The sequence below is a fragment of the Pongo abelii genome, chromosome Y, assembly GCF_028885655.2.
Source record: "Pongo abelii isolate AG06213 chromosome Y, NHGRI_mPonAbe1-v2.0_pri, whole genome shotgun sequence".
Lineage (NCBI taxonomy): Eukaryota > Metazoa > Chordata > Mammalia > Primates > Hominidae > Pongo > Pongo abelii.
In genome coordinates this window covers 3,829,969-4,118,326 of record NC_072009.2, presented here as the reverse complement: position 1 = coordinate 4,118,326, position 288,358 = coordinate 3,829,969, and the positions used below count along the sequence as shown (strand labels likewise).

The 288,358-nt window shown below is 38.1% G+C and overlaps 2 protein-coding genes and 1 long non-coding RNA gene across 14 annotated transcripts in view; 1 reads left to right on the top strand and 2 right to left on the bottom strand.

The window, feature by feature from the left end:
• The window catches only part of DDX3Y (DEAD-box helicase 3 Y-linked), a 16,600-nt gene extending 12,363 nt beyond the window's left edge, over nucleotides 1-4,237 (bottom strand). The window contains exons 1-3 of one of the 2 annotated variants that reach the window (XM_054545291.1): nucleotides 3,771-4,237; nucleotides 3,199-3,245; nucleotides 573-630 (exon numbers count right to left, since the gene is read on the bottom strand). In XM_054545291.1, coding sequence (XP_054401266.1) covers nucleotides 573-630; nucleotides 3,199-3,243 — 103 coding nt within the window. In that variant the 5' untranslated portion in view covers nucleotides 3,244-3,245; nucleotides 3,771-4,237. 2 annotated transcript variants of the gene reach the window in all.
• Nucleotides 4,238-45,985: 41,748 nt separating this feature from the next.
• USP9Y (ubiquitin specific peptidase 9 Y-linked) lies at nucleotides 45,986-245,578 on the bottom strand. Of its 11 annotated transcripts, XM_063721463.1 has the most exons (50): nucleotides 245,075-245,563; nucleotides 243,112-243,159; nucleotides 222,202-222,295; nucleotides 212,949-213,102; nucleotides 210,772-210,817; nucleotides 204,150-204,209; nucleotides 203,299-203,455; nucleotides 192,124-192,272; nucleotides 190,661-190,740; nucleotides 187,748-187,860; nucleotides 186,188-186,406; nucleotides 180,881-180,996; nucleotides 180,415-180,666; nucleotides 180,115-180,253; nucleotides 178,351-178,503; nucleotides 177,025-177,129; nucleotides 152,864-153,070; nucleotides 147,978-148,114; nucleotides 146,024-146,157; nucleotides 135,496-135,583; nucleotides 132,738-133,080; nucleotides 131,113-131,208; nucleotides 129,800-130,011; nucleotides 128,387-128,627; nucleotides 127,916-128,065; nucleotides 127,024-127,144; nucleotides 120,375-120,505; nucleotides 119,905-120,183; nucleotides 116,225-116,350; nucleotides 115,133-115,258; nucleotides 113,546-113,715; nucleotides 96,460-96,568; nucleotides 95,868-96,014; nucleotides 94,894-95,040; nucleotides 93,639-93,861; nucleotides 90,676-90,896; nucleotides 88,411-88,601; nucleotides 73,143-73,316; nucleotides 68,957-69,098; nucleotides 66,396-67,146; nucleotides 65,871-65,994; nucleotides 64,547-64,769; nucleotides 63,828-63,957; nucleotides 60,528-60,713; nucleotides 59,899-60,119; nucleotides 59,725-59,813; nucleotides 50,360-50,516; nucleotides 50,012-50,224; nucleotides 49,161-49,256; nucleotides 45,986-47,549 (listed from the first exon to the last, which is right to left on the bottom strand). In XM_063721463.1, the coding sequence occupies exons 7-50, from the start codon at nucleotides 203,392-203,394 to the stop codon at nucleotides 47,412-47,414; spliced, it is 7,665 nt and encodes a 2,554-aa protein (XP_063577533.1). In that variant the 5' UTR covers nucleotides 203,395-203,455; nucleotides 204,150-204,209; nucleotides 210,772-210,817; nucleotides 212,949-213,102; nucleotides 222,202-222,295; nucleotides 243,112-243,159; nucleotides 245,075-245,563; the 3' UTR covers nucleotides 45,986-47,411. The 11 variants fall into 11 exon arrangements, with proteins under 11 accessions (XP_063577533.1, XP_063577531.1, XP_054401299.1 ...); XM_063721461.1 differs by having other exon boundaries at nucleotides 210,772-213,102; nucleotides 222,202-222,360; XM_054545324.1 differs by lacking the exon at nucleotides 212,949-213,102.
• Nucleotides 244,007-246,574, top strand: LOC129053160 (uncharacterized). The gene is made up of 3 exons (XR_008518245.1): nucleotides 244,007-244,317; nucleotides 244,419-244,475; nucleotides 245,676-246,574. It is a non-coding gene; the product is annotated as an uncharacterized LOC129053160 (long non-coding RNA).
• The last annotated feature ends 41,784 nt before the right edge of the window (nucleotides 246,575-288,358 follow it).

Genomic DNA, 288,358 nt, shown 5'->3' with positions numbered 1-288,358 from the left:
GCTAACCCATCACCTTAAAATCAGATGAGCTTGGTTTTATCACTGAATGTTAGGTTCTTCATGGGCAACAGCAGTAGGTGTAGCACATAAACGCACAGTTTAAAGTTCTTTCATTAGGTTTAACACAATGCAGGTCAATTCACAGGATGGGCTTATATTCCATGCTGGGCCAGAAATGAATGGCAATGCTTTTCTAAAAATAATGTGTATTACATTAAGGTTCTTGATTTTGTTTTGTTTTTTGAGTCAAGGTCTCTGTCGCCCATGCTGGAGTGCAGTGGCCTGATAGCTCACTGAAGCTTCCAGCCTCCCAGGCTCAAGCAAATTCTCCCATCTCAGCCGCATGAGTAGCTGGGACTACAAGCAGGTACCACAGCGCCAGGATAATTTTTTGTATTTTCAGTAGACATACGTAAACAGTGTATTTTATTACCCAGACATACCAAAATATCTCTTATTTTTATATAGTCAAATTGAAAAGAAAAAAATGTAAATTTAAAATTAACAAGTCCAGTAAGATATTAACATTAAGCTCTAATAAACACTTCATTTTTAAAAAAAGTTTTACTTACTGCTCGCTGTACTTGCTCCTCCACTCTGTTTTTCAGAGTTCAGGTCCAGGTTAGCAAGCTAAAAGAGATATCGATAGTTCACATGTTGATACACAAGAACAGATAACATCACAAAAGACAAATGAGACCTAGATTCCAATCTTATCCTGTACCACAAACTTAGCTGCCATGTCGGCCTGGCATTACCTGCTAAGGTTTTAAAGATGCCCAGGTCTACCAACCATGACAAATGCAAATGGCATCAGCTGAATACCAGCAGTTTCACAGTAATGAGTTCGAATTCATTAATTCAAAACAAATTTTCCTTCACAATTATCCATAGTGAAAACTTTCCTAACTAAAAACATTTACCATCAATTTCTCAGTAACTTCAACATCCAATTTAGCTAGTCATGATAGTGAAATGTTCCCAATGACAGTGGTTTTCTTGATATTCTAACCCTAAAAATAAATGGACATTAGAAGCATTTGAAGATTCCTTAATTTCTCTTTGCCCTGAAGACGGTACAACTATTTTTAATGCAGATAAATTCCTAAACATCAAAAGCTAAAATAAAAACCAACTTCACTACGTTTTGAGTACTATACGGCTTTACACAGCTGTCATTTAATGTTTGATACTTTATGAAGATGGTAGCACTTATCTCTCCCATACTAAACATCAAATTCGGAGGTCTTTGGTTACAAAGTTAATAAGCAACACATCTCGTGTTTAATGCTTCTAAAATGACATATCCAATCTCAATTCCTGCCTCCTTATACTGATGGATTTTAAAAAAAGAAAAAAGGTTATTTCGCTCTAAGGACTTTCAGCATAATACCCTACCGAGAACTACTCTTAAGCAGTGACGGAAAAAAAAAAAAAGTTACGTCAAAACAGATTTTTTTCAAAAAACACGTTAAAACCAATGCCAAGAGCAACTTCGTCACCTTTTTGCACAACCTTCCTATGCCGTAGCATGCTTACATATATATTAAAAGTTCAAGCTACTATCACATTACATGAATCATTAAGATACTACTGTACTTAAAAATTTTGCCATTTGAATTTGTTTACTACTTAATTCTAGTGAACTAGAGAGCACGGTTTATCAAGAGTTAAACGGATGCCAATTACATAGAAAACATAAATTCGTATTGCCCAGGCTCTTCATTTTCTATTTCTGTGGTCTATTTAATATTTCACACATCAAGTCTCAGTAAATTGCAGGCGTTAATACGCCGTCAGTGGAAAAATAACCTTCAAAGGCAGACCATTAAATCCCTCAAACGACACCTAACAGCAAAATTTAAAATTACTTAGCATCACTAAGCTTTAATCACAACTAAGAAGTTCGGATGGTATCCTTTTTTGGTTAAAAAAAACAAGTATGCTCTTTATTTATTCTCTCCCCTAGACTTGGGAGGCAGAAATGCAGGGATGGATAAGCTTGCAAACGACTGGAGTGCCAAATGCAAAAGCGCGGTGGGTTCCTGACACAGAAAAAGAGTCTGATCTAACACGTTGACCACATATCTTCTCCCTCATCGCCCAGACTTTCAAAGTAAAGGATCTCTCCTTAATGGAAAGAGTTAAACCCATATCAACATTCCTTCAACGGTAATAAGAAAGTAAACCACAAGTAACCTATCCCGCTAATCAACATTCGAGGTTAATTTTCTAGCGGACGACTTCTGCATGTATCGCTTAACGTAAATGTACAATACTACACCAAAACCGCACAGGTCTCGGCTAGGCGGCTGTCCAGTGACTGAATTAACAAAGGAGTGTAGCGCAATGCGGGATCCCTAAGCTTCCAGGTGTCTTTCCGCGGGCGTCCAATTTCCATTATTTCTATAGGGTCAAGAGAAACACACGGCAGCCATCCTTCCCTACCCTCCCCACCATCCCTTTCCGGTCCTTCTGCGTCACAAAACTTTCCATACCGGAAGCCCAGTTTCGGCACGCTCAGCACCCGGGCAACGGTTGCTCCGTGACCACGGGACCCCGCCAAAAACAAGATACAGGATACTTGTCTCGCTATGCTTTATAGTCACCCGTCTTCAAGAATTCCACAGGCCTGGCCCCTCTGCTCAAGGAACACAGCGCTGCCCACTCACACAATAGTATACAAAGACTGTCGCCATTTGCCCGAGCAAAGACCATACTCTTTCTTCTCGCTACACACACTGGGTGGCCTGAATACACTTTCTTCTTAACAATGACACTACTGCAAATACGTCAGAGGTGCCTAGTGAGGACCTTATCCCTGGACATTAAAATGGTCCCCTTTTGCGAACCGCCTCCCTCCCCGCCCCTTCTCACTAACGGGTCCGTGGTCGCACATGCGCGTCTCCACGGGACCGCTCAGGCAAACACAAAAGCCGCCATTGCGTGAGGCCCGGTACTACACCAGAATACCAGCGTAACCACTACTGTTAAGGTTACTGCCATCGTCCGGTCTCTTCCGTACGTGGTCTTGTCATGGTCTCATGCAGTTTCTTTCCCCATTTCCGTAGCGTCTCAGTCACATAACACACGAACCCACAAGAAGTGAAACTGAAAAACTAATTAGCAGTGCGCCACAAACCGTTAGGCCAAGTAAAGGGTCCCGTAGAAAGCCTCGGGAGGCTTACTTTGACTCACCTGCTGGTCCAGTTCAGGGTCATTTTTCACCACCACATGACTCATCCCTGAAGAGAAGCGAAAAATACGGGAGCCGAACGTAGGTGTGAGACCGAATAACGGAGCTCTCACACAGGCCCTACACCTCTTAAGTACACTGGTTAGCCTACGCGGTAATATGGCCCCTCCCGCAGCTATACTACGTCAGCACGCACGACGTGCGTCCTCGTTGGCTCCACCCCTCCACCACCACCACCACCCAATCCCTTTATCGCTACCGTTACTTCTGCCTAAATCGCGTTCGTTTAGTCATAAGATCGCGGGATTACGTAGTCCCAATGCCTCTCAAAATTCGCGAAATCTTTGCTATCCCCGCCCTCTCCCAGTGTCTTCGAATTCGAGGGATTTAGCAAGGTGTCTTTCGCCTTTTTCGCCTTGAGGATATCTTAAAGTGACAATCTACCGCTAACTCCCGCTCCCTCCTCCTTACCCACCCTCAACTTCCCTTCTTCCTTAAGCACTCTCTCTTCCCATTTACTTCCGAGAATAAGAAGTTTTGTAAAATTTTTCCGTTCCAACTAGCCGTCGCCTACCTTTGACAAGCTTCAGGAAAGTGGGAACTAGTCAAAAAACGCTCTGAAGCCAAGACAGATCAGGGTTACGGGATCCCAGGTGTTAGGCGCAGTGACCATTTTACGTGAGCGATCCACGGTGGTTTGAATACAATCCTCGGGTTAGGGAGGTGAAAGAACAGGTCCACAGAAGGTCCCTCTGCAGGATGGACCTGACTGCACCTGAGGAAAGTTGAGTGGATTCCGCAGCACGTGTGACCAGCCAGAGGCTCGACGGGCTTGACTGGGTTAGGCTGCTGGGGTTCACCCAGGAACCCAAGACCCCTCTAGTTTTTCTAGCGGTGCTCCTGCGCTTTATGAGCAAACGGCTTTAGCATCACAGGGTGAGCAAACAATGGAACAATTACATACTGAATGACGTTGATGATAACACACCTACCGGGGGACCTAGGCCCTTAACGCACCCTGGCATAGGTCCCTTGTTTTGACGAAACAATGAAACAATTATATACTGAATGACCCTGGTGATAACACACCTACCCGGGGACCTAGGCCCTGAACACATACTGGCATAGGTCTCTTGTTTTTCCGGGCGCCCTGCAACCTAGGTTAACCAATGCTATATACTATGTCCCCAAAGCCAGCCTAGCCATGGGATTATGAAAGACTCTTTTGGTTGCCCAAAAGAATTAGGGTTGAGGGGGATCGGCCTGCTGAAGGAACTACTACACCAAAGTTGTCCTACGTTCGTAACAACTTACAGGCGGCTGCAGTGCGTAGGAAATAGTCTTTTGCCCTAGAAGGAGTTACCTTTTTTGGCCAAATTCTCAGTCCTCTCTCTAGTCCAGATTCACAGACAGATAGAAAAAAAAAAGCGTAGTACTAGATCCCTGGCTTTAACTAACAGCCATATACGTGGTTTTACAAACACTTCTTCCCTCTGAACTCTCAGCGAAACCAGATTAAATATCCAGATTTTACACCGTCCTTCAAAGGGTTTCCTAGTGCTAAAATTCAAATACTTCCATACTCAACACATTATCACAAATATTTCTGCTTTTCCGAATTTAAAATTAAAACATTCAAAGTGATTGGAACTTACACATTCTATTCAGTGTTCCCAGAGTGAAGTTGCTTTACTGCTTTGGCAAGTTGAAGTTGTCAGCTAGATTTCCTTTTTTATAACATATTTTCTGTCGACACCTTTACCATTCTCAAGTTAAATTCATACATGATATATAAAATAAATTTACTGGCCTTCTCCATTTTTGACCTTCCTTTCCTCTCTCCTTGCCTCCCAAAGAAATAAACTCAAATGATGCACAATGACACCCCTCTGGCCCCTAACAAACCTAATTATTATATAATTAAAAGAATATTTATAATAAAATATGTATTTTGCCATGTAAATGACCGCCACTGCTACACTGACAAATATACAAGTGGTTGCCTAATTTAGCTGCAAATACAAACAGAATGTATTCACAACTCACTGTATTATGAACATAGTTGCAAATGGTAATATTTCTAAAATGGTAAAAACAATATAAATTTATACCGTCGTTGCCTTCTTGGGGGAAAAAAAACAACAATCCCTGTAGGTTTAAAGTATTCAACAATCCTTTTGGTTGGTTTGTTTGTTTGTTTTTGTTTTTGTGACAGGATCTCACTTCCTCATCCAGGCTGGAGTGCAGTGGTGGGATCTTGGCTCACTGCAGCATCCAACTCCTAGGTTCAGTGATTCACCTCAGCCTCCCGGTAGCTGGGACCGCAGTTGCACACCACCCACCATGCCAGGCTAATTTTTTTTTTTTTTAATTGAGAAGGGGTTTTGTCATGTTGCCCAAGCTGGGCTCAAACTCCTGAGCTCAAGGGATCTGCCTGCTTTGGCCTCCCAAAGTGCTGGGATTGCAGACACAAGCCACTGCAACCAGCCTAAAAATACTTTTGAGTTTATGTTTAAAGCAATTTTGTAGGTTTAAATTCTATCAAAAGTATTTTCTACTGTGAATGTCCCTGAATTACAGGACATCTAACACCCTGAGCCCTGCCTGCTAAAATGTCAGCAGCCCATGCCAATCATTGTGATAGTCAAAACTGTTAGCACAAGTTTACAAAATATGATCTTGAGAAACTAGGCTTGAAGACCTCAGGGTCTATTCCAGCTCCTTTATGAGATTCATATTATGGAGCACTGTTACAGTACATTTTTGGCCTCACTTATTTCCTTTCTGTATAGACCAGGGTAAACACGCTTCTGATATTCAGAAGCTGTGAATTCTGACAGCTCTCATTTGTATATGAAAATTAGCAATAAATAGGACATAATGACTAACCTGGCTCCAGGACTTATTTTACTTTTGAATAGTGCTGAAATGCAGGTATTGCAATAGGAGTACCTAAAAAAAGGTTATATATATTATACATACATATATATATAGCAGTTTCCTATTTTCAGTTATTCTAGACTACTCAAGTCCAAACAGCTAGTGTGGTTTGTTAATTAGTATATTATGACAAGAGTATCAAAGTAGGAAGAAAAAAGATAAACTTTTGTCTTAGAATGTATACAGGCTAAAAAAGCTAAAGCTACATACTTAAGATAGGTAGGTAAGTGAACAAACTTTCACAGCACCTCAAATGACTTTTATTAAGTAATCATTCCTACTCTATATTTTCCTATATTGTATTATATTTGTCTTTTTTCACTACTCTGTGGTTCCAAGTCTCTTACTATCCATGTGATATTGAGATATGTAAGAAGCTGAAATAATAGTAATCATTATTATAGATATTACTGGGATAAACTGAAATGATGAAAATAAATGATGTGCTTAGGTAAACAAAATCATGCTGAAAAAAGGTCATAGCAAAAGGCAGAGTAAAAGTAATTTTTGGTGGGGCACAGTGGTTCATGACAGTAATAGCACTGTGGGAAGCTTAGGTGCTTGGTGAGTTCGAGATCAGCCTGAGCTACAGGACAAAAGGAGCAACAGTACTTGATTCTCACTTACATAAAATATCTAGAATGCACAAATTAATAAAGACAGAAAGTAGATTAGAGATTTGCCAGGGTCTGAGATGAGAAGGTAATAGTTATTGCTTACTAGTTACAGAGTTTCTGATTAGGGTGATAGAAAAAGTTTTGAAAATTGATAGTGGTGACAGTTATACAACATTATGTCTGTAATTAATGCCACTAAATTGCACACTTAGAAGTTATTACAATGGCCGGGTGCGGTGGCTCACTACTGTAATCCCAGCACCTTGGGAGGCTGAGGCAGGCAGATCACCTGAGGTCAGGAGTGAGACCAGCCTGACCAACATTGTGAAACCCTATCTCCACTAAAACTATTTAAAAATTAGCCGGGCATGGGCCGGGCGCGGTGGCTCAAGCTTGTAATCCCAGCACTTTGGGAGACAGAGGCGGGCGGATCACAAGGTCAGGAGATAGAAACCAACCTGGCGAACACGGTTAAACCTCATCTCTAGTAAAAATACAAAAAATTAGCCGGGCGTGGTGGCAGGCGCCTGTAGTCCCAGCTGCTCAGGAAGCTGAGGCAGGAGAATGGCGTGAATCTGAGAGGCGGAGATTGCAGTGAGCGGAGATTGCGCCACTGCCCTCCAGCCTGGGCGACAGAGAGAGACTCCGTCTCAAAATAAAAAAATTAGCCGGGCGTAGTGGTGGGCACCTGTAATCCCAGCTACTCGGGAGGCTGAGGCAGGAGAATTGCTTGAACCCAGGAAACAGAGGTTGCAGTGAGCCGATACGGTCCCACTGCACTCCAGCCTGGGCGACAGAGCGAGACTCTGTCTCAAAAAAAAAAAAAGTTATTACAATGGCAGATTTATGTTTTCTATGTGTACTACAATTTAAATTAGTAATTTAATAAATTTTGGTATACTATGTTAATAATAATATATATTCTTTATACTGTATTAATAATATTTAATTATATAGTATACCAAAAGTTATTAAATTTAAAACTTTAAATAGGTGAATTGTATGTATACTTCAAATAAATATAATTGTACTTGAATATATCTCAGTATTGCAGTTTTATAAAAGTTAATTGCAGACCTAAGATCGCCTAGATTTTCTCCTTTGTCATTTTTGGTTTTGCTTTTTTTTTTCTTTTTGAGACAGGGCCTCCCTCTCTTGCCCAGGCTTGAGTGCAGGCACACAGCTATGGTTCATTGCAGCCCTGATCTCCTGGGCTCAGATGATCCTCCTACCTCAGCCTCCAGGTGGTTGGGGTTACAAGCATGCACAAACACACCTGCCTAATTTTTGTACTTTTTGTAGAGATGGGGTTTCACCATGTTGCCCAGGCTGCCTAATTTTTGTATTTTTTGTAGAGATGGAGTTTCACCATGTTGCCCAGGCTGGTCTTGAACTCCAGTGCTCAAGCGATCCTCCCACCTCAGCCTCCCCAAAGTGCTGTGATTACAAGCCGGAGCTACTGCTCTCAGTCTCCTATGTCTTTTTTACTAAGTTTTATAGTTATTGGGTTTATAATTAGGTCTGTGATTCATTTTGAGTTAATTCTGTAAAAGGTGTAAAGTCTGTGTCTTGATCTTTTTTCTCATGGACAATTGTTTCACTATCATTTGTTGAAAAGAGAATCTCTTTTTTTCTTTTTATCTTTGCTTCTATGTCAAAGATGAATTGACTATACTTATGTAGGTCTATTTCTGAGCTCTCTCTCCTCTATCCCATTCATCTGTGTGGCTATTCCTTAGTATGCTCAGCAAGACAATATGATTCCTATAGCTTTGTAGCATACTTTGAAGCAAGAAAGTGTCAGTCATCCAATTTTGTTTTTCACTATTGTGTGGAATTATTATTATTATTATTATTATTATTATTATTATTATTATTTTGAGACAGAGTCTCACTCTGTTGCCCAGGCTGAAGTGCAGTGGAGCAATCTTGGCTCACTGCAACCTCTGCCTCCCGAGTTCAAATGATTCTCCTACCTCAGCCTCCTGAATAGCTTGGATTACAGACACCTGCCACCATGCCTAATTAGTTTTTGTATTTTTAGTAGAGATGGGGTTTCACCATATTGGTCAGGGTGGTCTCGAACCTCTGGGCTCAAGTGATTCGCCAACCTTGGTCCCCCAGAGTGCTGGGATTACAGCTGTAATATTAAGTGTTCTTGAGTAATTCTTAGAAAATTGGCCCATTTATCATTATTTAACTGAAACCAGTTACTGGTATCATTGTTTCGCATGTTATCCTAGGTTTTTGTTTCACAACTGAGAAAATTAAGGAGCATGGACGCAAAGGGTGAGGTTGGAGTGAAAGTTTACTAAGCAAAAGTAGAAAGCTCTCCACAGTGCAGAAGTGATCCCAAGTGGGTTGCAGTTTTACTGTTGAGTGCAAAAGCTTTTATAAGAAACTCTTCTCACCTCTGTAGCTGTTTGAATAACTATTCTTATCTATAAAGCCATTTGCAGAACTCCCTGTCTATTAAGCTGTGAAATGTCTTTAGGTAAGCACAAAGCACAGCTTTTCTTGTTTATATAATTGTGGGTTTGTTTTAGGTAAGTCCTTCTCCTGCCAGTGCAAGTTCCCGTAGAGCTCTCCACGTATATGCCTGAAAAGAAGAGGAAACTTCTTCCTGAGAACCCACTAATCACTTAAAGAACAAAAAGTTTTCTATGCTGAACCTTGCCTATCTTGTCTCCTTATCTCTGTGCATATGCAGCCTGAGTTTACCCCAGGCTGCTCTATTTTTGCAAGTACCTGTGATTTTTCAGGCAGGCAGCTTCTCTGATGACTAGTCTTAGTTCACCCAATTGATTCTTCCTTTTCTTCTCCTTCATTTACCCCTCAGGAGTGGAGACCCTAACTGCTATTAGGGAAGTTGGGCGATGGTCTTTCTAGCTGCTTCCTGCTGGAGAGGGGCATTGTGTGGGGAATAGAAGCTAGGGTTTTTCTTGGGGCTGGTCCAAGGGTCCTTGGAAGAATGCATGTCCATGTGGGGTTCCATTTGCACCACCATTTGGAGTTTAATAGCCTCAGGCAAGAGGAAACAATTTGGGTTATAGCATTGACTATACAGGCTCCAAACATTAATGCGAGACATTAAAAAAAAAAAAAGATCCCAGTAAAAGAGCTAATCAGGTTCAAAAAGAAGATTGAGATCCTTCACGAAGGGATTGTAGCCACCTCAGACTAAAGCCCACTCATTCTCTGTTAATATGGCAATGATTCTGATTTGATTCTTAAGCACCTGTAAATTTTCTTCCACTTGATTAGAGGTGTTGATCCAAAAGCAACATGTTTTATTTAAGAGTGCATAAGTGCCCCTACTTCAGCTGTAAGGACATCTAGGGCTCTCCTATTTTGCATTACCACTGAGGCTAGAGAGTTTATGGATTGTTGTTATGCCTCTGTGGCTCCTACTCTTGCCTTCTACCTTCACCGCATCATAATAGAGCTATTAAGCCCTGATTTCTCAAGGAGAGGAATGTTGGCAAATGAAAATGGCCTTTAGCTCTAGCATGTCTCATTCCTGGTCTTTTCAATTCAGTATTGTCCTGTGCATGTCCTCCCCAGTCCTCTCTCAGTTAGATCTCCGTACAATGGCATGGAAATGATAGATCTCTTTGTTTGCTGTGCCCAAGGTAGGGCACTTTCTAGAATGCCAGATTAGGAATTCCACCAGATGATGTTGCCATGTTGGAGGAGTTTAAAAATAATAGGTCAGGAACCACTGCCACTATAGTGCATATTCCCATCCAGTACCTAGGGAGGATTAGGTATAACCAGGAACCAAGAAGTAAATAAAGCTCTGTTCCTTGAAGAGAGGGTTCTAGGTTATAATGTGTAATAGATGCAGCTTGTCTTTGCCCAGGCCTCATAAAGAGGTTTCCCATACCTTTAATGGGAGCATCTTTGGTATAGGGATAATCATAAAAAGTATAGTCATGTATGGTGCCATTTACACAGTAGGTGGGAAGGATCCTTCTGACAGACAGAGTTTTGGAAGATTATGGACATAATATGTCCTGGCCAGTATCTCAGCTGATTCTTCCTGCTGTGGCTCTGTCTAGACATTTCCTGTCCATGAACAAATGTGTCATTATTAGTCATTATTAGGTCATTATTAGTATCAAATAACATACGGAGGTCCAGGATTCCCTGAGGTGGCATGTTTGAGAAGCACCATGTGTTACTTGTTATTGTGACATAATAGTGGTAAGAGGAGTTATTCAGGGACTTCCACTCAGACTTGGAATTCCAGTTAGGAGGTATGGATAGGATTTTAAGGGTTTTCCAGCAGTTTATCTTGTGTGTTAGTTTAGCTTTGTCCTTTTTTACCCTCCAGACCTCCTCATTTTCAGAGATTGTAAATGTAATGTTGCGATATTTGAGATCCCGCCAGGTATAGTCCTTTTCCTCTGCTTTAAAGCAGAGGGAGGTGTTTGTTATTATTCTGTCAAATGTGCCTGGTCTAAGATTCACAACGATGTGAGTCTTAGATATGTCTTCCCACGTGGAGTTTTAACTGGTATGGGGTGCTCCCATGCCAGGTTCCATTTATATCTGACAAGTCCTTGATGTTTAGGGGCAAAGCTATCAAAGGGAACCCCAGGATGGTCAGTTCAGGATCATCATGAAGGCCCCTAGTTTTAGTGTTATTAAGATGAGCAATCGTTTAGGGCAAGGCAGGCAATTAGTTTTGTTGTATATATGCACAATGGCTGACACTGTAGGGGCAAAAGGATGAGAAGCGTTGCTGCCTCTAACAGCCTGATAGCAATAAAGTCTTCACATTTGCCTCTTATCTCTTACTACTGTCCATGCAATAAGGAGAATAACTCAATAAAATATTCCAGCAGTGAGACTCTCTGTTTGATATTCCACTCAGGAAGTACCACAGTGTATAACCCCAGCACAAAAAGCAAAATAAGCAAGACAATTCCTGCAATTATGAAGTAGTAGATGGTTTCCATCTGAACTCCTATTACTCAAAATATTGGATTTCCCTATGGGCATCTATGAAGTCACAAATTTGGTCTCACAGATAATTAAAGTTTCTCTGTAAATATGCATCAAAAAGAAGCTGCAATACCTGACAGTGGATCTCAAAATTAAAAGTGGAAATAGCTGAAAGAATCTGTTAAATGTGGTAAAGGTGAGAGTGAAGACAGGTAGTCCTCAATCATTTACTTATCTTTTGTAATTCTCAGTTTGAAGTTCCCAAGTTCTTTACCTTGCTATCCAGGATGTTCTTCTGGACTGTCAGGGGTTGCTCCTTCTACATTCCAGGCCTTGACTTGAGTGTGATGAATCCAAGAGTGGAGTCCCACAACCTTTACCACCAAGGGGGTGGAAAGGAAGATGATGTAAGTTCTCTGGAGTCTAGTGGGGAGGAAGAAGAAGGGAAAGCCTTCACCACTACGAAGTCTTCTGGGTTGAATAAAGGTAGTCCTATTTCTTGGGGTTGGGCTTCTGATAGTTGTTTTAAATCTTGTTGGAAGTGGGCCACAGAGGTTATATGTTTACCCAATTTAGAAGTTTACTGGTTTAAACTATGGTAAGGAAAGGCCAACCATATATTATTTCAAAAGAGCTTACACCCAATTAGAAGGGATGTTCCTCACTGTAGTAAGGCCATGGGAAGAAGAGTAACCCAAGGGAGGTGAGTTTCTTGAGACAGCTTTCTGAGGTTCCTCTTAATGACATTGTTTTTTCTACTTTTCCTGAAGTCTATGGTCTCTAGGCCCAATGTAGACGGTATTGTATGCCCCAGTGGTTTTGTTGCTTAGAACCTCCAAGTAACAACTGCCTTGAATGAGGGGCCGCTGTCACTTTAGAGTTACTTGTGGAGTCCAGATAGATTTATCTCATTAATTAGCATGCTCATCACCCCAGAGAACTTTTCTGTTTGGCATGGAAATGCCTCCTCCCTGTTAGTGAAGGTATCTAGCCAAACTAAAAGACATTTAATGCCTTTTACTTTGGTATATGAGTCAAGTCTACCTGCCAGTTTTCCCACAGGAACTCCCTATCCATTGAATTCAGGGTTTGAGGGAGGAGCTGCCTACTGAGTTTTTTTGTTGTTTTTTTTTAAGATGGAGTCCCGCTATATCACCCAGGCTGGAGTGCAGTGGCGCAATCTCGGCTCACTGCAAGCTCTGCCTCCCGGGTTCACGCCATTCTCTGCCTCAGCCTCCTGAGTAGCTGGGACTACAGGTGCCCCCCACCACGCCTGGCTAATTTTTTGTATTTTTAGGGCTAAAAAGTGTGTCCTTGAGAGGGGCCCATTCTATCTTTGCAGGAGAATACTGAGGTCTTATTTTTCTTATGGAGCTATCCCAGATTAGAGGGGTGTCAAGTGTGTCAGACCTCTTGGTCTTTTTGCCGCTGATTTGCCTGCTTGATCTCCTAGTCTGTGTCCCTAGGCCATGTCATCAATCCCCTTCTGGTGTCCTCTGAAATGCATTACTGTCACTTCCCATGGAAAGAAAACTGAAGATAACAGTCTACCTATTTCCTTATGGTATTTAATGGGATATCCATTGGCCATGAGGAAGTGTTTTTTCTTCCAGATAGCACCATGGGCATGAAGACCCACGAAAGCACATTTAGAATCAGTATAAATGTTAACTGACTTTCCTTAAGGGCTTAATTCAAGTATTTTGTGAGAGTGACAAGCTCAGCTAGTTGAGAACTGGTGCTCGGTGAGAGGGGCATGCTCTCAACAATGTCATCCTAGGTGACTACTGCATACACTGCCATGTTCTGCAAAGGAACTTCAGTCTGTAAAGAGAGTCCAGTCTGAGTTTTCTAGGGGACTTTCTCCAAGGTTCTCTCTGACTGCATAGGTGTGCACTACTATCTGTTTACAATCATGTTCAGGTACTTCAGTTTCCTTTGGAAGGAAAGTGGCAGGGTTTAGGCAAGGTCAGGTATTTAACTGGATGGCAGATCCTTCTATCAGCAAAGCTTGATATTTGAGGAGGCAATTTGTCTATTAGCCAGAGACTCCCTTTAAAAGATAATCAGTCCTGCTATATTATGTGGAGTGTAAACAGTCAAGTTATTCTCCATGGTTAACTTGATGGCTTCTGGCACAAAGCATCCACAGCAACTGCTCAGAGGCGGGCTGGCCATCCTTTAGCCACCAGGTCAAGCTCCTTGCTTGGTAACCAACTGGCTGCTGGGCTTGACCTCAGGCCTGAGTTAAAACTTCCAAAGCTAGTCTTTTTCTTTCTGAGACATAAAGATTGAATGTGTTTCCCGTGGGAAGATGTAGGACAGGTGCTTTAAGCAAAGCTTGCTTTAGCTAGTTAAAGGCTTTTTGGGTTTCGGGTTCCCAGGTCAAAGAATGAGTTTAGCTACTTGAGTTTTTTTTATAAGGTGATATAAATGGTGAGCTATTTCACCATACCCAGGTATCCACAATTTGAAAAAGCCTGTATTACCCAAAAATCCCCTTAGCTGTTTGAGAGTTTTGGGAAGGGGGAAAGAAGGACTGGGCTTAATCCTCTCTTCACCCAACATTCTTATTCCCTCTGACTAGACAAAGCCTAGGTATTTCACTGAGGTTTGACAAAGCTGGGCCTTAGATTTTGAAACTTTATACCCTCTGTCAGATGGAAAATTAAGAAGAGGTTAAGTGCCTTCCTGAGAAGCCCCCTCAGTTGAGGCACTAAGGAGAATGTCATCAGCATATTGTAAAATTTTAACTTAAGGATGAGAGAACTCAGAGATGTCTCATGACAATGCACAATAAAAAAAAGTGAGGGCTGCCTCAGAATCTCTGAGGTAGTACCATCAAGGTTAACTGGGTGGTCTGTTGAGTGGTGGTCCTTGAAGACAAACAAGTATTGGGAGTCAGGGTACAATGATATGCAGAAAAAGGCATCTTTCAAGTTTAGAACTGTGAAAAATTGTGTTCCCTCAGGAATTTGAATTAGCAATGTATAAGGATTATGAACCACTGGATGAATTGGTTAATGAGACAGAGGTCCCGAACAAGCCTCCATTCCCTATTGGGTTTCTGTACCCCTCACATTGGGGTATCATAAGGGCTGCTGCAGGGCATAAGGAGGCCTTGCACATTTAGATGATCACTGATGGCTTCCAGCAATTTTCTAGCTTCTGGCTTTAGGTACATTACTTCTGGCTAGGAAAAGAAGTGGGATCCTTAAGGTGAATCTGAACTGGTATAACTGTTGTAGCCTGGCCATCCTTTCCCTGAATTGCCCATACATCTGGGTTAATATTGGTTTCCATTAAGGGAAGGCAAAGAGTTTATTCTGGAGCCATTAGGATGGTGGCTCCCAAACAAGCAAAAATATCCCTGCCTAGCAAAGGAGTGGGACTTTCAGGAATAATTTAAAATGCGTGGGTACACAGCAGGTCTAATTGTTGGATAGTATTAAAATTAACACTTCCCTAAAGAGGCTAGGCTATTCTTCCCTAAAGAGGCCAGGCTGCACTCCAGCCTGGGCGACAGAGCAAGACTCCTCAAAAAAAATAAATAAATGAAAATAAAATAACTTTCACCCAACTTGTTGGTTCAATTTAACTAACAGTGCATTCATTTGCATTCTCTTCTGTATTAGGTTGGACAGATTGTAATACTTGCAGACTAAATGAAAGTTTGTTTCTATAAACCTTAATTTAAATAATGTTTACTTATGTGTTACTTTATGCTATAAATAGAAAAAGTAAGCAGAGCCTTGTTTCTTGTAATAATTGCTTACCCTGGCACTGGTAAGAAGGCCATGCCCTTATACAAAAGAATATGAGTTACTTTTTCTTCACGGTGTGAGGGTCAAAGGAGTCCCAGTGTCTCAGGACGTATGTAAGAGGAGTGCAGGCTGAAGAGGATTTGTTATACATTTAGAAAAGAGAAGGAGAAGGCATTTGTTAGTTTCTTCCTTCTTCTTGGAGTGACCCAGGATGGACAGAAAAGGCCAAAATGGCATCCCCCTTCACCCCTTTCCTCCCAGACTCTGGGTCCTGGCGACCATTATAGGTGCCACCCATGGATGCACGCATGACCTTCACTCATGGATTTGGAAGAGTTAGTCAACAGGAATAGTTATGGTTATCTGTACAACACCCTAGTCACCTACTGGTGCTTCCCCTTTAATTACCTAATTTTGCATGAATGGTATGGTCCCCAGGTCCCACAGGTAGAGGGATCATGGAAAAAAAACATATAATAGTTGTGCCTGGGCCAGGCCCCTTAATGAAGGGAAGGTTCTGTCTCGTAACATATTAATTATTCTTATTTTAAATTCCAGGTCTCATAGTTCCAAAAATCTTGAGTTTTATCTAAGTCTAGTTTTAATGCTTACTTGCTCTCCTCAGACTGTTTTTTCTTGCTTCTTGTCATGCTTTGTAATTTTTGGTTGAAAGCCAAACATGATATATGTGATAATAAGTTCTGAATTAATTAGACCTTTAAGTATAAGGTTTTATTTGGTTTTGTTTTTTAGACAGAGTCTTGATCTGTTGCCCAGGCTGGAGTGCAGTCATGCAACCTTAGCTCACTGCCACCTCCACCTCCCAGGTTCAAGCAATTTCCCTCCTCACTCTCTCAAGTAACTAGGAGAGTTTAACCTTACAGTGTTAAAAGAATTGTGCGTGTGTGATTAGATTAAGGACCTTAAAATGGAGAGGTATCTTGGTAGGTCCATAGCCAATGTACTTAAATACAAGAATTTTTTTTTTTTTTTTGAGGTGGAGTCTTGCTGTCACCCAGGCTGGAGTGTGATGGCACAATCTCGGCTCATTGCATCACTCTGATCCAAGATCAAAGTGTTAAGATCAAGCTATTCTCCTGCCTTAGCCTCCCAAGTAGCTGGGACTACAGGTGCATGCCACTATGCCTGGCTAATTTTGGTATTTTAGTAGAGATGGGATTTTGCCATGTTGACCAGGCTGGTCTCAAACTCTTGGCCTCAAGCAATCTGCCTCCCTCAGCCTCTAAAAGTACTGAGGCCCAAACCTGGGCCAAGTATAAGGTTTTATGTTAAACTGGGTAAGGATTGGGCTATGTTTAATGTTTATTGTAGCTCTAGATATCAGGAGCTTCTTCTGGTATCCTGTTTTTCTGTGCCTTTTTATATTTGCATGTCCCCCGTAGCTCCTTCTTCATTAGACTATACAAGTGCTGATTCTTCTTTTTCTTTCTTTCTCCATCTTTAGATAAAACAGAACAGCTAAAGGATGATTGAGCATGGTGGCTCAGGCCTGTAATCCCTGTCACTTTGGGAAGCTGAGGAGTTTTGAGATAGCCTTCCTAGCAGACCCTGTCTCTCAGGAAAAAAAAAAGTAAAACCAAAAAACCAAAAACAAAACAAATAAAACCACTAACCAGGCATGATGTCATGCACCTGTAGTCCCAGTTACTCAGGAGGCTAAGGCAGGAGGGTCACTTGGAAACCAGGAGGTCAAGGCTGCAGTGAGTTATATGATCACATCACTGCACTCCAGCCTGGGTAACAGAGCAATTCCATGACTCAAAAACCCAAACAGGAAAACTAAAGGCTACTGGATTTTGGTAATTGGCCTCTGCGTAAGTAGAATAAGTTTCTGTTAGTTTTTTCACAAGACAGATCTCTGTAATGGAAAATGTACTAGGTATTTTTCCATTTTTCTTGACAAAACCAAGAGGTCATTTTTCTGGGCTATTAAATTTTAAAAGTTGATGGGATTTCTGTGGCCAAAATCCGTGAAATTAAAGCCACTTTCCCCCACCCCATTCACTGTAAGACAACAGTTCCAAGAGGTTTCCCACTCTTAAGCTAGTCTAAACATAGTCTCCAAAAATTCATTAAAATTTTTATTTAATTGTTTCTACAATTTTATAGCTCTAGTAGCTTCTGCTTCAAGTAAATTGAACTCAGTCACATTTTCCTGCATTTGCCTATTGTTCCAGATTTTAGGATCACAGTTTGCCCTGCAACCTTAGTTTTCTAAATTAAGAACAGTCATTTATTTTCAGGTTTTGGGGGAGTTTTTCTTGTTGAAAGGATGGAGTGACAACTTCCAAGCTTTTTACATGCTGAGGTGAAACAGTAAATTCTTGAAATCCATTTTATATGTCCTTTATAGCGCACAGACTAACCTGTCTCAAATTAATGTGTAATAGTACACAACTGTTTCTGCCAGTTAAGTATTGACTGAGAGCGGAAACTATTTTTACTTTGGGATGCCGAGGCGGGCGGATCACGAGGTCAGGAGATGAGACCACGGTGAAACCCCGTCTCTACTAAAAATACAAAAAAATTAGCTGGGCGCGGTGGCAGGCGCCTGTAGTCCCAGCTGTTCGGGAGGCCGAGGCAAGAGAATGCCGTTAACTCGGGAGGCGGAGCTTGCAGTGAGCCGAGATCGCGCTACTGCACTCCAGCCTGGGCGACAGAGCAAGACTCCGTCTCAAAAAATATATAAATAAATAAAAATAAAATAACTTTCACCCAACTTGTTGGTTCAGTTTAACTAACAGCGCATTCATTTGCATTCTTTTCTGTATTAGGTTGGACAGATTGTAATACTTGCAGACTAAATGAAAGTTTGTTTCTATAAACCTTAATTTAAATAATGTTTACTTATGTGTTACTTTATGCTTTAAATAGAAAAAGTAAGCAGAGCCTCGTTTCTTGTAATAATTGCTTTAGAAAAGGGAAAATGTGGCCATTCACAAATTGGTACTCCATTCTTTCTTCTTAAAATATTTCAAATCATATTTTTTCACACAACTTAATCTATAATACAACAGGAAGTGTTTAAAAAATGTAACTTTTTAGTAATTTTGATAAAATTTGAATGTAAGTAATAATAAGACATAATTTTATCACAGCACCTAAGAGTGATATGTAAACATGACACCATATAATTATGTCTATCTTTCATGTATGAAGCTGGAAATCATCATTCTCAGCAAACTAACACAGAAACATGAAACCAAACACTGCATGTTCTCACTCATAAGTGGGATTTGAACAATGAGAACACATGGACACCTGGAGGGGAACATCACACACTGGGGACTGTCAGAGTGTGGGGACAGGGGAGGGAGAGCATTAGGAGAAATACCTAATGCGGATGAAGGTTGATAGGTGCAGCAAAAGACCATAGCACATGTATACCTGTGTAACAAACCTGCGTGTTCTGCACATGTATCCCAGAACTTAAAATATAATTTAAAAAAAGAAAAAAAAATTATGTCTATCTTTATTTCCAAAACCATTCAATCTACATTTTAAATAAGATTAAAAATAAAGTACGTTTGCATGAAGAAAAGCATCAATGATTCACTAATAGTCTGTAACAATTTACTGCACCATTCCTTCCCCCTTTATACACTAAGGATAATGAGAACTATTTCGTGACATAATGAGAAATTTGTTTATCTTTGTGGTAGAAAAATCAATTCAGATTACTGTTGCACGCAACAAAAAGATTTTTATAAACATTATGATAGAGAAGAAACCAATAACTTTAAAACGTTGCTTTTCCATCATAAAACTGACAAAACAAGATGTATAAGCATAAATAATATTTAAAATAATATGAGGATATATGTGGTAAATGTCATGTAGACTGCAACAGTTTTATAGTGAAATCTGCATCTTATTTACCTTTGTAAATGTAAGAAATGTATAGTAGAAATTACAGCTCTTCAAAGGAGAAGGATATATAAATTCACTGAGAAGTTAGAAAAGTCTTTCCTTGTTAAGATTTTAGTCAAACCTAAAAACTCTAAAAGGATTCAGGTTATCAAGGAGAATGAGAAAGATTGTTTTAAAATGGTGGCAATGGAGAGGAAGGAGAAGACACTGAGATGTGCAGAAATTTGACAAGAATGGTCAAGGCATTCTGGAAACAGTTTTGAAAACAATGGCCAGGGCCGTGTGCGGTGGCTCACACCTGTAATCCCAGCACTTTGGGCAAGCGGAGATGGGTGGATCACTTGAGGTCAGGAGTTCGAGACTAGCCTGGCCAACATGGTGAAACCCCATCTCTACTAAAAATACAAAAATTAGCTGGGCATGGTGGCACATGCCTGTAGTCCCAGCTACTCACTCAGCAGGCTGAGGCACGAGAATCGCTGGAACCTGGGAGGTGGAGATCGCAGTGAGCTGAGATTGTGCCACTACACTCCAGTCTAGGCAACAGAGTTAGAAATAAGTAAATAAATAAATAAGAAAACAATGGACATGGAGTTTAGAAGGATAGTTGATTTTATCAACTTAACATGCAATCATTAAAAATCCACAACACACCTGGGTCCTGTGGCTCCGACCTGTAAGCCGAGCTACTCAGAAGACTGAAATGAAAGGATTGCTTAAGGCCAGAAGTTTTAGATCAACATAGCAAGTTCCATTTCTTAAAAGAAAAACAAAAGAAAATTAGCAGGGCTTGTTGACACACACCTGAAGTCTCAGCTGCTCAGGAGGCTGAGACTGCAGCATCCCTTAAGCTCAGGAATTTGAGGCTACATTGAACTATGATTCCATTACTGTACTCCAGCCTTGGCAGCAAAGCAGAACTGTGTCAAAAGGAAGAGAGAAAGAGACACAGAAAAAAAGAAAAGAGAGAAAAAGGAAGGAAGGAAGGGAGAGAACAAAGGAGGGAGAAAGAAAGGGAGGAATGAGGGAAAAGGGAAGGAGACAGGGAGAAAGGGAGGGAGGAAGGGAGGGAAGAAAGGGAGGGAGGGAGGAAGGAAGGAAGGAAATGGAGAATCCACAACACATTCCTAGGGGCTGGAAATATAATGTGATAGACAAGACATTGAGTCCTTGACCTAATGAAGACATTTTTAATGTTTTACTTGGAAGAATGTCTAAAAAGCTAGTGGAAAACAAAACCTGGAATGTTCGGCTTATGCTTGTAATGTAGTATAGTGTGTAAGAACTTAATATTGTAAGCAGTGAGAAGTATGTGAAGAATTCTGAGCAAAGGACTGACAGGAGGAAATGCTGCATTTAGATTATCTACCAGTATTGTATACAGGGTTAATTAGGGCAGGGAGAAGCTAAGGCTAGGACTTAGCTGGATATTTGATGTCTCGGGTGAAAATGCAATAGGTAAAAGAAGGATGAGAATATAAGCAAGCACATCACACAGAACTGACAAAATGGGAAACGGGTTACTCATTTGGTGGGAGACAAAAAAGCATTATCAAGTTACAAGCCTCAAGTATCTGTTATAATGATAATTCAATTTCTTGCTGTTAGTTTTCTCCAATATTTTATTGTAGTGAAGACAAAAGAGTTAAGAAAAGTGAACAGGGCCTAAGGAGCCTGTGGGATGCAAATTAAGCATAAAAACATAAACATGGTGAGAGTGTCCAAAAAAAGAATGGATAGAAAAGGGAACTAAATGAATATTTGAAGAAATAATGATTGAAACTTCCTAAATTTCATGAGAAACACGAGTATAAATATCCAAGGAACTCAAACATTTCAAAAAAGATTAATTTAAAGAAAACTTCACCAAAACACATTACAATCAAATTTTGAAACTCAAAGACAAAAAAAAGAACCTTGGAGGCAGCAAGAGAGAAGTGATTCATCACACGGAAGTGATCTTCAGTAATATTATTAGCAGATTTCTCATCAGAAATTTTGGAGGCAAGAAGGCAGTGGATTTAAATACTCAAAGTGCTAAAAGAAAGACAACGTCAGCCAAGAAGCCCACATCTGGAAAACTGCCCTCTAAAAGTGAGAAGGAGATTGGGCATCGTGGCTCACACCTGTAATCCTGGCACTTTGGGAATATGAGGCAGGTGGATCATTTGAGTCCAGGAGTTTGAGACTGTCCCTGGCAACGCAGTGAAATCCTGTTTCTACAAAATAGAAAAAAATTAGCCAGGCATGGTGGCATGCCCCTGTAGTCCCAGCTACTCAGGATGCTGAAGTGGGAGGATTACTTGAGCCTCGGAGGTCAAGGTTGCAGTGAGACATGATTGTGCCACCGCACAACAGTCTGGGTAACATGGGAGTCAGGCAGAGCAAAAAGAAAGGATGCTAGACAACAACTTGAAGCCGTATGAAGAAATAAAGAGCTCACTAAAGGTAAATACATGTCTAATTATAACAGCTATTATTATTGCAACAACCATGTGTAACTCCACTTTTAATTTATATTTTACATTTTTTAAAAAGCAATTGTAAGTATAAGTGCTAGTATTTTTGTAACTTTTGCTAGTAACTTTGTGTTTTGTTTTCTACATAATTTAAGACACTAATAAATTTTTAAAAATTGTTAGGTTTACATTTTGAGGCAAAAAGCATATAAAGATGTGATTTTATGACATCAATGAAAATGGGTGGGACCGTGGGACACATTGTAAAGAGGCAGTTTTTGTATGTTTTTCATGTGAAGCTGGTATAAATTTAAATGAGTATTATAACTTTGGAACATTACCATACTTTAGGATGTTAACCACAAAGAAAATAGTTAAGGAATATGTACGAGAATAAATTAGAATGGAATTTAAACATTTTATTATGAAAAATAACTCAACATAAAAGTAGACACTAATGTAGAAAATCAGGGCCAAAAAAAGCTATAATGCATATATGAAACAAGTAGCAAAATGACAGAGGTAAATCTTTCTTATTAGTAATTACTTTAAACATAAACAGATTAAACTCTCCAATTATAAGTGAGAGATTGCTGAATGGACAAAAAATATGGTTCAACCAGGTGCTATCTACAGAAACTCACTTTAGATCCAAAAACACACATAGATTGAAATATATTAAAAGGAAGAAAAAAATGTTCCAAGCAATAGTAACCTTCATGCCTGAGAAGTTTGAGGAGAAAAAAAGAAATAAGTAATCAAGTAAGAGCAGAGATGCAGTTAGACCAGAAAGCAATGTACTAATATCAGACAAAACACATTTTAAATAAAAAGGCTATCAAAGATAAAGAAGGACATCATATTTTAAGGAAAGACTCAATACAGGAAGAAGATATAACAATTATAAATGTTAATAAATATTTTTTTACCGAATGACATATATTCAGAATACATGAGGCAGAAACACAAAATTGAAGGAGAAATAGATAATTCTGCAATAATAGTTGGAGACTTTAATACTACACTTTCAATAAGTTATAGAACCAGAGAAAAGATAAATAAGAAAATAGAGAACTTAACACAATAAACAAGTAAATCCAAAAGACACACAGAATACTCTACCCAACAATAGAGGAAAATCAAGGAAACCAAAAGCTGGTTCTCTGAAAAGATGAAAGAAATGGACAAATCTTTAGATAATAAGAGTAAGTAAAAAACAGAAAAGTCCCAAATGCCTAAAATTAGAAATCAAAATAAGGACTTTAATACTAATTTTACAGAAAATAAAATGATTATAAGTGAGTATTATAAACAACCTTTGCCAACAAATTGGATAACCTAAATCAAATAAAAAATTTCTAGAAACAAAATTTCCCAAAACTAAATCACAAAGAAATAGAAAGTCTGGATAGATCTATAATGAGGTAAGAAGATCAAATCAGTAATCAAAAATATTTTGACAAAGAAACTCCAGAACTGATGGCTTCCTGCACAAATCCTAGGAAACATTGAAAGAATAATTCCAATATGTTTCAAGCTTTTCCCAAAAACTGAAGGGAAAGAAACTTTCTAGTTCATTCTATGAGGTCGACACTACCCTGATATCAAAACCAGGTTATAAAGACACTACCAGAAAGGAAAACTACACATTAATATCTTATAAACACTGATGCAAAAATCCTTAAGAGAATACTAGCAAATCAAAATCAGCATTTTAACAGGGTTATACACTATATCTGTAACCAAAAGGGATTCATTTTTAGAATGCAAGGATGTTTCAACACGTGAAAACTAGGGTAGCAATCCCATTACTGGTATATATCCCAATGAAAATAAATCATTCTACCAAAAAGACACATGCACTTGTACATTCATCACAGCACTATTCACAATGGCAAAGACACGGAATCAACCTAGGTGCCCATCCACAGTGAACTGGATAAAGAAAATGTGATACATTTACAGCATAGAATACTATGCAGCTGTCAAAAAAGACTGAAATTGTGTTTTTTGCAGCAAATGGTTGGAGCTGGAGGCCATAATCATAAGTGAATTAATGCAAAAACAGAAAGCCAGAAGCCACAAGTTCTCACTTACAAGTGAGAGCTAAACAGGGACACAAAGGAGGGAACAACAGACACCAAGACCTACTTGGGGGTGGAAGGTGAGTGGAGAGTCAGCATCAAGAAACTACCTATCAACTACTATGCTTATTAATTGAGTGACAAAATAATGTATACAACAAACCCCAATGACAGGCAATTTACCCATGCAACAAACATCCACATGTACCCCCTTGAGCCTAAAATGAAAGTTGAAAAGATAAAAGGAATTTAAGGTATTTCACCAGATTAACAGAACAAGGTGGGGAAATCCATGATCATTTCAATGGATGCACAAAAAAGCATTGTAAAGAATTCATTTCCCTTTCATGATAAAAACACTCAACCACTGAGGAAGAGAAGAAAACCACCTCAACATAATAAAAGCCCTATATGAAAAACCCACAGCAAACATAATATTCAATGGTGAAGGAGTGAAAGTGTTTCCTCTAATACGTGAATCAAGGCAAGTATGCCCTCTTAAGTCACTTAGTCCTAGTTACAGCGGTTAGTTCAATAATAATAATAATAAATAGGTTCGGTGCAGTGGCTCATGCCTGTAATCCCAGTACTTAGGGGAGGCTGAGGAAGGAGGATTGCTTGAGCCCAGGATTTTGAGACCAGCCCAGGCAACGTGGTAAAAATATCATCTCTACAAAAAGTACAAAATCCTCAGATGGGAGGATCACCTGAGCTGGGGGAGGCTGGGGCTGCAGTGAGGCATAATCACATCACTACACTCCAGCCTGGGCAACAGAGTGAGAACCTGCCTCAAAAAAATAATTAAATAAATAAACATAAAGAAATAAATAATAAGGCATCCAATTTGGGAGAAAAAAGTAAAATAATCTCTATTTTCCAGATGATATCTTATATGTAAAAAAAAAGACCTAATGACTCCACAAAAGCACTGTTAGATCTAATAATTAAATTCAGCAAAGCAACACACACAAAGTTCATACCAAAAATTAGTTGGATTTCTATATAGTAACAATGAAGAATTTGGAAAGGAAATTACAAAAACAATTCCACAAATATTAGAATAAAATAAAATACTATTATTTCATTAATTTTAATAGCTAAATAAAATACTTAGGTATTTAAGATACTTAGGTATTTTGATATTTAATACTAAATACTTAGGTATTTAAAATACTTAGGTATTTTATATACTAACTACTTAGGTATTTAAAATACTTAGGTATTTTATATACTAACAACTTAGGTATTTAAAATGCTTAGGTATTTTGTATATTAATTACTCACATATTTAAAATATTTAAGTATTTTATTTAGGTAGTAACTTAACCAAGAAGATGAAAGACTTATTTGGTGGAAACTATGAAACATTGATGAAAAACGTTAAAGCAGACATAAATGAATGGGAACATATCTTACATTCATAAATTGTAAGACTTAGTTCTATTAAGATGTCAATACTACCCAAAGATCTATAGATTCAGTGTGATCCACGTCAAAATCTCAATAACTTTCTTTTGTAGATATGTAAAAACTAATATTAAAATTCATATAAAACGCGAGGGATGCTGAATAGTAGCCAACACAATCTGGAAAAAGAACAAAGCTGTAGGATTCACACTTCCTGATTTCAAAACTTTCTACAAATCTTTAGTAATCAAAACAACATGGTACTGGCATAAGACAGACATATGAGCCAATGGAATAGAAAGCCTAGAAATAAACCTTCACATAAATAGTTAGATAATTTTTGACAACATTATTCAATGGGAAATAATGCATTTTCAAAAAAAAAGGCACTGCAGAAACTGGAAATCTGCAAAAAAACGAAGTTGGAACTTAACTAATGTTGCATGCAGAAATTAACTGAAAATGAATCAAAGATCTAAACATAAGATCTAAGTATAAAACTTTTAGAAGAAAACATAAGGCAGAGCTTCATGACATTGGATGTGGCAATGATTTCGTGGTTATGACACTATAGGCACAGGCAATGGTGTCTCATGCCTGTAATCCCAGTGCTTTGGGAGGTTGAGGCTGGAGATTGCTTGAGTTCAGGAGTTCAAGAGCAGACTGAGTAACATGGTGAGACCCTATCCCTATAAAAAATTTAAAAAGTAGCTGGGTGTGTTGGCACATGGCTATAGTCTCAGCTACTGGGGAGGCTGAGGCAAGAGAATCACTTGAGCCCAAGAGTCTGAGGCTGCAGTGAGCCATGATCATGCCACTGCACTCCAGCCTCAGCAACAGAGCAAAACCCAATCTCCAAAAAAGAAAAAATAAAAATAAGGCAACCCCCAGAATGAAGGGCTTGAATAGAGTTTTCTTCAAAAAGATATAAAAATGGCCAATAGGCACATAAACAGATACTCAGCATCACTATTAATGAAATGCAAATAAAACTACAATGAGCTATTTCTTCACATGTATTACAATAGCTACTATAATATAAAATAAAAACAGAAAATAAGAGTTGGTGAGAATGTGGAGAAATTGAAACTTTGTGCCTTGTTGGGTAAAATGATAAAGCCATTATGGAAAACAATATAGTGATTCCTCAAAAAAATAAAAATAAAATTACAATTTGCTCCAGCAGTTCCTCTTCTGGGTATATACTTAAATAATTACAAGCAGAGTCTTGATGAAATAGTTGTATACACTAATGTTCACAGCAGCATTATTCACAATAACTAAAATGTGGAAGCAATCCAAATGTTTATTGATGAATAGATAGCAAAATATAGTATATACACGATAGAACTAGACTTAACTTAGCCTTAAAAAGGAGGGAAATTCTGCACTATGCTACAGTACAGATGAACCTTGATGATATTACGCTAAGTGAAATAAGCCAGTCACAAACACACAGTGTATTATTCCACGTGTAGGCAAATATATGATTCCACTTACAGGAGATGTAGTCATGCACCGCACAGTGACATTTTGGTCAACAGTGGACCCCACATCATATTATAATATGATATTTTTACTGTATCTTTTCCTTTTTTTTTTTTTTTAAGACAGAGTCTCACTCTGTCACCCAGACTGGAGTACAGTGGTTCAATCTCAGCTCACTGCAACCTCCTCCTCTTGGGTTCAAGCGATTCTCCTGCTTCAGCCTCCTGAGCAGCTAGAATTACAAGCGCACACCACCACACCCAGCAAATTTTTTTGTATTTTTAATAGCACAGGGTTTCACCATGTTGGCCAGGATGGTCTCGATCTCCTGACCTTGTGATCCGCCAGCCTCGGCCTCCCAAATTGCTGGGATTACAGGTGTGAGCCACTGTGCCCAGCATGCTGTATCTTTTCTATGTTTAGATACACAAATACTTACTATTGTGTTACAGTTGCCTACAGTAAAGTACAGTTACTTTTCTGTATTAGGCCATTTCTGCATTGCTATAAAAGAATGCCTGAGGCTCAGTAATTTGTGAAGAAAAGAGATGTGTGTGTGTATGTGTGTGTGTGTTTGTGACGGAGTCTTGCTGTGTCACCCAGGCTGGAGTGCAGTGGCACGATCTCAGCTCACTGCAACCTCCGCCTCCCAGGTTTAAGCCATTCTCCTGCTTCAGCCTCCCAAGTAGCTGGAATTACAGGCACACACCACCACGCCTGGCTAATTTTTGTATTTTTAGTGGAGACGGGTTTCACCATGTTGGTCAAGCTGGTCTCCAACTCCTGACCTCGTGATCCACCCACCTAGGCCTCCCAAAGTGCTGGGATTATAGGATTACAGGCATTAGCCACCAAGAAAAGATATTTAATTGGCTCAGAGTTCTGCAGCTGTACAATTATGACAATGGTATTTACTCACTCTAGTTTGAACCTCAGGGAACTTTTACTCATGGTAGAAGGTGAAGCGGAAGTAGGCACATCACATGGTGAGAGTGGGAGTAAAAGAAGTTGAGAGAGGGTGCCACAAACTTTTACACAACCAGATCTCATGAGAAATCATTATCATGAGGACATCACCAAGAGGATGGTGCTAAATCATTCATGAATCAATCACTTCCCATCAGGCCCCACCTCTAACATTGTGGATTACATCTCAAAATGAGATTTGGCAGGAACAAATATCCAAACTATATTCAGGAATACTGTCAGGTTATATTCATATCAGATTGTTTCAGCAGTAGTTGAGACAAAAAAAAGTAGGCTTAAAATGAGTACACACATACAACAGATCACTTGGAGAGTCCTGAAATGTGATTCTTGCAGTTTGGAGTTTCAGGAGACTGGTATCAGAGTCTGAGAAAGCTAAAGTGGACAGGAGGATCACTTGAACCCGGAGCTGGGGACAGAGATTGCAGTGAGCTGAGATGGTGCCAATGCACTCCAGCCTGGCAACAGAGTGAGACTCCGACTCAGAAAGAAAAAATCATGAGAAAATTTGTGGCAAATAAATGACAAAGGAATTCCTGACACTTTTTGCAAGAGGTTCTGTTCTCCCTTAAATTCTTGCGGGTAACTATCCATTGCACAGCAAGTAGTGGAGACATACGACTAGGACCCTAAAGGAAGGTTTCTCAAAGAAACTTGGAGGCTGTTATGTGAGCCTGAGACTTAACGATTTAGTTTTCTGATTTACTAAGTGATAATTAATCTGAAGTCAAACAGCAAATGCAGAATGAGGGCCCAGGAGTACTTTAGCCTGAAAGAATAGTTCATATCAGCCAGGACAAAATATCTGCAGAGCTTTTATTGTCTCCCTCTATGGTGAACCACACGCAGAGTTCTTTCAGCCATATTTGTCTCTTGTTCTTGACAAGCTGGACATTCCCAAATTTTTGCCGTCTGAATGTGTGATATCTAGACCTGAGCTTCCCAATGAGAATGTCATCACTATGTGCTGGGAATATATTGAAGTTGTGTCATAAAATACTGATCATTATATGTTTGTTAAGTGGTGGTAAAACATGCATAAAATTGACCATTTGAACCATTTTAGATGTATAATTCAGTGGCATTAAAGACATTCACATTCTTATGCAATGATCACCACCATCTATTTCCAGAAATTTTTCATCACCCAAACTGAAACTCTGTACACATTAAATACTAACTCTGTACAATATTAACCTCTCACTTAGTCCTTGGCATTCTCTCTCCTACTTTCTATCTCTTATGATTTTGACTCCCCTATGTAGTTCACACAGGTGAAAACCTGCAGTATTTGTCTTTTTGTGACTGGCTTGTTTTACTTAGCCTAGTGTTACCAAGGCTGTTCATGATGTAGTATATGTCAGGTTTTCCTTCCTTGTTAAGGCTGAATAATGTTCTAATGTATGCTGTACCATATTTTGTTTATCCATTCTTCTGACATGGCCACTCGGATTGCTTCTACATTTAAGCTACTGTGACATAATGCACTATGAAGTATATCTTCAAGTGCCTGCTTTCAATTCTTTGGGGTATATATCCAGAAGTGAAATTGCTGGATCATATGGTAATTGTATTTTTAATTTTTCTGAGACATTATCATGCTGTTTTCCATAGTACCTGCACCAGTTTACATTTTTCACCAATAGTACATGACTCTTTCTTATTTCTCTATATCCTTCCCACTACTTATTTTTTATTGTTTTGATAATAGCTGTCTTAATGGAGATGTAAACTGGTGTATTATCGTGGTTTTATTAGCATTTCTGTCTTTTTTTTTTAGACAGATTTTTGTTCTCGTTGCCCAGGCTGGAGTGCAGCAGCATGATCCTGGCTCACTGCAACCTCCACCTCCTGGGTTAGAGCAATTCTGCCTCGGCTTCTCTGGGATTACAGCTGTGTGCCACCACACCTGGCTAACATTCTTTTCTTTTTTGTAAGACAGAGTCTTGCTCTGTCACCCAGGCTGCAGTGCAGTGGCACAATCTCAACTCACTGCAACCTCCACCTCCCAGGTTCAAGTGATTCTCCCGCCTCAGCCTCCCGAGTAGCTGGGACTACAGGCACGTGCCACCACACCTAGCTAATTTTTTGTACTTTTAGCAGAGACTGAGTTTCACCATGTTAGCCTGGATGCTCTCGATCTCCTCACCTCATGACCTGCCCACCTTGGCCTCCCAAAGTGCTGAGTGATTTTTGTATTTTTAGTAGGGACAGGGTTTCATGATGTTGTCCAAGCTGGTCTCGAACTCCTGACCTCAGGTTATCCAGCTGCCTCAGCCCTGCAAAGTGCTGTGATTACAAGCGTGAGCCACCACACCTGGCTATTTGCATTTCTCTACTGATGAGTTATGTTGAGCAGTTTTTGAAAAGCTGATGATTCTATATTTTATAATAGCTTCTTTTGCAAGTTTTATACCAGTTTGATACTTAATATCTTTTCCAACATTTTATTAGCATAACTACATAACATAAATAAAACTGTATCATTCACTTTATTTTAGGCAGTCCTTCATAGACCCTGACATATCCTTTGCAGTTTACTCCAGTGAGATGTACAAATATTACCATTTCCTGAGTGTGCTGCAACGTGAAAAAGTTTGTGGAGTGATGATCTAGACTCTTTGCTGATCTTCTATGCTATATTCTTTCTTTGAATAGGATCAGAAAATAATTACTGAGGGAACAGCTTTCTTTGACTCTCATGTTTCCCTGAGACTACCACTGAAAGTGAACTGGGCTGCAGTTCCAATTTCTTACCTGAAAGCTCAAACCACCACCTCTTGAGCAGAATGAAGAGTGAAATGGATCTCCAGAGTAATACGTGAGCTATTGCCAGCCTCACAATTCAAAATTTACTAATTTCCTTTGCACTATTCTTGCTACAACCAAGGGATTGGTTCTGTTTCTCAGCCTATATTACTTAGTTGAGGGGCATCAGCCTGCTGGAACTTGGGGCAGGTTCCAAAGGACAAGAATTTCTAATCAGAAATGACAAACAATTTGCTTCATCTCTTCTAATTTTTGAAGGCAATACAGTGATTGTTCTCAAAGTGTGGCACTATATAGCATCACTGGGAATTTAGAAATGCAAATTCTTATTTTCTATCCTAGATATACAATATCATAGAAAATATGGGAGGAGAGCAGGCAGCACTTAGTTCTTCATCAGACTTTTCAGGTGATCCTCATGTAGCTAAAGTGTGAAAACTACTGTGTTAAAATTTTAAGGCTCTTTAAAGTACATATCAGTTTAGTTTTAACTCGTCAAATGCTGTTTCCCTAGATTTTTAATAGATTGCTGCTTTCCCCACCATGAAGTTTTTGAGGCAGACAAAGCTATTGACCGGAGTAGCCAGTGTTAAGACAGGGCAGACTACCTCATGGTCTTGTGCACTTCTAAGCAATCACTAGGGTTCTTCCTGGAATTTGTAGGTGGGGGAATCACTAATCTCTCAGTAAATTCAATCTCAAAAAAAAAAAAAAGCACAAATAAAGTTCTACAGTGAGTCTGAGAGGGAAAAGCAGAGTTTAGCTTTTCTCTTTCTTCCTTCCTTTCCTCCTCGCTCTATTTCTTTTTCTTTTGTTATCAGGTGCAGAGATTCTTAATAATACTCTCCTGTTAATGAAATATTATCATGACTTGTGCACACCTGGCACCTTGTGGGTTTGTTTTCTCTTATCTCCATTTGCCACTTCCACTTCCGTCTCCCATATAGGTAAGCAATCATTTACATATATTTTATTTTCGTAGGTACTTCCAAAACAGCCATTATTTTGTATGTATGCATTTTTATTTTAATGTAAATTTTGTAGACCTAATACTCTCAATTCAAAAAAGTGAACAAATCACAAGCACATAGCTCTACAAATTTTCAGAGTAAACCCCTCTTTGAAACCAGCACCCATAAGCCAGAAATGTGACACAACCAGAACTCCAAAAAGCCCCCTCTGGCTACTCTTCCAGTTATTAATCCCAGGGATCCTAGCATTTTGACCTATAACAGCATAATTATTCTTTTTCAAATTTATAAAATTTCTTTTCTTTCTTCTTTTTCTTTCTTTTTTTAAAAAATAGATATAGGGTCTCGGTGTGTTGCCCAAGCTGGTCTCAAACTCCTGGGGCTCAAGTGAGCCTTTTAAAGTGCTGGGATTACCAGCATTAACCACTGAACCTTGTTCTATAATTGAAGTTTCTATAGGCGTGTGTGTGTGTGTGCACGTGCATGTGTGTGTGTCTGTGTGAGAGAGAGAAAGAGAGAGCGTGGGAGAGTGACCAAGAGAGAGAAAGAGAGAGAGAGAGAAAGAGAAAGAGAAAGAGAAAGAGAAAGAGAAAGAGAAAGAGAAAGAGAGATTGGATCTGTGTTTACTCCCCAAATCTCATGTCGAATTGTAACCCCCAATGTTGGAGGTGGGATGTGGTGGGAGGTGACTGGATCATGAGGGCAGTTTCTCTTATGAGATCTCTGTTTTTTTGGTTTTGTTTTGTTTGTTTGTTTCTTTTTTTTTTTTAGATGAAGTTTCACTCTGTTGCCCAACCTGAAATGCAGTGGCGCAATCTTGGCTCACTGCAACCTCCGCCTCCTGGGTTCAAGCAATTCTCCTGCCTCAGCCTCCCAAGTAGCTGGGACTACAGGCACGCGCCACCACGCCTGGCTAATTTTTGTATTTTTAGTACAGACAGGTTTTCACCATGTTGGCCAGGCTGGTCTCAAACTCCTGACCTCGTGATCCGCCTAGCTCAGCCTCCCAAAGTGCTGGGATTACAGGTGTGAGCCACTGCACCTGGCTGTGGGATCTGCTTTTGAAAAGAGTGTGGCAACTCCCCAGTCTCTTGCTCCTGGTCCAGACATGTAAGATGCACCTGTTTCTCTTTGCCTTCTGCCATGATTTTAAGTTTCCAGAGGCAGAAGTCACTATGCTTCCTGTACATCCTGTGGAATTGTGGACCAATTAAGCTTCCTTTCTTTATGAATTACCCAGTTGCAGTTATACTTTATAGCAGTGTGAGAACAAACTAATACAGTATGTGTATTCCTGAGAATAAGAAAGTATTAGTTTGCAAAGAGAGTTTTAACTGCTCTTTTCCTTGTAATCCTCCCTAGCATAGGGAACCATGCTACTCAATTGCTTTGAATAGGGACTTCAAAAAGAAGCTGAACTCTGTTCTACAAAAAGATTTATGAGGAGGCTATGATACAAGATAACAATATACATCAGCAGTACTCAGTTATTCTCTTTGTAGTTTTATTAGAAAATAATTTCTTGGCTGGTAAAGTTCCTGCTGGTATACCTTGTTTCTCTGTGATTAGATTTGCCCACTCAAGTGTCTGCCCAGCAATCTGTAACAGTCTGGGGCTCAGAGAAAAACACAACAAGGTTCTTTGCAGTCAATTTACCATTTGTCCCACTCTTCTCACACCTTTGTAGCAAAAAAGGAATTTATTTGACATCTGAGGAGGTTTAAAATCCTGGCTTATCAGGTATCTTTCTTTTGTTATTATTTTTTTCATTGTGGTAATATATGCATTAAAAAATTTACCTGTTTAACCTGTTTGAACTGTAGAATTCAGTGGCATTATGTACATTCACAACATGGTATGGACATATATTTTTAATATACATAAATAGTACTGGATTACATGTTTTATCTTATTTCTTACTGTATTTATAAGAACAAAGTTTTTTTTGTTGTTTTTTGTTTGTTTGTTTGTTTTTGAGACAGAGTTTTGCTCTTGTCACCCAGGCTGGAGTGCAGTGGTGTGATCTCAGCTCACTGCAACATCCACCTCCCAGCTTTAAGCAATTCTCCTGCCTTGGCCTCCCAAGTAGCTGGGATTACAGGCACCTGCCAAAATGCCTCACTAATTTTTTGTATTTTTAGTAGAGACAGGGTTTCACTGTGGTAGGCAGGCTGGTCTCGAACTCCTTACCTCAGGTGATCTGCGCACCTTGGCCTCCCAAAGTGCTGGGATTACAGGCATGAGCCACCGGGACTGGTCAGAACTAAGTTTTAAAGATCAATTTCTTTTCCTATGTATATATCAAACCCATTTCTTCTAATTGTAGTATGATACTCTGTGGTGCACCACCCCCAACATTGAACCCAACCACAGCCTCTGAAGTGGACACAGAGACTGCCTCACAATCTCTGCTGCAACACACCACACATGAATAGGCCCCTTGTAAATGTCTCCATGGACCTGTGTAAATAGTTAGGTAGGATACACTCCAAAGAGACTGCTGGGTCATGCAGAATGCATGTGGTAAAAAATTAATAAGTGCTGGCCAGGCGCGATGGCTCATGCCTGTAATCCCAGTACTTTGGGTGGCCGCGGCATCAGATCACGAGGTCAGGAGATCAAGACCAGCCTGGCCAACATAGCAAATCACGTCTCTACTAAAAATACAAAAATTAGCTGGGCATGGTGGTGCACACCTGTAGTCCCAGCTACTTGGGAGGCCGAGGCAGGAGAATTGTCTGAACCCAGGAGGCAGGCGGAGGTTGCAGTGAGCTGAGATTGCATTACTGCACTCCAGCCTGGGCAACAGAGTGAGACTCTGTCTCAAAAAACTAAAAATAAAAAATTAATAAGTGCTGTTAATTACATTTCTTCCTTCACTTTAACCCTGTTATCTCCTTCTTTTCCAAATCTGTGGCTTTTTTCCTTTAAATTTTCTTATGCATCATCTCAATCCATTAAATAAGATTGATAATTTGCTTATTTTAATATGTTGATTATTTTAATATGATAAATAAAACCATGATTTCCCAAAGATGTCTATCTTCTAATCCTTAGAATGTATTAATATGTAACCTTACAGTGTTAAAAGAATTTTGCATGTGTCATTAAAGACCTTAAAATGGAGAGGTATCCTGGTAGATCCATAGTCAACGTACTTAGAGCGAAGAATTTTTTTTTGAGGCGGATTCTTGCTCTGTCGCCCAGACTCGAGTGCAATGGCACAATCTTGGCCCACTGCAACACTCTGATCCAAGATCAAGGTGTTAAGATCAAGCGATTCTCCTGCCTTAGCCTCCCAGGTAGCTGGAAATATAGGTACATGCCACTGTGCCCAGCTAATTTTGTATTTTTAGTAGAGATGGGATTTTACCATGTTGCCCGGGCTGGTTTCAAACTCCTGACCTCGTGATCCACCTGCCTCAGCCTCCCAAGGTGCTGGGATTACAGGCATAAGACACGGCACCCAGCCTCTTTTTTCTGCGTGATTATGAGCAAGTTTGCTAATATCTCTAAAATGAGCACAGCATCTACTTTGCAGTATTGTTTTCAGATAAAGTGAGTAAAGTGTTACTCAGGCTTCATAAGATACTTGTCTTACTCAGGCTTCATAAGATACTTGGACTGAGTGGCTTAAACAACCAAGAATTTATTTCTGACTCAGCCTTCATAAGATACTTGGACTGGGTGGCTTAAACAGCAAAGAATTTATTTCTTCCAGTTCTGAAGGCTGGGAAATCCAAGATCAAGGTGGTAAGATGAAGGCTGGTTAACTTTTTCTGGTGAGGGCTCTCTTCGTGGTTTACAGTCTGCCATTTTCTTACTATATTTACTCATGGTGTAGAGAAATCCAAGTTCAGTCTCTCTTCCTACTGAAGACAAGACATTAACTCTATTATGCAGGCCCCACCTGTACCTCATCTAAACCGAATTACCGCCTATAGGTATTCTCAAATGCTATTATTTTGGGGGCTAGGACTCCAACCTATGCATTTGTGGGAAGGGGAACACATTCAGTCCATAAGGAGTTATGACTGTAGTCCAAAAGTAGGTATCAATTACTGTTAAAACTAGATTAAATTTAAGTATGTTTTTTTCTATTACTTTATTGTCAATGAAAAATACTCGTGGAGCACTTACAACGATGTATAGTATAGGAAATTATCATTACCCTTACAGCACTCACAATCTAAATGAGGCTATCTTTTTCCATAGTACCTGCTAGAATGCATAAAGTAACAGTAACCAACATTTACACAAGGCTTTTTGTTTGTACCTCTGGGATATTTTTAGGTTTCCTTAAGGGCAACACCCTTCTTCTGTTTAGCCCCTTATTGCTTAGTAACAGTCCCTTTGTATTCATTAACCTGCATTGTGTAGACAGCTTTCTATGTTAAATTCTAGCACAACCTCTGCCTAGTTGTGGTAACTTGAGTGTGTAATAGCTTCTCTATGCTTCAGTTTCATTACTTATTAAATGAAGGAGAATAATAACAGTACTACTTCATGAGAGCTATGTGAGAATTAGATAGGTTGATACATATTATAACAGCACCTGAAATGTGGTAAGTGGCCAATACATAATGCCTTTATAATTTCACTTCTGTGAGTGGTGCTACTGCTAACAAAGGAAATGGACAGCATTAATGGGGAAAATACTAGTCAGTCATATATTCGGCATAAATCCTATAGTGGAAGCAGTAGTGATTGTGAGGCCAAAGATATCTACTACTCATGCTTCCTGAACCAGGTTATGAGGTATTGTAAACAATTACCTTTGCTTGTTCTTGGTCACAATTTGCAGCATTTCTGGCACAACATAGCCATTAGCTATAGGTGAATTTGATAGAGTTGGCTTGAAACATGAGTACCCCTAACATTACAGGAACAGCACATATTTTATACTTCTGCCTCAGCGAGTTTCCTGATACTTCATAGTTATTTGGATAGAATTTTGTATTCAGAAGGGGCTACTGGATAATCTCAAAATCATGGTGTTTGGAATAAAGCTATACAACGTTAGAAAATAAAATATTGGCTGAGTGTGGTGGCTCATGTCTATAATCCCAGCACTTTTGAGGGCCAAGGCAGGCAGATAGCTTGAGCTCAGGAGTTCAAGACCAGCCTAGGCACATAGGAAAACCCTGTCTCTAGTCAGGTTTAGTGGTATGTACCTGTAGCCCCAGCAAACTGGGAGGCTGAAGTGAGAGGACTGCTTGAGTCCAGGAGGTCGAGGCTGCATTGAGTCATAATTGTGTCACTGTACTCCAGCCTGGGTGACAGAGCAAGAAGCTGTCTCAAAAGAAAGAAAGAGATAAAGAAAGAAAGAAAGAGAGAGAGAGAGGGAGAAGGGAGGGAGAGAGGGAGGAAGGAAGGAAGGAAGGAATTAAATAAACACTGCAATGCCTGAGAATTTGAATTGTTATCGCTTTGTGTTTTTTTTTTTTTTTTGAGACAAGTCTCACTCTGTCGCCCAGGCTAGAGTACAGTGGTGCAATCTTGGCTCACTGCAACTTCCGTCTCTCAGGTTCAAGCGATTCTTCTATCTCAGCCTCCTTAGTAGCTGGGATTACAGATGCGTGTCACCATGCCTGGCTAATTTTTGTATTTTTAGTAGAGGTGGGGTTTCACCATATTGGCCAGGCTGGTTTCAAACTCCTGATCTCATGATCCACCTACCTTGGCTTCCCGAAGTGCTGGGATTATGGGCATCAGCCACCTCACCCAGCCGCTTCTGTTTAATCTTTAAATTATTTTTAAGGTAACATTTTTGATAATTCTCCCTTCAAACCATGAATTTCCCTCTCCTTCAATGTGGACTGGATTTAGTGCTTTCCTTCTGTATTCATCAGGGTTCTCCAGAAAAATAGAATCAATAAGACCATAAGGTGTGTGTATGTGTGATTTATTATGAAAAATAGGCTCATGAAATTATGAAAGCTGAGAATTTGCAAGATCTGCAGTCAGCAAGCAGAAGAGGAGGTGTAAGTTCCAATAGAATGACCATATGGCTCAAGCCCCAGAAGAGCCGATGTTTCAGGCTGAGTTCAAAGGTAGAGGAAAAAGATATCCCAGTTTGGCCTATATGCAGTGGCTCATGCCTGTAATCCTAGCACTTTGGACGCCAAGGTGGGCAAACTGCCTGAAATCAGGAGTTACAGGCCAGCCTGGGCAATATGGTGAGACCCCCACCTGTACTAACAATACAAAAAAATTATCTGGGCATCGTGGTGCAGTCCTGTAATCTGAGCTACTGGGGAGGCAGAGGTGGGAGGATTACTTGAACCCGGCAGGCAGAGGTTGCAGTATTGCAATCTTGGCTCACTGCAACCTCCACTTAGCAGGTTATCCCAGTTTGAAGGCAGTCAGACAGGAGAAATTTCTGTTAACTTAAAGGAGAGTTGTAATTTTTTGCTTAACTCAGGCCTTCAGCTGATTGCACAAGGCCCCTATCTTAGGCAAGCTGATCTGTTTTACTCAGTCTACCCACTTACATGTGAATTTCATCCAAAAGCACTCTCACAGACATACCCAGAATAATTGGCCAGATATCTTATGGCCCCGTCAAATTGACACAAAATTAATAATCACATCTCCTAAAAATTGAATGTGGCAAAAGTATCAGGTACCACACACTAAGGGCTTCCTCATAAATATTTAATCTGGAGTGAAGTTTGGAGTTGATCTTTTTGGAGGCTTTTGACAAAAGGAACCAGAAAAATAAATGCTTACATGTAAAAAGACAGATATCTACATTTCAGTTATTGTGGGTTTGCAAGCATCAGTTCACTGAAGTCAGCCCCTAATGATCAAAACTGAGAAATAAAGAACTCTGAGATCTCCTCAAACCCACTATGCCAAAGGGAAAAGTTAAGCTTGGAAAATGGGTCACACAGACACTCTTTTCTAAACAGAAAGCTACAAGACAGTAGGCCATATAATCTCCCCAGGCGGCCTCTGTCATCTCAACAATGCAAATGAACAACTTATCTTCCCAAGTCTAGGGCAAGAGGAGCCTAGAAATAATGGAATGCATGTTTGACTTTTTCTCTACTCCATGTTGACTTTATGTTGTGTAAAGTGCAGATTTACTGAGTGTGAGATCAATACAGAATTGCATGTTTTTCTACCCATTGCCTTTCACACGCAACATGTGGAATCAATGAGTGCTAAACAAAGCCTCAAGAGAATACAACCAATTGTCTTACTTATCTGCCTGCCCCATTTTTTCCTACCTCCCTTGCCTCTTGTCCCCCTTTTTTTCCTTTAAATACTGAAGCCCTCAAAACCCTCTTTGGAAAAAGTGTGAGCTACAGATCTTACTGTGGCCTGTGTTTCTTTTTCCCAAATCTGTCCTCAATCTAGGCAAAATAAACTGCTAAACTGATGGAGACTTGTGTCAGATACTTTTTTAGTTTTGTTCTTTGGAGATCTGTTCTTACTTTTGGAGATTTGTTCCTACTCTAGAATTCTAGAGTTTGCCTTGAATTCAGGCTTCTTGTTCAAATCCACAGTATATCGCTTATGGTTATGGGATCTCCACCCACTCCATGTCTAACATTTCTTACTTGCAAAGTGGGAATAGGAACCCTTATATCCATTTGAGAATGATGTATGCAAAATGTTTATAGCATATTAACATATAAATACTGAAAGAATGCTGGCTGTTTTTTTTTTCATCTAGATTAGTGTATTTATATACAAGATTTTAAAGTTGTTAAAGTAGTCTAAACACTGGACTCTTTCATTAATAGCTCTTTTATTTGTGAAATAAATTGTTTTAATATGGAGGTAGCTCACACGCAGCTAAAGAGTTAATATCACACATAGCTCAAAAGTTATTACCAAAAGCTATTATCACTTTTCCCACAATTAAGTAGGGGTGGATGGTAACATTAACAATGAAGACAAATGGCAGGCATGAAGACAAATTGGCTTAATGGAAGCCACTTCCTAAAGTGATTATTAAAAAAGCTGATTACAATTAAATATGGCTACGAAAAAAGATTAGGGAAATTTTAAAACTATGTTTTAAAAAAAGGGAATTAGCATTAAAGCACGTAGGCATAGGAAGTGGCTGGGATGTTTTTCTAAATGATTGTTTCAACATTGTTACCTCGTTGCATATTTGTACCTTGCTGCAGGAATAAATGAAGCGATTCCCATAACAATGGAAAATACTGTTATGGATTGCTCTGGGCTATATTAAAACAAAATGCAGTATGTGTGTGGTCTTCAATTTATCCTTGAAGTACAAAAAATGTCTAAACTAAACAGTAAGAATAATATAAAGATATGTGTTTATCATATGCCAAGTACTGTTTTTAGCTGTTTGCATACTTTAATCTTCATATATTTATCCTAATTTTACAGGAGGAAAATGAAGCACACAAAGGATCCACTAGCTGCTGAATCCAACAGAGCTCCTATTGCTAATAATAGAGCTCCTACTACTCTTAACACTTCACTGTATGCTAGCTGTAGAATAATGGCCACAAATTGTGGGTTTTCTTAATTGTCCTTAGTCATATTGATTTCAGATGAGGGTAAGAAGGAAAGTCAAAGAAAACCTATGGTATTTCTGCATACAATGGAAAAGCACTATTAACTAATTTAGTTACCTATGTTCTTGCTTCTAGTACAGAGGTACCAGAAAACAGGAGCAGTGAAGTTTGATTTAGTATGATGCTAAACACTGAGAATGTTTATAATGATATGGTTAAAAGATGAAGGAACACAAGAAGAAATAACATAGTTTTGGAACTGTTTCCAAACTTACTACCTTTAATCTGCAGCTTTCAGCAAGAAAGTTACTTCTTGCCATAAAAAGACTAATAGAAGCCAAACTAAAGCTGCTTGGCTTTAATTCTAAAATATATTTCATTTGAAAAAATGATGTTCTTGAACATGGAGTTAGAAAAGTATTTCAAATTTTTTCTGGGACCCATAGCAGTGCTAATCATAGCATTTAGTAGAATGATGAATAGACAATAAACCATGACAATTGTACTTCTCATTATTTTATTTTTAATTAATTAACTAATTTTGTTTTATTTTATTAATTTTTTGGAGACAGGGTTTTACTCTACTGTTGAAGATGGAATGCAGTAGTGCAATCATGGCTCACTGCAGCTGTGACCTCTAGGGCTCAAGTCAAGCTTCTGACTCAGTCTCCCAAAAGAGTAACTGGTACAACAGGCATGCGCTACCCTACCTGGCTATGTTTTATTTTTTGTAGAGATACGGTGTTGCTATGTTGTCGAGGCTGCTCTCAAATGCTTGGGCTCAGGTAATCTGCCCACCTCAGCCTCTCTTGATGCTGGGATTATATGAGAGTCAGTGTGCCAACCTCATTATTTTAAATGGACTAAAAATAGGCATGGCTTACCGGGTACATAAGGCAATACAAAATGACAAGTAAGCTAAATATACAACCCCTTGGTTATTGTTGTCTGTAATAGCTAAAAAAAAAAAAAAGTAAAAGAGTGTTGGGGCAAATTCTAATAATGGGCCAAGCTCAGATTTCAGCTATCTTTACATTTCAGTCTCAGCTTTCACTGATAGCCTGAGGACTAATATGAAAGGGGAAAATTGGGCCGGGCACAGTGGCTCATGCTGGTAACCCCAGCACTTTGGGAGGCGGAGGCAGGCAGATCACGAGGTCAGGAGTTCAAGACCAGCCTGACCAACATGGTAAAATTTTGTCTCTACTAAAAATACAAAACAAATTAGCTGGGCGTGGTGGCATGTGCCTGTAATCCCACCTACTCAGGAGGCTGAGGCAGGAGAATCATTTGAACCCAGGAGGTGGACGTTGCAGTGAGCTGAGATCATGCCACTGCACTCCAGCCTGGGCAACAGAGAGAGACTTCATCTCAAAAAAAAAAAAAAAAAAAGATAAAAGAAAGGGGAAAATTGTATCAACACGACAGCTAACATGTCTAGGACTACACATCACCAAACCAATTGTCTAGGTAATCACTTTTCAGCCTCTTGACTAAGATCAAGTGCAACACTCCAAGTAGAAGAAGGGTAGAACCAAGAAGCTACAAGAAGTAAGCAAGTATAGAGTGAAAAAGGGTTTTATTATTTTGTGGATTGGTATTGTCAGCTTTCTGAAGAATCTTTACTAAATGGATTGTAAGAGCAACAAACTGCTCCTAAGAGCAGTGCATTTGGTTTTGAATGCTATTAAATAGAAGATGTGTTTTGATTGATGTAAGATTCACAGCTTGGTACTGAACAACACAGAGGGCTGTATGTGATTTCCAAGAGAAAGCTAGCTTCTGGATAAAAGCCACTGTAAAGTTTGATTACCATGAGAAGTCGTTTTCCTCCCATCTATGACAAGTGATATACTCATGGGCATGCAATCCTGCATTGGCCTCAAGATGATCTGGATATTCATCTACTGAGTAAGAGCCCTTATCCAGCTCCCAGCAAATGATGTCTTATTGTGGGGGGTGGGGGGGCCTATTTATCAATATATCCTATAGCCTTACTGAATCAAAACTGAGAAACAGTCCTAGAAGTCATATTGGATATGTTGTCTTAGATTCCTTTTATAGGCCTTACAGGTACTCAGAAGATTCATAGGAAAGGGAAAAACGAAAAGCAGGGAAGCATTCATTCACAGACTGATTCACAGAAAAGAGATATTCACAGAAAAGGTAAGGAAAAGGGGCCCTAAATAAATCTGCATGATTTATCTCAGTTTCCACGTATTTAACAAGCCAGGAGTAAAAGATAACAATAAGAAACTTGCCTTTGAATTGTCTGGGTAGTTATCTGATGGACAGATGAATCAAGATGAAGATTGACATAGGGTCAGGACATACTGATTTGATTCCAGACTGGGGACCCAAAGCACATATATATAAATGAAATGTGCAGAGGATAAGTATTTTTCTGGGATTCAATGACATGGGAACACCATGCACTGTGATTCCAAGACCTAGTGGGGACTACAGTTGAGAGGATAGGTGGATCCAACAGTGATTAATTTAAGGTGAATATCTGCAAGAAAATTTGAGATGAACAAACTTTGTGATGTGGTTTGTCTGACTGTGATGGTACGGGCCTATCTAGCTTCTCCAACTTCTCTCCAGTCTGGCTCTGTCATCCAAGTTGGAGAGCAGTGGCGTGATAATGGGTCACTGTAGCCTTTACCTCCTGGGTTCAGATGATTCTGTCACTTCAGCCTCCAGGTAGCTGAGATGACAAGCACCTGTCACCACACCTGGTAATTGTGTTTTTTGTAGAAATGTGGTTTTGCCATGTTTCCCATACTAGTCTTCAACTTCTGGGCTCAAGCAATCCACCTGTCTTAGTCTCTTCAAGTGCTGGAATTATGGTCATGAGCCACTGCGCTCACCCTATGCTACTTCTTATAGTAAAACAGAAGGCATGAAATTTGCCCTCAGTCCAGTCTTGATTGAATTACATTAAAATGGGAACAACTAGAACTACCTATGCTCACAAAAATTGTTGAAACAGTGTAGGATACTTTGTGGACAACAACAATAAAACCCCAAACAAAAAACACTTTAATTAATTTAATTAGAAACCAAAGGACTAGTATTGACAAATTATGTAGAGTAAGCTTTTTGTGACCTAGAAGAGAAAGAGTTGGTTCATGGAAACACATCTAGAATAACATAGTGCTGCATATACCATCAATAGTGTTGACATTCCTTTCCACAGTAGAACAAAGAGACTATAGGATAGGGACATTCATTCATCTTGCAAATGTTTTTCTTTGTCTCAATCTTACAAGAGTCAACTGCATGTGGAAAAGATCCCAACTGACATTAACTATTAATATTTTGCCATAAGGTTACCATCATAACTTGGTTATGAGAGATTTGGGCTTGATGCAGTTCTTGAATGCAATACTACAACATACTGAAAATGACATGTTAAAATCTGAAACTGAAGAGCAATCTAACACAGACTTTATATATGTTGATTCACATGATCAAAAAGGAGAGATCATAAATCCAGAGATGCACCCAAATGGTGAAATTCTTAGAAAAACCTGGAAGGAGACATTGTGACATTTCATAGGTGACCTAGAATGAATTTGTCATTACCTACTCCTAAGCAAACAGGAAGCCCAGCATTTGGTTAAATAGGATTTTGGGGATTCATATTACACTTCTGAAAATATTTCTAGCTCCTTTCCAGAACACTACCCAAAATAAGTTTCATTTAAGGGACACTAAGTTAATTGAAAAAATCCAGGAAATATAAAGACCAAGTATTGCGTGTTTTCATTCATAGACGGGAAATAAAAAGTTGATCTCATGAAGGTAGAAAGTAGAAAGATTACCATAGGCTGGGAAGAACAATGGGCAAGGGAAGAGATGAGTTAGTTAATGGGTACAAATACCATTGGAAGGAATACGTTCTAATGTTTGATAGTATAGGAGGGAGACTATAGGTATGAATAATTGTATTTCCATATAACTGCAAGATTAGATTTGGAAATGTGCTCAACACAAATAAATGATACATGTATGAAAGTGACTAACATACCAATTACCAATACACCAATATACCAATTAGTGATTTGGTCATTACTCATTGTCTACATGTATCAAAATATCATTTGAACTTTGTAAATACGTACAATTATAATGCATCAACTTAAAAAAAGAATGTGGGGTCTATTTAATTAAGAAATTGCACTAAGGCAGGCCATGTCTGAATTTCAAAAAGTGCTCTCTCTCAATATTTTGGGGCATTATGATCCACACTCTGATTTTGGAAGTGCCTGCAGGTTCTTAGGCAGACTAAGGCTATGGTTAAACAAACAAACAAACAAACAAAAAAACAACTGCACATGCCACTCTGCAGCAATAGCTGGGAATTTTGGACCAGGAAATTCCTGGATGCCATGATATAATACGTGCTGTTTGAGAGATACTTACTAGCTTGCCTTGCATTGGTGTAGCTTGCCTTGACAAACTGATTACTAGCTTGACTTGCCTGCTTCTGAGACTGAAGACCATAAAGTAATCTTAAAACCTGAAATACCTATAATGTGTGAATTAAGAAAACATTCTAATAAGGAAGTGCTCAGAAGAGGTCCAAAATAACACAAAATGGATTTATAGATGAACATGTTACCAGGAAAGTGCAAGGAGGTGCTTATCATGTTAAAGAACAGGTAGTCTCTTTTTTCCTATGATCAAGTTTGGAACCACTTCAGGAACTACTGCATCCTACTGTTGCATGGGCAATACCCTTTGAATAGCTCCCTACTGACCAAGAAAGACCTGCGTGGTTTACAGATGGCAGTTTCAAGGTGGGTGAACAATGTCCTGTTGGCAGGCTTTCATAGAGACTAGAAATGAAAAGCCCGATTGAAGATAGAATAAACAAATTAGTTGAATGGTTGAACTTCATGTTGTTTTCTTATGAGTGTTAAAAAATTTACAATTTTTTTTAAACACTGCATTTGTTTGAATTCTTGCCAATTCATTAGTGACCAATGGCTTGGCCATGGGGACAATGGAAAACTGAACTATTAAGCAGATGCCAGTATGTGACACAGCCCTTTGGAAAGTACAAGGTGGAATTTAAGGGGTACGTTAAAGAAGGGTATGTTGACATCCACCCGAGGAACCCTCTCCAGGACGATGGGGAGGTGACTAGAACCAGCAAGTTAATATCCTGGTGGATTTGCTTTAGGTGGCCACCTTACGGAGATGCAGCAGTAATGCAGATGGGGTAAATCTAGACATATTCCTCTTGTACTCTGTGAGGAACAAAATCCCAAGATATATTTCTAGGCGAGAAGAGGGACACAGACTGCAAATAACTATGGCCCGAATAGGAAGGCCCTTAACATAGCTGGATTACAATGGACCAATGGCAGTAGCCCTCCCAGGGCATTAATGGGTCCTGACTACTGTATTCGCAGAGATAGTGATAATGCTTAAAATACTATATATAAAAAAAGATATAACCAATTTGGACAAATGAATTGCATTTCTTCATACTAAGCAACACATTCCAGGGTCTATTGTGTCCAACAATGGGCAAAGAGATATTACATCAAATGAACATATTACATAGGTTACAGAGTGGTAGTTTGGGAGAGTATGAGCATTTTCAATATTGATTGTATAAAATAGTTCAACATTTGCTAATTTGGTATTCATGGTGACTTTATAACTGTGAATAACAAGAATCAACTATGCAAAAATGTGCCAAAAGCACAAAAATGATTAAGCTAGAAAATTTTTTTACAAGGCCAGTATCTTAATGTTTTTTTCTTTTTCTAAGTACTTAATGAAAGGCCAAAGGCCAATTTTTTTATGCGTAAAAACTCAAATGTGTCTGAAATGCTGAATTCAGTGTCATGCCAAGGCATGCCATGCAAGTAATTTAAATGTGTAGTCCTTAAGAATACTGTAAGAGAGTACCAAGAAACAAAAACACACCACAGGACAAAAGTCTTCTTAAATTTTATTTGTGAATTCAGCAAAATAATTTCTATAAAACAAAACAGCCAAACATTTAAATAGTATAGGATAGGCTGTACCTATTTGCAGGTATATTTGGTTTTTAAACAGGTTCCAAAATATTACACACATTCAAAATTTACCAATTCTCTTTTAAATATAGTATTAACTCACAGGTTTCTTGGAATCTTAAAACAAATGTTTTTTCCCAAAATGGTACCTTAGGATTACATTAAATAAGCAGAAGCTTAGATCTTAATTAAATCTTGTGTCCAACAACAAGAGTTTTAGAACAATGAAAAAAAACTACAACAATTCTTTCTTTCAAGTAAAAGTGTGACTAAGAATTCAGTCAGACATCTTGGTGCAATGGTACTTCAAAGTACTATGGATTCTTATGATGTATACTTCACTGGGATCAGAAGCAGCAAAGTTTTAGAAACTTCACTTAATAAATTCTGCAGAAAAAAAATCCCAAGCACACCAAATACAATCTATTATGCTCTACCACATTCTGACATAGGAAAATTTTGCGTATTGGTTTTAATATTTTAAAATTCCTATTATCAATACTTTGATATTCTTTAGCTCAACAAGAAATTGAACTATCAAACATTAAATGTGAACAACATGTGTGCAATGAAAAACTGCTTATCTGTCACATTTTTCCCCCATTTTATATGTATTCTAGGTATAAGAAATAAAAGCTCTGAGCAATATACAGCTGTCACTCTGGGTAACTGCTGTCATTCATGTAATTCTGTCCTCTTGGCTACACAAACAGTGTGAAGCCATGCTAACTGTTACAGCATAAGAATAGCTTTAAAGTGATTAGCCTATATACCAGAATAAAGAGGTAATGAAAAATATCTAGAAATGTTACACTGCCAATTTTCCACATCAACCATACAATTCAAAAGTTACCACCAGCCTTATATATCCAGGAAAAAAGGATTAACAAGAAACTATTGGTGTAAACTGACAAAGATGAGCTCTTTTATGTTCCCTTTTTTGGGGGGAGGTCGGTAAGTTGATCAAACCGCACAAAGCAGGCAATATCAATTGCACAATGCAGTGAACACAACAAAAAATAATTGTGTGATTGTGTAGATCTTATTTTCATCAAAAAAAGTTTCTTGCTTAAGAATTAATAGTCAGACATTAATATAGTATATATACCTTTCTCATTTACAGATTAGGACCAGTCATTTATTACAAAACTCTGTATACTTCACCCTGCATGTGTCTTATACACTGACAAATTGCAAATTACTGCAAATGAGACAGTGAATATGCTCTCTACTCCATGTTGGTTTGGAACAGTTTACCTAGTTTTCAATACTAGCCAGGCACAGAGAAAGTTTGGACTGTAAGGCCTTAGTGCATGGTCATTAAGGAAGCAGTTAATTATTGCTTTTCACTGATCCTTCATGTGAGGTAAGGATACTTCTTCATTGCCTTCATAATTTTCTTGTGTTCGTTGACCAGTTTTTTGAGGGTTGTTCAAGTGATGTGCTGCTGGTCCTGTATATGGCTGTCCATGCACATGATTATTCTAAGAGGGTGAAAGAGACCACCATTGTAACACTTTTCAAATATTAACAATTAAAAATTTAAACCATGGGATAAGGTTGGTCAAAAAGTAGACATTTCTAAACCTGGATCTTTAAAAAAAAAAAAGAACTTATCATCTGATTTTTATATTTGAAGAAAAGAAGTACCATATGAATAAAGTGTTTTCAGAAAGTGCACACACATCAATGTGTCAGCTTCTGAAAAAAATTCATTTCACCACCCCTAGAGAATATACCAAAGAGTCTTGGCCAGGTGCGGTGGCTCACACCTGTAATCCCAGCACTTTGGGAGGCCAAGGTGGGTGGATCACAAGGTCAGGAGTTCAAGACTAGCCTGGCCAACATAGTGAAACCCTGTCTTTACTAAAAATACAAAACTTAGCTGGGCAAAGTGGTGCATGCCTGTAGTTCTAGCGACTTGGGAGGCTGAGGCAGGAGAATGGCTTGAACTTGGGAGGTGGAAGTTGCAGTGAGCTGAGATCATGCGACTGCACTCCAGCTTGGGCAACAGAGTCAGACTAGATCTTAAAAAAAAAGTCTTGGATGGCCAATTATTGTGCTAAGCAGGAAGGTTTTCCATGTGTTTTCCCCAGAGCAGCAACACTGGGAAATTTATAAGTGACAATTCTTGGCCAGGTGCGGTGGCTCACGTCTATAATCCCAGCATTTTGCGTGGCCAAGGCGGGCAGATCACAAGGTCAAGAGATTGAGTCCATCCCGGCCAACATGGTGAAACTCCACCTTTACTAAAAATACAAAAATTAGCTGGGCGTGATGGTGCGTTCCTGTAGCCCAGCTACTTGGGAGGCTGAGGCAGAACTGCCTGAACTCGAGAGGCGGAGGTTACAGTGAGCTGTGATTGCACCACTGCACTCTAGACTGGTGACAGGGCTCAAAAAAAGAAAAAAAAAAGCCAATTCTTGAGCCCCACAATAGCCCTGCAGAGTGACAATTTCTGGACCCTGCAATTGCTGTTCTCAATCAGTGCATTTACATGATTATGATGTACATTAAATTTAAGAACCACGGCCTTAAAATGACTGCATTAGCCACACTTGTGGCTAATCTTCCCAGAATCTTTTCCCAAATATACTTGTTTTGCAAAAGAAGTTATCAGAAAGTTTATTTATATTTTTTCCTAAGTTATATTTTTTCAGTTAACCATTTATTAAAGCCAGTCAAACTGAATTTTTACTGCCACTGAATCTCAGATACTTTTGCTTTCACATTTCTTCAACAATTACTGAAATATCACACAATTTTATTAACCATAGCAAATAGAAAAAGGGGGTAGTACCTGGTTACAAAGAAAATATCACAATGGCAAAATAAAACATGACCTCACTCCAACTAACACTCTACTGATCATCTTGTCAAAGCTGTTCTAGATAATTTATTACTTTACTACTTTACAGTCACAGTGGATCCATCTTCGCTCCATGTTGGTTTGGAACAGTTTATCTAGTTTTAAATACCAGCCGGGCACAGAGAAAGTTTGGACTTTCAAAATATTTAAGAAAATAATAATTGAAGACCTTTTAAGTAAAGTATCAAAATGGGTTTGGGGGATAAAAATGAAAAATCCTTTTTACCTGTTGATACTGAGAGGCAGGTGAATGAGGATATAATGGGGCATCTTCTGATGGAGAGGGCTCATGCTCATCTGGGGCATCCTGGTCATCTGGCTCCTAATTTTAAATATTTAAAGAGATTAAGCATTAGATTATAAAAGTAACTTTAAATTTATATTTAATTTCCTTCATTTAGAATAAACTTTTAAGAAATGCACAAAGCTGGCCTCTTTAACATCTTTGCATTTAGGGCAAATAATTTAAAATATAAGAAAACAGGCCAGGTGCACTGGCTCATGCTTATCATCTCAGCACTTTGGGAGGCCGAGGCAGGTGGATCACTTAAGGTCAAGATTTAAGACAAGCCTGGCCAACATGGCAAAATCCTGTCTCTACTAAACATATAAAAATTTGCCAGGCATGGTGGTGGTTGCCTGTAATCCCAGCTACTCGGGAGGCTGAGGCAGGAGAATTTCTTGAACCTGACAGGTGGAGGTTGCAGTGAGCTGAGATCGCGCCACTGCTTCAGCCTGGGCAATAGGGTGAGACTCTGTCTCAAAAAAAAAAAAAAAAAGAAAAAGAAAAAGAAAAAAGACAAACAAAGACAAAAAACAAACCAACAAACCAAAGAATATCTGAATTCTCTCAGGTATGTGATTTTTAGACAATTTCACAGAAGTTTTTTCCACAAGGAAACTCCTTTGTTAACTTAAGATCAAACAAATCAAGCTAACCATTAAAGTAAACAAAACTGCAACATGATTTTTTTAAGCACAATATAAATAAACATTGGCCTACACATTAAAAAAAATACTTTTCTTTTTCCCATTTCCATCTGCTGTCCATTGGTGGCTTTTTTTTTTTTTTTTTACCTCTTCTGGACAGAGTTCACAAGCTTTTGCAAGTGTCATCCTAGCACTATGTGATCTTTCTAAGAAATAACCATTTGATGTTTCATTGCTTTGTACTGGAGGAGACCAATTGTTGTAAGTATACTGAGGATTGCCAGTATATGGTCTTCTTTCAAGTTCATCTCCTAGCCATTCCACTGCCCAGGTCCATTTTCTTTTAAGATCTCCATTACCCTTTAGAAGAAAATAAAACTATTTAGAATTTAGAATGATTTTCAGTATCAGCTTAAAATGCTAATACAAAAATTTCACGATCATTTCCTTACTTGTGACAAAGGTTTCTACAAATTTATAAGAGAAAACCCTCACCTGTAAGATCTGGTAAGCAACAGGACAACTGCTAAATAGAGCTACCATACATTTTATGCACTGATATGCTCGTTTTTGATAGTGATTCTTTGAGCGCTGTATTGTATCGAACAGCCCATCTCTGTCATCTGGAATTCCTTTAAGTGCATTATGAATTCTAAAACAGAAGCAGATGTAAAACTTTGTAATATCCAATAGTAGCCAACATTTGAGTGCCTAATTATGTGCCATTTAGTACACGTTTTTGATGTAATCATATAATCTAATTAACATTAGAGTTACTTTCCTAAGTAGGTAGGAACAAATTAAAATTAGGAACATTTTAACAAATGAGAAAACAAGTACAGAGAACACAAATAGCTTGCCAAATATTACAGATCTGGCAACTTGAGCAGCTGGTTAGCAATCTGACTTAGTCAGACATAGGAATCTGACTTAGATTGCTAACCAGCTGCTCACAAAAATTACTAAGCGCGAATTAAGGACAATGATGCTACATAATTTTTCATATTTCTTTTCCTTTCTTTTTTTTTTTTTAAGAGAGAGAATTCTTGTTCTGTGTCCCAGGCTGTACTGCAGTGGCATGATCATAGTTTGTGGCTCACTGTAGCCTCAAAACCAGAATACAAGGAATACTTTCCTTTTTGAGACAGAGTCTCGCTGTCGCCCAGGTTGGAGTGCAGTGGTGCGACCTCGGCTCACTGCAGGCTCCGCCCCACAGGGTTCACGTCATTCTCCTGCCTCAGCCTCCCAAGTAGCTGGGACTACAGGCGCCTGCCACCTCGTCCGGCTAATTTTTTGTATTTTTAGTAGAGATGGGGTTTCACCGTGTTAGCCAGGATGTTCTCAATCTCCTGACCTCGTGATCCGCCCACCTCAGCCTCCCAAAAGGAATACTTTGACTTCAGCCTCCAAAGTAGTTGGGATTACAGAAACACACCACCATGTCCAGTTCACCACATTACTTTACTAAAGCTATTAGTCTTTTAAGACTACTTTAGTTGAAAAAAACTTACTGATTATAGAACAGTGATATAAATTGGCAATATAAAATTAACTTGAATTCTGATACTGTGAAAACACATACGTGATGCGTAAAGCAATTTTCACTGACAATGATAAAATCTGCGTGATTTGCTAATGATCAATTATTTTATTTCAGGACTGCCTAACTGCAACATATTTACACAGCCAACTATTCCATTCCCTGTTTCTCCTTAATAGTCAATTTAAAAAACTGCAAACAAAGGCTGGGCGTGGTGGCTCACACCTGCAATACCAGCACTTTGGGAGGCAAAGATGGGTGGATCACCTGAAGTCAGGAGCTTGAGACCAGCCTGACCAACACATGGTGAAACCCCGTCTCTACTAAAAATGCAAAAATTAGCCAGGCGTGATGGTGCATGTGTGTAATCCCAGCTACTTGGGAGGGTGAGGTTGCAGTGAGCGGAGATCACCCCACTGCAATCCAGCCTGGGCAACAAGAGCAAAACTCTGTCTCAAAAAAAATTTACAAACAAATATATGCTTTCTTTCTTTTGTGTCATTACCTACACAGAAAAAAACTTGAAAATTTTTTTTCTCTATACCATGTATCTTACTTAACAAAGTATTTTTATATTCCAGGTCACATGTCAAGTTTTTTTGTTTGCTTCAGAGATATTTATAATATATATTTTGTTTGGAAAGGGCAATTTTTGAAATCTAATCATTTCAGACAAAAAATAACATGGATATGCTTCCTGCAACACTTGTGATATATATATTCCATTTTCTTATTCTCTTACAGTTTATAATGAAGTGATAATAACACTGCTTGGCACACAGCAGATGTTGATATATATCTGTTGAATACTGTTTACTGAATAAACTCAATGTTCATTATACAAAACATTTCAAGCTTATGTTTGTAAGGACAATATTAATTTTGTACAAAAGTCTACTATTTTCCACATTAATCCAACATGTGTACCTTTACTATAATCACGTCCTTGGATAAGACAAGAAGGCTAAAAATGTGATTTAGCCTTATAGTAACTACAAGATGTACATAGCTGGCTAGGTGCAGTGGCTCATGCATGTAATTCCAGCACTATGGGAGGCCCAGGCAGGCGGATCACGAGGTCAGGAGATCAACACCACCCTGGCCAACATGGTGAAAGCCTGTCTCTACTAAAATACAAAAAAATTAGCTGGGCATGGTGGCACGCGCCTGTAGTCCCAGCTACTAGGGAGGCTGAGGCAGGAGAATCACTTGAATCTGGGAGACGGAGGTTGCAGTGAGCTGAGATTGTGCCACTGCAATCCAGCCAGGTGACAAAGCAAGAAGGACTCTCAAAAAAAAAAAAAAAAATCATATAGCAAACAGTATTTGTCTACAAATTATTTCAAACACAGTAAAAATTTTAAGAAACAAAAATTAGAACCCATTAAAACAAATTAGATCTAATATAAAACATTACTCATCTAATGCCGCTTTTACATTACTTGATCTGCTTGATGCTGGACTGAATCAAAACTTGAGAATTTTAATTGTTGACATCTAATATTTTCGGTTCTCTAAAATTCAAGATTACAATGATTTACCTTTAAGCACTGTATTCTGCAGCTTTATAATAAATTTGTTTATTCTTTTGCTTATTATCATGTCTTATGGGTGTGTTTGTGTGTGTGTGTGTGTATGTTTGTGTGTTCCTAAAACAAGCTATATTAAAATTCTCACGAGGAGAAAAGTTAGAATTTTCAGGCAGAGTTAGGCAACTAATTCTATGGTATGATTCTTAGACTGATTTTACTGAAGAGAATACAATTGAGAATTCTAGGGGTATGTTTATAGACCTGTTAGTAGCATAATCTCAGTTCTGAAAAATTACCACTCCAATTTCTTATATACTAATTAAACTACTTAGAGGTGATGGATTAAGTGTTACCTACTGTAACTAATTCTAGAAAAAGTACATCATAATCCTAAAATATTAACAGAACTTAGGGAGGTATCAAAAGCCTTACTGGGTTCCTTAAAAAAATAAAAACAGTAAATGGAAGACAAAACCTAATATTAAGTATGAAAGCGGAACATTAAAAGAATGCGATGGAGAAATAGGTCTGGTCTGCAGCTCCCACCGTGACTGAAGTAGAAGACGGGTGATTTCTGCATTTCCAAATGAAGTACCTGGTTCATCTCACTGGGACTGGTTGGACAGTGGGTGCAGCCCACGGAGGGCGTTCTGAAGCCGGGCAGGGCGTCACCTCACCTGGGAAGCTCAAGGTGTCTGGGGATTTCCCTTTCTTAGTCAAGGGAAGCTGTGACAGACTGTACCTGGAAAAAAGGGATACTTCCACCCAAATACTGTGCTCTTCCCAAGGTCTTAGCAACCAGGAGACAAGGGGAGTCTCTCCCATGCCTGGCTCGGTGGGTCCCACATCCACAGAGCCTTGCTCACTGCTAGCGCAGAAGTCTGAGATTGAACTGCAAGGCAGCAGCCTGGCTGGGGAACGGCCGTCCACCATTGCTGAGGCTTGAGTAGGTAAACAAAGCAGCTGGGAAGCCTGAACTGCTTCTGCCCACTGCAGCTCAGCAAGGTCTGCTGCCTCTAGACACCACCTCTGTGGGCAGGGCTTAGCTGAACAAAAGGCAGCAGACAACTTCTGGCAGACTTAAACATCCCTGTCTGACAGCTCTGAAAAGAGCTGTGGTTCTACCAACACAGTGTTTGAGCTCTGAGAATGGACAGATTGCCTCCTCAAGTGGGTCCCTGACCGCCAGGTAGCCTAACTGGGAGACACCTCCTAGTAGGGGCCGACAGACACCTCATATAGGCGGATGCCCCTCTGGGACGAAGCTTCCAGAGGAAGGATCAGGCAGCAATATTTGCTGTTCTGCAATATTTGCAATTCTGCAGCGCTGGTGATACCCAGGCAAACAGCATCTGGAGGGACCTCCAGCAAAGTCCAACTGACTTGCAGCTGAGGGACCTGACTATTAGACAGAAAACTAACAACAGAAAGGAATAGCAACAACATCAACATCAACAAAAACGACATCCACACCAAAACCCCATCTGTAGGTCACTAACATCAAAGACCAAAGGTAGATAAAACCACAAAGATGGGGAGTAACCAGGGCAGAAAAGCTGAACACTCTAAAAATCAAAGTGCCTCTTCTCCTCCAAAGGATTGCAGCTCCTTGCCAGCAACGGAACAAAGCTGGACAGAGAATGACTTTGACGAGTTGACAGAGGTAGGTTTCAGAAGGCTGGTAATAACAAACTTCTCTGAGCTAAGGGAGCGTGTTTGAAATCATTGCAAGGAAGCTAAAAACCTTGAAAAGGTTAGACGAATGGCTAACTAGAATAAACAGTGAAAACCTTAAATGAACTGATGAAGCTGAAAACCATGGCACGAGAACTTTGGGACATATGCACAAGCTTGAATAGCCACTTGGATCAAGTGGAAGAAAGAGTATCCGTGACTGAAGATCAAATGAATGAAATAAAGCAAGAAGAAAAGGTTAGAGAAAAAAGAGCAAAAAGAAACGAACAACGCCTCCAAGAAATATGGGCCTATGTGAAAAGACCAAATCTATGTTTGACTGGTGTACCTGAAAGTGATGGGGAGAATGGAACCACGTTGCAAAACACTCTTCAGGATATTATCCAGGAGAATTTCCCCAACCGAGCAAGTCTGGCCAACATTCAAATTCAGGAAATACAGAGACCACCACGAAGATACTCGTTGAGAACAGCAACTCCAAGAACATAATTGTCAGATTCACCAAGAGTAAAATGAAGGAAAAAAATGTTAAGGGAAGCCAGAGAGAAAGGTCGAGTTAACCACAAGGGGAAGCCCATCAGACTAACAACAATGGCTCTCTCAGCAGAAACCCTACAAGCCAGAAGACAGTGGGGCCAGTATTCAACATTCTTAAAGAAAAGAATTTTCAACCCAGAATTTCATATCCAGACAAACTAAGCTTCATAAGTGAAGGAGAAATAAAATCCTCTACAGACAAGCAAATGCTGAGATATTTTGTCATCACCAGGCCTGCCTTACAAGAGAAGGAAGCACTAAACATGGAAAGGAACAAGAGGTATCAGTCACCGCAAAAACATGCCAAATTGTAAAGATCATCAAGGCTATGAAGAAACTGCATCAAATAACGGGCAAAATAACCAGCTAACATCATAATGACAATATCAAATCCACACATAACAGTATTAACCTTAAATATAAATGGGCTAAATGCCCCAAGTAAAAGACACAGACTGGCAAATTGGATAAAGAGTCAAGACCCATCGGTGTGCTGCATTCAGGAGACCCATCTCACGTGCAAAGACAAACAGGTTCAAAATAAAGGGATGGATGAAGATCTACCAAGCAAATGGAAAGAAAAAAAAAAAAGCAGGGGTTGCAATCCTCGTCTCAGATAAAACAGACTTTAAATCAACAAAGATCAAAAGAGACAAAGAAGGCCACTACATAATGGTAAAGGGATCAATTCAACAAGAAGAGCTAACTATCCTAAATATATATGCACCCAATACAGGAGCACCCAGATTCATAAAACAAGTCCTTAGAGACCTACAAAGAGACTTAGACTCCCACACAATAATAATGGGAGACTTTAACACCCCACTGTCAATATTAGAAAGATCGAGACAGGTTAACAAAAAGATCCAGGACGTGAAATCAGCTCTGCAACAAGCAGACCTAGCAGACATCTACAGAACTCTCCACCGCAAATCAACAGAATATACATTCTTCTGAGCACCACATCACACTTATTCTAAAATTGACCACATGGTTGGAAGTAAAGCACTCCTGAGCAAATGTAAAAGAACAGAAATCACAACAAACCGTCTCTCAGAGTACAGTGCAATCAAATTAGAACTCGGGATGAAGAAAACCCACTCAAAACCGCAAAACTAAATGGAAACTGAACAACTTGCTCCTGAATGACCACTGTGTGATGAAATGAAGGCAGAAATAAAGATGTTTTTTAAACCAATGAGAATAAAGACACAATGTACCAGAATCTCTGGACACATTTAAAGCGTGTGTAGAGGGAAACTTATAGCACTAAATGCCCACAAGAGAAAGCAGGAAAGTTCTATAATCAACACCCTAACAACACAATTAAAAGAACTAGAGAAGCAAGAGCAAACACATTCAAAAGCTAGTGGAAGGCAAGAAATAACTAAGATCAGAGCAGAACTGAAAGAGAAACATAAAAAACCCTTCAAAAAAAAAAAAACCATGAATCCAGGAGCTGGTTTTTTGAAAAGATCAACAAAATAAATAGATCGCTAGCAAGACTAATGAAGAAGACAAGAGAGAAACATCGAACAGATGCAATAAAAAATGATAAAGGGGATATCACCACTGATCCCACAGAAATAAAAACTACCATCAGAGAATACTATAAACACCTCCATGCAAATAAACTAGAAAATCTAGAAGAAATGGATAAATTCCTGGACACATACATTCCCCCAAGACTAAACCAGCAAGAAGTTGAATCCCTGAATAGACCAATAACAGGCTCTAAAATTGAGGCACTAATTAATAGCCTATCAACCAAAAAAAGTCCAGGACCAGATGGATTCACACCTGAATTCTACCAGTGGTACAAAGAGCAGCTGATACCATTACTTCTGAAAACTATTCCAGTCAGTAGAAAAAGAGGGAATCCTCCCTAATTCATTTTATGAGGCCAGCATCGTCCTGATACCAAAGTCTGGCAGAGTCACAATAAAAAAAGAGAATTTTAGAACAATATCCCTGATGAACACTGATGCAGAAATCCTCAAGAAAATACCGGCAAACCAAATCCAGCAGCACATCCAAAAGCTTATCCATCACAATCAGGTAGGTTTCATCCCTGGGATGAAAACCTGGTTCAACATATGCAAATCAATAAACATAATCCATCACATAAACAAAACCAATGACAAAAACCACAAGATTATCTCAATAGATGCAGAAAAGGCCTTCAACAAAATTCAGTAGCCCTTCATGCTAAAAACTCTCAATAAACTAGGTATTGATGGAACGTATCTCAAAATAATAACAGCTATTTATAACAAACCCACAGCCAATATCATACTGAATGGGCAAAAACTGGAAGCATTCCCTTTGAAAACTGGTACAAGACAGGGATGCCCTGTCTCACCACTCCTATTCAATAGAGTGTTGGAAGTTCTGGCCAGGGCAATCAGGAAAGAGAAAGAAATAAAGGGTATTCAATTAGGAAATGAGGAAGTGAAATTGTCCCTGTTTGCAGATGACATGACTGTATATTTAGGAAACCCCATCGTCTCAGCCCAAAACCTCAAGCTGATAAGCAACTTCAGCAAAGTCTCAGGATAAAAAAATCAATGTGCAAAAAATCACAAGCATTCCTATCCACCAATAACAGACAGCCAAATCATGAGTGAATTCCCATTCACAATCACTTCAAAGAGAATAAAATACATAGGAATCCAATTTACAAGGGATCTGAGGGACCTCTTCAAGGAGAACTACAAACCACCGCTCAATTAAATAAAAGAGGACACAAACAAATGGAAGAACATTCCGTGCTCATGGATAGAAGAATCAATATCATGTAAATGGCCATACTGCCCAAGGTTATTTATAGATTCAATGCCATCCCCATCAAGCTACAATGACTTTCTTCACAGAATTGGAAAAAACTACTTTAAAGTTCATTTGGAACCAAAGAAGAGCCTGCATTGCCAAGACAATCCTAAGCAAAAAGAACAAAGCTGGAGGCATCACGTTACCTGACTTCAAACTATACTACAAGGCTACAGTAACCAAAACAGCATGGTACTGGTACCAAACCAGATATATAGAGCAATGGAACAGAATAGAGGCCTCAGAAATAACCCCACACATCTACAACTATCTGATCTTTGACAAACCTGACAAAAGCAAGAAATGGGGAAAGGATTCCCTATTTAATAAATCGTGCTGGGAAAACTGGCTAGCCATATGTAGAAAGCTGAAACTGGATCCTTTCCTTACACCTTATATAAAAATTACTTCAAGATGGATTAAAGACTTAAATGTTAGACCTAAAACCATGAAAACCCTAGAATAAAACCTAGGCAATACCATTCAGGAGATAGGCCTGGGCAAGGTCTTCATGACTAAAACACCAAAAACAATGGCAACAAAAGCCAAAATAGACAAATGTAAAGTAAAGAGGTTCTACATGGCAAAAGAAACTACCATCATAGTGAACAGGCAACCTACAGAATGGGAGAAAATTTTTGCAATCTACCCATCTGACAAAGGGCTAATATCCAGAATCTACAAAGAACTCAAAGAAATTTACAAGAAAAAAACAAATAACACCATCAAGAAGTGGGCAAAGGATATGAACAACGCTTCTCAAAAGAAGGCATCTATGCAGGCAACAGACACATGAAAAAATGCTCATCATCACTGGTCATCAGAGAAATGCAAATCAAAACCACAATGAGATACCATCTCACACCAGTCAGAATGGTGATTCTTAAAATGTCAATAAACAACAGATGCTGGTGAGGTTGTGGAGGAATAGGAACGCTTTTACACTGTTGTCGGGAGTGTAAATTAGTTCAACCATTGTGGAAGACTGCGGCAATTCCTCAAGGATCTAGAACTGGAAATACCATTTGACCAAGTGAACCCATTACTGCGTATATACCCAAAGGATTGTAAATCATGCTACTATAAAGACACATGCACACGATTTTGTTTACTGTGGCACTATTCACAATAGCAAAGATTTGGAACCAAGCCAAGTGTCCGTCAATGATAGGCTGGATAAAGAAAATGTGGCACATACACACCACGGAATATTATGCAGCCATAAAAAAGTATGAGTTCATGTCCTTTGCAGGCACATGGATGAAGCTGGAAACTATCATTCTAAGGAGACTGTCACAAGGACAGAAAACCAAACACCTCATGTTCTCACTCATAGGTGGGAATTGAACAATGAGATCACTTGGACACAGGATGGGGAACATCACACACCAGGGCCTGTCGGGGGGTGGGGGCAGGGGGTGGGATAGCATTAGGAGAAATATCTAATGTAAGTGTCAAGTTGATGGGTGCAGTAAACCAACATGGCACATTTTTACCTATGTATCAAACCTGCATGTTGTGCACATGTACCCTAGAACTTAAAGTATAATTAAAAAAAAAAAAAAAGAAAAGAATGCAAATAAGTGGCATTTTTCCTTCATATGTTTTTAAAGACAGAACATTAAGCGGAGCATCAAAAGATAAAAAATGTATATGGCAAATGACAATTCCAGTCATTTCAAGAACTTGGGAAATTGTAATTATTCTGGTGGCAAAAGGGTATTCACCTGTGAGTCTGCCAGGAGTCCTCAATCAGTAAAATTTGCAAAAGCAGATCTAAATATGGCCGAAGTTCATAGGTATATGAATATGCAACCTACAAATAGGTAAAAGATAGTGAATTATGTATTTAAAAAAAATGAATAAAATTACGGATATATAAATGTTTATTTTTCTTTCACCTGCCAGAGAAGTTCGCTGAGGACAGTAGACGAGAACTGAGGATTCTCCCAAGAGCAAAAGCAAAGTAATTTGATGGTATCCTCTGAGTTACTGCAGTCTTCAATAATTTTCTTCACATAACTTGTTCTCACAAATAAAATGTCTGCCACATTCTGCTGAATTGGCATTATAGGCTGTGATAAATTAGGGTCACCGAAAGGATTGGGGAGAGGGGGATTACCTACAACAGATTTGTTGTCAATGAAAAACCAATAGAATTCCTCACAAAATTATAATAATAAATTTATCTTAAAAAATAAAATCTGATTTTAAATTAAATTAAAAATTCACCTAAATGGTCAGGTATATACCAAGATGATAAAATGCAAAAATATAAATGCTGACACTAAAGACAAAGTTTATCATTTTTACACTAAGCATTTCATAAGTACAGTAACCTATGTTTTAAAAAAAACTCCCTATTAAACATATGAAAAAGCTAAACCTTAAGAAATATAATATTCTAGAACATAGGCCTTCAGACTAATTTCATTTTTATAAATCTTCAGAGTTACTTTTTATCAAGTGCTACATAAAGCTACCATTATTTTTAAACTGCTGTAAAAAAAAATGGAACGTGCTACTTTACCATTGATTGAAGACTGCATTGTTGATGACACATTGCAACAACGAATCAGCTGAGACACTACTGAATACAACTTGCCTAATTCAGCATACTGATATTTGATTGGAGGACCTGGTCCTTCGTCTAAAGACACAAGCATAAAGGTAGCAGGTACATTCAGTTTCAGAAGCTGTGTTTTTTCTGCCACACCTATAAAAAAGGACAGAAAAATAATATGTAAAAAAAAAATTAAGCTGGTAAGTACTGCAATAATTAAAAATTAATTATTATAGCTCTTTGTAAGTTATATTAAAAGCTCATTCTCTTTGCTTAGAATACAAACAATACAGGCAGAATGCTGACAGAACAGAAAATACGCTGATATAATTAAATAAGATACAGTATCATAACCGTGAAATAATGATCATGACTATGGCATTCCAGTTAGCCTAGGTACTAAGGGATAAGTATACTTTCTAGGGCCTAGAGAAGCTGGAAGGCCCTAGCTAAAGAATAACTTTCATCACAAGAAAGTAAGACAGAAACTAGCTGGGAATAGTGGCTTACACCTGCAATCCCAGCACTTTGCAAGGCGAAGGTGGGTGGATCACCTGAGGTCAGGAGTTCAAGACCAGCTTTTTCAACATGGTGAAACCCCATCTGTACTATAAATACAAAAATTAGCTGGATGTGGTGGTGGGTGCCTGTAATCCGAGCTTCCTGGGAGGCTGAGGCAGGAGAATTGCTTGAACCCAGGAGGCGGAGGTTGCAGTGAGAGGAGACTGCGCCACTGCACTCCAGCCTGGGTGACTGAGCGAGACTCCATCTCAGAAAAATAAAATAAGTAAATAAAAATAAAAGAAAGTAAGACAGAAACTAAATTAAATGAGCCATAAAAATTATTCTAGAAAAAGTTTCCATTCTAGGACGTTCCCTTACATGGCTTGTTTTTTGTAACTACATCTATAGTAATAGACGTATCCAAATGATTTTAGATGATTCCAAATTCTGGACATATGCATCCCACTACTGGATTTCTTTATATATGTATCCCATATGCTTTTAAAATGCAATCTGCTCACACAAGTCCTTTTTCCTTTATCAGAAAATGGCACTACTATTTTTTCAGTTCATCAAATCACACACTAGATGTAGGTCTTAACATCTCTTTCCTGCTCCACTTCAAGTATCAAAATACCAACTCCTGCTGATTCTGACTCATAAAGAGCTCCTGGATCTGTTCATATCTGTCTTCCATACTGCCAGTTTCCCTAATACAAAGCAGCCACAATCTTTTTCTATTGATAATTTTTAATACTTTCTTATCTTGGTCTATTGTAAGCCATTCTATGTTATAGACAGCGTGATGTTTTTAAGTTAAGCCTCTTGTGATCCTCTAGTGGTTCATTCATGCCCTCCTGATAATGTCCAGGCCACTTTACAAAATCAGAATAGCATAATTAGAGAATACTGGAAATCAGTCCTGCTATTCTGTATCCTTCACTGTATGAAGTCACACTGAATACCTCACACTGTGTCTAAGAAGCAAAGTTATGTCAATACTAAGCCTGCATGCACCATCCACTCTGTTTAAAAAATCCTAACCAACCCCTTTCTCCTGGCAAGCTGCTTCTTCCACCTTTAAAGGAAATATTCTTATTCATCATAGAAATATTAGCATGTTTGATTGTAGGGTAATGCCTGAGGCCTTACTGGGAATGTCACACAATGTGTTGCAAATGCATTGTCTCATTTTTCTGAAATCCAAAAACTTCTAAAACCTAAAACATACTGCCCTAATGACTTAAGAGTCATAAATTTATACTAATTCTTGGCAGGGAAAATTACCAGTAAGTTGTATTATAAACCATCAATGTGTTGTGTATGAGCAGCCAATATCTAAAATAAAATAGTTTAAAACAGGATTTTTGTGAGTGCATAAATTTAATACTTTTATATTTAAAATATAAAAGTGACTTCATTTATGTTTGTATAATATCTGCTTCTTACTCTATTACAAGTATCCCAGAATCTCATATGTAGTCAGGCAAGACAAAGAAAGAGAAAACATAGAGATGATCAGTGAAGGAAGAATAACTGATAAAATGTTCTTCCCGCTGAAGTCAAAGATTAATAACACAGATAACACTTTCATTAGAAGAATGCACGACTACCGAACTTAACTTTAGGTAGTAAGATATTTGACATTTTTAAGTTAGTTGAATAACTTTTAAAAATCACAAATAACACAGACATAAAAGTGTATATAGATACAGTTATCAAATTTAACTTTTAAAAATCGCAAATATCGTAGATATAAAAGTGTATCTGCTAATTGAGTCAATCCTTCAAAAAACGTGATCAAATACTTATCACTAACACTAAAAGTTTAGTCAATAAATTTTAATTATATCAATAAATTAGTAATTGTGAAATATTGTACTAACACCTGAATAGCTGATATTCAAATTGGACAACGACATCTGTAATAGATTTACTCTTTTTTCCACACAATAAAAACAACATAAAACAACACTGAAAACACTACAGTGATTTTTGATGTGTATTCCTGGCAATCTATCCATGCATTCAACAATGACTGAGTTCTACTATGCAATCCCTACTCATTGCAAGAATTCTGCTACCTAGTTGAGGAGTAAGGCAAATATTTTAAAAACCATCAAAACACAATAGAATAAGCCAAACAGAATTTTTTAGGTAAGCATTCCAGAGGCACTCAAAAGAAGAAATAAATCGGTTGATGTGAGAAAAAGCAGGCTACCCTAAGAAAGATATACTGAAAATCACATTTCTTAATTGATGTTAATATTAATATCAACAGAAGAAATAAAGTGGATTATATATTTGTATTATTACTAATTTCAATTTAGTTTATTTTAACAAAACATATGTACATGTCAAATTCTTTAAAGAAATAATTCTTAAACCTGACAAGCAATACAAGCACTTGGGGTCCTTTAGAAATATGGATTCCTTATCCAAGCCCTAGGAATTCTGATTCAGATGGTGTGGGATATGACCAGGAAGCCAGTATTTTTCAAAAAGCAATGTTAAGAGATAACATCAATCAGACAAAGTATATGATCTTAAAGATTACCAGAGAAATAAGTGCATAAATTACCATCTAATATGAGAAATGCCATTAAAGTTTCACAGAAAATTTGCAATGCCTTTTAAGAATATGAATATGGTATATTGCTTCTACTTCAGAACAAATTACATGTAATCACTTGATTAAAATGTGCTTTCCATTTAATATTTAAAATTGAAACAATCATTAATATAGTTATGAAAAATTCTTACCTAAATTGGCATACATTACAAACAAATTAAAATATTGCTGTAAATGACGTCCATGCTCTGAAACTTCCCTTCTCAAGAGATTTAGTGTGGCTCTTAGTAAGTGGTCACTCAAGCTCAAGTTATCACATGCCTGTGAAAAACGAAATATTATTTTATCAGCATCAAGATGCAGAAACAGTTTTATTTGCATACAAATGGTTATGTTCGTATACAGAGCAAATCTTTCTGGAAGAAAATTATTAAATATAGTTGCTCTTTGAGAGAATGAAGAGCTCAGGTAGACTTCATTGTAGATCTTGTATGTTACTATAATTATAAAACAAACAAACAAACAAAAACTCTGGCAACTTCAACAGAAGAATTTAAGTGGATTATTTATTTACATTATCACTAATTTCAATTTCATGTTACAGTGTTTCACTAAAAAGCTTTTAGCCATTATAAAAGTAAATCTTAAAAATGTAAAACTTAAGGATTTACTAAATAACTAAATAATTGAATACACAAAAGGAATGTATTTTCTTTTTCAGAATGCCCAGCAATCACTACTGCCATGAAATAATTTTACGAACTCACAAGTGTCATAATGTATGTATGAATTTGTTTATGGCGAATACATCAAAGAGAGGAACATAAATTTGCTGATATGAATTTGCAGAAACAGAATTTACTTCTAAGTATTTAATTGCTTTAAAAAAAAAAAAAAGCCGTGCAATTACCTGACTAGGTCCTGGAGATGCAAAAGGAGAAGGACAAGACCCATCTTGCAAGGAAAAGTGCGCAATAAACACTATAAGTTTTGCAAATGCACCCCTCACTTCTGCACTAGGGCACTCCAGAAGGTATTCAGAGAAGCGATTTGATACATTAAAAAGGACATTATGAGTAAACCAAAAACGTACATTCTTGCTGTGACGGAGGAGAATGCACAGTGCATCATACCTAAAACAGAAACATCTATGAACGTCAAATTTTAGTGATGTGTTTATTTTGCTTGCTATATTGAAGAAACAGATTTTTATGAACCAAACAACGATCTGAGATGTTCTCTCCAATTAACAGTCAGTTGGTTTTAGTACAAATATCAGATTGATAAAGCTGTGTGACTTTAGTCCCACAGAGTCAAAAAAAAAGAATGAAATACGAAACATATGTAGCTCTCTGCAAATCCATGATCAAACTCTCCCCAGTGCAGTAACATTTCTTTAATATCTTTCAATGTGAGCAATGCTAAGAGTTGTTAAATCAAGGTATTATATGTATTCCATACTTTTATAATTAATAGTAACTTAAAACTACACAGCCATTTTAAAATTGTCTTTTTTTAATTTTTAAAGAGGCAGAGTCTCTACTGACCAAGCTGAAATAAATGCAATGGTGCAATTATAGCTAACTTCAGCTTCAAACTCCTGGGCTCAAACGATACTGCCTCAGCCTCCCAAGTAGCTGGCTCTACATGAACAAGCTACTAGGTCTAGCTAATTATTTTAATTTTTTTTGTATAGATGAGATCTTGCTATGTTGCCTAGGCTAGCCTCAAACTCCAGGCCTAAAGTGATCCACCCATCCCAGCCTGTGGTGGATTAGGTGGATCCTAAAGTGCTAGGATTACAGGTGTGAGTCACCACACCGAGCACCGAGGTAATTTAACTTTTTGTTGAGATGAGGTTTCACTATGTTGCCCAAGCTGGTCTTAAATTCCTTGGCCTCTTGAAGTGTTGGGATTACAGGTATAAGCCACCACACCTGACCTAAAAATCATCTACCTTTTTAACTATAAGTGAGAATTTCATCTTGTAAAAATAAAATAATTAAATGATGAAATAGACTAACATGTGATACAAATTCACAGGAGGAGGAGCCAATTTTTAAATAAAGGCACATTTAATTTATCTCATGACTACTGCCAAGATTTTTATTCTATATTTTAAATTTGAAATGATATTTTCATGGTTAGGAAAAAATAAAACAGTTAGGAAAAAATAAAGAACCAAGCAACTGTAAGTTGCTTCAACTATAAGAATGAAATCCAAAACCATGTACCAGTCACTGGCAGGACCACGAACTATTTTCTTGGTGTGAAATCCAGTGGTAAAGAGGAATCTAGCAGCAAGCTGAATGCTAATCATAGTAATTTCTTCTGCTTCAGGCAACAAATAATCCTGCCCTTTAAATAAAAAGTACATATATGGTTAAAAACATTTTTATCTTCAAACTCTATGTTAAAAAACCTTAGTTAGTTAATTCTTAGTGATTATCTTACCACTTCCCTAACCCATATTTCAAACTGAATGCTTGAGTAAAAAATAGTAATTACTACAATAAATGCTTTTCTATATTTCCATATATTAAGAATCACTGTTCAAAGGTACAGATACCATAAATTTTTCATTTTAAAATAACTAAACCAAAAAAGCCGACACATTCATATAAAATGAGGTTAAAGATTCTATGAAAAAATAAAAGAAAACTGAAGAAAAAGATAAAACATATTTGATGCCTGTAAGAAATCCTAGAAGCCAAATAAAAACTGTTCTTTATTATTAAGAAGCTACTTCCAAAGCTTACCTGGAGCAAGGTTTAAATAAACACCATTACATGTAAGCAGTTTTTTCACAAACTGAAAATATTCTAAACTATATTGCATTCGGTTATGCATAAATTGCACATTTTGTTTCCGTACACTTCTCTCAATGGCTGGTGACATAATGATCTGATGGGGTCTTGCAATAGTTAGCTCTGATATATATCTTATCATCTCATCATCTTCATCTATCATATCCATTTGTTCATAAAAAAGTATGTAAGCATTCCACCACCTCTTCTGCCGCCTATATGACATGCGCTTCATCATGTGATCAAATACTTCTCCCATGTACTCTCCACCAAAACACTGATTTTTCATTTCTTCATCATCATCCATTTTGCATTCTGTTACATCTCCATCATCAAATTTATACCAGTGATCTCTCTGATCATCTTTACCATTCCTCTGAATGATGTAAGAATAATAATGCCCACCGCTTGCTTGACCACTGTGTACAAGCACTCCTACAAGTCTGTACTTTGTGCCTCCTGTAGTTTCATTGTCAGACTGCTCTTTCTGTTCAATCAACCGATTTTCTGAGTTTACATTATCCCTTTCCAGCTTTGTAACACCTGCTACTGTGTAAGGTCCCATATCCAGCTCTCGAGGAAATTCAAAATAATCATTGAATTTAATTGCACATTCTCTTTCCCAGTCATAGTCAAATCGTTTGAGTTGGATAGCAAGAACCCGAGGCAGTTTTTTAATTAGCAGGCGCTTTACTGTGTCAACCTATAATAAACAGAGAATATAAACAAATGTTCTCTTGTAACCAGAACAGAAACTAAAATAATTTCATGTTAAAGTTTATGATCTATTTAAATTTATTTATAAGCAGATGAGTAAATAATAATAAATACCATCAGGGTAATTATGTCATAACTGACTTAAACAATCCTTACTTACCAAAGCTAAAAATATATAAATATACTCATCCTTTGGTATCTGTAGGGCACTGGCTCTAGGACCCCCATAAATATCAAAATCTGTGTCTGCTCAAGTTTCTGATTTAAAACGGAGCAGTATTTACATATCATCTACAGACATCGTCCTGTATAGTTTAAACCATCTCTACATAACCTACTTAATACAATGTATTAAGTATGCTATGTAGATGGTTATTACACTGTAATGGCTTTTGAATTTATATTACTTTTTATTGTAGTACTGCTGTTTTTTGTTTTCAAATATTGTTAATACATGTTTAGAGGAATTGGTGTTTGCAGAAGCTGTGGATATGAAAGGTCCTTCTTTTCTTGCAAACTGGAAAACACTACTGATAAAGACACTGATGGCTATGTAGTTCCATATGGCCACTATTACTTGACTGTGTTACTCCTCTGATGTTTTCTTTTATGCTAATGAACAGAATTTGCTGTGAGTAAACTGAATACATATGATAAGCAATTTTAATAGCAGCTAATATTTATATCACTTAAAAACCAGGTAATACACTAAGTGCTGCACACATATGAATGAATTTAATCCTCACTGTCTTTTAAAAAGGTACTACCTATATATAATTATTTTAAAACATGTGGATTAAGAGTAGCAGAAAGGGTGAGAAGAAATTGTCCCAAGTGTCAGAAGGGTAACAGGCAGTATGGCTTTATAAACAAACCACAATCTAAGTGGTGCGTAAGTTCAAGACAATGCAGGCAGCTTGAAAGTGAGGGGATTTGAAGGTAAAGGAAAATATATACATTATTTAATATACAATACCTTAAAAGACATGTTATCATTCCATCTCCCAAACTAAGTGCCAGAGATAAAAATTAGCTGGCTAGGCCCAAAAAATGAAATCTGGGCTGGGTGCAGTGGCTCATGCCTGTATTCCCAGCACTTTGGGAGGCCAGGGCAGACAGATCCACGAGGTCAGGAGTTCAAGACAAGACTGGCCAACATAGTGAAACCCCGTCTCTACTAAAAATACAAAAAATTAGCCGGGCGTGCTGGCAGGTGCCTGTAATCTCAGTTAGTTGGGAGGCTGAGGTAGGAGAATCGCTTGAACCAGGAGGCAGAGGTTGCAGTGAGCCGAGATCACGCCATTGCACTCCAGCCTGGGTGACAGTGCAAGACTCCATCTCAATAAAAAAAAAAAAAAAAAAAAAAAAATTAAAAAAATGAGATCTGTTTGTGAAACTACACGTGGTTGTGAAAATCTGATGTAACCCAATAAAATTAGCAAACTTCCCTACTTCAAGAGAAAACTAGAGTAAGAAAATAATGTTTTCTCCTACCAACTCTTCAAGATTGAAGCATTCAATTGCAATTGATTTCAGGGCAGAGATGGAAAAACTTGTGAGATTCTATGACTTTCAAAATTATTCACCCAATAAAAATGTTTTCTTTTTCCTAGTCTGGCACTGTATTTTGTCAATATTATTTTGCTTTAAACCAGTTATCATCTTGACTACCTCTCTGCTACCACTGTAACAGCAGAGATAAAGCAGAAGTTAATTTTGAAGAGAAGCATAAACAACTCCAATGTTTTCCTATTCTGTTCAATGCAATCATTTTTCAAAAGTAAAAAAAAAAATACCTTCTTATCACATTTTTCACAACGATAAGCATTTGCTCCTTCCAATAAATCTCCTTTGATATACTGTTCCAAAGAATCAAGAAGATTTTGATGATTTCTAATATCCACATTCAAAGTTGTAAAAGATTCTTCACATTCATACCTAAAGATATTATTAACGAAACAAATTAAAAGAATGTATTCTATAGGTTTAGTTTTTTTTTTTTTTTAAATCTTTTAGAGACAGGGTCTTGCTCAGGCTGGAGCGCAGTGGCACAATCATAGCTCACTGTAGCCTTGAACTCCTGGGCTTATGCCAGGGATCCCCAGCCAGTACTGGTATGGGTCCTATTGGGAAATGGGCTGCACAGTAGCCAGTGAGTGGTGGGCAAGCTGGTGAAGCTTCATCTGTATTTAAACCACTCCCCGTGGCTTGCATTACCACCAGAGCTTCATCTCTTGTTAGACCAGGGACAGCATTCGATTCTCAAAAGAGCAAGAACCCTACTATGAACTACATGTGAGTGATGTAGGTTGCGCACTCCTTGTAAGAATCCAAAGCATGATAATCTGTTACTGTCTCCCACTGCCTCCAGATGGGACCATCTAGCTGCCAGAAAACAAGCTCAGGGCTCCCACTGATTCTACATTATGGTCATTATGGTGAGATGTATAATTATTTAATTATATATTATAATGTAATAATAACAGAAATAAAGGGCATAATAAATGTAAGACACCTGAATCACCCGAAAACTATCCCCCTATCCACAGTCTGTGAAAAAAATGATCTTCCATAAAACTGGTTCCTCGTGCTGGAAGGTTGGGGACTGCTGCCTTCGGTGATCCTCCCACTTCAGCCTCCCTAGTGGCTAGGCCTACAAGTGGGTATCAACATGCCCAGGCAAGTTTGTTTTTTTTTTTTTTTGTAGAGATGGGTTCTTGCTGTTGACTATGCTGGTCTTCAACCTCTGGGGTCAAGTGATCCTTCTGCCTCATCCTCCCCAAGTGCTAGGATTACATGTGTGAGCCATCATGCCCAGCCTGGTTTCTAAATCTTATCCTTCCGGGGGCCGTGGCTCATGCCTGTAATCTCAGCACTTTGGGAGGCCAAAGCAGGCGGATCACCACAAGTCAGGAGTTCATGACCAGCTTGGCCAACATGGTGAAATCCCATCTCTACTAAAAAAAATATATATAAAAATTAGCCAGGTGTGGTGGCACACGCCTGTAATCCCAGCTACTTGGGAGGCTGAGGCAGGTGAATCACTTGAACCCAGGAGGCAGAAGTTGCAGTGAGCTGAGATTGCACCACTGCACTCGAGTGCCTGGGAGACAGAACAAGACTCCGTTTCAAAAGTAATAATAAATACATCTTTTCCTTAATTGTGAACTTGATGAAAAATACATATGTAGTATTTAACACATGATGTCAAGTATATTAAGCATACAATGTTATTAATAGTAACATCTTTTATCAGTTGCTTATTTTGTACTGGACACTGCATTAGATTCCTTTTAGACACAGATTATAGCTCATCTTTACTTTCATAAAAGCTACGTTAGAGGTTATATCCATCCCTACTTTAAAGCTAAGACAATGGGGTTGAGTAGGGAAGTCAAAAAGAATAATTTGATACAGTTTATTGGTGGAGTGATGCTTTGAAAACCAGCTTGTCTGGCTTTACCTCTTAAGTTCTTTATGTTCTATCACACTATGACACATATTATCTGTTTAAATAGTAATTCATGACGAGGTAAAAATAAGAATCAAGCTCTAAAAAAAGCCTATTCTAAATATTAATGAACTTTATTTTTAAGTGTCCCTCAATTTCTGTCATAAACACTTTCCTAATGTGTAAGTTCAAACACTTATTATGCTTAAATGCCTCTGGTGTTCTTGTCTATAAAGTCATAAACATAAGCAGAGAGCCAAGTGTGGTGTGGCATTTGCCTGTAGTGCCAGCTACTCAAAAGGCTGATGTAGGAGAGGGTCACTTGAGGCCATGAGTTTAAAGCTGTTGTATGCAATGATCACACTTTTGAATAATCACTATACTTCAGCCAGGGAAACATAGTGAGACCCTGTCTTCAATAAATAAATAAATAAATAAGTGGAGTAGAGAGTAAATAATGCAGGACTGAGTCAGCATCACAGATTATGGTAATTTTCTACAAACTCAGAAAATGAGACGGGGAAGGCACGTCAACCATCAAATCCATTCATCTAACCAATATTTTCAAAATGTCTAAACAGTATCTCACTCTCTTGCACAGTCTAGAGTATAGTGGTGCGATCTCGGCTCACTGCAACTTCTGCCTCCCTGCTTCAAGCAATTTTACTGCCCCAGCCTCCTGAGTAGCTGGGATTTACAGAAGCCTGCCACCACGCCTAGATAATTTTTTTGTATTTTTAGTAGAAATGGGGTTTTACCACATTGGTTAGGCTGGTCTTGAACTCCTGACATCAAGTGATCTGCCAGTGCTCGTGTCCCAAAGTGCTGGGATTGTAGGTGTGAGCTACCACCCCTGCCCAGTTTCTCACAGTTGGAAACTTTTGATTTATTCAGGAAAAACAAGACAGTCATAAAAATAAAATTACATTTATAAATGACTTATGCAAGTTGCTTTTGATCAGGAACCACCCCACAGAGGAGAATAAGGCTATTTTAGAGAATAAAAATATTAAAAGATACTACAATTAAAAGTGATACTCTGGCAAGCTGTAGTGGCTCATGCCTGTAACAGGAGGCTGAGGTAGGAGGAAAGCTTGAGCCTGGCGTTTGAGTCCAGCCTGGGAAACATGGTGAAAACCTAATTCTACAAGAAATACAAAATTTAGCTGGGTGTTATGGCATGTGACTGTAGTGCTAGCTACTTAGGAAGCTGAGGTGAGAGGACTGCTTGAGCTTGGAAGGTTGAGGCTGCAGTGAGCTGTGATTGTGCCCATGCATTCCAACCTGGGTGACAGAGTGAGACTCTATCTCAAAAAACAAAACAAAACAAAACAAAACAACACCCAATGCCTTATAATATAGAAGTCTTGGGATGCTAATAACAAGTTTAGTTGGAATATATATTTTATTTATGCTACTGATATTTTTACTGTTTCCTGTCTTGTCAAATCTTGCTAAGTGTTTGATGTGCAAGCATATGTAACACTTCTCAAGAACAGTAAGAATTGAGAGTAATTTAAGTCATTTAAATGTTACTTCCTTGGGAGATATGTTTCAAAACCCAAGAGATGGCTAAAACCTCAGATAGCATTGAACTCTATATACTATGTATATTCTATGTTTTCTTCCTAAACATACATACTTAAGTTTGATTATGTTTAATTTATAAATGATGCACAGGAATAGATTAGTAGCCGCTCTTAGCCTTTTCTTTGGAGTATCTAAATTACCAGAATATTACTAACTAAAGTAAGAGGTATTTGAACTAAATTGTGTGATATCTTTGACAGTCAATCTGACAACTGAGACAGCAACTAAGTAGGTAACAGGCACAGAGACAGTATGGATATGCTGGAAAAAGGGATGATTCACATCCTGAGAAGGACAAAGCAGGACAGCCCCAGATTTGACCACACTATTTAGAATGGGGCACAGTTTAAAACTTATAAATTATTTATTTCTGGAGTCTTCCACTTAATTTTTTTTTTTTTTGAGAGTAGCTGGGATTACAGGCACATGCCACCACACTCAGCTAACTTTTGCATTTTTGTAGAGGTAGGGTTTCACCATGTTGGCCAGGATGGTCTCAATCTCCTGACCTCGTGATCCACCTGCCTCGGCCTCCCAAAGTGAACAATGATGTGGAAACTGAAACCATGAATAATGGGTTACTACTCCAGTCTTGCCAATTATCTTTGGAAGTTCCATCTAAATATTCTGATTGCTAGTTAGAACATAAAAAGAAAATGTCTATTTAAAGAATAAGTGTAGATTTATGGAAAATGCCATTTTAAGACATAGCGTAAGTAAGACAAAGCAAACAAGAATGAATTGAGGAAGTAATAAAGTACTAACCAAATGTTCCTGGGAAGAAAAAAATCAGAATAGTGTAGTATGCATATGAATGTAATTCATTCATAGTCCTAGGCTTTTGGTACACTCTGCTTTTATGTAACTACTAATGAAAGATTTACACTATTATTTAAAAAAAAAAACACGAAGCATACATTAAAAACATAATTAGCACCTACCTATGTGGGCAGCCTTGGCAGATCTTCTGATCAGCAAAGGAGCCTCCTAGGACTTTACTTAGTATAGCTGGGTGTCCTAAAGCTTTTAAAGCTTCATCTAAACTATCCACCAAAGAATTAAAAAACTCTAAGGCATCATGTTGTTCACGGAGATTAACAGGTTCACCCCAAAGCCTAAGAAGGAAATCAAACAAAATGAGTTATGTAATACGTGCCTAGAATATCCATATTTTATAACAACAAAAATAACAATGACAAACATAAGCTGAGATTTTAAGCCATATAGAAAGGAGAAATGTACATTATGTTTGCAGAGGCAACATAATCGAAGTGCTTACAGTAATAATGATACCACATTGTCAAAAAGTTATCATAAATGGTGTGACTAAGCTGGACAGTAGGTTTAGAATAATGTTTGCTTTGTAAAGCACAGTATATTCAAGCACTTTCAATTCAAGTAAAAAATGACATTTACATGAGAAAGAACCTAATGCTTATGTGGATTCTCTAACTACTGCCTTAAAAGTTTATTCTGCTTATTTTTGGTGATATAGTGAAAAGATCCTACCACTTAGTTACCATTGCTCATCAAAGCAATTTTTCCAAGTGAAAAGTGAAGGTTTCTCTGTTCTAGAGTAAACATATTTTCAGTAATCTAAATAGGCATAAAAGATGAACCAATCCTAAGAAAATACCAATGATGAGTATACAAAATGAGAACTAATTCTGCTGAAAGAGGTTATTCTGGAAGCTATCAAGAACATCTAACAATATTTTCATAATAATAAGCATCAGAAAATGTCATTTTTAGCAAAAGTTATGGCAATATTTTGAACCTGCTAAGGTGGTACACTGTGTTTTTCTTTGCGGTGAACTTTCACAATTAAAAAAATTGTTATAAATTTAAAAATAAATTTTAAATATTAATACATACAATAAAATTCACATACAATAGAAGGTACTCTGTTGAAGCCACAGGATGTGAGTTTTACAAATGGCAGCCAGCTGTGTAACCACCATAACTGGAGTATCAAACAATCTCTCAAGTACCTTCCTAAATTTCCTAATAGTAGCACTTTGTAAGCCAAATGAATCTCCTGCTATTAATTCTTGGCAACCACTGATCTGTTCTTCATAAATCTGGAGTAGCCTTTTCTAGAATATTATATACAGGAAAGCATATAGATTTAGTGTTTCCCTCCTTTTCATTATTGTGGTAGAGTTTACATAATTTACTTTTTATTCTTTTTAAAAAAGACATTAAATTTAATCAGGAAAAATGTAATCTGATAATTTAGAAGTATGATAGCAAATTAAAGAGAGAGGAGGACAGAACAAGTAGGATTCTTTATAAAACCAGGAGATTTTACTTTGTCAGTACAAATCAACAGGACAATGTAACTAATAAAGGGGTAAAATGCTAATGTGTTAGGCTTCACTAATACATAAAGAGAAATCTGGTACCACATCTGGAGTATTCATTCAACTTTAAGGCCACCCTTTAAGAATACTGATGAATGGGAATGTGGCTTTATTCTTTTGTTTTTAATTAATATTACTGTGGTAAAATAAATACAACACAGCATTTACTTTTTAAATCATTTAAGTGTAAAGTTTAGTGGAATTAAGAACATTCATGATGGCTGCTGTACAACCATCACCACCATCCATCTCAGACCTCTCTTCATCTTGCAAAACTGAAATTATACCTATTAAACAACTCCTAAAAACTTATTGACAACCTCTGAAAATCAGCATTCATTTGGTACTTATAAATACAATCTCACGTAAGTGGGATCATACAGAATTTGTGTTTTTATAATTGGATCATTTCACTTAGCATAATATCCTCCAGGCTCATCTATGTTGTAGCATATTACAGAATTTCCTTCAATGGTGAATAACGTTTCATAATATGTATATAGATTTATCAATTTATCAGATGATACAAACCAAAAATATTTTTACATTTATCAACTGTGAATGTCACGATGACTACTGAGTGTACACTAACTCTTTTGAGACCCTGCTTTCAATTCCTTTGGGTTTATACCCACCAGAGAAATAAGAGAAATTGCTGAAGCATATAGTAATTCCACTTTTATTGATTTATTTTTGAGACAGTCTTGCTCTGTCGTCAAAGCCAGAGAGCAGTGGTGCAATCTTGGCTCACTGCAACCTCTGCCTCCGAAGTTCAAGCGATTCTGCTGCCCCAGCCTCCTGAATAGCTGGGATTACAGGTGTGTGCCACCATGCCCAGCTAATTTTTGTATTTTTAGTAGAGATGGGGTTTCAGGCTGGTCTCGAACTCTTGACCTCAGGTAATTGCCCGCCTCCACCTCCCAAAGTGCTGAGATTACAAGTGTGAGCCACCACACCCAGCTATACTACTTTTAACTTTTTGAGGAACCACTATATTGTTTTCAACAGTGGCTGTACCATTTTACAATCCCACCAATAGTACACAAGGGTTTCAATTTTTTCACAGCCTCACCAGCAGTTACTATTTTTATAGTGGTCATTCTAACACATCTAAAATGGTATTTCAATATAGTTTTGTTGTGCATTGCCTTTATGATTAGTAATACTGAACATTTTTATATGTACCTCTTAGCCATTTGTATGTTTCTTCAAAAAACGTTTATTCAAATCTTTTGCTCATATTAGTCTGTTTTCACACTGCAGTTAAGTAGTGAAACTGGGTAGTTTATACAGAAAAGTTTAACTGACTGGGTTCCACATGGCTGTAAGGAAGCAAGATGGAGAGGCCTTAGGAAACTTAACAATCATGGTGGACAGGGAAAGGGAGGCAAGCACATCTTATATGGCAGAACAATATAAATCTTTCACCACCTTGGTTAAATTAACACCTAAGTATTTTATTTTTTGATGGCTATATAAATGTTTTCATTCTTTTTGGGACTGTTTACTGTTACTGTATAGAAACGCAACTGATTTTTGTGAGACTTTGCATTCTGCTACTTTGCCTAATTCAATTATTTACTCCAACAGTTTTCGTAGGAGTATCTTCAGAAATTTATACATGTAAGATAACAGCATGTGTAAATAGAGATAATTTTTCTGCTCCTTTTCCAGTGTGGATGCCTCTTCTTTTTTCTTGCCTAACTGTGCTGGGTAGGACTGCCAGTAGTATATTAAACATCAGTGGTATAAGTGGGCAGCTTTGCCTTGTTCGTTATCTTAGAGTAAAAGCTTTATATTACAAATATGCTTGCTCAGAGTTTTTTATATATGGCTTTTATTAAGCTGAGGCAGTTTCCTTCTGTTCTGTATTCACTGCATGTTTTTATCATGAAAGGCAGTTCTGTTAAATGCTTTCTCTAACATCTCAACTGAGATGACAATGTGCTATTTTTTGCTCATTTATTAAAGTGGTGTATTACAATGATTAGTTTCACATGTTGAATCATCCACATATTCTTAGAATAAACCCCATTTGGTCATGATATAATATTCTTTTAACATGCTGCTGAATTGGGTTTGCTAGTATTTTGTTGTGGAATTTTGCATCAATGTTCATAACGGATACTGGTCTATAAATTTTCTTGCAGCATCTTTGTCAGGCTTCTATATGTTAGATGTAGATTTGAGGCTTTCCTTTAGCATAATGAATGTGAACCTTTAACTCAGCTCAGTGTGTCAATAGTTTAATCCTTTTTCTTTGCTGTGTTGTATTTCACCATATGAATGTACCAGAGTTTACTTATCTATTAGCCATTCAAGGGACAAAAGTTGTTCCCAAAATTGCTGGGACACAAGCAATTTAGCACTGCTGATAAAGCTGCTATAAATACCTACGTACAGGCTATATCTTAGTCTTCAATTCATTTTGGTAAATATCCAGGAGTCAGCCTGCTTAGTTGTACATTAAGTTTATGAATAAGTTTGTAAGAAACTGGCAGTTTCCCAAAGGATCACAACTTTGGAAAATTTTATCAGTAATGGTTGAGTATCATGTACTTCTGATCCAAACCAGCACTAGAAAAAAACAGGGGTGTAGTTGTATCTGTTGTGGTTTTAACATAAAAACCCCTAATGAATAATGATGTTGAATACAGTTTTATACCATTTATCTTCTTTGGTTAAGTTTTCAAATATTTTAAGAATTTTAATTATGTACTTTTTAATACTGAGCTAGGAAAATTCTTTATTTTGTACGTATTTCCCAAATATTTTTCCCATGCTATGCCTTTTGATTTTCTTAATAATGTCTTTGGAAGAGTATATGGCTTTCCTTTTGATGAAGTCACACATATCAACATTTATGAATTATCATCTAAATATTGTTTGATAACAATTCAAAGTGACAAAAGGTTTTTCTTCAATATTCTCACATTCTAGGTCTGAGTTTCATTTTGTGTTAAATTTGTATAAGGCACAGGTTGAGGTTCACTTTAGGGGAAAGGGTATTAATGCCCAGTTGTCCCAGATCATTAAAAGCGAAGACTTTGTATTCTCCCCCTAAGATGGGGAAAAATGCAAAGTCTTTTCATTAAATGATCTGGGACATTAGCCATATTAGTATACATTATTTTCCAAAGCTACACATGGTATTAATCTTTGTGCCTATCCTTTTATTAATGCCATGTTTTAATTTTTGTGGCTTTAATGGCAGTCTTGAAATCATGCAGTGGGAGTTCTTCAGTTTGGATCATTTTCTTTCCCAAATTGTTTTAGCTTTCCTTGTCCTGTTTCCTTTCATGCTAATAATTGGTAAATTAATATGTAAATATTCTGATACAAAACACAGGTCTATAAATCAATTTGGGAAGAACTGACATGTTAGCAATATTTCATCTTTCATTAAAGGGATAGTATGGTACCTGCCATGTTCCTGTGGGGAAAAAAATAGTTGTGGGTTTTTTCCTATCAATTTTTACCTTCTTTGATCTCTGTAAGTTTTTTTTTTGAGTGTTCAGCATTCAGAAGCTGCAAATAGTTTTCGATGTTGTTGGGTATTTTGTTTGTTTTGGTAAAGAGTGTGCATATGCAGTAAACAGAAACATAAAGGATAAATTATAATAACACACATACACACACAGCCCCTTGTAAAATCACCTCAATCAAGATAATGAATGTATACTTACCTGGCAGGGGAGATACTATGATCACAAAAAGATGATGAATGTATCCAACACTCAAATAATTTTCCTTTTTAACCTCTCCATTTTGCCCCTGCCATCCCATTCTTCCTGTCTCAAGCAACCACTTTGTGCCTTCTGCTAGTTAGAGTATTTCCATTTTCTATAATTTTAATACTAATACAATCACACAATATCCACCATTTCTGTCTGTTTTTTTTTTCCATTCACCATAATGAATTTGCATTCAACATGATAGCTGTAGGCTGTTTGCAGATGCCTTTTATCAGGTTTTCTTTCATTATTAGTTTTGCTGATGTTTATCAGGAAAATCTATTTTGTCAAATGTTTTCTTACATTTACTGAAGTGATCATGTAAGTTTCCTTTTTAGTTTGTTTAATGTAAGTACATTAACTGATTTAAACCAACTAAGCTTTCCTAAAATATATTCCACTTTGTCATCAGGTATTGTCTTTAATATTGTTCATTTCAACTTCCAAAATTATTTTTAGAAACTGTGCATCTAACACCAGAAATGTGGTCTGTAGTTTCAGTATTTTTAAATGTTTGTCATATTTTGGTACGAAGCAAAGTAGTTCTTGAAGAATCTTAATAAAAACTTTTTTATTTAGTTTTAGGCCATCATATCTTCTAATGCCTTTTTTTTTTTTTTTAATTTCCCTCTCCTGTTTTGGGGAAATTAATTAGACCATCTAAGGTTGTCCCACGGCTCAGTGATACTCTTTTCTTTTAGAAAATCATTTTACCCTTGTGTTTTATAACGAATACATTTAATAGATTTTTTTCTTCTGCAGTGTGTTATCAGCTGTTAATCTCATTTAGCATCTTTTTCTTTTCTTTTTGAGACGGACTTTCACTCATTGCCTAAGCTGGAGTACAATGGCATGGTTTTGGCTCACTGCAACCTCCACCTCCCGGGTTCAAGCGATTGTCCTGCCTCAGCCTCCCAAGTAGCTGAGATTACAAGCATGTACCACCACACCTGGCTAGTTTTCTATTTTTTGTAGATACATGTTTAACCGTGTTGGCCAGGTTGGTCTCAAACTCCTGACCTCAGGTGATCCACCCACCTCAGCTTCCCAGGGTGCTGTGATTAAAGGCATAAGCTGCGACCACGCCCAGCCTTAGCATATTTTTCATCTAAGTCTTCGTCTGCAGAGCTTTGTAGTAATTTTGCTTATCTCTAACTTTTTGAACATATGAATATACATTACAAAAACTTTTAAAAGTTTTTATCATTTAACATCTGAGTCAGTTCTAGGTCAGGTCCACCTATTTGTTGATTCTTCGCATGGTGGGTCATATGTTCCTGCTTCTTTGCATGCCTGATAATCTTTGACTAGATGTAGATATTTTGAATTTTACCTTACTCAATGCTTGATATTCTGTACTCTTTTAAACTTTCTCTAGCTTGGTTTGAGATGTAGTTTGATTTTCCTGTTCACACTCTAAAGTAGTCAGAAACAATGCATAGTATAGGAATAAGTATTCCTTGGTACGGAACAAGGCTTTTCTAGATACTCTACACCCTGTGAACTAACAGTTTTTCTAATGTGGCTGGGAGGAACAGCTATTTTTCCTGTTCCTATGAGAATTTAGACTGTTCCCTCTAATTCTTTCATGTGTTTCTTTCCTTACCCCAAATTGTTTCCTGACTTACATGTAGTGCTTAGTTCTCTCTTGAATATTCAAGGATAAATAAAGATTACTAGAATTAATGCAGCTCTCCGATGCACTATTACAAACCTTACATGCTTTAGTCTCCCTGGATTCTCCACAGTGTTTCCTCAAGTCAGGAATTCCATTGGTCTGACTCAATGTCCCACCCTACATTGTACTCTAACTAAGGCTACTGCAGGGCTCTCATTTGTTTCCTATCTCAAATAGGAAATTATTTCCTAATGTGCCTTCAACACATTAGGCATCAGACAAAAAAGAATAATATTTCTTTTTTGTCTGATGCCTAATGTGTTGAAGCCATAATGTACTTTATCTGTATATTTTTAAAAAATTGTTTCACCAAAGAAGGCAAATTAAGTCCAAATTACTTCAAGCTGACAAGAAGTAAAAACATATTGTTTTCATTTTTTGGCACTACTCTAAAGTTTCTTTCTCTATCGCTTTTTTTTTTTTTCCAAGTTCATTGGTTTCTAGTACTTCTGTAAAATCTTTGCTTGTTTTGGGTTTAATTTACTATTTTCTCCACTGTATTTTTTTCTTTCCTTTTTTTTCATTTTTCTTTTTTTTAAGATAGGATCTTGCCCTCTTGTCCAGGCTGGAGTGCAGCGATGTAATCACAGCTCACCACAGCCTCAACCCATCGGGTTCAAGCGATCCTCTTCCTTCAGCTTCCTGAGTAGCTAATACTACGGGTGTGCACCACCATGCCCAGCTAATTTCTGTATTTTTAGGAGAGATGGAGGTTTCACCATGTTGGCCAGGCTAGTGTTGAACTCCTGGGCTCAAGTGATCCGCCCACCTTGGCCTCCCAAAGTGCTGGGATTACAGGCATAAGCCACCATACCTGGCTGCTCCCATAGTTTTAAGGTAGAAAACAGGTTAATAATTCCTACATGAAAATATACTGTTTACTGGCCTGGCATGGTGGCTCATGCCTGTAGTAATCCCATCGCTTTGGGAGGCTGAGGCTGGTGGATCACCCAAGGTCTGGAGTTCGAGACCAGCCTCACCAACATGGCAAAACCCCGTCTCTACTAAAAACACAAAAAATTAGCTGGGCGTGGTGGCAGACACCTATAATTCCAGCTACCTGGGAGGCTGAGGCAGGAGAATCACTTGTATCTGGGAAGTGGAGGTTGTGGTGAGTCGAGATCACATCATTGCACTTCAGCCTGGGCAACAAGAGTGAAACTCCATCTCAAAAAAAAGAAAAGAAAATATACTGTTTACCATTCAACTATTCCCCACTAATTTTGGTAATCAGTGAATCTTTCATGCATCAGTTATTACTGTGATGCTCTAATGGTGTTACTCTATTTCCTTCATTTATTTACTTATTCAGTTATTTCCTTGTATCAGTATGAGTATTTATTTTATGCTAAGTATTATAATCTAATACTATTATTATTTATATTTTTCCTAAAATTGTTTCAATATTAAACATGAGAGCTTTTCAGTTGGCTCCTATGCCTACTTGATATTATTTCTTTTCTTTTTTGACCATTTCCTTAATGGCTTGCATCTAGGCCAATATGCTCTTAGTATCTGCTCCTGCCTAGGAACAAACCAACTTTCCAAGCAGGTCTGGTTCCTTTTTATCAGAAAATGGTACTTACAAATTAAGCTCTAGATACCAACTGCTAGATACCTATGTACAAATTAAGCTCTAGAAACCAACTGCTAGATACTTATGTACAAATTTAAGCTCTAGATACCGATTGCTAGACACCTACGTTACTGGGGTCATTATTTTTAGACATTCTCAGGGTATAGAACTTGGAAATATATCTGTATATACCACATTAATGCTCACACACACATATCTCTATTGCTACACCTATCTGTATGTATGTGTCTAAACTTAAAAACATATATACAGGACAGCATGGTGGCTCAGCTCAAGCTGTAATCACAGCACTTTGGGGGGCTGATAGGAGCAGATCACTTGATGTCAGGAGTCCGAGACCAACTGGCCAACATGCTGAAATCCCATCTCTACTAAAAATAACAAAAAAAAATTAGCTGGGCATGCTGATGGGTGCCTGCGATCCCAGCTATTTGGGAGGCTGAGGCAGGAGAATCGCTTGAACCTGTGAGGTGGAGGTTGCAGTGAGATGAGATTGCACCACTGCATTCCAGCCTGGGCTACAGAGCAAGACTCTGTCTCAAAACAAACAAACAAAAACACAACCACCAAGACGCATACATACATATCACACCAAATACGTAGTTTAAAATAAACATGATTACAACTACATACCAGTGTTCGCTCAAGCCACCTACCTTCCCTTAGCTGTAACTTATCTTTACAAAAATTACCATCCTGCCTGTTATTATCTATACCAGATTGGTTCATCCCTAATAAACATCTAAAGTAGTTCCAGAATTGGTAACACTTGGAACTAGAATTGCAGAGATTAGTACTTTTGTACAGTTCTTTTTATTTAGCTTTACAGTACCTACTCAATACACTGTTTTCCAAAGTTACTTGGGACGGTTCTTTCAACTTTTCTTGGTTAGTGATTTCCTATTTTCTTTTTCCAAGCTTGGATTTTTCTTTTTAAAAAAGCTGAGATAATTGTAGAATCACATGGAGTTTTAAGAAATAACAGAGATACTGTTTTCTCTTTCTCTATTTTAATAAATAATAAAGATATCTTTTACCAAATTTCCACAGCAATGGCATCTTGCAAAACTATGTAATACAATATCACAATTGGGATACTATTATTGGTACAAGCCAAAATCTTAAATTAGATTTGTCTAGGTTTTACTTGTACTTATTTCTGTATATACGTTTAGCTATGTCTGTGTAATTTTACATACGCACACACATATATGTATGTAAATATATATATAGAATATATGTATAAATTATATACAGTTGCTTTATGAATTACATTATCACAGTGTTAATATTTTACCACTTCCATTAAGATACAGAAGCTTCACAGCCAGATAATAAGCATTTACTTTTCTCCATATATAATTGTCAAACATACTAAAACCATGCATAATTACCCCTTAATGTTATTTTTACTTTCAATACTTATAGAAATTTAAACAAACTAGGAAAGAAAAATAAGACTACTACATATACCATTTCCCGTTTGTATTCTTTCTTGCAATTCCATGTGTCCCTGTGTTTAACTACCTTTCTGCCAAAACTTTCGATAGAATTTAGAAATTTCTTCACAAGTTTCCTTTCTCATGAGAATAAATGTATATCCCAGTAACTACTAAGAGATATTTTCACTGGACATCAGAATATGACTTTTATCCTTTATCTACTTTTTCTTCTGCTGCCTGTACTTTTGATGTAATCAAACAAGTCACTGCCAAATCCAATGTCATAAATTTTCCTTTTAAACTTTAAAAATTTTATTTCTTATGTTTAGCTTTGATTCATACTGAGTCAATATTTAAATATGGTCTAAGGCAGGATTGTCCAAGGGAGAGAATACACTCATGGGTTCTGAGTTTCTATTTCTTGATGGGCCAGTGAAGTTCCTTCCTCACCCTCTTTTATCTTATCACTAGACACAGAAACTAAAAATCCATGGCTTCAGGCTGCTTTTAGCCTAAAACAAAACAAAACCTAACAATGAAATAAGGCAGGTTGGACAAGCTTGTCTAAGGCAAGGTTTTAATGATGAAAGACTAAGAGCTTTTCCTCTAAGACCAGGAACAACTCAAAGATACCCACTTTTACCACTTCTATTTGACATAGTAATTCTCCTAGACAATCATTAAAGAAATAAGAAACAAAAAGCATCCAAACTGAAATCCTAAGGATTACACACAAGTATACATCACTATGATAAAATAATTCAACAAAGTTTCCAAATCAGCACCCCAAAATCAATACGGGGATATGAGGGAGTTATTATTAATGAATATAAAGTTTCAATTTAAAAGAAGAAAAACTGGCAGGACACGGTGGCTCAGCCTGTAATCCCAGTGCTTTGGGAGGCAGAGTCAGGCAGATCACCTGAAGTTAGGAGTTTCAGACCACCCTGGCCAACAGGGTGAAACCCTGTCTCTACTAAAAATACAAAAATTAGCTGGGCATGGTGGCAGGAGCCTGTGATCCCAGCTACTTGGTAGGCTGAGGCAGGAAAATTGCTTGAACCCGGGAGGTGGAGGTTGCAGTGAACCAAGATAACACTACTGCACTGCAGGACGGTGACAGAACGAGACTGTCTCAAAAAAAAAAAAAAAAAAGATGAAAAATCTTCGGATATAGTGGTGTAAAGGTATATAATGCCAGTGACCTGGACAACTAAAATCTATTAAAAGGGTTAATTTTTATGTTATGCACATTTTGCCACGATAGAAATAGTAAATCACTGGAGGAGCCTGAAAATGAAAAGAAAAAAAGGTAAGTACGATTTCATCAAAATTTAAAACTCTTGGCTGGGTGCTGTGGCTCACGCCTGTAATCCCAGCACGTTGGGAGGCCAAGGCGCACGGATCACCTGAGGTCAAGAGTTCAAGACCAGCCTGGCCAATGTGGTAAAAACTCCGTCTCTACTAAAAATACAAAAATTAGGTGGGCGGGGTGGCACCGGCCAGTAGTCCTAGCCACCTGGGAGGCTGAGGCAGGAGAACTGCTTGAATCTGGGAGGCAGAGGTTGCAGTGAGCCAAGATTGCACCACTGTAATCTAGCCTGGGTGACAGAGTGACACTCTGGAAAAAAAAACAAAAAAACAAAAAAAACCTCTTAAGCATAAAGTGTACTATAAAGATACGGAGAGGATAATCCACAGATGGGAGAAAATATTTCTAAATAATTTATCTTTAAGGGCCTACTATCACAAATAAATAAAAAAGATACAAAGAAGTCTTACAATGCAACAGCAAAAGGCAATCAAAAAATGAGAAAAGTATTTGAACAGACATTTCCTCAAAAAAGTACAGAAACTGCTAATAAGTACATGAAAAATGCTCAACAGTACTAACAGTCATTAGGGAAATGCAAATCAAATTCAAAGTAAGATACACTTCACATATTTCAAGATGGATATACTAAAAGTAAGGAAATAGCAAGTGTTGACAGATGTAGAGAAACTGTAACCTTCATAATTTGCAGACAGAAAATGCAAATATCTGGGCCAGGCCCAGTGGCTCACACCTATAATACCAGCACTTTGGGAGGCCAAAGTCGGCGGATCATCTGAGATCTGGAGTTTGAGACCAGCCTGGCCAACATGGCCAAACCTCATATCTACTAAAAACCCTGTCTCTACTGAAAATACAAAAATTAGCTGTGGTGGAGTGCTGGTGGAGCATGCCTGTAGTCCCAGCTACTCAGGAGCTGAGGCAGGGAGGCTGAGGCAGGACAGTCGCTTGAACCTGGGATGTAAAGGCTGCCGTGAACTGAGATTGTGCCACTGTACTCCAGCATGGGTAACAGAGTGAGACTACTTCTCAAGGCAAAAAAAAAGAAAAGAAAATGTAAAATTCTACAGGGGCTTTGGAAACTAATTTGGTGGCTCCACAAAAAGTTAGACATAAAATTACCACAAGACCTAGTAACTGCATTTCTAGGTCTACTCCAAAAAGAAATGAAACATGCATCCACACACAAATTTGTTCATGAATTTTCACAGAGGCACTATTCACAATAGCCCAAAGACAGAAACCATCCAAAGTTAATCAGTGGATAAATAAACAAAACATGGTCTAGTCATACAATGAAATATAATTCAGCCATAGAATGAACAAAGTGCCGATACATGTTAAAAATGGACATACCTTAAACAAACCATGTTTAACACAAGAAGCTAGACAGAAAGGCCATATATTCTGAGATTAAATTACAAGAAATATAAAAAATATGCAAACCGATATAGAAAGAAAAGTAATTTTTTGTTGCCAGGGTAGGAAGAAGAAAAAAGTGGGCTGAATGACTATTTATTGAGCAGGGAACCTCTTTTTTCGGTGATGAAAATGTCCTGGAACCAAATGGTAGTGACACTTTCACAAAAATTCTGAATGTACCAAAAAGCACTGAATTGTACACTATTAAATGGTTACAATGGTGAATTTTATAACAACTTTACCACAAAAGAAAAAAATGTATTAGGAACATATGTGTCTAGAGTCTGTGTAATACAAATGTGTAAGGACAAATTGTGAGCTCCACACTTATTTGGAGAGAATCACTGAGAGGACAAAAACATATATAATTTAAGTACAAACACATTATAGCTTAATACATTTAAATACAGATTATAAAGAATCAAAACTATATATATCTATATACGTGTGTATGAAATTCCTCCATAATCATGTATATAATTATGTAACTGTGTATTCAATTATCACACATATATTATTAAGTAAAAGATTTGAAGACAAACTTAAAAGTGTTATAGTAAATTGGAAGAAAAAGAACAGAATTGTTGACTAGATTGCAGAAAAAGGTCTTGAGGTAAAGAAAGCATGAGCTAGGGAAAGAAAAAAATCGTTGAAACAGGTAAAAGGGAGAGCAAGGCACATGTGAAGTTACATAACTGAAAGAAGAAAAGAAGAATTATATATGCATATCATACTTATAATGTGGGCTTATAGCTCAGCTACAGAATACAGAAATTTATACTGAGAGATATAATGGAGAGTCAGTGTACTGTAAGTTTGTGACTTTCAAAAGGAATCAAAGTGATATACTAAATACATATAAGGGTGGCTGCCATAAGGGCAACAGAAAAAGCAGCTCAGAAATCAGAAGAGCCCTTTTTTTTCCTGTCTCTGAGCTATCTAGGAGGTACCTTGTTGAAAGAACTCTAAATTCTTATGAGGGGCAGCTGTATTTTTCTACACACTAGGAAGAGCATGTATGTATTACAGTATATAGTAAAAAGTTGTGCTACAGTGTTTAGTACCATGTACGACACAAAGTAGGCCTTGATAAAATAGGTGAAACAAACAAACAAACAAAAAAAGACAAGTTCAAGATGTAACTGAGCTCTTTTGTTTTTTTTGAGATAGGATCTCACTCTGTTGCTCAGGCTGGAGGGCAGTGGCTCCATCACGGTTGAGGTGATCCTCCTGCCTCAGCGTCCCAGGTAGCTGGGACTACTGGCACAGGCCACCACGCCCAGCTAAGTTTGTGCATTTTTAGTAGAGATGGGGTATTGCCATGTTGCCCAGGGTGGTCTTGAACTCATGGGCTCAAGTGATCTGTTTGCTTTGGCCCCCCAAAATGATGGGGCTACTAGTGTGAGCCACTGCAGCTGGCCTAATCGAGGTTTTCCAAACCTAAAGAGAGGCCAAATTTTACTGGTCACTTCTGGAGGATGTTAGGGAATCATCACTTTACAAATTTGTAAAGAAAAATATACCTATATATATAAAAATATAAAGTTATATTTATATATAATATACACAGTATATAATGATATATAATATACAGATATATTTTTTGTTGCCAGACTAGGAAGGGGGACTTCCTTTCTAGTGGTGAAAATGTTCATTTGTTTATGAGTAATGCTGGTCTTCAAGGTGATTACGATACATCACCTCGGGGATCAACACTGCTCCAGAGACCAAAAGATATCATTAATGCACTAATCTAACTTATAATGAAAGAAGTTGAAAGAAACCAAGAACAAACGTTAGTGAATGAAATGATATTCTACCCACTAAAGGAGCTGAGACTACAGGTTCATATTACCATGCTTAATTTTTGCATTTTTTTTGTAGAGACAGGGTTTTGCCATGTTTTCCAAGATTATAAAGTAATTTTTATTATATGTGATAACGTACCATGATCATCTTTTTAAATAAAAATGTTAGAGATATATAAAAAAACTATATAGATAAAACAATATATTTGACATTTGCTTCAGCAGAGAGCTGTTAAAGCAAGGGCATGACTATGTTTTAGTATTTTGCTTTTGTGTAATTTTTTATTAAGATTGAGTTTCCTCTTGTTGCTCAGGCTGGAGTGCAATGGTGCAATCTTGGCTCACTGCAACCTCTACTTCCTGGGTTCCAGTGATTCTCCTGCCTCAGCCTTCCGAGTAGCTGGGATTACAGGCATGTGCCACCACACCCAGCAAATTTTTTATTTTTGGTAGAGATGGGGTTTCTCCATGTTGGTCAGGCTGGTCTTGAATGCCTGACCTCAGGTGATCTGCCAGCGTTGGCCTCCAAAAGCGCTGGGATTATAGGTGTGAGCCACCGCACCTGGCTGCTTTTATATAATTGATAAGTCTTCCAAAATGAAGAAGTAAATTATATCTTAAGAGATTAAAGAACACAGTGCCTTTTTTTACTGTGACATATTTTACCTCTTTCTTATTGGGATAATAAAACTACGACCAAGAAGGATAGTTAGAATATTAGTACAGTTTAAATATTAAATATAAAACTAATTATGTATTCTAAGCTATATTTTAGAAGTTTACTGTATTGAGGTTTTTACGAAACTTAAATGATCACCCACCCATAATTTACCTGAACTGTTTCCAAAATCCTCTGGGTACATAGTATTGTAGTCGGGAAGCAGCTAAATGACCAAAGATGACCTGAAGGTGTCTTAGGACACCAATATTGTACTCTTTCCTATCTTCTGTCTTACTTAATGCTGGTTTGTCTTCAAATTGATGAGGATATCCAAATACATCATCTCGGGGATCAACATTACTCTAGAGACCAAAAGACATTATTGATGAGCTAATCTAACTTTAATAGTAAAATGAAAGAAGTTGAAACAAATACCAGAAGTTAGTAAATGAAACGCTATGCATTTTTTTCATATTTCTTACTTCCAAAGCACTTAATTTTTAATATTAGTGCTCATTTCACAGATGGGTTATGATAAAAGATTTCACAGATAAGTTACCATAAAAGCATAGTTAAAAAAACATACATTAGAGGTAATATAGTAAAGTTTGGTCAAGTAGACAGGAATAAAGACAAATGAGTGCTCTGCCATAAGTAACTTCAGGGGAGTAAGTTACTTGGTCGTCCTAGGACTCAGTATTTTCTTGTGAGGACAATGCATTTTCCCAGATTCATGAGGTAATTTATGTAATGTTATCACAAATATTAACAATAAATACAGTTATTAAGAGTAGTTGTGGAAGGTATGGGAGCATATACAGAAGCTCCAAAGGTCATAATCTCATTGTAGCTACAGAGCAAAATACAGCTGCTTTAAAAATATCTACATGTTTCTATATGCTTTGCTCTGTATCTGTATTTGTGACACAGAAATAAACAATACCCAGTTCCTGCCCTGGAGAAGCTCATTGCACAGAAAAAGTAGGCAGACACATGCACGCCATAGCACAGTGCTGAGACAACATAAAGCACAAGCAACCAAGCACAAAGGTGGGTGACGTAATCTGAAATTTTGTGTTCTGTTGGCCTTATTTCCTTCTTGTCAGTATGATTACCCATCCCTATCTGTTTTAAATTCAACACCCTATGGGTAACATGGGCTATAAAAATAGGACTTAATTTCCAATTTCCTTTCAGTAGTGGCCCTTAACCTGGTATTGCTGAACAACCCACATGGAGATTCTACTATAAGTATAGTTACCCAGATGGGAACGCCTGGATGGTATGATTTATTAGATCTTGAAAGGCAGAAGTAAGTGTCTCTAATCTCCATAAATGATATACTACAATCTGAAACTCAAACTATTTCTGACCACTGAAGGGAAGAAATGTAGAAACTGGAGAACCATTTCCTGCAGTTAAAATTTTTGATTTCTATATTTAGTTCCTATCAACATATATGCAAAAAAGTAAAAGATAAACAGTCTGAGTATAAACATAACCGAAACCTATTTTTTTTCTTTTCAGATGGAGTCTCACTCTGTCACCGAGGCTGGAGTACAGTGGCATGATCTCAGCTCACTGAAACTTCTGCCTCCCGAGTTCAAGCGATTCTCTGGCCTCAGCCTCCTGAGTAGCTGGGATTACAGGCATGTGCCACCATGCTGGCTAATTTTTGTATCTTTAGTAAAATCGGGGTTTCAATATGTTGGTCAGCATGGTCTCAAACTCCCCACCTCAGGTGATCTGCCCCGCCTTGACCTACCAAAGTGCTGGGATTATAGGCGTGAGCCACCGTGCCCAGCCAAAATATGACCAAAACTTTAAATTTTCCATATACATGTATTTAAGACCTGCATCTTAAATATGTGATCTGCCACTAGAACCTAACTTTTTTACTGCTTTATTTTCAACTGGATACATTTCACAGGCAGCCTGATTGCAATTGTTAACTAATATTGTTAACAGGTCCATGAAGCATTAGTTGAGAAACAAATTTGTTTCCTTTGCAGAAAGAGCTCTAATTTGAGAAAAATAGAGAATCCTAAAAATAAGTACAGCTTATGAAACACAGACAATATAAAAAGTGAAATTAAGTAACACATTTTAAAAAACAAGACAATGAAAATGTAATTATTAAAAATAAATAGATTCATCCTTTTTCAAATACCGAATTACATTTACCATGTCACACAAAATGTGATTATATTAACTGTGCTTTGGAGACAAACAAAAAAACTGTGTTTAATTATCAACTGGAGTTTCAAGTCTATTAGATAGTGAGTACTACAAGTATGCCAGACATAGTATCTCAGAGATTCTGTCTGTATCATCAAAATGTAGTCCCCATAACATCCCATGAAAGTATAGTAATCTGAGGGAGAACAACAGCATCTGCTATCAGACTCTTCAAAGAAAACAGTAATTAAAATTTACCTCACTGTCCTGCTTCTCATCCCCGAACATATCATCATCTAAATCACTACCTGTGCCTTCAATTGCAAGAATACTGTTCCTGATAGAAGGAATCATGTATAGCTGCTGGATCACAGAGTTCATGTAACACGTAGCACCAGCATTTTTGAGTCCCACAAATCCTTTTGGTGGGCGGGGTCCAACAGGGGGCAGATATTCCCACTCAGTAAGTGCTTCACAAGCTGAATTAAAAAAAGAAAAGATGCTTATACTATGAAAACAGTGATTCTGTTCATCGTTTTCAGGCTAACAAATTAATAATAGCAACACCTCCTTTACCACACAGCCACTTTGAAACAGTACTTTAAATTTTCACACCAACAACAAGAGCCACCATACAAATTTTAACTACAGACCTTGTTAAGTTGATGTTTTTAATGATACTGCTTCTGTAACAGTTTTAAGAGTCATATAAGATGGTATAATATTGGCCAGTGCAGTGCCTCACGCCTGTCATCCCAGCAGTTTGGGAAGCCAAGGCAGGCAGATCACCTGAGTTCAGGAGTTCAAGACCAGCCTGACAAACATGGTGAAACCCTGTCTCTAGTGAAAATACAAAAGTTAGCTGAACATGGTGGCACGTGCCTGTAATTCCAGCTACTTGGGAGGCTGAATTAGGAGACTCGCTTGAACCCACGAGACAAAGGTTGCAGTGACTCCAGCCTGGGTAACAGAGAGAGACTCTGTCTCAAAAAAACAAGATGGTATAGTATTAAATTTCCATGTGTTAAACACAGGCTTAGTGTTAACCATTATTATTTTACTAATTAAAAACTTCTGGCCAGGCATGGTGTCTCACGACTGTAATCCCAGCACTTTGGGAGGCCAAGGCGGGCAGATCAAAGGGTCAGCAGTTTGAGACCAGCCTGGCCAACATGGTGAAACCACGTCTGTACTAAAAATACAAAAATTAGCTGGGCATGGTGGCATGTGCCTGTATTCCCAGCTACTAGGAAGGCTGAGGCAGGAGAATCGCTTGAACCTGGGAGGCGGAGGTTGCAGTGAGCTGATATCGTGCCACTGCATTGCAGCCTGGCAACAGGGCAAGACTCCCTCTCAAAAACAAAAACAACAACAACAAAAAACTTCTGTACCTAAGTGTATTGAATTCACTGTGGTCAGAACTCTACATAAACAAAATACTATGGTTTTCTCACTTTTAATTGTATATAGGACCACTTTGTCTTATTTACAATGTAAGTATTGTATACAATACAAACTTGACTTTGTCAAGTCGTGGTTCTGATTCTTAAAAAAGTATGACCTTCATGTAAATATCTGTTTCCTTCCTTAGTAAATAGTGATAACCGCTTTGCCGATATCCAGTTTTATCGTGAGATAAAGTCAATGGGATGGTGTATCTCAAATCACTGTGAGAACTATAAATCCCTCTCTTCCTTGCATAAAACCAAAACAACTTAAACATCAATCACCATCAGAGATGAATTACATAAATTGAAGCACATTGAACTGCAAGTTATGTAGCTAAAAAACAGAATTATACAGACCTTCATGTGCAAACAAGTGTGTTACAAAGTACAAAACAAAATTAACAATATTGTATTTTGTACATTCTCATTTGTACAAAACAAAGAGCTATACATACATATAAATGCATAGACAGAGATAATCTCTGGACTGGAAACATAAAACCTGTAGGAAGTTAATAATTGTTAACATGTATCCTCTTTTATGTTTGAAAATACATATTTACCAGGTATAAACTTTAGTAAAATAAACAAGTGTTTCTAAAAAATAAACTCTTTTGAAACTACACACTTACCACATAAATACATTAGCTACATAAATTAACAAAAGAAGCATTTTTAAAAAAGAAACTCTTGGCCAGGCATGGCAGTGACCCAGACATATAAACTCAGCATGCTGGGAGGCCAAGGCAGCTGGATCACCTGAGGTCAGGAGTTCTAGACCAGCCTGGCCAACATGGTGAAAACCTGTCTCTCTAAAAATACAAAAATTAGCCGGGTGTGGTGACAGTCGCCTGTAATCCCAGCTACTTGGGTGGCTGAGGCAGGAGAACTGCTTGAACCCAGGAAGCAGAGGTTGCAGTGAGTTGAGATCATGACATCACACTCCAGAGTGGGGAACAAGAGTGAGACGTCGTCTCAAAAGAAGAAGAAACTCTTCTCTCTATGCAGATTCGAAGGGACAAAAAAAGATCTGACCCCCTGCAGATCTGCAGGGAGTTTAGCTAGAAACTCCCACAATGTGATTGAAAACATCCTCACCCAGAGAAAGACATAAGCAAAGATAAATTCATATTTATTAATTAAAGATTTATAATGAATGCTGTTATTAATTATATTTTTAAGCCTTGGTTTTTTTCCTTGAAATGAACGAAATTTTATATTATTATCTGTTATTTTACTTACACCACCTCCCACTCTGAGTTTCAGTTCCATGTAAGATCTGAACGTAGGTACTCACTTTGTGGGACTGATGTAGGCATTTAGAACTTAGTAAAATACACTCAAATGTTCTCTTCTCACATTGTGATCTTTAAAACCATACCTTCCTTAGATTTCAACTAAAATAACATTAAGCAACTTCAGTGTTAGGATTATGAAAATCTTTTCAATACATATATTTTAAATATAAACTTTTTATGGCATTAAATTTGCCTTCCTGCTATTCTGAAGTTTTGGTTTTATTTCACATATGATTAAATAAAACTCATCTAAACAAACTATAAAGGAGCATTGAAAAGACACATCTAAAAATTTTTCTGAATTAATGTTTTCTAACTAAAGTGGTTTTAATTATATATCTGACAGCTAAAAAATGTTAAACTCATTGGATCAAAAAAAATCCATCACAAGTTAATTTTTTCTAAAACATCAAATAAAAATTTAAACTGAAGTATTATTAATGAACAAAACAGCTTTATAATTTAAAATACTCACTAGTTATTGCTGTGCCCATGTAATACATTTCAGTCAAACAGTCTACTATCTGTTTGAGATTCCTTACACAGCCAATAGCTAATGCTACAAGTAGCTCAAAACCGGCATTGATGGTAACAGGTGAACTACAGACTGGAACAGCCTGCTCAGCTGGTAGTTCTCCACTTCTTAAATATTGCAGGTAAACTTTGGATGCGGGAAAGATGAAATCATCAATTAATTCCTAGTAAGTTAGAAAAAGACATTACATGTTATTAGTAGAAAATATAGGTTAGGAGCAACATGCCTCTTCAAAGGAAATACTTGAATAATTATTTGACATAATTAAATATCTCATTATATCTCAAAACAAAAGAAAACCCCACAAAAAACCCCCTGCGTACAATTAATAAATGTAATCAGTTTTCCACATTAGATTTTTTGAAGTGATTTAAAGTTTTATATCAAAGAAAAGTGACATTCTAAATAAATTTTTCTTTAATCAGATAATAAACAGAAACAAATCCATTTCAAATAGGAACAGAATGCATCAAAGTTATATTCTTTTTCTTGAACTGCATGACATATAAAGAAGCTCACCAAGAAATATTGTATAAAAAATGAAGTTTTGCAAGACGGAAATTTCTGTCATTTAGAAATCTAGTCAAGAAAAATTGAGATTTATTCAACATGAAAATCAATCAATGCTGCTTACTGACTTTTCATACCACTGTATCGTAACTCTGATTTGTAATTACTTTACAAAATCTCTTAAGAGGCATACGTTTTAAAGTTACTGTAACCTCTTCAGAGATCCTTTTTAAAAGAGAAGTGGGTCAAGAAAAAAGAAAAAACATCAAGATTATGTCTCAAAGACATTATACAGAGCTGAATCAGACAGCTTTGCTAACATTTATATGGTCATGATAGGAAGTTCAGTACCAAAATTCAGAACTTACCTTAAAGAGGCTGGGCGCAGCGGCTCACCCACTTTAGGAGGTGGAGGTGGACAGATCACTTGAGGTCAGGAGGTCAACACCAGCCTGGCCAACATGGTGAAACCAGGTCTCCACCAAAAATACAAAAATTATCCAGGTGTGGTGACACATGCCTGTAGTCTCAGCTATTTGGGAGGCTGAGGCAGGAGAATCGCTTGAACCCGGGAGGCGGAGCCTGCTGTGAGCTGAGATGGCACTACTGCGCTCCAGTCTGGGCCACAGAACGAGACTCCGTCTCAAAAAAAGAAAAAGAAAAAGAAAAAAAAGAAAGTACTTACTTTAACGAGATTAGCACCTCCTTTTTCACAACCAAAGTGATACTTTTTCTCAGAAGTTTGAAAGGCCAATAACTCTTTTGTTACCCCAAGGTGGCCTTCCAGTATCGGCTCTTCAACACCTGTTTCACCTGTGTTTTTAACATTATCCTGCAAAAGGAAAAATATTATAGGCCCAACTTACAACATGGAGATAGAAAAGGACAGGGAGTTAGGAGAACAGAGAGCTGGAGGGAAATGAGATGTTCTATACAACTTCCCCAAACCGTTCAAGTGGTTTCCTATTTCTTTTTGAGAACTCTCCAGAACAGTAAATGTAAGCAATTTTGCTACCACAAGACACAAACATATTTGGGATTTACAACCACGAGGAAAGGAGGTTACTACAGCACTGAGTGCAAGAGGCCCGAAATGCTGCTCGACACCCTACAATGCACAGCAAAGCTCCTCCCCAAAAGGAATTATCTGGGTACACAATGTCAATAGCCAGGGTTCAAAAACCGTGTTCCGTAAGTAAGCTTTATAATCTACTAGAAGAACGCTAACCTGAAGCCCAAAGCCATACACTTTAGAAATACACTCTCACAGAACTCTGTGAAAGTAAGGTATCAGATGGTTCAATGCAAATACCAATCTCTCAAATTTGATTTTTTAAAAAGTCTTCAAATGTGATAATTTCCCAAAAAAAGGCCAAGAAACACCAAAGTGAAAGAAACAGAATTATCAGCATTCCAAGTTCCAAGAAAAAGTAAAACACATTGAACAAAACTAGCTATGTTTGTTTCTACAAATCTAAGTTACCAATTCACTAGTGAAAAGTACACATTTTGTTTGTATTTATTCTCAGAGGCATTTTGAGAATTTATTTTCCTAAGTTGTCAAATAAAAATAGAGACTAAACAAAAGACTACAAACCTCCTTTTAATAAGACGGCTGATTTGATTGTGACATAATAAACTAAATACTATTCAACTTACCCTAATCCTTTTGAGCCAATCAATTTCACTGACAAGAAGAACTTCAGCATTGGGTATGTTAATATTGCCATTGTAAGCATAATTGAGAAGGTGCCGTAAAAGCGTGAAATAATCTCCTGAATATTTACCCCTCTCTCTTGCTGTGCTCTGAAATATTAAATTAAAACAACATGAATTCACAAGTCTACACTCAGAGTCCATATAATTTTTTTAAACTCAGAAAAATTAAAATTGGCAACATTTCATATTAATGACAAAGACGTGCTATATTTTTTCTATAGATGTACTATATATATAAAATAAATATATAGTACTATAAAATAAATAGTACTATATAAAATAAATATATAGTACTATAAAATAAATATATAGTACATCTATAGACGTGCTATATATTTTCCCAAGACGTACTGTATTTTTCCCCAAAACTGGAAAAAAACAAAAAGCCAATCTACAAATAGTAAAAAATTATAATAGTGCATTTATTAATTATGCCTGTTCTAAATATAATAAAAGCTATCGTAGTAACTTTCTGAATGTCTCTCATGTTAAGAATGCATTATATTGATAAGTTCATTTGAAAACGTCTCACCCCCAATATGGTAAAGAGTAAAGTAATGAAGAAAAGCAGAGGCCTGTGTCCCATGCAACACCTGGTGCACATTAAAAAGAACTGCTCCTGTGCCAACTGACGAACAGTTCTGAAATAAAAACATAATATATCTGATGAACAACAACAAAATAATTCCAACACTGATCTATCTTTAATAGGAGGTATACATCAATAGTAAAATACAAGGTAACCCCCATTTTAGCATTCGGCTAGCAACACAGAATAAATTAGTTTAAAATACTTGTCAGGGAGCTATTCCTCAAATTATTACCTAGTAGGCTGGGAATATTCCTACTTACTATTTATTGTTCAAGTCTGTTAATGTATGATTTCTCAGATCTTCTAATATTTACTGTGAATCAGGGGTTGGGGTGGATCATGTCAAAGGTAAGCATCAATCAACAAAATATAAGCCTCTTATTTTGCAGGACAAATTTTTAACAACCTCTCTTGGAAATGCCTGGAAACACCCTCTAGATACTATACAAAGGTGCTATGCATTAAGCTTCTGTATATCTTTTTTAGCCTCCCCAGAATCACTTTCAATGAACTGTGCATTGGAGCAAGCAACTCATGAAAATGCAACATAGCTAAAGATATGTCTGATTGTATAAATAATTCTCAAATGTGATTATCAGACCAATAGCATTAACATCATTTGAGAACCTTGAAGACATACAAATTCTCAGATTCCATTCCATACTTACTGAGTCACTAATTTTGGGAGACAAACCCAGAATCTCTTTTTCTCTCTCTCTTCTGTCTTCTCTTCTCTCTCCTCTCTCTCTCTCTCTCCTCCACCCCCCTCAAACTTTAATCAACTGAACTTTTCAAGGGCTTACAAAAGTCTCTCCTATTTATGAAACCCACAGGTTGGGCTCAGAAATCTTCAAACTATAGTATCAAAGAATTCCACATGTATGCCTTTTCTTCACAATTTTCTGGAGAGACGGTACAACTGTGTTAAATTCCTAAAGGTGTCTGAGACTCTAGATTTTAGGATATTTAGCAGATTTCCAGCCTCTCACCACTAGATGCCAGTAACAACCTTACCAATCCCACTTCCAGTTATGAACCAGGCTTAGAGTAAAATCTAAAGTAATATCTATTGACCTATATAAAACATGACCTATATAAAGCTATCACATGGACTGTCTGTTATCTCTATGAGCTCTTCATCTATAATTGTTCTCCTTTTTCATCCTGCCTCAGCCACACAGACCTTGCTATTTTTCTAACAAGCTAAGTAGGCTTATGCCAGGGATTTTCATACTTGTTGATCCTGCTGCATACTTACATGATTATTCCCTTATCTGTTCATTTAGACATCTGCTTGAAAGTCACCCTGGCAATGAAGTATTTTGTGATTGTCCTATATAAAACCAAACTGTACTTTATAACAAACAAATCCTGCCTCATGCATTTTATATGGAATCAATAATCTTACTTAAAAACAAAGCAAAGAAAAAGCTTCATACCATATCCACTAAAACAAAAACCTAACATTTAGGAACCCAAATTAGGAGGTTAATATACTATTTAATTATTTTAAGGAAAATGTTTAAGGCACAAAAACTAAATCTCCTAAATAAAAATGAACTCTGAAATCAGAAAACAATCAGTGCTTCAAAAATTACATTGAACGCAAAGCTACAGGACAGACACTTTCAAACCCTCCAAAGAAATAGCACACCAACCCAAAACTGACAGGACCCTGGAAATCAACAATTTATATCAACCAAGCAAACACTGAGCCAAGAGAGACAATTTTTTAAATGGTAGGAAAGTCTTGTGGTGTTGCCATACCACCTCCCAGGCATAGCTGAAACCTTTGAAACTGCAATCCACGTTCTCAATGTGAGGCCCTGATCCCTGATTCCAGAAGGAGTAAAGAAGACCTTATGTGCTAATTTATTGTGTTTTATTTCTAGTCTGTCTAGGAGTTTATGTACATAAAGAATTGGTGAAACACACGTATCTCTGTTTTGCCTAACTCAGAACTCACTCATGGTTGAAAATGCCAGGCATTGGTCACAAACATTTAAGTTTGGGAGCAAAGTATATGATTAACCCAAAAACAGACAACTTGAAAAAGGGGGCAAAAGCTGGAGAGATCTTTCTTTTGGAGAAATCAGAATATTCGAAAGCAGTTAAATATACTAAAGAATTTAGAAAATCATGCACATGCTCACGACACGGAACATTCTCAAAAAACATGTAAAACTCTTTAAGTATTAGCCCTCAGGCTTAACTATAGCTTCAATGTGAGAAAAAAACTGAAGGCTGAGGCAGAATTGTAAACAGTTTCCCTAAGTATTAAAGGGGTGTGTTAATACAGATCCAGTTGTAAAAACTGACAGTTTTTAAATTACACTCAGTCAAAACACTGGCGCAATGCAAGCTAAGCCTTCAATAACTAAGAGGACACCTTGGAGAAATGAAGAAGACTTCCAGAGTTAACACATTGCAACATTTCAAATATAGTTTTCTACAAAAAAACAAAAAACAAAACAAAACAGGAAAGTATGACCAATGTGAAGTGAAAAACAGAAAATGAAAATGTCCTGAACTTTATACACAAAGACTATTAAAAAAACAAGTTTTGGCTGGGCATGGTGGCTCATGCCTATAATCCCAGCACTTTGGGAGGCCGAGGCAGGTGGATCATGAGATCAGGAGATTGAGACCATCCTGGGTAACACGGTGAAACCCCTCTCTACAAAAAATACAAAAATTAGCAAGGTGTAGTAGTGTATGCCTGTAATCCCAGCTACTCAAGAGGCTAAGGCAGGAGAATCGCTTGAACACGGGAGGAATAGGTTGCAGTGAGCAGAGACTGCGCCCTTGCACTCCAGCCTGGCCTGGGTGACAGAGCGAGACTCCGTCTCAAAAAAAAAAAAAAAAAAAAAAAAAAGAATTAAGCCTAAAGAAAAAAACAACAGACAAATGACAAAACAGGAGTATTGATGAGAGAAATTATAGAAGAAAATATGGAATATCTAGAGATAAAAAAGCACTATGATGGAAATGAAAAGTTCATTAAAGGAGTATAACAGCAGGTAAAGATTAAGTCTGAAGAAATGAAAATTGAAATAACCCAGTGTGAGAACAGAAAAAAAGAAGAATTTTAAAAAGTGAGAAAAACCTAACAAGTACACAGAACACCATGAAGCAGACCAATGCATGCAATATGGGTGTCTCATAAGTGCAGAAGGAGAAGAGGCAGAAAGAATATCTGAAGACATAAATAGCTGAAAATTCCCAAACTTGATGAAATCTCTGAATGTCCAAATTCAAGAAGGGTAAAAATCTCCAACAAGAACATAGTCAAAGACAGCCAGCCACACCAAGAAAATTATAGTCAGTCAAGAACCAAGACAATTGTAAAAACAGAAAGGGAGAAGCAATTTGTCATGCAGAAGGGAGTCCTGACTGACAACAGACAGTTCAGAATGCACGGAAAATATGGAAGCCATTTGTTATGTAGAAGGGGTATTGATTAACAACAAACAGCTCAGAAAGCATGGAAAATCCAGAAGCCAGAAAGCAATAACAAAGTGTTAATAGAAAAAAGCTATCAAACAAGAAATCTGAATCTGGCAAAATGACACTTCAAGCAAAAATGCCTAGATACAGAAAAGCTAAGGGAATGTGTTACTACGCCTGCTCTACAAGGATTGCTAGAAGAAGCAATCAAGTTAAAATGAAAGGACATTGGACAGTAATTTTAAGCCACAGGAAGTATTAACATTGTAAAGAAAGCTGCTATTACTATTACAACACTGGCAAAATTAACTATTACTATTGTACTTCTGGTAGGCAACTATTACATAAAACAATTACAAATCCATTTTAATGGACACTGTGTACAGATATAATCTGAGACAATAACATAGATTAGGAAGGATGGAAAAGTACAAAAGCAGCATATTTATATACTGTTGAGACTAAACTTCATATTATTCAGACAAGTTAGTATTATTCAAAGTAGGCTATTTTAAGTTTAGAATATTAACTGAAGTCCCAAATATAATTAATAAAAAATATAAAAAACACAGAAAAGGCAATAAGCACATTTTCAAAAAACCAACCAAATTTTAAAAATCAGCATCAAGTAATATAGTGATGATCAAATATATAGTGAGGATCAAATATATAGTGAGACTCAAATATATAATGAGGATCAAATAATATAGAGAACATGCAGAAAATAAGTAGGTAAATGTCAGAATAAACCATTCCTTGCTTGTAATAACTTTAAATGTAAGCTCTGTGTGAAAAGGCACAGATTGGCAAAATGCACTTTTAAAAAATGGATTCACCTATATGAAATTTATGCAAGTCTCACTTTAGGTGTAAAGACACAGAGGTTAGAAGGAAGAGAAAACAGGATTCTGGGAAGAGGGCAACAATGAACTACAGAGCACCATGAATCAGTCTCTCCAACTAGACAACAGATGCAGTTGGCAGAATTGTGTGATATAATTATTTTGGAACCCTCCAGGCTATCTGAAGGTTTACAGCTTTCAAAAGAAGACTTGGATAGTAAACTAAAATTAAATTTGATCAATTTCATAGCTTAGTTCAACAGCAGCTACCTATGCTCCAACAACTACCACTGTGGTATGCTGCCTTGCAAACAGTTCTGGAGCAGCGTGCAAGAGCCAGGATGGACAGAAAGAACCCTGTCCTCCAAATCTCAGGAGGACTTGTGCACCGATTGCCACTTCTGATTAAGATGGTCCCGACAGAGGTAGGCAGTCATTGTTACATTCCCCAACCATTTTGCAGGAGCTTCCTCCTCCTGTTGAAGCAACTTTCCAGGGATTAAAAGGGCCAGAGCATTTTCCTCTCTCATTTTTCTATTCAGATTTGAGCAGATAGAAGGGGGGAAAAAGCACACTTAAAGAAAAGGCAGTTAAAATAATCGAGTCAGGAAGAGAAAGAAAAAATAATAAAGAAAAGTGAACACAGCCCAGGAACCTGTGGGACACCATCAAGCAGACCAACTTATACATTTTGGAAGTTCAAAGAGAAGACAGAAAGAAACAGAGTATCTAACGAAACAGTTGTCAAGAATGTCACAAATTTTAGGAAATAAATAAACACCAAGAAGCTCAAGAAACTCCAAGTAAGCTAAACTCAAACACATACAAAGATACACGCTAAATAAACTGTCTAAAACAAAGACAAAGAGAATCTTGAAAGCAGCAAGAGAAGTGACTAGTCATGAACTAAAGACCCACACTGATAATCAGAGGATTTCTTTTTTTTTTTTTTTTTTTTTTTTTTTTGAGATGGAGTTACGCTCTTTCTCTCAGGCTAGAGTGCAGTGGTGCGACCTTGGCTTACTGCAACCTCTGCCTTCCGGTTTCAAGCGATTCTCCTGCCTCAGCCTCCTGAGTAGCTGGGATCACAGGTGCCCGCCACCAAGCCTGGCAATTTTTGTATTCTTAGTAGAGACGGGGTATACCATGTTGGCCAGGCTGGCCTCGAACTCCTGACATTGTGATCCACTCGCCCCGGCCTCCCAATCATCAGCGCATTTCTTATCTGTCAGACACCTCAGAGGCCAGAAAGCAGTGGGCTAACATATTGCAAGTGCTGTAAGGATAAACTGTCAAACAGAAATCTTATGTCCAAACAAACTGCATCAAACGTGAGGGAGAAATTATGACATTCCCAGATAAAAGCTGGAGAAGTTTGTCACCACTAGATTGCCCTTCGAGAAATGCTTTATGGAGTACTTCAGGGTGAAATGAAAGGACACTATACAGCTGTTTGAAGAAATAAAGATTAAGGTAAAGATAAATATATGGCCAATTATGAAAGCTATCAAAGCTTTTAACAATGTGCAACTCCACTATTTGTTCTCTACATGATTTACAACACTAATATATTAAAAGACTATCACCAGCTTACGTTTTTGGACATAAAATGCATCAAGGTGTAATTCTGAGAACTTAATAACTGACATGACGGGGTCTGAGCTATTAAGGAGTAGGGCTTTTTTATGTTATTGAAGGTAAACTAGTCTGACTTTAAAAATGTTATAACTTTCTTAAATGTAATCATCATAGCAACCACAAAAGGGAATAGTAACAAGCAGGTAGGACGCTTTCTGCGTGACACCCGAGAGCAGGAGCCGGGGATCCAGCTGCTCTTACCTGAGGCATCTGCCCAGTTCTGCATCATGGGACCACGGCCCCAAGCCCGAGCTGGCCCACTAGGGAGTAAGTGTGGAGAGCCAAAGGCAGTTTCTCCACATAACTTCTTACCTATCAGTGGCCATGAAAGTGGGAGAGGCTCATATGTGCCCAGCACCCGGTGGAGCAGTGGAGGCAGAAGTGGTGGCTATGTGGGGACACAACTGAAACAAAGCGTTGGCCACTGGCACAGCACCTGCCCCAACCCTGTCCATCCATCCATGGTTTCCCAGGAGTTTGAGGTTGAAACGATTGTTGACAAGACAAGAAAGGGAAGACAGAGTATTTGGTTTGGTGGAAAGGCTATGACAACAAGGATGACACTTGGGAACCAGGGCCACAACTCGTGAACTGTGGGCAATATATTCGTGATATTAACACATCCCACACTGAAAAACAGAAAGAAAACACACTGGCCAGAATAGGTAGAACTTCTTCAAACAATGCCAGAAATCTCCAGCCCTACCAAAACCAACTTTTCTAAGAGCTCTTTTAAGATGCTAGCGATTAGCAAAGACCACAAGTCCAAAAACAGCCAGTTGTCTGCTGCCAGCCAGAACTTTGGGAGAAACACAGCTTCATTTCTCTCCAATCCAAAGAATATGAAGCAAGTAAATTCAACTATCAAGACACTTGCATCTCAGAGCCTCAGTAACACCAGGAACACAGTGGGTGGCTTTCAGGAACCTGAAAAACTGGACCCTGTTGAGCCACATCAGCAGGACACAGTGGTGCTCAAGGTAGCAGCAGAGAAGCCAGGCAGAGCTTTATCAGATCCCAGGGAAGAACAGGCCGGGATGGAGAAGAGGCCCCAGATCTACCCACTAATGCCTCAGATGTCTGGCCCGGTGACTGCTGCCAGGGCCACAGGCTCAGCTAACAAGGAAGAAAGTACATTGCTATTAATCGATCCATTAACAGCTCATGGAGCAACAAACATGCAAACATCTGTTCCAAGAGTGAGAGGTGGGAAAAGAAAGGTTGTTGATGACTGGCTGGGAGTGGTGGCTCTCTCCTGTAATCCCAGCATTTTGGGAGACTGAGACGGGTAAATCACCTGAGGTCGGGAGTTCAAGACCCTCCTGACCAACATGGAGAAACTCCGTCTCTACTAAAAATACAAAATTAGCTGGGCATGGTGGCACATGCCTGTAATCCTAACTACTTGGGAGGCTGAGGCAGAAGAATAGCTGGAACCCGTGAGGCAGAGATTGCAGTGAGCCAAGATTGCATCATTGCACTCCATCCTGGGAAACAAGAGTGAAATTCCAGAACTCCATCTCAAAAAAACAAAACAAAACAAAACAAAACTTATTGATGACAGAAGAAACCAGCCTTTTGTCAAGAGGGTGCATTTCAGCACAAAGCTAACGAAGTGCTGACAGATACAGAGATACTGTGGTGAGGAAGAAAGATGGCTTCACTCAGATCCTGCTATCAACTAGATCAACAGAGAATAACTCACTAAATACAGAAGTAATGAAAGAAATTCAGGGTGTTCTGAATAGGGCTGCTGCCAATGACAGCAAGCTCGTGCTACTCAGTGCAGCTGACAGCATCTTTTGCTGTGGCCTTGATTTCGTGTTCTTTGTGAAGCATTTAAGAAATGACAGAAAAAGGGCAAGCATTAAAGGAGTGGACACTAGCGAAAACTTTGTGAATACTTTCATTTAGGGTAAGAAGCCTATTATTTCACCAGTCAATGGCCCAGCCATTGGACTAGTCACATCCATACTGCGTTTTTTGTGATGTGGTTTGGGCTAATGAAAAGGCATGGCTTCCAACACCTTTGGTAATTGGAGGCGTGTACCAAATGCCTGGTCTCTCAGGCGTTTTGGACTGCACCTTTCACTCAGGTTATGGTTCGAATTAAGGAGCTTGTCTCCTACAATCCTGTTGTGCTTGGGGAATCCAAAGTCCTTGTGCACTGTAATGTGAAGATTGGGTTGGAACAGGCCAATGAGAGTGTGAACAGCTGAAGAAAATCCGGGGCTTGGCACAAGGGATAGAATCTGTGTTAAAGTATGTGCAGAAGAAAATCTATCAGTTTTGATTGTCAGTCTGTCTGCTCATGACACTAGTACTGGGCTGAGCAGAATACATCATTAGCTACAAGACGTCCTAATCCAGCCTCATAGCCTGAAACAAGTTCAACCACAGCTAACACTTGGAAGCAGGACTGGAAATATCCAAGCTCCTTATTTAATATTACAAGGCATTTTTAAGCACTGTAACTTTAAAATAAGTAACGACAAAGCTTCTTTGCCCAAATGTCATTATTTTATGCACATATACACCCAAATATAAAAGCCTACTGGTGAGCACTAGACTGTTCTTGGAAGCTCTAATTTTCATCTACAGCCATTGCTATATAAAAGACCAGAATTGTGTTTTATTACTTTTGGATGACAGAAAAGTCTGAAATGATGTTTGTTTTTCTTATTTCTTCCTCCTAGAATGCTGAGTCTAAAAGGGTATGAAGCAGCCTCCCTCAAATAGATACACAGAAACAACTGAGATACTGTCTTTGTCTTTATGAAGATACAAAATACCTCAGAGACAGAAAATTATAAATCAAAAGACTTATTTTTTAGAATAAATATTTCTGACAAAAATTCCACTGATGATCATTCCCCCAAACCAAACATACACTTAGGATTCATGCTGAGATATCAATTCATCTTCGTTTTTAAACATCTCGTTCTTACCCAGTTAACATGAAGAAACCATTATCACTCTAGAATAAAACTTGTTGTGCAGTTTTAATGAATCACGGAATCGTTTAGGTATTGTTGCGGGATTTTGTAAGGAATCAGACAGACCAATAGGGTTCAGGAGGATATTTATTATTTAGGTGCCCTGGCCCAGTCAGACTGACATCCAAAGGACTGAGCCATGAACTAAGAGTTAAGTTACCTTTTAAGCATTTCTTGGGGTGGGGGGGAGATCTGTGCATGGGGAAGCATTACAGAAGTGAGAAACAAAGGCAGTTATTCAATTAATTGAGACATGCATTACATCATTTCTTACTTTTCAAGGAAAAACATGTTTTGCAATTTATCTGTCTAGTGACCTTGCAGCTGCACAGCTAGAGAACCAGCGTCTTCACAATGCCTGGGAAAGGAGAAGAGATAAGGCTCACTAGCCACAGAAAAACAGGCAGTTACTTTTTAAAGGACTCCAGCTCTTTCTCTTCCTCAGGGGAAATTGGGTTTTCTTATATACAACTGAGCTTTTGCTTACACACTCTTTAAAATTTTTTAATTCCTGTTCCTGTATAAACATCTAAGTTATAATGTTTATAAAGTATAGTTTTTAGGTTCAGTTGGAGTATTTTTATTTAATACGTTAAAATCCTTGACACACTTAAATGCAGAAACTCCTTTGAAAACAAAACAAACTATCTTACATTTGGCATTAAAGTTTCTTGATGTCTGCTTTTATGTGCACACCACCCTCCAAGAAACTCTACATGTTCAGCTTTGCAGAAGCTCTCTGAAGCCTGTCTTCTTGGTTTTCTAAGGACACATCATTACATAGGCATGATTAAATAATATTCTGGTCACCGGTGGTCGACTTGACCTTCAGCCACTCTTCCCTCCTAGAAACTGCCCCGTGGGGCTGAGCGTCCCAACTCTCTAATTGTTAGTGGTGGATCTTTGTTCTTAGAGCTCCCAAGATAGTGACAGGCTGCTCCCAAGATGGCAGCAAGCCTTCCGTTCTCTGACCTGGGGTTCTTGGCTTCACAGATTCTAAGGAATGGAACCTTGGCCCACGCAGTGAGTGTTATAACTCTGTTAGAAGCCATGGGTCACAGAAAAGAACTGTGGAACCCAGCGACTAGTTTTCAGCTCGATTAGGACAAACCAGGCACTTAGCCACGCAGGAACAATCGCAAGCCTCTAGCCTGATCAGGAGTGGCAATGGGCGCCTCCCTGGATCAGAAGCACAGCAGATACCCTGCCAGATCTGGAGGGGTGGAAGTCAACGGTGGGTCTGCAATGGCGGCATTCAGCAGTGGTGGAAGGCGAGCGAAAGCTCAGCTCGAGCCAGAACAAACACAGACCAGAAAAATGTGCAGTTGTGAGATTATTTAATAGAGTGAAAACAGAGCTCCTATACAACGGAAGGGGACTCAAAGGAGTTTGCCACTGCTGGTTCAAATGCCTGAGTTTATATTCCGATCATTGTCCCTCCCCACTGTGCTCTCAGGTGATAGATGATTTGACTATTTCTTTACCTCCTGCTTTTAGCCTAATTGGTATTTTAGTGAGTTCTCTTTATTACCTGACTGGTCAGGTGTGAGCTGAGTTACAAGCCCCAATGTTTAAAGGGGGGTGCAGTCACCTTCCCCAGATAGACTTAGGAATTCTTAGTCTGCCTAGGAAATCCAGCTAGTCCTGTCTCTCATAATCATGCCTTCCTCTTTCCAGTCAACACTAGCATACAAACAGACAACACTTGGGCGATTCCAAAGATTTTAGAAGTTCTACTCCAAGAAAAAGGGACAAACACCAAACTCATTTCACAAGTTCACATCTACTAAAAAGAAAACCCCAGTAATACAGGAGTTAAGAAGAAATTACTCAGGCAGAGAGTAAGGGTGTGGGGGTCCTCCATAAGGCTCTTTTTCATGAATAGTAGCCCCAAATCATTTACCAACAAAGAGCGGCCTGTAAAGTTGAGTTGTAGACATAGACAAGCAAGCTGGGAGCTTGCACAGGTGAAGGACGGCAGGAACGAGGGACTAGACATGTTCAAGATGGCAGCTCCATCTTCCCTTCTCTGCCAGCCACGTGTACAGTAATGAGTAGACAAGATGGCTCTGATCAACTGGAACAGCCCAATATGCAAAATAACCTTAGGGTGAGGCCTCTGGATGTGGTGGCTCACCCCTGTAATCCCAGCAACTTTGGGAGGCGGGAGGATCACTAGGTCAGGAGTTCCATAACAGCCTGACCAACATGGTGAAACCCAGTTTCTACTAAAAATACAAAATTAGCTAGGTGTGGTGGCATGCGCCTGTATTCCCAGTTACTCAGGAGGCTGAGGTAGGAGAATTAACTGAACCTGAAAGGTGGAGGTTGCAGTGAACCAAGATCACGCCACTACACGCCAGACTGGGGGACAGGGCAAGATGCCCTCTCAAAAAAAAAAAAAAAAAAAAAAAAAAAAAATTAGGGTGGGGCAACCAACCTTCCTCGCACACTATGCAAATGTCATACCTGATCAAACCAATCTGTGAGCCCTATGTAAATCAGACACAGCATCCTCAAACTGGGCTAGAAAATCCAGCACATCAGCTGCCAGCCAGTGCTTTCCCCTCAGAGACCCCTCTCTCTATAGAGATAGCTGCTTCTCTTTTCTCTCCTCTTCTGTCTATTAAACCTCCGCTCCTGAACACCTTGGGTGTGTCCATGTCTTAAATCTTCCTGGTGCATGACCATGAGCTCCAGGGTGTATACACCAGACAATGTAGCTGTTTCACCAGGACTAGAGTGTTCAACTGCTGAAATCTACCAAATGTTCAAATTAAAACAAATTTTTCCCTTTTCCAAAATAATTTATTTTAAAACAAGACAGTACAGGTTGACCATCGCTAATATAAAAATCAGAAATGTTCTCTAATCCGAAACTTGAGGGCTGACATGACACAAGTGAAAAACTCCATCCCTCAGTCTTAACACAATCTTTGTTTCATGCACAAAACTATTAAATATACAAAATTACCTTCATGAAGATAGATGAAAAATAAATGAATTTCCTGTTTAGACTGGTTTCTCATCACCAAGATATGCAAACATTCTAAAATCCAAAACACTTCTAAGTCCCAAGCATTTCAAGTAAAGGATACTCAACCTGTACTTCTTAACTTGTAAGACCAATACGATTCACCTAACAAAGCTAGACAAATATTTTTTCCAAAAAAAGGAAGGAGGGAGGGAGAGAAGCAGGCGAAGGGGGAGGGAAGGGGAAGGGGGAGGGAAGGGGAAGGGGGAGGGAAGGGGAAGCGGGAGGGAAGGAGAAGGGAAGCAAAAGGGAAGGAGAAAGGAAGGGAAGGAGGGAAGGGGAAAGTAGGGACCAACACAATATCTTTTAACAATGAGGACTAAGATCTGATTTTTTTATGTTGCCCAAATTCCTGTCTAAGGGGTCTGGGGAGTCATTCCCTACAAATCACAAATCCTCATCAGATGGCTTTTATTTAACCCTATATATTGTGACTTTCTTTTCAGTCTGACTCTGGCATAACATTATGATACAAGGAAGAAAATCAAAATATTTTACCCCAAAACATGTTTCTTAGCCATATCTTCAAACAGCTCTACAAAGCTTTCCTTCGTGGGAGAAAATTTGCATCTGTAAAGAATCTCTATTAACATAGCTAAGTGTTTTTCTTCCAAGCCCTGTCAATCCTAAAGAGATTATTAACTGAAGGTCTAGCACCTTTTCAAGAACTGAATAGGAAACATTTGTCATTTATTGTCTCTAAGGGCAGTCACTATAAAAAGACTTCACAAGAACCTTGATCTCCACAATCTTTTATCTTAACCTGAACATGTGCTTTCTATGATCCCAGGTCTTTGAATAAAGCCAACTGTCAACCAGAAAATGTTTAAATTTACCGATAGCCTGGAAGCCCCCGTCACCCGCTTTTGAGTTGTCCCACATTTCTGGACCAACCAGTGTATTTTGTAAATGTATCTGACTGATGTCTCATGCCTGCCTAAAATGTATAAAACCAAGCTGCACCCCGACCACCTTGGGCACATGTTCTTAGGACCTCCTGAGGGCTGTGTCATGGGCCATGGGCACTCATATTTGGCTCAGAATAAATCTCTTCAAATATTCTACAGAGTTTGATTCTTTTCATTGACAACAATATACATGCAAAAATCCTCAATAAAATACTAGCAACAAATCCAGCAGCATATCAAAAGTACAAGGTACCACGATGAAGTGTGGGATTTATGAAGAATTTAAGTGTGTTTAAACATAAGAATTGATTTCTAATATATTGTCAGAAGCCTCTGAACCAGACCAATTCCATCTTGAATAGGGGCTAGGTAAAATAAGGCTGAGATCTACTGGGCTGCATTCCCAGAGGGTCAGGCATTCTAAGTCAAAGGACGAGACAGAGGTTGGCACAAGATACAGATCATAAAGATCTTGCTGATGAAACAGGTTGCAGTAAGAAAGCCAGCTAAACTTCACCAAAACCAAAACGGCAATGAGAGTGACTCCTGGTGTCCTCACTGCTGCAGTCTCACCAGCGCCATGACAGTTTACAAATGCCATGGCAATGTCAGGAAGTTTACCCTATATGGTATAAAAATGGAAAGCATGAATAACCCAACCCTTGTTTTGCATATAATCAACAAATAACCATATAAATGGGTAAACAGCAGCCCTCAGGGCTGCTCTGCTTATGGAGTAGCCATTTTTTTTCCTCTACTGTCTTTTCCCCTGCCCCTCCCCCACCCCTTCCTGATGGAGTCTCACTTAGCGGCCCAGGCTGGAGTGCAGTGGTGCAATCTCGGCTAACGGCAACCACCATTTCCCAGGTTTCCAGCAATCTCCCGTCTCAGCCTCCCAAGTAGCTGGGATTACAGGCACCTGCCATCATGCCTGGCTAATTTTTCTATTTTACTAGAGATGGGGTTTCACCAGGTGGGTCAAGCTGGTCTTGAACTCCTGACCTCAGGTGATCCACCTGCCTTGGCCTCCCACAGTGCTAGGATTACAGGTGTGAGCCACTGCGCCCAACCTATTCCTCTACTTTCTTAATAAACTTGCCTTTACTTTATGGGCTCGCCCTGAATTCTTTCTTACATGAGACCTAAGAGTCCTCTCTTTGGATCTGGATCAGGAACGTTTTCCAGTAACAATATCATCAGAAATACAATAAAGAAAATAACAAGGCTATCTCAATTGATTCAAAAAAATTATCCAAACTAGTGTAAACATCTTTTCATAATAAAACTGAAACTAGGAATACAGGAATAAAATTGAAAACTAGGAATACAGGAGAAGTTTCTCAACAGCATAAAGGCCATATATGAAAAACTAATAGCTAACACCGTCACAGGTATTAGAACCAGAGTGACTCCCACAGGAAGTCCACACAAAATGCAGGTCAGAAAGACCCTGCTAATAAAACAGGATGCAGTAAAGAAGCTGGCTCATCGTACACTAAATATAATGCATTAATTTGCGAAAAGACATTCCCACGAGCGTCATATCACTTTAAAAATACCGTGGGCACCATCCAGACTTTATCCTATATAGTTCAAAAAAGGGAGAAACCGTCAGGTGGGTTGGGAGTGGGGAGCAGCAGATTCCCACCCCTTTCCCAGAAAACCCATGAATAATCCCCTTGTTTAGCATAAATAAACCTTGTTTCACATGTAATCAAGAAATCACCACAAAAATAACCAACTAGCAACTCTCAGAGCTGCTCTGCCTATGGAGTAGCCATGCTTTTGGTTCCTTAATTCTCTATAAACTTGCTCTTACTTTACTCTGTGGACTTGATCCAGGTCCAGGAACCCCCTCTAGGGGTCTGGATCAGGAATAACAACATCACTAAATCGTGAAAGACTAAAAGCTTTTCCTAAATTAGGAACAAGATAAGTATGCCTGCTCTTACTACTACTAATCAAGTCAGTAGAGCATACAGGCAAAAAAGGGAAGAGATAGATTTGGTCCAAAAAGGAAAGAAAGAAGTAAAACTATGTTATTTGCAAGTGACATGATCTTACTGTAAAAAAACCTTTAATTCATAAAGGAATTTAACAAAATTGCAGGATGAATAAAATCAATATAAAAAAATTAGTTACATTTTGATATACTAGCAATGAATATCCCAAAAGGAAATTAAGAAAACAATTCCATCCACAAGAGCAGCAAAAAGACTTAGCACTACAGTATTTAGAAATAATTTAGCAGAGAAGAAATAAGAGTGTTGAAGAACTAAACAGAATCTAAGTAAATGAAAAGACATCTCATGTTCATGTCTTGGAAGACTTAATACTGTTAACAGGCAATCACTCTTTTGAGAGAGATTCAATGCAATCTCCAACTTAAAATTTATATGGATTTTTATAGAACCCAGAAGTTCCAAATACCCTCAAAAACAAATAAAAACCTATGCAAAACCAAAACACAAACAAACCAAAAACCCCAACAAAGTTGAAGGACTTATATTCCCTGATGTACTACAAAACTAAAGTAATCAGGAGTGTGGTATTGGCCCAAGGACAGGCATATAGACCAAAGGAATATAATTTAGAGCCTAGAAACAATTCGTTGTATTTTCAACAAGGTGCCAAGACCACTCAATGGGGTAAGACCACTCTGTTCATAATGATGGGAAAGCTGGATATCCACATTCAAAAGAATGGAGTTGGACACTTAGTTTCACACCATTCACAAAAATCAACTCCAATTGGATGAAAGATCTAAAATTAAGAACTATAAAAATAAAAAATTCTTAGAAAACAATGTAGGAGAAAATAGCTTTTGCTCTGGATTTGCCAATGATTTCTATATTGAGGATGATGGAACCACAGACAACCAAAAAAGAAATAAATTAAACTTCATGAAAATTAAAAACTTCTGTGCATAAAATAACATTATCAATAGAGTGGAAATAAATCCTGAAGAATAGGAGAAAATGTTTGTAAATCATTGGTCTGTTAAGGAATTAATATCCAGAATATATACAGAAACTCACTACAAAAAATAATCAAATTCAATAATGCTATAAAAACTGGAATATACATTTCTCTAAAGCAGATATACAAGTGGCCAGTAATATCACAAGAGCCGATACTCAATATCACTACATTAGTCACGAGGAAAATGTAAATACAAACCACAATGAGGTTACATCTTACATACATTAGGATGGTCATTAACAAAAGTGAAAATAGTGTGGGAGAGGATTTGGAGAAACTAAAGCCTGTGTAAGGTGAGGTTGGGAGGGTCAAGTGGTGAAGCCAATGTTAAAAAAGTTCAGCAGATCTTCAAAAAGTTAAACATGACTTACCCTATGACCCAGCATATCCATTTCTACAAATATACTCAATAGCTCTGAGAATAGAAACTCAGAGATCTGTGCTCATAGTAATATTCACAATAACAGTAATCAATAGCTAAATGGTAGAAATAACCCAGGTGTCTATCAACAGACCAATGTATAAACAACATCTAGTATACACATACAAGAGAGTATCCCCTGAAAATGAATCAAGTTCTGACCATGCTACAACATAGATGACCTTTAAAACATTATGCTAAGCTAACAAGCTAGACACAAAGGCACAAATTTATGTGATTTCACTTACATGAGGTACCTAAAATAGGAAATGCATAGAAACTAAATGAATATTTTAAGTTACCAGAGATTGGAGGGTAGAATTTGTTAAGGGTGATAAAATATTTTGAGGGTGATAAAATATTTTTGAGATAAAGCAGGAGTGACTGCACAATACTGCAATCATTCAATATACACCAGTCATAACTACACAATATTGTGCAATTAATGCCACTGAACAAAGCTAACTTAAAAAAGAGGTTAAAATGGCTAATTTTGTGTTATGTATATAATTACCTGTTATACCACAATAAAAAAATGTAAAAGAAAAAAAATCAATGCTGGCATCTTGCAGAGACAAAAGTTTAGGTTAACTGGAACACGTTTTTAAAAAAATTCTTCTACACTTCAAGGTATTACATGGGCAAGTAAAAGGATTCCTTCCTTCACTTCTGGAAAAAAATTTTCTTCACAAGTCATTCATTTCTGCTTGGAACGGTAAGGGAAGCCTCCCTTCAAATTACATATAAAAATCACATACTTGCTTGGACAGTGTAATAATAAGTCAATGATGAAGGTCTGCCAGGCTTTTTCTTTACTAAGTGCATCCAACGCTGTCGGAAGCAAAGCAAAACATAAGGTCATCACTTCCAGTGCTTCACAGCAAACTTGTTCATCTTCCACCTCAAGCTCATTGCTTCCATTGGTGGTCTGCAAAATTAGAATCAGGAGCAAGTTACCTAGAGACATATTCAAGAAGAAATTCACAAACCCTCTAGTTAACATTTACAATTGCCTACTTGGTAAAGACGATGCAGCCTCAGACTCTTCACTTGTAGCTAGAGAGGCTCTTTGGGATATACTCCAAGTGGGATTTAAGAAGCACATTCAGTGATAGGTACTCCTCACTTCTGATGTTCTTCTGGATGTGACTGATCTGCTTCAATCACAACTGCTACTACACAATCACTTTGGCACTGCAGTTTGGGTCATTGAGTAGTTCTATTGTACAGCCTACATACAAGTCATTTCATTCAAAAACTGATCATAATACAAATATTCAGGAAGCCTATGGAAGACTTCTGCAACCTAAAATATAACCAACTAGGTAGCTAATAATTTTTAATCTGCCACTATCCATCAAAATGTAACTAAGACTTGTATGTTTGGAACAGAATAACCATTCAGCTATTCCTAAAATGGAAGTTGTATAATGCCATGACACACTTTCTCATTTTAACTATACTAATGTATATTTAAATACACTAATGTATATTTTAATGGAGACCATCAGGGTTCTATATGGGTAGGTAAATAGCATAGACGTCAAAGAGCTAAACAGTCTTATTTCTATAAATAGCCTGCTTAATGTACCAGAAGGCTGGTAATAATACCTAAATGTTAGACACTCTTCCTGCTTTTGAGTGTTCTAAACGAACCAAGTAAAATTGATTGATTGATTGATCGAGACAGAGTCTTGTGCTGTCACCCAGGCTTGAGCGCAGAGGATTTCCACTCACTGCAACCTCTGCCTCCCGGGTTCAAGTGATTCTCATGCCTCAGCCACCCATGTAGTTGGGATTACAGGCATACGCCACTACGTGCAGCTAATTTGCCCCCTTCCTCCGCTGCCCACCTGCCGCAGAGATGTGGTTTCACCATGTTGACCAGGCTGGTTTCGAACTCCTGACCTCAGGCGATCCACCCACCTCAGCCTCCTAGAGTGCTGGGACTAACAGGCGTGAGCCACTGTGCCCGATGTCAGGTAAAATTTAAATGCCATAATTCCCAAAGAGACAATTACCAAAACTTTACCCAGGACAAAATTATGAAGAAAGAAGAACTAAAGAAAATAGGGAGAGGTGGATTCATTACGGTATAACTATATTTGAGTCAATGAGAAGTCTTTTTAAAAAAGTAGGAAAAGAAAGCTCCCTCATGGCAGGCTTCTAGAGTATTTTATTTCCAAAATAAAACTATATATTCTCATTTTATTTACAGGTAGCAATTAATTTTAAACCATTAGATACAAGCGACTTGGTCTATAAGGTGACAGAAATGATGTAAATTTAATAACGTACAATGATGCAACATTTTCTTAAAAATATATTTCTGTAATAATTCTTACCATCTGATAAATTTTAGTTATTTCTTCATTTGGGCTAAATACTAGTCCTAATGCCCCACATGCTGATGCCCAGATAATTTTCTGTATAGCTCTAATTACACAAATATCAGGCATATATCTTGAAGCCTGCAGAAAAGAAATAAATTATTAAAAGTGCTGACAGAACATTAAAGTGAATAATCAGGAAAACAAAATATTTCTCTTAGTGAAAGAAGTGGAAATGGAAGTAAAAGTAAACATGCATCAGACTTGCCTTTAAGGACCACAGTTCCCTTGTTCCCATTTTTTTAATATCTTAACACTAAGACAAAAAATATGGCTTCCCATATGAAGGGAAGATACAGCAATACGCACCAAGTATGCTTCAGGTTCAAGTCTGATATGGCTTTATCCTATTTTTCATAAAATTTTAAAAATAAAAACAGTCAAATTACTTAGCTATACTATGCAGAGGTGTTCACCCAAGAGATATAAAAACATATGTCCACAGAAGCATTATGACTTGATGAGTTTCCTAAAAATTTTATTCACAACAGTCAAAACTAGACTTTTGTGAATAATCCAAATGTCCATCAACACACGAATGAATTAGCAACATGTGGAGTAACCATACATGAACTACTACCCAAAGTGAAATAAACTACACACATATATAACAACATGAATAACTTTCAAAATTTTGCTGATAGATACAAGCCAGACCCAGAAGAGTACAATGTATATGATTCTATTTATGTAACATTTAAGAGAATAAACATCACAAGAAAACTTCTGGAGCCATTATAAACGTCCTATTCCTTGCTTGTGTGAGCAGTTTAAACATATACCAAAACTTATTTGATCTAGTTTGAGCAATGTAAATTATAACTCAAAAAGCTTACTTAAAAATTTCAAAATTTCTAAAGCTCTAATATTAATATTATCAGTAGCTATCAGGTCAAACATAACTTTATGAAATTTTAAATAAATTGAGATAGAGAGTAAAGTGTTTTGGGTCTATAATATTTAGCCTCAAATTCTCATAGCTTAATTTATTTATGTGTTAAGTACAGATCATTCAAGATCCCAGAACTGTCAAAGTTTCATACTAACCTCATTAGATATTTGCTGAGCAAGAAGTATGGACTCATTTCTAAGTATGCACTCAGATGAGGGATTAGGAATGCTCTGAAGGGCACTTTGTAGCACCACTACTTGATCATGAGTAACCTGGTTAATCTGAAAAAAGTGAATCATTTTACGTCAAATAAAAAACCGTATATTCCATAATCCCTAAAATTTTTACATTAAAAAAATTCGTACTACTCATCCACCACCACTTCCTCAGCATGTTATTCCTTCACTTATCCCCTGTAGAGTTTATGGGGGTTTGCATAAAAATTATTTCGCATTGCCAACATTATGGAGCTTTCTTTCAAAGTGATAGAGGTGCGGAGGTGTTTACCCTAGAGATATAAAACCATATATCCACAGAAGCTCTACGATATGTTGATGAGTTTCCTAACAGTTTTACTCCCATCAGCCAAAACTAGAAATAATCCAAATGCCCATCAACAAACGGATTAACAAAATGTGGAATTACCATACCTTGAATATTAAATATTACTCAAAGTGAAATAAACTACACACGTAGTAACACCCTGGAAACTCCAATTTGAGATGAATTCTATTATTATTTCTGCACTTGGGCTCATTTGCAGGGGATAAATGATACAACATGTCTCTGGGTAGAAACTTCTCCTGGTCCCCCTTTGCCACAGGTGACTAGGCCCACCATAATACAATGGAGAACTAGGGATACCAGTAAACAGTCCTTTAAAATCTACAAACTTAGTCTTTAGGATGCTCCTTATTTTGCCCAACGCTGATTATGCCACCTGCATTCTAATGCTCATTTCACAGACAGGCTAAAGTTTCTCACAGCTTAACCTATCATCTTCTCTACCGCTGTTATTTACACAGTAAAGTTTTATTTTATTTTTTTAAAATTTGAGACGGAGTCTCACTCTGTCGCCCAGGTTGGAGTGCAGTGGTGAAATCTTGACTCACTACAACCTCTCCCTCCTGGGTTCAAGCGATTCTCTTGCCTCAGCCTCCCTAGTAGCTGGGATTACAGGTACACATCACCACACTTGGCTAATTTTTGTATTTTTAGGAGAGACAGGGTTTTGCCATGCTGACCAGGCTAGTCTCGGACTCTTGACCTCAAGTGATCTTCCCCCCTAGGCCTCCCAAAATGCTGGGATTAAAGGCATGAGCCACCGCACCTGGCCTAAAGTTTAAAAAAGGTTTAAAATCATATTAAAATAGATATTTTAAGAGATTTGAGAGTCTGGGGGAGATGTTAACTGCAATTGTCAGGCGGTCAAAGCATTAAGACTGAACAAATCAAATACTTCCAGCCACTGTTTCCAACTTCAACCAATGAATTTTAAAACTTATGTTATGTACATATTATTTTCATTTTTCAATAAAGTTTTCACAAACGATTTGCCAAGTGATACTATACAAAATTTCACACACAAAAAAACTAGTATTGCAAAGGTGGTAAAAATATAATTTCCAAGTCAGCGGCCTCACGGAATTAAAAATTTCAGCTGGCCGGGCGTGGTGGCTCACGCCTATAATCCCAGCACTTTGGAAGGCCGAGGTGGGCGGATCACCTGAGGTTAGGAGTTTGAGACCAGCCTGCCCAACATGGTGAAACCCCTGTCTCTAGTGAAAATACAAAAATTAGCCAGGTTTGGTGGCACGCGCCGGTAGTACCAGCTACCTGGGAGGCTGAGGCAGGAGAATCACTTGAACCCAAGAGGCGGAGCTTGCAGTGAGCCAAGATGGCACCACTGCACTCCAGCCTGGGCGACAGAGCAAGACTCCGTCTCAAAAAAAAAAAAAAAAAAAAAAATCTCAGCTGACGGTTATCATTTTGGACCAAGCTACTTCATGGCTCCAGGTCTCAATTTTCACTTACTAAATAGAAAGTAATAGCAGAGGCTCAACAAATATAGCTATCTTCGTGATTAAAGGAGATGAAACAGTGACTGGCATACAAGAAACAGCTCAATATATTTTGACCATTATTATCCAATAAATTTACAAATTATGTGAGGTCTACATGCATCTCTAGCAATATCTGTTTTATACTAGATATTAAGCAGATACATAATATCAATTATTTGTTGAATAGAAAGTTACACAATGCTTTAAAACTGCAAATTGAATTTTGCTAATCTAGAGTTTTTCATGTCAGCAAAGCCTTGTGTCACTTGTTCTTACACCAAAATTGTCTTGTTACCATTACTGGTGGTATATTAACTCTCCAACTCAACTCAGTAGCAAAAGAAGGATTAGGAGTGCCCCAAAGTGCAAAAATAACTGTGTTTACTCAATACTGGCAGAACCAAATATTCTCTAGTCAAAACTTCTCCATGGAAAGTAATTATAGTAATTAAGGATTAATAAGCGTGCAATGTGCAGAAAGTACTACATCTTACTTAATAGTATAAAAAGCTTTTAAATCTACGAGAGGAACCCCCTCAGAATTTTCTTTGTGTTTTCCAGTTTCTCAAAATGTAACCCTCTTGTACGTATTGTAGACAGTTGTACATTAAACATATTTTAAAGACTAATTTTCCTTAAGCTCCTTACTAGAATATGATTAGAGATTATTATGTATCTCTGTGTCCTTTGGTAGCACACTTCTTAAACATGCATACAGAAAGAAATATGTAAAAAGATACAAAAAATATCTTGTTTCTATTTCAGTAAACTCCCATACAAGGACCATAATAAGAACCCTACCTCTTTTTATGTAAATATGCATGAAGCCCACAATATAAAGCAATAAAACTTACTCAGGATGCAGACAGAGCTTTGTAAATTAATATCTAAATTGACATGTACAAGACCACTTTCTTCTTTTTGTCCTTTTTTTGAATGAAACATTTCAAAAAATATATAAAAGCAGAGAAAAGAATATAATAAATCCTCAAATACCCATTATCTAGCTTCAATAATTATTAACAAAAGTTTAAACTTGTTTCACTGACTCCCCAAGAAACAAACCCAGAATTATACCACCCCAGAATTGTTTTGAAGCAAATCTCAGACATTTTATCTTAGGTCAATAATGACAGCATGACTCATACTCAAAATAAAATTAATCAATCTAGAATATACAGATAATCCAGTCACTATCCAAATTTCCTTAATTAACACCTCACACATATCTAAACATAATAATCTGTATCCCTGAACCATTTTATCTTCAAGCAGTGATTAGTAAAACCATCCTTCAAAACATAAGTAAGTGAACTCAATTTTAGTTAGAACTGAAGTCATATTTTGCATCCAATCTAAGCACTTCTTGAGAACTGTTGGTGATGCTGCTCAAGGCTAACAAGAAAGCAGAAAGACTCATAGTTGTGGTGGGAAGAGAGGTTTGCTGCATGGCAATTATATATTCTTTATGACGAACTGTCTTTATGTATCTTTCTGGTATGATTTAACAAAAGATTCAGGTGAAGTTTTCATTACACTCTAAACAACTGAAAGTAAAAAAGGATTTAAAGAGACTGGGAAGTTCACTCAAAGTAGGATAGGCAATAGTCAATCTTTACATTTTTAATACAAATACAACTTAATAGAAAAAAAACCCTAAGATAATATGCTATCTGTTGAATTAGTTCCATCATCTACTTAAAAGACACAGAGTTTATATTTATTAAATAGTAAGGACTAAATATTTTTAAAAGTTTCTTAACATTTATTACCGGTGTTATGGGGTCTGTACCATCTACAACTGGCTGACAAGCTTCCGCTACAGCTCGAACATGGCCATAGCCAATCGCAGTTAACAACAGTTTGGCTATTTTAAGAGCATTTAAATAAGCACCCCTTCGAGTTTCCGTATCTGTATTTGGCAAGAAGTTATTTCTTATTAGCATACTCAGTACAAGGCGTAAGCCACCACTTTTCAGGAAGTGAACTTGAAAGTCAGAGGACCCATCAGTTAGAGGCGCACCAGCAGGCATTAACAAGGCATAAACTACCTGGAATAAAAAAAAAAAAAAGGAGACTATATTAAAAGGGATTTAAAAAAATAACTTAGTAACATCTATTTCTCCTCTGATCATTGCTAAGAAATTCTTGACTATTTAAAAAACTTTCTTTACAGTCTTATCAGTGTTCTTCACATTACCGTATAATGTAAAAATTATATTTTTGCAAGGCAAAAACCAACCTCTGTTAGGTATAGAACTTGGGAGGCAGAAGGACCAAAGAAAAGAGAGTCAAGTGGTGGACTAAGTTTGCCTTCTCCAAGTTTTACATGGTCCAAACAAACAGCTCGTAATTTTTCTACAGCTGTTCTATCTGCAAAGGAAAAAGACACAGACTAAAATAAAATGTAACTCATGTGTTATTAATGTTTCACATTTGCCATTTTGAAGAGTATTATCTTAAATAAATAAAAATTATATCCACAAATCTCATTAAGCTGAGATCAAATGTTACAATATATAACTAGAACTGGACTGACTGATTAATGATCAATCAGGACTCCTTAACTGCCAACACAAAATATGAAGGGAAGGGTTTCCTATCCAGAGACTTCAAATCAATATATCCTCCTTCATCCACTGGAGACAGAAAGGAAAAAAAAAAACCAAAACCAAAAAATGGAAATACAAGCATTGACCACATATAATTGAACAATAAAATGACAAATTATGAATTAAAAATGAGCAAAGGATGTTAACAGACATTTCTTCAAAAATAGATAAATGGCTAGAAAGCAAATGAAAAATTACTCAGCATCATTAGCCATCAAAGAAATGCAAACAAAAGCCATATTAACATCCCACTTCAACATCAGTAGAATGGATAACCAAATAAAAAAAACATTTAAGTAGTATTGGTGAAGACGAGGAGAAACTGTAACACTCCTACCTTACTGGGAGGATTGTAAAGTGGTACAGCCACTTTGGAAAAACTTGGTAGCTTCCAATAAGTTAAACATAGACTTACTGTCATCCAGCCATTTGAGTCCCAGATATACAACCCAGAGAATGCAAACATAAGCCCCCAACAAAACTTCTACACAAATATTCAAAGAAGTATTGTTCATAGTAGTCAAAAGCTGAAAACAACCTAACTGTCCATCAACAGATGAGGGGATCAACAAAATCTAGTATACACAAACCGTACTATATTATTCAGCCTTGAAAACAAAATAATTCTGCCACATGCTAAAACATGATGAACTCTGAGGACGTTACTGCGTGAAACAAGCTGGTCACAAAAAGAAAAATACGTATTATTTCACTTGCATGGGCTATGGAGAGTAGTAAAACTCAGAAAGAGAAAGTAGAAAGATGACTGTGAGGGTACGGGAGCAGGAAGAAATACAAGAGTTGTTTTTAGTGGGTACTGAGTTTCAGCTTTGTAAGAAGAAAAAAATTCTGGAGATTGGTTGCAAAACAATGTGAAAACACTTATCACTAATGAACTATACAATTTAAAATGGTTAAGATGATAAACTGTATGGTAACTTTTCCAGTTTCTTTTAAAAAGTGAATTGCCCAATGGTAATAGTCAGAAGGCATGCAAGCCCAATTTGAGAAATACTGTACAAAACTGGTCTTTTTCAACAATGTCAACGTCATCAAAGGTGTTGTAATTCCTGATATTGATAAATTCTTCTGTGGTTATATAAGAGAATGTTCTTGTTCTAAGGAAACACACTGAGACAGTTAGGTAAAAAGACATAGGTCAAGTGTAACTTCCTCTCCAAATGTTAGAAGAATTATATGGAGAAAAGTGATACAGCAGGTGTAACAACATTTTAACAGTTGCTGAATCTGGAAGTGTATATGGAAGCACTCTGTATTATTCATGATGACTTTAAAACTATTACAATGTTAAAAGTTGGTTATATTTTAATAGAAGAAAAAAAGGATTCAGTGGACAGGGGCGACCATGCAGAACAGAAGAAACCAAGCAAAACTCAGTAACTGCACTGGACAAATAAGCTTGCTTGTTGTATAACAAAACATTTCTGTAACACCAATTAGCCCATTTCCAATTGGCAAAGAGGGTCACAATGTTAGTATGATGTGAAAGCTAAGCTTGGCAGATGGGATCCCTCCTAGGCAAGAAGAGCCAGAGAGTAGAAGTATAACTTTCAGATAGAAAGAAAGAAACCATTAGCTTGAGTGCTACACACATAAAAGCTTTCAGCTCTACCTTAAGAAATTAAAAGGGAACACCTATTCCCATCCTTGCAATGCTCTCAGCCCATATCACCTGCTGATGCTTTTTATGTTCCACCTATATGGCAGTCCCTCTGTTTCAGAATATTCTTTCAGTCACCTGCTTTATCTCAATGCTGTTAAGCCAACAATTTCTCTTTTCATTTTGTGCATACTTAATATCTTCCAAAACAGGAGCTAGTCACACTGAGGCATCTACCTGGGCCATCCAAATTATGCACAAAGTCAGTCACTCTTATTTCTAGTGGTACTCTGCTTAAATTGTATGTTGAATGGCAGCCTGGCATTAGAGGCTGAAGCCTGAGCTAAGTGAAGAGGAGGTTATCTAGGCAAGGAAAAGGTTGGTAGAGAAGATAAATAATTGGTAACTATAGGATTAATCAAACAAGTAAATATATTAAAGAATAATACTCGGCCAGGTTTCTCACTCCTGGAGACAAAACTTTCTTATAAGGAAAGAGAAAATAAACAAAAAGAAGGTTGTGGAACTGAACTAAAATTGGAGGTCATGGTGTGATCTCATTCATAGATAGATAGATAAATAGATAGATAGATAGATAGATAAGCCTGGCTTTATTGTGCTCTACTTCAGTATCTGCTCCTTTGCAGATATTGTGTTTTATACAAATTGAAGGCTTATGGTAACCCTGCGTCCAGCAAGTCTTATCAGCACTATTTTTTCAATAGTACGTGGTCATTTTGTGTCTTGTGTCACATTTTTGTAATTCTCACAGTATTTCAAAGTTTTTCATTATTATCATATCTGTTAGGTGATCTGTAACCAGCAGTCTTTGATGTTCCTATTGTAATTGTTTTGGGGCACAATAAATTGCACCAGTATTTCACTGCAAACTTAATCAATAAATGCTGTGTGCATTCTGACTGCTCCACTGACTGGTCTTTCCCCATCTATCCTCCTTCTCAGGCCTCCCTATCCCTGATATACAATAATGCTTAAATTAGGCCAATTAATAACCCTACAATGTTCTAAGTGTTCTGGTGAAAGGAAGTCACACATCTCTCACTTTAAATTAAAAGCTAGTGATTAAGCTTAGTAAGAAAGGCATGCCAAAAGCTGAAATGGGCTGACAGCTGGATCTCTTACACCAGTTAGCCAAGTTGTGAATGCAAAGGAAAAGTTCTTGAAGAAAATGAAGTGTTGCTCCACTACACATAGGAAAGATTAGAAAATGAAACAGCCGTATTGAAAAGAAGAAGAAAGCTTTAGCTGTCTGGATAGATCAATAACAGCCACGCCTTCCATTAAAAGCCAAAGCCTAAACCAGAGTGAAGCTCTAACTTTCTCCAATTCTATAAAGGCTGAGAGAAAAGAAAGCTGCAGAAGAAAAGCTTAAAACTAGCAGAGGTTAGTTCATGAGGTTTAAGGGAAGAAGTGATCTCTAAAACATAAAAGTACAAGTTGAAGCACCAAGTGAAGCTACACCAAGTTACCTAGAACATGGAGCTAAGATAATTGACGATGGTGTCTACAGTAAATGGAATTTCAGTACAGACAAAACAGCCTTGTAGTAGAAGAGGTTTCCATCTTGACCCTTCTTAACTGTAAAGAAGAGATTAATGCCTGGCTTCCAGGCTTTATAAAACAGGCTGACTCTGTTGTTAGGGGCTAATGTCACGGGTAAATTTAATTTGAAGCCAATATTTATTTACCATTCCCGAAAATCCTAGGGTCCTTAAGAATTATGCGAAATCTACTTCGTCTGTGCCCTACAAGCAAAATAACAAAGCCTGGATGATAGCACATCTGTTTACAGGATGGCCTATTGAATAGTATAAGCCACTGTTGAGACTTATGACTCAGAAAAAAAGATTTTTTGAATGTATTACTGCTGATTGACAATGCATCTGGCCACCCAAGAGCTCTCATGGAGATGTACGTGGAAATGAATGGTGTTTTCATTGTTTGCTGACACAATGTCCATTATGTAGCCCATAGAGTAATTGTGAGTTTCACCTTATCACTTAAGAATAGCTGGGTGTGGTAGCTTACACCCATAATCCCAGAACTTGGGTAGGCCAAGGCAGGCAGATCACTTGGGGCCAGGAGCTTAAGACCCAGCCCGGTCAAAACAGTGAAACCCCATTCCTAACTAATGATACAATAAATTACCTGCACGTGGTGGCATACACCTGTAATCCCAGCCACTCGGGAGGCTAAGGTAAGACAATCGCTTGAATCTAAAAGGCGGAGACTGCAGTGAGCCAAGAAGGTACCACTGCAATCCAGCCTGGGTGTCACAGTGAAACTGTCTCAAAAAAAAAAAAGGATTACATTTTGTATTGCTATTGCTGCCATAGACAGTGATTCTTCTGTTGAATCTGGGCAAAGTACATTGAAAGCCTTCTGGACAGGATTTTCCCTTCTAGATGCCACTAAGAACATTCACAATTCATGGGAAGAGGTCAATATAACAACGTTACCGGGAGTCTGAAAGAAGTTGGATGACTTTGAGACATCAGTGGGGGAAGGAACTACAGATACAGTGGAAACAGCAAGAGAACTAGAATTAGAAGTGAAGCCTGAAGATGTGACTGAATTGCTGCAATATCACAATAAAACTTTAACAGAGATGAACTTGCTTCATATGGCTGAGCAAACAACGTGGTTTCCTGAGATGAAATCTACTCCTGGAAAAGATGATATGAATACTGTTGAGATGACAACAAAGGATTTAGAATATTACAATACATAAGCTTAGTTGATAAAGCAGGAGCAGAGTTTGAAAGGACTGACTCAAGTTTTGAAATAAGTTTTACTTGGGGTCAGATGCTATCAAATACTATCCCAAGCTACAGGGGAATCTATCCAAAAAGGAGAGTCAATAGCAGAAAAGTTCACTGTTGTCTCCTTTTAAGAAATCAACACAGATGTCCCCAGCTTCAGCAACCACCACCCTGATTAGTTAGCAGCAGTTGATGCTGAAGCAAGACCCTTCACTGGCAAAAAGTTACAATTCACTGAAGGCTCACAAGATTGTTACTACTTTTTAGCAATAATGTATTTTTAATTGCTGTATACCTTTTAAAAAAGATATAATGCCACTGCACATTTATAGACTACAGTATAGTGTAAAAAACTTTTATGCGCACCAGGAAGCAATGAAACTTGTCCAACTTGATTTATTGAGAGGTACACTTTATTGTGGTGGTCTGGTAATGGAAACCACAGTATCTCCAAGGCACATCTATAGACATATACATATGGTAGATTTTATTTGTATGTTAGCACATATTTTATCTTCTATGTAACATTTTACACTAAAACAAATCAGTGATCAGGTAAATGGCCAATTTAGTCTTGGAGCTGGAAAACTGGCTCATTTGTAGGCCAAGAAATACAAGCCATTTAATGACAGTAAGTTCAAAATCAGATGCTATTTATACAAAAACACCAATTTCTCACAGCTGAAGAAACTACTCTTTCAACTAACAAGATCTGTTGATTACTTAGTACAAACAACAAACAACGAAAAAAATCAAAGTAAAACTACCATTCCAAGGCACTTCATCATTAGAGTTCAGAACTAAAGAGTTAAAAACAAAGCTTCTAGAGAGAAAGTTAAGATACAACAGGTTCAGTCCTCCCAGCAACCAATATTGCCATGAAACTGCAGATGTTCTACTTTCAACTCTATGTTCAACCTACTCCAAGTAAAAAAATAGAAAAAACAAAACAACCAAATAATAAACTACTGCATGTGGGAGAGTTTAGGTGCATTCAGAAAAGCAATGTCTTAACAAAAAGTCTTGTTTTCCATGTATCGATTTTTAGGAGGGTGTGCTTCAGCAAAATGAAGATTGACTCAAGAAAGATGCAAGACCAAGGAGCTCCAGAAGACCACCAAAGGAAAAGCTGTATACAGAAGTCCCAGAATGACAGCTGTGTCAAAGAGAACAAAGCACAAGGGAGCAGGAAGATGCAATGCTCCAAGAAAACATGATATAACACATTTGACCATGTGAACAATTGTTTTAGGAAGTTACTGAAAGGAATATGAGAAAATTTAGTAATTAACACCAAGAAAACCATGCAAATGATAAGGGCAATATTAAAAGCTAGTATAATCATGTATGAGTAACTTAGGAGATTGTAGTATTTTCACATTGTCTTAAAAATGTGAACAATACATATAGATTTAAACAAAAACTGTGACACGACCAGAGAGTAAGGATGTGGTAACATTTTCACAAGTCAATACTTGATGACTAAAACCTGACACACAAAAATAGCAAGGGCATAGTGCTTAGAAAAAAAGTGGTATATCCAGTAATGAAAGTTAAACCTCGAGGGTGAGTTTTCTTTGATAGACAGGTGAGGTAGGAGACTGTTGTTCGTCACTGGGAGCCTTTAAAGAACCCTGACTTTCTGAAGTATTAGTTTCTAGAAGTATTTCATTAAAATTACATGCTCCTAAATATTTTCCCATCCATGAAAACATCTTCATCAGCAATACTATGAAAGACACATGATCAACATTAGAGACTATTCCACAAGGTATATTAGATTTGCCAACAGAATTTGTTAGTATTTTCTTTTTCATCCATCATGTAGTTATGAGCATTCTTTCTTTAGAATAGGGGGATGGACCATTTTCTTACCTGGTGGCATAAGTTTCATAAGTACTCTTGCTCCATCTCTAAGAGGTGGCATTTTCAGGTTGCTACCTAAGTCTGCAACTTGCCAAAGGAAAGAGATGTATCTGGGATGCACTGACATTATCTAGAATACAGAATATACAAAATATTTACCTGCAAATTGTGCTGCAAAAAGTTTTTTGTTAATGAAAATTTATCTACTCTCTATCCTTCAAATAAGGTTTCTATTGGTCCATCACATTTTTGGATATACCATTTATACCACCCCAAATGACTATTTTCACACTGATATATCCATTGATTCATCATGCAAATTTATACATTACATATTAAGCTTTCTAATATACTTTGAGTAATTTCATTGCAACAGGTTTTCGATTTTTTTTGTAAACTATAGTTTCACATAGTACTCAGATGCTGATTATACAAAAGGCACCTCACTCCCTCAGGAATTAAATTCCTAATCCAATTTTTTCAGGGACTTAAATCTCCCTAATGCTGAAGTGACTGGTATAATTGTAGGCATAATTTTTAAGAGGCTGTGGGAAAGGCTAAGAAAGGTAGAAGCTGTTGTTCCTTTACATATGAGATGTATTTCTAAGAATCACAGAAAGATAATACATCCTATTTTTCTTTAAAACTATCCAAAAAACTGAAAATATAGTAGTGCCTTCTAGAGCTATATATTTAATACCATACGTAAGCTATAACAGATTAATTCTACCTATATAATTTTATTATAAATTCCTACAACTAAGAAATTCACTCAGAAGTTAATAGTTGACTATACCGTTGACATTTTGACCCATTTATGAATCTCTATAAATCTACGAAGCTCCTCAGAAAAAGAACTATTCTACATATTTCTTCATATTTTGCATAGAGAATTACTCACCACCCCAGGCAAACAACTTTCCACCTCTAGATTGGGACCATCATTGTAATGATTACGGTGGTTTCCAGGAGATGCAGTTGAGGAATCAGAAGAGCTATCAGGACTTGATGGCATGTTGGAATTTATTTGTGTAAGTTTGGCTGTAATTAGCTGAAAATAATAGTGTGTTTAGTAGCAAAGACAAGGCAAAACATTTCTACAAGTAATGAGAATTAGATACATCGAAAGGTTAAAATACACCTTATGCTTTAATTTTAGAAATACATTTAAAAATTACTGTCTAACATAACCATTTAATTGTATTTCCTTTAAGTTCTGTGACATCTGTCTTATTCAAGGTTATTATAATCTAGATACCAACACAGAAGTTTGTACATAATAGTTAGATGCCCAACAGACATTTACTAAATAATAAAATAATAGCCTCAACATTTAAGTTTCATGACTTATTTAAAAGTTGTATTTACTTACAGATTTGTCTTTTAAGTTTAATTGTCCAATTAGCTTTCTGTCATCTTCAGAATCTATCAGCTCACCACCCACAAAAAGTTCAATTTTTGTGTGGGTTACATTGGCTTTAATACGATTAACAATACATCGCCGTACTGAACCAATTGTGTCATTCGTATGAGACCATATATCCAACTCATCAACCTGTCTGCCCTGGTTTGGAAACCGAACTATAAGAGAGAGGTGTTTGCCACGAAATGCTCTGAAAAATAAATAAGTAAATAAAAAGAATTTTAAAAAGAGAAAAAATCACAATGATATTCAGCGGACTGCTAAAAAAAAAAACCCTGAAAATTTAATATTTTATTACTAAGTCAAAGGATGACAGTTAAAACAACTTATTTTGTATTTAGGATCTTTAGAACATCACGCTTCTTTTAAACAGTGAACAAACATCACAATCTTGGAAATGCAATCATCAAATTCTGTTGTTAATCTTGTGTCTATGGAGGCTGAAAAAAAGCGTCCTACTTATGATAGATCATAACAGACATGAGTAACGCTTCAGTTATTTTCATGCCACAAAACTCAACTCACTGAGACTATTTGCAAACACGGAATGAGTTTCGGCTTGAACATGTCAACAAAAATGCTAAAATGCACGTTTCTGTCAAAATATACCCCAATATACCAAGATTATCTTGATATAATCTTGCTTACTTTATTCTCTTCTGATAGGTAAGATGCAAAATAAAAAACAGCATTAAAAAGCAATTTTACATTTTTTCAGTTAAAAAAGTGGAATCAGACTTTTAAAAAACGTGATTGTGCTCATTCTGTAAACTTTCCCCAAAACTGGAATTGCCATTAAATTGTTAATAAGTAACTGACTTTAGTTATACTTATATGATTTAGTTATATGATTATTATTTGTATCACATGCTATAGAATTTGTATACAATTTATGATTATATTAATATGTGACTATTAGATCATCTAATTATTTTATGGTAATTAGTTTTTAAATTTAAAGGAATTTTAGCAAACACCATTTAAAAATATTCCTTCTCATACTGGCTGAATAAGCAGTTCTTAATTTTATTTTTAAGAACGTTCAAATAAAAAAACCATCAAATGCAAAATAACTCTATCACACTTAAGGAATGATAACAACTTGGAAAAATAAAAGAGATACTGTTAAATAATGGGTGAAATACCTTGCCAAAATATAAATCAAAATAAAAATGTACCCTATCAAAAAGCATCTATTTTTTTAAAAGTAAGATATAGCTGTTTTTAAAGGTGAGAATATTGGAATTCAGAAATAAGAACATCCCCCACTTTCCTTTTAACCTATTATCACTTTCCTAAGTAACTTTCTAGAAAAATATCAAGTAATTGTAAATTAACACTAGAGATCAACTTCACACAAACCTGGACATAGGTAGAATCATTCTTTCCTTGTGATAGTCACTGTCACATTCATTAATGTACTCTTTTATAACAGTTAATACTCTAACCATTCGAATGGCTTCTAGTCTTGCACAATTAATACTGTTTTTGTCACCATCCAAAACACACAATGTATCATATGATGCTTGTAAACGATCAAAGCAAGACTGAATGAAGTCTTCATGGATAACTACCTATAAATAATGGGCCAAATACAGATAATCCAAGTTGTTTACAAATGAAATGTGACATCAATCTAATCAAAAGCAGTAAAATGTCAATTTAAAGGTAACTCAATCATAGTCATATTTACCCAGTAATAAAACACAAGTTTCCTGAAAAGGAAACTGATTACATGAAACTAGCAAGTATAAACCAATTTTGTTTTTAAAAAGTGAATGTCGGCCAGATGTGGTGGCTCACACCTATAATCCCAGCTCTTTGGGAGGCCAAGGCAGGTGGATCACCTGAGGTCAGGTGTTCGAGATCAGCCTCACCAACACGGTGAAACCCTGTCTCTACTAAAAAAATACAAAATTAGCCGGGTGTTGTGGCAGGCGCCTGTAATCCCAGGTACTCGGAAAGCTGAGGCAGGAGAATCGCTTGAACCCGGGAGGCGGAGGTTCAGAGAGCCAAGATCCCGCCATTGCACTCTAACCTGGGCAACAAGAGCGAAACTCCATCTCAGAAAAAAAAAAAAAAAAAAAAAAAAAAGTGAATGTCCACTCAGGCACACGTGGCTCATGCCTGTAATCCCAGCACTTTGGGAGGCTGAAGAGGGAAGACAGCATGAGCCCAGGAGTTAGACACTAGCTCTGGCAACATAGTGAGGCCTCATCTCTAACAAGAACGAAAAAAAAAATTAGCTGGGTGTGGTGGTGTGCGCCTATAATCAGAGGCAGGAGGATGGCTTGAGCCTGGGAGTTCCAGGCTGTAGCTGAGCTGTGGCTGCACCACTGCATTCCAGCCTGGGTGATAGTGAGATCTTCTCTCAGAAAGACAAACAAACAAAAACAAATGCCTAGACAAAAGGCCAAACTAAGACAAAATTCTGGCCATCTCAACATATGATAATGAATAATTACATTTAAAATTATTTCAATCACCTAAGGATAATTATCAAAAGAACATTCCTTTAGTCAGCATTGGGTAAGGCAGAAAAGTGGATTAAACACTGAAAAAATATTTTTGACAAGAGTTAAAAATTATTTTCTAGTTATTTTCAGGTTAAAAAAGATACTACCCAACAACTTAACCCAATTGTTGTGGATCTTTTTAAGCACTTCAGTTCTCACCTGATTGACTTTTAATCTTGGGCCAAGGTTTGTGTATATCTCTTTAAGAAGATCTATAGCTCTGTTAGCAATCTCGTCACTACTCTGAATCACAACCTGGTTCCAAAAATATTACAGTATTAAAACCATTCAATATACAGTTTAATTTGTTATTTAAATGTAAATAATATCCTTAATTATTTTTAATATAATCTTCAATAACTTAAAGATAAGTTGATTTTGATACTCAATATAAAATAAGTGATCTTAAGAATTCAAAGATTAATAAATAATACAAGTTTTCTGAACAAAGCCACTTGCTTAAGAATGAAAGACACAAATACTTCAAGTGATATTATTTAACTCATCATCTTGGTAGTCAAGTTGTCAGGTTTTCAAAGGGTAATTCAAGTATGCTAAAAAAAAAGGTGCGAGAAATACTATTTAACATAGAGCTGTGCTGCTGGCCCCAGCAATTTTTGTAAATCTTTACCAATCATTTAATAAATCAGTGTTTTTCAAACTAAGTTTAGAATCCTTGCACCTTAGAGTATTTCAGGAATGAAAATTTGGGGAGTTTGAAGAGAGAAAGGAAATGAATAATGGGAAACTAAGCAAAGAAATGCAAGCTTTCTTCTCTTACTTCCACTACCTGTATGTAATTTTTTAATTGATAGGAGTTACTACTAGTTAAAATGCTTCAAAACCACTTGTTTTAATGGAACACCATAGCAACTTCTCAGTTTACATAAAGTTTGTCCACAGAATAAGTAAATAATAAAACCCAAAATATAAGCTGTGACACAACAGATTAGATATTTCAAGATGGCAACAAGATATATTACACTATTAATATGGGAAAGTTAGCATGCAACATTCATTCCAGCTATTTAAATATATACAAAGTGAACAGTATCAATAAAGGTATTGATTCATAATCATATCCTAGCAATAGTCTTCTGTCCATTGTTCATGTCAGCATCAAATATATATAAACTTCAAGACCTATCTTATATAAAAAAGAGAGAATAATTTCCACAAAGGAGGGGAGAATAGAAGATGTAGTTAGCATGTAGAGGGTTACTATAATTTTTTTTTTTTTTTGAGACTGAGTCTTGCTCTTTCCCCAGGCTGGAGTACAGTGGTGCGATCTCAACTCACTGCAAGCTCCACCTCTCAGGTTCACATCATTCTCCTGGCCTCAGCCTCTCAAGCAGCTGGGACTACAGGCACCCACCACCATGCCCAGCTAATTCTGTTTTTGTATGTTTAGTAGAGACAGGGTTTCACCATGTTAGCCAGGATGGTCTCGATCTCCTGACCTTGTAATCTGCCCGCCTCGGCCTCCCAAAATGGTGGGATTACAGGCATGAGACACCGCACCCAGCCTACTATAATTCTATACATCTGAAAAAGGTGACAGATTCTAAGTTAGTACAACAGGGTGAGAGAAAAAAAACCAGTAATAAATAAAATATAAGAAGGTAAAGAAGAGCAATTACCCTTGCACACCTAGATTTCTAGGACAAGCATCAAAACAGAATATATACATGAAATTCTCAGGCAAAATTATGACTCTTGAATTATTTTCAAAAAGTAACCTGAGGTAGAATGTTGGCAAATGAAAGTTCTTACTGCTCACTTACCCTCCAAAGGTAGTCTAGTCCAATTAATTCCAAATCATCCATCATATAGGATCTTCTTTTTGCTATTAGTTTCCCTTCTCGACAATTGACAGCTTTGAAAAATCTTTCAAAGCATTTCATTCCATTTTCAGTTAAAAGGGAAGGATCAAGCTGAAGCACATTACTTTCAAAGAAGTCCTTATTAATATCAGGATCTAAGTCTGGTTCATCCCCCATTAACTTGGAATACCACTTAAAACAGGCTTCACGATCACAAAGATAAACTGCATTTTCTGCTAAGCACTTCCATATTTGTTTTGCTTGAGGAGCACAGAGCCACAGTTGGCCATCCTTCAGTAAAAATCTTGGAGAAACATAAATCAGTAATTAGGGTCAACACAGTTTTTTCCTCCAAAGCAAGTTTTGACAGGCACAACATAATACTTCACCACAATTACATTTTAATTACAGCTTTAAAAATATTAATTCTTTCAAAATAATTTGTTTAACACATATCTGGAATTTAAAATGTGTCAGGTATTCATATGTTTAACAAATATATATGAGGCAGCTACAAAATGCCAGCAACTTTGCTGGGTGATGTGCCCTAAGTAAGAAGACCTTCTCATTTTCAGCTCACCTTCTGAAACCCCAATACTGATTTAGCTGTCTCTTAAATTACATCATTGCAAAATAAGATTATTACACTAAATGACTTTCAGAGATAACTAAATATCACCATGAATTTAAAGCTGCTTAAACTGCTTACATTTCTGAAAATATTGCACTCATAACTAGCCACATTAAATAAAAAATCTACCAGTAATTGAAAATTATGTCTATCTCTGTAATCATTAGTGCGTCCTCAGTGATGTCCTCGAGCTTTTTACTTGTTTCACTATTTATTAGTTCACTACAATAAAACAATGATTAGTCTGCTTTAAGCAGGCTCTTTATTTGGTTGGCTTCTACTTTCTCTTAGCACTCTTCCACCCACTCTGTCTACTATTTCTATGAATGAAGATGAAAGGAAAAATAAGTTTATTTTAATTTGAATAATAACTTCACAGTTAGTTAACAAAATGACAGTGGCTTTATTCTCAAAAAGAGTGTGGTGTTTTTATTTAATATCAGAAGGTTTCTTCTTCTGGATCTTAATTGTTTTTTTTTTTTGAGACAGACTCTCGCTCTGTCGGCCAGTCTGGAGTATAGTGGCACAATCTCGGCTCACTGCAACCTCTGCCTCCTGGGCTCAAGCAATTCTCCTGCCTCAGCCTCCTGAGTAGCTGGGATTACAGGCGTGTGCCACCACACCCAGCTAATTTTTGTATTTTCAGTAGAGACCCGGTTTCACCATGTTGGCCTGGCTGGTCTCGAACTCCTGACCTCAGGTAATCCACCCACCTCAGCCTCCCAAAGTGCTGGGATTACAGGTGTGAGCCAACGCGCCTGGTCTGGATCTTAATTTTAGGTTGTTAATATCTCTGTAAGAGTGCTGAGCATGAAGGGACCATCTAGATTAAATCTACCTAATCTCTCTCATCCTAATTTATAAATGAGCAACAAGAGATCCAGCAAGATGAAACACAGCAGTTTGTAAACTAAGGTTTCAGTGTAAATGTCTGAAAATTCACTGATGTCATAGGGCAGACGCTTTTAAAAACTTCTATATGGGTAATCCTCTCTCTATCATATACCAGCTGTGTGATTTCAAAGCACTTTGTTTTCCCCAAATGGAATCCCAGTGAGGAGTTAACACCTGCCTCACAAGGTTGTCATGATGACTAAAGTGATTAGCACAAGGCCAAATACACACAGCTGGCATTAGCTCTTATAGCTTCCCCCTTTGATTAACTGTAGTACTGTAATATGAACTCTGGAAGGTCATCTGATTCTAAACTTTACAATAGAATGAATAAATTCTAACTAATTTTTCCAATCCAATAAACCTAAGGAACACCTTTACCAAAAACAATGGCTCCCTTTGGAAGAGATACTCAATATTAAGAGGCAGATTGTTTTTCTATGTGGTTAAAAAAAAAGGTACAAGTGTCAGAAAACCTGACGCTGGAATATTTTGCAAACTGAAATCCTATAATAAAGATGTGATCAATCTGGCAGACCATAAAATCCTCAATAGTTATGAACTGACTGAATAAAAAAAAAAAGACTTTATGTCAAATAAATATTGTCCCATAAATTATCTGATTCATCAGCAAACAGAATTACATGCTCTGTAAAAAGAAAACTAATCCCAGAATTAATACAGAAAAATAATGAATTCAGTACATTTTATAAAACATGATAAATAGTTCTGGCAACTTTTCTTAGTATACTTATTCAAATACTTTTCTTGCAATGGTATGGTAAACTGCATTTCTAAGAGATCTCTCAATATTCAAGCTATACATACATAAAAAAATACACATCATTAAAAGCTATGTATTACTGAGTAAATTCAGTTTGGAATATAGGTTTGGCTTAAAGGACAGACAGTTTTCCTTGTCCCATCTAAAGTAATGTTACTATACATAGTTAGAGGTTGCTTTTGTCTCTATCATTGTTAAAATATTCACAAGCCACTTGGGAGGCTGAGGTGGGAAGATCACCAGAGCCTGGAGAGGTTGAGGCTTCAGTGAGCCTAGATTGCCCCACTGCACTTGAGCCTGAATGACAGAATGAGATCCTGTCTCAAAAAGAAAAAATAAATACAGAATAACCCTGCATTCCTTATCACTGCAGTGCCTTAAAAGAATAGCACCGATTGTTTAAAACAAACCTAAGGAAGTTTAGTCGTTCTTGAACTTCTTGAACATGACTGTACCGACTTCCAAGCCTCACTGTTTGTGGATCATAGTCTTCATGATCTGCAAATAAACCAAAATTATGCATTATACACATGTATATCCACAACATTATTGACTTAGGTAAAAAGAAATTATTAAGTTAATAATCATTCTCATTAACAGGTAACTTGTAATTATGGTATGTTCATTTAAACCCTTCACTCCCACAAAAATAGTCACTTTTAACACAGTCAAAAGAAAAATATAACCTGCTGAACACGTTATCAAAAATATTTTTTTTAGTCTAATTCCCCCTTCATTCATCACACACACTGGCGCAATTTGTGAGTACAGCCTATGATTTTTTTACCATCATGTTTCCATTTTCCTTCCTTCTTTGTAGGCAAAGTATTGCCTTCCTTCTTTGTATGCAAAGTATTTCAACATTAAAAATATCACTTCTTTATTCACTCAAAAAAATTAAGATGAGAGAAAATGCTGTTGTATTTTATAAAGTTATCATATGAGTATCTCAGTCACCAGGGTATGAACTGGCTCAAAGTCTCAGATACTCTGAAAAATCTACCTTGTCATTATGATTATAAATACTTGTGCTGGAAACTAGGCCTAGCCTATGTCAGAAATCTTTATTTTTTTAATATAAAATTGGTAAATGCTTTTTATTTACTTTATTAACATCATCTACTGGGTGAAAATCTCAGTGTTTGTAAAGAATTTTTTTTTTTTTTTGAGAGAGAGTCTCGCTCTGTTGCCAGGCTGGAGTGCAGTGGCACGATCTTGGCTCACTGCAACCTATGTCTCCCTGTTTCAAGTAATTCTCCTGCCTCAGCCTCTCAAGTAGCTGGGGCTACAGGCGCACACCACCATGACCAGATAATTTTTGTATTTTTAGTAAACATGGGGTTTCATCATGTTGGCCAGGATGGTCTTGATCTCTTGACCTCATGATCTCCCTGCCTTGGCCTCCCAAAGTGCTGGGATTACAGGCTTGAGACACCATGCCTGGCCTGTAAATACATTTTAAACAGCAAAGATTAAGTTCAAAGCTACTGTCCTGGCTGGGCACGGTGGCTCACACCTGTAATCCTAGCACTTTGCTAGGCCGAGGCAGGAGGATTACAAGGTCAGAAGATCGAGACCATCCTGGCCAACATGGTCTCTACTAAAATACATAAAATTAGCCAGGTGTGGTGGCACACGCCTGTAGTCCCAGCTACTCAGGAGGCTGAGGCAGGGAAATGACTTGAATGTGGGAGGCAGAGGTTGCAGTGAGCCGAGATCGCTCCACTGCACTCCAGCCTAGGTGACAGAGCAAGATTCCATCTCAAACACACACACACACAGACACACACACACACACACTTATTCAAAAGGTAACACTCAACTAAAATACGAATTTACTCCAACACAAAAGCCATGGTTTTAAAGAAAAATACCCTAAGGTGGCTTATCTCAATACCTAGCAAAATAAAAGTAACAAAAGCATTTGAAGAATATGGTAAAAACCATATGCCTGAAAACGACTCAGTTTGTGAGATTAAACAGAAGACAGCTGAAATACATGCCAATACCAAGTGTTGTCAGGAATGAAAGACCTTTATCCCAAAACTTTTAAACACAGTATGGGAGAAATATGTTGTTTTTCTTCTGCAACAGACACAGGTATTTCTCAGGTATACATCTTTTGGACCTTGTAACGTTCACACTTGGTGCCAAAAAAACGTTAATTGTGTTAGTTCCTATTTGAATTGGTAAAAGCTCCCAAATCCTCAAAATGGCAAGATTTGTTCTTTCTGTGAAACTTCAATTAGAAGCAAAATCTTGACTTGCAATAAAGATGTAATAGAATGTTTAGAATGTGCACTATCTAGTGAAGAAAGAAATCTCATATATTTTGACTCGTGGCTTTTTACTTCTATATACAGGAACACCTACCAACAGTTGTAGAAACGTACAGCTTACTTCCATGAGACCGATAGATTGCACCAAATCTCAGACCCCCAAGTTTTCTTTAAAAATCTGAGACAATAATATAAAAAGACTTTCAGTTGCATATATGTTTTCTTGTTTTTCCGACCACTGATATTGATTTCATCTGTTTAAACATCAGACTGGCACTTGAGGTACTTTTTCATCCCCTACAGCCTTTGAACTAAAAGCTATTTTTTTTTTTCTTGAGGGGGAGTGTGTGGCATGGGGGTGGTTTATGTGTATGACTTTACATTTTAATGTAATTTCAAATTTACAGACAAGGTGCAAAAATAATAGAATGAACTACTGTTTATCCAGATATATCAACTGTTTAGATGTTGCCTATTTGTTTTTACAGGTATCTCTGTTTATATGTATATGTCATTTTAATGAACTATTTGAAGGTAAGCTGGACACATCATCTAATTTTATTCCTTAAAGTTGTGTTTATTTCCCAGTAACAAGTACAGTTGACCCCTGAACAACATGGGTTCGAACTGCACTGGTCTACTCATTAATATATATGGATCTTTTTAAATAAATGATGAGTATTAGAACATTTTTAGAAAATTTGTGACAATTAGAGAAAACAGATGAACAACATAGCTTAGAAATACTGAAAAAAAAAAAATTAGAAAAGGCCAGGTATGGTGGCTCATGCCTGTAATCCCAGCGCTTTGCGAGGCCAAGGCAGGCAGATCACCTGAGGTTAGGAGTTCGAGACAACCCTGGTCAACATAGTGAAACCCCATGTCTATTAAAAATATAAAAATTAGCTGGGCATGGTGGTGGGCGCCTAATCCCAGCTACTCGGGAGGCTGAGGCAGGAGAACTGCTTGAACCCAGGAGACGAAGGTTGCAGTGAGCATGGTGCCACTGCACTCCAGCCTGGGCGACAGTGAGACTCAGTCTCAAAAAAAAAAAATTTTTAGAAAAAATGAAATGTCATGAATACTCAAAATATGTTTATTTCAGTGAGCTCCAGTGTTGCCGAGTATATTTAAAATGCTGTGTGATTCTAAATGCTGTGTGATTCTAAACTCCTGAGTGAGCAGTTAGTCTCTTCAGTAAATTATGTATCACAGTAAAAAGTAATCTCTTGGCTGGGCATGGTGGCTCACACCTGTAATCCCATAATCCCAGCACTTTGGGAGGCCGACAAGGGAAGGTCATGAGGTCAGGAGTTTGAGACCAGCCTGACCAACATGGTGAAACCCTGTCTGTACTAAAAATACAAAAATTAGCTGGCCATGGTGCAGTATGCCTGTAATCCCAGATCCATACTCAGACGGCTGACGCAGGAGAATCACTTGAACCCAGATGGTAGAGGTTGCAGTGAGCTGAGATTGTGCCACTGCACTCCAGCCTAAGCGACAGAGTGAGACTCTGTCTCAAAAAAAAAAAAAATCTCTTGTAGTTTTCATGTATTTTTTGTGTTTAGCGCAATAATGGAAACACTGAATGACACCAGAGGACCCAAATGATGTGCTCCCCCAAAAATAGTGAAAATCATGACATCACAAGAAAAAGCTGAATTGTTTGATATGCACTGCAGACTGAGGTCTGCAACCATGACTGCCCACCATTTCACAATAAATGACTTCAGCATAAAGACCATTGTAAACACACAACACACACACACACACTCTATTCATGAAGCTGTCATTGCATCTATGCCAATAGGAACAAACTTTGCATTTTAGTGAAATATCTTCAATTTTGTATTGACAATGCAAGTTTTTTGGAGCGACTGCTATAAAAAAGGCACACTTATAGACTAATATAATGGGAAAAATCAAAGTCACATGACAACTTAAAGCAAAAGGTGTAGGAGTTCGGTCAGGGTAGTGGGAGAAATTATAGGAAAAGATGCAAACCTTTTTGGAAGGCTGGGAGGTTTTGCAAAAGGTTTGAAAGATAATTTGGCTGAAGGCAGCCAAATTCTCTTATCCAGAGCCTGAGAGCAAAAGGTAGAAAACAAAGAAACGTAAAGGAATTGATCTAGGTAAGTTAAGTTTACTTAGGCCTTGGAACCTGGCCTTCAATCATCCGTGTGCAGGACTGCTCTCTCCGGGTAACTACCCACAAGTTGTGTTGACTCAAAGCCTTTGTCATTAAATCTGTATTAAATAAATGCCCACTTCTCAGGGCTGCAACTGCTGTGACTCTTTACAGCACCCTCCTGGGTGTCTGTGAGTGGCTCAGGCCCCTAGTCATGTGCCTAGGCAAAAAAACCTGTGTCTGCGTACATTTTCTCATCTGTCGCTTGGCCAGAGTCTGCGGGTCAGACCCAGCAAAAAGGAAGGTGAAGGATTTGAAATGAGAATTGCCAGCTTAGGATGATGTGATAATTTCAGAAAGCGGTTTGTCTTTAAAAATATCAAGATAACAGGATAAGCAGCTTTTGCCAACCAACAGGCAGCAGTTGAGTTCCCAGATGACATTCGTAAAATTATTGAGAAAAGATATTTGCCTCAACAGGCTTTTAATGCAGATGAAAGTGCCCTATTCTGGAAGAAAAAAAAATGGCACAGAGGACATTTGTTAGTAAGAAACAGGCAACTACTAAGATTTAAGGTAGGAAAGAGCACGCTAACCGTAAATGCAGTCAGGCTAATGATCAGGATGGCTCTTTTCCTGTGAAGTGTTAATCCTCCACCTTGAAAGGAAAAGATAAACACCAGCTGCCAGTCTTGTGGCTGCACAACAAGAAGGCTTGGCAACTAGAAGAACCCTTTCTCTGGGTTGGTTCCATCAAAGCTTTGTCCCTGAAGTCAGGAAGTACCTTGCCAGTAATGGGTTGCCATTTAATGTTCTTTTGAAATTAGACAATGCCTCTGGCCAAATGCATCAAGGTGGTCTGCTTGCCCCCAAACACGTCTCTAATTCAGCCTCTAGATCAGCAAGTCATAAGGAACTTCAAGGCTCATTACACATGGTACTCTCTAGAAAGGACTGTCAATACTGTGTAAAAGAACCCTAACAGAGAGAAGATCATGAAAATGTGGAAGGATTACACCACTGAAGATGCCATCATTGTAACAGAAAAGGTGATGAAAGCCATCAGGCTGGAAACATATTCAAAACTATGTCCAGATGTTGTGCATGACTTCAGGGTATTTACAACAGACCTCATTAAGGTAATCATGAAAGGGATCATGCAAACATCAAAAACCGGATGGGTTAATGGTTTCATGATATGAATCTTGGACAAACTCAAGAGCTAATAGACACTACACCAGAGAAATTAACAAAGGACAACTTAGTGGAAATGAATGCCTCTGAACCAGTGGCAGACAACAAGGAAGTAGTAGAAGCACTGACAGAAAACAAACTGACATTAAACAAGCTGGCAGAGGATTCTGATTACTAAAGGCTGCTTTTGCCTTCTTTTATGACATGGACTTCCATAATACAGGTACTGAAACTACAGCAAATGGTGCCGGATGGATTGGTACTATACCGCAGCAGTTCCCAACCTTTTTGGCACCAGGGACAAGTTTCTTGGAAGAAATTTTTTCACAGACGGGGTGGGGATGGTTTTTGGATGAAACTGTTCCACATGAGATCATCAGGCATCAGGTGCAATGCGCACTCAACCTAGATAGCTCGCGTGGGCAGTTTACAATAGGGTTCCTGCTCCTATCAGAATCTAACGCTACCACTGATCTGACAGTAAGCAAGACTCAGGAGCTAATGCTCCCTCACCTGCCGTTCACCTCCTGCTGTGTGGCCCGGTTCCTAACAGGCCAGGGACCAATCATGGTCCTTGGCCTAGGGGTTGGGGAACGCTTCTGTATAGAAACATTTTTTGAGACATGATAAAGCAAAAACATCAGACAGAAATAATATCTCCCTAAAGTTACACAGAGTGTGCCAGCATTTCTTGCCTCGCATTCCATTTCTTCCTCAACTGACACCCCTGAGACATCAAGACCAACCCTTCCTCTTCCTCCTTGTCTTCAGCCTGCTCAATGTGAAGACAACCAGGATGAAGGCCTTCAGGGTGATGCACTACCACTTAATGAACAGTAGAGGTATCTTCTTTCTTACAATATTCTCAGTGACATCTCTTTTTTCTAGCTTACTTAATTGTAATATAGTATATAATATGCATAAATATACAAAATATGTGTTAATCAGCTGTTTTGGGTATCATTAATACTTTCCAGTCAACGTATGCTATTAGTAATTAAATTCTGAGGGAGTCAAAAGTTACACATGGATTTTCTGACTTCGTGGGGTGTCTGACTTTGTAGGTTGGCCCTTAACACTGTGTTGTTCAAGGATCAACCACATCTTTCATAACCACAGTATATTTACCAGGTTATAAGACTGCCACAAGACTGCTATCAGATCCATGGTGTATTTAGAAACTTAATGAAGTGTACCAATAACGTCATCACTTTATGCTTTCTTTTCTGCAAGTCTAGAATAAAACTCTGGCTCATATACTACAAGTAGCTTTCTTTTACCTAAAGTTTCCTTTTATCTTTTCTGTGTTTATCTTGACCATTTTAAAGAATAAAGCCACTTATGCCACTCCACTTGCATTCTGTATTTTCTATAGATTCAAGTTTTGCATGATTTGAACAAAATATCCCAAAAATATCGTTATGTTCATTTCACCTACTATCAGAAGCCATGCCAGTGTATCCTTTATTAACTACGTTTTAACTTAGCCCACTTAATTAAGGTGTTTCTGCCACATTTCTCCACTGAAAAGTTAGTATTTTTCTCTTCGTAAAAACTTCTGGGAGGATACTTTGACACTACGTCAGTAATCTGTTTCTTACTAGACTTTCAGCTATTTCTTTTATCATCTGTTGTTTTTTCCCTATGTTTTCAGTTGGCATTGTTCTCCATTTATTTTTATCAACATAAAGGACTCATATCGTAAAGCAGTTATGTTGTAAGTATAATAATTTTGATGCCCAAATTGTCACAGATTTGACTGCTGAGAGGCAAATCCTATGTCTTTTTGATATGTCAATATGATTTTCTAAAAACGTCTTACAATTTCTGGCACAGTGGGATGTTTAAAGTTCCTCCTGTACTTTCCACTACAAAGCCTACATTGTCAAAGAGATATAAACTTCATGAAATTAATCACTTTAGTTCAAAATATTTTTTAGATCAGAAGAACCCACACTGAAGATTTAATAGTACTTCATAGCTGGCATGTGAAAATGAGGTAAGGACTGGCACAGTAGCTCACATCTGTAATCCCAGCACTTTGGGAGGCCAAGGCAGGCAGATTACTTGAGGCCAGGAGTTCAAGACCAGCCTTGCCAACAGGATGAAACTTTGTCTCTAATAAAAATACAAAAATTAGCCAGGCATGGTGGCTCATGACTTTAATCTCAGCTACTTGGGAGGCTGAGACAGGAGAATCACTTGAACCTGGGAGGCAGAAGCTGTAGTGAGCAGAGATCATACTGTTGCACTGCAGCCTGGGTGAGACAGTAGGACCCTGTCTCAAAAAACAAAAAACAAAAAAACAAAGAAAATGAGGTAGAATTAGTGACTGAATCAAAGCCAGATTCTGCATTAAGCACTGACATTGTTGCTGAGTGACACTTCTGAAGAGACTTGTTTCCTGCCGCAACTGGTCCCCAAAACAATCGTCATAATGAAAGCAGAAACAACAGAAGAGGTATAAAATGACAATTCTTAGAAAAACACATTTTCTTGAACAGTAATGTGCCCTGTAATTAGTGTAAATCCTACAAATTTTATTCAGAAATCAGGAAAAATGACATATAAAACTCTCGTAAGTAAATCATTACAAATACTGTCCTTTCAATGAGATAGACAAAGTGGTTGATTGTTGACGCACATAAAGGTTTTTTAAAAATCTGATTCAGGAAGTATTCCTGGCTAAATTCAAGTAGTGAGACAAGGGCCCTCATTTTTGCCATAAGTAAAATTTTAATGTTACTTTGTTGTCTGTTGTCTAAAATAACATGAAATTAGCTGACCACGCCACTGGGGAAATGTTTTCACAAAAATAAACAACTAGTAGTATCGTATATAGTCAGAATACAGACTAATGAAATGATTATCAGAAACTAAGGAAACATTAGTGAACTGTAAGAACTTCAAATCTATTTGCATATTATATGCTATGCTTGAAGAAATTTCTAAGATGCAATCACCATAGTTTTTGTTGGTATTGGTTTATATAATCCTAATCATATAAAAGTTTTAGTGGGAGAAATTTTGTCCCTATATTTAAGAACAAAGTGACATTATTCAGCAATATTACTCAGAATGAGCAACATTACTCAGAAATGGAAAATATTAAAGGTAAATGATTAGTTCTGGAAAACATAATCAATGAATTCAGGGGACTACATAATTACAGAAAGTGTTCAAGTATGTGCTGTATACAAGTAACATTCTGGCAAATACTATGTTCTAGAAAGTATTAACTCATTTATAAAGTAGGTATATACTACTGTTATTCTTGTTTTACAAATTTGGTAAATCTTAATCACAGAAGACTTAAGTGCTTTGCAAGTCACCCAGTTGGAGGTAGGTTCAACTATATAAACTATATAAATCTAATTGTGTATTTAACTATATAAACTTTATAGCAGTTTAACTATAAAGCCTACATTCAAACTTCAATTTTATAAACAAATAATATGAACATGAGAATGTGGAATTTCTTCATTTCCTGACTCATGATCATGAGACATCAGTCAGGAACTCAACTAGAATTTGAACAAATAAACAGAGCACTCTAGTGAGGCTGGAATGCACCTATGCCTTTCCTCGACTGAATTCGAAATTAGGTCTTCAATTATTGACAATAACATTACAATTACAGATAAAACCACCCAAAATGAACAAAATTATCATTGGAGTTAAGTATCTAGTTGCGATCACTTTTGGGGAGGGTCTTCATTGGCATCTGGAAGGGCCTTTGTACCTTCAAGAAGATACAAGGCTTGAGGTGATACAGAATTTAAGAGAACAATATGAAAATTTTATGTTGCTTTCACTGGTTTTAGCTGCTCTTGATAAAGAAAGGGGCCAGCAAGGTTGGCTATGTGCCTATATGGGCTTGCCTGTCCTACCATTTTTGCCTTCCAGCTTCTGAACCTGAATGGCAGGACTGAAATGCATGTAGCACCTGATGCTCAGATTGCTTTTATAGTTCTACAACAAGGGTAAAAAGAGTGGGTAAAATGTGAGAGGAACAGAAGCCAATGAAATAATTAGAGGTAACTGGAAGTTACTTAAGTTTTCTATTATTTTCTGACTTTAAAAGGAAGCATTAAGCAAAAACTTGAGGACTTTTACAAACTCAACCAAACCAAGACTCTACTATGCTTTTCAAACAGATAATAATACAAATATCCACATTTTCAACATATATGATTGAATTCCACAGATACTAACGTAGCGTATCAATTAAGCAGCAATTTTAGTTCAACATTATGGTAAATCTTTGCTTCAACATTGGACATTAAAAGTTTTTCTCCTCTATCATCATAAAAATTAGGCCTGCGAAGTGGTTGATTTGGGACGCAGAGGTTTTATGAACTTTTGGGGAAAGGGGCATACATCTATACGTGTAGAAAGACTACTGTGTGCTCCAGCACACAAAATGTATTAAAACTGTTAGGGTACAAATAACATTTGAATTAACCTTCAACATGCCAAGATTGATCTCCACGTAGCATATACTAAAAGACTGTTGAGAAGTATAATACAAGAAACAGTTTTAAAATATTTTATAGTCTAAGAACCAATGACATCTAGTGATCACAAATCCAGTAAATTTCTAATAAGCTTTTTACACAATGGATAACAATTTTCAGAATTATTAAGAACTATAATATATGTAATAACAGAATCAGGCAAAACTAACAACAAAGTAAGCTGGGCATGGTGGCTCAGCCTGTAATCCCAGCACTCTGGGAGGCCAAGGCAGGAGGAACACTTGAGCCCAGGAGTTCAAGATCAGCCTGGTCAACATGGTGAAACCTTGTCTCTGCTAAAAATACGAAACAGCAGGGCATAGTGGTGGGTGCCTGTGGTCCTAGCAACTCAGGAGACTGAGGTGGGAGGACCACTTGGGCCAGAGAAGAAGATGTTGCAATGAACTGAGTCTGTACCACTGCACTTTGACCTGGGCCACAGAGTGAGACTCCGTTCCCCTCAAAAAAAGAGCAAAAGCTTAATGACTTGAGTATACACCAAAGAAACCCAAGGTAATTATAACCTACCACAGGTACTAACAGGCAGAGCTCCCAGGTATGAAAGAAAAGAAATCAACAAGGATGAGTAAGTAGACGTGCATTTAATAAAGACACTGGGAAAGGTGGCCTAGAGTTTAGGTTGCCTAAGATTTGGGATACCAAGTAGATCATATTCCTTAAGTGAATGCAATATGAAGTATCAATTCACTTCTGTTTTTTCTCATTCAAAAATAAACATTGTCATTTCTTAGGTTATTAACATTTAGAGCAAAACAAAGTTGATTCCCCATAGTTAATTTTAGCTTATCATACATACCTCCAGCATACAATCTGATGCTATTCATGTAGGTTGCAAGGTTTTCTGCTACCAAAGTAACTAAAGCATGATTTTGTTGAAGCTGGTTGATTAAATCATGGCGATAAAATATGTGCGGACTTCGCTGAGTCTGACTGAAATAAGAAGAACTTAACAGTATAATAAGGCAAATGAAAATTGCTATAATTAAGAGAGTTTACAGAAGCTAAATTCTAGCTACTACTTTAAAAATTTTTAATGCTATACATTCTTAACAAAATGTGGTCAATATCCTCCCCTTAACAAAATATCAAACCCTGTAAAAAATATAACCCATGCCTCCAACCAAATATCTATTTCAGTATTCTTATTTAAAAATAAAAAGTATCTATCAATATCAAAGCACACGTTTTGCATGATGAATATCAGACATCCAGGTACATTCTGGAACAATGAGTTCACACCATTTTACCTGGGGATATCACAAAAAATACCTAGTTCTCTTTTCCTTCCTTGTTTGTCATTATTGACGAAACCAATCAACTCACAATCATTACTAATCTACTGGTAATGAGGTCACCAGTCTTGAGAGAGCATATATACTGCATCTATCTATAGTAAATAGATAAGTCTGATAAAAGACAAACTATATATATAAACAATCAAAATGTATCCTTCATAAATATTTTTTCCAGTGTTTATTCCCATGAAACTCTCAAATTTCCTGTAATATCTCTCAACTTGAAAAAAAAAATCACAAAATATAAATGGCATTTTAAGCTTCTAGCAACACAAAAACTCTCTTTGGGGCATAATTATATCAATCTAAAGCTGTAAAGCATCTTGATTAATCATCATCTGATACACAAGACAAATGTCCTTACACCATGACACAATCTTTTTTTTTCTTTGAGACGGAGTTTCGCTCACGTTGCCCAGGCTGGAGTACAAGGGCGCAATTTCAGCTCACTGCAACCTCAGCCTCCCGGGTTCAAGAGATTCTCCTGCCTCAGCCTCTCAAGTAGCTGGGATTATAAGCGCCTGTCACCACGCCCAGCTAATTTCTTGTATTTTTAGTAGAGAACGGGGTTTCACCATGTTGGTGAGGCTGGTCTTGAACCCCTGACCTCAAGTGATCCACCTGCCTCAGCTTCCCAAAGTGCTAAGATTACAGGCATGAGCTGTGGCACCCATGAGAGAATCTTTCTAAGATTACAGCTAGTTAGATAAGCCTGCAGTTCACCACGGGGAATCTTAACTGCACTGTGAATATTCTTCAACTAACACAGGTTTCTCTGTGTTATTTTTCCTTTTATTTCATTGATTTTCAATATGTTACAATAAAATAAAATAAATTATTTAAATAATCACAATTTAACATATAACACCAAACATTTAAAATTAAAGAAAATCTAGCTAAAATAAATTATGAGTAAAAAAATCTTTAAAGTCTTGTCATGTTTTATAATTTAAATCACTTTGTAGTCTAATTTGTAAAATTTGACTTTAAAACTCAAGAAAGAGGTGTTTCCCCCCTACAAATGTTAAAAATGTTAGACTAAATCAGTTAAATAAATAACAAAAAATACTATTTGTAACTACAAGGAATATCGAGCCAAGACAGAGGTAACTGTGGAAAGGATAGAGTAAAATGAGGAGTAAGATAAATACAACACATGGCATAATATCTGATACATCTGCTGGAAGTCAGAGACAATTCCGAACTAAGACCTGAAAGGCAGTAATGTGGCTATGACACTTAATTGCTATTTAGTGTTGGATATATCACTTACCTATTCGTGTCATAAAATACAAAGAAGTTGAATATGATCAAGGATCCTTATTTTGTTGTAAACAAACTCTTAGAAATTTCTTGTGTTCCCACCGTGGTTTTCTTTAAAATTTGCTTTCATATACCATTTCCAACATAATATACAGATAAAAATAAGAAAATTCTCTATTAAAAAAGTCTTACCTCAAATTTTGAGGTGCTTCACCGAACAAACTACAAATTTCTCTTATTTGTTTCAGAGCAGGAATTACCCACTTGTCATTTGTGCGAAGTTCTTCTATAAAGTGATCTATCCACTGGACCTTTTGTGCATCTCGATCCTTATATATGAAAAAAATTTATACTGTAAGTGGACCAATACTCAATATAATTCTACCTTCAAAATTATTTTGAGACTTACAAAATAAGAAACCTTCTAAACTTAGCATCACCAAATTTATGATGTAATTGTAAAAGAGTTCAGTCAAACAAAATGCTCTAAATACATTAGTTTGAAGTTATAGAGAAAACACCAAAATGTAAGGCACTACTATAAATTTAATGTTCTATGATTCAGAAATATCTGTACCAAGACACAATTCCCAAGTACCAGCACATTTACAGGAAGTATGATTTTAAAACATTTGTCTGAATGGTGGGTATTACATTTCATTGAGTTTTGTGAAGTTTTGTCATAAAATTTGGCAAAGCATGCAATCGCAATTATTACCATATATACTGAGTTTGGTTCTAATCAGAGCAAAGAAAGTGGAAAATTTTTATTTCATCAAGAAAATAACAGTATAGTAATTCTTGAGGTTAAAAAAATCAAAATAAGATAAATCAGTATACATACAAAGAAAGTTACAGAAAAAAGACAAATGTGTTCAATGAAAAAATAATTAAGAATTTTTTTTTTTTTAAATTCTTAAATTTTAGGAGATGAAGTCTGGCTCTGTCGCGAGACAGGAATGTAGTGGCATGATCTCAGATCTCGGCTCACTGCAACTTCCGACTCCTGGGTTCAAGAGATCTTCCTCCTCAGCCTCCTGAGCAGCTGGGACTACAGGCGCATGCCACCACGCCTGGCTAATTTTTGTATTTGTAGTAGAAGCGGGGTTTCATCATGTTGGCCAGGATGGTCTCAATCTCTTGACCTCATGATCCACCCCCGCTGGCCTCCCAAAGTGCTGGGACCACCTGCGTGAGCCACTACGCCTGGCCAAGAATATTTTAAGAGTAAGATTTTTCAAATATTCCTCCATGGTTGCTTTGATCTTTTTACACTGTAGTGACTAATTTTAATTTTGATTTTTAATTTTAATTTTGATTTTTGGGATTTTAATTTAAGGGATATGTTTGTAAGCACATGTATGTCTTTTTTTAACAAAAACTGGACACATGCTTTAAGTGTCTAATTATTAAATACTGTGGACACCTTTCCAAACTACTAAGGCATTTTAATGGCTGTACACACTATAAGAATATTCAGTTTATGAAAGGGTTTCATTGTGTAAACAATAAAGAGTGTCTTTGTACATATTGTGGTTTTCAGATCATTTCCCAGGAAAAATTTCCATTAATAAATGTGCCCATTTTTAAGGATTTAAAACTACTCGTACATGTATATTATATTATTTTATTTTATTTATTTATTTTTTTGAGATGGAGTGTCACTCTGTCGCCCAGGCTAGAGTGCAATGGTGCGACCTCAGCTCACTGTGACCTCCAACTCCTGGGTTCAAGCGATTCTCCTGCCTCAGCCTCCCAAGTAGCTAGGTCTACAGGTGCACCCCACCACGCCTGGTTTTTTTTTTTTTCTTTTTCTTTTTAGATGGAGTTTCACTCTTGTTGCTAAGGCTGGTGTGCAATGGTGCAATCTTGACTCACTGCAACCTGTGCCTCCCAGGTTCAAGCGATTCCCCTGCCTCAGCCTTCCGAGTACTGGGATTACAGGTGCCCGCCACCACGCCCAGCTAATTTTTTGTATTTTTAGTAGAGATGGGGTTTCATTTTGGCCAGGCTATTCTCGAATGCCTCACCTCAGGCAATCCACCCACCTCAGCCTCCCAAAATGCTGGGATTACAGGTGTGAGCCACTGTGCTTGGCTAATTTTTTGTATTTTTATTAGAGACAGGGTTTTGCCATGTGGGCCAGGCCGGTCTTAAACTCCTGACCTCAAATGATCTACCCACCTTGGCCTCCCAAAGTGTGGGGATTACAGGTGTGCAGCACTGAGCAAGGCCCATGCATGTATATTAAATTAAAAGTACTTTAGGTAGGAGGGCAAGAGGAATCACAGACTTACTAGTTTTCAGTAACAACAGCAAACAAAAACTAAAGTTAAAAAAGACAAAAACCCTTACACTAAATTTAGGGAAATCAAGTATTAATATAGCAATGTAGAAAACAGTGTGCCAAGCAATAAAATGAATAATAAATGCTAGATGAGCACTTATAACAAGTATATTACTTTAATTCTCTGTAACACTTTTCTATTTAACAAGATAGCATCTCAACTCAAGATCCTCATAACCATTTTACCTGCTGAATAAGCACTTATGAACAGTCAGAATCAACCACAGTATAACACTGTCATCTGATCATAATAACCCAACTGATGCTTTTTATTTCCATGCATCAAAAGCTGTAACTGCATTACTTCAAGTCCAATGTATTACTGACTACTGGGATTGGAAAAAGCATTGTGTCTTTATTTGTATGAGGCAGTAGCTGTAATAAATTTCAACTTATACTTTCTTCACAATTAAAAATGAATCAGTTTTATATGAAAAGCTGGGACTAGTCTACAGACCGTGAATGACATCTTCATTTTTGAAGTATCCCAGTTTTATGAATGTTCTCCCTTTGATTTACCTAATTATACATGAGTTTACAGTAGTCCTTTTTTGATGATGGCAATTGATGGAGCAAATGCTTTTATGCTTCACAGTTACATGGCTTTCAAAACCTAAGAGCATCTTCTTGACCTTACTGAATAATTTTTTAAAATACTTTCTATTTGTTTTGAGACAGGGTCTTACTCTGTTACCCAAGCTGGAATAGGTGGCACGCTCATGGCTCACTGCAGCCTTGGCCTCCCAGGCTCCAGTGACTCTCCTGCCTCAGACTCCCTAGTAGCTGGGACTTCAGGTGTGCACCACCATGCCCAACTAATGTCTTAGGTTTTATAGAGCTGGGGTTTCCCCATGTTGCCCAGGATGGACTGAATTTGTAAACTCAAGTGATTCTGCCCTCCTTGGCCTCCCAAAGTGCTGGGATTACAGGAGTGAAACACTGTGCCCAGCCAACTCTGCTTAATTAGATTAAGCTTGAGTCCAAGTGAAAGTAGAATGCTTGCCCTCTAGAAACAGAAACACCCCTCCTGTTCATTTTTTATTTTTTAAAAAGGAATATCATCATAATTACTGAACTGACCTATTACAAGGGTAGCAAAAAACTGCTGATAAAAATCCATCAAGAGGTTCAAAATGGCTGAGAACTTTTAGAATTGATGAAATACATGAGTCCACATGCTAAGGAAGCATATTGTATACCATTTAGAGTTTTTTTTTTTTTAAACAGCAACTCATGATTAGATACATCAGAATAAAGCAATTCATAACTAGACACTGCATAATACCAAATATAAAGATATATTTAAAGCATTGATAATGAAAAGAGAGATTACTTAGAAATAAATGAAATAAGGCAGATTATGTATTTTTTCCATTTTATGATGATAAAATATATATAACATAAAATTTATCACCTTACCTTTTTTTTTTTCTTTTTTTTTTTTGAGACAGAGTCTCACTCTGTTGCCCAGGCTGGGAGTGCAGTGGCATGATCTCGGCTCACTGCAACCTCTGCCTCCCAGGTTTAAGTAATTCTCCTGCCTCAGCCTCCCAAGTAGCTGGGATTACGGGCAGGTGCTACCATGCCTGGCTAATTTTGTCCCTCCTTCATTTTCTTTAGTCCTTTCTTCTAGGACTCCAATTACACATATATTAGATCTTCTCATACTATCTTCTAAATTATAAACTTCTTTTTCATATTTTTATCTCTTCTCTTCTCCTCTCCTCTCTTTTCCTCCACCTGCCCTTTCCTGAATTCTAGGCATTTTATCCTGTTCTGCTTCCAGTTAATCAGTTCTCTAATCACCTAAACCACTGTTAACTTGTCCATTAATTTAAGAAATTTCTACAATTATACTTTCATTTCTAGAAGTTTTCATTGTTTGTATTAAAAATAGTCATTTATTATAGTCTAAAAAAAAAAAGAGGTTCAAAATTTTAGGCAAAACTAGCAAAACATTAATACTTAAAATTAGTAGCATAAGGCACATCGGTTAAACATTGGGAAGCTGTTTTGATTTGCTGATAGGGAAGCCAATACGTTCTGTTAATCTTACTAACTTCTTACTAGCAAATAAAATGTAATTACCCTTATACCTCTAAAGTTACTTACTGCTTTTAAATCTTTATGATGTGTACTAGCATTACATATTTAGCTACAATATGACTATAATAAGATGTTCTACCTATTAATATCTTTGTCTCAGTGAGGCAAAAATGCTTAGTGAATGATATATAAAATCTGGCTGAAAAACCCAAGGGTGGAGAATGGCGAGCCAGGCTTATACGACAATGGTATGCCAATTCCTCAAGATTACTTTAGAAATAAAAAATGACAGGCCGGGTGCGGTGGCTGACGCCTGTAATCCCAGCACTTTGCGGGGCCGAGGTGGGTGGATCATGAAGTCAGGAGGTTGATACAATCCTGGCTAACACGGTGAAACCCCGTCTCTACTAAAAATAAAAAAATTAGCTGGGCGTGGTGGCGGGTGCCTGTAGTCCCAGCTACTCCGCAGGCTGAGGCAGAAGAATGGCATGAACCTGGGAGTCGGAGCTTGCAGTGAGCCAAGATTGCGCCACTGCACTCCAGCCTGGGCCACAGAGCAAGACTCTGTCTCAAAAATAAATAAATAAATAAATAAAATGATAGAAGAAACTGGAATCATCTTGTAACTAAGTCATCCTACTTGTGAAGGAAAGTCAGAAAACTGAACAAAGAAACACTCCCATACCTGGGAACAACTATAATCTAGTATTTTTATGTGGGCACTGAGAGCAAGGTCCATGATGTCTACAGGCACATCATCACTATGAGCCAGGTTCCAAAGAAGGTTCAACACTTTGTGTGCCATCACACCATCTTTATCATCTTCTGCAAGACGACGTATCAACTCAAGGAGCTTTTCACGTTGCTTTTTACTTGCATTTGTCCAACTTGCCTAAAGAAAGTATTTAAATGATATAAATACCACATAATTATGTTTGTTTACATTAAGTAACCATTGCTTTAAGTGTTTGAATAAACTACATTCATCACAGACAAACGTGCGCACACACACACACACACCCACCCACCAAGAGCATATCTGAACAAAGGTGTCAGTAGAGGAAACAAAATAGTACTCCCAAGACAAAGTAATTACAACTCCAGGAAAAAAAGCCTCTATTTCCTATATAAACTTTGTTACTTTTGACTTGAAAATTACGTAATTAAAAAATAACAAAGGATATCTGACTCAAAAATGCTGTTATACATAAAGAGAGCAGATGATTAAGTAATCCGTATTAAACATTTTACAACAAAAAGCAAACATGAGCTGAAAAAATGTTTATAAGAAATTATGTTACAGACCAAAAAATCCAAACAACAAAAACCTCCAACTTACAAAGAAATGATGAACAAATGCTGTCTACATGTAGGAGATAAAATGCTCACTGAAAAGAACTAAGATCATTTTGATTTGTGAAAGTAAAACAGATGTTTCATTATTCTTCTCATTAAATACAACCAAAACTTCTGGACATTATACATAACATGAACTTTGGACTCTGAAAAGAACAGGGAAGAAAATAGTACCTGAAAAGTAAAGAGAAGAATGCAGACCTCACAGAGACTTCTAAATATAAGGAACAAGAAGGTAGTGAACTCCCAGAATTTTCTTTTATTTCATGTATTCCAGATTTGAAGCTAAAAGATCTAGCAACCTGCAAACATTACTAGGTGCAGATAAGAAAAGCACCCTCCTTCCCCACAGCCACCCCTATAGCCTATGGATCAGGAAACATGCAAATTGAAAACTAAGAAAATAAATGTCCTACTCCAAGCAAAAACTATAGAAAGAAATATGACTCACTCCCCATGCATACCACAAAAAGTTGAGTGAAAACCCTAAAGTTCTTAAGGCTGTAACCAAGCATGCCAAAATATGTGGAAAGATAAAGAAGGCCAACTAGTGAGCTGGGGTTTCTATGGAAGATAAAGAAGGCCACGTAGTGAGCTGGGATTTCTATCTCCACTTGACAATAACAAAGAGCCAGCACCTGCCTGGTTCTGCTGGAGTGGTGCCTAAAAGAGAATCAGAACTTTCATCACTGCTCATTGGAAAAAAGGTCACTCCCACCATGGTAGAAGTTAGAAGTGTGGACCACACAAGGGGTCAGAAAATCCTCCCCACAAATCAGTAATAAGGAACACCCTTCGAGTGACAAGGAAGACAGTTTAGGGAACTTGGAGTTCTACTTCCAAGTGGTAACAACCAAGATATCCCTCCCTTCCCTTGCCTGAGTGTTGCCAGACAAAAATCAACGAAAATAGAAGTTTCAATATTCCTTGAGTCTAACAACACATGAATATCTCTGGGGTTCAATTGAGTATTACTTGACATATCAAGAATCAGGAAGACATCAAAATGAATGAAAAAAGAATTGACTGGTGCCAACACAAAGACGACAGATGTTAGAATTATCAAATATTTTAAAGTTACATAAACAGATACAGTAATGTACTGCAGAAATTTTTTAAATGTTCAAATAACCCTCCAGAAGGCAGGAAAATAAAAACAGAGAAATGAAAAACAGAAAAGAATAAGCAGAACATGAAAATATAATAGCAAGGGGTAACAGGGATTCTTTGTATTATTAAGTATAAGAAAATACGCAGGTTGAGGCCGGGCGCGGTGGCTCACGGCTGTAATCCCCGCACTTTGGGAGGCCGAGGTGGGCGGATCACCTGAGGCTGGGAGTTAGAGACCAGCCTGACCAATATAGGAACCCCATCTCTACCAAAAATTAAAAAAAAATTAGCCGGGCATGGTGGCAGGTGCCTGTGATCCCAGCTGCTTGGGAGGCTGAGGCAGGAAAACCGCTTGAACCCAGGAGGCGGAGGTTGCGGTCAGCGAAGATGGCGCCATTACACTCCAGCTAGGTAACAAGAGCATAACTCCGTCTCAAAAAAAAAGAAAAAAAGAAAAGAAAACAGGCAGGTTGAAAGGAAAAGAATGCAAAAAGATATAACAGGCAAACATTAAAGGAAAGTAGAAATAGCTATTTTAATATGAGATTAACATAGATTTCAGCACAAGAAAAAAATGTCATAGGTCACTAAACAATGAAAAAGGATCACTCCATCAACACACGACACAGCAGTTCTAAACATGTATGCACCAAAATGTGGTATACTGCAAAATATGTGAAGCAAAAACTAAGATAATCAAATGCAAAAGAGACAAAATCATAATTAGAGAGACATCAACACTCCTCTCTAAACAAATGACACAACTACACAGAAAATTTGCAAAAATATCAACAAAAGTATCAATCAACAGGATTTAACTGACATTTATAGAACACTCCACACAACAGCAGGATAAACCTTATTTTCAAAGTTCCTACAAAAGAAAATACACAAGATAGACTATCTCTTCAGTGACAAAACAAACCTCAGGAAATTTAAGAATGAAAATCATACAATTACACATGAATCAAACTATAAATCAATTACATTATGATGACATGAAAACCTCCTATTAATTATTGTTCAAGTCCTAGTTCTATGTTCTCAAAGAGTCATCTTCACAGAAATTAATATAATTGAGGCTAAGCATGGTGGCTCATGACTGTAATCCACCACTCTGAGAGGCCAAGGAAGGAGTATCACTTGAGCCCAATAGTTTAAGGCCAAGCAAGTTTGATTCCCAGCCTAAAAAACACTGTGAGACTTTTCTCTATAAAAAAATTTAAAAATTAGCTGGACATAATGATTCCTACCTATAGTCTCAGCTACTCAGGAAGCCTGAGGTGGGAGGATTGCTTGAACCTGGGAGGCTGAGACTGCAGTAAGTGTGATTGTACCACTAAACTCCAGCCTGGGCGAAGAGAGTGAGGCCCTGTCTGGAAGGAATACATACACATACACACACACACACACACATACACATACATGCAACATGTATACCTATATATTTATAATATGTATATTATACTGGTATATATGTATATATATGCATATGTATATATACATACATATACATAAGCCTGTTTGCATATATATGTATGTGAAAAAAAAAGCAAAATTTGGATAAAATATGCAACATTTAAACATAGTGGAAGATGGAAGTTCCTAACACCAAACACACAGATAAGAGGAAATGCTGAAGTGAATCATCTTAACTCCTACTTCAGGAAACTACAAAAAAAGAGCAAAATAAGCTTGAAGAAAGCAGAATAAAGGACACACTAAAGAATTAACAAAAATCCATAAAATTTAAAAGAAGCAACAGATTAAATTAATTAAACAAAGACTTGTCTTTTCAAAAGGATCTATAATCAAACTTCTAGTGAAGTGAGTAAAACAAAATCTTGTTAAAGATAATACTCAAATTACTAACATCAGTAATAAAACAGCTATGACTGCAGACTGTGTTGACATCAAAAAACAGTAAGGAACACTAGAAACAATATATAATTTGACAGCTTAGAAAAAATAAATGACATCTCTGAAAAACAAATAACAGGAACTCAATCAATATGAACAATTTTAAAAGAACAATAATTATTAAGAAAAACTAAACTTGTAATGTTAAAACTTCCCAAAATAATCACCAGACCAGACGGTTTCAGTGAGGAAAAAAAGAAGAAACACTTCCCAATATTTTATAAAGTAAGTAATGTTCTGACTGCAAAACCTGAACATTATAAAGAAAACTACAGACTGTAACCCTCATAAATGCAAAATTCCTTAACAATTATTAGAAAAGGAAAGTCAACAATACACAATAATAATAATATATGATTAAGAATGGTTTATTCCAGGGATGCAGGCCTAACTAATCAAAAAACAATCACTGTAATCCACCACATTAAAAGGGTAGAAAAGAAAAATTGGGCTGTACATGGCTGTTCACACCTGTAATCTCAGTGACAGGAGGCGAAGGTTTGGGTGGACAAGCCTGGGCATGACAGCAAAACCTCACCTCTATAAAAATAAAAATTAGGAAAAAAGTTAGCTTTGTGTGGTAGAGTGTGCCCTTATTCCTAGCTACTCAGGACGCGAGGGAGGAGTATAGCTTGGGCCCACGAAGTCAAAGCTGCAGTGAACTGTGATCACGCCACTGCCTTCTACCTGGGTGACAGTTAGACCACGTCTAAAAAAAAAAAAAAAAAACTCACGATCACAGCAACAGATACAGAAAAAAACACTTGGCAAAACATCCATTCATGAGAAAGACTCTCAGAACAAAAATGGAATGCAACTTTCTTAAACCAATTAATGGCATCTACAAAAAAGGAGGAGGTAACATTATTCCCCCTGTACTGGCTTTTCTGTTCTAAAACAGACAGGGTGAGATCTTGGCTCACTGTAGCTTCCAACTCTTGGTCTGAGGCAATCCTCCTGCCTTAACCTCACAAAGCGTTGGGATTACAGGTGTCAGCCACTGCTCCCGGCTAACATTATTCTTAATAATGAAACACTGATACTTTTCTTACCATGAGATCAAAGCAAGACTAAACTGCTCCCTCTAGCCACTTCTACTGAGCTTTATACTGGCAATTCTAACCACTACAATGAGGCAAGAAAAAGAAGTAACAGGCACACACAAGGAGAAGGAAGATGCAAAATTCTTCTTACGTGCAGGTAGTATGATTTTCTATATAAAAGAAAATTGCAAGGATCCTCAAAGAGAAAAAAAAAAGCCTCATGGACTTTAACACGATCGCAGGACATGGAATATACATATAAAAATCAAACCTATACAGGAGTAATAATAAATGTATAAACATAGCATCGAAAACATTCACAATTACTCAAAGTAAAACCAGACACATAAACATTTAACTGTAAATTTAACCAAACATGTATAAGGTTTTTATGTGTAAAACTACCCAGCACTGAATAAATAATTCAAAGGTCTAAATCAGTGAAGAGGTATACAGTATTCTGGGGCTCAAAATTCCATGCAAAAATTCTCCCCAAACTGATATACAGAATTTATGTACTACTATTTAAATCAGTGTACTTCCTATTACTGGGAAGCAGATATCTAAAATGAAGATCAGATTATCTAAAATTTTTATGGTAAGCAAAAGTATAAAAACAACTAAATAATTTGAAAAAAAGATCAAGTGGGATGAGTCTGTCTACCTGATTTTAATACTACATTATGTACTTGCAGTCATCACAATTCTGAGGCAGAGGAACAAAGATCAATGAAGAAAACAAAAAATGTATAAATAAACCCACACAAATGTTACCAACTGATTTCTGAAAAAGGTACAAGAGCAACCTAATAAATTAAAAATGAAAGACAGCCTTTCACAAAATGGTTCTGGAATACCTGGGAGAAGAAAAAGAAGTTTCAATCTAAGTCTCACACCTAAAGAATGCAAGAAAGCATCACTCAACTGGATCAGACCTGAATGACATAAGTAAAACTTTTAGAGAGACAATGTAAGAATAAATAGGATTTATGGGTAGGCAATAAGTGCTTAGAATTTGACATAAAAAAGCATGATCTCTAAGAATAAATAAGTGGGACATCAGAATTACAAACGCAACTGGTAAAACACCTGTTAAAGAGGATAAAAAGTTATACTATAGACTGGAAGAAAATATTTTCTAACTGTGTTTCTAATAAATGACTATCATCTAGATTATATAAAGAACTCAGTAATAACAAACTTAAATTAGCAAATGAACAAAAAACATAAGAAGGCATTTCACCAAAAACTCCACATAGAAACTAAATATATGAAAGATCTTCAACATCATTAGTCATTAGGATAACGTAAATTAAAACCATTAATGGGATTTCACTGCACACCTGTCAGAATAAAACAAGTTTAAAAAATAGTGCTGCTGGGGTGGGCACAGTGGTTCACATCTGTAATCCCAGCACTTTGGGAGGCTGAGGCGGGCGGATCACGAGGTCAGGAGATAGAGTCCATCCTGGCTAACATGGTGAAACCCCGTCACTACTAAAAAAATATAAAACAATTAGCCCGGCATGGTTGCAGGCAGCTGTAGTCCCAGCTACTTGGGAGGCTGAGGCAGGAGAATGGCATGAACCTGGGGGGCAGAGCTTTTAATGAGCCGAGATTGTGCCACTGCACTCCAGCTTGGGTGACAGAGTGAGACTCCTGTCTCAAAAAAAAAACAAAACAAAACAGAAAACAAAAAACAAACAAAAAAATAGTGTCAATACCAAAATGTGGAAAGAATGTGGAGAAACTGGGTTATTCATATTTATAAACTATGGGTAGAAATGAATAAGGTTAGTCACTCCGGAAAACAGTTTGGCAGTTTCTTAAAAATCTAAAAATGTCCTACACAAAATAGAAACAAAATCCAGCAACAAATAAAAAGATCATAGATCATAACAAGTATCATTTATTGCAGTTTAAGAAGCAACATATATAAAAAAAGATTATACACCAAGACAAGTATAATTTATTCCAGAAGTATAAATCTGGCTGAACATACAAAAATCAACTAATGTAATATAGGACACAAAAACATGTAACATCTCCATATACCAAGACAGTCAGTAAAATCCAATATCGTTTCATAATAAAAATACTCAATAAACTAGGATGTGAAGAGAACTTCCTAAATCCAATAAAAGGCATCTACAAAAGCTCTCCTTTTTACATTGTATTTTATGCTGAAAAACGGAAAACTTGCCAACTACAATCAGAAACAAGAGAAAAATGACTGTTCTCACCACTACTTTTAACACTGTACTAGAAGTTCTTGTTAGGGAAATCAGGCCAGAAGGAGAAGTTATATAATCGGAAAAGAACACGTAAAACTAACTGTATTGCAAACAATATGATCCCATACATAGAAAAATTTAAGAATCAATAACAAACTATTACAAGAAAGAAATGTAATAGGATTTCAGGATGCAAGATCAATAAACAAATATCAACTGTATTCCGACATACAAGATACATGTTTCTTTACATTGGATGTTAAAAAATCCAAAATGAAATTAGGAAAACTTCCATTTATATTCACAACAAAAACAAAAAATTATTTTGGTATCACTTTAGCAAAGTTGAACTGAAAACTCAAAAAAAAACATTGCTGAACAAAAATAAAGTAGACCCAAATAAATGGAAAGACATCCCTAAATAAATGAAAAGACAGTGTATGTTCCTTGATTGGAAGACTAATACTGTTAAGATGGTAATACAATACAAACTGAACAAGGTTTATCAAAATTCCAGCTAACATCTTTGCAAAAATCAACAAGCTAATGCTAAAACCAATATGGAAGTTCAAGGGACCTAGAATAGCCAAAACAATCTTAAAAGGTAACACAATTGAAGAACTGTCACTTCATAATTTGTAAATGTTCTATAAAGCGGCAAATCAATGCAATACAATTCTGGTTTCATGACAGATATATCCAAACAATGAAACAGAACATAAAGCTTGTAAACACTTCCATCTATGATTGACTTATTTTCGACAAAGATGCTGAACGATATTCCTGAAACAATCTTTTAACAAATGCTCCTTGGACAACTGAATATTCACCCGAAAAAAGTAAATCTGAAACTCTTATTAGCATACTATACACACACAAAAAAATTAACTCAAAATAGAAAACAGACCTTACTAAATAATTATGATATTTAGTTGTATCAAAATACAGGAGAAAATCATTTGAGATCTTGGATTAGGCAACAATTTCTTACATATGAAAGCAAAAAACAAGTGACAGAAATATTGTAACTTATTCTGTGAAACTGAAAACAATTTTTAAATTAAAAATTAATTGATTTGTGGAAAAAAAGTAATTTTTGTCTTTAAAAGTGTAAAAGCAAGCCCCCCAAAATCAGGCCATAAACTAGCCCCAAGGCTGGGCATAAACAAAGTGTCTGCAGCACTGTAACATGTTCATAATGACCCTAATGCCCAAGCTGTAAGGTTGTGGGTTCATGGGAATGAGGGCAAGGAACACCTGGCCCGCCCAGTGTGGAAAACCGCTTAAAGGCATTCTTAAGCCACAAACAATAGCATGAGCCATCTGTGTCTTAAGGGCGTGTTCCTGCTGCCATTAACTAGCCCAACCTATCCCTTTAATTCGGCCCATCCCTTCATTTCCCATAAGGGACACGTTTAGTTAATTTAGTATCTATAGAAACAATGCTAATGACTGGTTTGCTGTTAATAAATATGTGGGTATATCTCTGTTCGGGGATCTCAGCTCTGAAGGCTGTGTGACCCCTGATTTCCCACTTCACACCTCTATATTTCGGTGTGTGTGTCTTTAATTCCCCTAGCGCCACTGGGTTAGGGTTTCCCCAACCAAGCTGGTCTCGGCAAAAAGAACACAAAAAAGTGAAAAGACAACGTACCAAGAAATAGAAGAAATGTGCAAATCATGTTTGATAAGGGACTTATATCCATAATATATAAAGGACTGTTCTAAGTCACAAATAAAAAAACAAATGTGTAACAGAGATTTCTTCAAGGAAGACATATAAATGGCCAATAGGCACAAGAAGCTGCTCAACATCATTAACCATTAAGCAAATGAAAATCAAATTCAAAATGAGTTATGAATTTATCCCCAGCAGAACAGATACAACAAGAAAGATCAGAGGAGAAACTAGAGTCTCATACACTGCTGGGAATATAAGATGGTGCAGCCATTGTGGAAACTCTTGTTAAGTCCTCAAAATGTTACACAGTTATTATATGACCCAACAACTCCACAGCTAGGTACATATATCCCTAAGAGAACTGAGGACATAACGTCCACATAGAAATCTGTACATCAATATTCATAACAATATTACTCATAATAGCTTACAAATGGGAAATACCTAAATGTTCATCAACAGAATGAATATCATGTGCATTATGGAATATTTTTCAGTAATACAAAAAACGTATGTCCAAACAAAAACTTGTACCGGAATTTTCAGAGCAGTCATTATTATTCACAATAGCCAGAAGAGGGAAACAACTCAAATGAGAGTTTACTGATGAAAAGATAAAACTGATATCCATAAAATAGAATATAATTATCAATAAAATGCAAAGAGATCTGAAACATAACATATACAAAACTTTATTATATTTAGTGAAAGCAGCGAGTCAAAACCAGACTCGTATTTATGTAAAATGTCTGGAATAGAAAAATCCATAGAAACAAAGTTTAGTGGGTGCAGGATCTGACATAGGATACAATGAGAAGTGACTGCTAATATGAATGGAGTTTTTTTTGTTGTTGTGTCTAGAATTGGCGGGTTCTTGGTCTCACTGACTTCAAGAATGAAGCCACGGACCCTCACAGTTCTTAAAAGTGGCGTGTCCCGAGTTTGTTCCTTCTGATGTTCAGATGTGTTCCGAGTTTCTTCCTTCTGGAGGGTTCGTGTTCTCGCTGGCTCTGGAGTGAAGCTGCAGACCTTCGTGGTGAGTGTTACAGCCCTTAAGGCGGCGCGTCTGGAGTTGTTGGTTCCTCCTGGTGGGTTTGTGGTCTTGCTGGCTTCAGGAGTGAAGCGGCAGACCTTCATGGTGAGTGTTACAGCTCATAAAGGCAGTGTGGACCAAAGAGTGAGCAGCAGCAAGATTTAGTGCAAAGACTGAAAGAACAAAGCTCCCACAGCACCCAAGGAGACCCCAGGGGCTTGCCACTGCTGGCTCAGGCAGCCTGCTTTTATTCCCTTATCTGGCCCCACCCACATCCTGCTGACTGGTCCATTTTACAGAGAGCTGATTGGTCCGTTTTGACAGGGTGCTGATTGGTGCATTTACAATCCCTGAGCTAGACACAGAAGTTCTGCAGGTCCCCACTAGATTAGCTAGATGGTGTTGATAGGTGTATTTACAAACCCTGAGCTAGATTGAGAGTGCTTTGGTGTATTTACAATCCCTTAGCTAGACATAAAAGTTCTCCAAATCCCCACCAGATTAGCCAGCTACACACAGAGTGCCGATTGGTGCATCCACAAACCCTGAGCTAGACACAGGGTGCTGATTGGTGTGTTCACCAACCTTGAGCTAGACACAGAGTGCTGATTGGTGCACTCACAATCCCTTAGCTAGACACAAAGGTTCTCCAAGGCCCCACTAGACTCAGGAGCCCAGCTGGCTTCACCCAGTGGATACACGCACGCATGCACGCACGCACACACACACACACCCCGGCCCCCGAGCTGCAGGTGGAACTGTCTGCCAGTCCCCTGCAGAGCGCCCGCACTCCTCAGTACTTGGACAGTCGATGGGACTGGGCGCCCTGGAGCAGGGGGTGGCACTCGTCAGGGAGGCTCAGGCCACGCAGGAGCCCACAGCGGGGTGGGGAGACTCAGGCGTGGCGGGCTGCAGGTCCTGAGCCCTGCCCCGTGGGGTGGCAGCTAAGGCTCCGCGAGAAATCGAGCACAGCAGTTGCTGGCCCAGGTGCTAAGCCTCTCACTGCCTGGGGCCGGCTCCTCCAAGTGCCGGCGGCTGAGCCCATGCCCACCCAGAACTCCCGCTGGCCCGCAAGCGCCGCATTCAGCCCCAGTTCCCACCCATGCCTCTCCCTCCACACCTCCCTGCAAGCTGAGGGAGTGGCTCTGGCCTCCGCCATCCCAGGAAGGGGCTCCCACAGTGCAGCCGCAGGCTGAAGGGCTCCTCAAACGTGGCCAGAATGGGCTCTGAGGCGGAGGAGGCGCCCAGAGCGAGCGACGGTTGCAAGAGCTGCCAGCACATTGTCACCTCACTGTTTGTGTGTTTGTTTTGAGACAGTCTCACTCTGCCAGGTTGGAGTGCAGTTGTGCCATCTCAGCTCACTGCAGCCTCTGCCTCCCACGTTCAAGCAATTCTCTTGCCTCAGCCTTCCTAGTAGCTGAGACTACAGGTGCGTGCCACCACGCCTGGGTACTTTTTTTGTATTTTTAGTAGAGATGGATTTCACTGTTAGCCAGGATGATCTCGATCTCGTGACCTCGTGATCCACCCGCCTTGGCCTACCAAAGTGGTGGGATTACAGGTGTGAGCCACTGGCCCGGCCCATGGAGTTTTATTTTTAGTTAATAAAATGCTCTGAAATTAGATAGTAGTGATGGTTGCAAAATTATGGGAATAGAGCACAACATACTAAATTGTACACTTCGAAAGTATAGATTTTAGAGTTTGTGAATTACATTTTTGTAAAACGGCTGTTAAAAAATAAATATGAATTAACATTCAATTTAGTGAGGGAGAGGGAAAGGAGCATTCATTTGGGAAAAACTCTGTTTGCACCTGCACATAGATTTGCAACTTTGTATAATTAGTGAATTCCTACTTGAAAAGTTTCCTCCCTTTTCCAAGCAAATACATAGTGGAAACTTGCACAGGTAGGAGGGAGGCTTATCTAAAACAAACAGTTATACAAAGAAGAGAAACAGTACTTTGTGCTTGTCTGGAAACATACCCGCAGGTGAGTATCTAAGATAAGCGGAGTTGCACAGACAGAAACTGGTAAGTAACTCAAACTGCTACAGAGATGAGGAGAGTTTCTTGTAAGAAAGCTTTTCAATTCAGCTATAATGAGGCAATCTACTCAGACCCCCCTCTCGGCTGCAGAGAGCTTTTTTCTTTCACTTATTGAAGTTTAACTCCAACCCCACCTGTGTGTCTACATTCCTTAATTTTCTTGGACATAAGACAAAGAACCTGAGGTACTAGTTCAGACAATGAGAAACTGCTCTATTAAGGTACCTTGGTAAGACTGCAGCATATTTTGGTGTGTTGCTGGGAGGAAGGGAATTCATCAAAAGGGTAAGAGCAGACCTTTAACCCATTTCTGAGGCTTTGTGTCTATTCCAATCCAGTTTCATTTTACGGAAGGCAGGAGGTCCCAGAATAACTGAAGGCTTCTGGCTGGGGCTACAGCACAGTGGTATCTGAAAGGCCCTTAGTCCAAATCCCATCCGGACCTGGGGGGCTGTCAGCATGTCAGCACAAAGATTTCATTTTTTTCTATTGCATTTCCTTCTTTCTCTTCACGGCTACCATGTCTATCTCTTCTTTGTATGCAATGTTGTGGGTGTTTTCACAATCTGGGCATGTAATCTTGTTTGGTGAAATCAACTAGTGCCTTAGTAATCATGAATATAACTTCGAGAATTGCTCTGTCTAGGATTTCCTCGAGACGGGAGGACTTCAGGATTTCAGTGGAAACTTTCACCCAGTTAAGGCTTTTTCTCCCCAGTGACAGACATTCATGATACTGTAGAAGGGGTATTTCACCTCAAGTGAGTATTCTCTTCCCTCTTGATTTGGATTGTTTCCCTCTCCGTTTCGGTTGTTTTTTCACTCCATGTAAAAGCCCAGCACTGTCTCATGAATTTAAACAGTTCCTTTATGAGACAAGTTAATTTCCTTCTTCTGGGAAACATACTATGGCAACAGCCTATTAAATCCCAAACCTCTCTAACTTCTGCTGACAAAATGGAGTCAGAGAATTTACCAAACTTTTCAAACCCTGCAGTGATGTGGGAAGTTAAAGAAACAAATAAAAAGAAAAAGGAGAAAAACAAGCTTTCGGTATTAGGCTGACTCATCCTGAAGGCAGTAACAGGCAAAACCCAGACCCAGGCAAAGTCTTGACAACATTATCTAAGAAGCCAGAGCCCAAAGGAATGTGCTCTGTATTCCCTCCCAGCACTCCCTCAATACAAGGATAAGAAAAATACATTTTCCTCCCTCCTTTCGTATAAGTAAACATCCCCCTCAAACCCCACGCACTCCATGTAATTGTACCTTGCTCTGCAAGTTTTATGAGGTTATAGATTTCTGTTTTCCGTAATCAGTAACTTCAATATTCTGGTTTTTTTTAATCTGAGCAGCACAGTGAAGGTCATGAGACACGCCTGAGCAGGCCTGGATTGCAGCCATCTAGGCGCCATAGCGGAGGTTACAACATAAGCTCGTACAAGGCTCTTGAGCAAACCTAGAAAATAGCCATGTGGGACGCACAGCCAAGAGTCATACATAAGCTTGCATTATGAACCTGTCACAATTTAATTAACTACCTTTGTTCTGCTTCCATACACCAGCTTTCATGCCACTATGCTTTGTGCCACTGTCAGCTTGTTGCAAACTAGCCAACCCACTTTCAAAAGTGTGTATTTATAAGCCAAGCCCTGTCCTTGTTCTGGGCCCAGTCTTCGGATGTTAATCCATTGGGTCTGAGTGCACTCAATAAAATCCTCTTGTTCCACCTATCAATCTCTCCAGTCTCCTGATTCCCACAAAAGCAGGACCACCTAGGGGGATGGGATATTTTTTTTTCCTCCATGGGGAGCCTTGTTGTCCCCTTGTCCAAAACCTCTAGTTCCCCAATTCCTCTCCCTCATACATCTCTCTGTAGGGACTAGGCTTCATTCTCGATGCCTATAATCCCAGCTACTCAGGAGGCTGAGGCAGAAGAATTGCTTGAACCCAGGAGGCAGAGGTTGAAGTGAGCCGAGATTGCGCCATTGCACTTCAGCCTAGGAGAAAAGAGCAAAACTCCATCTCAAAAAAAAAAAAAAGTTAATCAGTCCCATTCTCTGGGGTTTCAGTACTTCACGAAGGCCATAGTAAAGGAAGCCAGAGATAATTATTAAAACACTCCCTCCAGGCTGGGCGCAGTGGCTCAGGCCCTAGCACTTTAGAAGGCCAAAGCAGGTGGATCACCTGAGGTCAGAAGTTCAAGACCAGCCTGGCCAACATGGTGAAACCCCATCTCTACTAAAATACTAAAATTAGCCAGGCATGATGGCAGATGCCTCTAATCCCAGCTACTTGGGAGGCTGAGATGGGAGAATCGCTTGAACCTGGGAGACGGTGGTTGCAGTGAGCCGAGATTGTGCCACTGCACTCCAGCCTAGGTCGCTGAGCGAGACTCCATCTCAAAAAAAAAAAAAAAAAAAAAATACAAAAAGAAAAAAAGAACAAACACCACTCCCTCCATTAAGGGGCCTTGCTCAAATGCACCAAATGCATCTGTTAGGTAGTATCTGATGAGACCCATCCATCAAGGAGTCACATAGACCACACAAGTCTAGGAGGTCAAAGGGTTATCACCAGCAGAGCACTAAGGCTACATGGGTAATCATGACTAACCCCACTGCTTTGCTCCTCTGATACCATGGTTTGGGGGTGGCACATTCAACATGGTGCTGGGACACAGTAACCAAAGAGGGAAAACAGTTGGCAGTGGGTGGTGGGGCGGGGGCTGCTCTCACTGTCTTCCTCTCCACTCTGGGTCACTGAAGAGACTGAAGGATGCCTCTTCTCTTGTCTCTTTTCTAGATATATAATACCCCATCCTCAATCCCCTTGAATGCAGACTGGATCTCCTTTAACCCTCAGACCCTAAAGTTCATTCTGGGAAAGCCCCAATTTCACTTACATATAAAGGCCTTCCAGGATGTAAGCCAAGTATTTTAATTATCCACGAAGGATGTTCCAGGGAAGGGAAAGCCATGAGAAAAGTAGCAGTGACCTTAAAGGACTCTAAATGGGACTATGATGATAACATCAGAAAATGGAGATGGAAATTTTTACAAATGTGTATGCTGAAGGACTTGCAAGGGATTAGAGCCAAACCTCTTAACTGCTCTAAGGTTTCCAAGACAGATCAAAAACTAGATGAAAATCCTTCAGCATTTTTGGAAAGGATGAGAGAAGCTTTAGTGAAACACACCTCTTTCTCTTCTGGTTTATTACTCAGGCAGCTCATAATATGGGAAGGAAATTAATGAAACACTCTGTTGAAAAATCTAGTTTTTCTCACCCTCAAGTAAAAACTTCGCAGTGTATAAATGACCCTCTCCTCTGTGCCCCAATTAAGGAAGTCTCAGGAAGGCACTGAGGCTATCCTCAATCTCTTAGCTTAAAGGAGGTATAGGGTCTCAAAATCTAACACTCAGCTCTGTCAGACTTCAGTAAAGTCACTAGGTCTAGTCTTATCAGAAAGGACCAGAGAACTAGGTGAGGAAAGGATTGAGTCTATTTCCTTTACTAGTTAAGGGGATTCATAGGTATTACCAGATTTTGCAGACTGTGAATACCTGAGTACAGGGAAATGGCTCTCCCTTTATATTACCTCATAAGAGAAACTCAAACAGTTAAAACTCACCCCCACAACTTGGGACCCTGAGGCTCAAAAAGCCTTTAACCAGCTAAAATAAGCCTTACTTAAAACACTAGCCCTCAGTCTTCCCACAGGGAAAGTATCCAGTCTCTATGTATCAGGAAAGAAAGGAATTGCCCTAGAATTTTTAACTAAGGCTTGAGGTCTGGCTCAACAGCCAGTGGGTTACTTAAGCCAGGAGCTTAACTTGGTGGCTAAAGGATGGTCAGCCTACCTGCAAGCAGTTACAGTGTGGCCTTGCTAGTGCTAGAAGTCAATGGGTTAACCATGGGGAGTAACTTTTTTTCTTTCTTTTTTTTGACATGGTCTGGCTCTGTTGCCCAGACTGGAGTGCCGCAGTGCAGCTTACTGCAACCTTGGCCTGCAGGGTTGAAGCCATTCTCATGTTTCAGCTTCTCGAGTAGCTGGGATTACAGACAAGTGCTACTATGCCCAGCTCATTTTTTGTATTTTTAGTAGAGATGAGGTTTCACTATATTGGCCAGGGTGGTCTTGAACTCCTAACCTCAGGTGATCTGCCCCTGTCTCAGCCTCCCAAAGTGCTGGAATTACAGGTGTGAGCCACCATGCCCAGCCTAATTTAAGTGTTACCACCCCACACAACATAGAAGAACTGCTGTCCTCTGAGGAAAGGCTCTGGCTAACAGACAAATTGCCTCCTCAAATATCAAGCTTTGCTGCTAAAGGGATCTCCTGTTCAGTTGAAAACATGCCCTTGCCTAAGTCCAGCCACTTTCTCCCAGAGAAAACTGGGAACCTGAATATTACTGTGAAGAGGAAGTGAAGCAAACTGGTAAAAGAAGAAAGAATCACTATTTACATTCTCTGTAAAGTTTTAGTTAATGAAAAGGAATTTTTTTAAAGAGCACTCAACTTAATTGAAAGTGGATCTCTAAGCTATGGGTGTATTTAAAAGGCCCTGATGTTTTTCTCTTTATAGATCTTGTTTTTCTGCAAAAGGTTCTTCGTCAGTCAACTTTTTTCACTCTGTCTTGCCACTCTTGGTGCATGCATGAAAGACCCTAGAATGACTTCTGGTGGCCTGGGACTCCTTGAGAAAACAGATAAGGTGCAACAGATCCCATTTGGGGAGAAATTTCTGTTTTCCTCATGCAACCCCTGTAATTAGAGGTGTTAAGTCTCTAATCTGTCTTTGTCTTCCAGCTACGCTTGTTTACTAGGCACAGGAAAGTGTATTCCTAGCCCTGCTCTTAAAAGGGCTCCACTCTAAGCTGTTGGATCTTCTTCTGTCTGTGCTGTCATGTATGTGATATGTATGTAACATCTATAAAAAGAGCTCTAATTAATTGGCCTAAGTAAATAAGCACTTAAATACTTGTAAGGAAAAAGCAAAAGCTGTGGCACCTTTCAGTTCACATGACTTTCATCTTTAAAAATAAAAACATTCTGGGCCAGGCATGGTGACTCACGCCTGTAATCCCAGCACTTTGGTAGACTGAGGCAGGAGGATCACAAGGTCAGGAGATCAAGACCACCCTGGCTAACATGGTGAAATCCCGTCTCTACTAAAAATACAAAAACTTAGCTGGGCGTGGTGGTGGGCGCCTGTAGTCCCAGCTACTCGCGAGGCTGAGGTAGAAGAATAGCGTGAACCCGGGAGGCGGAGCTTGCAGTGAGCCAAGATCAGGCCACTGTACTCCAGCCTGGCCAACAGAGCGAGACTCGGTCTCAAAAAAAAAAAAATTCCTAGAGTTACCATTTTGACATCTAATTGAAACTACTGGAAATAGGTCTACATGCAAGGTATATAAAAACAGTAAAATATGTTTTTAGTAAAAGATTGTAAGAAGGCAAGGAAATGTACATTGTGCCTAAGAATAAAGGACTGTCTTAAATTAGATAAACTGGAAGGTTTAAGCAAACTGAAAAAGATAGCAAAAATTAATCTTACAAAGGAAACTCTGTGTATGAACATATTAACTACATTTAAAAGGGTATTTATGTTGTTTTTTTTCTGTAAATTAAACATTGAAATAAAGCACAACAAGGTTTTCTTAAGATCCCAATCTGCTCTTTAGCAAAACTTGTAAAGGGTTATAACAGGTTTGCAAAAATCTCACCTCATGGTCAAACTGGTTAAAATTGAATAGGAGTGCCTATAAGGTTTCATTAAAAATTGAGGCTAAATAAATTAATAGTAAACTAATGCAAGGGTGAATTTTAACTTTCTCTCTTCAACAGGATTTCCATGTAATAATAAAGGCTGATGGGATAACCATATGGGATATCCAAGATTCTAGTGCTGGAATATGTGCTGTTAATCGCAATTAAGGTTGTTATGTTGGGTTATTTTAAGCCATGGAAATAATCACATTTGTCAATCATGTTCCTGACTGTAACCACCTTGGACATTTTGTCTTTACAATTGTTGTCTTGCTTGAATCTTCTTCTTCAAAAAATAGTTTATAATCAGCTATGGAACTTTACCAGGTACTCTCAAATGCAGGTTTCTCATAACAGAAAAATGTACAGGACTTACGAAAAGCTGAAATGTTTACAAATATCAAGCAGAACAAGAGTTAACAGAATGGACTGAACTAATAGAAAACTAAAGCAATCTTTCTGGTTTATGCTTGCAACAGTGCTGATCCTTATTTTGTTTTTCAGAGTCAAGGAAACTCGTCTTGAGCTAGCTACAGACTTTAACAACTGAGTAAGGTATACTCTTGTGAACAAGGTTTAGAGCATGTTTGTTTCTTTCTGCCTGGTTCCTTTAAAATTCAGAAACTGGTTGTAAGTATTCTTGACTTATGACAATATGGTTGTTTGCATCAGTGCAGTAAGAATCTATTTTATTTTGCACACAATTGGAAAAACTGGTTGTTTTACTAAGGCTTTGGCTGGAAGGTGTGTTTCCACTGAAGGAGTCAGTCTTGACTTGCAGAGCCAATAAAAGCCCTTTGGGAAAAGTGGCCTCACACCTTGTTTACACAGCTTCCATACAAGCTTCCTAACTTGTGGTGAGTATTGAATTTCACTTTCTCACAGCCCTGGATCACTATGCTCTTGGAACCTCAAGAAAAGAGAAGTTTACCTAACTCACAGGTATCTGAGGGTACAAACCCATGGCTGAGCTCAGCTTCAAAGTCCCATCTGAGATTCCTTGTGGAAGAAAGTTCCATCAAAGCCTATCTAAAAGGCCTGTGTAAAAATAATTATTCTTCCTGCACTTTATGCAAATCTCAGACCAATTTTAAAACTAAAGTCTATTTTGCAAACAACTCAGTCTTATTTAACAGAAATGAGGGCTGGAATTTGTTTTTAACAGAAATGAGGGCTGGAATTTGTTTTTAACAGAAATGAGGACTGGAAAGAGGGAAATTATGTTCCAAACTTATCACATATCTGTCATGGACTTCTAGTTTCATTAGTAGTTTTTATGTTCTTGCCTACATTTTAAACTAACATTGCTTATTCCTGTAAACTAACCAGCCATCTCTGGCTGCAGCTCAAAGAAAACAGAAAGAGATATGTAATGTAAAAATCCGGAACAATGTTCTCGTTCAGGGCGATTATCCTACAAATGCTGCCAAGTAACCTGTAACCCAGAGGTTTCCGTTTTGGGAAAGTAAGACCAAGGAAGCTCAACAAAGCCAAGCCCCATGCACCCAAAATCTTAACAGGCATAGTTACAGCCACCAGTTATCAGGGCACGTCAACAGCCTCAGGATTTTAATGCTGTCTTTCCCCACTTCTTGTCTCATTTTAACACATGTCCACTAGTAACCCAAATTGTTTCATTTCACTTAGAGGCTATCAAGCTCCAAATGGTAATGCAAATGGAACCAGGCATAAACATTCCTTTCATCTGAGTTGCTTAAACCATCTCCTGTAGGAATCCTAGCTTCTGTTCTCCACACAATGCCTCTCTCCAGCAGGAATTAACCAGAAAGATCAATGCCCAATCTTCCTAACAGCAGTTAGGGTTTCCACTCTGGAAGCAGGGAATGAGGTAGAAGCGAAGGAAAAATCAGTTTGGAAAAACTCAGGCTGCACCTGCACATAGATAAGCAACTTTGTATAATTCACCAGCTCCCAGGAAAAAGTTTTTCAGGCATGTAAATGGTAAGAACTTACACAGGGAGGTGAGGGGTTTATCTAAAACAAACCCTCAGTTATACCAAGAAGAGAAGTGGCACTTTGTGCTTGCCTAGAGACATACCCACAACTGCTTAAGATAAGGGGAGTTGCACAGACAGCTTTACTGATAATAGAAGTTATTCAAACTGCTACAGAGATGAGAAGAGCTTCTTATAAAAGCTGTTAAATTCAGCTATAACCCAGCAATCCACTCAGACTGCTCTCTGCTGAAGAGAGCTTTTTCTTTCACTTATTAAATTTTCACTCCAATCCCACCTTTGTGTCCACGTTCCTTAATTTTCTTGGACAAAGGACAAAGAACCTGGGGTACTCATAGACAATGAGAAACTGCTACATTAAGGTTCATTAGGGAGACTGCAACATTTCCACATTTCATCTCACCTAGAGAAATAAGCATTACATTAAAACACAAAGTAAAAACAAAAACAAACAAACCAAAAACCCTGCCCCCCAAGGTTCACAGCAGTTTATAATAGCCCCAACCTGGATATAATACAGATGTCCATTCATGGTGAGTAGTTCATACCATGAGTACTACTCGTCAATACAGGGCCTAAAGTGAATATCTGAAATCCAAATGCTCCAAAATCTGAAACTTTCTGCATGGTGACATGATGCTCAAAAGACATGCTCCTTAAAACAGTCTGGGCCAGGCATGGTGGCTCACGCCTGTAATCCCAGCACTTTGGGAGGCTGAGGCAGGCGGATCACAAGGTCAGGAGATCAAGACCATCCTGGCTAGCACAGTGAAATCCTGTCTCTACTGAAAAAAATACAAAAAAGTTAGCCGGGCATGGTGGCAGGCACCTGTAGTCCCAGCTACTCAGCTACTCAGGAGGCTGAGGCAGATGAATGGTGTGAACTCGAGAGGCAGAGCTTGCAGTGAGCTGAGATCGTGCCACTGCCCTCCAGCCTGGGCAACAGAGCGAACTCCATCTCAAAAAACAACAACAACAAAAACATTCTGAATTTTAGATTTTTAATGTAGAGATGCTCAAGTAGTCAGTATGAGGCAAATGCTCCAAAAAAAAAAAAAAATCCAAAATACTTCTGGTACTAAGCATTTCAGATAAGGGATACTCAACCTGATAGATACATACTATACATCATTCTAGTGAGCCTGCAAACAATTAAATAGAATGAAAAAAAAACTAACCTCAAAAGACTATATTGTGTTCAATTCCAGTTAGTACATGTTTAAAGTAAAACCAAAAGCAAAAGACCTTTAGAAATCGAGCCGACTGGCGGTCTGGTTAGTTGCCAGGGGTTAAGAAGGAAGTTGGGGCAGAAGGCAAGTGGGTGTTGCAATAAAAGGGCACCATGATGAATCCTTGTGGTGACACAGATGTTCAGTATCTTGATGGAAACAATGTCAAAATCTTGGTAGTGATCAAAATCTTGGTTGCAGTGATTTTTAAAGATGTTAACACTAGGAGTAACAAGGTAAAGAATATATGGGATTTTCTGCATTACTTCTTAACATGGTACGTGAATCTACAATCTTCTTAACATAGAAAATTAATTTATTAAAGTAAAACAGTGTTCTAAATGCCCAGCAATACAGAGGAAGCTATATGTAGTATTTTATTAGCAGTTATTGTGAGAGGTGAAGCCAGCTGAGCTTCTAGTTTGGATGGGGACTTGGAGAACTTTGGTGTCTAGCCAACGGTTTGCAAATGCACCAATCTGCACTCTGTGTCTAGCTAAAGGATTGTAAACACACCAATCAGCACTCTGTAAAATCAAACCAATCAGAACTCTGTGTCTAGCCAAAGGACTGTAAACACACCGGTCAGTACTCTAAAATGGATCAATCAGCACCCTGTAAAATGGACCAATCAGAGTTCTATAAAATGGACCAATCAGCAGGATGTGGGCAGGACCAAATATGGGAATAAAAGCTGGCCACCCAAGTCAGCAGCAGCAACCCGCTCGGGTCTCCCTCTACCCAGTGGAAGCTTTGTTCTTTCGCTCTTCACAGTAACACCTGCTGCTGCTCACTCTTTGGGTCTGCACTACCTTTATGAGCTGTTAACACTCACTGTGAGGGTCTGTGGCTTCATTCTTGAAGTCAGCGAGACCAAGAACCCACTGGAAGGAATAAATTCTGGACACACTAGAACTAAAGAACTGAAATCCACTTAAATGTCCAATAATAGGAGAAAGGACTACATCACCTTAACCTAGTAACTGTACAGCAATTTAAAATGATAAATACAGAATTTCTTAGGAAGACAACTGTAACACTTGCTTTTAATTCCCTCTGGTGTCCACAAAATTCCCACTGAAATAACAAAAGGAATACAGAAACTGCTAACAAAATAGCAAATGATGAATATTATTACAAGAACAAAAAAATGTAAGGAGGCAACTATAGAATCAAAGAGGAGTGATTAAAAGACAGAAAACCATACAGTGAGGAATGTAGTTGGATCCTGATTCAAACAAACAGTTAATAAAACCTATGAGAAACTATTTGTGATACAGTTTGGACAATAAGCATTTAGATACATAAAAACTGTTAGAAAACAAAGTAGGACAACTACTGGACAGGGAAAATAGACATATTCTAAGAAGGAAGTTAGAACAGCTCAAAGACCTGTAAAAATGTACAATCTCAGTATCTAGAAATATTAAAACTGATGACCACAAAGAGAATCTCATAACCATGGGACTTTCAAAAATTAAAAATTATGCCAAAAATAAATGTTGGCAAGCACTGAAAATTAGTACCAACACCTCAGAAGACAAAGGCTTACTTAGAATTCAAATCTTTATCACCTAGAGTTTGAGCAAGCACATTAACTACATGTAACTAAGAAGAAAGATAAAACTTGGAAGCATCCAGCTGCAGCCTACAAAGAACTGATAATTGGCATATACTCATTGCCTCCTTAAAAGCACCTTAACAAAAACCTTTGAAGACACACTGGCATGCTGTGTAAGAACTGCCAGATTTATCAACACCTCAAAAAAGCAATGCTAGTCACTGAATAACAGACTTTTGACAAACAACAGATAAGCCAAAGAGCAATACAGAAATGACAGATTTTTTTTTTCTTTTGAGACAGTCTCCCTCTGTTACCCAGGCTGGAGTGCGGTGGTGTGATCTTGACTCACTGCAACCCCTGCCTCCCAGGTCCAAGAGATTCTCCAGAGTAACTGGGATTATAGGCATGCACTACCATGCCCAGCTAACTTTTTGTATTTTTAGTAGAGGTAGGGTTTCATCATGTTGGCCAAGGTGGTCTCGAACTCCTGACCTCATGTGAGCCACCCTCCTCAGTCTCCCAAAGTGCTGGGGTTACAGGCGTGAGACACCAGATAATAGTGTCTCACGCCAGATAATAAATTTTTTATTTTAATTATCTTAAAGTCACATTGAGAATTTATGACTTAAAAAGGAGAGGGAGAAAAAAAAAAAAAGAAACTGACACCAGATCCTCCCTCCATCTATCATTATGGCTGTCTTGGTGCATCACTGTTTCAGAAGTTATCTCAGTACTAAAAGCAATAGGAAATAAAGAGTATCAAATATAACTTCTCAATATTGATGTCCTTGCCTACCTTTGATATACTTCCAACAGATTAAAACATATAGTCATCTCAAACAAATTCTTATTATGCTGACATGATTAAAAGTCTAGTCCCTTTATGTGGTAATTCTGATTGAACACATCTGGGGTGTAAGTCAGAATTCAAAGTGTAACACTTGTAAAACTATTATCCAGGCCACTTCTAACTTCTTGTCCATCATTTTCTTCCTTTTCTCTATATGCTCCATAAGGTCAAGATCCATCTATGTGCTAAATTGTTACAATGTGTTAATTTTCATTGTCACAAAGTGTTCCATAGAAGAGGAGTCTACAGTTTACTTATCCTTTCATAATATATAGACATTTCAGTTTTTTCCTTCAGGTCGGGACTAACAAAACAATCCTGCTAAGATACTGTTGAAAACATTCCTTAGTGAACATATTCAGAAGTTTCTCCAGGGCATATATTCAGAAATAGAATAGCTGGGTGATAGAATGTAAGAATCTACATTTTAAAAGAACAATGCCAACCTATTCTCTCTTGTAATTAACAACTAAAGCTCCCACCAAAAATCTAATTACTATTTTACTGTAATATTTATTCATGAATAATGACACACGGATTTATATTCTTGATCCATAAATTCATCAACCTTAAAAACAAGCTAGACCACTGCGCCAAAATGCCTTTAAAAGTGACATTATGATATGAGAAACCTCTTGCTTTTTGAATTTCATTTCTATATGCCATTTACATAACTCCATAGAACCAGAATGTTTTATGCCTCATTTTCCAATTATTCTCTGCATTTCTACAGTTTATTTTAATCAAAGTCAAAATGAAAATTACCAGTGGAAATGAATTCAAAGAAATAATCTAAGTGAAAAAACATTAAGATTCTGCATTTGTGATGAAAACTATTATAACAAATTATTGTTAAACTCTGATTGGAAGAAACAACAATGACCAATTCTTTTTCATCAGAGATTCTTCCATGAAAATGTTAGTTAAGCACACTAGCTATAAGCAAAAGAAATCTAACTAATTAACTTTACTTAGAATTAACTGGCAATATTTACTATTTGGCAATACTTTACTATTCAAGCTACTACCTTAAAGCAATCAAAAAGATGATCAAGTTGTCCAGGAGAAAAATCCCAAGCCAACTTTGCTAGCAGATCATGTACATTCTTCACAATGGCTTCATGTTTTCCTGCCTGTTGAAAAAACAAAAATAGAATAAATAAAAGCAAACAAAAAAATTATAAACTACTTAAATTTTAATAACAAAAAAATAGTTCTACCACAACAATCTCCATTACTTAATAAACATTCCTACTTCATTTGAGGTAATTAACAGAATTCTTAATATTTGAAATGCTTTAGAACTGTCATTTAATACATGGCAGCTCAGTTTTTTTGGGTACAAATAGTAAACTTCAGAAATTAATATGAAAACTTACTAGATGGTATTTACAAATAAAACTAAGAGAAAAAGAAGTCAAAATATTGGATTGTTTCAAAACTCCAAGCTTAAGTGCTCAATAAAGGCAAGATTAAGTATTTTGTTGTTTCTCTTAAAAAAAGGCAAAAAACAAGCTTTATGAGCCAGTGCCTAACAATAATCCCCAAGTGACCCAGGAGTAGAAACCTGCCATTAAGATAATGTAAAAACATATGCATTAGTATCTCTGAAACCAGGGTTTTATATTATGGAAAGTCACAATGTTCTGTAATAATCGTACGTTTTTTAAAGTCACAATAATGGAACTCTTGTGACATTTGTTTCTTCTATGCATTACATAGGTTAAAACCTACAAATATAGAATCTTTATCCTCTTCCAATAATTGTTCCATTAATCATAATTATTTTGCTATATAGACCTTTCATTTAAAACCATCTATGGCCAAGTGCAGTGGCTCACACCTGCAATCCCAGCACTTTGGGGGGCCGAGGAGGGTGGATCACGAAGTCAGGAGATCAAGACCATCATGGCTAACAGGGTGAAACCCCGTCTCTTCTAAAAACACAAAAAATTAGCTGGGCCTGGTGGTGGGTGCTTGTAGTCCCAGCTACTCGGGAGGGTAAGGCAGGAGAATGGTGTGAACCCGGGTGGCGGAGCTTGCAGTGAACTGAGATTGCACCAATGCACCCCAGTCGGGGAGACAGAGCGAGATTCCGTCTCAAAAAAAAACAAACACACACACACACACACACACACACAAACTACCTATAAGCTGCTACCATGAGTATATACAAAGACAGAAAAATGTTATTTTTTGTTTAAAAATTCTTGATAAGATTTCTGTACATGAACAGCACATGCATTGGTAAAAATTAGGCAATACTAAATTGCTGGCCATTACACAAGGGTTACCAAAAATTTTCTCCTTTTCAGTATCTTTCTTAGAAAATAGCTAGCATCTCACTCTCTTACCTGTGCTGCCCAGATATTATCAAGGTCCTGTAATGTAAGAGCCTTTTCTTTAATCAGAAAACGAAGAATTTTCTCTAGCTTTTCTACATATTGTGGTTGATGAAGACTGTCTTGCAAGACTATGGATAAGATATTATTTTGCTGTATCCATTCCTAAATGTAATACAAAAATTCAATGCAGAAACTAAAAAGAAATTTTTTTAAAAAGCAAAATAAAAATACGTCTCTAACTTCTAAATAACGTTAAGTAGGAATTCAAAAGTCCAAAGTATGTAAACATTCACAAATTACAGCACAGTAGTGTAACATTTAAGTGTTGTGTTAATTCAAAATTAAACACTAAAATAACTTATTTCACAAAATTTGGCATATAAAGTCTTCCCATAGGTTTACTAGATTCACAAATTATAATTCACTAATATAATAAATTACCTTGGTGTTTTAATCTGCAATTAGTATACATTAAAATAAACAATTTTACAGAATTTTACTTCTGCACATAAAGATTCCCATATGTGATACAACAGTACACTTCTCACACTATCCATTGAAAACAATCAGTTTTATATTTCCAATCTTAAGATTCTTCTGTAAAATACAGTAAAAGTGCCACAACAATGTCAAATTTTGCTAAATACTTTTATTGTTGGTGTCTCTCAAGAACCAGTAATAATTCAAGGACTAGTGAATATACTGAGTAATTCTGTTTAACATTCCACAAAGCAGGCAAATTGCATACATAAAACCGACCACCAGCACTAAGCATGAGCATGGGTCTAAGGTAAACACTAGTAATACCACCCAAATGTCCTTAGCATATCTTTTTTCACATTCTAATACTTTCCACTAGCAACCTGAAGATTATTTTATGGTAAAGATTATTCTACAGAAATGATCTCCACTATGCAAACCACATACACTCAAAAAAAGACTTTTAATACTTTGGTGAAGTATTTGCTATTTATTTCAAAACTAAAGTATATGAAAATATCTATGGTAAACAGTTTCATTACCTGTCAAAATGACATACGTAAGTGATTTTAAAATGAAATTATTAAGAAATTAATCTTACACTTTGGGAGGCTGAGGCGGATAGATCATGAGGTCAGGAGTTCAAGACCAGCCTGACCAAAATGGTGAAACCCCATCTCTACTAAAAATACAAAAATTAGCCAGGCGTGGTTGCAGTCGCCTGTAATCCCTGCTACTCGGGAGGCTGAGGCAGATAATTGCTTGAACCCAGGATGTGGACGTTACAGTGAGTGGAGATCGTGCCACTGCACTTCCAGCCTGGGTGATGGAGTGAGACTTTGTCTCAAAAAAAAAAAAAAACGAAATTAATCTTAATATTCTTAAAATCATGATAAAGCACTACTCAATTATCCCATTAGTTATAATCCCGATTTATTAATCTTCAAACGGAATTAGGAAGTGATCACTACATTAGTTCATTCGCTAGACTGCAGATCCACTCAACACCTCTGAAAATCACATCTTACTATTTCATTTCAACCAAGCCATCTATTTACATCAACAGCTACAGTCAGCAATAATAAATTTACCAGAGAAACAATTAAGTTACCTCAAAAATTTCAAACAACTAATCATTTATTAAACCTTTTATTATTATTATAAAAAGATCTTACAATTAGTAATAAATCTTTCAATTTTAGTTTTGCTATTGTTGCTTCTAACAATAATTGGTAATAATGTAATTTTGCATAAGCAGTGTCTTATTCACAATAAAAGATTTAAGAGGCTTACTGCCATTCGCTCAGCTGTCAGCCATTCTTCCTCCTCAGGATTACTATGCCGATGAGTATAATATGATACACTAGATATAACCTTATTTATTTCATTCAGTGCATTCATCTTTCCATTAAAAGAGGAAATTTGCAACAATCTATGAGAAAAATTTGGAGTAAAGGTTATAACCTTATTTATTTCATTCAGTGTATTCATCTTTCCACTAAAAGAGGAAATTTGCAACCATAAATGAGAGAAATTTGGAGTAAATGTTATATCAGAATTCACACAAATAATTTAAGGTGGAAAATATCTTACCTGAGTATCATCTTTAACCTAAAAATTTCCAAATTTTTTATAGTCTCATCTTGTCCTGAAATTCTTGAAGCTAAGTTCTTCAAAGATTTAATAATCATTGAAAGGGCATCATTTTTGGCTTCATTCTTTGCTTCTTTTTTCAGTTCTTCATCAGTTAAGTTTTCCAATAAATGTGGAACTATTTCTATAACTGGAATGAAGTACTTTTTCACTGTATGTTGACTGAGAAACTCATAGCATTGTCCAAATGGTCTGAAATACGAAGGACACAAAACCTCTGTAACATTCACGTTTTTTAAAAGAACTAAAGTTGCCAATTGGTTTCAACACTTAAGACCAGACAAAAACAGGTCCTCATTTTACAATGAGACACAACCCACACTGAAAACATGAAACAATGATTTTTAAGTAAATAAAATAGTAATTTGTATAATGCACAGAATATTCACATGAAAACATAACTTACTTAATAAGAGCTGCAATTATTTGAACATTTAATGCTGATCCATTAAAAAAACGATCATGCAAAATCTGGAACCCATTTAAAGTGCCAAATTTATTGATGAGATCCACTAGCCAACCCTGTAATACAGTTAATAATAAAAATTAATTCCCCCCTTTCAGAAAATGTTACTATTTGAAATGCATTTGTGTGAAGCATACTAGAAACGGAAAATTTAATAAAAAATTATACTAAATTATCTTTAAAAAGAGTACAAGACATGTGTATTATATATACTTACAAAGATTTAAACCTTTTATATTGTATTTTGTCTTCTGTATCCTTTTAGCTGGACACAGCATAAGCAGAAATTATGTCATAGTTCATGGGGACACAACTGGTATTGTTTATATCTCATGTAACTGGTACAAGTAAGAATCAGGTAAAGGTTGTATATCTAAAAACATTTCTAAACATTAAGATGCAATATGAATTAATGACTTCAGAAGTTATGAAAAGAATGAATAAGAATTAAGAAATAAGGTAAAATGAAAGATTTTTATACCTTGTTTTCTAGAGCCAAGTTTTAGGAAAAAAATCAAAAAGGGGGAGTACAGAACAAAGAGAACAAAGGATGTTTTACTGCCAACCTTTTCTTCTTCTTCTTTTTTTTTTTTTTTTTTTTTTTTGGAGACAGAGTCTTGCTCTGTCACCCAGGTTGGAGTACAGTGGCATGATCTCAGCTCACTGCAACCGCTGCCTCCCAGGTTCAAGCGATCCTCTGGCCTCAGCCTCCTGAATAGCTGGGATTACAGGCACCCGCCAATACACCCAGCTAATTTTTGTATTTTTAGTAGAGATGGGGTTTCACCATGTTGGCCAGGCTGGTCTTGAACTCCTGACCTGAGGTGATACACCCACCTTGGACTCCCAAAGTGCTGGGATTATAGGCATGAGCCACCATGTCTGACCATACTACCAATCTTGAGAGAAATAATTTCTCCAGTTTAAACAGAAAAACATATTCACGACATGTGGAAAATGTGAAACAAAAAATAACTTTTAAAGAATACACTGGTATAACTCTAACGCTAGGTTTGATATGATGAAAAACTAAATTTTAAAACCTTTGGTAAATATATTTCTGAATGAATTTACTACAATATTATATTTTCCTATCTTTTTATTATTTAGTTTTAAAAAGTCAGTTCATGGAGTGACATCAGCAAGATTGTGGACTAAAACACTCCAATGCCTGGTTTCTGTTAAAAGAAAAAACTTCACTGCAATTCTGAAAATCAGTCAAAAGTATACAGCTATCAAGAAAATGCCCAGTTCAAGAAAAAGCCATATTCAAAGGGAATAGGCAATTTTGTGTTATTTCACTCATCCTTGCCCACTCCCTTCCTACCAAGGTACAGTTTGCGGAACCAGTGATCTGATCACCAGTTCTGTATGAACTGGAGGAATCAAGAGGGCTGGATTTACAACATTCTAAATGTGTCTGCAGGCTGCCTATGGGATTAGTCTCTGTATACTCAACCTGAAGGGCAAGGAGCCAACAGTGGCTTAAAACTCTGACTAGGAGAAGCCATGGGAAGACAATTTGTAAAGTCTCCAAGGGAATTACAAACCTGTAGACTACCGAGGCAAACTACTGAATGAAGAATGCAACACGACAGGTAAGGCAGCAAAAATAAGAAGAGGTGAGGCTCATGGAGGAATTGGGAAATTTTTACAGCAACCATCATGGAACGGAATAACCAGAACCATGTGAAATATATGGGTAAAAAAGACTCATGGAAAGTCTCAAGAAAGACAAATAACTAGAAAAGGTTAAAGCAGGCTTTAAGCCTGCAAGGAGAGCTGATTAATAAAGGCATTCCCTTGTACCAAGCCAGTTCACAAAGACTGGGGAATGTAAGTGCTTTCTCTAATCCTCAGAATGACTCGGCAGGCCCGTCACAGTGGCTCATGCCTGTCATACCAGCACTTTGGGAGGCTGAGGCGGGTGGATCCCCTGAGGTCAGAAGTTCAAGACGTGCCTGGTCAACATGGTGAAACCCCTGGCTAAATATACAAAAATTAGCTGGCATGGTGGTGGGTGCCTGTAAACTCAGCTACTCGGGAGGCTGAGACAGGAGAATCGCTTGAACTCGGGAGGCAGAAGTTGCAGCGAGCCGAGATCATGCCATTACACTCCAGCCTGGGCAATAAGAGTGAAATCTGGTCTTAAAATAATAATAATAATATAAAAATACAAAAAATTAACTGGGCGTAGTGTTGGGAGCCTGTAATCCCAGCTACTTGGGAGGCTGAGACAGGAGAATTGCTTGAACCCAGGGGGCAGAGATGGTGCCATTGCACTCCAGGCTGGGTGACAGAGCAAGGCTCTGTCTCAAAACAAAAAACAAAAAAAAGATGACACAGCATACAAAAAGTAGACAAGATAAAATAAATCTCCAGAAACTGTCCTTGGAGAAACACAGCCAGACTCACTTGACAAACACTTTAAAATATCAGCGCAGTGTCTCACGCCTTTAATCACAGCACTTTGGGAGGCCGAGGCTGGCGGATCGCCTGAGATCAGGACTTCAAGACCAGCCTGGCCAACATGCTGAAACCCCATCTCTACTAAAAATACAAAAACTAGCTGGGCATGGTGGTGCACGTCTGTAATTCCAGCTACGCAGGGCCAGGGGGAGCTGAGGCAAAAGAATCGCTTAAACCAGGGAGGCAGAGGTTGAAGTCAGCCAAGATTGCACCACTGCCCTCCAGCCTGGGAGACAGAGCAACACTCTGTCTCAAAAAATATATAAAATAAAATAAAAAAATTTAAGAAAAAGTAAAATATGCCTAACGAACTAATGAAAAAGGAGGCTAAAGAAAATTAGAAAAATGATACACAAATAAAATGAACATGTCAACAGAGAAAAAAAATAATACAGAATCAGGGCTGGGCACAGTGGCTTACTCCTATCATCCCAGCACTTTGGGAGGCCAAGGCGGGCAGATCATCTGAGGTCAGGAGTTTGAGACCAGCCTGACCACCATGATGAAACCTCTTTTCTACTAAAAATACATAAATTAGCCGGGTATTGTGGTGAGCACCTGTTAACCCCAGCAGCTATGGAGGCTGAGGCACAGGACAGGAGGCAGAGGTTGCAGTGAGCTGAGATCATGCCGCTGCACCCCAGCTTGGGTGACAGAGCAAGACTCTGTCTCAAAAACAAAAACAAACAAACAAAAAAGAACTACAAAAAGGATAACAAAATAAACCCAAAGACAGCAGAAGAACAGAAATGCAAGAGATTAGCAAATACAGCAGAAAAACAACAAAACCAAAATTTGGTTCTTGAAAAAATAAAGAAATTGCCAAACCTCTAGGCAGTTTAACTAAGAAAAAGAGAGAAGACTCAAATAACTAATAGCAGATACAAAAGAGGAGACATTACTATGTATATTATAGAAATAACCAGCTGAGAGTATGAAGAATCACTGCATCCTAAAAAACTGGATAACCTAGATAGGAGGACAACTTTATAGAAATACACAATCTACCCAAGACGCAACCATGAAGAAATAGAAAATCTGAACAGGCCCATAACTAATCAGACAGAATCAGCAATCAAAAATACACCCATAAAGAAAGCCCAAACAAAACCCAATCACTTCACTGAAGAATTCTACCAAACACTTAAAGAATTAACACCAATCATCCTCACACTCTTCCAAAAAACTGAGGAGGAAAGAACATATCCAAACTCATCTGTGAAGACAGCATTACCCTGACATCAAAACAAGACAAAGAAACTACAAAAAAAAAAAACCGTACACACTAATCTCCCTTATAAATATTGATGCAAAATTCCGCAATGCTATACTAGCAACAAAATTTAAAACATATTAAAAAGATTATATACATGACCAAGTTATTTTTTTCCTAGAATGAAACACACTTCAACATACAAGTATCGATCGATACGACACACAATCTTAAGAGAATGAAAGGAAAAAAAAAATCACATGATCATCGCCATCAATGCCGAAAAAGCTTTGACAAAATTTACCACCACAAAGATAAAAAAACTAAACAAATGAGGAATAGAAATAATTGACATTAACATAATAAAGACTTTATGTAAAAAGCTCTTGGCTAACATCATATTCTATGATGAAAGACTGAAAAACAGCAGATCAGGAACAACCAAGAACGCCTCCTTTTGCTATTTCTATTCAATATACTAATTAAGTCCTCCTACCTGTGGAAATAACACAAGAAAAAGCAGTAACAGGATTTATCCAATTTGAACCAATGGGAAAGAAAAAAGTAAATTATTTCTATTCACAAAAATTTTATCATTTTATCTTTTTGGATTCTTTGAGTTTGTGTGTTTGTGTGTGTGTGTGTGTGAGCACATGCACATGTGCATATGCAGTATACTTGCCAAAGCCATGTTCTATTTTCTTTTTCTATTGCTGGTTAAGTTTTTTTCATGCGCTAAATATTAATTGAATTTAATATGATCAAACTGACTTTGAGATATGAAATAGCCACTACAGTAATATTAAAGATACTGACACATTAAAGTGAAAATACACAAAACTGGGTGACTTTTCCATAGCCTTGACTGCAAGTGCAGTGGTTTTGGCTGTTTTTTTCTTTTTTTGGCTTTTTGATGTATAATTAGATTTTGTTTTCTTCTATCCCACCTCCTTGAGAAAAATTTTAATTCTGGCGAGTATAAAGCAGATCTAACTTCCCTTTGAGGTACAATTACAAAGATTACTTACATGATCCAAGATTTAGCTGTTGAACACTGAACCATCTTCTCCTAAGAAAATTAGGCATTACAAGAAATGCCTAATGGTATGTCATGAAAGCAAAATGGTACAATTTTTAAATCTCACTGAGTTTACACAGTCTGTAAATATACGTAAGTATTCTGCTGTTTTAAAAAATATATACACACAGTACAAACAAAGAACAGTCCATGCTTATTTGCAGTAATTAGAGTCTCTAAAGTAGCTGTGAACAATGAATTAGCAAATACTGACTTCTCCTCACAGAAACACAACGCTATGCTCCAAGGAGCATATTCGACCAATCAATACATAATAAGCCCTGTTCAGGCATGAGTTACATGGTTATTGATCGTGAGTTCAAGGTTATACATATTAAATAATAGGTCTTTAAACAGAAACCCAAAAAAAAGAAGATTATGTATTGACTTGATCATTATTTAAAGAGAGGTTCACATCACTAATGGTCTGTGGCAAATGCAAACAAAAAAATTAATGTTTAATCTTGAAAATAACAAACCAACACACTTTTGGTGATCGAGGATCTGAAGAACGAGCAAATAATTCATCTTCTGACAACTGAGCATTTGAGGAAATTAATTCACATGGACGTGTACCATTGTAGATATGAAACTTGCAATGAGGATTTAAGGCCATGGCGAGAAGTTCTAGAAGTGGAAACCAATCTTGGGACAACTTGGCCACACAAAGCTCCACTAGGCGATGAGTATTGTTAATAATACATCTCTGTTACATGGATAGGATATAATACAGTTTATAATAAGAACACATTGCAATTTCAAACACATTTAATTTTTATTAATAATCTCCATTTTTCTGCACTGGTCATCTTATTTCTGCTTAATTTCACTAATATCATGATCAAAGTAATACACTGGTAAAGATAAATTAATACTTATTTCATAAATTTGTGCTTAATTTCAAAAGCTATTTGAGAAATGTTACAAATAAAGTAGGTACCACAGTTTGTCTATTTCTGCTTTATGTCCACAGGACACACAAACTGTCACTTTTCTCTCTGGAATCTGTACTTTAGAGGAAACATTTAAAGTTTTGTTATGAACATCTCAACTCAAAAGTCACATATTTTCAAAATTTCATTTTCCACACCTACGAAAAAGTTACAGGTCAATTCCGAGCTGCTAGCATATGTATGCCATGGTCATTTGTGGAAAATGTCTAAGTTGTATTTTTTAGGTTAAGGTCATCAGAAAGTATATATTTGATTCATAACTTTTAGTTAACTGCATATTCTAAAAAAGAACCAGAGGCCTGAAGTATATACAGTACTTCAGTAAAGATACTTGCTTTTTTGTCATTTTTTAAATCTCTGAAATATGAAGGTATCTTATGATAGAATCAAGATACCTGGCAGACTGCAATATATACCTAGGTACTAGACTTGCAGTATTACCTGAGATTACTTGTGTTTCCTTTTACCTGTCACTTGAAGATTCTACTAATCTGAGAATGTATTAAAGTCTATTTGACTTTTTTGGCATCAAAATTCTAAGTCTGAACTCGTATCACAAAATTGTGTGAGTACTGGTTTCTGGTCTAAATTTCCAAGACGGTCTTCTGTCTCTACCAATCTTCTTTCTTTCATTCTCTGCACATTACATAACTGACTTTAGAACTATTATACTCTGGAATATAGTTTCTTTGCTTTACATTTGTGCATAGTGAGTTTCTTTACCATTTACATTTGCACTGAAATTATACCCTTTGTTATCCCAGCTACACTTAGAGTCTGCTTAAATATTTTTTATCTCAAGTGGTACAAAATAGTAGTGCCTCTTCCAATCAATACTATCATGCATTTGATGAAATACACTGTATTGTGTGTAAGGTTACAAGGTCGTTGAAATTTCAGGGGACAGGTTAAACTAAGGTTTACTAAATCAAAACCGCAAGCTCATTCTTAAAGACCATGCTAACCTTCAATTACGCAGTATGTATCAGCAGACTTGATATGTTAATATGTTACGCACAGAAGTATTTTTCAAAAACAAACCCACAGGAATCACCATGTAAATCTGAGTCCCAGAAATGAAATACAAGACTCACATGAATTTCAAACTTCCAGCCACTCACGGCCTCATCCATAAGAATTTTAGTGAAAGATATTGTTAGTCCATCTCGAAAAAAACGTTGGCATGCTTCACTTTTAACATCAAGGCCTAAAAAAAGAGCCAAACAAAGAATGTTAAAAAAAAATTATTTGGCCAATTATGATTAAACATAGTAAATTGCTAGAAACTATTATGGTCTCCAATTCACAAATAGTGTTGTGGCTTTTGAAATGAGACATGACATTATAAGATGTTAAAAAGGTGAAAAAAATGGGATTTCAGAAAAAGGAATGAAATATAATATTCAGTAAATTTTAGAAACAGTTGTATAGACTACATCAAATCAAGTAATGTAACTAATTGAAACAGCTTGAAAATATTTATGACATCAAACTTAAAGAATGTTCACTAGTAGACAGGGAATTGAACCATTTCACAGCATTTTAATTACTGAAATACAGTAAAAAAACTGAAAATTAAAAAAATCTGATTTTCCCGGTAAATTGCCCATTTATCATCAAATTTAAGAGGTGAATCCTGTTTCTTTTTTCTTTTTACCTTTATCTGATTTAAGAAAAGCAAGATCCATGTGCCTCTATCAAAAAAGAAAACTTGCAACTGTTTTCTTTTAAAACACAGTCTTGCTCTATTTCCCAGACTGGAGTACAGTGGCACAATCTTGGCTCACTGCAATCTCCACTTCCCAGGTTTAAAAAATTCTCCTGCCTCGGCCTCCAAGTAGCTGAGATTATCGGCATGCACCACCATGCCTGGCTACTTTTTGTAGTTTTAGTACAGATAGGGTTTTGCCATATTGGCCAGGTTGGTCTCAAACACCTGACCTCAGGTGATCTTCCCGCCTCGGCCTCCCACAGTGCTGGGATTACAGGGATTACAGGATCACTGCACCCAGCCAGAAAACCTGTAACTCTTAAAGCAACTCAGAACATATTAAATATGTACAAGGAGATATATTTTTATTTGAATTATATACATACTACTCTATCATTTAAACTAGTTTAATCTTACAGTAATCATGATCTCAGAAAAAAATAACAGAGGAAACGTCCCTGCAAATGACATACATCCACTGAATATCAATGCTATGAAATGAAATACCATTTCCAGTTTTTGTTCATTTTGTAGTGTTAGACCCTAGAACATACCTAGTACAGAAGTCCTTGACATTTGCTCAATTAATGAATAAATATGCAATCAACAAAAGAAATTTAAATGAGGAGAAATATTTTCAATCTGGTAAAATATTTTCAGAGGTCACTAGATCACATATTGGTAAGATCAATAAAACAACATAACAGTCGTTAAATGACTGTAAGATAGTTATTAGTTAAATGAAATTATCAACACCACCACACAGTCAGACTCCGCAACAGAAACACTTTAAAGGATACCAAAGGAATTAAAAATTTGTCTAACAACACTGACAGTTAAGTTCCTGTTGAATGACACAAAAATTAAATACTTCTGACCTTTCTTACAGCTTTCAAGTCCTTAAAAAAATACACTGTATTTGCCGGGGGTGCTGGCTCAGGCCTGTAATCTCAGCACTTTGGGAGGCAGAGGCGGGCGGATCATGAGGTCAGGAGATAAAGACCATCCTGGCTAACACTGTGAAACCCCATCTCTACTAAAAATACAAAAATTAGCCAGGCATGGTGGCGGGCACCTGTAGTCCCAGCTACTGGGAGGCTGAGGCAGGAGAATGGCATGAACCAGGAGGCGGAGCTTGCAGTGAGCCAAGATCACCCCACTGCACTCCAGCCTGGGAGACAGAGCAAGACTCTGTCTCAAAAAAAATAAAATAAAATAAAAAATGAAATAAAAATACAAAAATACAAAATATTACAAAAATGGCTCATCCACGAATTTTATTGCACCTACTATTACAATAAAATCATCCAAAATGCTTCATTCAAACCCAAAGCTTGTACTTGTGGCTGAGAGTAAAAATATCAAATTTTCTTCATAGGTTTTTTGTTTTTTTAAATTCAGGCTTCATCTTTTAAGACTTTTTTCTTTTTGAGAAAAACCCTTCAACTCTGTGTCAAGAAGAAAAAAAAGCTAAATATGTGAGCTAGACAGTTTATTAAACATACACACTCAATATTAGTGAAATAGTGATTTCCACGTAAAAAAAGAAACAGATGGGGCTGGCCAGGTGTGGTGGCTCATTCCTGTAATCCCAGCTACCTGGGGGGCTGAGGCTAGAGAATCACTTGAACCTAGGAGGTGGAGGCTGCAGTGAGCTGATCTCACGCCACTGACTCCAGCCTGGGTGACAAAGCAAGACTGTATCTCAAATAAAATAAAATAAAATAAAATAAATAAAAATAATTGGCAAAATTATTTATAAATTAACATATTTCTTAATCACATGTGACTTGTGTAAAAAGGTCACCAAATATATATGATGTCATACAATAAACTCTCTATGCAGCACTTTGTAAATTGTAAAATATGCTTTAATGCACATTACTTTATATAGCAGACTTTAGTACTATCATATTCTGGAAAATATTTTCTAACTTCTGGATAACCATCTTTTTAAAAATTTAAAAAATATATATTCTCACCTTAGATATATGGTTGTACACATAAAATTACACATAATACTTAAATAGCTCCAGGTATCCCTAAAGGCTATCTAAAGATTTCTATGAACCTTTACTATAGAGAAGTATGTGTATTTGTTTGTGTATGTATATATGTAATAAGTATACATAATATGCATGCATATATGTAAAATAATCCTTACCAGGAAGATTTGTGACATATTATAAACTAGGAATAAACAGTACCTTTATAACAGAGGGATGAAAAGCCTTTAAGAACAAGGTGTAAGTATATATAGGAGCACGTATTATAGAAAATGTACATCCACACTCACCTTTTACACTAAGATCAATAGCAGCTTCTAAAAGTACTTCTAATTCCCCTTTTGGCAAAACAGGAACCACCCATCGAGGCCTAAGGATTATAAAAAAACCAAAAGAGGCTTTACTGGTTTCATAGTAATGCATAGTAATGAAACACTATAAATAAGTTACCTAGTGTAGTTACTGTTAGTATGAAAAAGTGAGAAATTCTGACTATATTATATTCAACATATAGACTAAAAAAGAAGTAGGCAAATTATCTACAATGGAAAATTAAGAGACATCTGTTGTGTCTACATACTGAATTTTTTTAGGCACTGTCAAATGAGATACAGCAATGGCAGGGAATTCTTTTAATAGCTTCCATAGAATACTAAAACTAACCTATTCAATTATCAATTAAATGTATACCTTTTATTAGTAGGAGGACGCTCTTTGGGGGCTCATATTTATTAGTAAAAGGACACAGTGTGGCAAGTGTTTTGTTTTACTCCTCTTCACAAAGACAGAAGAAATTAGGAGATCTCAACAAGACATTTATCTCACCTTTTCCTAAAGATCATGTCTCAGGTATGGGCCTCTAAACCTACTGTCATACGTACATTCCCATATCAAAAGGCAATACAGAAAGCCACTATTGCATCTTAAGTACACTCCTACATTAAAAAGTGATGCAAAGGGCACCACACACTCACCCAGTACATTCCTCACTTTTATAAAAAGTTCAACTTTCTGCAACTATGTCTACTGACTAACCCACTACTCCCCCAAAATAACTTTCTTTCATCTGTCCATTAATCCCTGTACTAAGAAACGGCAAAATTCCCAAATATCTCTTTTCATTTTTAAAAAGTGCCTCAATACATATAATCTATTAAAGGTAAACTGATTCTATCCTTTTTGTTGCTTTTATATACACACAAAAAAAATCTTTTCTCTCTGCCACTAAGGATTTACTAACAGTTTCAGTTCTCTAGTCCTTATGAAAAATACACTCTAACAGAAATCAGCAACCACTAAACAAAACAGACAAAGAAACAATACAACCTTCTGCAATAAGGTCCCTGCTGTAGCAAATGGACATTCCACAACTGAGAAAAGTTCTCCAGAACTCTGGTATAAAGTTCTTATCAAAGAGAAATGTTTGTAAACATTCAAAACAAAATACCTACCTATTTGTCTAGGCTAGAATCACACGAAGGGTTCATAAAGCATCATCAATCTGAAACTGTATTCATACTGTCATTACCTTCCAATACTTAAAATCCGTAAGAAATGCCTGCATTAAGTACAATGAGCTGCAAAGTGTTCAGCTAGGACTAAAATGTTCAGGCTATTAAAATAGTAAGACTTGAGACACTACAATCTACTCTTTTCTTTTTCTCATTTACTACTAGTTGCAATGCTGGTAGTAAGTAGTTTTGCTTTTCTAGTTTACTGCATCCATTAATAAAACAAATCCAAACAAATGCACCTGTTGATCATGTCATCCAGCTTTGCCAGCTCAGTATGTGGAAATGCAGGAGCTTCATCTTCATGCTGTGGTGGAGCATCACCTTGCCCTTGTTCCTCTGGGGGAGGAGTTGCTATGGAATTCTCATTGGAAGAATCAGGTGATGAGGTCTTAATTAAAAATTAAACATTCCAAATTTAAACCACAGATTAAGGAAAAATATCTATTTTTAAGTGTCCATATATATGCCCAAATATTTAATAAAACCAGGGTCACAATGTTTGTCTTTTTAAAATTTAATTTGGTTAATACAGAAGTATTTTCCCTCGTGATTAAGAATCTTTTTTGGGGTGGAGGACGGAGTCTCACTCTGTCTCACCTGGGCTGGAGTGCAGTGGCGCAATCTTGGCTCACTGTAACCTCTGCCTCCTGGGTTCAAGCGATTCTCTTGCCTCAGCCTCCTGAGTAGCTGTGATTACAGGCGCCCGCCACCACGCTTGGCTAATTTTTTGTATTTTTAGTAGAGACGGGGTTTCACCATATTGGTCAGGCTGGTCTGGAACTCATGACCTCAGGTGATCCACCCACCTTGGCTTCCCAAAGTGCTGGGATTACAGGCGTGAGCCACCGCACCTGGCCAATTAAGAATCTTAAAAATTAACTAATGGCAGCTAGCTGGGTGTGGTGGCTCACACCTGTAATTTCAGCTCTTTGGGAGGCCAAGGCAGGCGGATCACGAGGTCAGGAGATTGAGACCATCCTGGCTAAAATGGTGAAACCCTGTCTCTACTAAAATTACAAAAACAAAAACAAAAACAAAAACGGGTATGGCGGCAGGCGCCTGTAGTCTCAACTACTTCGGAGGCTGACGCGGGAGAATGGCGTGAACCTGGGAGGCGGAGCTTGCAGTGAGCCAAGATCGCGCCACTGCACTCCAGCCTGGGCAACACAGTGAGACTCTGTCTCAAAAAAAAAAAAAAAATTTCATGGCTACACATTACTGCATGAGTTGACCAAGTAAAAATTAGAGGATATGTTTTTGTCATGTTTACTGCTAATAAATACACTCATAATAAACCTTATGAATTATCTCCTTAAGGATAGGATACTGAAGTAAAATGACTAAACAAGATAAACAATTCCTTTTAAGGCTATATTCCCAAACTACATTATCAAAGATAGCTCTAATCTTCACCCTCACATGCACCTTTGTGTTTACAGTGTCTTCATCAATTTAGCTTCTAATAATTTAGTTTGACTATATACTACCTAAATTCTGTACAAACCTGCTTTTTTCAACTTATTTTTATATATTATAGATTATAATTATAGATTCACAATCTGTTTCAAAAAAAACTCTACATTCCTTAATAATAACCAATAGTTTGGACACAAAAATTCCTAACTAGGGATTACAGGTTCCTATTGCTGTTACTTTTCTTCTTCCTCAGTTTCCCTTGAGAGAGACAAGAAAAGGCAATGAAACCGGATTCCTCACAACATCAAGAATTAACACCTCATAATTAAAGAGAATAAAATATTTAACTTAAGCAACACGTAAATTTCTTCCTTACAAATACCAATTATGTTTCAGGAAAATTAAATTGAAAAGCATGTCTGAAGAGGACTGTATAGAACTGACCTCATTTCTTAAATGTTTAATAGAACTTGCCTATGTTTTCTTTATTGCAAGATTTTAAAACTGTAATCTCAGTTTCTGTACTCAGAACCATTATACTGGTGGTTATAAGTCTGTACTCAGAAACTGAAATTATAGTTATTTATTTCTTTTTTAGTCTTTCAGTCACCCAACTGTCCTTCAACAGGCAAATGGACAAACTAGTACATTTATGCAATAAAATACTACTCAGCAACTGACAGGAAAAAACTTTTGTGGCATGTAACAACATGGAAGAATACTAAATGCATAATGCCAAATCTCAAAAGATTAAGTCAGCATGATGTTTATAAAAGAGTTTAGAAAAGACAAACTGTGCTATGGTAGCTCACATCCGTAATACCAGCACTTTGGGAGTGAAGATGGGAGGACTGATTAAACCCAGGAGTTTGAGACCATCCTGGGCAACATAGGGAGACCCTATGTCTAGTTAAGGAAACAAAAGAAAAAGAAAAAGCCAAAACATACAAATGAAGAGCAGATCAGCGGTTGCCAGGAACTGAAAATGGAAGACAGTAAATATACAGGGACAGTGCAAATAAATTTTTGTATTTTGCATATTCATTATATTGGTGGTTACAGTCTTTCATTTGTCAAACTCAATACTTGTATATTATGCATCCCAAGTGACATTTACTGTCTGTAGCCAAACAAATAGAAATTTAAAAACCAAGAGAAACAAAAAGCGCATGCACGTGGGCTTCAACTTCCAAGTCAGATGTGATACTCAGCAACAGATTACTGCATCTGCCTATAACTGAAAAGTGGCTAAAATTAATTGCTTGTTTAAAAAACTGCAGAAGCTACCTGGGTAAGAAAAAGGGAATACTCCAGAAACATATAGACAAGATAACTGTGATTAATGATTTCATTCCAGTACAATTCTGCCTACAGTGGATATGCGCAGCAGGCTTAGAACTAGCTCAAAATCCACTGTAGATGCAGGTGGAAAGTCACAGAAAGTGTGGAAAGTCACAGAAAGTGTGGGAAGATGAGCTTCAGCATAACTTTAATACATTATTCACAAGGCTTGAAGCAGAAAGTCTGATTTCCTATCAGGATATACTCTGGATGTTCAAGTGCCACAGTTTGGAATAATAAAACCTAATGGAGCCCTCCAAAGACGAGAGTGAAACATTTCAGCATTGTTTCACTGAAACAATGGGAAGAGCCTCACTATAGTCTACTGAAAAGGAAGAACAAAATAGAAGACCACTGAATCTTACCTATCTCTGATTCAACAGTCTCTAAGCTTGAATTAACCAATCCCATTCTGGCCAGTGAGAAAATAGTTACATTCTCTAAAATGGAAAGGTAATAATAATGTAAGTAAACTTTGAGATTAATGATGTTATATGAACATAACCCTTAGGTGTGTTTCTGGCCTAGAACATACAGGTAGGGATACTGTGGAAATGACAATGTGATTTGTGAGTCTAGGTCATGAAAGGTATCATGGCTTTTTCTTCCCTTTCTTTTAGGTCAGTTTCTCTGGCAGAGGTTAATTGCCATGTCTGAAGTCACTCAGGCAGCCCTATGAGGGGATTTGCATGGTAAGACAGGCCTCTACCCAACCGCCATGTGAGTAAACCATTGTGGAAACGGACCCACCACAGTCGCAGTCAAGCCTATCCATACATATCTATGATAAAGTTAAATTTATAAATCAGGCACAGTAAGAGATTAACAACAATAATTAATAATTTTTCCATGGATGGAGCCAGTCAAGGGGTGGGAGGGTTCAGGATGAAACCTGAGATCATCAGATACTAGATTTCTCATAAGGAGCATGCAACCTACATCCCTCACATGCATAGTTCACAGTAAGGTTCACGCTCCTATGAGAATCTAAGGCTGCCACTGATCTGACAGGAGTTGGGGCTCAGATGGTAATGCTCGCTCACCTGCCTGATGCTCACCTTCTGCTGTACAACCTGCTTCCTGACAGGCCACAGAGTGATACTGGTCCGACCTGGGGACTGGGGATTCCTGCTCTACATACACAACAGTAGCAGAATACACATTCTTTTCAAGAGCACATGGAACCATCAGGATACGTAATGCCACAAAACAAATCTTAACAAATATAGGAAGACTTAACTCATAAAAAGTTTCTTTTCAGATCAGGATACAATTAAAGTAGAAATCAATAGCAGAAGAGGCCGGGCGCGGGGGCTCACACCTGTAATCCCAGCACTTTGGGAGGCCAAGGCGGGCGGATCATGAGGTCGGGAGATCAAGACCATCCTGGCTAACACGGTGATACCCCGTTGTCTACTAAAAATACAAAAACAAAATTACCCGGGCGTGGTGGCATGCATCTGCAGTCCCAGCTACTTGGGAGGCTAAGGCAGGAGAATGGCGTGAACCCAGGAGGCAAAGCTTCCAGTGAGCTGAGATTGTACCACTGAACTCCAGCCTGGGCGACAGAGCGAGACTCCGCCTCAAAAATAAAAAAGTAAAGCAATAGCAAAAGAAAAACTGAAAAATCCATAAATAAGTAGAATTTAAACAATACATCTTAAATCACCCATCCACCAAAGAGGAGAAATCCAATAGAAACTATATAATATGTGAGGCAAATAAAAATGAAAAAATACCAAATTTATGGGATAGAGCAGAAGCAGTGCTGAGGAAACCTTATAAAGTACTTTAAAAAAAGACCTCAAATCAACAACCAAATTTGCACCTTAAAGAACTAAAAGAATAACAAAATACATCCAGGATCCACAAAACATTTCATTCAAGATGAACTAAATATACAATGGTCATCTCATAATATTGTAATATTCCACTTTTACTAAATTTTTCCTGTTTAGAACTTATCATTGTATTACAATTGCCTACCATATTCAACTCATGCTAACAGGTTAGTAGCCTAGGGCAATAACTGGCCTACATGTGTAGCAGGTTATACCATCCAGGTTTGTGTAAGCACACTATGATGTTTGCAAGACAGTGAAATCACCCGACAATGCATTTCTCAGAACATATGCCTTCGTTAAGTGACACATTAAAGCAAAAGCGAGCACAGATGTAAACAAAATAGAGACTAGAAAAACAACTAAGAAAAACCAATGAAATCAAAATTCTGTTCTTGAAAAAGATACAGAGCTGCCAAACCTCTAGCTAGATTGACTAAGAAAAAGAGAAAAGTCAAATATTTATATTAGAAATAAAAGAGGCATTACTATGGATTTTATACAAAAAAGTTAAGGATTATCAGTGCATCCTATAAACCACTGTATCTCAGCAAACTGCATGACCTGGATAAAAGGATAAATTCCCAGAAGCATACAATCTACGCCAAGAACAAGTTATAAAGAAATAGACAATCTGAGTAGATCTTAAACCTCGGTGGCAACCAGTCCCCAGGTATGAAAACCTAAACTGTAATAAAGAATTATTGAAGGCTCATGGTGGGAAGTATGCAATGCAAGTAAAAAACCAGTAAGAGGCCGGGCATGGTGGCTCACCCATGTAATCTCAACACTTTGGGAGGCTGACATGGATGGATCATGACGTCAGGAGTTCAAGAGCAGCCTGGCCAAGATGGTAAAACTCCATCTCTACTAAAAATACAAAAATAAGCTAGGGGTGGTGGTGGGTGCCTGTATTCCCAGCTACTCAGGAGGCTGAGGCAGAGAATTGCTTGAACTTAGGAGGTGGTGGTTGCAGTGGGCCAACATCACACCACTGCACTACAGGCTGGCAGATGCAGCGAGACTCCCTCTCAAAAAAAAAAAAAAAGAAAAAAAACTACTAAGAAGCCAAATTTTATGGGAATGCACAATTGTTTTTCAACCTTTCCCTGAAAAGATAAGAAAAAAGTCCCCTTGAGCTTCTCGGAGGGAAAGATGCAAAGTAGCCATTTTGAAATACATAAGGACATTCTGTTCCGTTAAAAGAAAGCCCTCAAGAGAAACTAGTTTTACTAAGGTTTTTTAATGCCTAAGTGACCTAAAGGAAAAAAAATACTCAACTCTAGCCTGCTATAGCATTCTACATTGTAGAACTAAAAACCCCAATTCCAGCTCCCTATACCCATCATGTTCCATCTAAGCCACAGCCCAAAGGCCACAGGCTCACTATGACATTGAGACTTAATCATAAGATTACAGATTGCTTCCGCTACCTGAATACCTTACCAGTAGTACATTACTAGAGCCCATCTGCCAAAGTTCCTTTCTACATAGTACTTTATGTGCATCTCTCAAGAAAAAATTACAATGCATACTAAAAGACAAAAAAACTGTTTGAAGAGACAAAGCAAGCATCAAATTCATACTCAGATGTAACAGGAATGTTAGATTTAACAGATGGAGGCTGGACGCAGTGACTCAAGCCTGTAATAACAGCACTTTGGGAGGCGATTGCCGGTGGATAGCTTGAATCCAGGAGTTCAAGACTTGGCTGGGCAACATGGTAAAACCCCATCTCTACCAAAAAAAACCCACAAAAATCAGCCAGGCATGGTAGCACATGCCTGTAGTCTCAACTACTTGGGAGGCTGATGTGGAGGATAGCTTCAGCATAGGAGGGAGAGACTATGGTGTGCCAAGATCCTGCCACCGCACTCCAGCCTGGGAAACACAGTGATAGCCCGTCTTCAAATAAAAAGATTTATCAGATGGAAATGTAACTACCATTAATGCACTAAGGGCTCTAATGAATAAAGTAGATGAATAATGAATAAAGTAGATGACATGAGAAGATAGTTAATGTAAGCAGAGAGAGAGACATTCTAAAAAAGAATCAAAGTAATACAGTATAGATCAAAAACACTGCAAAAGGAATGAAGAATGCCTTCATTCCTGTGCATTTTAATGATGCACTCATTAAAAAATTAGACTTTGAACACTGAAAAGCGGAGAAAAATAGGATGAAAATTAAAAAAAAAAAAAAGGCCTGGAACGATGGCTGTAATCCCAGCACTTTGGGAGGACAAGGTGGGTGGATCATGAGGTCAGGAGTTCAAGACCAGCCTGACCAACATGGTGAAACCCTGTCTCTACTAAAAATACAAAAATTAGCCGGGCACAGTGATGCATGCCTGTAACCCCAGCTACTCAGGAGGCTGAGGCAGGAGAATCGCTTGAACCTGGGAGGTGGAGGTTGCAGTGAGCCGAGATCACACCACTGCACTCCAGCCTGGGTGACAGAGTGAGACTCCATCTCCAAAAAAAAAAAAAAAAAGAAGCAATTATAACTAAAAAATTTCCCCAAATTAGTGCCATACAATAAACAAGAGATTCAGGAAGCTCAGAGAGTTCCAAGCTAGAAAAATGCCAAAAAAACAAACAAGAGTACATCTAGAAATACATTCAAATTGCAGAAAATAAAAAATAAAAAGTCTGAAACATGCTACAGGCAAACATCCTACCTATAAGCAAAGCAATGATAAGAACTACACTGGGTTTGGTCTAAGAAATCATACAAGCAAGAGACTGGAATAAAATATCTAAAAGTGCTGAGAGGAAACAACTACCAATCTAGAATTCTGTATTCTGCAAAAGTATACTTAAAAAGTGGAGAAATAGAAACTTGCTCAGACAAAAGTTAAGAGAATTTAATGTATCTGCTCTGCAAGTTTTTCAGAGAGTAGAAAAATGATATACAACAGAAACATCTTCAAAAGAAAAGCATTCTGTAAGGAATGCATGAAGGTAACATAAAAACTCTTCTTTTTATCTTAAATGATCTAAGACATAATGGTTTCTTTAAAATAAAATTAGCAGCTTGGCACAGTGGCTTTTGCCTGTAATACCAGTGACTCAGGAGGGCTCAAGTGGGAGGGCTGCTTGAGTCTAGGAGTTTGAGACTGGCCTGGGAAACATAGTGAGACCCTCTACAAAAGTTATAAAAAAAAAAAAAAAAAGCCAGATATGTTGGTGCATGCCTGTAGTCCTAGCTACCTTGGAGGCTGAGGTGGGAACAACAGTTGATCCCAGGAGTCCAACACTACTGTAAGCTAAGATCATGTTACTGCATTCTAGCCTGGGTTGACAGTGATGCCTGTCTCAAAAAATAATAAAATAAATTAAAATAGCATTAACAACAATGTATTCAATGATTACAGCTTATGTAAAAATGAAATGAAAGACAGCAATGATACAAGAACAGGAGGAAACAATTACAGATATTTTGTTATGATAGTACATGTACTCCACTTTGGAAAGTAGACTTCGGATTTGGTATAAATGCATATTGCAAATTCTAGGGCCATCACTAAAAAATTTAAAAATAAAAAATAAAAGCCTATGATTAATAAGCTTAGAAAAGAAGAAAAAAATATATAGAATGTTCAATTACAACCACAAAAGGCAGAAAAAATGGATACAATAACAATAAGGGTAATAAATGGAGAATAACAACAAATAGTGTAGTTACTAACCCAACTATATCAATAATCATCTTCAATATCAATGGCCTAAATATACCTATTAAAAGATCATCAGAGTAGATCAAATAACAAAAGCCAACTACATGCCATCCATAGGAAACCCACTTTAAATATAAAGATGTACATTAGAATTAAAGGAATGAAGAAAAACATACCAAGCTAATACTTATCAAAAGAAAGGAAAATTAGCTATACTAACTTCACAAAGTGAACTTCAGAGAAGGAGAATTATCAGGAATAAACAAAAACATTATATATGTGGTCAATTCAACAAGCTGGAAATATGTTTAATGTATATGCTCCTAACAATATGGTCCCAAAATATGTGAGGCAAAAAGTGATATAAATGCAAGGAGGACTAGATTGATCCACTAAGATAGTTGGAGAGTTCAACACCTTTCCATGAGAGATGGACAGATTCAGCAGACTGTATCAGAAGAAACATAAAAAACTAAACAGCATCATCCATCAACTGGATCTAACTGATATCTCTTGATTATTTCCCCCACAACAGTGAGTATATCTTCTTCTTAAGTGCAATGGGAACATTCACCAAGATAACCCACCCAGTGGCCATAAAGCTCACCTTAATAAATTTAAAATAAAAATAATAAAACATATGCTTTCAGGCCACAATAGCATTAAACCAGAAATCACTAAAAGACAGTTGCAAAATCCTAAAATATTTGGATACTAACACACTTCTAAATAACATGAGTTATTCAGAAAGAAAGAGAAAGGGCTGGGCACAGTGGCTCATGCCTGTAATCCTAGCACTTTGGGAGGCTGAGGCAGGTGGATCACAAGGGTCAGGAGTTCGAGAACAGCCTGACCAACATGGTGAAACCCCATCTACACTAAAAATACAAAAATTAGGTGTGGGGGTGCACACCTGTGATCCCAGCCATTCAGGAGGCTGAGGCAGGAGAATTGCTTGAACCCAGCAGGCAGCGGTTTCAGTGAGACAAGATCAAGTCACTGCACTGCAGCCTGGGTGACACAGCAAGACTCCATCTAAAACAGAAAAATAGAGAGAAAGAAAGCTCAAGAGAAATAAAAATAAAATTTGCACAAAGTGAAAATTCAACTTAAAATTTGTGGAATACAGCAAAAGCACAACTGAGACAAAAATTTATACCATTGAATGCATATATTAAAAAGAAACTCTTAAATGAATAATCAAAGCTTCCATTAAAAAAAAAACTAGCAAGAAGTATGAATTCCAAAGTAAGCAGAAAAAAACTACAGCAGGAATGAAAATGACAAGAAATTAACAGAAAAATCAGCAAAACCATACATGCTGGTTCTTTGACAACATCAATAAGCCTCTAGCCAGGCTAAGAAAAAAGAAGACACAAATTATTAATTACAGAATTGTATTAAGGGACATATAATACAGATGCCATACTCATTAAGGGATCCCTAAGCCCCAGGTCACAAACTGTACCAGTCCATGGCCTGTTAAGAACCAGGCTGCACAGCAGGTGAGTGTCAGGCGAGCCAGCACTAGCACCTGAGCCCCGCCTCCTGCCACGTCTGCAGACACATTAGAATCTCAGAGGAGCCTGAATCCTATTGTAAACCAGATCCATGTGAGGGATCTAGGGTGCATGCTCCTTATGAGAATCTAACTAATGCCTGATGTTCTGAGGTGGAACAGTTTTATTGCAAAACCATTCTACATCCTCCCATCCATGGAAAAACTGTCTTCCACAAAAGCAGTTGCTGGTCCTAAAAGGGTTGGGGCTGCTGCACTGAAGGATAATAAAGGAATACTATGAACAGCTCTACACCTACCAGAAATTCCTTTAAAGACACAATCTGTCAAAACTCAGAAAAGAAACAGATCATTTGAATTGGCAATATTTTCTAAATAAAGAGTCAATAAATAACAATCTTCTGAAACAGAAAGCACGATGTCCAAAAAGGCTCAGTGGTAAATTCTCTCAAATATATCAATTCTCTACCATTTTTTTCCACTAGATGGAAGCAAAGGGAATACTTTCTTTCTAGGCCATTCTATGAGGTCAGCATTACCCTCATACCAACAACCAAATATATCGCAAGAAAACTAGACCAATATATATCATGAACATAAATCCAAATATCAACAAAATACTACTCCAAGGAACTAGAAAATGAACAGCAAACAAAACCTAAAGAAAGCAAAAGAATGAATCTTAGAAAAAGGAAGAAAAAACACACAAACGGGAATTAAAAAGCCAAAACCCTGAAAAAATTAGCTCAATGCAATTAATGAATCACCTAGGAAAAAAGGCAAGAAAAAGTAAAGGCAAATTACTAACATTAGAAGCTTCATGTATCTTACAAAAAAATCTAACAGGATAGTAAAAGAAGTAATTATTTTCAAATAGGTCAGCATAGAACTTTGATATTAAATCTATGTTAAATCTTTTAGAAATATTTCACTTATCCTTGTTTTATAGATATGAAAACTGAGGCTTAGATATTATAGCAGTTAGAGTCATAAGATAATCTTATAAAGTGGGGTTTGAATATAAATAGCTGCCTCAAGTCTGTGCTTATAACTAAGATTACAGTGACTAATTTAATACTTTTGCCCTCAGATTCACATGGGACCTTAGATACAGAAAAATACAGGACTACATTCTCAACCATGTACAGTAATCAAGGTTTCCTTTGACTAAATGATGGAGTCACTTTTCTTCTTCTCTTTTTTCTTTTTTTTTTTTTTGAGACAGGGTCTCACTCTGTCACCCAGACTGGAGTGCGATGCTTCGATCATATCTCTCTGCAGTCTTGACCTCCCAGGCTCAGGTGATGCTCTTGTGTCAGCCTCCCAGGTAGGTGGGACTATTTGCATGTGCTACCACGCCCAGCTAATTTTTGTGTGGGAGACAGGGTTTCACCATATTGCCCAAGCTGCTGTTGAATTCCTGGGCTAAAGCAATTCTCTCTTCCGCCTCTGAAAATGCTGAGATTACAAGTATGAGCTACCACACTCAGCCCACAGTCACTTTTTTCACGTGTAACTTAAAATAACCACATATTTTATGATTACTTTGCAAATCATTCAGGACATGTTTCACAATTTTGTATTCCACAGTACTAGAAACAACAGTCTTACTCCTACCTGGTTCTGTTGGAAGAGATGCTGAGACTGGCTATCAGGAACCTGGCCCTGGCTGTCGTTCCCTCCTACTGGAGAGCCACGAGTGATGGCTGTCATACTTGACACAGCACAGATCTTTGCTTTCTTTTTTTTTTTTTTGTCTCTTTATGTAGTTGTCCTAAGGGAAGAAATTATAGTCCACTTATAGAAGATGAAGTACCAGCATATGTCAGCCTTACAAATTTCCAATTCAAGGACAGAACATCTTGCAGATACCATTTTATAACCTAAAAGGAAAAAAGGTATCACTGGCTTCCATATTAAAAAGACGAATAAGAGTCTGGGCATGGTGGCGCATGCCTGTAATCTCAGCACTTTGAGAGGCCAAGGTGGGTGGATGACCTGAGATCAGGAGTTTGCAACTAGCCTGACTAACAATGGTGAAACCCCATCTGTAATATAAAATATAGCTGGGCATGGTGATGCATGCCAGTAATCTGAGCTACTTGGGAGGCTGAGACAGGAGAATCGCTTGTACCAGGGAGGCAGAGGTTGCAGTAAGCTGAGATCATGCCATTGCACTCCAGCCTGCCTAGGCAACAAGAACAAAACTCTGTCTCCAAAAAACAATAAAAAAAGATGAATAAGAAATTATTACAATTTTAATATGTATAGTAACATCACCAGTCTTTACATTTAATAACAGAGGATTATAAAAATGAGAGAAATAAAAAGCTAAATTTGTATTAACAGTTTTACTACCCTTAAGAAATTCATACTATTATACATGCATTTATGCCAGGAAACATGCCATATATTATATAACATTCCGGGAAAATAAGTAAGGTTCTTGGTTGTCATTTTTAACTTACAGAAGAATCTGTGAAAGGCCTATCAATTGCTGCCTTACATATACTGTGAAAATTTAATACCTAAACATAAGAAACCAGTATTAGATTTTTACAAAGAATTCAAGACAATGCACAGTCAACACATCATTGTATCAGAGCATTATAAGGCTTTTAAGATAATTTTTAAGTGATTTAAATATAAAATTTAAAACATTGGAGTAATTTTTCTTTGGAAAGGGTTTAAACTATACCATATTTCTCCAAAACCATCAAATCTGTCAAGTGAGCTCACGTTTCCACTTTTGACATCTTTTTTCCCAAGGTCCTTTTTAATAGTCCTTTAGGAGAATCAACAGTATACTCAAAGAATCTTAACAGGACTAGAGGACACAGAAATTTAATGGTGAGGGTTCACTGCACCCTGATAGGAGTATGGGTAAATGCCACCAAATCCTTTACATTCCATATTCATTAGTCCAGTGGTTTTCATCCTAAATTGCAAATTAGCATTTCCTGAAGTACTTCTAGAGGATTGCTAATGTCCAAGTTCCAGCCCAGACCAAACACAGCAGAACATCTGAGACATAATAATCAGCACTTCTTTAAAATCTGCAAGCTTAATCTGACGTGTCACTGATTGAGAACTAGGTTTGTTTCCATAAAAATTAAAACTTGACGCTGGGTGCAGGGGCTCACGCCTGTAATCCCAGCAGTTTGGAAGGCCGACGAGGGCAGATCACGAGGTCAGTAGATCGAGACCATCCTGGCTAACACGGTAAAACCCTGTCTCTACTAAAAATACAAAAAATTAGCGGGGCATGGTTACAGGCGCCTGTAGTCCCAGCTACTCAGGAGGCTGAGGCAGGAGGATAGCATGATCCCGGGAGACGGAGCTTGCAGTGAGCTGAGATCACGCAACTGCACTCTAGCCTGGGCGACAGAGTGAGACTCCGTCTCAAAAAAAAATTAACACTTGAAATCAAAGCGAGGTAGAAAAGAATAATCAGTGATATCTATGTGTCCAAAACACATTGCCAAGAAGAAAAAAAAAGAGAGAAACAGAGTAAGGCACAGTATATAAAAAACTAAAGTAAAACAAATCAAATAAACAAAAAAACACATATGACCAATACGTATGTGTATAACAAATTTAACAACAGCACTTTTTAGAAGTCAGGCACTATGTGAAACACTTAATTTCACTCAACAAATCCATTTAGTAGTTGTTATTAACCACCTTCACAGGTAAGTAGAAACAGAGAGTTAAAAAAAGTAAATTGCTGGGCCAGGCGTGGTGGCTCATGCCTGTAATCCCAGCACTTTGGGAGGCCGAGGCGGGCGGATCACCAGATGTCCGGAGTTCATGACCAGCCTGACCAACATGGAGAAACCCTGTCTCTACTAAAAATACAAAATTAGCTGGGTATAGTGGGGCATGCCTGTAATCCAGCTATTCGGGAGGCTGAGGAAGGAGAATTGCTTGAACCCAGGAGGCAGAGGCTGCTATGAGCCGAGATTGCGCCATTGCACTCCCACCTGGGCGACAAGAGCGAAATTCCGTCTCAAAAACAAACAAACAAACAAAAAAGTTAATTGCTCACATCAGTACATAGTGGAAAAAGGGATTCTAACATAGGAAGTCTGCCATGATTAAACCGCTACACACATACCCTTTCAATCTCATTAATAATCAAGACAAAACAAGTCATAACAATGCAATACTATTGTTTTTCCTGACAAGATTCGTCAAAAAACACTAAAGACTGGTAACTAAACATTTAAGTCAGACATAGATTGTTCTTTAATAAATAAAATTGAAAACCAAGTTACAAATTACTATTATTCCATAAGGGAAGGATTGAAAAGAAAATGGACAAAAACCAAACGTGAAGTATACACATACACATAAATCTACCTCTATATGGTCATCTATCACATAGTCTTCTCTTTCATTGTTTTTTTGCTACATAAAAATTCTCTTTCAAAATGTTTTATATGAAATAGGTTTTAAAACAAACAAACTAAAAAAACTCCCTACCATTTTCTATTTTAGTTCTGCTGCTAATAAAAACTACTTAAATAAGTTTTTCCTGCAAGTAAGAAAGAAACCAGCCACTTCACTCTACACTACTTCAAACTTGCTCATGTCTGATCCTTTTGTCCCTTACCCGGGCTCCTGATCCCACATATATGCCCCACTTATGAAAAAAACCTTGCTCTAATCTTCTCTCAATTTTTCTCAGTTTCTTTCTGGATTCACTTTTCTTAGCCTATAAAATATGTTCAAGGCTCCCCTACTGAAAGCCACCAATGTCTGAACTTCTTCCAGAAAATTCTTGAAAAAATGGCAGTGTCTCTCCTTTTCCTCATCGATTGCCTTGTATACAAGCTGCTTTAAGTGAGGATGGTGTAAGATCTATGAATGACTTAGGAATTAATAATCAATTGCTCTAAAATTACATGCAAGCTTTCTGTGGAGTACATTTTTTTTTAGAGAGGAGAGAGATGTAGCATAGTCCAACATCAATTTACTATGTAACTCTCTACAGGTCACAAGATCCTGTAGTAGCTATAACCAGAAACAAAATATCTACAGAATATATACCAATGAAAATGAAAACAGAATCAAACCACTTATCACTACCAAAAAATAAATAAACAAAACACAAAAAGCAGTAAAAGAGAAAATAAGCAAAAATCCACAAGAAATACAAGACAAAAGTAACTAACTGACAATAGTTGATACTTTTCTTTCAGTAAATACGTGTAAATGGATTCTGCAATCAAACATATAGATGAGCTGCAAGGATAAAAAAGCAAGTTCAACCTAACCCTTCCCTGTAAGAGACTCACAAGAGTCCTACAGTAGACTATGTGATCAAAGAATAACCACAGCTTCAAAGTGAAAAGATGGAGAAGGATATTTCATGCACATAATAACCATATGAGAGCACAGTTTCTTATATTAATATCACACAAAATAGACTAAATAAGAAAATTCCACAAGAAACAGGGAAAGACACAATCATAAAAAGGTAATTCATTAGGAAGATAAAAAACTAAATATGCAACAAAAAAGCAGAGCTCTAAAATATATAAAGCAATATTGACAGATTAAAGGAAAAAATAGATAGCAACACAATAATAGTACAAAATTTCCCTAACTCACTTTCTACCCAACCAGACAAAAAAAAAAAAAATCAACAAGGAAATAGAGGATTTCAACAATAAAACAATTAGACATATGCTGAACACTAACCCAAGAACATCAGAGTACACATTCTTTTCAAGTGTATATGGCACATTCCCCAAGATAAACCTCATATCAAAGCAAGTATTAATAAGATTAAAATAACAGAAACCACATAAAGTATCTTTTCAGAAAACAATGGGATGAAAATAGAATCAACAGCAGAAAGAAAACTGGAAATCCACAAATATGTGAAAATTTAACAAAACATTCTGAACCAATGGGTCAGAAAAAATTAAAATGACAATTAGAAAATATATCGAGAAAAATTAAAAATAAAACATACCAAAACTGATGGGACACAGCAAAAGCAATGCTAGAGGAAAGTTTATAGTTTTAAAGTTTATACGTTTAATACCTGCAAATGCTGGCCTTAAATTTGAAATTAACAACCTAACTATAACCTTAAAGTAGAAAAAGAACTAAACTTAAAGCTAACTGAAGAAAGATCATAGCAGAGATAAATAAAATACAGAATAGAAAAAATAAGATCAGCCAAACCAAAAGGAGGCTGTTTGAAAGATCAACACAACTGAAACCGCTACTTACATAAAGAGGAAAAAATAAAACCTCAAATAACTAAAACCAAGACTGAAAGAAGGGACATACAACCAATGCAAACAGAAACAAAGAGTCTAAGAAAATACTTTGAACAACTTTATGTCACTAAATTAGATAAGCTACAAAAAAATGAATGTAAGTTGCTAAAAACACACAATTACCAAGACTAGATAATGAAGGATTAGAAAATCTGAACAGATTCATAACTAGTAAGGAGGCTGAATCATTAATTAAAAACTTTCCAACCAAGAAGTCTGTGATCACATGACTTCACTGAAGAACTACATAAACATCTAAAGAATACGTATCACCAATCCCAAAAGTCTTCGTGAAAAATAAAGAAAACACTCACAAATTGACTTTGGAATAAAGGTAATTCAGGCCTCTTAGACTAAATCTGTGAGTGTTTTCTTTTCCACTTTCTTTTCTACTAAAAAGAAACTACAGACCAACGTTTCTGATAAATATAAATGCAAAAATCTTCAACAAAATACTAGCAAACCAAATTTAGCAGTTTTGTGAAAAAAATATAATCAAATGGGATTTATTTTTGCAATGCAAAGTTGGTTCAATACATGAATACCAAAATGTAATATACCCTATCACCAGAAAAAGGAGAAAAACCACATGATCTTTATCTTGATGTACAAAAAAATATTTAACTAAATTCAACAACCTTGTATTACCATTCAACAAAACAGAACATAAAAAAAGGTCACAGAGCCAGGATGGTCTTGATCTCTTGACCTTGAAAGGTGAAGCCAGCTGTACTTCCTGGGTCGAATGGGTACTTGGAGAACTTTTCTGTCTAGCTAGACGATTGTAAACGCACCATTCAGCACTCTGTGTCTAGCTAAAGGATTGTAAATGCACCAATCAGCACTCTATAAAAATGCACCAATCAGCACTCTGTGTCTAGCTAAAGGACTGTAAATGTACCAATCAGCACTCTGTAAAAATGCACCAATCAGTGCTCTGTGTCTAGCTAGAGGACTGTAAACACACCAATGGGCACTCTGTAAAATGCACCAATCAGCACTCTGCATCTAGCTAAAGGATTGTAAACGGACCAATCAGCACTCTGCAAAATGGATCAATCCGCACTCCGTAAACTGAACCAGTCAGCAAGACGTGGGCAGGGACAAATAAGGGAATAAAAGCTGGCTACCCCCAGCCAGCAGCAGCAACCTGCTTGGGTCCCCTTTCATGCTGTGGAAGCTTTGTTCTTTCACTCTTCACAATAAATCTTGCTGCCGCTCACTCTTTGTGTCCACACTAACTTTAAGAGCTGCAATACTCACCGTGAGGGTCTGTGGCTTCCTTCCTGATGTCAGTGAGACCACGAACCCACTGGGAGGAATAAACAACTCCAGACCCGCCACCTTTAAGAGCTGTGATGCTCACTGTGAAGGCCTACAGCTTAACTCCTAAAGTCAGCAAGACCACAAACCCACCAGAAGGAAGAAACTCTGGGCACATCTGAACATCTGAAGGAACAAACTCTGGACACCATCTTTAAGAGCTATAACACTCACCGCGAGGGTCCGCAGCTTCATTCTTGAAGTCAGTGAGACCAAGAACCCACAAGAAGGAATAAATTCTGGACACAACTCACATGGTAAAACCCTGTCTCTAGTAAAAAAAAAAACCAAAAAATTAGCCAGGCGTGGCGGTGGGCGCCTGTAAACCAAGCTCCTCTGGAGGCTGAGGCAGGAGAATGGCATGAACCTGGGAGGCAAAGGTTGCAGTGGGCCGAGATTGCGCCACTGCACTCCAGCCTGGGCGACAGAGCAAGACTCCGTCAAAAAAAAAATGTCATATAAGACAAAGTAGAGAGCAAGAGCTAACTTCATACCAAATGGGAAAAGGCTCAAAGCCTTTCTCTAAGATCTGGAACAAGACAAGGACCCCTCTAATTCAACATAGTATGGAGAGTCCTAGTCAGAGCAAAGAAAAAAGAGATAGAATAAAATGGCATCCAAATCAGAAAGAAGGGAGTAAAACTGTGAACTGTGCCTATTCAGAGATCACATGATATTACATGTAGAAAAATCTAAAGAATTTAATCAAAGAGACAAATGACTTATACTAAAAACAAAAAATTATTGCGGAGGGAAAAATAACTAAAGACAGAAATACAGGCAAAGACCTCTAATGTCCAGGTATTACAAGACTTACTACTGTTATCAGTACCACCCAAAGCGATTTACAGATTCAACATGATCTCCACTATATTTTTTTGCAGACACAAAAATCCATATTAAATATACTCTCAAGGAACCTCAAGTACTACACACTTCTACTGTTCAAATTAGAACAACAAAACTTTCTCATAATATTTTTCCCAAGCAGGCTACAATAGATAATTTTCTAGACTTTAACATAGGTACCCTTAGCATGACAGCCAAGGCTTGCCCCAAACACTGAAGCAGGCTTACAGATATGTCCTTACAGCAAGGACATACCTCTTGCCAACTGCTAGCAAAGAAATCAGCCCTTCTGTCAGCAATATGTAAGTGAGCCATTGTGGAAGTGGATACACCAGCCTTCAGATAAATAACTGCTACCCGCAAAAACTAAAAGATATGTTTGTTATTTTAAGCTGTTAAACTGTGCGCGATTTTCTTATGAAGTAAAAGACAAATATCTTGCCTCAGCTTAGTAATTAACTCAGTTACAAAAAAGAAAAAATTATATGAGCCACCCCTCTATCAGACCATGGTAGCCTCACAGGTCTCTCACTGTTCAATTTTATTCCACAAAACATTTCTGTAAACATCTCTTACCCAAACTGCTAAAACTATTGTTTTAATTCTTCAGCTAGCGACTCACCTCCAACACATCCTCCACACAGCCACCAGAATTATCTCTAAGCTCTCTGCAAAACAAAAGGCAGATTTCATCATGAATCCTTTAAAAGGAAAAAATCTGACTTCAGTGCTTAAAAATAAAATCTCAGTGCCTTAATCTGGTACTGGAAATCACTTATGATCCAGTCTCATTCAAACCAGCTTTTAGTTTCACGCCCCTTAATTCTCTCCTAAATATCTGGTGTCTTCCTCATTCTATTAATAGTATCACATACATCTTTTAAACTGTTTCCTTCCAGTGGAAGTATCTGACCTAATTTATGGAATCACCAAAATACCACAGTTTTTAAGACCAGCAAACAGTATTCCACCTCAAACTATGATTTTCTTCACCTCTTCTACTACTCCACATTTCACACATGTATTTTAACACAGCAGTTATCATACTGTATAAATAAGTACCTATTTAGTCAACAGAACTAGAGCCTTAAAAGTGGATACTAATCATTTTACAACATCATGAGTAAATGAATACAATTCATAAGCTGTCCAGTAATGACTAAGTCCACGTCTATCACTTTACAATTTCAATGAGGTTAAACAATCTGCTCACTAATTGGTAGAAAAGCTACAATGGTAAATCTAAGTTTCTTAACTAACATCACAACTCTGTTAATCACTACACTCTCTCAATCAGTTAGAAATGCTGCTTATATACAAAGGTCAGTTTCACCTCTGAGCCCAGAAAAGTCTTTCCACACCATGTATAAAAACATTATTTTATTAGGTTTCACAAATATGCAGAAATAAAGTTCAATTATTCAACAAAGTCTGATAGCTACAGAAGCCAGCCAAATGCCTAGACATGGGAAAGTCCTTGGTGAAACCCCAAATGAAAGCCAAAAACAGGCCACAGGCTGAAACACTGACTGCTGGTCCTGTATGAAACACAACCCAGAATGAGAACCTCTGTTCCTTTTTGCCTGCCGTTTCATTCATGATTGATTCTTTGTGAATAATATCTTTTAACCAATCGAATGTTGACTTTTCCAATACTACCTACGGCTTGCCCCTCCCCCATTCTAAGCCCATAAAAAGCCCGACTCAGCCATATTACGGGGACCTTCCTGCCTTTGGGTAGCGGGACAAACCCCTCGTCCATTTTCAGGTTTGCCTGACTAGTTCATCACTCAATAAAACTTCCCACCTTGCTCACTCTTTGTTAGCACATCCTTATTCTTCTTGGGTGCGGGACAAGAGTTTTAGAACCACCAAAAAGGTGTACAAGCTATAACACAGGTGAGCTGGGGCATGCCAGCATGGCCAGGCAAGGCCCAGGCAGGGCATCACCAGCCAGGGTTCACCAGCTTATGAAGTAACTGAGAAGAAAAATCCTCTTACCATTTTGGGGGCTCACTCGGCATACCTGAAGGGTGAGTAAATGTGAACCTAAATTTCACTTTTTTTCTGTGACCTCTTGTCCTCAAGACATTTTTCTTAAGGCAGATGAAGCACCAAACCTCTGGTAAGCTAGTTAAGAACAATGGTGCAACTACAGAGGACAGGATGCTGGAGAGGACCCTCCCCCATCACTCTCCGGGTCAGGGAATGTTGGCCTCCTTGAACTCCTATTTTTCCTACCGCATTTGTCTTCTTGTTTTTCGGGGATGTTATGGTACTTATCTCTTTTACAATGTTACAACTGTTGTTGCAAACTACAAACATATTACTAGGTGGAGGGAGCATTTGGACCAGCCATCAGATGTGCAATTCAGAACAATGCAGTTTCTGCCTGTTCCTAGAAGAAAACAGGAAGCAGAGGTTAAAGTCTCTCTCCCTGCTCCAGGAATCTATTTGCATAGAGGCTGTTTCAACCCCAAGCACCTTCCCTGCCCTGAATGTAAGCTGTTTTTCCTTTTCTTTTCTCTGCCACATTAGGAGTTCACATTGCCATGCAAATACAGGGAGCTTTTCTATGCAAGAGGTTTTGTTTTCTTTTGGAAGGCATCTCAGAGGGCCCATGGGGAAGTTACGTGGGATTGGCAAAATAATAATAATGTTTAATCTTCAGGTTATATGTTAGTAAATTATAATGTATGTTCCAAAATTGTGTGGGATTTCTAAAATTCTAATGTCTGAGTATATGCTATCAATCATCATTAACATTATGATTTTAAGTTATTGTAAACCACTAATAACCTAATTTGTCAACTGTATTTATAATTGTGTCACTTTTTCATTCACAGACAATTGCCTTGTCTTGATCCTCTTCAAAAGATGGCTTATCATCAGCTGTAGAACTCTGTCAGGTGCTTTTAAATGCCAGTTTCTGATGACACTGGAAACTGTGACACTAGAATAGAGGAAAAATGTATAGGACTCATGAAGAGCTGAAATGTTGATGAATATCAAGCAGGGCAAGAGTTAACTGAATGGACTGAACAAAACTGAAGGAATGTTTGTTTTGTTTTTTCTTTTTGAGACAGAGTCTCGCTCTGTCGCCCAGGCTGGAGTGCAGTGGTGTGGAATCTCCGGCTCACTGCAAGCTCCGCCTCCTGGGTTCACACCATTCTCCTACCTCAGCCTTGTGAGTAGCTGGGACTACAGGTGCCCGCCACCACGCCGGGCTAATTTTTTGTATTTTTAGTAGAGATGGGGTTTCACCGTGTTAGCCAGGATGGTCTTGGTCTCCTGACCTCTTGATCCGCCCCCCCTTGGCCTCCCAAAGTGCTGGGATTACAGGCATAAGCCACCATGCCTGCCCAGGAATTTTTTTAACTTTTTGCTTAAAACATTGTTGATCCTTGTTTTTTGTTTTTCAGAGTCAAGAAAACTTTTGAGATATCTACACTTTTAACAATTGAGTAAGGTATCTTCCTGAGAACAAAATTTGTAGCACATTTGTCTGCCTGATTTCCCTAGAATTTGGAAACTATTGAGGAGTATCCTTAACTTACGGCAATATAGTTATTTGCATTAGCCAAGTAAGAATACGTTTTATTTTGCAACAGGACACAGCTGGAGACTGGTGGTTTTACCAATGCTTTGACTGCAAGGGTGTGCTTCCTTTTAAGGAATCAAGCTTGACTTGCAGTGCCAATAAAACCCCTTCTGGAAAAATGGCCTCATACCTTGTCTATGCAGTCCCAGTATGTGGCTCCTAACCTGTGGTGAGTAAAGAATGTCACTTTCCACCAGGTCCAGGAGCCCCGTGTTATCCTGGGACCACAAAAAGACAGGGAATTTACCTAACTCATAGATATTTGAGGGTACAAACCCATGGCTGGGCTCAGCTTTAAAAAGTCTTGTCAGATTCCTTGTGGAGGAGAGTTCCATCAAAGACAATTTAGAAAGCCTATGTGAAAAATCATTATTCTTGCTACCCTTTGTACAAACAAGCAGGCCAAGGAAAAAAACTAAAGTTTTATTTTGCAAACAACTCAGTCTTATCATGATTTGTTTTTAACAAATATGAGAACTGGAAAATGAAAAATTACGTTTCAAAACTTAGAAAATTTTAATCTCATTAGTTGTTATTAAGTTTTAGCCTACGTTTTAAACTAACCTTGCTTATTCCTGTGAACCAAGCAGTGAACTTTGGCTGCAGCTCAGAAGAAACAAAAGTGATGGGTACTATAAAAATCTGGATAAATATTCTAATTCTGGGTAATTATCCTGCAAATCCTGCCAGGTGATAGGAGTAAACAGGGTGCCTATAACCCAGAGGTTTCTTTGGGAAAGTAAAACCAAGGGAACTAACCAAAGCCAAGCCCCATTCATGCAAATCTTAACAGGCATACCAGTAGCCACCAGTTATCTGGACATATCAGCAGCCTCCAGATTTTTCAGCTGTCCTTTCCCTCGTTTCATTTTCATACATTACTTCTAATAACCAGGTTTTTTGCTTCTCATCTTCAGGGCATAAAACTCCAAATGGTCATCCAACAGGACACCTGGACGATGGCCCCTTTTACTGAGGACCCTTAGGCAGGCCTCTGAGGAAGATCTGACTGCCGTTTTCCCAAAATAGCACCCGTAACAGCAGGAAGCAGTTAAGATTGGTCTTCATCCCTAACCTAACAGCAGTCAGATGTACCTCTTCAGAGGAGGGAACTTACTGCCGTAAGAGGCAGCCAAATGCCTAGGCAGATAGGGATGGGTCCCTGGTGAAACCCCACATAAAGCCAAAAATGGCCTGAAGGCTAAAAGACCAGATGCTGGTCCTGGATGAAATTCGAGACCAAGAATGGGAATTTCTCCAGCTGTTTGCCCACGATTTCACAATCAATTCTTTCTGAATAATGCCTTTTAACCTAGCAAATGTTGCCTTTTCCAGTACTACCTAGGGTCTGCTCCTCCCCCATTCTGAGCCCATAAAAAGCCTCAGACTCAGCCATATTAGGGATACTTTCCAGCCTTTGTGTAGGAGGACCATCCCCCTTGTCCCCTCTCCACTGAAAGCTGTTTCATCACTCAATAAAACTTCCTGCTTTGCTCACTCTCGATTGTCAGCATATCCTCATTCTTCCTGGGCACGGGACAAGAACTTGAGAACCAGTGCACAAGCCAGACTGGGCCTGAGCAAGCACATGGGGTGGGGTACCTCTTGTGGCAGATAGCATGTCCCAAACGAGGCCTCCAGCATCAATGTCCAGAGGTCCCCAACCAGCAAAGGGACCAAGAAGAAAATCCTGTATCACTATTACTGGGCCAGAGACCATGCCAATAGTCATAAACTTAAGTTGCAGTAGAAGACAAAAACACAAAAAGATTAAATAAAGTAAAAAGTGTTGGGTTCATAAAAAATTGCAAGCAGAGTTCAAAGAAAGTGTACATCATTACCAATAAAGACACAATATTTCATGAAGATGGCAGATGAACTGGGCCTTGTAGGTTAGACATACCTGTGAGAGAACACAGGTCAGGCAAGCCAAACAGTAAGCATACACTAATAAGAAGGAATAAAAGAAAGGTCAGAGCATGCCTATCAATTGTGGATAGTTTTATTTGATGGGAGAATATTAAGTAATTACGAACAGGTAGAGGAGAGCTAGGTCAAAATAACTTCATTCAAGTGGAATCAACATAGTAAAAAGTTGTGAACAGTATTTGAGAGTAACTGGAAGAGAAAGCTTCCTTGAGGAAGCTACTTCTTGTTTTGTGTAGCTAAAAAGAAGCCAAAGAAGCCTCCCATGATTGTCTCTTCATTAATATAATTCCTGCACTAAGCCTGTACTTAAAATTACTAAAATAATCCTCAATAAAAGCAATACCCTTTTAGACAGCTGATATTTATGTGGCTCAGATAATAATAACCTTTATATCAGGCAAAGTACATATACACACGCGTACAATGACCCTCATTTTAAGATTATTACAGGTGGTGTTGGCTTGGTCCTGGTAAGCTGGAGCAAGAAGGACTAAGGGCTAGTATATCTGTATATACTAAAAAATTGTACATTGTACTAATTATACTGAATAATTCTATTAGAATATATGTATATTTCTCAAACTATGGGGCTTAAGGCTAATAACGGAAGTGAAGTCTTATACAAAGAAATGACAATAATCTTGCCGACCAGGGTATCTCAACCTTGGCACTGTTACCATTTTGGGTCAGATAACTCTTTGCAAGTGGGAGAATTCTGTGCACTGTAAGATGTTTAGCACTATCCCTGGCCTCTACCTACTAGATGCCAACCAGTGTATGCTAATCACCATCCCCTCACATGATAACAAAAAATGTCCCCCGATATTGCTGAATGCCCCATGAGAAGGCAAAATCAGCCCCAGTCAAGAAGCACTGCTTTAGACTGACACTATAATAATTATAATAACATTCAAATGATCATTTGTTATTTTGCTTAATTTATTCCTATAATGGTTAAATGACATAATATACTGATTTGTTGATGAACTGAGATTATCTGTAATTATTTTCACTAGAGTCTAGACAACTACTTTACAAACAGTATTCTACACATCATTGCATAATGTATTCTTGAAAATATGACAGAAGTCAAGAACAAACGACAGATGTACACGTCTTTAAAGACTTTCAACTCTTAGAGTACAACAAATATAATAAAATCCCCCATAACACCCATGGTACCGCTTGTAAAATGGCTCCCCATGATGCAGCCTCCTGACAGTCATGCTTTTGTCTAATAATCATGTTCTGATGAATTTGGAGCCTACCTAGTGATTTGTTTTTAACTATGTCAATTCCATGATTAGATTATAAAGACTTTCATGTTACTTGCATTCGATGCAGCTTGTCTTGCTTGCTTGCCCTAATGAAGCAAGCTCCTGTATTGTGACTTGCTCCATAAAAAGGGCTGCATGGCAAGAATGCACTATAGTAGATGGGTGAAGAAATGAGACGAAGAACCGATAAGGAACTTAATTCTGCCAATAATCACCTGAGAGATCTCAGAACTATACTCAGTCAATCTTTCAGGCAATGACAAACACATGAAAAACCTGATTACAGCTTTGAAGAGATACTGAACCAAAGGACACAGCTAAATCATGCCTGTATTCAAAAGAAACTGTGAGATAAGAATTGTTATCTGAAACCACTACAGTCAGGATAATAGTGACATGGCTTGGATCCATGTCTCCACCAACTCTGCTGATGAATTGTAATTCCCAATATTAGATGCAGGTGGACCTGGTATGAGGTGACTGGATCTTGAGGACAGCTCCTTCATGAATGGTTCAGCACCATACCCTTGGTGCTGTTCTTCTGACAGTGAGTTCTTGCAAGATCTGGTTTTTAATTTTAATTTTATTTTACTTTTTAGGCAGAGTCTTACTCTGTTCACCCAGGCTGGAGTGCAGTGGCGCAATCTCGGTTCACTGCAACATCCGCCTCCTGGGTTCAAGCAATTCTGCCTCAGCCTCCTGAGCAGCTGGGATTATAAGCAGGTGCAACCACACCGGGCTAATTTTTGTACTTTTAGTAGACAGGAGGTTTCACCATGTTGGCCAGGCTGGCCTTGAACTCCTGACTCTCAGGTGATCCACCTGCCTTGGCCTCCCAAAATGCTGGGATTATAGGCATAAGCTGCCATGCCTGACTGAGACCTGGATTTTTTACAAGTGTGTAGCACCTCCCGCTTCACTCTTTCTTGCTCCCTGCTCCTGCCATGTAAGATGTGCCTGCTTCCCCTCTGCCTTATGTCATCATTCTAAGTTTCCTGAGGCCTTTCCAGAAGCCAAGCAGATTCCAGAATCATATTTCCTGTACAGCCTGCAGAATCATGAGCCAATAAACCTGTTTTATTTATAAATTAGCCAGTATCCAATATTTCTTTATAGCAATACAAGAATGGATATGTTATCTAGCAATCAATGCCTAAAACAAGACATTCTATATAATCTTAAACATATTTTCTGCACTTAATTTTTTCCATTTTGATCATTTCATTCACCATTAAACAAAGTTATCCAAAATAATCAAAGAATACAACTAAACTCAGTAAGATTAAAAACTCACAGATTCCCTATGACTTATCAGTTCCTTTACCTACATGAAAATCCCCACTTATTACTAGTGCCATTACTTCCAATTTTTGTTTTTCATTCATCCTATCAACTGACCTTCCAAATAGGTACACAAAATACTTGTTTACAAATACAGCAAAGATCTCAAAACTGAAGTGCTCTAAGGCCAATCATACCACCACAAAATACAAGGAAATCTCTCATCAGCTTTTGTAAAGACTGAACTGGAAATAAGAAAAGAAGTTGTCAACACCACAACTATATTGTCAATACATTAACACATAAAAGAAAATGGACTCTGTACCAACTTCAAATGTATCACAGCTAAAAACAAGCTAATATTTTCAAAACAAATTCATCTCACAAATTTTTTTTTTGAGATGGAGTCTCATTCTGTCAGCAGATTGAAGTGTAGTGGCACGATCTCCACTCACTGCAACCTCGGCCTCCCCGGGTTCAAGCGATTCTCCTGCGTCAGCAGCCTCCCGAGTAGCTGAGACCACAGCCACGTGCCACCACATCCAGCTAATTTTTGTATTTTTAGTAGAGACAGGGTTTCACCATGTTGCCCAGAATGGTCTTCATCTCCTGACCTCATGATCCGCCCACCTCAGCCTCCCAAAATGCTGGCATTACTGGCGTTGAGCCACCGTGCTTGGCCTTAAATTTTATTAAAGGATAAGGGATACTGGAATGGAAAGGGGCTGGCTAGTTGCAGTGGGCTATGACTGCCCTGGCTGAGGAGGAAGTCTGCTCAGAGGATTGGTTGGGTGGGGAGAAGGTGCCTTAGAGTTTTAGTTTTGGCTTGCATCTCTTACTAAATTGAAACGTAATCCAACTGATGAAAACTTTGACGCAACACACTAATCTGATAATAATCAGCATTAAAATGTTTATGATAGCATATTCATAATGAAAAAAATATTGTAGACAACCTAAAGACAACAAGGGAGAAACTAAAGAAATCTTGATATATCAATATAATGAAGTATTACTAAAATTCCTACTTAGGGAAAACTTAAATTAGAAAAAAAAGATGAAAGAGAGAAGACTCTAGCTTAAAGTATTTTTATCTAATTTTTAAAAATGAACACAAAGAAGTAAAAAATACATAAATATTATGATTGCCTTTACACCATGGTATCATGGGAGGTAGAATGTTTGTAGTGTTTCCCATTTTATTTCTCTTCTCTGGCCTCTAAACCTCTTGTATTGACCAACAATAACATGCATAACTTTCACATAAAAAATATATATGCCCAAACATACAATTGGACATATGTCCTCCCACAAACATATACAGAAAGGAACATAACATAAAAATTTCTCTACCACTACTTCTTGGGAGACTGAGGTGCAAAGATCACTTGACTGTAGGACTTCAAGGCTAGTTTGGGTATGGCAAGATCCCACCTCAAAAGACAAACACTAAAAGCTTTCCATTAAATGATAAACAGCAAGTTAAATAAGTTGAACAAGTTAAACATTTAAAAAACTAAGGCTGGAAGCATTGTAATCCCAGCACTTCAGGAGGCCCAAGCTGGAGGATCACTTGAGCCCTGGAGTTCAAGAGCAGCCTGGGCCACACAGGCAAAACCCATCTCTACAAAAAAATTTTTTTTTAACTAGCCAGGCAAGATGTCATCTATGTCGTCCCAGCACCCAGGAGGCTGAGATGGGAGGATCACTTAAGCCAGGAATTCGAAGTTGCAGTGGGCTATGATTGCCCCCACAGCACTCTAGCCTAGGTGACCAAGCCAAGATCCTATCTCTAAAAATTAAGTAAAATTTGCTTTTCATTTACAAAGAATTCCAGCTCTGTGGACAAAATGTATTTTAAATATTCTATTTAAGCAGGCTATGTACCTCAGATAATTTGTATGCTCTCTCGTGCCCAAGTTAAAAGTAAGTTTATCTACTTAAGAAAAAAGACCAGTTCAAAGAAATGTATCAATGTTACAAGGTTCAAAGACCATAAACCATCATAAGTAAAATAGGTATGTGAAAGGAAGACAAATCTCAGGACTCCAAAATCACTAAGCCAAAGGGAAGTCAAGCAGGGAACTGACTCAGGCAAACCTGCCTCCCATTTTATTTCTAAATAAAATAGCTACAAACATAAAAAACCTACATCCCTCCCTCAGAACTTGCCCACAAGGAAATTCCTGTGGACAAAAAACACAGAGAACTCGAAATCATCCCTTTGATGCTCAGGTGAGAGAAATGCATATCTGATGGAACCCTAAAAATTTAAGACAGGTCTCAGTTAATTTAGAAAGTTTATTTTGTCAAGGTTGTGGACACAAACTTGTGACACAGTCTCAGGAAGTCCTAATGACATGTGCCCAAGGTGACTGGGGCCCAGCTTAGTTTTATACACTTTAGGGAGACATGAGACATCAATCAATATATGTAAGAAGTATGTTGGTTCAGTCTAGAAAGGCAGGGATAAAGTGAAGCAAAGGCAGGAAGACTCAAACTGGGAAGGGGGCTTCCAGGTCATAGACAGGTGGGAGACAAACAGCTGCATTCTTTTGAGTTTCTGATTACAATCAGATATGCATCTATCTCAGTGGGCAGAGGGGTGAATTTGAATAGAATGCAAGGTAAGTTGGCCCTAAACAGTTTCTAACTTGACTTATTCCTTTAGCTTAGTGATTTGGGGGCCCCAAGATTTATTTTCCTTTCATACCCACTCCCCCCACCCCACCCTTTTCTTTTATAAAATCTTTTGGAGAAACTATTTTACAACAAATGAGTCTCTCTGGTCTCAGGTTTCATCTGATCTCTCATGGCTAGGATGGTTTATTCCTATATGGGTAGGTCCTGAAAGCTCATTTTTAGCAGGTTGTGAAGTCTCATGTCCTGTAAAGAGAAAATAGGAGGAAGGGAGAAAAAACAATACCACACAAAAGAATACTCCTGGCAAATCGATATAGGCCACATTACTCTGAAGTCTATACAACAGTAGGCAGGTATGAAAGTGGCTTATGCATATAAATAGGTTGCTGTTATTTTCTTCTGAGGTTTAAGTTGTCTGGCTTCAGTTCGCAGGACTTTAGGAAAGCACAGCTTAGTTTTCAGTGACGCCGAATTCAAAAAAATGGGGAAAAAAACGGAGGAAAAACAGAAAAAAATTAGAAACATTATTTTGAAGATTTGTAGCCAAAAAAACCTAGAATTCAGCCTGAACTGCAGAAATAATAAAAATTGAAAAACAGTAGGCAAGTCTAGAATCTAACAGGTGTACTATAGTTTTCTGAAACATAATTTTTCTCTCTCCAGTTTCCATTTTTGCTAAAGACAAATTATGGTAGGGCTGGTTTGCTTTAAATTATATACTTGGCCAGATTATTTGTACACAGGTATATTAAATACTTGTATTATATACTTGGCTAGATTATTTATATACAGGCCAGATTATCTGTATTCCACTGCAGCAGGAATAATTATTTTTTTTACATGGGTTTTAAATTGGCTTTGATGGAACTTTGTTCCACAGAAGGAATCCCATGTAAGATTTTTTTAAGCCATGGATTTGGGCCATCAAATCTGAGTTGGGTGGATTTTCTCTCCTCTTGGGGTTCCAAGACAAACTTGGGGCTTCTGTGTCTGTTAGAAAGTAACATTCTCGCCTGTAATCCCAGCACTTTGGGAAGTGGAGACGGACAGGTCACCAGGTCAAGAGATTGAGACCATCCTGGCTAACAAGGTGAAACCCCGTCTCTACTAAAAATACAAACCAAAATTAGCTGAGTGTGGTGGCAGGCACCTACAGTCCAAGCTACTGGGGAGGCTGAGGTGGGAGAATGGCATGAACCTGGGAGGCAGAGCTTGCAGTGAGCCGAGATCACGCCACTGCACTCCAGCCTGGGAGACAGAGCGAGATTCCATACCCAAAACAAAAAAAAAAACAAAAAACAAAGTAACATTCTTTACTTACCACAGGTCAGAAACCCTGTACAGGGACTGTGTACACAAAATATGAGGCCAGTTTTTCCAAGGGCTTTCTTGGCTCCATAAATCAAGTTTGATTCCTTAAAGGAAAGCACATCATTCCAGTTAAAGCCTTGGTAAAATAACCAGTTTGTCCAATTGTGTCCTGTTAGAAATGAAAACAGATTCTGGTGGCACTTATGCAAATAACTGTATTTCCATAAGTTAAGAAGACTCACAGATAGTTTGCAATTTTGGGAGAAATCAGGTAGAGAGAAACAAATATGCTCCAAATTTTGTTCATGGGTGTATCCTAAACTGTTAACAGCTGTCAATAGCTCAAAAGAAAAGTTTTAAGACTCTGAAAACCAAAAAAAAGATTCACAACATTTTAAACAAAAAGTCAAAAAGATTATTTCAGTCCATGCAGTTAATTCCTGTTCTGCTTGATACTCATCAACAACATAAAATACTCATTTTAGCTCTCAATGAGTCCTGAAAGTTTTTCCTCTATTCTGATGTCACAATCTCCAAAGTTATCAGAAACCTGCATTCAAGAGCACCTGCTAGAGTTTTAAATCTGATTAAAAAACCACCTTCTGAAGACAAAAACAAGACAATTGTTGGTGGATGGCAAAACATTTTAGAGCAGCCATAGTCAAAAACACAATTGACAAGGAAATTTGTTACATCTGTGGCATGCAATAATTTTATCATAACAATTATGATTATTGACAACATACACTGTTATATCAGAACTATAGAAGTTTCCTGTAATTTTGGAACACATAATAACATATTTATACAAATACAGGACAAACAAAAACCAACACCATTTCATATCTGACAATGCTTCCTGTATAATTTTTGTACCAAATAAGCCAAATTATGTTATTGTTTGGACATTAGGAAACCTAGTATCTTAACAATTAATTAGGTCAGAAAAAGGCAAAATTTATCATTTGATTTTGGAAAGTTTATCAAATATCAAAGGTTTTAAAGACAGTATCACCAAACAGCATCACAGGTCATTATAAGGTAAGTCATTCATTTAACAAAAGTGACAACTCATGGATTTCAGAAAAAGACGAGAACCTTTATTCTTTGAGAGAAGACTTAATTTTCCAAACAATAAGCCTTAAGAACAGCATGAAGCCAATTAAATTTGTTTGTCAAAGTTGTATAAACAATCTATACAATTTTTTTTTTTTTTCTGAGACCGAGTTTCACTCTTATTGCCCAGGCTGGTGTGCAATGGCATGATCTTGACTCACTGCAACCTCTGCCTGCCAGGTTCAAGCACTTCTCCTGTCTCAGCCTTCGCGAGTAGCTGGGATTACAGGCATGCACCACCAAACCTGTCTAATTTTTTTGTATTTTTCGTGGAGGTTTATCCATGTTGGTCACGCTGGTCTTTAACTCCCGACCTCAGGCAATCACAGCCTGCTTCGGCCTCCCAAAGTGATGGGATTACAGGCATAAGCTACCACGCCCAGCCACAACCTATAAAATTTTAATTTTAACCATAAGATATAGCTTCCATAAATCTTTTTATAACCTGAAAAACCTTTATTAAAGAGTTGGTTAATGCTTCAAGAAAATTTTGTTAATCTGACACAGGGGCCCATATACTCATCTTGCATCAGTGTGCATGACATTAATGGTTAGTTCATAGAGGAATTGAACTTATTTTATCTTTCAAAATTGGCCCTTACAATCTTATGCCTACCTCTTCCACAACAGTCCCTGGGACTTGAGGAGTTGAAGCTTTAATTTATTCCCCTTTGTCTCACAAATGCAGTTTATTTTGATTGGAATCTCCTACTGGGCTTGAAGATGAGACTTTAATTGCTCTCAGTGTTTAAGATTTAGCAAGACTTGGTGTTCTTTTTATATCCAGGAGTCAAAGCCCTGTAACTCAATGTCACAAGAACTTTAAAAGCACATACAGGAAGATACATGGATGTAGATGTAATAACCCTAATTTTAAAAAAAATTAGTCTCACTTTTTTTCCTTAAGCAAACCAAAACGTAATATTTCGATTTTCTGGTTCGTTCTGAACAGCCCTCCTTCTTAAACAACCAGTCATTTTATTTTAGGACTAAAATTTACCACACAAGGTTCTTGCTCATATAAAAGTATTTCTCTTTAAGCTTTCATACCACATGCGAAAAAAAAACTCTCTATTTTTACAACTTTCTTTACATCTCTTTTTATTTCCTTGTTCCTTTTACCATAGTTATACATAATCTTTAAATGAGCTTTGAATTAGGCAAAAATTTTTTGCCTTTTTCTGTTTAAAAAGAATATACGTCTTTGTTTTAGCAAGAATGTTTTCCTACAATATATTATTTATTGGAAAGTACCCAAATAATGAAGTATTTGCTATTTAATTTTATATTCAAAATTATAACCAGTTTGTCTACAAATATTTATCCCATTACATTTACCTAATGATTTTAATTGTTTACTTAATTTATGAAAACTGTGATAGTCATGAATTTAAAGCTATGAAACTGCCATTGCAAAATTACAACTGAGACACTGAAAAAGGATTTGACCTAATTGACTCCACCTTGCTCTTTATCTCCAAGCTGTCCTTGTTCATTCCTGGGAATAAGCCAAACTAACTTTTGGAGGAACTTAGTTTATAGTTTATTTTTGAAACAAAGATGGCAACAGTCCTTTCCCAAACCTCCTTACTGCCTATGGACTTGACTGCCTAAATCCACAGGATTAGATGTTAAGGTAATCTTACTAAATTCAAGATGCAGCTATTTTCATTAAACCCATATCAATGTCTTTCTTTCCCTCCCCGTCGCCCCCCAAGATGGAGTCTCACTCTGTCACTAGCCCAGGCTGGAATGCAGTGGCACCATCTCGGCTCACTGCAACCTCCGCCTCCACGGTTCAAGCCATTTACCTACCTCAGCCTCCCAAGTAGCTAGGACCACAGGCATATGCCACCACGCCCATCTTAATTTTTTGTATTTTTAGTAGAGGTGGGGTTTCACCGAGTTAGCCAGATGGTCTCAATCTCCTGACCTCATGATCCTCCCACCTCCGCCTTCCAAAGTGCTGGGATTACAGGCGTGAGCCACCACACCTGGCCCCTCAGTATCTAATATATTAAAAATTATAGGTTGGGGCCAGTGGCTCAAGCTGGTAATCCCAGCACTTTGGGAGGCCAAGGTGGGTAGATCATGAGGTCAGGAGTTTGAGACCAGCCTGGCCAATATGGTAAAATGCCGTCTCTACTAAAAATACAAAAATCACCCAGTCATGATGGTGCACGCCTGTAGTCCCAGCTACTCAAGAGGCTGAGGCAAAAGAATTGCTTGAACTGGGGAGGCAGAGGTTGCAGTAAGCTGAGATCCCACCACTGCACTCCAACCTGGGTGACAGAGACTCTGCCTCAAAAAGAAAAAAAAGAAAGAGAAAAGTACACAAGCAAAAATCCTTCCGGAATTTTTTTTGGCTGCGATTAGTTTTGTAGCCCCTATGACAAATTTTGACACCTTATAATATTTGGCAGGGGTAAGTATGATATTGCTTGATTAATAAATGCAAAACAAAAAATGTATGCTGGCAATTCTTAAGACATTCCTAATATTACTTTAACAATAATTTTAAAGGTAGCTTATTAAGGATTTTACTTAAGTTTCATAAATCTGAAAAAGCATTTGACTAGTCTTTTTTTGATACAGTATCTGATTTATGTGCTTTTGTTTTTCTTTAAGCCAATTAGAGCTTTTATATAATTTTCGTAGTGAAAAATTGTGTACACAACACAAATACATAAATGTATTAGGTATGGCCATGGAAGACATTTTACAGATTCATAAAGACATCCCCCTTTTGTATGAGCACGGCGGCCCACGCCTGTAATCCCAGCACTTTGGGAGGCCGAGGCAGGCAGATCACGAGGTCAGGAGATTGAGACCATATTGGCTAACACGGTGAAACCCTGCCTCTACTAAAAATACAAAAAATTAGCCAGGCATGGTGGCGGGCACCAAGCTACTCGGGAGGCTGAGGCAGGAGAATGACATGAACCTGGGAGCCGGAGCTTGCAGTGAGCTGAGATCAGGCCACTGCACTCCAGCCTGGGCAACAAAGCAAGACTCTGTCTCAAAAAAAATAAAAATAAAAAAGACATCCCCTCCTTTTTGTTATCTTTGACTTTCAGATTCTTAATAAACAGTTTTACAACCCTAGGCAGTTGTCAGCTAAACAGCCTTAAATTTGCATATTAAAGGAAACAACTCAGGTGAAAATCAAATAGCAAAATTTACATCATAAAGTACAGAGAGAAAAAGTCTGGTGGTGCTACAGGGAGACACAGTGTCTTAAAAAAATTTTTTAAAGACTTAAAAAAATTTTTTAAAGATCTTTCTGAGTGTCTAAACTACATTCTTCCTAAAAACCCAAGAGTAGCCTCTGTTGCAATAACTATTTTAGTAAAAAAAAAAAAAAAAAAAAACAACAGGTGAAAACAGAATCAGTTAACTGAAAAGAAAAAAAAGACTTTTGCTCAAAAAACCACAAGGTCTTAGGAACAAAAACAAAAACAAAAACATGAAGGCCTTTTAAATAAAAACATGCACATATACATGCATACACAAATACATCCTGGATGTCAGCCTTTTAATGAAGCTGACTTTTAACCACTGAACTTCTTTAAAAAAAAATATTTTAAAATCTCATTACCGTATTTCAGCTAGGACAAAATGCTGCTAAACTAGTAAGAATCACACAAATTTAAAATTTCTAAGTGCTCTAAGTGTAAACAGAAATTAACACCAGCTGGTTGTTAATGGTAACATTAGTCATTTAAAAAGAATTTGAAAGACAGAGTTCCAAACCGTTTCTTACTAGTGATGGGTCTCAGGCTGTAGACTGGTCTCTACCATCCTATAAGCAAGAAAAAAAAAACCTCATCTTCCCTGTTGGAAGCAAGCTCAAACTCCATAAAGGAATTAACTGCCTTCAATCATCATGGAAGCAGGAAAAAACTTGCCTTCCTTGTGTTGGAAGTAAGTAAAACTCCAAAATAAAAGAGGAGTTGTACAGCAAAATAAATAATAGATCTTGACCAAATTTAGGGAGATCAGGGCTTCTCAGGAGGGGGTGCTCTCAGACCTCAGCAAATTGTCCTATTGGTTTGAGCCATAAAGTTAGCTCATGCTGGTACCAAGCACCGACAGAAGACCTGTAAAAGGTCAGGGGCTTCTCCACTCACAATCCCTCAATGGTTATCAAAATGTGGACCCCAAAAATTTGAGACAGGTCTCAGTTAATTTAGAAAGTTTATTTTGGTTGAGAACACATGCCTCTAACACGGCCCCAGGATGTCCTAATGACATGTGCCCATGGTGGTCAAAGCATGGCTTGATTTTACACATCTTAGGGAGACATGAGACATAAATCAACATACGTTAAGGTTTGGTCTGGAAAGGAAGGACAACTTGAAGCAAAGGCAAGAAGACTTGAAGGGGTGGGGCATCCAGGTCACAAATAGGTTGGAGATGAACAGGTGCGTTCTTTTGAGTTTCCGACTAGCCTTTCCAAAGAAGGCAATCAGATATGTATCTATCTCAGCTACCAAGGAGGTGATAGCGAATACAACAGGAGGCAGGCTGGCACTAAACAGTTCCCGATTTGACTTTTCCCGTTAGTTTAGTGATTTGGGGGCCCCAAGATTTATATGCCTTTCACATGTTTCCCTAAGCCAAACTAAGGCATAAGTGACTACTCCTCTACCCTCTTCACACAGGTAAATTGTGTATTCACTGAAAGGCTAATCAGAGACTCAGAAGAATGTAACTGTTTGTCTCTTACCTACCTATGACCTCAAAGCCCCCTCCCTGTTTCAAGTTGTCTTGCCTTTCTGGAACGAACCAATATACATCTGAGACATACTGACTGATGTCTCAAGTCTTCCTAAAATGTGTAACACCAATCTGTTCCCAAAATACCTTTTACACATGTTGTCAGGACTTCCTGAGATTGTGTCATGGATGTGCCTTGAACCTTGGCAAAGCAAACTTTCCACACTGGCTGAGATGTGTCTCAGGTATTTTGGGTTCACATCATCAACAGTAAAAAATAGAAAGTTTGTGAGATGATAAATTCAAATCCAAACATACATAAAGCTCAAGAAATTTAATATAGCCATATTCTTCCTCTTATACCAGTAAGGATATAAGCTGACCTTAATTATTACTGTAGTCCTAGTTTCTACATTACTTGCTGAACAGATCTGTGAAGAATCTTGTGCTAACATTAAGAACCTGCACAGATTATACTCTAAAGTATTTCTCTCTTCCTTTCTGAATAGGGAATTTAGCACACTCACCTAAGAAAAAAGCAAAATGAGAAACAAGAAGTAAATATTACTATTTCAACAGCTGTATAAATACTGTAAACTTCACACATGCACATGCGTGCACACACACTCACACAGACACACACGTCCACAAAAGTTAACAAAGTCTGAAAAACTTTTGTAGATACTAAATCTGTTTTAAAAGCTGAATTAAACTTCAAGTGTTTAAATTAAAATAATACAGTGTCACATAAAACCAAACTTTTAATTTATGGAATGATATAAGTAAATGATAGGGAGACATATGCCCCAATTTTGCATCTTTTAGCAAGATTATGTTAACCAAACATTTTAAAAGAATAAACTCAACAAGTAAAATGTCCTGCACATATTAAGATGCAAATGAAATGAGAATCTTATTCAATCTAAAGTTTTAACATCTCTGTGGCTAATCAAGACATTTCTCAAAGAACAGACCATTTTTATAATCTCTAAAACAAAATTACAATCAAAAAATTTTAATCAAACCTCAGGCGACTCTGTTACATAAAGAAAATCAAGTTTCATTGTTTAAGAAGAAAAAGCATGTAAATCAGTACATTAAATTATAATACACTTTGTCAATAACTGGCCTAACAGGAGTTGGAATACCCAGTAGTAGAGCCCATGTATACGGAAATAAGAGTTTCAGATGCTGAATACTAAATGCTTACCCAGTACTAGTATAAGTAACATTCAAATGACAACTGTTGCTATATAAAAACTATTAATTAAAAAAATAATTTTCTTGTTCATTTAAAAGGTTTATTCATACTCAGAAACAATAACCAAGTAATTCTTTGTTGTTCAGCAGTTCTTTTAAATAGAACTTTTTCTAGGTCTCATATTAGACCAATTAAATGAAAAGGGGAAGGGAGGGAGAAGTATGAAGCACATGGTAAAGCTCTTTCAAATGACTCTATTATGTAGTCGGGGTTCAGAAAAAGCCCTGCATTAACCTGTACCCAAATATTAATGCCAGACATGCAAAAAAAATTTTAAATGGTAGTTTTCAAGAACACAGTACTTAAGAGAACCAAAGAGAAGATAAAAATCTATTTCTCAATTACTGAAATAGAGAATATAAGAGCCAAAATGTAATTAAGGCTACCAAAAAATGGTTAACTGTCATTACAGATGCACAACAGTGTGAATATACTTAATACCACTGAACTGTACACTTACAGAGAGCTAAGATGGTATATTCTATGTTATGTGTATTTAACTACAATTTGGAAAAAAAATTAAAGAAGAGTTGCTCCTATTTAGAATAAAATTAATTTGCCCATTGCTGACAAAAGGACAGACTTACAGATCAACAGTACAGAACTAGAAGATCAGAAGTAAGGTTTTACATTTATATAAAATGATTTTCAACAAAGGTACTAATACCTTTCAATGAAGAAAGCAAAGTCATTTCAACAAATAGTATTAAGACAATATGTACATGCAAGAGAATGAATCTGAATGTGTACCTCACACGACATACAAATATTAACCCACAACACTGTAGGTCAAATGTAAGTACTATAAATATAAAATCCTTAGAGGAAAAAAAGAGTAAATCTTTGTGACCTTGTACACCCAAAATAAAATTCTAAGCCCTTCAACCATCTGAGTGGATGTCTCCTCTCAGCAAGGACATTCCAATGTTACCCTGAGTGACTGGTTCAAGTCTTGATGCAGGGCAAAGGAAAGGCATGCCTCATTACAGGCTCCTCCCTTTCAGAATTATTAATAAAACAGAGTCTTGAAGTCTGATGAGAAATATTTACAATCTATTCTCTCTGAAGCCTACTAACCTGGAGGCTTCATCAGCATGACAAAACTTCTGAAAGGAGTTAGCCAGCTTGCATCAGGCAGACACTAAAGGAAGGGTCCCACTGAATCTCCAACCCATGTTTCATGTAGATAAGGGAATTTGCATAAGGGCTTGCCTGAGCATGCCTATGGCAGACTAAGGGCCCACATGAGCACTGGGGGAATGAGGTGGAGCCACCAGGAATGGCACCTTACACAAATAGGGAAACCAGGCGTATCAGCTTATATGTTTGTATGTAAAATCTCTTGTATTAAACTGTAAAGGGTGAAACCAGGAACCTGCTTTCAGGACCCCTTTCTTTGCTGAAAGCTTTCCTTTTGCTTAATAAATTCTACTCCACTCACTCTGTGAGTGTCCACATGCCTAATTTTTCCTGGTCATGAGACAAGAAACCAAACCTAGCTTAGCTAAGGAGAGATAACTCCTGCATCACTTTGGTCTCCACAACTCCTCAGCATCATAACTCAGACATTCCTTTCTACTGATTCTAGGTCCTTAGATAATAACTTAATTCTTTCAACCAACTGCCAATCAATCAGAAAATGTTTAAATCTACCAATAACCCGTAAGCCCTGGCTTCAACCCTTCTAGGCTTTCTGGACCAAAGCAACGTACATCATATATACATGTATTTGATTGATATCTCATGTCTCCCTAAAATGTATGAAACTAATCTGTGCCGGCCAGGCACTGTGGCTCATGCCTGTAATCCCAGCATTTTGCAAGGCCGAGACAGGCAGATCACTTGAGGTTGGGAGTTCAAGACCAGCCTGACCAACATGGAGAAACCCCATCTCTACTAAAAATACAAAATTAGCCAGGCATGGTGGCACATGCCTATAATCCCAGATACTCAGGAAGCCAAGGCAGGAGAATTGCTTGAACCTGGGAGGTGGAGGTTGCGGTGAGCTGAGATCGCACCATTGCACTCCAACCTGGGCAACAAGAGCAAAACTCCGTCTCAAAAACAAAAACAAAACAAAACAACAACAAAAAACTAATCTGTGCCCTGATCATCTTGGGCACATGTTCTCAGAATCTCCTGAGGGCTGTATCACGGGCCATTTGTCACTCACGGTTGAAAATAAGTCTCTTCAAATATTTTAAAGAGTTTGACTTTTTTCGTTGACAATAATTTAGTGCCCAACATGGGGCATCAGAGAACACTCAGGACCACAAAGGAGTTTGCCTAAACTCTGTGCTAAAGGCACCAGCAGAGGCTCATTGAAAACCTCTCCAATTTCTTTTTTCTTTTTTGTGTTCAATGAGAGAGTCTCGCATTGTCACCCAGGCGCAATCTCCGCCTCCTGGATTCAAGTTAATTCTCCCGCCTCAGCCTCCTGAGTAGTTGGGATTACAGGCGTGCACCACCATGCCCACCTAATTTTTTTGTATTTTTAATAGAGATGGGGTTTCATCATGTTGGCCAGGCTAGTCTCAAACTCCTGTCCTTAGGTGATCTGTCCGCCTCAGTCTCCCGAAGTACTGGGATTACAAGCATTAGCCACCGTGCCCAGCCAAAGCCTACATTTTTTAAAAAGTAATTTTTGTTGGGGGTGTCTTGTAAGGCCACTGCATGTCACGGGAGGTCAGTACCCCCAGACATTCCCACTTGATCCGCAGTCACTCAAGGGCACCTTTGAGCTGGGAGGAACAAAATGTTGTTTTCCTTTAGAGCTGAGGAAACTCAGTCTCTCATTTATCTATGAAAATGACACTTAGTTTCTCACATAAATGCTCATACAAACCACCTGAGATTAATTTTGGGAGAAAAAGCAATGGAGAAGACCCTTTAGAATGTATTTCATTCTTGTTGCCTGAGCAACAAGAGTGAAACTCTGCTTCAAAAAATAAATAAATAAATAAATAAAAATATAGGCTTTTTTGTTTGAACCCGGGAGGTGAAGGATGCAGTGAGCTAAGATCACACCACTGCATTCCAGCCTGAGCAACAGAGCGAGATTCTGTCTCAAAAAAAAAAAAAGTGTATAAAAAAAAAGTATGTATATATGTATATATATAGCTTTTGCAGGAAATGCATATAAAGTCTGATCAGCCAGTGTTCTCGGCACTCAGAGGTACTAGACTTCCAGAGAGGGAAAAAGAGACACAGAGTGAGACACTTAAGAGGGCAGAAATAACTCAGTGGTGACATGCTGTGAAGTCCTGCTCATAACCAGCACACTCCAATCCATAACACTAAACCCTAGGCCACAGCTCAGTTGGTCCTTTTAAGTGGAAACACATAATCTAAGTATGGGAAACAAACAATCTAAATGTGGGAAACATCTAAGAATAACAAAAAACCCTGGAGCCTCTATTTCAATATTTTAACGATGGACAAATTACATTAAGAAAAAATTCTCTATTTCTCTATTTTCTTTTCCACCTGCTTTAAATCTGCTGTTACTTTTCTAAGTAAAAGTTATAGGATATTTGATTGAGTGTGTAGGTGTGTGTTTACATGTATATACATGTAGTTTGTTCAGTGTTTTGGTCACAAAGTACCAAATTAGCTTAAAGCTAAATAGTAAGCCTAAATGCTTTTCAAATTCATGTGACTGAAGTAAAAATCTTAGTAAATAGGCTAGCTTTAAAATTACAGATAAAATAGTATTAGAAATATCTTAAGAACTGTCAGCATGTTTTGTTTACATTTATTGATCAAGAGATTTCATACTTATCCTTGCCAAATCTTGTAAGGTGTTAAAATTTGTCAGAAGGGTCATAAAACTATAACCCCAGCCCAAAACAGAATCATCTTTGTATAATTTTTGACAAATAAGATATTTAAGATTTTTGGTTTAATGAAAACAAGTAAATCGTGTGTTGTTCATATATTTAAACTTAAGGTTTCTTACTTAGGTATGCACCTGAAATTCACAGGCCATAAAAATATTAAGAGGGAAATAACCTTAAATGATGACTATCCTTATTAAATAATCAGACTAATGTAATGGAATAAATGCTTGTAAACAAATTTGTCATATAATTAGAATGTATGGTTATATTAAATAATACATATTAAATTTCTGGGTAATTTCCAATTTAAAAATTATAAGAAGACATCTTTAAAAATTGTTTTCGGCCAGGTGCAGTGGTTCACGCCTGTAATCCCAGCACTTTAGAAGGCCGAGGCGGGTGGATCACGAGGTCAGGAGATCGAGACCATCCTGGTTAACATGGTGAAACCCCGTCTCTACTAAAAATACAAAAATTAGCCAGGTGTGGTGGCAGGCGCCTGTAATCCCAGCTGCTCAGGAGGCTGAGGCAGGAGAATCACCTGAACCCAGCAGACAGAGGTTGCAGTGAGCCAAGATCACACCACTCTACTCCATCCTGGGTGACAGAGTGAGACTCAGTCTCAAAAAAAATAGTTTTCTTATTTAATGGTAAATATTTTTGTCTAATGCAAAGCTTATTTAGTGGTTATACAAAAAAGGAACCAGGAAATAAGATAGATGTAAAGAAAGTTACAGAAATAGAGTTTTGTGTTTTTTTAAGAGAAGTTAAAAGAAAAGTAATGAAATACAAAAAAAAAAATCTTGTGTGGTAAATTTTTTGTCCTAAAATAAGGTAACTGGTTGTTCAAGAAACAGAGATATTTAGAACAAACCAGAAAGTCCAAGTATGTAATCAATGATTGATATAATTTGTAACAAGGTTAGTAAAAAGCAATCTTTAAGTTACATAACTAAGTTGGCTGCATTTTAAAAAACTGTCTAACAGTCTTTCTAGAAATTGAACTTCTTATTAGAAATACATTAATGCAAAACTAAAGAACTGGTAAGAACAAGGTTTTATTTAAAATGTTGACTTCTCTTAATACAAGAAGGTGTTAAGTTTTAAATTCTATGATCTGTTTCTTTTGAAATTCCTCAGACTGATATCTCAGAATTTCAGATCTTTCTTTTGAAAAGGCCTGAGACAATCTCAGTGCGGTGGCTCACGCCTGTAATCCCAACACTTTGGGAGACCAAAGCAGGCAGATTACTTCAGGTCAGGAGTTCAAGACCAGACTGGCCAACATGGTGAAAGCCTGTCTCTACTGAAAACACAAAAATTAGCTGAGCAAAGTGGCACACGCCTGTAATCCCAAGTACTTGGGAGGCTGAGGCAGGAGAATCACTTGAACCTGGGAGGCAGAGGTTGCAGTAAATCAAGATCACACCATTGCATTCCAGACTGGGCAACAAGGGTGAAACTCCGTATCAAAAAAAATTTTTAAAAAAATGGCCCGGGATGGTAACTTTCCTTCACCTTTTGTTGGCTTCTGTAACCTTTTAAATTTATATTCTAATAAGAGACAGAAGTTCTGAAAACAGGCAAATAAAAAATCTTTTGGACCTGCCTTTTGTCTGTATGTGCATTATGTCTGTTATGTCTATATGTTTATGTGTCATGTGGAAGTGATATTTCACTACCAAACTATATAAAAGAGCTCTAGTCAACTGGCTTAAAGAAAAGTGCTTCGCCAGGCGTGGGGGCAAATGCCTGTAATCCCAGCACTTTGTGAGGCCAAGGCAGGCAATCACAAGGTCAGGAGTTTGAAACCAGCCTGATCAACATGGTGAAACCCCATTTGTACAAAAAATACAAAAATTAGGCCAGGCATGGTGGCTCATGCCTATAATCCCAGCACTTTGGGAGGCCGAGGCAGGCAGATTACTAGGTCAGGAGATCAAAACCATCCTGGCTAACATGGTGAAACCCCATCTCCACTAAAAATACAAAAAAATTAGCCAGCCATGGTGGCGGGTGCCTGTACTCGGGAGGCTGAGGTAGGAGAATGGCGTGAACCTAGGAGGCTGAGCCTGCAGTGAGCTGAGATCGTGCAACTGCACTCAGAGTGAGACACTGTCTCAAAAAAAAAAAAAAAAAAAATTAGCTAGATGTGGTGCTGCGGGCCTGTTAACCCAGCTACTCAGGAGGCTGAGGCAAGAGAATTGCTTCAACCCAGAACGCAGAGGCTGCAGTGAGCAGAGATCATACCACTGTGCTCTAGCCTGGGCAACAGAGCACAACTTTGTCTCAAAAACAAAAAAACAAAAAAAGAAAAGAAGAAAAGAAGAATAAGAAGAATGCTTATCAGACTAAAACAAGCTAGCTCAAATGCCTTTTAATTCACATCATCTTGGTTATCTTTGATAAATTTAACCTGAAAATCCTCTCCACTAGTTTAAAATTTTAAAAGCGATGTTATGTTAAATTACACAGGTTTTCTAACTAGGCATTTGGGTTTCTAAGAATTAAAACAGTAAGAAAAAACATACTATTTTACCAAAAAGATCGTAAATATAGGGGAAGGGCAAAATCAACTATCAAATCCGAAGGGTGGAATATAAAGAAATTATTCTAATTTGCAGTTTGATATTATCAGCTTCACGAAAAATTCTTAGTATAATAGATTGTAAAACTAACAATTTTAAAGGCAGAATCCTTAATTGTAAATGGGTTGATGCTGGACACAAAGCTCATTATTAAACAATCACTGATGAGTATATGCAACCCAAATGCACAGACGACTTTTTCTAAAATAACAACCAGCTTACTGGACTGATAAATGGCCACTGTAAGGTCCGTTGACCCTGAGAAAGGGACTATCCAATTCTCTCCAATAAAATGCCAAGTGGAGCACCCAGAAGAAGCAGTTGATATGCTTCACATGGAAGCCTATGGGATTCGCCTTATGATGACCAGGATATTTTCCCACTGAATATGCCTATTACCTAGGTCATGCTAAATGCTGGGGTTAAGAAGGCCCCTTTTACACGGGCATCTCATGTGGTATTCCTCTTGCAGAATCATACAACTATTTAAGAAGCCTTATTAAATTTGCTGCCTCTCCTGAGTCCTAAAGATGCTTACTAAAACATTAGGATAATTAACAACAAAATGGAAAAGGGGAAGAAAATCAAAGGACTTGCCCCAAAAGGGTGACATAAATCTTTAAATGGTTATTAATAAATAAAATGAAAATTGATAGGGTCAAAAACAAAGGAATTCACAATACTATCAAAGGATGCGTGGACCAAAGGGAACCCCTGCTGGTCGCCTAACATTAAAAAACACCAAAAGGTAGTCTTCTACTATTTGCACTGTATTAGGGAAAGTTAAGAAAAATCAAAAGGTAAAACATAATGAAAAAGCTGGCACTGCCTGGAGCAGTGCTGAAGTCAATTAAGATAAAGATTGGGCCAGGCACGGTGGCTCACGCCTGCAATCCCAGCACTTTGGGAGGCCAAGGAGGGCGGATCACGAGGTCAGGAGATCGAGACCATCCTGGTGAACACGGTGAAATCTCGTCTCTACTAAAAATACAAAAAAATTAGCTGGGCGTGGTGGCGGGCGCCTGTGGTCCCAGCTACTTGGGAGGCTGAGGCAGGAGAATGGCATGAACCCAGGAGGTGGAGCTTGCAGTGAGCCGAGATCCTGCCACTGCACTGCAGCCTGGGCGACAGAGTGAGACTGCATCTCAAAAAAAAAAAGATAAAGATTGACAAAACAGCCTGTGTCCCTTGGCTGGATCCCCTACACAAATTATTTTTTACCAGAAAAGGTAAAATGGTCTTGGAGGAGAAAAGAAAGATTCCTTGGACCAGGACATAAAAAATGTAAAGATTATGAAATCTGAGTGTTTAAACAGGCTTTCTATAAAGTAACTGTGACTCCTTTACCTAAACGTGTTATGAAAATGGGTACCAATGTATCTGACGCCGGGAGGTTTCCCCTAACTAGTGCCTTCATAAAGCTGAAGGCATGTATTCAACCCGAGGAAACTAAAGGAAAAATAACAACTGAAGGCACGTAAATCTATCCTTTGAGAAATGTTTAATTAACATGTCCAACCAAACTGGACATGCTAAATAGGAACTAGTAAGACTGCCTGAGCCCACACAATGTAAGGTAGAAGCTGCAGTGATAGAACAAATCCTCCACTTCACAGCCTTTGTGGAACATTTACTGGGACTTCTACCACAATCCTGTGAGCACTTCCCAATGACAATAACTGAACTAGAACATTTCCACTTGAGGGGCATTAACTGCCTTGCTATGGGATGTTAACTGAAGCTTCCCCCCATGCTAATGGAAATAATGTTGCCCAAAAGTTTCATGATAAATTAATTATGCTTTACATAGACTATTGCTACCTGGAAAATAGAAGGAGGAGATACTCATAAGCAGGGAGCCTCCTTTTTCCTTAGGACTTACTCTAACCATGTGAAGAGCTGCCAGATTGTACAGTGCCTGACAGCTCTCATCTGACAAGAGCTGCTTAGCATGTGAGTAACAGTTCCAAGGTACACAAAAATGGCATCTTGTTTGTAAGGCTGCTGCTCTGGTTAAAGAAGACTCAAGGAAGTATGCTTATTTTAGATTATTTACGGTTTAAAACATTTCGGTAAAGTATGTTCTTGTAAGCAAATTTACCTTCACTTCGAGTTCTCCAGAATTCAGAAACTGATTTTCTGACAATGCAGTTATTTGCCTAAGTTTATTAAAGAGTCTTTTCTCTTAAAACCAGACAACTGGAATCACTAGTTACTTCACCAAGACTTTGACTAGACTAACATATTTTTAGGTAAAGTTCCAGCAACGCCAACTTAAAAGGAGCCTATATGGGCGATCAATTCTTGCTGCACATTATGCAAACAATCAGGCCAAGTACAATAAGCCTAACACTTATACTGCACATGAAATGGTCTTACTGTAATTCCTCTATAATGGAAAAGGAGTGCTGGAGAGAGAAACTGTTTCAAAGGAGAAGTTTAGCATTTGTTACTAGATTTCAGCCCTGACTTCTGTTTTTAATTGCAGAATAAAGAGCATGAGTTATTTCTTGGATACAATAATCCTCTAAAGATTACCATATTATAATTTGTTTCATATTTTTAGTTGGTGCCCTAATGGAATAGGTTCTTTTTTCGTTCTGACATGCAAATACTCTTTTGATTGTCAAAATACTAACGTTATGTATCTCTCCTTATTCTACTTCCAAAGAAACCAGATTCATGGTCTCCTGAAGACTAGAGATGCCAATCTCCCTTATTTGGCATCTACTGGGCCCAGACTGTTTTTCTCTGCAAATGTCCTGCTGCTAGGAATATACAAGCACCTTTCTAGGCCCTTTCTAGACCCAGGGACTGCCAAAGCAGTGGGCACATGAGATTCTAAGGACTGGTTTTGAGGGGCAGAATTAGGTCATACCCTCCAAAGTAACGAGGGGTAAACAAATGCCTCAACAGCTAGTAAACAAGGGACTCTGCCCTCTGAGCTATCATTTGGCGCCTTTTCATGCATTCTAACCATAAAGAATTTTCTGCTTCTCATAAAACTAAAACTAAGAGGGTAAAGATACCTCATGACAAAGCCTCCCAGCTATGAGTTGTACATCTAGATAATACATTTTTCAAATTTTTTTTCAGAACAATGCTTATTTTTGAATAGGTAATCGCTTTAATTCTGTAACTAAAACCATGATTAGTAGTGGAATGCACAGAAGTTAAAGATAAGTCAGTTTTGTAAACTCACCTTTGACTTTTTGCTGGCTGACTTTTCACTGTCAGTTCCCTGGCAATAGAGGGATGGTGGGGAGTCCCCACGAAGGGGGACAAGATGAACCCAGACCAGACACCCAGGCCACAATGGGTTCATCTGTCCTCCCAACTTTATGGGATGGAATAAAAATTTGGGGGCCACTGATGTTGCCTCTGGCAAATCTTGGCCTAAAAAGGGAGAATGTAAACCAAAAATAAAATTCGAAGCCCACCAATCATCTGAATGGACCCTTCCTTTTGACAAGGACATTCCAAGGCTAACCTGAGGGACTGGTTCAGGTCGTGATGCGGAGAAGAGTGCAGACATGCCTCATTATATGCTCCTCTCTTTTGGAATTACTAATACCTCAAACTATTTTTCTGATGAGAAACACTTACAATCTTACAATCTATTTTTTCTGAAGCTCACTACCTGGAGGCTTCACTTGCATAAGAGAACTTTGGTCTTCACAATCCCTCATCATTATAACCCAGACATTCTCTTCTATTGACTGTAGGTCTTCAAGTAATAACTTAACTGTCAACCTACCAATCAGAGAAATTTTAAATCTACCAATAACCTGGGAGCCCCAGCTTTCAGCTGTCTCAACCTTCTGGGCCGAAGCAACATACATCTTCCATATATGTATTTGATGGATGTCTCATGCCTCTGTAAAATTTATAAGCTAGGCTGTGCCCAGACCACCTTGGACACATGTTCTCAGGGTCTCCTGAGTGCTGTGTCATGGGCCATTGGTCCTTCATACTTGGCTCAGAATAAATCCCTTCAAATATTTTACGGAGTGTGACTCTTCATCAATAACTTTTCAGTTAGGAAAAGATTTCCTAGCTAGAACATAAAAAGCACAAGCAATAAAACAAAAAAGGTTTTGTGCTTCAAAATATGTCATTAAGAAAGTGAAGATAAGCTGCAGACTAGGACAAAATATTTGCATATCATATGTCTGACAGAAGATATTATCTAGGCCAGCGCAGTGGCTCACACCTGTAATCTCAGCACTTTGGGAGGCCAAGGTGGGCAAATCATTTGAGCCCAAGAGTTTGAGACCACCTTCGGCACCAAGGCAAAACCCCATCTCCACAAAAAAGTACAAAAATTACCAGCCTCACCAACACGGTGAAACTGCATCTCTATTAAAGATATAAAAAATTACCTGGGCATGGTGGCATGTGCCTGTAATCCCAGCTACTCAGGAGGCTGGGGCAGAAGAATCGCTTGAACCCAGGAGGTGGAGGCTGCAGTGAGCCAAGATCGCACCACTGCACTCCAGCCTGGGCAACAGAGCGAGACTCTGTCTCAAAAAAAAAAAAAAAAAAAAAGGACAAAAATTAGCTGGGCCTGGTGCAAGTTGTCCAAGCTACTTGAAAGGCTCAGGTAGGAACATCACTTGAGCCTGGGGTATGGAGTTTACAGTGAGCCCAGAGTGTGCCATTGCACTTCAGCCTTGATAGCAGAGCCTGTCTCACACACACACATTAAAAAAAGGAAGGAAAGGAAAAAAAGACATAGCCAAAGAGCTTTTACAGCTCAATTTGAAACAAACAATAAATTTTAATGGGCAAGTCTGAACATTCTCTAAAGAAACACAATCAGAAAACGAGCACATGAGAAGATGTTCAAAATTTGTTAGCCAATAGGAAAATGCAAAATAAGATACCACTAACAAGATACCACTGCACACCCAATGGAAAGAGTATACCAAAACAGCTGATATGAATGTAAAATGGTGCAGCCACCTGCACCAAGGAAAACAATTTGGCAATTGCTTAAGTTAAATATAAACTTACAATACAATAAGTAATTTTGTTACTACATACCTCCCCAACATATAATTGTTCTTTTCTTTTTTTTGAGACAGAATCTCGCTCTGTTGCCCAGGCTGGAGTGCAGTGGTGAGATCTCTGCTCATCACAACTTCTGCCTCCTGGGTTCAAGGGATTCTGCCTCAGCCTCCAAGTAGCTGGAACTACGGGCACACACCACCATGCCTAGCTATTTTTTGTATTTTTAGTATAGACGGGGTTCCACCACATTGGCCAGGCTGGTCTCGAACTCCTGACCTCGAGATCCACCCACTTTGGCCTCCCAGAGTGCTAGGATTAGAGGCATGAGCCACCGGGGCCGCCCTACAATTGTTCTTAAAGTCCTTAAAACATAACAAAGAAACAAAAACGCTAATTGTTCACACATACAGCCTTGTGTACATTAATGTTCCTAGCAACTTCACTTATAAAAACCCCAAACTGCAAACAAGTGTACCAAATGTACACTTGGTAAATGGGTAAACTGCACTCATACAATGATATACCATTAGTATAAAAAGACGCAGTATTTATCCATATTACAACATGAATGAATCTCAAAAACATTATCTATGTGGAAGATGCGAATCTCAAAAACATTATCTACGTGGAAGATGCGAGATACAAAGACTACATATTTTGATTCAATTTTTGTGAAACATCCAAAAAAGGCAAATCTGTAAATATAGAAGATTACGGACTACCAAGAGCTGAAGATATGAGTGGGGAATGGCTTGAAAAGGAGCAAGGATGTGCTGGAGTGATGAAAATTTTCTAAAACTGGAAGTGTTTCAGAGCTCTGTAAATTTATTAGAAACCAATAAGTTGTATATGTAAAAGAAACATTTAATATGTAAATTACACTTCAATAAAGCTGTTACACTAACTTATGCAATAAGCAAAAAATATTTCCAGTTTATTGCACAAAAATAACTACCAACCCTTTAATGCGTATTTTTTAAAAGACATAGATTTGAAATAATTATCTTTAACTCAAGCAAAGGATGGTTTCCACATCAAAATGCTAAAACAAATACAAAAATGTCTACTGTAGTTTAAAAATGAATCTTATAAAACAACAAAAAGCTAAAAAGTGTTAATTTGTGCAACAAACCAAGAAGTGAATGTTGAAATTGAGACAAATACGTACTTTCTAAAACTGTAAGCTGCCTTATAAGTATCTGATGAAAAAATCTATTAGAAGATGTCCATTAAAATACGTAATACTAGATACTGGAAAATGCATTTCAACATCTGAGAAGAAAAAAAGACCTATGGTAAATCCATTTTTTTCTTTTTATTTTTTTAAGACAGTCTTAGCTTTTGTCTCCCAGGCTGCAGTGCAATGGTGCGGATCTCGGCTCACTGCAACCTCTGCTTCCTGAATTCAAGTGGTTCTCCTGCCTCAGTTTCCCAAGTAGCTGGGATCACAGGCGCCTACCACCATGCCCAGCTAATGTATGTATTTTTAGTAGAGACAGGGTTTTGCCATGTTGGCCAGGCTGGTCTCGAACTCCTAACCTCAGGTGATCTGCCCGACTTGGCTTCCTAACTCGGCTTCCTAAGACGACAGGAATGAGCCACCGTGCCTGGCCTGGAAAAGATATCCTTCTTTTCCATTTTCATTGACAAAGCACGGTAACCATTCAAAAGCCCAAAAATAAGAAACACACATACTCAGAATCCCCTGAGCCTCCTACATTATCTCACATATGTCTGTCTGTGATTGGGAGGCACGGGTGGTTTACTGTCTCAATAACAGTAAATAAAATCTACTGTTAAAAATCACTTCTTTATTACGTATTCTCAAATACAATGTTTTTGCTATTATGTAGTCATTATAAAAATTTTCTCCAAGTTTAGGTGAAAAGTCATATACATATTTTTTTTTTTTGAAACGAAGTTTTGCTCTTGTTGCCAAGGTTGGAGTGCAGTGGCGCTACCCTGGCTCACAGCAACCTCCCACTCCCGGGTTCATGGGATTCTCCTGCCTCAGTCTCCCGAGTAGCTGGGATTACAAGCACCCGCCACCATGCCAAGCTAATTTTTTTTTTTTTTTTGTATTTTTAGTAGAGACGGGGTTTCACTATGTTGGCCAGGCTGGTCTTGAACTCCTTACCTCAGGCAATCCAGCCGCCTGGGCCTCCCAAAGTGCTGGGATTACAGAAGTGAGCCACCACACCCGGACCCAAAGTCATATATATTACCAAAACCAACCAACAAAAGGAAGTATTGTTAACAGTAAGACAAGATTGACAGAGTAAACATTCACGCAATCACTGTTAACACAAAACGGTAAGAAGAAATAATTAAAATCCCACAATCTTATTTTCAAGTCAGTGAAATAAAAAATACTCCCAACTCACCCTTGAATCACCAACGGCAAATAACTTTAGATTTTCTTTCTTCCCAAACTGTAAGAATAAAGTTTGAAACGAGAAAGTTAAAAGCATATCAATGAGTTTTCTAATTGAAAAACAAATCCTGACACTTTTAAACAATTACGCATTTGCAGAGACGAAAATGGCAGTGATTAAAGCAGCAAACTAAAAAAAATGTAGAAGTTTATGGTGTGTATTTTAAAGTTTAACGGTATAGTTTTAGACAAACATGTACCTTATGATCTGGTACTTAATTTATCGGATAACTACTAATGAGAATGAACTTCAAGAAAAGAAATCTTGAAAGTTTCATAGTGAAAGAACCTGTATTTCCTTAACAGTGAACTTGTTTTGCAGATTTAGAGGATGAACGAGTTGCCCAGTAAGAGAATGCCCCCCTAAAAAACAAACAAACAAAAAAAAACCAGGCTGAGCGCGGTGGCTCACGCCTGTAATCCCAGCACTTTGGGAGACCGAAGCGGGCAGATCACCTGAGGTCGGCAGTTCCAGACCAGCCTGAACAACATGGAGAAACCCTGTTTCTACTAAAAATACAAAATTAGCCCGACGTGGTGGCGCATTCCTGTAATCACTGGTACTCCGGAGGCTAAGGCAAAAGAATCGCTTGAACCCGTGAGGTGGAGGTTGTGGTGAGCCGAAATCGCGCCACTGCACTCCTGCCAGGGCAACAAGAGCGAAACTTCGTCTCAAAAAGAAAACAAAAACAAAACAGCATTAATAGTTAATGTTTACATATACATCTTTCAAATTTAAAAACCTTCTGAACAAGTTAAGATACACTGGGCAGCGTACAAATTAAGTAAACTTATGAGTGAATTTTATAAATAACATTCTTAATATAAACGTTTAAAATTCCTGTGTAAATTTCTAGTATGCAAAAAATTTCATAAAAATTAGTAAAATATCTCCTCCATAAGTCTAAGTTAATATTTTGAGATACCGAGAAAGTACATTATGCGTAATGCGCTGTCACAAAAACAGGTTCAACTACTAACAGAGACAAGTTGTTTTGGTAGAGAACAAAACAGAAAGGAGATCTGATCCAAACTAAATCGGAACCGAACTGTTCATTGAAATACGTCATACTGCATCTTGGCGTTTAGCAAAGTGGCGGAGAGGAAGAGGAGGTATAAGGGTATAAGAGAGCAAAAACCTGGTGCAGACTCTCAGGTCAGATGGTGCGGGGTGATTGCGGGAGGTGGACAAGAAGTCGGCCCCCTAATGATTAAGGACAGCTAACGCCTAACTCCGTTCCTAATCACCCTACCTAGGTAACAGCATTTGGTGCAACGAGCCAGTTTCGAGCATGTGAAGGACCGTGGGGCAAGGTCTGTAACCAAGAGCGGTTAGTCCCTGGCTCTGAGTGAGGCCCCGGGCATAGATAGGAGGTTCTTCCTGTGAAACCAGAGATTTAATCCTCCCACTTCACCTTAGGTAGTACAAGAAACAGGCACGGCGCGGGGAGGCTAGGCGGCCATTTTTCCTTACAGTGCACAACACACAGACAGCAGTTCTGCCCGCGCCTGCCCCCAGCCCTCCGAAATAAAAAGTCCCAAGCCCGGTAGGGGAAAAGAAGAAACGCACATACTCAGAATCCTCTGAGCCTCCTACATTATCTCACATCTGTCTGTCGGTGATTCGGAGGCGCGGGTGATTTACGGTACAGGCGCCATGTCCACGTAATCAGGGCACCCGACGGTGGGAGACAAACTAGACTCAGACCTACACCTGGGAATGGCGGACAACAAAATATCTGTAAAATATTTTGATATTAGATACTTTCTAGGCACGCGGTCGTGACTGCGGCCTGCGTGCCTGAGGAGGACGTTGCTCACAAATACCGGGATTTGGCCTAAGAAAGCGTCCACCTCTTTATATAGAGGTGACGGATGCCGCTACCTCTTTGTCATTCAGTAGCCCTCTTTACCTGTTTTGGCCTCGCTGCTAGGGCGGTCGCTGAGCTTACACGGACTCCAGGTGATGAGTTTTTCCTGAGTCACCGCAAAGGCGGTTTCACTAGGCTTCACTTTTCTTTACTCGCGGTTTTCGGCCAGGTCTCTCCTGAGACTCACTCCTATCTGCCGGTCCCGACACCAGCAACAAGCGCTGAGGTAAATGTCCCAAGTAAGACAAAGGCAATCTCCGTCAGGGCCTGCTAGCGGCGTGAAGCAGGGAGGGACTTAGAGCAACACGGTCAGTCCGCAACGGGCGGGGTTCAGTTAAATTATGTTTCCAGTGATCTATTAGACCCGTGCTCTTCAATATGGCGGATTAAATCCGGCTGACCGAAAAAATAAAAAAAGAGAGAGAGAGAGAGAAAGAGAAAGAGACAGAGAAAGAAACAGACCGCCGAGACAGCTGCGCAGGCTTCCACCATCCCCAGAGCAGCGACCAGCTACCCTCCAAGACCCCACCCCCGCCAAGCCCCGCCCCCTAGGACCTCCCCTGCTCTGATTTATGTCTTCCTGTCTTTGCTAACGGTTCCTGTTTCTACTTCTCTTCCCCTTTTCTACTCTTTTTATACCCAGAAGCAGCGGAACTGGAAACACCTTGGTGCCCTAGACGGAAACCTAAGTCCCGACTGAAGCGTATCCATCACCAAACACTGGGATAGCTGCAGCTAGGGCCACACAATAAAAATAGCCCAGGACGGCACTGGCTATCCGCTGCCCCTTCAGGGGCTGCTATAGAATTCCTGTCCTTAATCGCTTTTAGTTCTTTAACTACTTGTGGAAACAGCTGATTACTGGACACGTGGGAGTACGAAAGGCGTTTAGTAAGACTGCAAATCTGTTGTGAACTGGTAGGACGCAGAGTGTATGGCATAGTGAAGAAAGAAGTCAACGCCAGGCGAGGTGCTATGGCTACGGGATTAATCTTTTGTGGCCCAACTATGTTGCTCTGACGGTTCCACTTGCACTACTGGTTTTTACTTCATCGTGAATCTCTGCTCTGGCAGATAACACCCTGCATGAAAACATCACCAGTTTTCAAGTTTTTCTCAGGATGAACAGTACATAGAAAAGTGAACCTGAATGCTGAGATCCTGAGACCGTGCTGCGGCGCCTGGGAATTCATAGAGCAGCTATTAAGAGGCCACTACTTCTCGCATCGTGTGCCATGCAAGTAAACCTACCCTATCCTGAGACCCTTGCCTGGGGTGACTGGAAGAGCTGCTTCTGTAGAACCTTGGGCCAGGCCATCTGTCTGGACGAATAGGAGAAAAGCCTAGTTGTTGTCTCCTGCAAGATGTATTCAGTTGCTATTTCGCCTTTGTTCGTTAATCTGTTAGTATGGTATATTACATCAATTAATATTTCATATTAAATCAGTCATGAATTCCCATTATGAGCACCACTTGCTCATGATTGAAAATATTTCTTATATGTTGCAGATTCACTCTTGGTATTATTTGTCCATTTTTGTACCCACCTAGCACACACATATACAATTGCAGATTTGTTAGGATTAGATATCATGTGATACTTACTATCTTATGAAGTTCTTAATACATGTATTGCTATCCTTGGTTTTTCATTAAAAAAATTTAGAAAAAATAAGTTAATTGCCCAAGATCATCAGCCAACAAAGATAAGAAGTACAAGTGTTAGCCAGGCACGGTGGCTCGGTCACTCTCTTTGCCTTGAATATTGAGACAATAATGTTTCTTTCCTGAATCTTTATGAGTGATTCATATAGCAGAAATGTTTACACTTTATTCATATTTGTGGCAATATTTTCCAAGGTTATTGTAATGCCATTTAAAAATAAAGTTTGCTGGACAGGCACGGTGGCTCACGCCTGTAATCCCAGCACTTTGGGAGGCCAAGGCAGGCAGATCACTAGGTCAAGGGATTGAGACCATCCTGGCCAACATGGTCAAAGCCCATCTCTACTAAAATACCAAAATTAGCCAGGCGTGGTGGCAGGCACCTGTAGTCCCAGCTACTCGGGAGGCTGAGGCAGGAGAATCGCTTGAACTTGGGAGGCGGAGTTTGCCATGCACCGAGATAGCGCCACTGAACTCCAGCCTGGCAACAGAGCGAGATTCCATCTCAAAAAAAAAAAAAATTCATGTGGCATGTAAACTTGTTTCTGGCTTCTTTCCTCAATATTATATCCGAGGGCTTCATTTATGTACTATAATATATAAAATACTAGAACATACCCGTCTCATTACTATTGATGGATATTTGGGTCATTAATTATAGTCCATGTATTTTGGTAGACATATGTCCTTGTTTGTACTAAGCCTATTGTTGGAATTCCTAGAGTTTTTGAGGATACATATGCTTGTCTTCAATGGATAGTGTCAAATAGTTTCTCCAAGTGGCTGTGTTTATTTGAATCATAAACTTTCAGGCTTTGTTTGTATGTCAGAAGCAGCCAATATTGATAATTGATAAACATTGATAATTTCATATGGTTTAGTGTGTAAAGTTATATCTCCACCAGTGTTGCCAGAGGGGAATATTCAACCAAATTGAACTCACCAACAACTCTTCCTGTGCTCTAAGGAGCTACCCATCAAGCACCTTAATTCAGCATGGGTCTCGAATTTTGACACTTTCTATTCAATTAATGGCATAAGACATCTGAGTTAAAATAATAAATGGCAGAGTAAAACACTTCAAATTAAAGTTTGTAAGTTCAGAGACTTTTCCCCACTTCTTTTGTTTATAATTTTCTTCAATAACTACTGCCTTTCACATTAATATTACTTCCTTACTTTCTGGTTCTGTATTTTTAGGAGAAAAAGTGCTATTACATTACATTTTAATCAAAATGACCCACTTCATTCTTTTTCTACCTGGAAAGCCTTGGGAAGTATACTTATCTCTTACTATTAAACCTATATTGTAAGATAGGGGAAAGGAAGGACTTTCAGAATGGTGGCATGAGGAGTCTCCATCCCCAGCAAAACAGCCATACTGGTAAAAGTTATATGAAAAAACAAAATGAATAATGGCTGGGCGCAATGGCTCACACCTGTAATCCCAGCACTTTGGGAGGCCAAGGTGAGCAGATCACTTGAGGTCAGGGTTCGAGATCAGACCAGTGAAACCCCGTCTCTACTAAAATACAAAAATTAGCCGGGCATGGTGGTACACACCTGTAATTCCAGCTACTCAGGAGGCTAAGGCACCAGAATAGCTTGAACCTGGGAGGCAGAGGTTGTGTGAGTAGTGATTGCACTGCTGAACTCCAGCCTGGGCAAAAAGAGTTAGACTCTCAAAAAATGAAATAAAATAAATCTCTAGAAGTAGTTCTAAAGGTATACAGCAAGTGGAGAAACATTTATTCAAGCAAATTTACAAAAGCCGAAAAAACCACAAGTTTGTGGTATTTGAGCCCCTTGAATTGAGAAATAGGCACTTCAACAAAAATTGTTGGGGATTTCTAATGCTGCTTTTAGTAATATATTAAGAGCAACTAGAAGAAGATTAACAAGGATATACGCAATGAAAACTGTAAAACATCTAGGCGTCCCAGGGCTTCGAGAGGCAGAGGCAGGAGAATCACTTTAGGCCAAGAGTTTAAGACCATTCTGAGACCACAGTGAGACTCCTTCTCTGCAAAACTCTTTTAAACAAATTACCTGGGCATCTTGATGCACACCTGTAGTCCCAACTACTCAGGTTGCTGAAGGTGGAATGATCTCTTGAACCTAGGGGATTGGGGCTGCAGTGAGATATGACTGCACACTGCTCTGCAGCCTGGACAACAGAGCAAGACCCTGTCTCTAAAACAATAAAAATAAAGTAAAATAAAACAGAGAGAATAACACAAATGACTAAATTAAGAATAGAAAAACAGAGAACATCAGCCAGGCGTGGTGGCTAACGCCTGTAATCCCAACACTTTGGGAGGCCAAGGCAGGTAGAACACGAGCTCAGAAGATCGAGACCATCCTGGCTAACACAGTGGAACCCTGTCTTTACTAAAAAAAAAAACAAAAAATTAGCTGGGCTTGGTGGCGGGCTTCTGTAGTCCCAGCTGCTCGGGAGGCTGAGGCAGGAGAATGGCTTGAACCTGGGAGGGGGAGCTTGCAGTGAGCTGGAGCTTGAAGTGAACCGAGATTGCACCACTGCACTCCAGCCTGGGTGACAGAGCAAGACTCTGCCTTCAAAAAAAAAAAAAAAAAAAAAAAAAAAAGAACATCGATGAATCTAAAAGTTCGTTCTTTGAACAATTAACAAAATGAACAAATATTTAGGTAGAATGACCAAGAAAAGAAGTGACAAGAATCAAGTTTCTAAAATCAGAAATTAAACTTAATGAAACCAAACTTAATGAAAAATTTTAATTATACAGGAATATTATGGACAATTGCATGCTAACAAAATCAGTAGCTAAAATTCCTGAAAAGGCACAAACTTCCCAAACTAACTCAAAATGTAAAAGAAGATTGTAATAACCCTATAATTAGAGAGTGAATTAATACCATAAAAACTTCTCTCAAAGAAAAGACCAGGTCTGAATGAGCTTCCTTCTCAATTCTACTAACTTTTTTCTTTTCTATTTTTTTTTTTTTTTTTTTTTTTGAGATGGAGTCTGGCTTGCTCTGTTGCCCAGGCTGGAGTGCAGTGGCACAATCTCAGCTCACTGCAACCTCCGCCTCCACCTCCCAGGTTCAAGTAATTCCTTGTCTCAATCTTCCAAGTAGCTGGGATTACAGCCTGCCACCACGCCCGGCTTATTTTTATGTTTTTAGTAGAGACAGGGTTTCTCCATCTTGGTCAGGCTGGTCTTGAACTCCTGACATCATGATCCACCCGTCTCCGCCTCCCAAAGTACTGAGATTACAGGCATGAGCCACCGTGCCCAGCCAATTCTACTAACTTTTAGAGAATTAATACCAATCCTTTATAAACTCTTCCAAAAATAGAACTGGCAGGAGAAATTTGCAATTCATTCTGTGAAGTCATTTATGATATCAAAACCAAAAACATGAAAAGAAGGCAGGGTTGGGGGAACAGAGGGAATAAGGAATGAAAAAAATAAAGCAAGAAGGGAGATTGGGACAGAGGAAGGAAAGAAAGGAAAAGAAGGAAGGAAAATAACAGACCAGTATTTCTTTTTTCTTTTTTTTTTTAAGACAAAGTCTCCCTCTGTCACCCAGGCTGGAGTGCAATAGCAACACAATCTCAGCTCACTGCAACATTTACCTCCTGGGTTCAAATGATTCTCCTGCTTCAGCTTCCCAAGTGGAGTAGATGGGACTACAGGCAGGCACCACCACACACAGCTATTTTTTGTATTTTTAGTAGAAATGGGGTTTCACCATCTTGGCCAGGCTGGTCTCAAACTTCAAGGCCTCCTGCCGCCTTCTCCTCCCAAAGTGCTGAGATTACAGGCGAGAGTCACTGGGCCTGGCAAATACTTCTTATAAATATTTACAATAACATCTTCAACAAAATACTAGGAAAGCAAATCCAGCAACATATAAAAAGAATTATGGTAGAAGGAATTTTAATAGAATAATGAGAATAGAGAGAATAATGTCCCCCAGATACGTTTGCATTATAATACTGGGCATATCAGAATATATTTCCTTACATGGCAAAAGGACTTTGCAGATATGATTCATGTTTAGGACCTTGAGATGAGATTATCTTGGATTGTTTACAGTTGTCTAATCTAATAAGGAGACAATAGAAATGGCCACTAACCATAAATAAAAGGCATCAGTCAGAGAGCTGCAGCAATGATAGAAGGGTCAGAGAAATGGTAAGCTAATAGCCTCGAAGATAGAGGAAGGTGACTGCAAGCCAAGGAAGGTGATTGGCCTCTAAAATTGGGAAAGGCAAGAACTTTACCTTAAAAAGAAATATAGCCTTTAATTTAGCCCATTAAAAACTGTGTCATTGGGCCAGGCAAGGTGTCTCACACCTATAATCCCAGCCCTTTGGGATGCCAAGGCAGGCGGATCACTTTAGGTCAGGGGTTCGAGACCAGCCTGGCTAACATGGTGAAGCCCTATCTACTAAGAAAAATTAGCCAGGCATGGAGGTATGCACCTGTAATCCCAGATACTCAGGAGGCTGAGGCAGGAGAATCCTTTGACCCTAGGAGGAGGTTACAGTGAGCTGAGATCCTGCCACTGCACTCCAGCCTGGGTGACAGAGCAAGACCCTGTATCAAAAAAAAAAAAGAAAGAAAGAAAAAACATTGTGTCACATTTCTGACCTAAGAAATGTAGGATGGTAAATTTATACTACTTTGAGTCATGATGCATAAGATAATTTGTTAAAAAGCAATAGGAGGCAAGGCACAGTGGCTCATGCCTGTAATCCTAGCACTTTGGGAGGCCAAGGCAGGTGGATCACCACGTCAGGAGATCGATACCATCCTGGCTAACATGGTGAAACCCTGTCTCTACTGAAAATAAAAAAAAATTAGCCGAACATGGTGGCGGGTGCCTGTAGTCCCAGCTACTCGGGAGGTTGAGGCAGGAAAATGTCATGAACCCCAGGGGCAGAGCTTGCAGTGAGCTGAGATCACACCACTGCACTCCAGCCTGGACAACAAAGTAAGACTCCATCTCAAAAAAAAAGAAAAAAAAGCAATAGAAAAGCCATGCACCGTGACTAAATAAGAGTTATCCCAGGAATGAAAGGTTGGTTTACCATCTGAAAATCAACTAACATAATATACATTTCAATAAAATAAAGGACAAAACCAAACATTATAATAAAAAATATAACAAATAATTTAACAAAAATCCAACAATATTTCTTGGCCAAAAAAAAACCCAAAAGATTAGGAAGTTAGAAACAGGAGGACATATATGAAAAACCCAGAGTGGTATCTCTACAATGATGAAAGACTGAATAATTTTTCTCTCAAATCAGCAGCAAGACAAGAATATCTGTGCTTGCTATTTCCTCAGCATCATAGTGAGATCCTAATGAAAGCAAATAGGGGAGAAGGAGCAAAAGGCATTCATATTGGAAAAGAAGAAATAAAACAACATATATGGGTGACATCATTTGGTATATCATGAATTTGTAAACTTTGAAGCAACCCACCAAAACTCTGTCCTAATAAATGAGTTCCGTTAAGGCTATAGAGTAACATACAAAAATCAGTTGCATTTCTTTATACCTCCAAGGAACAATCTGAAAACTAAATTAAACAATCTCATTCACAATAGCATCAATAAGAAAAAAAGTTCTTAAGAAAAAATTTGGGCTGAGCACAATGGTTCACGCCTGTAATCCCAACACTTTGGGAGGCCAAGGTGAGTGGATCACCTTGGAGTTTGAGACAAGCCTGACCAACATGGTGAAACTCCGTCTCTACTAAAAATACAAAAATTAGCCAGGCGTAGTGGCATGTGCCTGTAATCCTAGCTACTCAGGAGGCTGAGGTGAAAGAATCCCTTGAACCCAGGAGACAAGAGGCTGCAGTAAGCCAAGATTGTGCCACTGCACTGCAGCCTGGGGGACGAAGCAAGACTCCATCTCAAAAAAAAAAAAAAAAAAAAAAATTTAAGAAGTGTAAAACTTACACTCTCAAAGTGATAGAATATTTTTATAAGAAATTATAGAAGGCCAAGAAAAATGGAATGACATCTCTCATTTATGAAGTGTAAGATTTAATACTATGATGATTGCAATACTCCCCAAATTGATCTACAGTTTCAACACAATCCAGATTAAACTTTTCCTTGGATATTTTGCAGCACTGAGAAATTGATCTTACAATTTACACACAGTACAAGAATAAGCACAGACATCTTGAAAAAGAATAAAGTTGAAGGACTTATACTACCTAGCTTTAAAACTTACTATAGGGCCAGGTGCAGTAGCTCATGCCTGTAATGCCGACATTTTGGGAGGCCAAGGTGGGTATATCACCTGAGATCAGGAGTTTCAGACCAGCCTGGCCAACATAGTGAAACCCCATGTTGACTGAAAATACAAAAAATTAAGACAGGGTGCAGTGGCTCATGCCTGTAATCCCAGCACTTTGGAAGGCCGAGGTGGGCGGATCACAAGGTCAGGAGATGGAGACCATCCTGGCTTACACAGTGAAACTCCATCTCTAATTTAAAAAAATAATAATTAAAAAAATAAAAATAAAAAAGCCAGGTGTGGTGGTGCACGCCTGTAGTCCCAGCTACTCGGGAGGATGAAGCCAGAGAATCACTTGAACCCAGGAGCAGGATGTTGCAGTGAGCCAAGATCACACCACTGCACTTCAGCCTGGGTGACAGAGCGAGACTGTCTCAAAAAAAAATTAGTCAAGCATGGTGGTGCACACCTGTAATCCCAGCTACTTCAGACGCCTATAAACTCAGCTACTTTGGGAGGCTGAGGCAGGAGACTCGCTTGAACCCCGGAGGCAGAGGATGCAATGAGCCGAGACCATGCCATTGCACTCCAGCCTGGGCAACAAGTCTCAAAACAACAACAACAACAGCAACAACCTTACTATAAAGCCATAGTAATTGAAACAGTGTGGCACTGGCATAAGGATGGAATTCAATGGAATTAAATAAAAAATCCACTGCAAAAAGTCATTTTGAGTCTTTTTTAAAAGAGAGAACACTTGGCCAGGCATTGTGGCTCATGCCTGTAAACCCAGCATTTTGGATGGCCTAGATGGGCTGATCACCCGAGGTCAGGAGTTTGAGACCATCCTGGCCAACATGGTGAAACCCAGTCTCTACTAAAAATACAAAAATTAGCCAGGCATGGTGGTGCATGCCTGTAATCCCAGCTACTCAGAAGGCTGAGATACAAGAATTGCTAGAACTGGGGAGGTGGAGGTTACAGCAAACCAAGATTGCTCTACTGCACTCCAGCCTGGGCAACAGAGCGAGACTCTGTGTCCAAAAAAAAAGAAAGAGAGAGAGAACACTTCCAATTCAATAATAAAAGATAAATCACATAATTTAAAAACTAGATAATAAAAATGAAAAGAAATTTCTCTAACTAAAGGACAACAGCACACGAGAAAGTCTTGACACCATCAGCCATCAGGAAAATGCTCATCAAAACTGAGTAAGATGCCACTTCTATCTACTAGGTTGACTATAATTAAAAAGATGCTACATTCTGGATTATAGCAATTGCTGCCAAGAGTGTGGGGAGGTTAAAACTCTCATAAACTGTTAATGGAAATATAAAATTGTGCAACTGCTTTGACAAATTGTCTGATTCTGATTCTAAAAAATTTTAACATAGACACAGCAATTCCACTCCTAAGTATGTACCCTAGGGAAGTGAAAACATATATTCACACAGAACATGTACACAAATGTTTATCATTGTATTATTCATTATAGCCAGCAAGTAAAATCACCCAAATGTTCCTCAACTGATAAATGGATAAAATATGTTGTTCTTTTTTTCTTTCTTTTTTTTTTTTTGAGATGGCGTCTTGCTCTGTCACCAGGCTGGAATGCAGTGGCATGATATCAGTTCACTGCAACCTCTGACTCACTGGTTCAAGCAATTCTCCTGCCTTAGCCTTCCACGTAGCTGAGATTACAGGCATGCCCAGCTAATTTTTCTATTTTTAGTAGTGACGGGGTTTCATGATGTTGGCCAGGATGGTCTCAATCTCCTGACCTCATGATCCACAAGTTGACCAGGATGTTCTTGATCTCCTGACCTCATGATCCATCCGTCTTGGCCTCCCAAACTGCTGGGATTACAGGTGTGAGCCACTGTGCCAGGCCTAAAATGTGTTATTCCAATACCATAGGATATTATGCAGCAATACAAAGTACTCATACATTGTATAATATGAATAAACCTTTAAAACATTAAGCTAAGTGAAAGAAGCCAGTCACAAAATAACTTACATTGTATTCTCACATTTTTGTGAATTGTTAGAATAGTCCAACCTGTAGAAGCTGATAGTAGATTGTAGGTTGCCTATCACTAGGTGCCTGGGGGCTAATGGGAAGGGATTGCTAATGAGTATGGAATATCATTTTGGGTGATGAAATGTTCTAAAACTGATTATAATTATAGTTGTACAACTCCCACGAATACAATATACTAAAAACATTGAATTGAATTGTACATTTTAAATCAGTACATTTTATGCTTTATGAATTATTCTCCATAAAACTTTTTAAAAAGGATAAGCAGAACTTGTACATAATTGTTATTCAATAATTTTAGGGCTGCAAATTTCTATGACATTCTGCAGACTAAAAGCTAAATAGTTAACAGCAATGGAGATTTTTGGGTAAATAGCCAAGTTAATACAGCTTTGGTAATTTGCCAGCTCCTATAGCTCCCCAGAGAAGCAGACTCTTGTATCTTGGAACTGGCCTGAAATATCTAGAACGTGCTCTTTTAAGAACTAGGTTGGAATTTACAGCTATGTTATTGTATTCTCCTGTTGAGTCTATCTGAGATCACATGGTAAGAATTAAGTTTGCTGTTTGGCTACCACCAACTCCTTTCATTGTTACCACCAAGAAAATTTAGGGTTCACCTTTCTGTAGTCTCAAAGATAAGTTACTACTTTACTCAAATATCTGCTTTCCAGCTTCTCAGATTCTGTTCCTCTTGACTTCTTTCCCGTTTATCTTTGTCTTTTTGGGCTTATACTCTTTTTATTTATTCCTTTAGTGGAGTTTCTCAGAAGGAACTTATTTGTTTCTTTTAAAATGAAAGGCAAACTTTATTATTATTTTTATTTATTTATTTATTTTTTTGAGATGGAGTCTCACTCTGTCCCCTCGGCTGGGGTGCAGTGGCGTGATCTCTGCTTACTGCAAGCTCTGCCTCCCAGGTTCAGGCCGTTCTCCTGCCTCTGCCTCCCAAGTAGCTGGGACTAGAGGCGCCTGCCACCACATCCAGCTAACTTTGATATTTTAGTAGAGTTGGGCTTTGACCATGTTGGCCAGGATGGTCTCAATCCCTTGACCTAGTGATCCGCCTGCCTTGGCCTCCCAAAGTGCTGGGATTACAGGCGTGAGCCACCGTGCCTGTCCAGCAAACTTTATTTTTAAATGGCATTACAATAACCTTGGAAAATATTGCCACAAATATGAATAAAGTGTAAACATTTCTGCTATATGAATCATTCATAAAGATTCAGGAAAGAAACATTATTGTCTCAATATTCAAGGCAAAGAGAGTGACCAGATGAGAACCCAGAAGAAACAAATGATTAATAGGCACAGTAAATATTCAACTTCACTAGACATCTTTACTAGAAACTTAAGAACTGTGCATTATAATCAAAATAACTTGTTATCTATTCTAAACTTCTACAACTTTGAGGAAATAATGTGAATCTCCTTCCTGTTAAGTTGTAAAATTTGGAAGGCTTACTTTCCCTGAGGACTTCAAAACAATTTTTAAAAAATTTAAAGGAGAATTTCTGGTAATATATGTACTTTGAAAAAAAGCATAGTTTTTAATTCATTATCATTACTACATGTTATGTATTATACATACTATACTTTACAGTATGACATTACATTAGGTTTGTTTACACCTGCATCACCACAAACATGTGAGTAATTCATTGTCCTATGACTTTAAAATAGTTCCAGCATCATTAGGTGATAGGAATTTTTCAGCTCCATTATAATGTGATGTAAATGATGTCTTATATACATGTCTGTCCTTGATGAAAACTTTATTTTATTTTTCCATAAGTTATTGGGGAACAGGTGGTGTTTCGTTATATGAGAAAGTTCTTTGGTGGTGATTTGTGAGATTTTGGTGCACCCGTCTCCTTAGCAGTATACACTGCACCCTATTTCTTGTCGTTTGTCTCTCACACCCCTCCTGCTCATCTCCCCAAGTCCCCAAAGTGTGTTGCATCATTCTTATACCTTTGTGTCCTCATAGCTTAGCTCCCACATATCAGTGAGAACATATGCTGTTTGGTTTTCCATTCCTGAGTTACTTCATTTAGAATAATAGCCTCCAATCTCATCCAAGTCACTGCAAATGTCATTAGCTCATTCCTTTTTGTGGCTGAGTAGTATTCCATTGTATCTATCTATTTGTCTATCGATCGATCAATCGATCGATCTATCTATCTAACACAGTTTCTTTATCCACTCATTGATTGATGGGCGTTTGGGTTGGTTCCATGATTTTGCAATTATGAATTGTGCTGCTATAAACATGCCATGTGCAAGTAAATTTTGTACAATGACTTCTTTTCCTCTGGGTAGATACCCAGTAGTGGTATCGCTGGATCAAATGGTAGTTCTACTTTTAGCTCTTTAAGGAATCCTCACACTGTTTTTCATAGCGGTTGTACTAGTTTACATTCCCACAAACAATGTAGAAGTCCTCCCTGATCACCGCATCCACACTAACATCTATTGCTTTTTGATTTTTTGATCATGGCCATTCTTGCAGGACTAAGGTGGTATACCATTGTGGTTTTGATTTGCATTTCCCTGATCATTAGTGATGTTGAGCATTTTTTCATATGTTTGTTGGCCATTTGTATATCTTCTTTTGCAAATTATCTATTCATGTACTTAGCCGACTTTTTGATGGGATTATTTGTTGTTTTTTTTTTCTTTTGAATTTGTTTAAGTTCATTGTAGATTCTGGATATTAGTCCTTTGTCAGATTTATAGATTGTGAATATTTTCTCCCACTCTATGGATTGTCTTTTTGCTCTGCTGAATGTTCCTTTTGCCACGCAAGGCTCTTTCGTTTAATTAAGTCCTGGCTATTTATCTTTGTTTTTATTGTATTTGCTTTTGGGTTCTTCGCAATAAAAATCCTTGCCTAAGCTAATATCTAGAAGGGTTTTTTCAACATTATCTTCTAGAATTTGTATAGTTTCAGGTCTTAGGTTTAAGTCCTTAATCAGTTGATTTTTGTGTTAAGTGAGAGATGAGGATCCAGTTTCATTCTCCTACATGTGGCTAGCCAATTATCCCAGCACCATTTGTTGGCTAGGGTATCCTTTCCCTACGTTATGCTTTTGTTTCCTTTGGCAAAGATCAGTTGACTATAAATATTATGGTTTACTTCTGGGTTATCTACTCTGTTCCATTGGTCTATATGCCTATTTTTATACCAGTACCATGCTGTTTGGTGACTGTGTCCTTACAGTATAGTTTGAATTGAAGTAATGTGATGCCTCCAGGTTTGTTCTTTTTGCTTAGTCTTACTTTGGCTCTGTGGGCTCTTTTTTGGTTCCATATGAATTTTATAATTGTTTTTTTCTAATTCTGAGAAGAATGATTGTGGTATTTTGGTGGAGATTGCATTGAATTTGTAGATTGCTTTTGGCAGTATGATCATTTTCACAATATTGATTCTACCCACCCATGAGCATAGGATGCATTTGCATTTGTTTGTGTCATCTATGATTTCTCTCAGTAATGTTTTGTAGTTTTCCTTGTAGAGATATTTCTCCTCCTTGGTTAGGTATATTTGTAAGTATTTTATTTTATTTGCAGTAATTGTAAAAGAGGTTGAGTGCTTGATTTGATTCTCTGCTTGGTCACTATTGGTGTATAGAAGAGCTACTGTTTGGTCTGCATTAATCTTGTATCCAGAAACTTTGCTGAATTATTTTATCAGTTCTAGGAGCTTTCTAGAGGAATCTTTAGGGTTTTAGAGGTAAACAATAATGTCATCAGCAAACAGTGACAGTTGACTTCCTCTTTATTGATTTGGATGCCCTTTATTTCTTTCTCTTGTCTGATCGCTCTGTCTAGGACTTCCAGTACAATGTAGAAGAGGAGCAGTGAGAGTGGGAATCCTTGTCTTCTTCCTGTTCTCAGAGGAAATGCTTTCAACTTTCCCTGTTCGTTGTGATGTTGGCTGTGCAGTTGTCATAGACAGCTTTTATCATATTGAGATATGTCCCTTGTATGCCAATTTTGCTTAGAGCTTTTATCATAAAAGGATGCTGGATTTTGTCAGATGCTTTTTCTGCATCTATTTTGATGATCACGTGATGTTTGTTTTCAATTCTGTTTATGTGGTATATCACATTTATTGACTTAAGTATGTTAAACTATGACATCCACTTGATCATGGTGGATTATCTTTCTGATATGTTGTTGGATTCAGTTAGCTAGTGTTTCGTTAAGGACATTAGCATCTATGTTCATCAGGGATATCGGTCTGGAGTGATATTTTTTGTTATGTCCATTCCTGGTTATGGTATTAAGTGATGTTGGCTTCAAAGAATGATTTAGGAAGGGTTTCCTCTTTCTCTCTTGTGGAACAGTGTCAAAATGATTGATACCAATTCTCCTTAGAACGTCTGCTAGAATTCTGCTGTGAATACGGTTTTGACAGGTTGTGTCACTATTGTCGTTCAGTTCAAAGAATTTTTTTTAATTTCCATCTTGATTTCATTTTTGACCCAATGATCATTCAAGAGCAAGTTTTTTAATTTCCATGTATTTGCAAGGTTTTGAAGGTTACTTTTGGAGTTGATTTCCAGTTTTATTGCACCACAGTCTCAGAGAGTGCTTGATGTAATTTCAATTTTGTTAAATTTATTGAGGCTGATTTTTGTGGCCTATCATATTGTCTAATTTGGAGAAAGTTTTGTGTGGTGTTCAATAGAATGTGTATTCTGTGGTTGTTGGATGGAATGTTCTATAAATGTCTGTTAAGCTCATTTGTTCCATGATATTGTTTAAATCCATTGTTTCTGTTGACTTTTTATCTTGATGACTTGTCTAGTACTGTCAGTGGAGTATTGAAGTCTCCCACTACCATTGTGTTTTGTCCATCTCATTTGTTAGGTCTATAAGTAATTGTTCTATAAATTTGGGAGCTCCAGTGTTAGGTGCATATATTTTTAGAATTGTGATATTTTTCTGTTGAACAACGCCTTTTCCATTATGTAATGTCCCTTTTTGTCTTTTTTAACTGCTATTGCTTTAAAGCTTGTTTTTTCTGATGTAAGAATAGGTACTTTGGGCCAGGCTCATGCCTGTAATCCCAGCACTTTGGGAGGCCAAAGCAGGTGGGTTGCCTGAGCTCAGGAGTTCAAGACCAGGCAGCCTGGGCAACACAGTGAAGCCCTGTCTCTACTAAAATACAAAAAATTAGCCTGGCATGGCAGCATGTGCCTGTAGTCCCAGCTACTTGGGAGGCTGAGGCAGGATAATTGCTTGAATCTGGTGGGCGGAGGTTGCAGTGAGCTGACATCATGCCACTGTACTCCAGCTTGACTGACAGAGCAAGACTCCTTTACCTGAAGTTTATGTGAGTCCTTATGTGTTAGGTGAGCCTCTTGAAGGCAGCAAATAGTTGGTTGGTGAATTCTGATCCACTCTGCAGTTCTGTATCTTTTAAATCAGGCATTTAGGCCATTTACATTTAATGTAAATGAGTGTGAGGTACCTAACCATTCCATTCATCATGGTATTTGTTGCCTATGTATCTTGGTTTTTTTGTTTTTGTTTTTTAACTTTTATTTTTGTTTTATAGGTCCTGTGTGATTTATGCTTTAAAGAGGTTTTGTTTTGATGTATTTCCAGGAAGTGTTTTAAGATTTAGTACTGCTTTTAACAGTTCTTGTAGTGCTGGCTTGGTAGTGGTGAATTATTTCAGAATTTGTTTGTCTGAAAAAGACTGTATCTTTTCTTCATATATGATGCTTAGTCTCACTGGATACAAAATTTTGGCTGATAATTGTTTTGTTTGAGGAGGCTAAAAATAGGGCCCCAGTCTGTTCTATTTTGTAGAGTTTCAGTTGAGAAATCTGCTTTTAATCTGATAGGTTACCTGGTGCTATTGTCTCACAGCTCTTAAGATTCTTTCCTTTGTCTTAAATTTAGTTAAGCTGAAGACAATGTGCCTAGGTAATGATCTTTTTCAATGAATTTCCCATGCGGTCTTTGTGCTTCTTGCATTTAGATGTCTAGTTCTCTAGGTAGGTTGGGGAAAATTTCCTTGACTATTCCCCTAAATATGTTTTCCAAACTTTTAGATGTCTCTTTTTCCCAGGAATGCCAATTATTCTTAGGTTTGGTTGTTTAACATAATCCCACACTTTCTGGAGGCTTTGTTCATATTTTCATATTCTTTCTTCTTTGTCTTTGTTGGACTGGATTAATTCAAAGACCTTGTCTTCAAGCTCTGAATTTCTTTATTCTACTTCTTCAATTCTATTGCTGAGACTTTCCAGAGCATTTTGCATTTCTATAAGTGTGTCCAGTGTTTCCTGAAGTTTTTTTTTTAATTTAAGCTATTTATTTCATTGAATATTTTTTCCTTCAATTCTTGTATTTTTTTTTTAATTTCCTTATATTGTGCCTCGCCTTTCTCTGGTGCCTCCCTGATTAGCTTAGTAACTAACCTCCTGAATTCTTTTTCAGGTAAATCAGGGATTTCTTCTTGGCATAGCTTCATTGCTAGTGATTTAGTGTGATTTTTCAGGGGTGTTAAAGAGCCTTGTTTTGTCATGTTACCAGAATTTGTTTTCTGGTTTCTTCTCATTTGGGTAGCCTCTGTCACAAGGAAGGTCTGGGGCTAAAGGCTGTTGTTCAGATTATTTTGTCCCATGGGGTGGTCTCCTGTTATAGTACTCTCCCCCTTTTCCGAGGGATGTGGCTTCCTGAGAGCCAAGCTATTGTGATTCTTATCTCTCTTCCGGATTTAGCCACCCGGCGTGTCTGCCAGGCTGTTGTCTGGTACTGGAGATTGTCTGCACAGGGTTCTGTGCAGCCAATCTCTCAGCCATGGATACCGGTACCTGTTCTGCTGGAGGTTGCAGGAGGGTGAAATAGACTCTGTGAGGGTACTTAGCTTTGATCATTTAATACACAATTTTTGTGCTGGTCGGCCTCCTGATGGAAGGTGGCACTTTCCAGAGAGCATCAGCTTTGGTAGTATGGAGAGGAACCAGCAAAGGGTAGGGCCTGAGAACTATCAAGAGTATATGCCCTCAGTTAACAGGGCGGGTGGGGAAGGACTATCAGATGAGGGCGGGGCTAGGCATGTCTGAGCTCAGATTCTTCTTGAGCAGGTCTTGCTGTGGCTGCTGTTGGGGGTGGGGATTGGACTCCCAGTTCAATGGAGTTGTGTACCTAGGAGGATTATGGAAGCCTCTGCTGAGTCATGCAGGTTATCACGGAAGAGGGGGAAAGCTGGTAGTCGCAGGCTTCACCCAGCTTCCACACAATCCTAAGGGCCAGTCTCACTTCTACTGAATTCACCCCTAACAGCACTGAGTCTGTTTCCAGGCAGTGGGCAAGCAGGGGTGAGAATTTGCCCCAGGCTACCCACCTCCTAGCTGTGAAGGAAAGTAGGGCTTTAGTTCTTCCCACACCTGTAGAGTCTGCATGTCAGATTCACGCCCTAACACAAGTTCTGGCCACAAGGCTTCTCAATCAGCTCAAATTGTTACAAAGTTCATCTGGAAATTTCCTTCTCCCTGTGGCATTTTCCCTATACCTCTGGCCACCCTCCTGAAGGATCCTTGTGATGCCAGGCAGGAATGGCCTGCTTGGGGCCCCAGTGAGCTCACAGGGATTTTCCCTCTTCTTTCTCTACCCTTGTATTTTGCTCGGCTCTCTAAATTGACTCAGCTCCAGGTAAGGTTGGAATCTTCTCCCATAAACTAGACCTTCATTTCCCCAGTTAAGGTGTGTGTTTGGAGACAGATAAGATCCCTTTCCCACTTCCATATTTTGGACCCTCACAGGATTTGGGGTGTCTTCCAGGTCCTACAGGAGCAATCTGCTTCCTTCAGAGGGTCTGTGGGTCCTCTCAGTTTTCCTGATTTATTCCTGCAGTTGCTCTGGAGCTTAAATTCATGATGTGAACCTCCACATGCTGCTCTGTCCGTCTGACAATGAAACATTATTATGCAGCACATGGGTGTATTGGGTTTCTCTGTTTTGTCCTAAAGTGGAAGTCAGAGACAAAAATTATGGAAGCTGTCAATCAATCAAGTCCTGGCCATTTTCAGCTCACTGATACTGAAGTTATTTTTAACCTCCTTTGTTATCATCAAAGATATAGCTCTCTGGCTTTCTATGAATCTGACTCATGGTAGACTGGCTTTTTTATTAAAAAAGCCTGGGTTGTTTATTAAAGATAAGGAGGTTGGCTTCCTGGGAAGGTAGAGGATCAAAAGTTCTATTTTTATGTGTAGTATAACCAATGTCCATTTGTATATTGAGTCTGTTAGGAGAGAGGATCAGTTTTTTTCTGATGATAGTATTTTCCTATGATATAATACTGAGGGAACTGCATGACTATAAAGACTTCAGGATATATTCTATTTTTTGTTTGTTTTTGCTTTGAGATGTAGTCTTACCATGTTGCCCATGCTGATCTCGAACTCCTAGGCTCATGTGATTTTCTTGCCTCAGCCTCCTAAGTGGCTAGAATTACAGGCACCCCACCATAACTAGCCATTCAACCTACTGATTATAGGTTATGTCAACTTAAAAAGAATGAGATGAAGAATACATGGTGTAAAGAATTTATATGAGCTAAAGTGAGCACAAGATGTCTGGAAAACTCAGACCCAAGTAACCTTGAATATGAGCTTCATTTGGTCTCATTAACAAGCAGGTTTTAAACCAAAAGATAGGGGATGGGGAGTAGGCTGATAAAAGTTACCTGTCAGGAATTCTCACTGGTTTACAGAAATAACATTAACTAATTACTGGCTGCACATTGTTAAGCTATTCATTGTGGGCTATAGTATCTGGGGTGGCATTATTGGATAAATTTGTAGCTACTTGCGGCAATAGCAAGCAGTTTCAAGAGATGGATACTTAGCTTGAAGTAAGGAGTGAGAGCCAGGCCCAGTCACTCATGCTTGTAATCCCAACACTTTGGGGGGCTGAGGCAGGCAGATCATGAGGTCAAGAGATGGAGGCCATACTGGCCAACATGGTGAAACCCCATCTCTACTAAAAATACAAAAATTAGCTGGGCATGTTGGCAAGCGCCTGTAGTCCCAGCTACTTGGGAGGCTGAGGCAGGAGAAACACTTGAACCTGGGAGGCAGAGGTTGCAGTGAGCCGAGATGGCACCACGGCACTCCAGCCTGGTGACAGAGCAAGACTCTCTCAAAAAAAAAAAAAAAAAAAAAAAAAAAAAGGGGAGTGAGACAGAATTGCTGTCTAATTTCAATGCCTCTTTGGGCCTAATTACTTTAAAAAGACTTGCCTTCTTCAGATTAAAGTTTTTTCTTCCCTAATTTCCTCCTCTTTATGAACTCTCTCTTTTTTTTTTCTTTTAAAAACAGAGTCTCACTCTGTTGCCAGGCTGGAGTGCAGTGGTGCCATCTTGGCTCACTGCAACCTCTGCCTCACAGGCTTAACCAATTCTCCTGCCTCAGCCTCCTGAGTAGCTGGGACTACAGGTGCCACCATGCCCAGCTAATTTTTGTATTTTTAGTAGAGACAGGGTTTCACCGTGTTGGCCAGGATGGTCTCGATCTCTTGACCTCATGATCTGCCTGCCTGGGCCTCCCAAAGTTCTAGGATTACATGCATGAGCCACCGTGCCTGACCAAAGTCTTTTTTATTGAAAGCCTTTTTTTTTTCTGAAATCTGACTATCAATGTGCCCTTCATAATGAGGATTATTCAAAGTCTAATCGGCCAGGCACAGGGGCTCACACCTGTAAACCCAGTACTTTTGCAGGCCGAGGTGGGCAGATCACTTGAGGCCGGGAGTTCCAGATCAGCCTGGCCAACATGGCGAAAGCCCATTTTTTCTAAAAATATAAAAATTAGCTTAGGGTAAAGGCTGGCACCTATAATCCCAGATACTCAGGAGACTGAGGCAAAAGAATCACTTGAACCTGGGAGGTGGAGTTTGCAGTGAGCTGAGATTGCCACTCAACACTCTAGCCTGGGCGATACAGCAAGACTGTGTCTCCTAAAAAAAAAAAAAAAAAAAAAAAAAAAGTCTAACCTATAGCTGCTGTTCCTTGCTGAAGCATCCCTAGTCTTCTGAGTACCATGAATTTAGTTTTCTCAGAATAAGTAAAACAATGAGTACATAGTAGAAATATGAAACACATAAATATTCTAATAAAGAAAGTTTATATGCCAGAATTTAAATATAAAGAAAAATGTATTTCATTGATTGAACTAAAAATATCATGAAGAAAATGATAGAGACACTTGGGTTGTTTTAATCTTTTTGTGCCTATTCAGATGTTGCTATGAACACTGGTGTATAGGAATTCTGTCTGTATCTCTGCTTTTGATTCTTTTTAGATATGCCTAAGAGTGTAATTTCTGGATCAAATGGTAATGCTATGCTTTACTTTTTGAGGCAACACTAAACTCTTTCCACAGTTACCATTTTATATTCCTACCATTACCTGAGGGTTCCAATTTTCACGTTTTCAACAATACCTGTTATTTTACTCCTTAAAAAATAATATATATTCTCATGGATATGAAGCAATATCTTATTTTGGTTTTGGTTTGCATTTCTCAAGTGATGAGCAATGTTGCACATCTTTTCTCATGCTTATTAGCTTATTTATATATCTTCTTTGAAGAAATGTCTAATCAAGTCCTTTGTTGCAGTTTGCTGGTTTCAGCAGAGTATGCATGCTAATGGACAGTTAAAGTAGGTACCGGTCTCTAGTCTGGATTCAGATAAGAGGAAAATTTATTTCTTTTAATTCTTTCAACAGCTGGCTACCCTAGACATAATGCAGAAGAGAAACATATAAGTTAGGGAAAAGAAGGTAAACTTGATAGGGCTCTCAGAACTTGAGGAATGATGTGGCAATCAGTTCCCTGGTCTGAGTGTCTTCTTTCTTATCTTCTATTTCACCTGTATTTTCTGATCTGGGTGGTGAAAGAGTCCACAACTTAGAAATTAAAATGCAACCCTCTTTCCTAACCCCTGTCCTCCTGGTATGGAATCACTGAAGGACAACTGGGGGTTCTAGATTTATTTCCCACCTGGCACTAACAAGACAGCACCCCTTACTTTCTGCCTGCATAGTGTCAGGTGAAGAAGAAGGAAATGTCTGAATTTCATTGCCCAACTGACATTAATGAAGTGGACCGACCCCTCCATTCTGCTGCATTCTGTGAGGATGCAGCAGAGGCTAAGTGAAGAGATTGGAATTCCAGTTCCTTCTTAGCAGTTACAAGGCAGTCAACCTCCCAAGTACCTGGTATTACAGACGTGTGCCACCACACCTGGCTAATTTTTGTATTTTTAGTAGAGATGGGGTTTCACCATATTGGCCAGGTTTGTATTGAACTCCTGACCTCAGGTGATCGGTCCCCCCTCAGCCTCCCAAAATGCTGGGATTACAGGAGTGAGCCACCGCTCCCGGGCCCTTCTTTTTTAAACAGACTGTACAGGAAGATTACAGAAAGGAGAGAAGTAGAAGTTTTAAAGGGATTTTTTAAACCTGTGACTGGGTGTGGTGTGGTAGTGGCTCATGCCTGTAATCTCAGGACATTGGAAAGCTGAGGTGGGAGGATTGTTTGACACCAGATATTTGGGACAGCCTGGGCAATGTGGTGAGACCACTTCTTTACAAAAAATAAAAAAATAATAAAAACTTAGCTGGGCATGGTGACATGTGCCTGTAGTCCTAGCTACCTGGGGGGTTAAGGCAAGAGAATCACTTCAGCCTAGAAAGTTGAGGCTGAAGTGAATTGTATTTGCACCACTGCACTGCAGCTTAGCTGACAGAGCAAGATCCTTGCTCAAAACAAGACAAATGAAACCTCCTGAACCTGGGTATTTCCCAGTGCAACCCACGCAAAACACTGGCTGGAATCAGCAAGGAATACTGGACATTTTAGGATCAGAATAGCACTGCAAATCTCTTAAAATGAAACTGTCATTTAAATGTCTATAGCTCATAAAAGTAGACTAAGACACTTGCATGCTAAACTTGTACAGTAACTGATAATAAAATACTACATTTAAATAGGAATCATCTCACAATATAGTATCAGAAATGTTGAGAACACAACAAAAAATTACTTATTATAGCAAAAACCAGGATTTTAAAAACTAAAATCAGAAATAAAAAGCAACTCAGAAGCCAATACCACAATGACACATATGTTGGAAATATCTGAGAAATATTTTGAATTGAGACAAAACTGATAAATAAAAATTTCTGAACAAATTTTTTTTAATCACAAAGAATAAGCAGAGTCTAGTTTGAAAGTTGCTTTTAGAATTCAAAATTAAACTTACGTTTTACATGAGTCAGAGAAAATGATGTTTTGTTCAATGTTCTATTCCAACAACAATATAAAATTTACTTTTAGTGTTTTTTAGAGTAATCAGAGTTGTGCAGTCATCACCCCTAATTTGAAAACAGTTTTGTCACTCCAAAAGGCACCCACTGTCCAATAACTTTCACTTCTATTCTCCTCTTCCTCAAGCCCCTGGCAAAACTAATCTTTTTGTCTCACAAGGTTTCTAAAGTGGTGTTTACAAATGTGTAGTTATAAAGGAGCTTATAAATGTGCAGTTATAAAGGAGCAATTATGAACACTCTTGACAGAAATTATGACAAAGCAAAACAGTCTTAGAAAAGAAATAGGATATAAAGATCAATAATGAAATAATGAAAACTTTGACTACAAAACAATATAAGTAGTTACATTACATTTTAAAATACATTTTGTATTTTTAGTAGAGACAGGGTTTCACCATGTTGGTCAGGCGGGTCTCAGACTCCTGACCTCAGGTGATCCACCCACTTTGGCCTCCCAAAGTGCTGGATTACAGGAGTGAGCCAATGGGCCCAGCCTGCCTGTTTTTACTAATATGAATCACTCAAATTTCATTACAAGATAAAAGTGTTTCTCCTGAGTAAATTACCAAAATTAAAAAATAAACTATATCAGGTTTAGCAAATTGTTAGACCATATCATGTAACCATAAACTGCACTCCTCAGCTGGCCAATCTTACCGTTTGTATGCATCTAAGTTTTATTGTAAAGAGTTGATTATATTGATGATATTGAAATATTTCTTTAAATATATTTTTTCCTAATTCAGCCATTTATTATTAATAGTCCTACGAAGTTCCATGAAGCACGGGATTTTTAGGGCAGTGCAACTACCCTGAATAATATTATAAAGGCATGTATGGGCATGTATGTGTCATTACAGATTTGTCCAAACCCATGAGATTGTACGACACCAAAATTTAATTCGTTATGTGAACTATGAACTTGGGGTGATAATGATATGTCACTATAGGTTCATAAATCATAATATATGTACCACTCTGGTAGAGAATGTTAATCCAAGAGGATATACAGCTGTGGGGTAGAGGGCATATGGAAAATGTGTGTACTTCTGGTCAATTAAAAATTAATTTCAACTTTTAATTTAGATTCAGGGGCACATGTGTATGTTTGCGATCTAGGTATATTGTGTGTTGCTGAGGTTTGACTCAAGATTGATCCCATATCCAGGTAGAGAGCACATTATTCAATAGTTAGTTTTTCAGCCTTTGCCTCCTTCTCTCTCTCCTACCTTTTGGAATCCCCAGTGTCTATTATCCCCATTTTTATGTCCATGTATACCTAGTGTTTAGCTCCCATTTATAAGGGAGAACATGCAGCATTTTGTTTTCTGTTCTCGTGTTAATTTGCTTAGGATAATGGTTTCTCACTGCATCCATGTTGCTGCAAAGGACATGGTTTCATTCTTTTTTATGACTGTATAGAATATCATGGTGTATATATACCACATTTTCTTTATCCAATTCACAATTGATGGGCATGAGGGTTGGTTGCATGTTTTTGGTATTGTGAATATCACTGCAATGAACATGCAGTGTTATGTATACAAAAGACAATTATTTGCTGTTAATTTTTGACTATATATATATATATATATATATATATATATATATATATATTTACACCCAGTAATGGGATGCTGGGCTAAAGGGTAGTTCCAAGTTCTCTGAGAAGTCTTGGCTGGGGGGCAGCGGCTCATGCCTATAATCCCAGCACTTTGGGAGGCTGAGGCGGGAGGATCACCTGAGGTTAAGAGTTTGAGACCAGCCTGGCCAACATGGCGAAACCCTGTCTCTACTAAAAATACAAAAATTATCCAGCACGATGACTGGTGCCTGTAATCCCACCTACTTGGGAGGCTGAGGCAGGAGAATTTCTTTTACCTGGGAGGTGGAGTTTACATTGAGCTGAGATCTTGCCATTGCACTGCAGCCTGGGCAACAAGAGCAAAACTCTGTTTAAAAAAAAAAAAGGAGTCTCCAAATTGCTTTCCACAATGGCTGAACTAATTTACATCCCCTCAAACAGTGTATAATTGTTGCCTCTTTTTTGCAGCTTTGCCAGCCTTCTTCTGGCTGTTATGTTTTTACTTTTTAACAAAGGCCATTCTGATGGTGTGAGATGGTATCTCATGGTGGTTGTGATTTGTGTTTCTCTGGTTATTAGGATGTGGAGTCTTTTCTCATGTTTTTTGGCCATATTTATGTTTTCTGTTTTTTTTTCTTTTGGGACAGTCTAACTCTTTTGCCCAGGCTGGAGGGCCGTGGCGCGATCTCAGCTCACTGCAAGCTCTGCCTCCCAGGTTCACACCATTCTCCTGCCTCAGCCTCCCGAGTAGCGGGTGCCCGCCACGGCGCCCGCCTAATTTTTTGTATTTTTAGTAGAGATGGGGTTTCACCGTGTTAGCCAGGATGGTCTCGATTTCCTCACTTCATGATCCACCCATCTCGGCCTCCTAAAGTGTTGGGATTACACCACTGCACCTGGCCTTATGTTTTCTTTTGAGAAGTATCTCTTCGTGTCCTTTGCCCATTTTTAATAGGGTTATTTATTTTTTGCTTTCTCAATTAAGTTCCTTATAGATCCTGGATATTAGACCTTTGTTGGATGCATAATTTGCAAATACTTTCACCCATTCTGTAGGTTGTCTGTTTACTCTGTTGATAGTTTCTTTTACTGTGCAGAAGCTCTTTATTTTAATTAGGTCCTACTTGTCAATTTTTGCTTTTGTTGTGATTGCTTTTGAGGACTTAGTCATGAATTATTTCCCAAGGCCAAATCCAGAGTGCTGATTCCTAGGTTTTCTTCTAGGATTCTTATAGCTTAATGTCTTACATTTAAATTAACCTTCAGTTAATTTTTGTATATAGTGAAAGGAAAGGCAGTGGACCAGTTTCAATTTTCTGCATACAGCTAGTTAGTTATTCTAGCAACAATTATTGAATAGCGAGTCATTTCCCTATTGCTTATTTCTGTCAACTTTGTTGAAGATCAGATGTCTAGAGGTGTGTCTTATTGCCTGGGTTCTCTATTCTGTTCCAGTGGTCTGTTTCTGTGCCAGTACCATGCTGCTTTCGTCACTGTAGACTTATGGTGTAGAGTTAGGTAACATAATGCCTTTGACTTTGTTCTTTTTGCGTAGGAGTGCTTTAGCTATTAGGACTTTAAAAAAATCTGAATTTTATTCATGTTCCAAGACAGCCAAATAGGAACAGCTCTGGTATGCAGCTCCCAGCGTGATTGATGCAGAAGACAGGTGATTTCTGCATTTCCAACCAAGGTACCTGGTTCATCTCATTGGGACTGGTTGGACAGTGGGTGCAGCCCACAGAGGGTGAGCTGCAGCAGGATGGGGCATAGCCTTACCTGGGAAGCGCAAGGGGTCAGGGGATTTCCCTTTCCTAGTCAAGGGAAGCCACGACAGACAGTACCTGGAAAAATGGGACACTCCTGCCTAAATACTGTGTGTTTCCAACAGTCTTGGCAAATGGCACAACAGGAGATTATATCCCATGCCTGGCTCAGCAGATCACGTGCCCATGGAGCCTTGCTTACTGCTAGCGCAGCAGGCTGAGGCAGCAACCTAGCAGCAGGAGGGGTGTCTGCCATTGCTGAGGCTTGAGTAGGTAAACAAAGAGGTAGGGGAAGCTCAAATTGGGTGGAGCCAACCACAGCTCGGCAAGGCCTGCTGCTTCTGTGATCTCTACTTCTGAGGGCAGGGCGTAGCTGAACAAAAGGCAGCAGAAATTCCTGCAGATTTAAATGTCCTTGTCTGACAGCTCTGAAGAGAGCAGTGGTTCTTCCAGCATGGTGTTTGAGCTCAGAGAATGGACAGACTGCCTCCTCAAGTGGGTCCTTGACCCCTGTGTAGCCTAACTGGGAGATACCTCCCAGTAGGGGCCGACTGACACCTCATACATACACCTCATACAGAGGGTGCCCCTCTGGGACGAAGCTTCTAGGGGAAGGATCACGTAGCAATATTTGGTCTTCTGAAATATTTGCTGTCCTGCAGCCTCCACTGGTGATACCCAGGCAAACGGTCTGCAGTGGACCTCCAGCAAACTCCAACAGACCTGCAGCTGAGGGACCTGACTGTTAGGAGGAAAACTAACAAACAGAAAGGAATAGGATCAACATCAACAAAAAGTTCATCTATACCAAAACCCCATCTGTAGGTCACCAAAATCAATGACCAAAGTTAGATCAAAACCACAAAGATGGGGAGAAATGAGAGCAGAAAAGCTGAAAATTCTAAAAACCAGAATGCCTCATCTCCTCCAAAGGATCACAGCTACTTGCCAGCAATGGAACAAAGTGGGATGGAGAATGACTTTGGTGAGCTGACAGAAGTAGGCCTCAGAAGGTCAGTAATAACAAAACTCTCTGAGCTAGAGGAAGATGTTCAAACCCATCGCAAGGAAGCTAAAAACCTTGAAAAAATATTAAATGAATGGCTAACCAGAATAAACAGTGTAAAGAAGACCTTAAATAACCTGATGGAGCTGAAAACCACAGCATGAGAACTACATGACACATGCACAAACTTCAATAGCTGACTCGATCAAGTGGAAGAAAGGGTATCACTGATTGCAGATCAAATTAATGAAATAAAGCGAAAAAGAGAAGTTTAGAGAAAAAAGAGTAAAAAGAAACGACCAAAGCCTCCAAGAAATATGGGACTATGTGAAAAGACAAAATCTACATTTGATTAGTGTACCTGAAAGTGATGGGGAGAATGGAACCAAGTTGGAAAACACTCTTCAAGGCATTATGCAGGAGAACTTCCCCAACCTAGCAAGGAAATACAAATTTGCTAGCAATTCAGAAAATACAGAGACTTTGTATTTCCTTGCTAGCAATTCAGGAAATACAAAGAACACCACAAAGATACTCCTCAAGAAGAGCAACCCCGAGACACATAATTGTCAGATTCACCAAGGTTGAAATGAAGGAAAAAATATTAAGGACAGCCAGAGCGAAATTTCGGGTTATCCACAAAGGGAAGCCCATCAGACTAATAGCAGGTCACTTGGCAGAAATCCTACAAGCTAGAAGACAGAGGGGGCCAATATTCAACATTCTTAAAGAAAAGAATTTTCCACTCAGAGTTACATTTCCAGCCAAACTAAGCTTCAGAAGTGAAAGAGAAATAAATCCTTTACAGACAAGCAAATGCTGAGGGAATTTGTCACCACCAGCCCTGCCTTACAAGAGCTCCTGAAGAAAACACTAAACATAGAAAGGAACATCTGGTACCAGCTACTGCAGAAACATGCCAAATTGTAAAGACATTGATGCTAGGAAGAAACTGCATCAACTAACTGGCAAAATAACTAGCTAACATCATAATGACAGGATCAAATTCACAAATAATAATATTAACCTTAAATGTAAATGGGCTAAATGCCCCAATTAAAAGACACACACTGGTAAATTGCATAAAGAGTCAGGACCTATCAGTGTGCTGTATTCAGGAGATCCATCTCATGTACAGAGACACACATAGGCTCAAAATAAAGGAGGAAGATCTACTAAGAAAATGGAAAGCAAAAAAAAAAAAAAAAGCAAAAAAAAAAGAAAAAGGGTTGCAATCATAGTCTCTGATAAAACAGACTTTAAACCAACAAAGATAAAAAGAGACAAAGAAGGCCATTACATAATGGTAAAGGGATCAATTCAACAAGAAGAGCTAAGTATCCTAAATATATATGCACCCAATACAGAAGCACCCAGATTCATAAAGCAAGCCCTTAGAGACCTACAAAGACACTTAGATTCTCACACAATAATAATGAGAGACTTTAACACCCCACTATCAATATTAGACACATCAATGAGATAGAATATTAACAAGGATATCCAGGACATGAACTCAGCTCTGCACCAAGCAGACCTAATAGACATCTACAGAACTCTCCACCCCAAATCAACAAATCTTCTCAGCACCACATCGCACTTATTCCAAAATTGACCATGTAGTTGGAAGTAAAGCACTCCTCAGTAAATGTAAAAGAAAAGCAATCATGACAAACTGTTTCTCAGACCACAGGGCAGTCAAATTAGAACTCAGGATTAAGAAACCCACTCAAAACCACACTATATGGAAACTGAAACTATATGGAAACTGAACAACCTGCTGCTGAATGACCACTGGGTACATAATGAAATGAAGGCAGCAATAAAGATGTTCTTCATAACCAATGAGAACAAATACACAATGTATCAGAATCTCTGGGACACATTTAAAGCAGTGTGTAGAGGGAAATTTATACCACTAAATGCTCATAAGAGAAAGCAGAAAAGATCTAAAATCAACACCCTAATATCACAATTAAAAGAACCAGAGAAGCAAGAGCAAACAAATTCAAAAGCTAGTAGAAGTCAAGAAATATCTAAGATCAGAGCAGAACTGAAGGAGATAGAGACACAAAAACCCTTTAAAAATCAATGAATCCAGGAGCTGGTTTTTTGAAAACATCAACAAAAATAGACCACTAGCAAGACTAACAAAGAAGAAAATTGAGAAGAATCAAATAGATAAATGATAAAAAATGATAAAGGGGATATCAACACCGATCCTACAGAAATACAAACTAGCATCAGAGAATACTATAAACACCTCTATGCAAACAAACTAGAAAATCTAGAAGAAATGGGTAAATTCCTGGACACATACACCCTCCCAAGACTAAACCAGGAAAAAGCTGAATCTCTGAATAGACCAACAACAGGCTCTGAAATTGAGGCAATAATTAATAGCCTACCAACCAAAACAAGTCCAGGACCAGAAGGATTCACAGCCAAATTCTACCAGAGGTACAAAGAGGAGCTGGTACCATTCCTTCTGAAACTATTTCAATCAATAGAAAAAGAGGGAATCCTCCCTAACTCATTTTATGAGGCTAGCATAATCCTGATACCAAAGCCTGGCAGACACACAACAACAAAAAAAGAGAATTTTAGATGAATATCCCTGAAGAACATTGATGTGAAAATCCTCAAGAAAACAGTGGCAAACCGAATCCAGCAGCACATCAAAAAGCTTATCCACCACAATCAAATGGGCTTCATCCCTGGGATGCAAGGCTCATTCAACATACACAAATCAATAAACATAATCCATCACATAAACGGAACCAGTGACAAAAACCATATGATTACCTCAATAGATGCAGAAAAGGCTTTGACAAAATTCAACAGCCCTTCATGCTAAAAATTCTGAATAAACTACTTATTGATGGAACATATCTCAAAATAATAAGAGCTATTTATGCAAACCGACAGCCAATATCATACTAAGTGGGCAAAAACTGTAAGCATTCCCTTTGAAAACTGGCACAAGACAGGGATGCCCTCTGTCATCACTCCTATTCAACATAGTGTTTGAAATTCTGGCCAGGGCAATCAGGCAAGAGAAGGAAATAAAGAGTATTCAACTAGGAAAAGAGGAAGTCAATTTGTCCCTGTTTGCAGACGACATGATTGTATATTTAGAAAATCCCATTGTGTCAGCCCAAAATCTGCTTAAGGTGATAAGCAACTTCAGCAGTCTCAGGATACAAAATCAACAGGCAAAAATCACAGGCATTCCTATACACCAATAACAGACAAACAGAGAGCCAAATCATGAGCGAAGTCCTATTCATAATTGCTTCAAAAAGAATAAAATACCTTGGAATCCAACTTACAAGGGATGTGAAGGACCTCTTCAAGGACAACTACAAACCACTGCTCCATGAAATAAAAGAGGACACAGACAAATGGAAGAACATTCCATGCTCATGGATAGGAAGAATCAATATCGTGAAAATGGCCATATTGCCCAAGGTAATTTGTAGATTCAATGCCATCCCCATCAAGATACCAATGACTTCCTTCACAAAATTGGAAAAACCTACTTTAAAGTTCATGTGGAAGCAAAAAATAGCCCAAATCGCCAAGATAATCCTATTCAAAAAAGAACAAAGCTGGAGGCATCACACTACCTGACTTCAAACTATACTATAAGGTTACAGTAACCAGAACAGCATGGTACTGGTACCAAAACAGATATACAGACCAATGGAACAGAACAGAGTCCTCAGAAATAACACCACACATCTACAACCATCTGATCTATGACAAACCTGACAAAAACAAGAAAAGGGGAAAGGAATTCTTATTTAATAAATGGTGCTGGGTAAACTGGCTAGCCATATGTAGAAAGCTGAAACTGCATCTCTTCCTTACACCTTGCATCTCTTCCTTACACCTTATATAAAAATTAATTCAAGTTGGACTAAAGACTTAAATGTTAGATCTAAAACCATAAAAACCCTAGAAGAAAACCTAGGCAGTACCATTCAGGAGATAGGCATGGGCAAGTACTTCATCACTAAAACACCAAAAGCAATGGCAACAAAAGCCAAAATAGACAAATGGGATCTAATTAAACTAAAGAGCTTTTGCACAGCAAAAGAAACTACCATCAGAGTGAACAGGCAACCTACAGAATGGGAGAAAATTTTTGCAATTTACCCATCTGACAAAGGGCTAATATCCATAATCTACAAAGAACTTAAATTTACAAGAAAAAAACAAACAGCCCCATCAAGAAGTGGGCAAACGATATGAACAGACACTTCTCAAAAGAAGACTGTTATGCAGCCAAGAGACACATGAAAAAGTGCTCATCATCACTGGTCATCAGAGAAATGCAAATCAAAACCACAATGAGATACCATCTCACACCAGTTAGCATGGCAATCATTAAAAAGTCAGGAAAGAACAGATGCTGGAAAAGATGTGGATAAATAGGAATGCTTTTACACTGTTGGTGGGAGTGTAAACTAGTTCAACTATTGTGGAAGACAGTGTGGTGATTCCTCAAGATCTAGAACTAGAAATACTATTTGACCCAGTGATCCCATTACTGCATATATACCCAAAGGATTATAAATCATGCTACTATAAAGACACATGCACACATATGTTTTTTGTGGCACTATTCACAGTAGCAAAGACTTGGAACCAACCCAAATGTCCATCAATGATAGACTGGATTAAGAAAATGTGGCACATATACACCATGGAATACTTTGCAACCAAAAAAAAGGGATGAGTTCATGTCCTTTGCAGGAACATGGATGCAGCTAGAAACCATCATTCTGAGCAAACTATCACAAGGACAGAAAAACAAACACCTCATGTTCTCACTCATAGATGGGAATTGAACAATGAGAACACTTGAACACAGGGCAGGGAACATCACACCCTGGGTCCTGTCATGGGGTGGAGGGCTGGGGGAGGGGATAGCATCAGGAGAAATACCTAATGTAAATGATGAGTTAATGGGTGCAGCAAGAAACATGGCACATGTATACATATGTAACAAACCTGCACGTTGTGCACATGTACCCTAGAACTTAAAGTACATAAAAAAAAAAAAGAATTTTAAAATAGTTTTTTCTCATTCTCTTAAAAATTACCTTGATAGTTTGATAGAAATAGCATAGAATTGTATATTGCTTGCAGTAGTATAGGGATATTAATGATACTGATTCTTTTAATCCATGAGCATGATATATTTTTCTATTTGTGTCATCTATGATTTCCAACCGCAATATTTTGTAGGTCTCCTTGTAGAGATCTTTTAACTCCTTGGTTAGCTCTATTTCTAGATATATTTTTTTTTTGTGGCTGTTGTAAATGGAATTGTGTTCTTTATTTGGTGCTCAGCTTGAACATTATTGGTGTATAGAACTGCTACTGGTTTTTATACACAGACTTTGCATCCTGAAACTTTACTAAAGTTTGTTTAGCAGTTGCTGAAAACTTTTGGCTGGATTTTTAGCATTTTCTAGGTGTAGCATCATATCTTCTGCTAAGAAGGATGGTTTGATTTCTTCTATTAGGATATAGATATAGAAAGATTTCTCCATGTCTCTATCTATTGAGATGATGTTTTTTAAATTTTTTTGTTTTTGTTTTTTTTTGAGACAAAGTTTCACTCTTGTTGCCCAAGCTGGAGTGCAATGGTGTGACCTTAGCTCACCGCAACCTCCACTTCCTGGGTTCAAGCGATTCTCCTGCCTCAGCCTCCTTAGTAGCTGGGATTACAGGCACACACCACCATGCCTGGCTAATTTTGTATTTCAGTAGAGATGGGGTTGCGCCATGTTGGTCAGGCTGGTCTCAAACTCCTGACCTCAGGTGATCTGCTCACCTTGGCCTCCCAAAGTTCTGGGAGTATAGGCGTGAGCCACTGTCTCTGGCTGGTTTGTTGTTTAATTGTGTTTATGGGATGAACCACATTTATTGTGATTTAATTTCCCTTTGTACATGATCTGACATTTTATCTCTAGGTGCCTTTAAGATTTTTTTAAATTTAGCATTGATGTTGGACATCCTGGTGACTAGAGGTGTTGGTGATATTTGTTTTGTATGGTATCTCTCAAGTGTTCCCTGGATTTCTTGTACCTGGATGTTTACCTCTCCAGCAAGATCAGGGAAATTTTCTTGATTTATTCCCTGACATATCTTTTTCAGGCTGTTTACCTATTTTCCTTCTCTCTCAAGAATCCCAATAATTTGTAGGTTTGGTCACTTTACATAATCTCATATTTCTCAAATACTTTGTTCATTTTTCAGAATGCTTTTTAAAAGCTTTTATTTCATTGGGTTATTTTGATGGACCATTCTTCATGATCTGAAATTTTTTCTTCTGCTTATTCCAATCTGTTGATAAACCTTTCCATTGTATTTTAAAATTCCTTACATGAGTTTTCCACCCAAGAAACTCTGATTGATTTGTTTCAAAGTTATTTATCTCTTCCTTCATTTCCTGGATGGCTTTAGAAGTTTCTTTCTGTTGATTTTTAACCTTGTCTTGGATCTCATTGAGCTTTCTTGCAATCCATGCTTGGAATTTTTTATCTGTCATTTTCTGAGTTTCCATTTTAGTTCGTGACCATTCTTGAAAGATAGTGCGATCCTTTAGTGGTGTCACTGCATTCACGTTTTTCATAAACGCTAGAATCTTTCTAGCAGAATTTTTGTGCTGGTGTCTTGTCATCTGAAGATGCTGGCACTTCTAATTTTTGTAATTACTTTTGGTGTGGGTAGAACTTAGTTTTTCTTTTCAAATAATGTTATTATTATCACTGTTTTATTTCCTCTTCCCTTTCTGCCTTCCCTAGGGGGTGTAACTCATAGAGTGTTTTGGCTTTGCCTTACGCACTTGTTGGCTTATGCTGGCGGCTTTTACTTTTTTTATATATTGGGCTTTTATTGGGCTCTGTAGTTTGAGCGATAAGCCAGGAGATGGTGCTCATTGCTAAGAACCAGCTGCAGCGAATAGGCTGAGTATTTATTTGATCCTTGTTTCCAGCGAGAAGCTCTGTTACCTCACGCAGTGGGTTGGTTTGTGGAGTGCACAGTGGTCTGAGCTCCCTGCTGTGCCACTGGGGGCGGAGGGACCAAGGTTAGTAGGGCTGGACCAGTTATATCTGCCTGCAAATCCGGTGACGGCAGGCAGGCACGGAATTTAGCACCAAGGGAGAATCCAGTGAGCAGCCACCAAGCGCCTGAAGGTGTGCCTAGGGGTGGAGCTGGGAAACTTCCGTGGACTCACGTTCTCTGCCTAGGGATGGACGGCAGCCTAAACTCCTAATCCAGGACAGTCGGGGTTTCAGATGGTTAAAGATCTGTTTGGGTAGGGAGGGCCCCCTGCACCAGGGTATCTGCACAGAAAGGGTGAGTTGACTCAGGCCGCTGAACCAGGCAGGCGGGTTCTCTAAATTCCTGGAGACCTGCCTGAGTGTGAAACAGAGGGCACTAGCTGCACATGGATCCCTGCACCGGAAGGGTGGGCAGCTCAGGCTGCTAGTTCAGACACGTGGTATTCCGAATACCTGGATTTCTGCCTGGGTGTGGATCGGAGAAGGCCCCACTGCACTGCAATCTCAAGGGAGCAGAGTCGGGCATCCAGCAATGGCACATGCAGACCAGTTCCAGGTCACCAAGCTGGACCTAGTTGCAAGTCTTATTACCCAAGAGAAACTGCAGCTGTAGCAGCTTTCCATACTTGCCCCTTCATCCCTTCCAGGCCTGCGGTTGGGGAGGGCACAATTCCAGTTTCTACTGCGGAGGCTTCTTTCACGGTTCTGGCTGTGGAGGCCCCTGTCCCTCTCCAGGTGCTCCGTTCTTCCGCCCGAGGCTAAAAGTCCTGCATGGATACGTGCAAGGTGGCCAGATAATGGCTGACTTTGACGTTGTATGTTGCCAGATTAAAAGTGGCCTCCTTCTGTAGTCCAGAATCTGGGAAAATGCCCGCAGCTTTGCCTGTTGTAGTTTTCTCAGTATTTCTAAGCCTCTTCCCATGTCAGCTCCAGGGCTTGGAAGAAACACTGTTTTCTCCCTCACTCTGGGATCCTCGGTGGAAAGCTGAGTCCCAGAAGGAGACTCCCTGCCTCTCCCCCATACTGGGGATTCACTAACTTTTTATAGGCCAGACATCTTCACATGGGCTGTTTGCTGGTGTTCTCTTCCCCAGGATGTGGACTGTCCTTCATAATTCCAGTGATTTCCACTTTACTTCTTGAATTAAAGTGCACAGAGTTAATCTTGATGCACTGTCTTGCTATTGCCAAGTAGCTGAGGCATGCTAACAATTGTAAATCCACCATCTTTGAGGGATTAAAGCATCAATAGCTTTTGGGATTACTGTCAGACACTTTTTTGAAATTTTGATCTAGTTTTGGTGGCATTAGAATCTGTATTTGTCAGCTATGTCATTGCTCTTTTCTGGACAAAGAATGCTTATAACAATCTGGGGTATGGATGAACTCACCTAGAGCCAGAGGAGAGAAAATATTCTAGAATTCAACCTCAAGGAAATATTGTTTGCTGATGTTGGAAAAGTTGTCTTTGGTTTCTTGTGGAAGCAAAAACTGCTAGATCTTTATGCAGGATCTTCGAAATGTTTGTGCAAGAAGAGTGTTGATCTGTTTATTATTTCTTATAGTCTAAACTAAAGTGTACCAGTAAATATTTTTTAATAAGTGCAGTGCTTCTGGTTCTCCTAAACACAGATGGTGAAGTGAAGAATCTGAGGCCCTTTTTGACAGTGATGGAAAATGATCCTGATGTTCCATGGCATCTTCTCAAACTAGAAATTCTTATTGAAGATAAGGAAGCAAATTAATCATAATATGCTGTTTTAAGTTAAGGATTTTGTTATTTGTGAATTATTAAAATATGCTTACAGAATAAAAAATATGTAGGAATTTATTCTGTAATTTGAAACAAATTTTCCAATTACACCTACCTTTGTGAAGTGTCAGTATTCTTTCTAGTATAATGATCCACATGGTTAATAATTTCATTTGTACTTCTCCTTCTCCCAAATTTATCATTACCTAGTATACTTTTAGATATCTGGTATTATGCTACCATTTGTACACCTCTGATTGGCCACCTCCTCTTCTCATGCCAATGGAAGAGATTGAGCTTTGATTCACAGGATACAAATCAACTTTATCCATCACCTGTTCAATCTATGCTCCTTTCTGATGATAAACCACTTCAGGACATGTATAACTGCAGTTTGAGGCATGTGGTTATATAGATTTTGTGTTTATCCGATTTTTTATTTGTCTGTAATCTTAAATAGTGGCAGCCCACCAAAGACTTTCTTTTTGCTTTCTGTTTTGGTTGTTATAAGCCTGGAGTAACTGGCAAATCTGAACAACATGAATTCATTTATAAAAAACCAAGTTTTAAATTACATAGTTGAGTTTGTAAGATGAAAACCGAAAGTGATTAGTGAAAAATAGTAATATTTGGTCTATCCATATACTCTAAACTAGTAAACTAAGGGGACCTTATGCTTTAGTTTACATTGCCTCAAAATTAAAAGTAAAACAATTTAAAATAATTATGCCCCAAGTTATTACATGTATTCAATTTGTTGATATAAGTCAATAGAGAAATGTGAGTCAGTAGAATTTCCTTAGAATCACCTTTCTGAATGATGTCTATATTAAATGAAGTTTGCCTTTACTTGACTGGGTCTTGTAGTTAATCTTATGTTCAATTTGCTTAACCAGATCCATTGGATTCTTTCTGCTTAGCACTTCAGTTAGAAGTGCTACATTCCCAAACTATAATGTTAGTTCAGGAGAGTTGGGAGAGCTTATGCAAGTAGAGTGGTATCATGCTGAAAAATATCTTTTCTTTTCAGTTTGAAAGTAAGCAAAATTGGATCTTGTGGATTGGTGATCTGATGTAAATATTCCCTTTTTGCTAATTTTTTGTCTTCATATGTTTAACATGTCCATAGCATATACCTTAGATTGGCACTATTAGATATATTATGTGAGCCACAAATGTGAGCTGCGTCTGTAATTTTAAATTTTCTGCTAGCCATATAGAAAAGTTTAAAAAACCCAGATAGAATCAGTTTTAATGATATATTTTATTTAAGTAAATATATTAAATATATCATTTCAACATAAAAATTATACATTCTTTTTTCTTCAATTTTCTGTGTATTTTACCCCTATTAGTTTCAACTAGTCATATTTCAAGTGCTTGATTAGTCACATCTGGCTAGTGGCTACTATACTGGACAGCCCAGGTCTGGATAGAAGCCTGGCGATGTTCTACATAGAATAAAATAAAAAAGCTATCATGTACCTTTCCATGGTGTTGTATGGGCAGTGTAGTGCATTTGTTATGAACCTTTTAGAACATTGCATTTTTTTTGACATGAAGTCTCGCTTTGTTGCCCAGGCTGGAGTGCAGCGGTGCGATCTCGGCTCACTGCAAGCCCTGCCTCATGGGTTCATTCTGTTCTCCTGCCTAAGCCTCCCGAGTAGCTGGGACTACAGGCGACTGCAACTGTGCCCAGCTAATTATTATTATTATTAGTAGTAGTATTTTTAGTAGAGACAGGGTTTCACCATGTTAGCCAGGATGGTCTCGATCTCCTGAAATCGTGATCCACCCACCTCGGCCTCCTAAACTGCTGGGATTACAGGTGTGAGCCACCGCGTCTGGCCCCCAGAACATTGCATATTTTAAGTACTCAAGTAACCTGTATCTCTTTGTAGAAACTATTACTATTAAAAGTTTTGAGAGGCTAAGTGCAATGGCTCACACCTACAACCCCAGCCCTTTAGAAGGACAAACTGCAAGGATCACTGAGACCAACTTGAACAACATAATGAGACCCCATTGCTACAGAAAATAAAAATAATAAAATTAGCTGGCATGATGGCACCTACCTATGGTCTTAGCTGTTCAGGAGGCAAAGGCAGGATTGCCTAAACCTGTGATTTTAAGGCCAGCCTGGGCAACATAGGGATAGCCAGTCTCTTAAAACCCACACACACATAAACACGTGTGTAAATTTTTAACTTCATATTGGCTTGCTTTTTTTTTTTTTTTTTACTCATATTGCTTAATCAGTATGATTCTGAAGATAAATTTTGGTAGTACTCAAATTTGTACTCTAGTCTCAGAATTTTAATGTAGTAATGTTTAAGTTGCAAATAGAATTCTTTCTTCTTTATGCAGATTGATCAGCTTTCAGCAGAAAACTTTTCATTGACCATGTCTCTGGAAGAACTCATCAGAGCTCCAAGAATTATAAGTTTTTATTTAAAAGATTTGACCTTTCTGAATTTTAACCTGTGATTTATTAAACTCTGTTCTTCCTGACTTCTTTCATTCTTATTTTCTTTTATGTATAGTTTGACTTCATTTTTGGCTCTCTTTAAACTTTTTTTCTATTGAAATAGAAAATATTTTGACACTTCGATATGAATGTTTGCGTTTTCTCTTTTTGACATACAGCAGCTTTGAAATATTTATACGTATTTATAAAATATAACTGAGTAAAGAATCATTCATCATCTGTTTTTAATTTTTTGATTGGCAATATATTTTTTATATAAGGTGCATAGTCACCAACACTCAGTGAGGAATGTTTATATCCTTTTTTTGCCCATTCAATCTTGCTATCCATATTACTTTCTTTTGCTTAAGTAACTTTGGAGGATTTAAAAAGTAAGTAAATTTAAACATATGTTTCTGCCCCTTTTATTTGGGATGATATACATTGTAAAATATTACTATAGAATTACTGAATAAAGAGGTTTAGAGTTGTCTTTCTTCCCTTTAGTTATTTGTTTTCTTCTGTGTATACTTACAAATTTTAGAATGTGCTAGAGAATTTTCTTTTGTTTTTTTTGAGAAGGAGTCTCGCTCTGTCACCAGGCTGGAGTGCGGTGGCACAGTCTCGGCTCACTGTAAGCTCCACCTCCCGGATTCAAACAGTTCTCTGCCTCAGCCTCCCAAGTAGCTGGGACTACAGGTGTGTGCCACCATGCCCAGCTAATTTTCATATTTTTAGTAGAGACAGGGGTTTCACCATCTTGGCCAGGCTGGTCTTGACCTCCTAACCTCGTGAGCCACCTGCCTTGGCCTCCCAAAATGCTGGGATTACAGGTGTAAGCCACCATGCCCCACTGATAATTTTCAGCTGAATAATTAATTACTTTTTTCCAATGTGGAATTACTTAGTAGGCACAGATCTTTTGGAAATAAATTCTTTAGATTCTTTAGAATGTAAACACTTTTTTATTCTAGGAATATAATCTCTCACAGTCATAATGAGCATATTTACTATCTTCACCCTAATTTTTTTTGCTTTATTTTTGTCATACTCAAGATGAATATAATTTTTAACTAAATAATAGATTACATAAGTGTGTTAGAGTAGGCAGAGAGCCAGAAATGAACAGCCAAGGATGCTGCTGGGGAAATAAGACCTGGAGATGCTGCTTACTGACAGCAAAAAAGAGAGTGGCTACAAAGGATACTTTTGGCCTTTTGATTGAGCTCCTCTGGCCCTGAAGGGGACTTACTGGGGGTCAGCTGGAGCTAATCATGCTAGGGACTTCCCCTACTGATGAGTAAGTGCATGCCTCCAATAACTTGCCCTAGAGTAGCCTTTTACTCAGTAATAATAATAATCAAAAGCACACCCTCAAGTGGAGATTTTAGATGCTAACGAAATATGCAATGTGTGTACTAGCATGTACCACCACACAGCATGCACACCCAAAGAAACCTAAAACATGCTTACAAGTGTCACCCCCTTTTGCTCCTCCATGAATAATCATATAAGACTCTCATAGAGTCTTGCAGCACTATCTGCAGCTGGCTCATTCTCTTGAGCAGGCTGCTTGGCCTTGTCTTTCAGAGTGTACTGTGTCTTTAAATAAACACTACTCCAGATTTTTCCAGCTGGAGCAGCCCAGAGCTATTTTCCACTTCTCTCCAGGAATGCCCGTTATTTTCCTCGAATAAACTGTGCTACTTAAACCTTGCTATGCATCTCTTGGCTGATTTATTTCTTCCAAGTTAGACAAGAACTGCGGATTCTACCACTTCCTGGTAATCAGTGGAGAGTCTTATTAGTATGAAATCTTGCAACTGCTGTAATGTTTCCTTCTACCTTCATCACAAAATTCAGCTCAAGCTGTTATACTTAAAAACCATTTCTTAAGTATGCTAAGTGAACCTAATCAAAGAGTTTTGATGTAGTAGAAGAAAAAGAAAGGAAGAAAAAGAGGAAGTCAGAAATATAAATTTGTAATTAGCATATAATAGTTATTTAAGAAAACTGAAGTGGCCGGGCGTGGGGGCTCATGCCTGTAATGTCAGCACTTTGGGAGGCAGAGGCGGGCGATCATGAGGTCAGGAGATCAAGACCATCCTGGCTAACATGGGCAAACCCCATCTATACTAAAAAAAAAAAAAAATTAGCCGGGTGTGGTGGCGGTCACTTGTAGTCCCAGCTACTCGGGAGGCTGAGGCCTCTGACCCCCTGGGAGTCCTGAGAGAAGGAGAATCTATTTGATTCTTCTCTCTTTTCTTCTTTATTGTCTGGCTAGCAGTCTATCTATTTTGTTAACCTTTTCAAAAAACCAGTTCCTGGATTCATTGACTTTTGAAGGGGTTTTTCTGTCTCTATCTCCTTCAGTTCTGCTCTGATCTTAGTTATTTCTTGTCTTCTGCTAGCTTTTGAATTTGTTTGCTCTTGCGTCTCTAGTTCTTTTAATTGTGATGTTAGGGTGTCGATTTTATCTTTCTTGCTTTCACATGTGGGCATTTAGTGCTATAAATTTCCCTCTAAACACTGCTTTAGGTGTGTCCCAGAGATTTTGTTATGTTGTGTCTTTGTTCTCATTGGTTTCAAAGAACTTATTTATTTCTCCCTTAATTTCATTGTTTACCTAGTAGTTATGCAGGAGCAGGTTGTTCAATTTCCATTTAGTTGTGTGGTTTTGAGTGAGTTTCTGAATCCTGAGTTCTAATTTGATCATACTGTGGTCTGAGAGACAGTTTGTTATGACTTCTGTTGTTTTGCACTTGCTAGGGAGTGTTTTACTTCAAATTATGTGGTCGATTTTAGAATAAGTGCTATGTGGTGCTGAGAAGAATATATATACTGTTGATTTGGTGGGGAGAGTTCCATAGGTATCTGTTAGGTCAGTTTGGTCCAGAGCTGAGTTCAAGTCCTGAATATCTTTGTTAATTTTCTGTCTTGTTGAACTGTCTGATATTTACAGCGGGGAGTTAAAGTCTCCCATTATTATTGTGTGGGAGTCTAAGTCTCCTTGTAGGTCTCTAAGAACTTGCTTTATGAATCTGGGTGCCCTTGTATTGCATGCGTATATATTTAGGAGAGTTAGCTCTTCTTGTTGCATTGGTCCCTTTACCATTATGTAATGCCTTTGTCTTTTTTGATGTTTGTTGGTTTAAAGTCTGTTTCATCAGAGACTAAGATTGCAACGCCTGCTTTTTTTTTTTTTTTTTTTTTTTGCTGTCCATTTGCTTGATAAATATTCCTGCATCCCTTTATTTTGAGCCAATGTGTGTCTTGCATATGAGATCAGTCTCCTGAATACAGCACACCTATGGGTCTTGAGTCTTTATCCAATTTGCCAGTCTGTATCTTTTAACAGGGGCATTTAGCCTATTTACGTTTAAGGTTAATATTGTTATGTGTGAATTTGATCCTGTCATCATGACGCTAGCTGGTTATTTTGCACATTAGTTGTAGTTTCTTCATAGTGTCGTTGGTCTTTATATTTTGGTATGTTTTGCAGTGGCTGCTATGGGTTTTTCCTTTTCATATTTAGTGCTTCCTTCAGGAGCTCTTGTAAGGCAGGTCTGGTGGTGACAAAATTCCTCAACATTTGCTTGTCTGTAAAGGATTTTATTTCTCTATCACTTATGCAGTTTAATTTGGCTGGATATGAAATTCTGGGTTGAAAATATTTTTGTTTGAGAATATTGAATATTGGCCCCCACTCTCTTCTGGCTTGTAGGGTTTCCGCTGAGAGATCAGCTATTAGTCTGATGGGCTTCCCTTTATAGGTAACATGACCTTTCTCTCTGCCTGCCTTTAACATTTTTCCTTTGTTTCAACCTTGGAGAATCTGATGATTTTGTGTCTTGGGGTTGTTGTTCTTGAGGAGTACCTTAGTGGTGTTCTTGGTATTTCCTGAATTTGAATGTTAGCTTGTCTTGCTAGGTTGGGAAACTTCTCCTGAATAATATCCTGAAGTGTATTTTCTAACTTGGTTCCATTCTCCCCATCACTTTCAGATACACTAAAGAATTGTAGGTTTGGTCTTTTCACATAGTCGCATATTTCTTGGAGGCTTTGTTCATTCCTTTTCATTCTTTTTTTTCTAACCTTGTCTTCATGCTTTATTTCATTAAGTTGATCTTCAATCTCTGATATCCTTTCTTCTGCTTCATTGATTCAGTTATTGATACTTGCATATGCTTCATGAAGTTCTCATGGTGTGTTTGTCAGTTCCATCAGGTCATTTACGTTCTTCTCTAAACTGGTTATTTTAGTTAGCACTTCCTGTAACCTTTTATCAAGGTTCTAAGCTTCCTCGTATGCTCCTTTAGCTCAGAGGAGTTTGCTATTACTTCTGAAGGCTACTTCTGTCAATTCATCAAAGTCATTTTCCGTCCAGTTTTGAGCCCTTGCTGCAGAGGAGTTGCAATCATTTGGAGGAGAAGAGGCATTCTGGGTTTTGGAGTTTTCAGCATTTTTGTGCTGGTTTTTCCTCATCTTCGTGGATTTATCTACCTTTGATCTTTGATGCTGATGACATTTGGTTGGGGTTTTGGTATGGGTGTCCTTTTTGTTGATGTTGATGTTATTGCTCTCTGTTTGTTAGTTTTCCTTCTAACAGTGAGGCCCCTTTTTGGCACGTCTGTTGGAGTTTGCTGGAGGTTCACTCCAGACTCTGTTTGCCTGGGTATCACCAGCAGAGGCTGTACAACAGCAAACATTGCTGCCTGCTTCTTCCTCTGGAAGATTCATCCCAGAGGGGCACCTGCCTGATGCCAGCTGGAGCTCTCCTGTGTGAGGTGTCTGTTGACCTCTGCTGGGAGGTGTCTCCCAGTCAAGGCACGGGGGTCAGGGACTCACTTGAGCAGGCAGGCAGTCTGTCTCTTAGCAGAACTCGAGTGCTGTGCTGGGATATCTGCTGTTCTCTTCAGAGCTGGCAGGCAGAAACGTTTAAGTCTGCTGAAAATGTGCCCACAGCTGCCCCTTTCTCCAGGTGCTCTGTCCCCAGGAGACGGGGGTTTTATCTATAAGCCCCTGACTGGGACTGCTGCCTTTCTTTCAGAGATGTCCTGCCCCATGAGGACCAATCTAGAGAGGCAGTCTGGCCACAGTCGCTTTCTTGCTATGTGGTCAGTTCTGCCCAGTCTGAATTTCCTGGCAGCTTCCTTAACACTGTGAGGGGAAAGCCGACTACTCAAGCCTCAGTAGTGGTGGGTGCCCCTCCCTGCACCAAGCTTGGGCATCTCAGGTCAACTTTGGACTGCTGTTCTGGCAGCAAGAATTTCAAGCCAGAGGTTGCTGGGCTCCATGGGAGTAAGACCTGCTGAGTGAGACCACTTGGCTCCCTGCCTTTCATCTCCT

Coding starts and splice junctions, on each gene's coding strand:
- USP9Y (XM_054545326.2), bottom strand. CDS start 203,394: ATGACAGCCATCACTCGTGGCTCTCCAGTAGGAGGGAACGACAGCCAG. Junction 120,184..120,374: donor AAGTTCTATACCTAACAGAG/GTTGGTTTTTGC, acceptor TTTTTATTCCAG/GTAGTTTATGCCTTGTTAAT. Junction 60,714..63,827: donor TGTAATGTATGCCAATTTAG/GTAAGAATTTTT, acceptor CCTTTTTTATAG/GTGTGGCAGAAAAAACACAG.